The sequence below is a fragment of the Pteronotus mesoamericanus genome, unplaced genomic scaffold (genome assembly GCF_021234165.1).
Source record: "Pteronotus mesoamericanus isolate MK-2021 breed Mesoamerican mustached bat unplaced genomic scaffold, CSHL_Meso_final contig_20, whole genome shotgun sequence".
In the NCBI taxonomy this organism is placed as follows: domain Eukaryota; kingdom Metazoa; phylum Chordata; class Mammalia; order Chiroptera; family Mormoopidae; genus Pteronotus; species Pteronotus mesoamericanus.
In genome coordinates, this window is record NW_026555085.1 from 4144166 (window position 1) to 4407460 (window position 263295).

The window sequence follows — 263295 nt, forward strand, 5'->3', positions numbered from 1 at the left end:
AGGATTTCCACTTGATGCTCTTTAAACTCTAACATATGTTCCCAATAAATAATTCACGTAGTAGATATTAATTAGAAGGCTCAGGAGGTGGGGATAACAGCTTAAAATGTGCTCTGAGATGTTTCTTTGCCAAGAAATGCAAACTGAACCCCCTACCCAGATGTAGAGACAGTGCTGTAGCCTCGTCTTCCCGGCCCTCCACCAGCCTCCAGCTCAAGGCCACCCTGGCTTCCGGAAGCACCCCTGGCAGGGAAGAAACTGAGGTGTTTGGGAAGTCCACAGGGATTCCCTCCTTCTGCCCATTAGTCATGGGCAGCACACGTCACCCTGCCCATGTCCCCGGCAGGTCGGCAGCATGCCTGCCATCCTCAGCCCAGCAGTGCCTCTGGAGGCAGCTGCTTGTGCAAAGCTGCCACGGGGCCACATCCACTCTAGGGGTATCCGTGGCTTCCTAGAGCACACCCTCCGCCACCAGCAGGCAGATGCCTACTTGCTCAGGCATCCACTGGGGACTGGGAAAGCATCAGGTCCCATCTGCCTCCTGGAGGCTCTGCTGGAGTCCTCCTTACCTGGGCCCTCAGAGAGAGGGCAGAAGTCCGGGGTCAGCAATGGGAAGATGTTAGACCGACCCAGGGGAGATATGCCCCTCCCCATTTGGTTTTCGCAAAGTTCCAAGCCCCTTTCCTCCTTTTCCCATCAGTTTCCTTTGAGTTTCGGCTTCTTTAGCAGATAATCATTGCTTTTAACTTTGGAAGGATGGGGCTTCTGGTGACCCCACCAAGGGGCCTTGTAGTTACATTCCTGGACAGAATGGTTGGCCAAATTCTCCAGGCGGGGTGGCTCAGTTCACTTCCATGGAGTAGAAGGAGCTACCCCCACCAGGCCTGGTCAGGGGCCAGGAAGAAGGAAATTCATCTTATCTTCTGAGTGGATAGTTTGCAACGCTCACTGAGACCACCTGGAGGATCTAGAAGATGGACAGGAAAAGTACTTCATACCCTTTGATGTCTACTCTCCACGAAATATTGAAAGAATTTAAGGACTAGAGTAGAGAAGCTGGAGGTGGCTGGGCCCTGCACTCACCAGCAGGTGCCGCCCTTGTGGGGCTGCGCCTTCCTGCAGAAGAGGGTTTCCATGGTTCTCTCAGTGAACGCAGGTCACTCAGTACTGTCTCCACTGGCACTTTAAACCCATTTAGATGCCGAGCCAGCATCTAGCCTGGAGGGGAAACAGCAACACCTGGCTTGGGGGCCCAAACCGCAGGTGGGAGAACACTGGTGGGAGCCACGTGGCTGACCAGGTGAAAGAAGTCCAGGAATCACCAACATCATTTTCTCCATGAATTAAATGAGCATTTAATTCCTGAAAGCTTTGCTCTCCTACAGGGCTTGACTCCATTCTTTGCTTCAGAATCTCTCAGTGCTGTTATTGCATTAACCGTTTTCCTTCTGATCAGCGGTCTTTGAAATGGAATGAATGTAACTACACGGAAGTCTCAGTTGAGAAGAGAGCTATTGGGCTCTCATTTAACACTTCCAGAATCAAAATCTAGAAAGAGAGTTTGGTCTCTTGGGTAGATGCTCCCCTTCTGGGGTTCCCTCTCTTTACTACAAGTTCAAAGTTAAGTTCTCAGCCTAGGCAGGCACCTTAGACTCCTGAGGCCAGGCTAAGTGGTTGGCAACCAATGTGGCCAGCACAAGGACGAACTACAGTGACGTCACAGTGGGCTTACTAATGTTTGTGGGCTACCGTACAACAGACGTGGCAACTGGTTGGTCTATTTCTTGGAGAACTTTTAAGATCTCACGCCATGGGCCTCAAGCTGCAGGCAAGGGGGTGAGAGGGCCAGGGAAGTAACCCAGTCTTGGCATTTCTTGTGTTAGTTGAGGGGGGTTGAGGGATCAAATACAGGTTTGACAAGGTGCTGTGAAGAGAAGGGCCACCTAACATTTCAAATTTCAGTTGGGGGAGGGGGGACAGGGTAAACCTCCTTGGGAGTAAAGGTGGGGCATCCCTCCTTGGGAGGCAAGGAGCGAGTCCAGTCCCTTGGCTGGAGGTCAGTATGGCCTCTGGGAAGATGCTGTGTGATTCTTGGCTGAAAGAATGAGGTGTGGCCAAGGTGGGGCCCCAGACCCTATGTCACCTATCCTGTTGTTTAGGGTGGTGCCCGTGGAAGCCTCTGAGTATTCCAGGCAGCCAGTGGTCATAACCACCATTTGGCAAGATTTAAGTTAGATAGACGATGGGACCAGTGGCCAATGGCCAGGCTAAGTTGCTTTGTTTTATCCATGGGGATCTACATTTCTTAACTTCTATTGAGAGGCACTCAGATTCCAAGAGCAGAAAATACCAATGAATGGAAGACTAGAAGCCTTCCCAGTTCATGTAATGAGAAAGTATTGACTGGCGCAGATCCCCATAGATGGGAAAAACATGCCTCTGGAAGCCAGCGGTGGGCTTGACAGAACAAGAGTTGCCTGATTTGTCAAAAGCCAACCCTTACCCCTATTGAGGCCCAGATCTAACTTTCTCTTTCCAGTGACTTGTAGGAAGATTTTGAGTACCCAGCCAAGGGAAATTGGTGCATCCTACAAAGGCAGAGTATCAGGATGTAACCAAGGTAATCAATAAAAGGCAGGTGATGGCCTCTGCTTCCTTCTTCTCCCCCGTCAGTGCATCCTAAATCTTAGGTACCATAGTCTGAGAGGGGCAAAGCGTGGGAAACAAGTGTTTTTCTGTTATTTCTTGTGGCTAGAAATGCAGGAACAGTCAAGAGCAGGCATCTCACAAAACACACATCTCATTTACCCCATTGCCTGCCTCTCCACCACCAGGCTTCCCAAGCCCTTAGTTAAATATCAGACTGTGTCTTCTTTTCTTGAGATACCTGGAATGTGTCTTAATCCCCCCTGGTTGGGCCTTCTCTCCCAATGTGGAGAGTTCTTCCCAACATGCTTCATCTGCGCAAAGCCTTGCCAGATCCAGTTCCGATACCACTTCCTGGGGAGCACCTTTCCAGGCCTTTGGCCTCAGCAGCTGTCAGAGTCATCTCCACTTGTGGCATTTAGCACAATTTGAAATCATACAATTATTTGGGTGATCATTTAATCAACATCTCTCTTCCCTCCAAGACGGAACCTGCCTGGTTCAGCTCATCATTTTCCCCACTCTCCTGCAATGCCCTTCACTTAATAGTTACTCAATAAATATTTGTAGAATGCATGAATGAAGAGTGCATTCATTCATTCATGAAAGGTCTCTTTTTCTCACTCTAACCTGTGCAACCCTCATTCATTGGGCAGTCCACTTGAATTGCTTGACTGCCTGGCTCCAGGAGGAGCATGGAAAGAAGGGGGTCTGGAGCTGCAGGGAGGGACTTAGACTCATTGGAGACCTATCAGAATAAAGATGATAAAGGAGGCCACCACAAAAACCAGAGGAGAACTCATGAAAAGACATTCAAGAGGTCAGAAGCAAAGAAGATAGATCAGTGTTGAGGGGTGGAGGATGATTTCAGAGGAAGAGGTCAGAAATCCAACAGCAGAGTTTGAGGGCGGAAGGGGGTGGGGCAGGATTGCATCTGATCATGAGGTGCTTACCAGACACTTGCCCAGGCGCGCTGGGGGTGGCCAGGGAGCTGGGACAGCCCTTTTGGAGGGCCATTTGAAACATAAAAGGCGGTTCCACACTGGGGACTCTCTGCAGCAAAAATATGTAATTTTGTGAGTATATATGTGTGTGTGTGTGTGTGTGTGTGTGTGTGTGTGTGTGTATGAAAAGTTGTGGCAGTGTCGCAATGTTAAAAAATTGGAAACAAACCAAGTGGTTAATTGGAGAGTAGCTGAATCCATGGCACATTTATTCATATGATGGGAAACAATGCAGCCTCACCAAGCGTGTGAGAGAGACATGTGCACTGGTATAAAAATATGTCAATTCATTAATTGGAAAAAAACAAGCTATAGAACAATATGTGTACCAGGATCCCATTTCTGTTTCTGTTTTTGTTCTTTTTTTGCAAAATTTCAGTATTTCATCTATAACTCCAGGCATTAAAATAAGAGCTGAATCAAATTCTTTGAGAAATGTGCTGATGGCCATGTGAAAAGTTGCCTGTGCTCTGTTGGCTACCATGTGAACCTAGACCATTAATGGTTAGGCCATGCCACCAGTTCTTGTAAACAAAATATTAATTAACATATGATGAGACCAGTTATAAGTGGCTATATTTGCTGCATATAATAATGTATCTAATGGGGAGTAATTTGCATGCATGATACTGAAGCCAGCTGCTGCCTGCAACACATTAAACCAGCTTTCTGTGGCTCTTATGTGTGAAGTGTCTCGACTCTCGATGTAGAGCTATCAGTGTGTGCATGGTGGCATGTCAGAGACCAAGGTGATAAGGTGCACCATCAGGCACTGCTGCGATCCTAATTAAACTAGATGCATATCCTGTGGGCAACCATGATAAATCTGAACAACCGTCCTGCTTCTAAAGATGGCTTTCAATTCTAAAGAACTGGTGGAATGCAGGAACAACCCTGTATAGTATAGTTGTACACACAGGGAGTGAGGGATGTTTTCATCGAGCGTCATTGTTATATAAGATGAGGAGAACAGGAACATGCCCTTCAGCAATAGGTGGTGCAGCATGTTCAACTTGTAGACCAACAACAGAAAGACTTTCTGCAGAAGTCTCTGGCCCAGAGTCCTGAATCATCACTGTACGCTGAGTGTGTTAGGTGTTTGTGTAAGTGGGTTAGGTCCCCATTTGTCTTTAAAACAAACCTCTATCTATGTGCATAAAACTGTGTGTATATATGTGCATAGAAAGAAGTCTGGGAAGATATGAATATAACCCACATTTACCACTATTTCCTCTGGAAATGGAACTCAGGGTAGGGTAAGAGGGGAGTCACACTATTTCACTATCTCTGTGGTGTGGTTAGAATAAGCACGTATTTCTTCTGTGATAAAAAGGAAAAGGAAAGGTTGTATGACATGGAATGAATAGGGAATCTTGTCCTCTGGGAGCTCAGACTCATTAGACTGGGGCAGCACAGAGGCTGGGTGGAGTGAGCAGGAGCAATGCGCAAGCTGTCTACAGACTTCAAAGATCTTTCTAGGAGTTTTCTGGTGAATGGCATTTTTGAAAGAGAATGCTAGCCTAAAGATGATGTGTGGTGGAGGGAATGTTTGTTTTGTTTTGTTTTTTAATCTAGTGGGAAGTGTTGGCACATTGGTAGGCTGAGTGGTGGGAGGTGAGATCAGAAGTAATTTCACAGGATATCTGGGGGAGGGATACTTGGCTGGAAGGCCAGCCTGGGGCGTGTGGGACCCAAAGCCCAAGTGGAAGAATTATCCAGAAAAACACTGAGGAGCCTGTGGTGAGGGTAGGGTGGGGGACTATGGATGGATAACATGAGGTGGGAGGGCCAAGGAGAGAGTTCTAAGTTGACAGCCTGAGTTTTCATCAGTGAATGAAGAGTGGGTATATATGTCACAGAAAGTGAGCAGGCTAGGAATGGGGACAGTGGTTTGAGGACAAAGGTGAACTCTGGGAATAAAATAAGAGTTAGTAAACTGACTAGCAGCTGGCAGCCGAGGAAGACACAGCTGAATTGTTAATTAAACCTTTGTAATGGAACAAAACCTAGATTCGGCACTTTTCTCTTGAAGAGCTCAAGTACAAGTCCAGAAAAAAGTGAAAAGTCATGTCCCAAGGCTGGAGACCAGCAATGCAAGCCCAGCACGAAGGGAAGAGAATCAAGAGTATTAATTAAATGGGTTGACCATGAGGTGAAGAAACAACATGATATGGAACTGGAGATCTGCAAGTTGGGATGAGTAGTCATGGAAGCATTTCCAAAGAAAGGAATTGTGGAGAGCACAGATGAAGCCCCTGAGGTAATATCAGGGATTAAGGACTGACTGTGGGGATGGGTTACATAAAAAGAGACTGGGGAAGAGGTTCCTTAAAGTTGTTAAAACTGTCTAGGTGGGGGCAGTATTGGGGCAAAGATAAAACCCATAATTCTGAGGCCAGATGTCTGGATTCATTCATTCAACAAATATTTATTGAGCACCTACTATGTGCCAGGCATAATTCTAAGCCCTCATGGGGAGGCAAATGTGGGAGTTCACTGGGTTGTTAATAGATGAAGATGGGAGGAAGAGTCATGCGGTATGGGGTGTGGGGCTCCGAGAATAAGATGAAGTATTACTTTGGAAGGAGTTAGAATGGTCAGGAAGATGAGGCAGCTGGACAGGAAGAAGAGCAGCCTCTCTTTTTTAGAAGAGTTGGAGGAGCATCGAAAGGCAGGCTTCAGATGAGGTGAAGGAGGGAAGCTAGTGTGTTTTATGGCTCCTCCTTGCAGCCAGCCCTGCTTTCCCGCACACCTCAGGCCTCACAGAATGGTACAGGGCTGACAGAGGGGAAAGCAACCCTCTCCTCAGACACCATGAGGCTCCATCCCAGGACTGCAACACTCCTCTGTGACTTCAACTCTGGATTCTAGCCCTCAGCCATTGTGTGGAAGTGGAGAGAAACAGGAAGGGCCACAGAGGGACAATGAAACAGATGCAGTGCTAGGAGAGAGAAGGGTTCAGGAGGAGAGAGACATGGATGAAAACTGGGCAGAAGCCAGAAGAGATTCCTGAAAGAAGGATGTAGGTGCAGAGAGAGGAGGCAGGACTAGAGGACAGTCAGACAGAGGGAAATGGGACCTGGCACATCTGTCTGGTTCTGCCATGTCTTAGGGGTCCCTGTTAGCCAGCAGAGGCCCCTCTGATGGCTTCTGCTGGGGGGAAGAAGAGGTCTGGGGACAATGGTGGGGACCAGTGAAGCAGAGAGGGCCTGGAGCGAGGTGGGTGGTGAAGACCTGATGGCCTGGGTTCACTCCCCCTTAGGGAGGACGCCTTTCCTTCTGCCTGAGCACCCTGGCCCTTGCCCACTATGCCACCTCCTGGACTGAGCTCCACTTCCTAGGGTCACCGGCTTTCACTCTGACCTATTCCCTACACTGCTGACCTTGTCATTTGACTTGAGCATCCTGTTCTTCATTCCCCTCCCCCCACCCCGTTGGGGAGTGGGTGTGGGGGTCACCCCATGCACTCATGACATGCCCATCAGCAAGGCACTAACAATCAAGTTGTGCTCTTAGATTCCAGACAAGCTTCCAGGCAGGACCACCTAGGGCCTTCAGCTTCCCCTAAATGCTAAGAAGACTCTCCTCTAGAAAGAGCCTCTCTGAGTCTGGTAGTTCTTTCTAGAAGAGCTGGAGGCAGACGCCCTTCAAAGAAGGGAGAGGAGCTGAATTCCTGTGGGGGGCTTTTCCTCCTTTTGCCCTCGGAGTCTTTGGGATGCCAGTGAGGCCCCACCAACAGGGGGTCAGGTTGCTCTTCCTTCTCCTGGCCACTTTCACAGCAGCTGCTCCTTCTGGAGAAAGAACAAAGGCAGCTGAGGTGGGCGAGAGAGAAGGGAAGGCAGTGGAAAGGGAGCCCAGAGGCCAGCCCTTGGCTAAGGGACAGCACTGGCCTTGGTTAAAGAGGACGGGAAAAGGACCAGAGCGCTCAGAAAGAAAGAAAACCCTTCCAGCCTACAGGTGTGCACCTGCGAGTTGCAGCAGATAATTCCAGGGGAGAAGAAGAGGCAAAAAATCTTGAAACTGCTTAGGAGGGTCTGGAGCAGAAGAGTGAAAAACCAAAAGTGCTAGAAACAGAACTGCTTCTGGGGTGGGTGGGTGGGTCATGGACAAAGTGAAACCCCTGGGGGCTCCTTTGAATGAGGAAGAAGGCGGCCAGGGTGGCAGGGAGGCACCCTCACACACATCCCTGTCCACCTTCCTTCACTGCCCTCCCGGGTGCATGCTGGCGGTCTCTATGCCACCCTAGTTCCCTGGCCCCCAACCGGGGCTGGTGGTTCCTCTCGGGCCTTAAGCCTGGACCCTAAACTCTGAAGAAGGGGAAGTGCTGGGTGGGGCTCCCTCTCTGTCTCTCCTGACGACCCCTGTGCCGCTCCCCACTCCCAAGCTTCGGCTTAGCTCCACTAAGCTCTGCTGTCTTCTGAGACCATGCAAACCTCTTTTCCTGCCTTCTCTTCACCATACCCAGGGCGAGCTCATGGGTGACAATGCTACAGTGGTCTGGGGTGTAAGACATGCCACCCTTAGGCCCTCCACCCAGGGCAGAAGCACTAAAGGAAAAGGCAGGGCAGGGCCCTCTGATGCCGAGCCTGCCGTCAGGGCTCCCAGCACTAACCCCATAACTTTTTCGGAACTCTTAGGCTCTCAGTGTGTCTTAACCCTACTTGAAGTTTATTTTCAGCTTAGAAACCTCTCCTGAAAGAAACCATCTGCTTTGCTAAAATGGGTCCTTGCAGCCCCAAAGGGCCTCCTATTCCTGATATGATAGGATTTTATTAACTGACTCATGATCCCTGCTGGCATATCCTTACCGACTGGCAGCCTAGCTCAGCCCTCTTCTTTCTAGAAGACTTGAGCTTCCTGGCAGCCTTCTCTGGACTAGAAAAAAGCCTGGTCACATATGGCTTGAGGTAGAATAAACAGCCTCAAGTTGGTCTCAGCTGTGGAAGCTCTCTGCTTTGTGTCGGGGTCAGTTGAGGTTCTGTTTTGCTTTCTGCTGGCTATCCCACCTTTCATGTGCTCAGGGGAGCCCAGATCCCTGGCCTTCTCTTCAGGCCATACTGGAAGCCGTGCTTCCGTGTGCACACTAGGCTATGTCTGTCCACCCTGAAGTTAAGTCGGCCACTTACTTCCCTATACCCCGAGGTGTGGCTTCCGCAGGGCCCGACCCCACCAACACCAGTGGTGAGAAATTGAACTACTGGCATTGGGTGTCATTATTGTTTTTGTGTACCCCATTTTTGCCTTTAATAAGACAGCTCCCAGCTGCATAGATCATCCTACTCGGAACAGCGTTCTGTGCAGAAACACATATATCAGTCCCTGCTTTTGAGTTGTGCTTTGGTGATCTCTCTTATCTGTTCATATACTTGATACAGCTTCTTTCTGTCTCAGATTTCTCCCTCCTTAAAACCCAGCCCCCAGGGACCTGCCTGCTCCATCTTTTCCCAGCTGCCTCGCCCAGCTTTCTCACTTGGGCAGTAGTTTAAAAGCCGGACATGATTCAGGGAGAAGAGGTCTAGAAGATCCTGCCCCAGCCCTTCCCTCGATTCAAGCACTCAGTCCTCCCCCAAAGTGTGGACTTTGATTGGTAATCATTCCAGATAATAACAGAGGAGAGAGAAGAAGGGAAAGGCATGAAGGCTCCAGGACCAGCCCTGGGTCCTCCTCGTTTTGCTTCCTGGTCTCCATGGCAGTGTCACTGATGGCTAGCCCTCTTCTTATGTTTTGATGGGACAGGAGCCTCACCTGTTCCTGCTCCTGTCACATTCTTCCCCAGGGCCATGCCTCAACCCTCTCTGCGGCCCCCCACCCTGCACTGGGCGCACGAGGCTGACCTGAATGGACTACAGGATGGCTCCCAGTGGGGTCAGGAGGTACTGGCCGAGGTCAGGAGGCAAACATCACAGGGCAGCGTGAGCACTGGTGTGGTCCTCAGCGGGAGGCCCAGCTCTGACCTGGCTGCCCTCTCGCACAACCGCCCCCTCTGGTCTCAATCTGTGTGCGCCCACTCTGTCTAGGTCTTATATTCCTCTCTGAAGCATCCCACCATTGTAGAATGTCAACTGTGAAGCCTTGTTTCTGCTGGCTCCTTGGCTGGTGCAATCCTTCTCTCCAGTGTGCTTTCCCAGCTTCTTAAATCCATGCTTCCTGTTGGTAAACACATCTGGTGCTTGCTGGAGATCCTGAAGCACCTCTTGGATACTGTGGGAGGCCCCCAGCCCACTCGCATGGGCATCATGGATGCTCAGGAGAGACAGATTGCTCGCTCTGCTGGTGGTCTGTCTGGCTCTGTGGAGTGGACTGCTCCATTGTGTAGTCTTGTTAGCAGTTATGGCAGATTTCGGTTCTTGAGTTTAGCTTAAAAAGCATTCAGAGCCAGGAACTCCAGTGCAACCAAAAGTTTATTCAGCAAGCAAAGCAAAAGCACACTGGAAAGAAAGAATCAACTGGGCAGCTCAAAGCTGCCCCTGAGGTGTTGGCAAGGGCTCCTTTTAGCCGGGAGGAGTTAACTATCATTTCTTCTTTTTCTTCTTCTTCTTTTTTAAATTAATAACCACATTTTAACGAACTGTTACTGCAAAGAATTTTAGCAAGAAGGGAGGTGATGTTGAGAGCAGCTTAGTTCTAAAAGCAAACTTTAAATAGACTTTTGGATTTTGAAGTACGTCCTTCTTTAAGCTGACTTGTCTCCATGTCTGTCCTCTCCTGTCCTTGTATGGGAGTCGTAAAAGGCTGTTCTCCCACCCCTTGTTCCTCCTCTAAGGGGGTCTAAACCACATGACTAAGGACATGCTAAGGGAGGAAAGGTCACCCTGGGGGGGAAAGAAGAGATCTTAGCTTACAACAGTTGTTTCCTTTAGTTTTGCCTGTTGCTGGGCACCCGGGACTTTCAGTACCTGGCCTATAGTTCCTGTTCTGCTCATGCCTAACTGCCTATTCTATCAGTCTGTACTGAGAAAACTCTCAATGGTTGGTTTTCTAAATGTAAAATTTGAATGTTCTCTTATTCAAAAGGCATCTCCCTGATATTCTGAGGCTCTTCTGGGACCTCCTGTGGAATGGCTGAACAGAAAGCCTGAACTGGGGAGAGGGGCGGGACCCAAGATGGGAGAGGTGGGGGTCCCCATAGTTGGTGTTGCTAAGAGGAGGGGTCAAGAAAAAGAGATTAACTCTGAACTTTGGGGAAAGTTGACACATCAGGGGCCAGGACAGGAAGAGAACTAGTACAAGAAAATTACGAAAGGGCAGAGGTCAGGGTGAAGAGAGGAATTAAGAAAAATTGCTGTCCCAGAAGTCAAGAGTCTCAACAGAGCCCCTGTGAACATGTCAAATACCACCTAGAGGCCTGTGCTGTATCCCATGAATTTAGCAAGGCTGGCATTGAGCTCAGCATGGTGGTGGACCTGGGGGCAGCCCTGAGGCCCCAGCAGGGAAGGAAGGGACTGCCTGTTAGTGGCCCAGAGAGGGAGGCACTGAAGGTTTCTGGCTTGAGGGAGAAGATAGAAGGTTAAGTCCTGGAGGGCGGGTGGGGCAAGGGTCCCAGGCACCACCTCAACCCCGATGCTTTGGGAAGAAGCCAGGTTCAGTTGATGGGCACATGGGTGTGAAGAGGGGAGCAGAGTGGGGGACAGGGCAGGGCAGCGCAGGTTAAGGCTCCAAGCCTTTCCTTCCCTCAATGAAACGCAGCTGCTGAAGGGCCTCTTCAGGGTTTGGGGGTAATAGTCGCAAGAAGGCTGGAGATGTCACAGCCAAGTGAAAGCATTGGCTGAGGGCACACACTGTCCTGGACAGCAGCTTTCCTGAGGTACTTCGGGGCCTGCACAGTTAAGGCTGAAAGAACAAGGGAGGACTGTTCCCAGGCCGGGGGATGGTAAGGAGGCTGAGACATACTGAAAAGAGCCCAACAGGGTGACTGTTGGTGGAGGGGAACCTGACACTGAAGGAAGGAAGTGACGCCAATGTGATGAGACCCCAGTGGGACTCCAGGACCGTGAGCTCTCAATGAGATGTTAAAATGACAATGTTTTTATAATGACTATTTGACTATCTGTGTAATACTTTTTTTTTAAAGTCAATTAAAAATAAAGTCAGGCTGCCCAAATGTCCATCAACAGTGTAAGGGATATGTCAACTGTAGTATATTTCTACAGTGTAATACCATATACAAAGCCATGCAACAGCGTAGATACATCTCAAAACATGGAGCTGTTGAGCAGAAAGGTCAAATATGAAAGACTAGATATGATTTGTAATCATTTATGTAAACTTCAAAAAACAGGCAAAAATTAACGATGGGGTAAGATTTCAGGATAGTGATTACTCTTGGGGAGAGAGATGCCCAGAAAGGGATGAGCCTTCCCCCGGGCAGCTGCTCTTCCATGAGTTGATCTAGTTCCACGGGGCCGTTCAGGTAGTGAAAGGCATCGGCCCGCACACTTATGACATGGACATTTTTCTGTTTATTGATGCTGCTCCACTGAAAAAAAGAGACGTGAAGCAATTCCATTGAGTTCCAAGGCCAGTCGCTTCTGTGATCGCCTCCACCAGATGTTGGACCTCCTTCCGGCCAGCTGGAAACAGCAACCCTCAAAGTGGCAGCGAGCCTTCCTCTCTGCTGCCACGGTGAAGAGCCCTCACCTCTGTCTTCTCCACCTTCCCTCACCAGTTATGGTGAAAGACATTCCAGATGAGCAGTCACATCATGGATGCTAAAGGCCATTTCACCTCTGGAATCCTCTGGCCTTGTCACTGGTGTCCCATGTGGCAAGGTGACAAGTCTGGCCCTACAGGTTGTGCCAGCTCTACAGAGCAGGACTTGCCAAGCCCAGCTGCCCTGGATCCACCCAGTGGACTGCCTTTTTTTAATTTGACCTAAGGTGCCCAAGAGATTCTCCACATCCCAGCTAGAGGTTGTTGAGCAAATATTCTCTAGGTCTTACAATGCCTGGCCCAGAAAAAAAGGGAATGTGAGGGTTTAACCATAGTGTTACACCAACAATAGTGATGGATATAGAACCCTTTATTTTTCAAAGCACCAGCAGGAACACTGTCTGTGACCAGGGCAGGAGGAATAAAAGCATCTCTCCTGCTCACAGTTCCTAGGTAGCCATGTGAGCGGTCTAGTTTGGACAGCGTGGTCAACAGTCCTTCTCCTTTGCCTCTGTGTGTGATCAGCAGACCCTGTGCATGTCGTTAGTTTGCAAGACACGTGTGTGTGGCATTGTGTGTGTCCCACCATCATCCTATTGCTGATGGAAGCCTTCTGCAACTCATTCATATTTTAGTTCCAGCTTCTGATGTGTGTATGTTGAGGAGCTGAGGCTTCAGCACCCAGGCCCTCTCTCCCAGCAGGCTTTCTGCTCATGGCTTTGCATTCGGCTGCTTGTGGCATCTGGTCAGGGGCATAGACTTTTTGTTCTGCAAGACACATTTGTTTAGGCCTCTGCCCTCCTGCCCCATTTTCAAATGCACTCCATGGTTTCCTACAAGATTTTTGCTCTTTAAACAGTTCCTTTTGATTTTTTTTTTCCTTTCCTAATGGCCACATTTCATCCTAGTTCCTTTGTCTGAAATTGAGTACTTGAGAAGAGCACATCTGGGACCTTCCCACTGCCACCAGAGCATTAAATACTATCATATGGGTGGGAAGAGTTTTGGTGCCACGCCCCGCCCCTCCCAAGGTCCCCTCCTACTCCAGGGTCTGTCTCTTTGGAGGAGAAGCCTAGCATGTTTCCTGTCTTTATGAATGAGAAGCTCTGTCTTAGCCAAGAACCACCCTGCAGTGTCTGGTCCCAGTAAGGCATCAGCAGTTGGAGTCAGGAGAGGAGAGTTTTATCCTGAGTAGTGAAATGGTAGCTGGCTGATGGGGCAACAGATAGAACTCATCATCCAGAAAAGTGGTGCAACTGGAAAAGATAACATTCTAGAGGCACAGGGCTTGGTTGACCTTGGTGGCGCAGAGTTGGGATGAAGCTTGGGGGATATCTCAGGGCAACTAGTAAAATGAGATTTAGTTATTGAAACCAAGTCCATTACAGTTGTGTGATGACTGCTTACCACTCCCTAGCCCCCAGTAGAATTGATTGTTTAAGCAGCCCCTGGGTGCAGCCCTCCCCTGTACTCCCTTCCCAGAGAATTTCCAGAATGTCAGAGCTGCCTGCCACCCAGTAGTGGGCCTCTACCTAACCTCTTCCACTTTCTTCTGTGGAGACTGCATCCAACATGCCATTGCAGCATTTTATTTTGCATCTTGTGATATGTGTGTTGACACAGTTACACACTTTGTCTTTTCTTTTTGTTCTTGTTGTTGTTGTTGTTGTTAAATGAACAAGCTTTTCATACAGCTCAGGTATGTAAAATACTGTACACTGTAAAAGATCTAGAAAATTAGAGCTTCAAGTCTTGTTTTTAAAAAGCCATTAAGCTTAAGAAAAACAAAAAACAAAAATAGTCAAAGAAGATGTCCAAATGAATCATGGACATGGACAACGGAGAGGAGATTGACTGTGAGAGAGAGGGGTGGGCTGGGTGGAGAGGGGAAAAAGGGAAAAAAAATTGGGACAACTGTAATAGAATAAACAATTTTTTAAAAGAAAGAAAAACCAAGACTAGAGAGCAAAACTGCAACAAGGGCCATGGTGAGTCCATGGCACCTACACCCCAAGTCCTTCAGGCAGAGCAGCAGCCTCCTCACTGAAAATCACACTGATGTGCTGCGTGGGCACAAGCAGTGAGTCCAGCCTAAGGGCGGGGCAGGGAGCTACATCCAGGTCCTGTTGTCACTTGGGTATTCTTGAACTGGAACAGGCCACATAAGACCAAGAACCAAAGAAACAAACAAACAAACAAAAGACCAAGAGCCAGCTGGCACGAAGAGGAGAATGAGTTGGAACATTTCCCCAACTAACTCTACATAGCCCCAACCTTCAACTCTGGGTTTTGATTCCTCCTAGGAGCTGTGCTGGGTTCTTGTAAGTTGCCTGTTAAACACTGTCCACAGTAGAGCCTTACAGTGCGGTCTCACAGTGGTGTCTCCTGTAGTGCTCTCATGTGCTGCGGTCTCTTATTTCACTGTGTGCTGCCCATGAGCCACTTAGCTGACCTTCTCTCACCGTCCCTGCTGATCTGCTCCTCCTGGAGAGCTCACAGTTCAGTCACTTGAAAAATTCTGGAAGATCAACATATTCATTTTCATAAGGGACAATGAAAACCCCTTTGTCCCCCACGTTTTCTCAAAGCTTCTTGAACTCATCTTCATCTCTTTGAACCAACACGAAATGTTCTAAGTCAGACTTATGCTTGACGGCTCTGGAAGAAATGGCTTACAAAGTGGTGTCATCCACAGTCCAGCACAAGCCAGGAAAAGAAGTGACTTGGTTTTTACAGAGTTCCTGAATCTCTCTTATAACTTCAGTATTCCTGAGCACATTCTGATACCCAGCTGGATGAAAGACATGCCATTGGGGTTGATGTAGACCCCATGGGTATGTAACATGCTCAGCTTCTGCTTCTCTTGAGCCCACTAACGGGCATTTTCTTTACCAGGAAGGTCAAGGGATTCAAGTTGTTTTCCCTGATGTGCTACATACAGTTCCAGGAGATTGTCAAAATTTTAGTCAATACCAGGGCTCCACTCTCCATCAGGTGGAGAACTAACTGAAGTAGCTCTTTGGAGAGTTTTCGATCTTTGACTCCAAGTCATTGAATGCTAAATAAAAACAGTCCTTGAAAAACATGGATAGAGCATTACTAGTACTGTTAGGTAGGATAAATAGCAAGCTAATGCAGGGAGAAGGAGGGAGACATGTCTCACCCACTGCTGATTCAGCAGTCCTGAGCCTGGTACGATAAGATCGCCAGGTGTTTCAAACATCATAAGCAAAACTATGATAGCACAGGAGGAGGGGAGCCCTTGAAATTCTGTGCATATTGCTTCCAGGGGAAAGAAATCTTTTATAATGATTCCCCTAGCTGGGAAAGAAAGCATTTGTAACTGTATATTAATCCCAAGGTCTAGAAGGGGGAAAAGGAGAGGTACCTAGAAGCTGGCTAAAGTATATAACCCCTGAACCCCAACAGTCAGCGTACTCAGATTAGCTGGGTGCCCACTTGTAGCTCCTGGCTCAAGTGTATAAAATAACCTTACAAATAATTTCATTTTCTTTATACATGGGGCATTCAGACTGGCTAGGCGTCTGCCTGTAGTTTTGTGCTTAAGTATATTTCACAAATAAACTTGCTATCTCATTTCCACTATACATGCTATGTCTCACATATCCTTCCCTTGCAAACAAGGCAAGAACCGAAGAAGGGGAGCCCTCTGACTTGGGTCTCCTCAATAACAGTAGAAGGGGAGTGTCTTAATAAGGTCATGGGCACCATGAACAATATTCCTGTCTTTATGGAGACATTTCTGAAATTTTTTGCCCTCCTCATCTTCTGGAAGAGCAAAATCAATGGCAGGGCCCAGTGAGGACTGAATGAACCCCTCCCAGGATCTCAGGGCTGGAACCTGGGGTGCAATTGCAGCACTAATAATGCCTGTTCCAATCACCAGCACAAGTTCCCCAGGCTTCTTACCTTTTAAGCTTGGAGAGGGCATCCTGGTCATTTTGGTAGGGGGTGCGCCATCACTGAAGAATCCAAAAGTGTTTTCTGTATCAAAGGACTGGCTCCCTTTAGAAGCCACCGAGTTCTGTGTCCCTCCTCCGAATGCTGCCACCACCATAAAGACCACCTCAGGCACACTCGGCGTGCATGCTCACTTGACTTGGCCCAGGTTTCCTTTCCCCCATCTTTGTTTTCCTGCCACTTTTGGGCCTGTTAGTGCCAGATTGTGTGGGTAAATTTTCTTAGTATCCCTTTATATTTCCTGCTGACCACCCATTGTCACGGGGCTGGTACCAATCAGAATCTTGTACAGTCTGATGTTCACAGGTGTCTTCTCTGATTTTAGTTGAAAAACTACCCTGATTCTATTTGAATCTCACTCCCAGCAACTTAGAGCCATTCATCTGACCTGTGCATTTGGTGTCAGAGGCCCTGGTTTGTTTCATGTCCTGCATTGAACAAAAGACAGGATGAGCCTGAGAACTGTAGGATGAAAAATGAACAGCAGACAGAGGGTGGGAGGGGCAGAATGAAAAGGTGAGCCCAGCCTGCAACAGTCTGAGGCAGAGAAGACAGCAGCAAGCATGCATGTGTGAGTTGATCTGGGGGTCAGGAGTTCTAGAATCCAGGAACAAGTTAATAAGGGGAATGGGCTCCAACAGTGTTTGCAATATTGACCCAACATAACATTCCATTGTTTATTTTCTCTCTTAAATAAGACATTCAAGATTACAGTGTGTACTTTTAATAATTGGTACAATGACTGGATTTATAGCCCTGTCTGGCACAAATCAACCTCAAAATATACTGGCAGAAATGAAAGTTTCATAATTACTCAATATTGATTATGCATTCTTTTTTAAACATTTTAATTGAATTTATTGGGGTGGCATTGGTTAGTAAAATTATATAGGTTTCAGGTGTACAATTGTATAGGTTATGCATTCTTGATGCATTTATCTTCTGGAGCTACAGCTGGGTGGGAGCCTGCGTGGGCACACAGGAAATCCCCCCACTCTCCAGGCCTCTCCTCTGGCTCTTGGAGGTAGACTTATAAATGTATTACTATGAAATACACAGTTTTACTTTTAAAATTTGGATGGTTTGGGGTAGCCAAGAGAATAAGCTAAACCTGTACACACTGAAATAATAATTTATCCCTTTGTGAATATTGGGCTGGATGGGCAAATACAAACACAAAATGAAAAATAAATTAACCTGGAAATTTTTTTTAAGTAAGGGAGTTGGGGAGATGGAATGCATGAGGCAGAGAGAGATAGCTAAAGAAGCCCCCACATTCAAAAGAAGAGGGAGAGGTATGAAGCTTCACACTGGGGCAGGACGTTCTGTCAACCAGGGATGATGGGGAGGACAGGCATTCTGGGCTTGGGGACAGAGAAGGGAGTCTGGGAAATCATGGCCCCTACCCTTTGGCCTCAATCACAGACAAGCAAATGATTGGCAGTCTGTTAGAAACCTCTCTTCTGCAGCCACACTTGTGCTGCTCGGCACGCAGCCTCAGACTCTTCAGGCATTGGCTCCAGCTCCCACCCTCCCTTCCCCACCTCCTACTGTCCACCTGCACCAACAGCACAGTCCTCAGTCAGCCCACTCCCAGCCAGACTGAAAGCGCCTTTTCCCTGGGCACAAAGGTAGCCACGCACTGCTCGTCTCTCCCCCACATAGGCCCCCAAATCCAAATAACCGGACCCAGTCCCTTCCAGGCATCTCCCCACTTGCTCCCTTATCCACAGCAAACAGATTCTCTCCAGACCCACCTGCCTCCACTGGCTGCCTTCTTGGACAGGCCAAAGAGAGAGGGGCTGCTCAGGCCTCTCAGGCTGACCTGCCTGCCTTCAGAAAAGCAATAAGGAAGTAGATAAGAAGAAACAGGATTCCAAAGGGTCTTCCTTTGTCTGGGCCCCAGGGTCGTCGGCTGTAGTGTCACCTGGGAGTGCTATGGCCTTTTTTCTTGTTTTTGGTACCTAGGTATCTGCAGCTTCCCACCCCACCCCTCACTTCTCATCACTTTCTGCCCGCTCTCCAAGGCCTGCCTGGGTCCCTTCCCCTCCAGAAAGCTTCCTTGGTTTACTCCAGCCCACTACCTTCTCCCCAGTTCTCTGACCACATAGACATCTTATTGTATGCATTCCATTTTTTTCTCTATCAAGATAATAAACTCCTTGAGCATAGGTCTGACCCAGCATTTCTTTTAAAGCCCTCCCCAACCCTCGGGGGGAGGGAGGATAAGGAGTGTCTGAGGGCTAATGGCCTGTGGCCTGATGGCTGATGGCTTGGGGTTAAAGGGTACTGAGTGCACAGCATCCCAGCTGTAGACAATATTGGCCACCACAACTGCTGAGGTCTCAGTGGGGCAGAAGAGATGAGTTCTCCAAGGGCAATGACTGGTACATAGGACTCTCTCTGGACCAAGGGAACACAGGGAAAGCTCAGGTGACCAGGGCTGCAATGGGGGTGAGGCTTCCCCTGGGAAGGGTGTAGACTTGGGAACAGGGCTGGGGGCGGGGATTGGGCGGGGACAATGAGTGTGCTGGGCTTTAGAACCGCTGCTTTGTTTATGAGACTACGGGGCCCCTAATCAGTCCTGTCTTAGCAATGTCAGCTTAGAGAGAGGTATGGAGGGGAGTGATGGTGTCTGGGGTACAGGGATGTCCCTCCCAGCGGCCAGAGCTGGGGTCCACAGCAGGCCCCCAGAGGTCTGGAAATAGGGCACAGTCCAGGTGGTCAGTGGACATAGGATGAACTGAACAGTGAGGGTAGTAAATCATCTTTCAAATGTTCTCACTTCTCAGAGAGGGAGAGACAGAGTGGGAAGTGGGGGAAAGGAATCTGATGTATTTTAGCCAGGGCTCAGTTTAGACTGTACTTGACCGTCATTAACAACAGATCTGAGTCAAGGCAGCAGGGCAGGCTCCTGGTGGGGGCAGTGTGAGCAGGGTTCCATTAGAGACAAGCCAAGTGTTAGAATGTACTGGGACATGGGGACCCAAGCCAGAAGGTGCATGTCACCAGCTGAATACCTGACCACGAGGTTCCTTATTACCGTAAGCAGCTGAGACAAAGCCACAGCATTCTGCTGGAAACCTGTTGAATCCTCACTGCCCTTCCCCTCTCCCTTGAGTTTTTCTCAGAAACAAGGCCCATAAATCTCCTGGACTTTCTGGCCCCGAATCAGCCATCCCTGACCAGAGGACACTGCCTTGCAATCACCTATACCCAGGACACCTGGGGCAGATCAGCAGGGTGACCTACCCTCCCCGGACGTCTGCCACACACCCTTAAAAACCCTTCTACCCTTTCCCTTGCTGCTGCAGTCTGCTCGGACTCAGCCTGTCTGATCACAGTGACCTTGAATAAAAGCCCTTAATTGGACCTTTTTGCCTCCCAGTCCCTTCTTAGCCACCTCGGCTGCCTAACACCAGGCAGTCTTGAGGCAGAGGGGTGTCCAGGGAGCAGCTCTTCCCTTAGGGAGCAGGCCCTAGGCGCCTTCATCCATTCCTGCCCTGTTCACCCACCCCAAATGATTCCCAGGTAAATAGAAACCGTCTGGCTTCTCCTGAAACATACTTGTTTGGCACACCGCTGGCTCACCCCCATCCCTCCGAGCCATCCCTCCGGCTGGGCTTACTACGCCCCTCAGGAACGTCTCCTCTGAGGCCCACAGTGCCAGGGCCTCCCTCCCCCACCATGCTGTCCTGCCACCTGTTGGTTCTGTTGTCTTCCTAGCACTTGTCATTCTCTTGATTTATCCAAAAAGGAAGTCCTTTGGATTTCCTTTTTGTTGTCCGTCCCTCCTCGCAGGAAGAGAAGCTTTCTGCAGGCAGGTCTGGTTGTTCTCCACTGCAGCTGTCCCTTCAGCTTCTAGAATGGGCTCTAACACAGAGGGGTACTCAATGAGTATTTGTTGAATGAATGGATGGGTAGATGACAACAGATGACAATAAGCACCAGGTCTCAAGTGGGATGGGGGGTGTGTATCAAGCCTCCTTGATACTCCTCAGAGGGAGCTGCCAGCTAGCAGGCAGGACATTCTGGGCCTGGCCAACCAGTCTTTGCTCCCTGACAATGACATGTTGAGAGACATGTGGAATGCAATGCAACCTCAATTTCATTTAAACCTGAATCCCTGGAGGCAGGGGACAGAAGGAAGGATCAAAAATGTATCATTCTGGTGGGAGGTCTGCTTTTGAGGGATAGACAGTAGAGAGGGGTGTCTGGGGGCAGGAGAGGGATTAATGTGGTCCCCAGGTTGTCTCATGGAGTGGGAGGTGTGGTGCTGTGTACAGTGAGCCTACAGGGTGTCACAGTCCTTGGGGAGCAGTGGCCAACACACTGACGGGCAGTGGGGAGGGCCTTGAGCGAGATGCAGGAATGTGGGGCTGTCCCACTGCCCCAGCCCAGGTGGTTGGGTATTCTGGGTGGAGACTTTAACCTGGATCTCCTTCAAGGTTCGGCACAGGAGGTTCCAGGCCTATTCACTTTTCTAGCTAACCACACTGTCATGGCCATGTCTGAGCCCTCAGCATAGCCAACACAATGAGAAGTCAAAGGACGAGAGGGCACCTGGAGGTTTCCCACTGGCCCTCAGGGTCCCACCGCCTCCAGGTCCAGGAAATATCAGGCAGTGGAGGCACGGGTTGGCCTGGGGAGCTCAGAGAGGAACTCAGGAACTTCACTGAAGGTGGGTTCTAGAATAGCTTGATGATGTCTTTTTCTCTCTTCTAAGGGGTTCCTTCCCTCTTTCTGTGCTTGCTATGGAGCTAAAATCTTTATTTTTAAGAGAGAAATATCCAAGTTTGGGGAAGAGGAACCCCAAGCTCATATCCAGCTGGGTGGGAATATTTGGTGCTGGAGCCCTTCCCATACACATGTGTCCTCTGGGGAATGCTGGACAAAATCCTACAAAGGGCAGGAGTGAAAGAGAAGGGGAAGACTGCCCTTCACCCCACCCATGTCCTCATTGCCTGTCCAGCCTTGGCCAAACCCCTCACCCCCGATGGGGGGTCCACAAGCTTCCCATAACATCCCCAAAAAGCATTCACATCTGAGACTTGGAGAACAGCTGGAGCTTGGTGCCTGGGTCCAAGAGGTAAGAGCGAGGTATGACGGCTTTGGAGGCTCCACTCTTGCCCATGGACCATCGATCTGATGAGTTTCTGCAGCCTCCAACGCTGCTGTCCCCACAGAGCAAGGTGCCCCGGGGACATTTCCTCTGCATGCACCAGCCACCCTCTGAACTTGCCCCGACTCCCACCACACTCACTTCCCATTCCTTGTTCTCATTTGTAACTGGGCTCTTGCCAACTAAGCCCCATCTTGCTTCCAGGCTTTGGGTCCATTCCACATGGGTTTCTTCCTTGCTTGGGCCTCGGGATCTCAGTACAGAGCCCTCTTTCCTTCACAGCTGCAACCACCTACCCTATCTCTGAGGTCCTCTCCCTGTCCTCAGCAGGAGTGGCTGAGGTGCATACCAGCTGTCTGTTCCTGGCCACCTCCCAGTCAAGTGCAAAGTCCCTGTCCACTTTAAATGCTTATCTGCTAAGAACAAACAATATAAAGATATTAAAGAATCTCATGAACAGTCACAAAGCATTTGTCTTTAACACAGCAGAAATGTCAGTGGCCAGGAAGACCCTTTCCACTAGCTCTGTCTTCACTTTCACATACCTTTGGCCTTTGTTGAGTTTCCTAAAGGTCTGCTGAGATCTACTTTGTCCTATATATTGTATATGGACTCACAGGATGCAAGAAGTCTGTGTGTGGGAGATGGTGGGAGCTGCAGCAGGGAGCCTGAGATGAATGGAACCTGGGACAGGTTCATGTATTAGTCCCCGAGACTCCCTGGCAGCCCTCAATTCCTATCAGCTGGAAAAGACCTGGTAAAAGGTCTTATGTGAAAGGTAGAGGGGAAGGGGTTTCCAAGGAGCAATGTCCACATTCAAGACCTTCAAAGGAGGAGCCCCCTTTGGACTGATACTGCCTGACAGTCTGGTTTGTAGGTGAGGGTAATGGATTCCAAGCTAGAGTATGTGGCTGCAAAGTTTTGGGGAGTGCTATTTTTGTAAGGATCAGGTATTAGGTTTCTGAGGTTTGCCATCACTGGGGAGCCATAGGCTTAGGAATTCAAGTAAGTAAAGTTAAGACAATAGAGGGCTAAGGGTTAGCCCTAAATGCCACAAAAGCAGAAACCTGTCTGGTAATTGGGATCCTGACAGTGAGGAAGGAGCCCTACCAGCAGAAGGGACAGCAAAGAAGGAGTAAGAATCTTTTCCTAAGAATCTGGGTTGGAGGCAGAGAGGGAAATAAAGCACTGTCCCTGGCTGAAGAGTGTGGAGGTATAGAGGAGCTTGTGGCAGTGCCCTGAGACAGGACTGTCCATGGGGTCAGACCTCTCTGTATTGTGGCCTGGCCTTAAACTTGGCCTGGATGGTTAGAGACTCTTTGGCCTCCACAGGAGACTTGTGTTCTGCCAGCCGCAACTTCTGGGGGAAAAGAATGTACACAAGAGTAGGTATGGAGTAGTTTGGGATGGGACAGGGCTTTAGGCTCTTCGTGGACTAAGGTGACGTCAACTACCATAGTAGACAAGCCTGTTTCCATGCCAAAAACCATCTAGAAGCAAGGCGGCAAGCCCAGGAATAAAACCCAGATACAGAGGTGGCCTAGTATTTTAGGGCTAGAGTTGGAATATGAGAGCATTGCAATTTGTTCTAGAAGGAACGAAGGATGCAATGGAAGTATCCATCAGCTTCCAGTTCTACAGTGTTTCATTAACCACAAGTCCAGGAGGTAGCAAACAAGGCTTTGGTTCTGAAAGAAGTGTCTAATTTCCTCACCACTTACAGTAGTGTGCTGAGAGCCAGGCATGTGAGCTAGACTATGGGATTTTTATTTAAGTGAGGTCCAGGTGGAAAACAAAGGGGCAAAGCACAGAGTAAGGCACAGGCCTTGCCTGCCCAGAGGATGCTGGGAAGAAGAGGAGGGACAGCATTACTAGCTGAGTAAGATCAAAACAAAGGGTGAGTGGCCACCTGGCACCCACCTGCGCCTGGGCCACACCCTTCATGGGCAGGTTGAGGGATCACTGAATCTTAGTTTTTCTTGACCTGCCCTGCCCCCACATGCTGCAGGCAGAACCCAGAAGACGCCAGGCCTTTGGCTGTGGAGGTACCTAATATAGGGGTCCTAGTGTGGACATGAGGCTGTGGAGGCCAGCTGGCTTGGAGTGTCATCGGGAGTGCTATATGGGAGAAGGAGCTGCACCCAGGGGACAAAAAGCCCCACCCTGAAGACATCAGCCAGCCACATCTGGGGCCTGGGAGAGACTCTCCCTTATCAAATCGGGCTAAACTTCAAACCAGATTGTGCATTTGGGCAAGGTTTTTATTTAAACTATAGATAGAATAAAGAAATGTTATTTTTTCTACTTCATTTCAATGGTGTTGGTTAAATGCTGCATCCCTGCCTCAGCAGCCACCATTGTCGCCAGGATCCATGGCAGTTTGAGACCAAAAGGCCTCCTGAGCTGCCAGCATCTTCTGGTCCTTGCCAGGGTGTTTACACTGTCATCAGTGTTAACAGCAAAGTGCTGAGGGATCCCACAAATGGCCTTGGCCTGAACGTCCTATGTCCTTCTAGACAGTGCTGGACCCATGGTCTACAATAGGTGAGCCAAACACGCACACCTAGGCTTGGCTGCCCCTCCCAATGCCCCCAGGCTTAAGGTCCAAATAATCCCTGGGCCTGGGCCAGAGGCACATCCTCAGGGTCCATTAATCAACTGCCCAACGTAGTTGACAAACCTTGTGGGCAGGAGTTTTTGGCAGCCATGTCCAAGGTGGGTAGGAATCAGACAGGCCAGAGTTGGAGATCAGGCAGCACACTAAGCCCTCCTCCAGTGACAAGGGAACCTTCACTCAGGCTGAGCATGAAAAAACATTTAATCCCAACAGGTTGCAAGAGCCTGAGAACATCCTGACTGGGCTCTTGGCCTAGGAGTGTGCCTACAGCGAGGTCTCCTGGCAGGGTGAGGGCACAGTGGTGGGCAGCCAGGATATTTGGGGAGTACGGGGAGGAGGAATCCCAGCGGGCCCCACTGAGGGTGAGGGCTTCATGGGACAACGTAAGCCCAGCGGCCAGGGAGGGCCCCAGGGGCTGGAGCCTAGGTGGAGGCAGAGGAAAATGGGGTGCACCGTGCCAAAGGTGCACCTGTATAAATAGACTGGTAATCATTCACTCATGCATTCATTCATTCATTCATTTATTGAACAAATAACTTCAAGCCATAGTTGAACAAATGTTTTCAGATATCTACCCCTGGAAATACATCTGTGAATAAGACAAACAAGCACCCACCTCTCAGGAACTGATGTTTCAGGTATCAGGCAGAGGGACAAAACAAATGTAAAACAAATTAATATTATGTCTGAAGCTGTGGATGTGGCAAAGAAAATAAAACCAAAGGGTGGTATAACAGAGCTTCAGGAGGAGGCAGGAGGAGGGAGCCTGGCGGGTGGGGGAGGCAGGGCCGCTCAAGGCAGAGGGAACAGCGAGCTCAGGCCCAGCTCCCTCAGCGGGGTTCCTGGAGGGTTAGAGGAGATGACAGGCCTCAGCATCACCTGCCTGCGTGCCTGAGGCACTGCCATTGGGAAGGAAACACCCTGGGGCATTTCAATGATGGTGATAATGAGGCCAAGAGGGAAGGAGAGGATGACAGGGAGGTGACATGGAATGGAGGGTAGGGTTCCTCTCTGATGGTTGCTTTATTCTCTGTGAAATGGAGACATGGTTTTGGCCAAGAGGTCAGGACAGGGGCCTCCAGCTAGGGGCCAGCAGGAGGCTGACTAGGAGCCTGCCTAGCCTACTAGGGACACAGGTTGGTGGGAGTGGTGCCCTGCAGCTCAGGGAAGAGAGCCAGCCAGGTGGTGTTGATTTGGAGTATTGATTTGATGGATCTGGCAATGTGGTCAAGGGGTGGGAGGGTGCGGAGAGGCAGGTCCGGCAGCCCGAGGCACAGAGGATTGGAGGGAGGTCAGGGGCCCCATCGAGGGAAGAGAAGGGACCCAGGCATGGGAGTGGATGTGGGCCACCCTCTGGAGGAGCAGAATCAGTGGGTGGGAGAGGCTGGGGTGGCGCCAGCACAGTGTGTGGCTGCAGAAGGCCGGCCCAGGAGGAGGTTACCCCCACAGCAGGCTCACCCACCCAAATCCTCCTGAGGCCTTAAAACCCCAACCCTAAACATGATCCCCACTATCACCTGAAGAAGAAAATTGGGGGGAAAAATTAAATTTTTACTGTGTTTAAACTGTCATAAAAATAGTCATTTATAGATTTTTATGAGTAACCAGAAATTTTCACAAAGTACTTTGTGTTATGATGGGAAAGAAAGATGGGGAAAGGACTTAGCACTTATTTAGTGCCTACCATGTGCCCTTTCTCCACCAGTGGGCAGCAGCCCCCACTCCCAACCCCCAGTTCTTGGCCACTCCCAGTGAGACAGCTTGGTGAGCTCCCGGGACAGCCACTGAACATGCTCTTTGCCCAGAGACACATCCTGTCCCCACTGGGCCCAGAAATGGAGGCACAGTGTGGTCGGCCTCCTCCTTCTGACCGCCTTCTGAACCCCCAGTAGAGCCTGGAGGAGACAGGATGAGGTGCAGTCGGTACAGATTTCGTTGGCCAGGGAAGTACGGGAGGCTAAAGGACCTGGGGGTCCAAAGAGGCCTACAAGGAGTTACATTGGAAAAGAGAGGTGGGCAGTTGGGAGAGGCTGAGCCTGAGGGGACAGGCCAAGGGAGATAGTCCTGGGCTCAGCAGGGCTAGGAGGCACCTCTGAAGGCTGCATGCTCCACCCCCACCCCCACTGCCCTCCACAGCTCTTCCCACACAGGTTTTGTGGCAAGATTCCTTAGGCCCTGAGCCCAGCACACCAGCAGGTGACTGAGCAGTGAGTGAATGGCAGTCCCATTGCTTGGCAGCTCAGGGTCTTGGGCAAATTCCTAACCCCTCTGAGCTTCACTACCTCCCCTGTAAAATCAAGATTTCCATGAGGAAAAAACGTGACGAAGCATTTCTGATTCTAAGCATAATGCCTACCACATAGCAAGTGCTCAGGAAAAACCAAGCACTCACAACAAGACTCAAAGCTCACAGAACACAGACGGCCCTAACCTCTCCCTCCACTCCAGCTCCCCGCGTGGCCCATGCCTCTTGGTTCCACCACGCCACCGGCCTCTCTGCTCTTTGTTAGTCTCAGCTCCATGGGTCTCACCTGCTCTTGCCCTTGATACATGGCACCCTCCCACTGTCCTTTTCTTCATTTCAGGTTCATGGCTCCCTACCCACACACTCACAGGAGTGCCCTGGGGGCACAGCTGTCAGCCCAGCACACCAGGCTATTGAAAAAAGTTCTCCAGCCCTGAGGAGGATCAGGTAGGAAAAGAATCCCAACCCTGGAAGGGGGAGAGTCTTGGTGGCCAGGGAAGGAAGACACAATTTGTCCTTGCCCCCAGGTTCCTGGATTCTGAGACCCTTCTGACCACCCCCTCCCACCCCAGGCCCTCTGGCATCAGCAGGGCTGTGGGGCGTGGCAGCCGGCAGCAGCTGCCCGAGGTCAGGAGTCCTTCCTCCCTCACCAACACTGACCATCCTGCCAGAGAGTACCACAACCACCACGTAACGCCCATCCCTGCCTTTTTTTGTAATAAAATTCTGCTTTTTAGGTGGGAAACAAGACGTTGCACAATTTCACAGTTGTCCTTGGCAGCCAGGTGTGGCCATGTGACTGGCCAGCAACAATTGCCACGTGTGGACTTTAGGAAGTACCTCAAGGGGATGCGCTGCTGCTCTTCCTGGCTAGAAGGTAGACAAGTAATGGCTGCCCTCTCCAATCACGAGGTGGAAGCTGTGGGGTAAGCATGACGAGCAACCAGATAGTTATGGCACCACCACGAACCAGCCCTGGACTGCCTGCATTAAGGCAGGAGAGAAACGCCTATCTTATTTAAGTAATCATTTTTTGAAAGATTTTATGTATTTATTTTTAAAGAAAAAGGAAGGGAAGGAAGGAGAGCGAGAGAGACATTGATGTGAGAGAAAAACATCGATTGGTTGCCTCTTGCTCACCTCCAACCAGGGACCCGGGCTGCATCCCAGGCATGTGCCCTGATCAGGAATCAAACTGGTGACCTTTTGCTTTGCAGGATGATGCCCAACAGACTGAGCCACACCAGTCAGAGCAATCATTTTTTGTTCAGGCAACCTGATCCTGATTCACAGTACCATGATCCTTCCCTTCCTCTCCTCCTTCCTCTCTCCCTCATCAACACTGATGAAGCATTTCCCATGTGAAGAGTATAGGAGGGACACAGAAGTGCTGGAGGCAATTTAGAAGGAGAAAGGATGCCAAGGATGCACACAGAAGAGGGCAGAGCCTGGGGAGGATTTGTCAGAGTTAGAGTAGGGGTAAGGGGCAGAGCCTTCTGGAAGAGCAGGGACAGCAAGAACTCCCCATCCATCCGCATGCCTGCTCCAGTTCTCCCCTGGATGGCCCAGTACCCACCCCCCACCCTTCCCACATGCCCATCAAAGCTCAGTTCCCCTTCCTGGTATGGAAGCTTGTGGGGTTGGGGGTGCTTGTCTGGTGAGAGAGGGGTCTGAGGAGAGTCAGAGGCAGCGAGGAGGGACGGTGTGTCTGTCCAGACATGAAGGTTTTTCCAAATCAAGACAACAGGTCTGGAGGTGACCACAAGGCTCCCGCCTCATCCCAGAGCTCCTATGCCATTTACGTGTCTCACTTCATAGAGGTGGGCTTCCCACTGGGTCCCCTTTGACCTCAGTTCAGTAAATGCATAGCAGTATTGTGTACACTATAAGTGCACTGTACAAAAACTCCAAGAAGGCCCCATACTGCAGCCCCAGGGCACAGCCCTGACAGGCCAGCATGGGAGAGCAGCGTGCTGGCACATGTTTAACAACCAGCTCTTTGGATGATAGTGTTTGCATATTCCTGTGGTCTGGAGCCTCCACCACAGCCAGTCCAAGGTGCACACATAATGTGCCTGGAAGTGGAGCTGGGAAAGGAGCTCAGCTCCAGTGTGAGCACGCCCCTGCCAGGAGTTTCCAGCGCCAGCCACAGGCCTCCACCCTCAACGAGGTGCCTTGGCTCTGAGCTCATAGGTTGCCTGGCCTGGGTTTGGCCACTGAGAATATGGGCACCGGGCCCTAGAGCCTCATACTAGCCTGCACCTTGTCCGTGGCAGAGCAGCCACTGGCAATGGGTAGAGAAGCCTCGGGGGCCAGTCAGCCACAAGAGCCCCTCTGGAGATGCTCCCTTCCTCTGACTCCCGCCACCGTCACCCCACCCCTCCAGGTCCTGTCCTACTCTTTCTACTTTTCCTGCATGGTTTCTTCTCACCTTCCTGTTCTCTTGTTCATGGTCAAAAGAAACAATGCCCCAGCATTGGAGCCTGAGCCTCGTCCCAACCCCAAAGCCCATTCTCTGCCTCAGAGCAGAGACTCTGCAGCCCTGCCCACCCCCACCCCACCCCCCTACACACACATGAGGCTTCCACAGCTCTCTCCTTCCTGGGCTCTCATCCTCGCACCCCTTCGACCCTGCTGTCAAGCCCGCCACAGCACAATGCTCCCAGCCTGTCCCAGAGGAGGCCTCCATAGATGCCCTCTGAATGTTGCTGAGGCGGGAAGAGGTTCTGTCAACTCTGCTGGCTGCCTTGAACTGCTGCCTTCAGGAAAGGAGGGAATGTCCTCCTCAACCTTCCTGCCTGGCTCTCCACACACAGCCTCAAGCCATCCTGGCATCATCTGTGCCACCTCCAGGCAGCTCAGAGCCAGGCCTCCACCTGCCCGGCGGCCTGAGGCACTGAGCCTTTATGGCTCCCGGGTAGGACTCTGGATCTGGGCCCCCAGCTTCCATACTCTGAGGTGCCAGCCCCACAGGGGAGTTGCTTAATGACCTTGTGAACAGTAATTACACCCCAGGGCCCGCTCTTAATAACCACGTATTCTCCCTGTCAATGTGCCTTAATTGAAAATGAGTAGGCGATACAGTTGCTGTGAAGTTGGCTGACAAGTCCTTAACGTGATATTAATTGTAGTAATTAGTAGTCACTTTGTGTTGGAGTCATCTATAAATAGGGGGTCTATTAGTTTAGCAAAAGAGCATGATTTAAAATGCAAATAAAAGCCCAATCACACAGATATATCATCCGTCTTTCCCAGCAAATGAAGGGGAGGGAACACTGCAGCCACTCTGAGAATACATTGGTCAAACACCACTTGAGTGGCCCATTTGGGACACTGTCCCTTTAAACACGTTTGCCAGGGCTCCCTCAGGGGCTGTCACTCTTGGAGAGTCCTGTCCACTCTTTACTGTCACAACTGGTGGTCAGGCCCCCAAATAGTTCCTCCCCCTGTCTGCTGATTGGTTCCCTCTAGTAACACAGGAGCACTTTTTAAAGGGACAGTAGAACAATGTATCTCTAAGGTACATTAGAGAGGGCTCCTCTTTTGAATGCAGCTCTTCATAGTCCAGAGAAAGTGAACCCATTGACACCATGTGCTGTCTTGTGACCCAAATGTGTTAAAAACAAAAAACAAAAAACAGACCCACGACATTGTTCTTGGGGGTGAACAACTTACTCTCCACTCCTTACTTCCTCCCACAAAACACTTATAGCAGTTACAGGAGGAACACACACAAGCCACACACACACAACACAGAGTATTTCTCACAGATTTTGGGCAAACATTGGAGGTGGAAATGACTGAAAACAGAAGGTAGCAGCTAAGGAGGTGTTTAGAGGTCTCAGCTTCAAGGCCAAAGGGGGGGTTGCCTAGTTCAGCCTTTATCCAGCACCTTCTCCCACGCCCCTAATTCCAATCTCACAATTAGGAATTCTGCTGAGATGCGCCTGGAGACATGGGTGCTAGTCCTTCCGTCCCAGGTCCGTGGAGCTACCGCAGTCCCAATCTGAGCTCTCCTCACACCCTCTGCCACCTGCCACCAGCCCCTTCCCCTCCCCAGAGCCTGTCCTGCCTTGTGGACAATTGAGGTTTGTGCTGTCACGGTATTTGCATTTTAATGAGTCAAAACCATAAGATAAAGGAGCCATCCCCAAGAACAGTAATTGTCCACTTCGGCAGGACTTTTCATTATTACCAAAGAAATGAGAGGACCAGATGATTTGAGAGTATCCCCCTTTAATTTATCCTCTATTTTATTATCCTTTTATAACACAATGCTTACAACAGGTGGTAGTACTTGAGATTTTTAATGTCCTATCTGACAAAATAAAATATTGGCAACCCTATGTGGATCCTAAAAATCGTTTTTAGAAATTTTTCCAGGGCATAACATACAAACGTCTGGGAGCTACTGAGCTAAAACACTGAATCAAGGACTTGAGGCCAGATGAGTCAGCTGTGTGTGGGGAGAGGGGAAGCGGGGACAGTGAAATAGGGACATTATCAGCAGAGATTTCCCTCTCTCTGAAGTAGCACAGGAAGACAGCTAGAAAATGGATGAGGACCTGGAAGGAGGCCCAGGCACTGTTCCATCTGCTCTCCCTATATTACAGATGAGGAAACTGAGGCCCAAGGAGCAAAAATAATTGAGCCAAGCCACATGCTGAGTCAGGGGTCTAGGCTCTGTCCATTACACACTGAGGGCACCTCTTACCTTTCCCCATCAGCTCTTTGTCAGTGCGCTGGTCCTCCAGCACGTATCAGAATAGATGTCCTAGGATGGGTTGAGAAGTTGAAAGTCTACCTTTTCTTCAAACAGGGACGGTTTATTTATACCCAAATGTAGAAAACGGCCTGGCTGTTGATCAAACCAAGAATTTCCTGAAGGAACAAAGATGATGCACAGAAGAGCACACAGACAAGGCTACTCTGGGCCAGTCTCTGAGCGATGGTGCTTCCCTACCAGTGACAGTTTATCAGTTTTAATCTTCCCACCTTCTAGGTAGGAACTGAGATCTCTGTCACTGAACCACTCTACTTCTTAGTGGCGCTCAAACCTGGACTGGCCTCTGCTTCCCCACCCTCTCCTCCAAACTGCTCAATGCCAACCCAAACCCTCTAAGAGGTCCCTCTCAGCACCCTCTTTTCGAGGAGCTGCAGAGGTCCTTAGGGTGTGTTTCCCTTTGCTGTGGCTAGCTAAATTAATCAAACTTTTTTGATTACAGGTGTGTTCTCTGTGGTATTTGGTTGTTGGGCTTTAAACATCCAACAAATACTTAAACTGCAGTGTTCCAGACAATGTAATGTGAAGAAAAGCAATGAATATAAAAACTGTGTGTCTTAAGCATAGACATGTAACATGATCAATGGAGTAGAATTGAAAGTCCAGAAATAAAATGTGTCCATGGTCAACTGATTTTCCATAAGGGAGTCAAGACCATTCAATGGGAAGAAAGAATCATCTTTTCAACAAATGGCGATGGGACAACTGGATAGCCTCATACACAAGAATGAAGTTGGACCTTTACCTCACATCATATACAAAAATTAACTCAAAATGGATCAAAGACCTAAATGTAAGGGCTAAAACTATAAAATTCTTAGAACTAAATATTTGACAATGGATTTTTGGCACCAAAAGCTCAAGCAACAAAAGAAAAATAAATTTAACTTTATGAAAATTAAAAATGTGTGTGTTTCAGAGGATACTATCAAGAAAGTGAAAATACAACCCATACAAAAGGAAAAAATATTTGCAGATCAGCTATCCAATATGGGAATTGTATCTCAAATAAAGAACTCTTACAACTCAATAAAAAGATAACTTTAGTCCTGTGGCTAAATGTGGCTCAGTGGATCGAGTGCCGGCCTGTGAACCAAAGAGTCCTGGGTTTGATTCCCAGTCAGGGCACATGCCTGGGTTGTGGGTTAGGTCCCCAGAAGGAGCCATGCAAGAGGCAACCACACATTGATGTTTCTCTCCCTCTCTTTCTCCTCTCTCTAAAAATAAATAAAAAAGATTTCTTTTTGAAGTCAGATAGATGTTGATGAGGAGGATATGGAGAGACCTAAACCCTCAAATACTTGTGGCAAGAATGTAAAATGATGCAGTCACTTTGGTTTTTAAAATAATTTTATTGATTTTGAGAGAGAGAGAGAGAAAAAATCAATTTGTTGTTCCACTTATTTACGCATTCATTGGTTGATTCTTGTATGTGCCCTTGCCAAGGATCAAACCCACAATCTTGGTGTATTGTGATGAGCTAACCAGCCAGGGTGATACAGCCACTTTGGAAAGTAGTCTGGCACCAAAATTTAAGCAGAGTTGCCATTTGACCGAGCAATTCCACTCCTAGGTACTGTGGACCCTGACAAAGAACAAACCTACTAAGAAGAGCTCCTGATAGCTAACTGAGCTCAAAATTTTAAAAATAAATAAATAAATAGAACAGCCTAGCAATCATTTCTATACGAGGGTCTCTCACACAAACTGCACTTCAAGGAAAAGCCTGCCCTGAACTACCTGCCTCTACACTGAACTGCCTGCCTGAGCTGTGCTCCTGCCATCTGAGCCAGACCTTATAAAGGAGTCCCTGGAATCCTATTTCAACTAATAGGACTGAGACTTTTCCTATCCAATTGGAACTGTGCAGCTATGTCCCCATCAGCATCTTCACTGACCAATCAGAGTGGATCGATTATGACCAACAAGGCAGTGCCTTTTGGACCAATCAAACTGCAAAGATTTGGATTCCTCATTTGCATAAGGATGACAAATCAGGAACCAGGGGCAGGGACTTCTGTCTAAGATGTCTTGCCAAAGCAGAGCAGACCAGCACAGGAGCAGAGCAGAGCAGAGCCATCTAATAAGAGAGGGCCTCCCCGCAGGATCAGCGGGCCCCAGGGCTGCCAAGCAGCCATGCTGTATCACAACTGAGCTATTTGCACTAAATAAAATTTCCTCTTCACCACACCCCAAACTGGGGATTTGTGTTGGCATTGAATTGGTTAACAGTTTATAACCAAGGGAAATAAAAACATATGTCCTCACAAAAACTTGTACACAACTATTTATAGAAGCATTTATAATAGCCAAAGGTGGAAACAACCCAAATGTTTAACTAATAAATAAAGAAAATGTGGTACATTGTAACATGGAATATTATTCAGCCATAAAAAGGAATGGAGTATTGTTCCACACTACAACATGGATGATTCTTGAAAACATCATGCTAAGTGAAGGAAGTCAACCAGAAAAGACCACATATTATGTGATTTATATGAAATGTCCAGAATAGGCAAATCGATAAAGACAAAGTAGATTAGTGGTTGCTTATGGCTGAGGGGAGTCACGGATGGGGGTTTCTTTTCAAGGTGATGAAAATGTTCTAAAATTGACTGTGGTAGTGATTGCACTGACCTGTGAATATAGTAATTCAGTATATTATTGAATTTTACACTTCAAGTGGATGAACTGTATGGTATATAAATTACCATATTTTGCTGTGTACAATGCTCACTGTTTTTGAGGGGAAAATAAGGGCGCGCATTATACATAGGATTACCCCATGTATAATGTGCACAAAACCATGGGTGTGCATTATACATGGCAAAATGTGGTATATCTCAATAAAACTGCTTAAAAGAAAATAGAGCCAGGCCCTCCCCATGGAGGCTCCATTTTAGAGGAGAAGGTTTGCATGAAACAGATCGCCCACAAACCTAGTTTCTAGTTGACATAAGGGTTATAGAGAAACAGAGGGCCAGGAGACAGGCAAGGGGGCTACGGAATAGGTGCCGGCGAAGCTGCTCTGGGGAAATGACTCTTTTAATACCTTTTTTCCTTTACAGCTTTAATGAGTTGTTTTATTTTTCTTTTTTTTAATTTCTGGTCATTAGTTTATTCAACATAAAATAATCCTTCCAACTTTACTGAAGTGGTTGACCATGTCTACAACCAAATCCACCTCTGAACTGGAATTTTGTTGCTGACCCAGCTTGGGCTCCCTTGTTGGCCCCAGGGCGCACAGCACACAGTGCTCTCTGTAAGAGTCTGTCTGCTTCCCCTCCCATGAGTCTTGCAGGTTGCTTGCCCTCCTGACCTCTGGACCTTGGCCTGCCAGTCTCAGGCCCGCTGTGGCACAAAGTGGCAGGCATGATCGCAGGGGGCAGATGAAGGCAATTGCAGAGATACTGGATGCCCTCATTGGTAAGGTACCAGTAGAAATGTCTCCAGAGAAACTGTTCCCTCACATAGTCTCGTGATTTGAGAGACTGCAAGGCCTTCAAGACGTTAAGATTAGGCACATTCTTAACTGCCAGCTTGGGGTGTTTAGGCATGTGCACATCCTTCTTGGCCACCATCACTCCCTCCTTGAAAAGGAGTTCATAAATGGCAATACAGTTCTTCTGAGGCATCAACACCACATCCAGGGCCAGAGATGGAAAGCAATGAGTTATTTTTTATATGTCCAAATTCACCCATTTCAAATGTCCTATTCAGTATTTGGTAAATTTACTGTGTGGTGAAAACTGCCAACCATAATACAGTTTTAGAACATTTCAGTCAACCCAAAAATGCTTCTTAAGCCCAAATACAGTCAATCCCTGTCAATTTCCTGTCACCACTAATCTACTTTGTTTCTATATATTTGCCGTTCCTGGAAGTTTCATAATGGGTCATAATATGATGTTGTAAGTTTAACTTCTTAGTATGTTTTGTAGGGTAGTTGAATGGATTAGAAAACATGACCCACACATATGCTGCCTTTAAGAGACCCACTTCAGAACAAAGGACTTACACAGACTGAAAGTAAAGGGATGGAAAAAAAATATTCCAGGCAAATGGACAGGAAAAAAAAGTCAGGGTAGCAATGCTAATGTCAGACAAAATAGGTTTCAAAACAAAGGAAATAAAAAGAGACACAGAAGAACACTTCATAATACTCAAAGGAAGAATCCATTAAGAAGACATAAACACTGTAAACCTATAGGCACTCAACATAGGAGCACCCAAATATACAAGGAAAATCTTGGACGACTTCAAGAAAGGTATAGACAGCAACACACTTATAGTAAAGGATTTTAACACTCCACTGTCAACAATGGAGAGATCTTCCAAACAAAATACCAATGAAGATATTGTGAAACTGAACGACGCATTAGATCAAATGGACTTAACTGATATATATAGAACCTTTCATCCCAAAGAAGCAAAATACACATTCTTCTCAAATGCACATGGAATATTTTCAAAGATAAACCACATGATAAGACACAAAACAAGCCTCAACAAATTCAAGAAAATTGAAGTCATAACAAGCATTTTCTCTGATCACAAGGGTTTGAAACTAGAAACCAACCTCAAGGAAAAAACTCAAAAACATTCAAACTCATGGAGACTGAATAGCACACTATTAAACAATGAATGGGTCAATAATCAGATCAAAGAAGAATCAAAAAGTTTCTGGAAACAAGTGAAAATGAACACACAACCGTCCAAAACCTATGGGACACAGCAAAGGCAGTCCTGAGAGGGAAGTGCATAGCAATACAGCCCTACCTCAAAAAAACAGAGACATTTCAAATAAACAACCTAACCCTACATCTTCAAGAACTGGAGAAACAACAACAAACAAAGCCCAGAGCAAGTAGAAGAATGGAAATAATTAAGACCAGAGCAGAACTGAATGACATAGAGACTAAAAGAACAATTTAAATGATCAATAAATCCAGGAGCCAGTTCTTTGAAAAGATCAACAAACCAACAAGCCTTTAAGCAGACTTATCAAGAAAAAAAGAGAGAGGACCCAAATAAATAGTATCATAAATGAAAGAGGAGAAATAACGACTGATACTGCAGAAATACAAAGGATTGTAAGAAATTACTATGAACAATTATATGCCAAGAAACTTGAAAACCTTGATGAAATGGACAAATTTCTGGAAAAATATACCTTCCAACACTGAATGAAGAAGCAGAAAGCCTGAACAGAACAATAACAGCTGGTGAAATTGAAGCAGTAATTGAAAAGCTCCCAGCACACAAAAGCCCTGGACCAGACGATTTCACCGGAGAACTTTACAAAACATTTAAGGAAGAGCTAATCCCTGTTGTTCTCAGACTATTCCAAAAAATCCAAGAAGAGAGAAGACCCCCAAACTCTTTTTATGAGGCCAGCATCACCCTAATACCTAAACCAGGTAAAGACACAACAAAGAAAGAAAACTAAAGGCCAATACCACCGTGAACATAGATGCTAAAATCCTCAACAAAATATTGGCAAACCCCATCCAGCAATACATTAAAAAGATCACTCACCATGATCAAGTGGGATTCATCCCAGGGATGCAAGGATGGTTCAATATTCGCAAGTCAATAAATATAATACATCACATAAACAAAAGGAAACACAAAAATCACACAATTATATCAATAGATGTGGAAGAAACATTCAATAAGGTACAGCATCCATTTATGATAAAAACACTCAAGCAAAGTGGGAGTAAAGGGGGCATACCTCAGCATAACAAAGGCCATGTATGAAAAACCTACAGCCAACATCATACCAAATGCGCAAAAACTAAAAGCTTTCCCACTAAGATCAGGAACAAGACAAGGTTGTCTGCTTTTACCACTTCTATTAAACATAGTATTGGAAGTCCTAACCACAGCAGTCACACAAGAAAAAGAAATAAAAGGCATCCAGATTGGAAAGGAGGAAATAAAACTCTCACTGTTTGCAGATGACATGATAGTGTACATAGAAAACCCCATCGACTCCACCAAAAACCTACTCAACTTAATAAGTGAATTTGGCAAAACAGTGGGATACAAAGTCAATATTCAGAGATTGAAGGCACTTTTGTACACCAACAATGAAATATCAGAATCAGAAATCACGGGGGAAAAACCCCATTTGCCATGGCAACAAGAAAAAGTACCTGGGAATAAACTTAACCAAGGAAGTAAAAGACCTGTACTCAGAAAACTACACAACATTGATGAAAGAAATTAAGGAAGACACAAATAAATGGAAGCATATACCATGTTCATGGATTGGAAGAATTAACATCATCAAAATGTCCATACTACCCAAAGCAATTAATAGATTCAATGCAATCCCTATTAAAATACCAATGACATATTTCACAGACATAGAATAAACACTTCAAAAATTTATATGGAACCATAAAAGACCCCAAATACCTGAAGCAATTCTGAGGGAGAACAAAGTTGGAGGGATCACAATACCTGATATCAAAATATATTGCAAGGCCACTGTAATCAAAACAGTCTGGTAGTGGCATAAGAACAAACACAAAATCAATGGAACAGAATAGAGAGCCCAGAAATAAACCTATGTCTCGATGATCAATTAATATTTGACAAAAGGGGCAGAAGAATAAAACGGAGTAAAAATAGCATCGTCAACAAATGGTACTGGAAGATCTGGACAGCTACATTTAAAAAAAAAAATGAAATTTGAGCACCAACTTACACCATACACAAAAATAAACTCAAGATGGATAAAAGACTTAAATAAAAGTCACAACATCATAAAAGTTCTAGAGGAAAACATAGGCAGGAAACTCTCAGATATTCCGTGCAGCAATATTTTCACTGATATGTCCCCTAGAGCAAGGGATATAAAGGAAAGAATAAACGAATTGGACTTCATCAAAATAAGAAGCTTCTACACAGCTAAAGAAGACATCAGCAAAATGAAAAGGGAGCCAACTGTATGGGAAAACATATTTGCCAATGATACCTCGGACAAGGGTTTGATCTCCAAAATATGTAAAGAACTCACACGACTCCACTCCAGGAAGATAAACAGTCCAATTTTAATATGGGCAAAGGACCTGAACAGACACTTCTCCAAGGAAGACGTACACAGGGCCCAGAGACATATGAAAGGATGCTCAGCATCACTAGCCATCAGAGAGATGCAAATTAAAACCACAGAGAGATACCACTTCAAATCAGTCAGAATGGCCATCATAACCAAATCAACAAACAAGTGCTGGTGAGGTTGTGGAGAAAAGGGAACCCTAGTACACTGTCAGTGGGAATGCAGACTGGTGCAGCCACTGTGGAAAACAGTTTGGAATTTCCTCAAAAAGCTAAAAATGGAACTGCCTTTTGACCCAGCAATTCCATTGCTGGGATTATGCCCTAAGAATCCCAAAACACCAATTCAAAAGAACCTATACACCCTAATGTTCATAGCAGGACAATACAATAGCCAAGTATTGGAAACAACTTAAGTGCCCAACAGTAAATGAGTGGACAAAAAAACTATGGTATATTTACACAATGGAATACTATGCAGCAAAAAGGAAGAGGTACTACCCTTCGCAACAGCATGGATGGAACTGGAGGGCGTTATGCTAAGTGAAATAAGCCAAGGGCTGAAAGACAAATACCAGATCTCACCTATAAATGGAACCTAATCAACAAAACAAACGAGCAAGAAAAATATAATCAGCAACATTGAAAGAAAAAACAAACTGACAGTAACAAGAGGGGAGGAGGAAGGAGGGTAACGGGGAAGAGAAGGGGAAAGGTCAAATCAAGGAACACGTATAAAGGACCTATGGACAAAGCCAAAGCGGGGAAGGATTAAGGGTGGAGGTGGGCAGGGCAGGTGAAAGTGGTGGCAGGAAAATGGAGACAAATGTATTTGAACAATAAAAAAGAAAAAAAACTTCTTAGTATGTTTTGAAGGCCCATGTTGTAGCATGTACCAATAGTCCATGACTTTCTTTTGCTGAATAGCACTCCATTGTATGGATAGACCACATATTGTTCATCTGTTCACCAACTGAGAGACAATTAGGTTGCTTCCAATTGTTGGCTATTATGAATAAAGCTGCTGTGAACATTTCACACTCAAGTCTGTGAAAATGTATGTTTTCATTTCTCTTGGGTAGATGCCTGGGAGTACAATTGCTGAGTCATATGTAAATTTAACTTTTTTAAAGATTTTTTTTTCCCAAAGTCTCACCATTTTACCCTCTGTAGGGAATTGACATTTAAGCTGAGACCTAGCAGATGAGAAAGAGCCAGCCTTGCAGTGAGTGAGGAACAGCATTCCCTGCAGGGCAGGCGGAAGGCACATGCCAAGGCCCCAAGGTCTGGGAAGGTAAGAGCTTATCTGGATAGAGGAGCTGGTTCCCTTAGAAAAAATGGGTGAGATTCTTTATATTTAGCTGCAAAAGTACAAAAATGCAAGAACACAAAAAAGAAAGAGTGAGGCCCCAAGGACAGGACGGTATGGGCACTGGGCGTGTGCAGTGAACACGAAACAATAGGAATGTGTATGATGGCTGGGAGCTCAACTGGGGCTGTTGGCAGGACCTGAGCTTCTCACAGCAGGGAGGATGGATTCTAAGAAGTATCTGGGACCAAGCGTTCCAGGAGACCCAGACAGGAGTTGCAAGGCTTCTAATGCTCCAGCTTTCAAAGTCACACGACATCACTTCTGCCATGTGGTTTGGGCCAGCGCAGGTTCAAGAGGAGAGGATTATACAGGCGTGACTACCAGGAAACAGGTTTCATCGGGGGCCACCCTGCCATAGAGAGAGGAGTCCAGGGCTGTGTCCAGAGACACGGATTTGAGCATCAGCAGCATATATGTGCTAATTGAAAGCCCAGAAATGGATGAGTTCTGTGTGCACTTGAGTGTGTGTGTAGGATGTGTGAGGGTGTATGGCGAGTGGTGTGTGTTGTTGCAGGGGTATCTCTGTGGTGTGTACTATGTGATAGGTACAGTGTGGAAGTGGGGTGATATACATGCCCACTCACGGTTGGGAAATGGAGCCTGGCAGAGAATAAATGGGATTCGAGGGAGGGTGCGTCTTTAAACTAGTCTTTAGGGGTTCAATTCCCTTTTCCGCGGCTTCCCGCTTTCCCCCTCCAGAGCCTCTGCAACCACTAGGCAGGAAAGAAGTTACCAGAGACCACCTCTGGGGGAGGAGCCAGGCCTGGGCCTCCTGGGGCAGCATGGCTGCTGCTCACCCAGCCCACAGTCCTTCATCACTGGGTAGCAGGTCCAGGTCGGGGGCCCGAGTGAGAAGGGCAGGGCTTACTGAAGCCCCTGCCTCCAGCAGCTCCCAGAGAACACAGTTCTTGTCACACCTCTGCCCCATGCCAGGAGGCCTCTGAGGAAGAACTGGGGACCCTGGGGTCCTACATGCAAATATCACTGGGGCAAAAGTCAGAAGCCCGGGGTTCCCCTCCTGCCACATGACTCTAGGTAAGTCCCTTGCATTCTCTGAGCCAAATTAGACCCCATACAATCTCATGCAGAGTCCCAGCACTGAACAGGGCTGCGCTCAGCCTCCCTTGGACTCCCTCTCATTCATGTTCTACTTTCACAGGTGAAATCTGGAAAAGCCCTCAGAGGGAGGACAGCACCGAAGCCCCAGAGGCGATCTCAGCCAGGGGTCTACCTGGGTTCCAGAGGCATCTCTGCCTGAGCCAGAGGCCCTGATCCATCAGGTCAGGCAATGCCCAGTGGTTGTAGGGCGGGCAGAAGAGGAGAAGTTAATCTTCCCTGGAATATTAACGGCCCCGTCAGGAGTGCTGGGCACGAGCTGAGCAGCAGTCTGCCTTTACTTAAGGAGGCAGGTAATAGCTGGAACACGGGGCGGAAGACAGGAGAGCAGAGGAACATCGGCAGCTGGAAGGAACCAGGAGGGCGAGGCAGCAGGTAGACAGGAGAGAGGGTGTCCCACTGCCACCTGTGCCTTTGAGCCCCTGGCACCTCAGCCACTACATGTACCCCATCCCCTCACCTCTTCTCCCCTTCCTCCAGGAAGCCTCCTGGCAGTCGTGCTTGGCTGGTAATCCCGTGTGGCCCCCATTTGAACTGGTCTGTCACCTAGACCTGCTGCTCCCCGTAATTCTCTCATCCCGTGGCTCCAGCCCTGCTGCGCATGAGGATCACCCGGAGAGCTTTCGCAATCCTGATGTCCTGCCCGCACCCAGAGATGCCAATTTGAGTGGTCCAGAGAGCGCCTTGTTAGGGATCTTAATATGTTACCAGTTTCCCAGGTGCTTCCCATACGCAGCCATGGATGAAACACCCTGACTGACCCTGCCTGACCTAGGGGACCCCTCACCTGTCCCCATCACCCACTGACACTCCCAAGTCTACTGACACTTCCATGTGCTCACTGCAGGCCAGGCACAGCGCCACCTGATTTTCAGTCATCGAAACACAACCACCCAGTGACTCTACTCTTATGCCCCAGTTTATACATGGAGAAACTGAGGCACAGAAAGGTAACTGGCCCAAGATCACACAAATGCAGCTTGTAGGGCTCCAGAGCTGGGCTCTTAATCTCTCCACCAGGTGCCTGTGAAAGGGACCTGGCAAAGAGAAAGTCAAGCTGCAGGTCCTTTGGGAGAAGACGTAGAACACATGCATGCAGCCAGGTCATTAGGAACTGGGTCTTTTTCTGAGAACAGATGCAACAAACTCGAGTCAGCTGGCAGGACAGCAGTGGGGGTCACAGGGAGAGAGCAAGTACGCCAAAGCGAGGCAAGCCTTGATAAAAGGCTGGGTGGCTCACAAGGAGCTTGCCACCAGCTAACGGAAGCCCTCCGAGGCCTGTTCCAACGCCCATGTCATTGAGGGGGAAACTGAGGCTGGAAGTGGTGAGGGGCCAGTGTGGGTAGAGGCTGAGGATCCACATGCAACAGTGTTCCCAGTGCTGGAGTGGAAGAGCCTCCTTCTTGACTGAACTGTGTGTGGACACGTGGGAGGTGTGTATTGGCATGTGCGTGCAGGTCTACAGCTGTGGGGGCTGCCTGCACGACCCGAGCCACCTGGCGCCTGGCCCACACACTGTCCCAGGTCCCCAAGAGCATCTGCACTTGAGAAGCAGAGTGCACCAACCACATGGGCCATGGGTTCCTCTATGAATAAGCCAGGCTTGGGGAGGAGACATCACTTAGCCCCCTCACTGCACTTAATTGTTGAAGCCACCACTGGACAGGGTTACAAAACTGAGATAAACCACTGTCTGTATGGCTTGAAGCAATCCATATTTCCCTCTCTTTTGCTATTTTGGTTCATCAAATCGAATCAATTTATTAAAGTTGCTCACAATCGATTTGTTCTGATTCCCCAACAGTGAAGAAGAGAAATGAATCACTGGGGCCTCAGGGCCAAATTCGACTCATTAAAATGAATCCGTATCAGCCAGAGGGGGCCCAGCCAGCCTGTCGCATGCTATCTTCACCCTCCCACTGAGCTGCCCCAGCCCTCAAGGGTACCTTGCCACACCCCAAGGTGTGGGGACACACACACACCAAGCTGCATCCCCAGTCCGGGGGCCCCTGTCTCATACCCCAAACACCTCAAACCGAAACCAAATCCCGGCCCCACCTGCTGCCCCAGGGCATGTCCCCCACACCTCAGAGACCTGTGTTGTCCAGGACAGAGCCACGCAGGGTAGACACCTCACTCCCAACACACTGTTGCTGTGCCTCAGATGCCACCTCTGGAATCATGGATTATCAGTCATGATACCAGCTAATGTTTACAGAGGGTTTCCCACAGACCAAGTGTGGTTGTATGAACTCATTAATGGCGTAATTACTATGATTATCTCCATTTTATCGATGGGGACACTGAGGCTGGAGGTTAAATGGCTTGCCCAAAATCATACAGGCAGTAAGCGGTGTGGCACACACAGTGGGTGAACCATCCAAAAGCTATCACCAAGCCCCCTTTCCCTCCCTTCCCTTATTCCACAGCTAGAAAGATGAAATGCTCATCTTCCCAGACTCCCTTGCTGCTAGGAGTAGCCTGTGACATAATTTTGACCAGTGAACAACAGGTGAAAGTCCTTGGAGCAGGCATTCCTTTCCAAATAAAATGATAAAGCCTATCTAGAGGAGAACCCTTTGCCCTCCTCTTTCCTGCTCCTTTCCGGTTGTCCTTCGCCCTTCCCCTTACTGAAGGGGAACACAGATGTGATGACCAAAGGTACAGCAGTCACCTTATAATGATGAGGACAAAATCAACATGCTAAATATGATGGAGCAGGAAAATAGAAGGATCCCAGGTCCCCAGTGATACCTTTAAGCTCCTGTAGCTGTCCAGGACTACCTTCTCCCAGGCTTGTTCTGGGATGAACCAAACAAAGCCCTCCTTTGTTGAAGCCTCTTGCCGTCACTTCCTGTTACTCACTGCTGGCTGCTCTCCTAGACTCCAGCACAAGCCATGTGGCTCCAGAGCCCCTGATCTTAGCAACTTTGTCCTACCTATCACTGAACTTGTGGAGGATATGTTTGGAGGCTCTGCATACTACGCCCTCTTTTTGGTCCCCTGCTATCCCTAGCTGAAGGGTTATTTGTCCCAAGTAACTTGGCAACTGCCTGAACACAGCTTTATGCCTTTAGAGTGGATACCTGACTGAGAGCTGAGCCAGATTCTTGCTCAAGAACGTGAACTAAGCCTTGGACTTGGTTTCACATGGGGAACATTGGGATGCGCTGCCCAGATCCTTGTTTAGGAATGAAGGACATAGTCCCCCAGCTGCAGGAAGTGTCTATATGAGACACAAGCCATCTCTCAGCTGTCGTCCCTTCAAGGACTGCCTCTTTTGAAGAGAGCTGCCTTGTCAAAGTCACGCCCTCTTCCCTGGGCAGCTGGCACCCAATGACTAATGGGGGAGGGCGTGTGTTTTAAAGGTCTGGTCCCCTCACTATTCCAGGTCCAGAGCTTCCCATGAAATCAACTGAGAACATTTTTGGGACAGTGTCAGAACCCAACTTCTCCCTCTGTCAACTCCTGCATCCCCCTTTCTCCTCCTGCAGGTGTCAATCTCTGAGAACATTCTGGATAAACACCCTCCATGATAAACTCTACCCCACAGCCTGCCTCCCAGAGACCCTAACCCATAATGCAGTAGCTGGAGTGACCTGAGCCACACAGGCTGAAGAGACAGGCCATTGTCATCCATGAACAGAGACAAGAAGCAGGGACCTGGAGCACAAGAAGGGGTAGGCATGAGACAACATGACCCCCAGGAAGGAGCAGATGAATCAGGTGTCTGTGCTGCTCTCTGACACTTTCCAGCTCCTGGCAAGGGCCTCAAGTTCTGTGGACACCCCTGGCTCCTCAGAGCAACCCCCTACCACACAGAGCTAGCTTGAGTGGATTTCTCTTTCTTGCCATCATACTATCCTTGAACAAGATCTACTGCAACTCTGTGCTTCAAGAATGAGAAAACTAAAGCTCAGAGGGGCGGGCCTTCCCTGAGATCACAGAAGGTGAGTGAAAGGGCCAGATCCTCATCCTTTATTTATGCAACAAATACCTATTGAAGACCTACCATGTGCCATGAATGATGTCAACTTTGGGGATTATAACTGTAAGCAAAGCAAACATTATCCCTACTATCACTGAGCTCACAATTCAGTGAGAGAGAAGGACAAGTAAACTGATGATTACAGTACAGGGAGGGAAATGCTATAAAATCACTTAGGAAGAGGATTTATACCAGGCTTGGAACCTCATGGAAGCTTCCTAGGGAACGTGACATCTATGCCAAGGCTTACAGAAGAACAGAGCCCTCCGGGAAGAGGGAACAGAATGTGAAAAGGTTCAGAACTGAAAGGAAGTGGTATGTGGAATCCACGTTCAGGTTTAGTCCGATTAGGATCATTTCCTGGGGTAGGGGGTGAGGCACAGTTTCCCTAGCAACCGTGTTCTTCTGGGAGGTGGCCAATCACTACAGCTGTGTCCCTCAACGTAGGGTTCAGTCCATGACCCCGTCTAGCCAATCAGAATCTCTCTCAAGAATCTGCGTCTCTAGTGGAGACACTCTGGGAGGGAAGGTGCTAAGAGCTGAGGCGCCCTGTGGCAGAGCCCTATAGAGAGATTGCCATGCTACTCAGGTCCCCAGAGCAGCCCCCGGTCCTGTCGGTCCTGAGACCCGTCGTCTAACCTTTCCTTCCATTCTGTGACCTGCTGCGCTGTCTCTTCAATAAAGTTCCTGTTCTTGTTTCACTTTTTCACAGTCAATTTTTGGTTCTTGCAACCTGATAATCTCAATTCAAAAATTAGTGCCAGGAGTTAGATTCATGAAAAACCTGTAGGGATATGTGAGCTACTTGGAATTGTTTTTCCTAACTCTATGGGGCCAAAATTAATAGGTTCCTATTATTTAACAGAACAGAGGATACGAATGCTACCCAGTGGTGAACAGCTAATCACATTGTACCCTCCAGCCACCAGGGACCGCACGCCAACTGAAAGTGAAAGACTAGCAGCTGCCATGGGCCGATTTATAAGGGGTGAGGAATGCTGGGACTAGAGGCTGGATGATGGTTCCTAACATTGGATAATTTAAAGCAAGAAAATGACAAGTTCAAATCAAAATGTTCACCTCAAGACACAGAACAAAATTCAGGGCCCTTATATGACCAAGCTGAAAGAATCTTTTATTGCATGTAGTCATAGAACTGAAGTTGCTGAAGGCTGAACTTAGAGATTGAGTTTGAACTTACTGAATTACAGGGTCAGTTGAATCCATAGCCCACCAGGTCCCTTCTGTGAAAGGGAGGACAGTGTCAGACAGCATTAATATCCTTTCAGAATGGCAGTATCTGGAAGGATTATGGAGGACTTGGAGGACACTCAGTCCCTAAGTAGTTTATTGACCCACCCTTGAATTCCCTCATGACCCACCCCCTCAGTGTTTCTCCTGGATGATACGACAAAGAATCAAGGGTCGAGGAAAGTTACACCCAGAAATAATTGTGGGAATTTACTGGTTTATATTTCCAGGGTACAAGGAATACATGTATAATGGGTTTTGAGGGTACCCTGATCAAGCAGCGGGGGACAGAAGTGTGGATTGGGCTATATTTGTTGATATGAGTGTCATTCCTAGAAATTTTGCATTCAGGGTACTCTCTCAGGCCACTGGCAGAAGTTCTGACATTTTTCATAACTTCTATGAGAAGTCACTAATGAGAATCTGGACCAAAGGATGATCCACAATAATTGGCTTAAAAGGACCAGAAAATCCCTAGCACAATTAGAGGAAGGAAAGTAGAACTACTAGAGATGGGAATGCTGAATGGATCCGTCAATTCCAGGACACTCTGCCTTCCTACTCCCCATATGGACGCTGTCAGTGAGGATCCTAATCTAATCTCCGCAATCAAAAAAGTAGTACCACATTTCAGGTATACAAGAGGTATAAAGAATAATATATCAGCCCTGGCTGGTGTGGCCCAGTGGATTGAGTGTCAGTTTGAAAACCGGAAGGTCGCTGGTTTGATTCCAATCAGGGCACAGCCTGGGTTGCAGGACAGGACCCAGTTGGGCATGTGCAAGAGGCAACCGATTATTTCTCTCACACATCAATGTTCCTCTCCTTCTCTTTCTTCCTCTCTCACTGAAAATAAATAAAATCTTTTTTTATGAAAAGAATAATGTAACAAACATTCATGAACCTCTTATCTACTTAAGATATGAAATGTGTGAGTTTGAATCCTCCGGGAAGTAAATATCAAGAAAGAATTAGAAAACATCCATATGAGGGAAAATGGTGGGAAGGAGGTGGAGGAGGTGGGGCGAGCCATCAGATCACCATGTACTCTGACCAATGGGAAGGACAGAGTGAAGGGAGGCAGGCTGGGAAGGAAGAGTCCCAGACTGCAGCAAGGCTGACGCAGCCAGAGTCACTGGTAAGAGGAGCCCCACGCCCCATAGAATGGGCCTGCCTGGTTATGCCTACCAGCCCAGTCAGGCTGGGTGCAGCCTGGGAAAGTGTGGCCTGGACACGAATCCAGCAGAGAACTCAGAGCGCAGCAGCGGGGCCGTGGTCAATAACGGGCACTACAACCGGCAAAGCACATTTCCGTGGCCGCGTGTGAAACATGCCGCTGACCATCAAACTCCTCACTAAGCAGTACCTCCCAAATCTTTACAATGGGCTCAGCCTTCGTCTCCAAGAATTTCGGCAGAAGGGCTATCGTGGATGGGATTTTTAATCTTGAGTGGGTGGGAGGAGCCCCACACAGGTGACGTCATGTGAAAATTGGGCAGGGGGGTGCGGCCATCCTCTAACAGGCAGAGGGCTGGTGGGGATGGGGCTAGGGAATCGTCCAGGGGCGCAGATACCTGGACATGCGAAAGTGATCAAGGGTCCCTAGTGATTAAATGAGCAAGCAACCTGCTGAGGCCTCACTAGAGTCTAGAACTCAAACCCTCACACATGCAAGGGTAGGCAGTGCCCCTGAGCAGGACCTGCTGTGACAGTGAACAGAGGACACAGTGAGTCTCCCATCCAGCTGCTGCCCTTTACCTGGAGGGCTGAGCACAAGCGAAGTGGAGGAGACATTAAATGAGTACTGGCTAACTCCGACACCTCAGGACAGGAATGCCACATGGTCTGTAGGCAGGAGAGGCACTTCAGGAATCAGGGATAACGCAGTTCCCACCTGAATTCACTCTACTCTAGGTCAGTGGGACCTTACCCTCTCCAGGAGTTATTTCTCAAGTTTCTGAGAGAAAATCGAGGGCCTTTTGGGTGACATAAGTCAGGACCTGCCACCTCAGTGAGGACCCCACAGGTCCATGGTCTGAAGTGTGCTGGAATACTCTCCTTCAAAGTGAAGGAGAATTTATTGCAGCTTGAAGCCTCTCACCCATGAAAAGGAAGCACATGCTCCATGGCCTTCTTTGGATTTTGAAAGCAGCCTCAAGGTCAACTCTTCTGACATCCAGCTTCGAGGGTCCTGCACCGTGCAGGTGCCTCTGCCCTCAGCCTTTGTTCAGTAGTGCTCAGAGCATCCGGGCCAGGTCATAACGCTGCATGGGCTCACCTGCAGCAAACCCCCGGTGGGAAAGTCCCACTGTCTTAGAGCTTTTGAACAAGTAACTCTTTTCCTTTGAGGAAACAGGTTCCTGCCACAGGCTCCAGGAAGACTGAATTCCTGACCCTAAGTCACCAGGCAGTTGGCAGCCTGAGATGTCCGTCATGAATCAGATGCCCCGGCCCTATGCCATGTGCGCCCAGCAGCACTCCGTCCTTTGTAACCCTGTGCGTAACCTCTGTCAGGGCTCAGCTTCCACATGAGAATGAGCCTTGATACTCTGCAGCAGAGACCAGCATTATCAGGAAGGGATACTTAGTTGCAAGTAACAAAAAACGCTGGCTTAAACAGTAGAAGGGCTCAAATAATTTTAAAATATACAAAGTTAACTGCTTCAGGTGAAGCTGAATCCAGCAGCCTTTTGCTATCACTGGGGACCTTGCTCCTTCCTGTCCTTTCAGCTTTCCATGGTGGTAACCTATTCTAACATTGTCCTCTCTGCCCCTACAGGATGGCTGTCAGCTATCCTGGTGCTACCCTGGCTGCCTCCTTCAAGTCTGGTGGCAGTGAGCACACCTCTGCTGGCAACTCTTGGGAACGCAGTGGGGCTCCTTCCCCAGAACTCCCCAGCATCCCTGTGTCTCACTGGCCTGAATGGATCATGTGCCCATTTGTACTCCAATTCCTATGGCTGGGAAGCTTCACTGATGGGCCGCAGACATGCAGGCTCTTGCCCTGGAGCAGAGGGGAGCCAATCCTATCCAAGCAGCATGACCAAGAGTGGGGGAAGGGCAGTGCTCCAAAGGAAATGGGGGGTTTTATTGCCGTAAAGTGAGGGGAATGGACCCTGGGCCCTCACAAGCAGCGGGCTTTGCACAGAGGGCAGTGGCGGGGAGGGAATCAGGTTTGATTATAGAATCATAGTTCCATATTTTGGTTTGAATCTTATAAACTCTCGTATTCCAACCACGTTCATGGACTTTTTCCTCTTCTGGGGCCTCTGCTAGCTGCGAAGAGGAGAGGGAGCTGTGGCTCCTGAGAGGAGGGTGGTGGGAAAAACCTATGAGCTTCAGCTCCAGCTCTGTTTCTCCTGAGTTCCCAGGCACACACCCTTCACCACCCCAAGGATTGGCTTTTCCTTCTTGCTCCCACTCTCCAGTGGGCACCTGGGGGCCATAGAGGCCCCCCTACTAACAAGGCTGAGAACCTGGGAACCAAGTCCTGGGAAAATACAGGCCCTTGCCTCAGGCTCTGCAGCTGGAGGCTTTTTGCCTTACCGGCTCTTACACAGCTTTTCAGACAGCAAGCCCCACAACCCCACCACCACCTCTTTGGTCCTGCAGGCCTACCTCTGCTGCCAGAAGGGGGGCCAGGCCACAGCAGGGCCTGCAGTGTGTGGGTTCTTGACTTTGTGCAGGGAAGACTTCACAACACAAGTCCAGGTGATTCTGAGAGTACGTTTATTAAAGCTGGGGACAGTGAAACAAGGAAGGGCTTAGGAGAGAAGAAGCAACAGGAGAGCCTCGGCAGGGCTGCTTTGGCTCCTGGGAAGTTAGAGAAAAGGGGCCCTTGGAGACAGACTCAGGGGGTTAGCCCAGGACAAGCTGCCACTGTCTGTTGCTCCGCTGATTGCAGGTCTCACGGGGACCCAGGGAAGAAAGGCCTGGGCGTGCTCCTGGGAGGGAGAAGGTGCCCTGGGTCCTTCATCTTGAGGGGATTTTTTTTAATCCTCATCCAAGGATATGTTATTGATTTTAGAAGGAGAGGAAAAGAGAGAGAGAGGAATATTGATGTGAGAGAGAAACATCAATGTGAGAGAGGAACATTGATTGGTTACCTCCCATGTGCACCCCAACCAGGAATGGAACCTGAAACCTAAGTATGCGCCCTGACCAGCAACTGAACCCACATTTTGGTGTATAGGTCGATGCTCCAGCAAACTGAGCCACCCAGCCATGGCCTTTTTGAGGACTTTAAAGGCTGGGAGTTTAGTGGAGGTCTTAGGGGAGGATCCAATAGAATATTCATCAGCTTTATGCTGATGCGCCAAAATGAGATTTATTCCCTTAACTTCATCGGTCCTTGGGTGTGGTTAGCAAATGGCACTAATTGGATTTCTGCTATCTTTCTCTCTGGGTAGGGTGATTTAAGCTATTTACCTTCTGGTTAGGGAGGAGAAGTGTAAACCACTTACTCTTAAGTGTTCTTGGTTAGGGAAGATAGGATTTTGCGATTACTAGATGGCAGTAAACTGCTTGGCCATTTAACCATCTGTCTTAATTTCTCTATTGCGCTTGTCCTGGCTTACTGGCCTAGCTCACCTCAAAGACATTGTGGGTATGCTTCCAGACCATTGCAATAAAGTGAGCAGTAGTCTTTTTGCTGGCGGAGAGTTTTGCCTTCAATTTGTAAAAAATGCAACATCTGTGAAGCATGATTAAGAGAGCTGCAAAAAATGAGGTCTGCCTGTAAAAACATTTTGCCCCAAAACCCACTAATTAAATATACTCTACAAAGAGATATTTCTGCATTATGGTTTCAGATGAACACACACTCACCATCTGTTTCCTGGACTCTGCCGTCTCTAGGCAGAGAGTGTCGTGTGGAACACATCTGAGTCACATGCGGTGTCTGCAAGGACAAAACTGTTTTGCTTTGTTATCAGACACTAGGCGGTGCAGAAAGATGGGGCGTCTCCGCAGCTCCCTGGGCTGCTGCCTACACAGCCGTGTTCCCGTGTTCAGAAGTGCTCTCTGTGAGGCTTTACTTCACCCTGGCGTTACCTTTCTCTGCTATAACTTTATTTTTCAGTGCACGATCACCAGGAGCCCTAAAAGGCACTGCCTGAATGCCGGTCCTCAGAGATGCCCCCCACCTTCCTCCCTGAGAGCAGAGCACTGGCCCTGTTCTGCAGGAAAGATAAACTTTATCACATTACATTTTAGTACAAACCATAGTACTGAATTAATTTCAGGTTGTCGTTTATTGTTTACATAAACTTGTTTTCCTTGTTAGATTACTATGTTGTTTTTTTTAATCTGTGAGTAATTGAATGTCTTGGAATGGAATAGAACGCACCATAAATTTTTCATTGAAATTAATTTTTAAATTTTATTTTATGGTGTTTCATTCAGGGACAGCATTTTTAGAAATGAATTAAAGTCACTGAATAAGGGATAGGCGTATTCACCCTGGCATTCCTGAACTTCACCTCTGTGGGAAGGGGTGGGTGGGAGCGACTTGCCTAGGGCCGGCAGGTCCACAGGATGAGCCCCACTGTGTCTTCCTAGGTCTCTGCGGTGACCTGTGTACACCTCTCCCTAACTCACATGCAGACCTCTCAAGTTCTTTCCACCTCAGCACCCAGCCCAGTGCTGAGCGCCCTGGTATTTAATAAATACTGTTGATTGGAAAGAAAGGCAAGTGGCAACCCTGCTCTCACCAGGAGCTGTACCCCTGGGGCTGAGCACCAGTCTCTGGAGATCAGGGGTGTGGGGAAAGGGCCAGAAAGGCCTGAGAAGCTGTCCTCTGACTGGTTGGCCCCTGGGCCCAGTAGTCCTCACTAGCTCACTCCACCCTGGGCTCGGAGCTCCCAAGGACAGGCAGACTAGTACTGTCTCCCCACTGGGTCAAGTTGAGAGGGGCCAGAGACAAACTCCCATCCCATGCACCTCATGGAGACTAGGCTGGGGTCAGGCATGAAGCGAGAGCACGCTGAATCAGAAGCTGACCGCTGGGAAAAGTCTGCTACTCTTATTCCAGTATCTCTTCATCCTTTTCAGAAGTCTAACTGGAGTGTAGAGGCATTTTTCTTGCAGCTATACGTGGTCATATGACTGAGCTTTTAAGAGTTTTGCTTGAAGACAATTGGCATACACACTTTGCCTCTTCTTATTCATCCCTTCTTCCTTTCTGCTGATGGAATGAGTACCAGATGGCTGCAGCTGCAGCAGCTATCTTAGACTATGAGGTGACCCTGGAATAAAGACCATGCATAGCAGAGTAATAAAGAAAACAAAATACAAGTGCCTGAGGACTATTTAAAGCAGTGCTACTCCATCATTCCTGAACTACTTTACCCGAGAGAGGAATACACTTTTATCTTGCTTAATTTATCGATATTTTGTCTCTGTTACTCCTAGTCAAATATAATTCTACTGAATTCACTTTCTAATACTGTGACTCTCACAGTGGGCCCAATAAGAAGGCCCTGGGGCTGTGGGGCACTGGGTCTACAATAGCCCTCCAAGGCCTGAGGCCATCCCCCAAGGACACTGCTTCCCTGACCTCCCTACCCCTGGAATGTCGTTTCCCACCTCTTCCCAGGTATACACAAAGACCACCCTCATCAGGATTCCATAGCTGGAGCACAGGATCAGAGAGCACCTGGTCCCACCTCACTCCTTCGGCTAACAGGACCATGCATCTATTCTATGCATGTCCTGGGGATGCAGAGCTAATGAGACAAGGCTCCTCCAGAGGTTTTCAGCATAATGCGGATGATGATAGGTAGGGGGTGCCACAAATGGAGAGTATACAGGGTATGGATGTGTACAGGGTATGAAAGGAAAGTCAAAGAGTTAAGTCTTAATGGATGAACAGAATTTTGCTAGACAGAAAGAACATTCTAGATCAGCAATTTTCAAACTTTTTCATCTCATGGCACACATAAACCAATTACTAAAATTCTGCAACACACGAAAAAATATACTTTTCTAACAAAAGAATAGGCACAATTTTGATTCATTCACACCAGATGGCTATTGTGTTGACTGTTGTCATTTTTTAATTTGACAGTCTAAGAAAAAAGAGATCAGTATTCCCGAGTAAATAGTCAGGTATTGCATGTTTTAAAAATTCTTGTGGCATTCCAGTTGCAAATCACTATTCTAGACTGAGGGAAAAACAAAAACAAGTATGGAAGAGCACTACCTTCAGTAAACAGTCAGAAATTCCCCAGGACTGGAGTGTCGGGGCCTAGAGCAGAAAGATGGGGAATAGGCTGGGAAGGCAACTGGGCCTAGCCCCTAGGTCTTCACGCCCACAGGATGCACTGGGCTCTCATTCCATAAGCAACAGGGAGCCAGTAGTTCTCCAAGGGGACATTGCAAGATCAGATTTATGCTAGTTTGACCACTGAGGAAACTAGAGGAAGTGCCTGGCTGGGGTCTGGTCACTCACTCTTCAGAGGTGCCTAGTACATGAGCCCTGGATGTGCAGAGCTGCCAGCTGGCCAGCCGATAGCCACTGCCATGGAAAAGGGCCTGTCCAAGGAATGGCCCAGCCTCTCCTCTGTCCTTCCTCCTAGGTGCGTGGGTCAAGTGTGCAGTAATCCTCCGACTTGTTGGGGCTACAGGAGGTCACTTGAGGAGCCGAGCCAGAGAGGGCAATCATGGGCCTCCTAGGAGCAGGGCTAATCAGGGAAAGGGCCCGGCTGGGCCTCAAGGCCCAGAGGTCAGTGTGGGCTCTCACTCTGCGCAGGGCCAGGGTGGCAGAGACAAGCTGTGGAACCACCCCATGTCAAATCCGCCTTGGTGCTAGAACCTGGCCCAGCACACGGGGACAAATAAAACCAAGTCCTGTCCTTAAGGAGCTCACAGCCTGGAAGAGGAGATGGATTGTTAATAGTTATAATACAGAAGGAGGCCAGTCACTGTAGCAATTTCCTGGTACAAATATGGTCACAATTTTATTTTTTAATTATATTTTTTAATTATGCTATTACAGTCATCCCAATTTTTCCCCCTTTCCCTCCTCCAGCCAGCACCCCCCACTCCCACAAGCAATCCCTGCACCATTGTTCATGTTCATAGGTCATGCGTATAAGTTCTTTGGCTACTCCCTTTCCTCTACTGTACTTTACATCCCTATGGCCATTCTGTAACTACTTATTTGTACTTCTTATTCCCTCACATCTTAGTCCTCTCCCATCTAGCAACCATCAAAACACTCTCCGTATTCTCTGTTCTTCTTGCTTGGTTTGTTTTTTAGATTCAATTGTTGATAGATATGTATTTATTGCCATTTTATTGTTCATAGTTTTGATCTTCTTTTTCTTAACTGAGTCCCTTTAACATTTCATATGATAATGATGTGGTGATGATGAACTCCTTTAGCTTTACCTTGGTCTTGGAAGCTCTTTATCTGCCCTTTGATTCTATATGATATCTTTGCTGGGTAGAGCAATCTAGGATGCACGCCCCTACTTCTCATGACTTTGAATATTTCTTGCTAATCCACTATAGCCCAAAAACTTTCTTTTGAGAAATCAGCTGACAGCCTTATTGGAACTCCCCTGTAGGTAACTACTTGCTTTTCTCTTCCTGCTCTTAATATTCTCTCTTTGTATTTAACCTTTAGCATTTTAATTGTGATGTCTTAAGTGGGCCTCTTTGCATCCATCTTATTTGGGACTCTCTGTGCTTTCTGGACTTGCATGTCTATTTCCTTCACCAAATTAGGAGAGGCTTCTTTCATTATTTTCTCAAGTAGATTTCCAATTTCTTGCTCTTTGTCTTCTCCTTCTGGCACCCCTATGATGCAAATATTGGACCTCTTGAGGTTGTCCTAGAGGCTGCTTATACTATCCTCATTTTTTGGATTTTTTTTTCTTCTTGTTGTTCCGATTGGTTGTTTTTTGCTTCCTTATGTTCCAAATCATTGATTTGATTCTCGCCTTCATCCACTCTACTGTTGTTTCCCTGTAAATTGTTCTTTATTTCAATTAGTGAATCCTTCATTTCTGAATGGATTTTTTTATGTTTTTGAGGTCCTCATTAAGTTCCTTGAGCATCCTTACAACCAGTGTTTTAGGCCCTGCATTTGACAAATTGCTTGTTTTCATTTTGTTTAGCTTTTTTGCTGGAGTTTTGATCTGTTCTTTCATTTGGGCCATGTTTCTTTGTCTCCTCGTATTGGTAGCCTCCCTGTGTTTGTTTCTATGTATTAGGTAGAGCTGCTATGACTCCCTGGCTTGATAGTATGGCCTAATGTAGTAAGTGTCCTGTAGGGTCCAGTGGCACAGCCTCCCCTATCACTCAAGGTAGGTATTTGAGGTGTGCCCTTTGTGTGGACTGAGTACACCCTCCTCTTGTAGTTGATCCTTGATTGTTGTTGGCAGATCAATGGGAGGGATTTACTCTGGCCAGTCTGCTGCAAGGACTGGCTGTTACCACTGACCACCAGCCTCTGCCCTCTGTGGAGGATCAGCTGTGCAGGGGCAGATTGGTGACACTCTGACATGGTCTGCAGCTGTCCACTGGGTGCTCAGACTCTAGGCTTTCCTGGGTAGTAGATGCCAAGGTCAGCAGCCACCTGTGTTCTTCCTAGGGCCACCCTTCATGAACTATAAAGCAATCTGAGCCCTGGCTGATGTAGCTCAGTGGATTGAGTGCCAGCCTACGAATCAAAAGGTCACCATTTCAATTCCCAGTCAGAGCACATGCCTGGGTTGCTGTCCTGGTGCCCAGTAGGGGGCACACAAGCGGCAACCACACATTGATGTTTCTCTCCCTCTCTTTCTCCTCCCCTTCCCTTCTCTCTAAAAATAAATAAATAATTTTTTTTAAAAAATATCTGAGATGGCTGCTACTTATGCTTGGAGATTCCCAGGCAAAGCCAAACTGTGAATCTAAGCTGTCTGCTGCTAGTGCCAGGCCTGGGGCCACTTAGAAAGAGGTACAGGTGTTGGGGGCTTGCTGGGGTTGGCTGTTGCTTGTTTGAGAGTATTTAGGAAGTTGTGAAGCATGAGCTAAGACCAGCCATTCATATGGAAAAGTCACTTTTAACAGTTTGAGTGGGCCCATAAGTTGGGTGGGACAGAGTCTCAGGGGATGTCCAGGGCAGGATTAACAGTGTTAGCCAGGTTGAGAGAGTCTCAGGTATGATACCCACTGGCAGGCTCTGTGGGGAGAGGATTCAGAAAAGGGACAATGGCCTCTGCCCACCTTTCTGTCTGGGAGAGAGCTGTCCTCCAGCCCTTGCCTTGATGCCAGACACTTTGGTTCCTCCCCATATGCCACTGCTGTCTTTCAAGCTGCTACCCTGGTGTTGGAGCTCAGAGAGAGTGAGTCTGAGTAAGTCCATGTGTGGGTTCTTCAAGAGGAACTGCTTGGGACTCCAGAATTTTCTTCTGCCCCTCCTACCAGACTGAATGGATGCAGTTTCTTTAATTTCATAGTTGTCAGACTTCCATTCAACTTGATTTCTGACAGTTCTGGGTGATAGTTGTTCTATAGTTTAATTGTAATCTTGATGTGCCTGTACAAGGAGGTGAATCGTGTTTACCTCTGCCACCATCTTGTGGCACATGATGTGGTAAAGTCACATCAACTTTAAATCCTTGATTTATCTGCCCAAATCTGCCTGTGAAATCTATCAGCTTCTTACAGAGGACCCTCCCCCGGGAGACCCCAAAGGGGGGCCCCATGTCAGCTGCAGGCGGTACCTTCTCAAGTTTGCGGCTCTGCCCTCAACACGGGGCACTCTCAACAGGACACAGACATTCTCCATATAGAGAAGGGAAGTGCTCTGTGCTCTGGATCAAGCGGTTCGTCCCACATCTAGACACCCTCAGGCGTCTCACAGAAGCAGCTCCTTCACCATCTGGCCCTCACTCTCTCTCCTATGAGGTTCAAACCCAATCTAAGGGCAGAACAAAGGACAAACCCCATCCTGTCCCCTGCTTTCCCCACCCCTGTCCCCATTGCCCCCCTCCACCATAAAAGGAAAGTAAGCAGGGCCTCGCACAATGGACAGAAGGCATTTGGGCAGGTGGGGAGGCTGACCGGAAGCAGCTGCCCAGCCCTGCTCTGCCTCATGCCAGGAGCATGGGGTGTGTGTGGCAGGAGGCAGATCGGAGCACCAGCCCCAGGAAGAGATTCAAGGTGGAGAGACAGACCCTGCTCAGGTATGGCAGACTTTGGCACTGAGGAGCCACTAATGGTGTTCAGGACAAGATGCTAGGACCCTCCTACTGACCCCCAGCAACCACAGTTCTCACTGAAGCCCCTTCCACCCCAGCGCGCAGCCCTAGCTCCAGATCCCACCTATTTTCAAAGTCCCCTTTGCTGCCCTGTCTCCTAGCCCAGTAACAGATGCCACAGTAGCCACAGGAGTGCCGGTATGACAGAGCTGCACTGGAGACAGAGATGGGACATGCCAGGTGCCTTAGCAAGTTGAGTGGGGCTCATATGTGCACCTGTGTCATGTGACTGGGAAGGTGTGAAGTTGCATGGACTACAGGGCCTTCCCTGACTCCCTACCCTGCATCTCAAGAAGAGCCCTTGTCCCTCAGGCCCCATGGCACCCCGCCCCTGAGGTCTCTGCCTTTGTCCTAATATTACTGTTTGGCAACTGGCTACTGGTCTATTTCCCTCATGGACTGCGGTTTCCTCAAGTGACAGATCATTGTCCTATTGCCAGGGAGCACTGCCCTTGCCATATAATAGGGGCCCAAGAAATGCCTATTAGCTGAACAGCTGTGCTCTAGGGCAGCACAGGAGCTGAGTCTATGGGTCTATATACACCTGTGGGTGCCTCTGTGGGTGGAGGCGGGGTACACAATGCCCAGTGTGGTCTAGCTCACACCTCACCTTACCCAGGAAAGTTCCTGCCAAGACCAGGAGGAGGGCCAGGTTTTCTTTCCCACTTCATTTGCCTGATAGGTGTTGGTAGTTTATCTAACTGATAATGAAGAGGATGGAGGGGGGTGCGGGGGGGTGTTGTATGTATGCTAATTCTTTCTTACTTTATTGAATCCACTAATCCTTCATAGCCTGGGGGAGCTGAGAGGGGGTGATTAAAAGACACTTCAGCATGCTGGTTATTGCCAATTAACAGACTTCAATACAAACAATTAATAAAGCCTCTGTGGGAGGCCAGAGGGAGGGATTCAGTGGCTCAGGCTGGGCAAGCTCTGGTAGCTGCTGGGTCCCTGGGCACAGCCACACAGGCGGCCCTGCCCCGGGGACAGGTGGTTAGCGGTAATGGATGGCGGGGGCGCAGAGTGAGGCCAGCCAGGGCAGGAGCGCTGGGGGGTCACTCAGCAGAAGACCTGGGGGGTGGGGGGCTGCGAGTTTATCCCCACAATGCCAGCAGAGCATAGTCCCAGGAAGGCGACGCGCAGGGAGGGTTGTCCGGCTGTAACGCCCAGGGACCACCCCTTCAGTGCTCTTTGGACCACACAGTCCATGCTTTTTCCCTTCCCTCTCCCCTCAGCCAGGCAGTCGCCAAACCAAGCTGGTCAGGTCTCCTCCCTAGTCCACGGCCAAGGGGCCTTCATCAGTTACTGTTCTTCTTAGGGGAAGCTGGTATGACTCCGTTCCACTTGGCAGCCTGGCCCCATCATGATTTGGTGGCTTGCTTTCTCTAGGATAAAACGTGCCATACCTGCCCAGGAGTGGCCGTGCCTCTTAGGGGCTGTTTTTAGGGGTTGCCATGTGAGCCTCCCAAAGGTGATATTCTGTATCCACTGATGCCACTCAAGCCCATCTCATGAAATTCTCAAATGGATCTTGGTGAGAGGTGTGGCTTAAAGGTGGAAAACAAGTCACCCACCCCTCAAGCAGTTACTCATCACTCTGAGCCAGGGAGTGACAGAGCCTGCACAGGACTTCAGGTCCTGGCTCCATGGGCTGTGACACTCTAGGCCCAGGAAGGCACGCGTGCTCTGTGAACGGCCAACTAGTAAATATTTGAGCTTCACAGGCTGCATACAGTTTGTGTCGCAACCACCCAACTCTGCTGACGGCGGTGCAAAAGCTGTCTTACACAACGCCTAAATCAGGGTGCATGGCTACGTGCCAGTCAAACTTTACAGACAATGAAAATTTCATCTCATGTAATTTTTACATTACAAAATGTTATTTTTATTTTATTATGGTTTTGAACTGAAGGGTTCACCACTTGAGGTGCTGTATTAAAAAATGAGTCATGGTGGTGGCAAACTTATTTTATATACTTCCAGCAAGTAAAGGAGACAGGAGACTCTCATCCAAAGCTCTCTCTCCTGGAAAAGAGATGTAGCCATTACTTACATACATTGATTAGTCAATTATATGTTGATTTCTTCTTTGCAGTTGGCTAGTTTCATCCTGCTTAGTTCCTGTCATATTATCCTGTTTACTGCCGCATCTGCAAAATAGTGTGCTACATTTTAACATTTAGTAAGATTAACATTTAGTAAGAGTCACCGAGACTTTGAGACCCTTGTCCTATCTAACAATTCTTTTTCACTTATTTAAAAATGAAAAACCAGTCTTAGCTCACAGACTTGTACAAAAACAGGTGGCAGACCAGATTTGTCCCAAAGGCCATAGCTTGACAATCTCTGATCTAGACTTTAGGAATCTTTGGGACTCCCTGGGCATCCCAAAGGGAGGTCATATGACCTCTGGGGGAAGGGAGTCTAAAGTCCCACCATACAGGTTTGCTAGTGGGGAGCAGGAAGGGCAAAAATGGGGTGCCAGAGAACCTGTTTGACCAGAGAGCCTAATGGCCACAAGTTGTGGGCCGGGAAGGACAGAGAGGAACACGCTAGGTTGGTACAAATGAATGTCAGTACAGACAGATTGACAAGGAGTGATGCCACCAGCTCTCCTGCTGCCCAGCTGTTGTGGGGCAGGGCGTGGACAAACCAAAATGTCCCGGGACAGCCTCTTGCCATCACATGGGACCACAGCTGCCTCTGAAGCTCTGGACTCCAAGGTAAATTCAAGGGAACCGATTCGGGGAGCTGAGATGCCTTTCTCTCTACCCCTGTTCATCTCATTCATTCAGTCACCAAACATTTTCTGAGCATCCACAAAAGGTGCTTGTTTTCAGGTTGAAACAAAGCCTCCTAGTCTGCAGTTGTCTTAGGGAACAATCCTAGAGGCCCGGAGCATCGTGTTTGGATTGCCAAGGACGTTCCTGAGCTGCCTGGGAAGTGAATAAGTAGAGCACAACCGCGTCAGCGGAGGAGGTAAGCAGCCTCCTGAGGGGATCTCTGAGTGTCGGCAGAGCCAGTCATTTAGCAAAGCCAACGCTCTGTGGAGGCAGGGGGACGGTTTGTGTAAAAGGCAGTGCTGATGGATGGGAGCGAGTGTTAGCTTTGAGAAACCAAGAGGTGAGTTTGCAGTCTGGCCACTGTTGGGTGCTCCCTCTGCCCCACCCCCTCCCCACTTGTCCCCGCCACCTGCCTTGGCTTCTACAGGGCACCTGTCATCTGGGGACAGGGGCAGAACCAGAGCTCCACCATCACACTGGAGCAGGTGGGGAGCTTTTCCTCAGAAATCCTGCCAGCTCTACCTTAAAGATATGCCCCAAATCTGACCACTTCTCCCCATCCTTCTGCTACCACTCTGCCTGGGGGAGTACGGTCACTTCCTGTCCCGTAGTCCATCCGCCACCTGCAGCCAGAGCAACCATGTGGAAACATCAGTCAGACCACATCCTCTCAGGTCTTCATGGTCCCATAGCCCTGCCACCCCAAAAATGAATCCAGATTTTTAGCATGGCTCGACACTCTGCCACCTCATGGCCACCACCCTCTCCCCACTCGTGCACGCCCAGCACACTGGCCTCCACTCTGTCCCTCCTTTATCACTGCCCACGGGTGTCCTCTCAGTGACTGGCTCCTCCCTGACCTCCTTGGCGTTCCTGCATTTTGCCCCCCTGCCTAGTTTATCTGTTTGTTTCCTGCTTGTCTCCGGCTACTAGGAAAGGCCTGGGGTCTGCAGATCTGGTTGAAGGATCCCTGCGTAGAATTCAGAGGATCTGTGAATATGGTTGGAAAAAGAATCACACCTTTACTTTCCCTCATCTTTGGTTGAAATTTAGCTCTTCCTCCCTTTGTGCATGTTAGCAACAAACTGTATCGGTCATCACAGAGCCTGTAGCTCTTGTCACGCAGAGAAAGTGCAGATAATTTCAAATCGTAGTATAATTGCAGCAGAAACCTTGGGTATCACTTATGCTCAAAGCTTCTTCCAAATGATGGTAGTTTTATTAGATTCACTGCATGATCTTTTTAGTGCATTAATAAAGAAGCACGTATATTACTCCATCCCAAGTTTTTCTTCATATTTTGATAATTGCATTTTAATATAATTGGTTTTCTTTGAATCTTATAAATTGTATTGTGTGGCTTTACAAATGTTATTCTGAGAAGAAGTCCAGACACTAGACGGGTGCATGGCACAGCCATGGTGAGGAGCCCTGTTCTAGAATGTAAACTCTGCGCAGACAGGGCCAGCACAGAAGGACAAGCATTTGCAGGGCGCACTGTGGTGAAGAATAGAGGACAAGGAAGCACCTCACACCCTCCTGTCCCTAAGCAGGCCACACATTCCTGCCTCAGGGCTTCTGGTCTCATCCGCAAAGCCACCAGATTTGTCACCACTTCCTCTTATCTAGGCCCAAGTTCCAGCCTTCTCCATGGCCTGCCAGGACTCTGACATGGTGGGAAGACCCTGGCTTCGGAGTCTGTTTGTCTGTAAATAGGACAGTGCCACTGGCCTCTGAGTTGGCTGTGAGGACAGAGACGGTGTCTAGGCTTTCCTGGGTGGAGCAGGCACGCTGACGAAGGCCCTGGGATGGCAGGTGGTCCTCCCCCAGGTCTGCTGGTGAGAGAATGCCTGTTGTTTTGGGCTGAGATCTCCATCCAGGGAGGTGCCATCCATCCTGGACCTCAGATGGACGTAGCCACCTTCCCACTGTGCCTTACGGCATCCCCAGCACAAGAGCAGACTTGGGCTCATTAGCTCCTCCCACTGTATTGTGAGGGAGGTAAGGCATTTTACAGATGATGAATTCAAGGCTCCACCCAGGGGAGATGACAAGCACCCCCCAGGTCTTCCCCCACACCTCCGCCATGGGCCATGGGCAGGCCGTTGGCCGACCGCTACTTTCCAGTGCAGCCCTTTCTTCGGGCTGAGTCATATGGTAGCCTACTTAGGCTCACCGTAGACTCACCGCTATGCTCAGCGAGGGTGCTATGTGGATTTGGGGTTCTGCAGTGACACCAGCCTTCATGTACTGAGCCCTGACCATGTGCCACACATTTGACTCTGGGACTTGTTAATCCTCACAAGTCTAGGAATAGGCGCGGCTGTCCCCTGTCCCAACCCTCAGATATGGGGAAGCAAGCCAGCAGCAGGAGTCAGCCTGGTCCATGTGACGTGACAACCTGGGCTCTACCCCCTGCAGCACCGATGAGAAGGGAGGCAGGGACAGGGAGGAGGTCAAGAAGGAGAGAGCATGTTGTCTGCAGAAGCTGCACCTTTGGGAGGTCTGAGATGTTGGAGGGGAGGCATGGGTGGGTAGCTGATTCAGGAGACGGAGCTGTAGCCAGGAAAAGCGAGCTGGCAGTCACTTGGGAGCCAGCTGGTAAGCCAGAAGGTTTGGCAGAGGAAGAAGGAAGCTGCTGGTATAACTGCGCTCTCAGGAGCCAAAGGGCTTGCGGCAAAGCTGGGCTGAGGAGTGGGCTCCTACGGACACTGGGTGACACTCACATCCCTACCCTGACAGGCCTGGCCTCCCAGCCAAAGCCCTTTCTTCCTACCACCTGCCAGGGCCGCACTCCAAGCATCTCGGTCCCTCCTGACTTGAGTTCAAAGATGGGATCCAGAGAGACGGTCAGATGCAGTGGGTCCATGGGTGTTGCCCTATGGGCTAAATGTCTTAGTGTTGGCTAACCAGGGTTGGGTAGCTGCAAGGCAAGATGGACAACTTGTCACTTTGGGTGGCTAGGTGTTTGTGCGTGTTTTATGCATGTATGTACACACGTATACTAAGTGTGCATGCATACACATGTATGCCTTTGTGCATGGGCCCACGTGTGTTTGCTTATGCACATGGCCTGTGCATGTGTGTGTGCAGAACTCTGCAAAGAGAGCACGCGTATTAGGGGGAGGATACTGGTGTTCCCATCGCCCCCACTGAAGCTGGCTGGGTGAGGAGGGTGTGCTGGGAACAGGAGGCCTGCTGAGCCTTCTCCCAAAGGTGCCACTACCAGCAGGGGAGGAAAAGAGTGAGGAAGAAGCACCTTATTTAAATGCAAATGACTGAAATACAACTTTCTTTATTAAAATGCAAATTGCACTTCAGTCTCTGACACCTCCAGAGTGCCAAAGCCACAGAACACAGTCAGGAATCAAGGCTTCAAGACCACAAGCAACCAGGATGGTGCAGGTGCATGAAGATAAGGGGGACAGGGATGGGCCACAGGTGCGTTTGGAATGCTGAGCCAGTCGCTCCTCTTGCCTCCGGGGCTTCTGGGAGAGGTAGCAGCCACTGGTGCCAGAAGTGGGGGCCAGAGACCTAGATGTCGCCGCTATAGGAGACGAGGCTGGAGTTTGTCACGGGTCATCCGCTGGCTCTCTGCCTGGCTGTGGCAACACGCTGTGTGCTTTCCTAGTGAGCTGGGTCTCCCTGGTGAGCCTGGAGCCCTTACCAGGGAGATGGCAACAACCGTTTTTCTGCTTGCCAACGTGGTTAAGCAGATTGCCTCTTGGGTGGTCAGACCTGGCTGCTGGCGGGCAGAGCATTGAGGTCCACCTAAAGCAGTTCCCGTCTGGCCTCAGATCCAAGGCAGGCCTACCTCCCTCTGCCCATCCTCTTGCCAGGGGCTCAGGAGCAGGCTGCAGGCTGCCAAGTATGGCTGTTCAGGCCATCAGGGGGCTGCAATGGGGCCCACGCTCTGCCCCACAAGCAGGGCGACCTGGCGTGGGGCCAGTTCCTCTAGGAAGAAGGGTGTCTTTTTCTTCACACAGAGACACACTGACTGGACTAACATCTTTTTCTAATTCATCAGCCCACAGAGGACGCCTCTTCCAATTTTGCACAAGTCACTATAGAAGTTGGGAGCCACAAGACCCCTGACTCCTCTTTCTTGTGCTCTCTACATCTCCCTCTCAGAGCTTACCCCTCCTCCTTGGTCCCTCGTCCACGTCTATACTTTGTTCCTTCCACCCCTTCCTTGCTCTCTGCTCTGTACTTCCCCATGGGTTCCTCAGGTTTGTCCCCCCCAGAATCAGTGGCACCAAGTCCTTACCCCCTAGGGCCTGAGGCAGGTGCAGGCAGCCCAGGAAGAGCGAGCAGGGAGGCCCTGGCTCTCGCTGAGAGCCCTGGTCTCGGGGAAGGCTGTCCTTCCATCTGCCAGGCTCCTAATCCAGGCGGCGGCAGCGCGGGGCGGGAAACAGAAGGCAGGTTGGGGCTGGAGGGTGACAGGGCTGTGGGTCCTCAAATAAATAGGCCTGTCTGGTGCCCTGGGGATGAGTGGCTTCCGGGAGCACTTCTCACATAATTGGCTTCCCAGGAGCGCGTTGCTGGTGTGAGCTGGGGGCTGTGACAGGGCCCGAGGTGAGGAGGCCACAGCACTGGGCCCTGGCCCAGCACGCCTCAGGGGCCGGCCCTTTCGCAGTCCTGGCCCCTTCTGAGCACCACTGGCTGTCACAGAGCCACACCCCAGGCACACAGGCTGCTGTTTGAACCCCTCCGAGGTAAGCACAGAGGAACCCTTCCTTGCCATCACTTCCAAATCGCTCAGCTGGTCCCACCAACCCCAGGGGCTGTAGTAACTCCGGGATGGATGCTCACTGGGGTTCCCTGGGGAGATGGTAGCCGCATTCAGATCCCCGCCTCCCCGGGAGATGGGTCCATGTAATGACAAAGATTGTGGTGAGAGACACAGCTGGCCCTGGCCCTTGCTGCGTTGGCCCCATCCTCAGCGCGGCCTGGCCTGTCCCCAGGACCTGCCCCACTCCCTCTGGGAGGACAGCACAAAGCTTCCTTCTCGCCCCTACGCAAGCTCACCGCCCACCACACCCCCACACCTTCTGCTCCAATTGTCCCTCTGGTATTTCTGAGTGTCAATGGGGCTTGTTTAGACCCTGCCTCCTTGTCAAGAATGTAGGGGACACAGAGCTGTCCTCAGGACTGGGGCTGTGCCTCTCCAGGGGACAGGGCTGGTCTGCCTATCAGATTGGAACTTCTGGAGGGCTCAGCATCCGTCCCTCCTCCCTCTCTGCTCCCTTCCTATGGAGGATGTCCTGGCGGGCCTGCTATTGGTGCCCCTCGGGACTCTGCCTTAAGAGCCTGAGCTGGCCTAGAAAGTGACGGGGAGTGACAGGAGCCACTGGGTGTCCACCCAGACTCTGACTAATAAGGACAGCTTTAGCCCGCAGCAGGCGGACCCCCAGAAGGGCACTGCAGTGAGGGGAAGGCTTGGGGCTGAGGCGGGGCCCAGTGGGAAGCCAGCAGGGCAGTGAGCAGGGAGCCCTCTCTCATCCTAGGGAGATGGATTCAAGTGTCCTCAGAGGCAGGACAGGTCGGGGAGAGGCTGCTCCCTACAGACCCCTTTGTGCTTGGTAGGTTTCCAACCGTATGGTTCCTGCAGGACAGAGAGCCTGAGCCTTGGAGCCACTACTTAGTAGTGGAGGTGCTGCCACTACTTACTAGCTCTGTGATGAGGGGAAAAGCATTTCACCTCTCTGAGCCTCGCTTCCCACAAGGGAACTCATAACAGGACTTGTATCATGGAAATGACATAATACAGTGGTGCGTGGCACACAGCAAGCGCTGTCCTTGTCCTTAGGACCTAGGCCCCTGGGCCTCTGTTTCCTCAAAGGGCATGGATGCCAACATCCCTTCTGCCCTTTCCACTCTGTGCCCTGGCGCTCAACCTGCGGCCCAGAACCTGTCCCAGAGATGGCTGATGGCCGTCCTCCCGCAGGCCAGGAATTTCAGCCCCTGACACAGGCCGTGCTCTGCACCTCTCCCAGAGGTCCCCAGTGCTGCCTGCCTTCCCTGTCTCATTCCCCACGTCCCTCCCAGAATTTCCCGAGATCACTTCCTGATTAAACTTGAATCAGTGGGGTTTGAACCCTTGTCTCAGGGCGCAGTTATAGGCTATTTCTTCCCAAGGCCAAGTGACTGAGAGGCTGCCATTGGGGCAGAGGGAGGGCTCCTCCTTCAGCCACTCCAAAGCCTTCAGGGCCAGGGCTTTGAGGACACGCTTTGTTATCAGGCTCTGCGGGCTCTCTGCTGCATTTGGTGGTGTGACAGGAGCTGTCTCCCCCCATGTTCTTGGTCTCTCCATCAACGTCATCAGCCCTTCTGAAGGAGGCTGTCAGCACCATGTGGGTTCAAGAAAGTTATGTCCAGCTCTTGAGAAGGTGGGCATCTCTCATAACAACCAGTAGGCCAGGCTGCTGTGCACAGTTGGGCAGGTTATTCACTGCACAGGGGCATCTGGCCGAGAGGGCAAACCATGTCCTTCCCACAGAGAAGCATACATGGCACGGGGCGGGGTGGGGGGCTTTTGGAGAGAGAAGCTTTCAAAAACTTATATATAGGACATTCTGGGCCATCCACTGCCTGGCTTATGAGGTAAGGCTTACTACTACCATTTTTTTTTTTAAGATTTTATTTTTATTTTCTAGAGGAGAAGGGAAGGAGAAGGAGAGGGAGAGAAATATCGATTGGCTGCCTCTTGTACACCCCCAACTGGGGACCTGGTCCACAACCCAGGCATGTGCCCTGACCAGGAATCAAACCGGCGACCTTTCAGTTCGCAGGCCAGCACTCAACCCTCTGAGCCACACCAGTCAGGGTATTATCTCCATTTTATAAATACACAACCTGAGGCACAGAGAGCAGAGCTTAAGTAATTTGTCCAAGATTTCTTAGCATGTAAGAGGATAAAATGAGCTCTGAATCCAAGAATTCTGTCTTCAGAGCTTATATTCCTTACTACCCTGCCTCGGCGGGGCTGAGCCAGTTAGGAGAGCTGGAAACTTGGTGGGGGGGGGCGGCTCGGACTCCTGAGGGCCAGGCAGTCCTGAGGCACAGGGACTCCAGAGAACCAGGGAAGAAAGCTGTCTCCCCTCACTGACCAGGGGTCCAGAGGCCCAAGCCTGAGCTGCCTGCCACAAGGGTAAGGCTTTAGTTGGAAGCTCGGACACTAGAGTTTGGGGACTTTGTGATCTTGAGCAAATCATCTCGCTTCACAGAGCCTCAGTTTCTCCACCTACAAAATGGAGTCGATAGGCCCCACCCTGCCTGCCTCTCTGGCCACAATTAAACCAGGTGTTGGAAGAGTTCTAAAGGGAAGCAGGTATTCTGGAATGCCTCAAATCACATCTAGAATTGCCTGAGTCAAAGTTTAATACGTATTTGTCATCTGCTTAATAAAATTATTTCTCAGGTCCTCCTGTGGCAATTCCCCCTCTTCCGGCCGGGGAGCCAGTCCTTCCATGGGCTGCCTGCTTTCCTTCTCACATAGAACTGCAGAGCCCAAATGCCAGGGCGCTGCCGGCTAATGACTCAGCCTCCATAACGAGCCCAAACATCTGGCTGACACAGGGCACGGCTTGCTCCCGAAGCGACTCCTTCTGCACAAATATGTTCTCAATATTCAATTAGTATTTATCCACCACGAACAACAATTACGCCATTGACTCTCAATGAAGCGCCTGGTTAATTAATTAACACAGTCTTTAACGTGCTGGCACTGTTTCTCTGTGAGTGCGATAGTTAAAATAATGGCACAGAGATGGCAGGATGAGCTGGGGCTGGCGGGGATGCCTGGGGTTTCCTGGGCTCCAGACATGAGTTGGGAACTGAGCATGTGACAGACAGCCATCTTCTGGAGTTTAAAAAAGAACGAAAGAAGAAAAAAAAACACTGGGAATTTTAGCAAGCCCCTTAACACCTCCTGCCTGTTTGCTCCTCAGTCGGGGTTGGGCCAGATGAACACCAAGATTCCCGAGTCCTAAACACAGGAGTCTCTTCCTGACATTCAGCTCTGTGTTGATCCACCCCCAGCCCCACCCCCGCTCACCCAAGGACAGACTGCCTGGGCTCCACACAGCCTGTCCTCTCCAGCAGCGGTGACCACACACCTGACACCTCCCCCCCACTCGCTGGCTGTTCTAGCACCTGCTTCTCAGGCCCTGTTTTCCGCCTTGGTCCTTAGCCCAGGGAGGAGAAGAGAGGAGACAATGATGGACATGAGCAGCCTCTGCCACATGCCTCAGGGCTATTAGGAAGACAAACATAAAACTAGCACCTGGCAATAGTAAATACCCTATAGGCAATTGCTGTTATTACATGTACACTAGGTTCTGTGGGTACCAAGATCAATAAGACACAGTCCCCATGTGTGAGCCCCCGCAGAGGAGGGTGATGGAGAGAGATATATAACCCACCTACCGTATTCAGAAGGCACTGCACCTAAAGTACATTCAAGGTGCCTCAGGACATGCAGGAGGAAGTGAGGGCTGGGAGGGGGTGCCCAGGGTTGAGTCTTACCCTGGTAGGAGATCAGCTGGGGAGGGGAGTCCAGGGACTGGCTTTACAAGGGTATGACAAGGATCCAGTGTAGGAACAGCCAGACCGATGGGTAGTCATGGTCACATCAGGAGGGCAGAAAAGAACCTATTGAGGGTGGAGAACTGGACTTCCTCCTGCGGGGCAATGGGAGCTTTTGGATGGGTTAGCACAGTGAAGGGACATTGTCTGGCCTATATTTCAGATGTTCCTCAGGTGCAAAAAGGTGAGGGGATTGGAACCAAACAATGGACTGGCCCTAAGCACTCTTTCCCACTCGCAAGTGTACCGGTATTGCAAGCCTGGCAATCTAGACACCGCATTTTAAGGCTCCCTTGCAGCTAGGTTTTGGAATATGAATTAGGTTCCATCAGGTAAGCACAGTGGGGTGGGAGCCATCTTCCTCTTGCTTTGTCTTTTTCCTACCGACAAGCAAAGATGGGACGCTGGGTAGCTCTGCAGCAGTGTCCCAGCATCCAGGCTCCAGCTCCCTGGAGAGGTCACTGCAGTGGAGATGGTGGCACCCTGATCCCAGCTTCCCAGCCCCAAGTCTCAGCTCCAGGACATGGGATTTTTCTTAAACTAGTGGCTCTAATGATGATCTTGAGACCCCCAGCCCTGTGATGGGGCAGAAGCACAGCCCTGTGGGTCAGCTCTGCTCTTCAAGGTGCACATCACTCTTGCAGGCCTGGCCCAGAGTGTCAAGTCCTTCCAAAAACTGGGTCAGCACTTGGATGGCCAACTGGGAGGTTCAGGAGTGGCCTAGGTAAGAGACGGGTAAAGGCGTGGACCAGGGCAGTGGCTGCAGGCCACAGATTTGAGAATAGGTTTGAACAACAATTCTGAGGAGTCCACTAGACTCATCAATTTATTGAGGGTAGATGGCGGGGGGATTAAAAATGACTCCAAATCTCCTGGCTTGGTTGCTGGAAGAAGACGAAGCAAGTCACTGGTTGAGATGGGAAAGAAAGGGGAAGAGCAGGAACTAAAAGAAAGGTGATGATTCCAAATTGGCCCCTTGGTTTGAGAACCTGGGGGACATGCGGGTGGAGGTGTCCAGTCAGCAGGGACGGACTTAAGGAGCACAAGAGAAAGACTGAGAGACACTGGCCCAGAGGTGGGAATTCAGCCACAGGGGTCGATGGGTGGGAGGATAGAGAAGAAGAGGAGAATGGGGTCCTGGAGTGAACTCTGGCGAACCCCAATTATTAAGGAGTGAATGAAAGAAAAGCAACTGAGGAAAGGTCTGAGAAGAAGGAGGGGAATGAGGTGATGAAGGTGTCACCTTGCAGTGACAGCAGCAGTGTCATGGAGAGTGGCTCAGCAGGGTCCCATGGGTCAATCGTGTGAGATGTCCCTGGGAAGTCACGTGCACAGGGACAAAACTTCCCATCCTGTTAGGAAGTTACCAGTAGCCCTCAGTATCCTTCTTAGATACTTCACTGAAATGGAAGTTTATCTCTATCTCGGTTTCCTCTGTGGCTTACTCATAAATTTAGCGCCTTGGTGGGCTTCCTGAGATCACTGCAGGGGCAAGGTGGGGACAGAAGCCACACTGTGAGGGGTTGGTTGGGGAGTGGATGGAGTCAAGTAAGTGCAGACGGTGGTGAATGGAAACTGCTGTATCAAGATGTCTAGAGGGGAGGGTGAAGGGAAGAGAGCAGGAGTAGGAGGCGGGGCTGAGGAAGTGATTTTCTTTTGTGGGAGTGGGGAGGAGAGCTGGACTGCAGGTCAGAAGGACAGGGAGGCTGAAACTGCTCCCTCCCTTCCAATCAGATTGCCGTGCCCAGCGCACTGCCGCTCTTTCGTTTCCCCTTCCAGGGCGTCCTCCAGGCAAGCCGGGCTGAGCTCTTCAAACCCACCTCACCTCACCCTCCCTTACTCACAATCTTTGGCACCCTACTGCCCCAAACAAAGCCCCAGGCCCCTCCCGCTCCCAGGCAGAGCGCCCCCCACGGCCACCCCACAGCCTGCCTTCCCAAACCACTTGCCCTGCTCTTTCCGGACGGAACCCTGCAGCCACAGCCAAACCACTCCAATTTAATTTTCCCCAGATAGATCATAGTCGCTCACACCTGTAAAAAAGCCGCTTTGACTCTGTTTAACACTTGCTTGAATTCCTCTGATGGTTTCAAAAATGTTGGGAAGCAAAAGGTTTTGACCTAGGAGGAGCCAAGCTGTGGCATCCATGAGACAGACACGTTCCTGTCTTCCAGAGTCGGCACTCAGGGAAGGACAGCTTCTCCCCAGAGCCACACATGATTGCCGAAGCCAATCGTGGCAAACCTGTTGCTCCCTTTTGCCTACGATCGATCGGTTTAAAGGTGGCCATGTGACCCAATTTTGATCAATGTCATAAAGAGAAGTTTACGGAAAGTACTCTGGGGAATATTTTACTCCTTGATTAAAAAAAAAAAAAAGCCATATGCTAGGAGAGAAGCCCCCCTTTCCTGCTTGTGGGTACTGTGGTGAGAGTTCGTGATGTGGCAGCCACCTTGTGACCATGAGAGGAAACACGGCCGACACACTGAGAATAGTTGAGTGGAACTGTGAGCAGAAATGCGGTCCCAGAAAATGTAGTAAGCTACTGGGCCTACCGTGGGTCCACTCAACTTCCTGACATCTTGTTAAGTGGGCTTGTGACCTTAAGAAATCTACTTTAGTGTCCTCATTTGTTAAATTAACAGTAATAATAGTAATAATAATAACAATACCTCCTAGGTTATGAGAATAAAAGTGAGTTATTATTTGTAAACCCCTTAGAAATATTCCTGCACTTATGCCTGGAAATATTGATATTAAATAAATACAAATAATGAACACTTCTCCCCGTTAAAACACTTTGAGTTGGCTTTTCTGTCTTGCGGCCAAAAACACCCCGGCTGACACTCGGGTGGTGAACGGTGAGCTCCGTCAGCAGAAGGCAGGGCCTAGGACGCAGGCAGGAGGAGCCTGGGGAGGATCTGGGACCTCTGCGCAGATGCGTGACGCGCTGCCTCTGGCACGTGGAGGCTGGCACCTGCGTGATCTGGATGGTGCGGAGGACACCCTCCTCATCTCCAGCAGCTGTCTCCAGCGCACACTTTTGGCTCGAAGGGCCAAGCCAATACCTGCTGCAGAGGGGGTTCGAGCATGAAGGGGCCGTCGAGCAAGATGCAATTTCAAGTGTCTGGGGTGGCAGATGAGGCTCTGTGTGTCTCAGTCTCGCCTCTAAACCACCTAACTAGCCCTTTCCCTACTTTTGTTGTGAAGATCCATCACTTATCTCTTAGTAAAAACTCACCTCCACGAAGCCAGCCTTGATTAGTGATACCACATTGGATTATGTTTCCTTTGCTTTACTCGAGCCATGAAGCATTTGCATCTGTGATACTCTCCTGGGGACCCGTTCTGAATCTCTGTCTAGTGTGTGTGTCTGTGTGTATCCTGTTTCTCTCATCAAACTGGGAGTTCGGCAAGGGCAGGACTGTCTCTCTGAAAATAAAGGTGGTCTCTTCCAACTGACCCAGCTGAGGACAGCACTGTGTCTTCTCATTAAATGTAATTCCCTAAGGACAGGGCCAAGGTGTCCCGTACCTTGATATCTTTCCCAGCCCAGCAGCTGAATATACAGAGACTTTTCTCCACGTTATCCCTTAGTCAGATCATGGTAAGAAGGACTCAGCTGACCCGATTTGGTTCTGTCACACCTAAGCCTCTCTAAATAATTTTCCACTACCCTTGCTCATGTGTGGGGAGGGGCCCCGGGCTCCCAGCAAAATCCCCCATCTCTCCAGTCCTGTCGAGATGCCTGGAGGGTTCCCCTAGCCCTGAGCACTGCAGAGGGGGCTTCTTCCCTGTCCCCAGCCATGGGGAGAGTGGAACCATTTTCTACTCACATTCCTGGCTGGGTTGAGGTGTGCTAATGCTGTGTGGCCTCCAGAACCCGCTTTTCTTGGGACCAGGCCCCCTTCCCCTGGCATCTGCCCCTCTCCCAACCTAGCCCGAGCAGTTGAGGATGCAGGCCATGTGAAGATGATGGTGGGAATTATACAAAGTAAAGCTGCAGTATTGGCGGTGCTTGAGGGTCCTGTGAGCCTCTCAGTTTCTTGATACCAACTGCTGTGTGGTCAAATAGAGTCTTTGACTCCCCTGGACTTTGATTCTGTGCCAGATTCTGAGTCCAAGCTTACCCACTGCCAGGCAGGCTTCATGGGTACGCTGCCTGCCCACGCATGGTTTAATGCTCTGCTGTTGCTGTCCCGGAATTCTTAATCATTTGCAACAAGGGCCTCACTGGGCCCTGCAAATTCTGGAGCCAGCCCTGCTCTGCACCCCAGACTGGAGTTTCTGTTCTTGCCACAACAACCCCGAGCACCAGTCCGCCCGACCCTTGTCTCAGTAGGTGCTGCTCTCAGACAGAACATGGCTGGACACCATCCTCCTCACCCCTGGCACAGTCTCCCAAGCACCTCTCCCACTGCCACCTCCTGGGTTCGGATCCCTGTCTCAGCCTGGGTAACTGACTGTAATCACTTCTAACTGGTCTCTGGCTGCCAAGCCTCTCCCTCCTCTGTGTGGCCGGCAACCACCAAGATCTGTCTAAATTACAAATCCAATCATGCCCTTCACCTGCTTATAACTTAAGCTTCAGGGAGTCCCTGCAGCTTAAGTTATAAACCTCAAGCCCCTGTAGCCTGGGGCACAAAGCATTCCTAATCCAACTCCTGACTATGTTTCTAGAAATCATCCCAAGCCATGCCCTCCCTGCGAACTTTAACCTCCTCCTTCCTCTCCTTTTTTTTTTTCAATTCTTAGAAAGAGTCTGTTTCATGCCCTGTGTCTCTGCACATTATTTCTGCTGCTGAGGTGCCCCTTCTCCTATTCCTCACCCAGTTTACACCTTCAGAATTCAGGTACCACCTCCTCTAGGAAGCCTTCCCTGTGTGCCCCCAGCCCCACAGGCCTCCCTCAGGGCAGGGACTCTGATTGTCCACTTGTCTGTCTCCTCAGCATCCAACACAAAGCCGCCTGGTACAGCAGGGGCCTGCTGACCACCAGGGCACCACGGTCACTTCCCCTCTCTGGGTCTCACTCTTTAGGTTTATTCACTCAGCAGCGTGTGATGGGCAATTACTGTGTGCTTGGCACTGAGCAGGCACCTCTGTACATCAGGGACCCAGCTGAACACAAAGCCCAGCCCTCAGGGAGTGAGTTATGCAGGAGGGAGTTGACAAGCAGGCAAACTAACAAGAACATGGGTATCGTCGGATGTCAGTAAACACCAGACAAATTACAGCAGCTCGGAGGACAGAGTGAGGACAAGGTGCTGTCTCACATGGGGTTGTCAGGTGGGCCTCTCTGATAAGTGCACAGTTGAGCAGGGGCCTGGAGGAAGTGAGGAGGAAGCCCTGCCGGTGCGCTGTGGGGGCGAGGGGCCGGGCGGGGGAGCGGCGGAGGACAAATAGAGGAAACCTCAGGGGCGAGGGAAGGATGCCTGGTGGGTTCCACAGCCAGTGAGGAGGCCAGTGTGGCTGGAGCAGGGTGGTGGGGGATAGGGTGGAAGAGGGTGAGGTCAGGGAGGAACTGGGGCCTGGTCTTGGATGTGCCGCCCAGCTTCTCCTTTGGGACCCCATCCTTCTCTGTTGTCTGGCAGCCCAGGGCTCACAGTTGAATGGCTCTCAGGGAGATGTCCTCAGCCAAGGGCAGCTGCCTTACCCAAGTTACCCACCTTCCTGGGGCGGCTCACAGCCCTAATTGGTCAAATGCGAGAGACAGAGGCCAGTGCCCTGGCCTCCGCAGGGCCACCCAGCTCCACCACTGCTGAGCTCCCCTGCCAGTCCCGCTTCCTCACTCCTCCGCAGGGGTCTCTCCCAGGACCCCTCCCCCAGCAGGGGGTCGATCAGGTAACCAATGTGTTCAGCAAGGTTGCAGCATATAATGTCAACACACAGAATCAATCATATTTCTATGTACTAGCAATGAACACTTGGCAACAAAAAAATTTTTTAAATACCATTTACAATAGTTGTCAAAAATGCAATGCTTAGGTACTAATACGACAAAACGTGCAGGATCTGTATACTGAAAACTATAAATGCTGATGAAAAAAATCAAAGGAGACCTAAATAAATGGAGAGATATACCATGTTCCTGAATTGGACGACTCAATGTGGTATACTAATTCTCTCCAAAGTCACCTACAGCTTTAACCCAATTCCAAAATCTCAGTGAGAATTTTTTGTACATATAAACTAGTGGATTCTAAAATTATATGAAGCCCTGGCTGGTGTGGCTCAGTGGACTGAGTGTTGGCTTGCAAACCAAAAGGTCGCCCGCTGGATTACTGGTCAGGGCACATGCTTGGGCCAGGTGTCCGGCTAGGGGCATGCGAGAGGCAACCACACATTGATTTTCTCTCCCTCTCTTTCTCCCTCCCTTCCCCTCTCTAAAATAAATAAAATCTTAAAAAACATAAAATAAAAATAAAATTATACGGGAAAACATTGGAACTAGAATAGCCAAAATAATTTTGAAAAAAAGAAGTTGGAGGAACCAACTACCCAATTTTAAGACTTAATAAAGTTATTATAATAAAGGCAAGGAGGTATTAGCAGAGAGATAGACTCAAAGATCAATAGAACAAAATAGATATCCCAGAAATAGACCTATGTAAATATGGTCAAGTGGCTTTTGACAAAGGTAAAGACAATTCAGTAGAGAAAGGATACTCTTTTCAACAAATGGTAGTGGAACAAGTGGGAAAAAAATGAAAAAAAATAGAACCTCAGCCCCACAATTTATGCAAAAATTAACTCAAAGTGAATCATAAACCTAAATTTAAATGTTAAATTATAAAACTTTTAGAAGGAAACATAGGAGAAAATCTTCACATCCTGGAGCTAAGCAAAGAGTGACACCAAAAGCACAATCCATGAAAAAAAATGTTCAAGTGCATTCATCAAAATTAAAAACTTTTGCTCAGTAAAGGCACTAATAAGAGAACAAAAAGACAAGGTACAGACTGGGGAGAAAATATTTACAAATCACATGTTCTAGCAAAGGACTTTTATCTAAAATACATAATGAACTCTCAACACTCAATAGTAAAAAAATAACCAATTTTTTAAAAGCACAAAAGACATTAATACTTCACCAAAGAGGCTATATGAATGCCAAGTATTCACATGAAAAGACTCTCAACATCATTAGTCATTAGAAAAAAAAACCAACTAAAGTCATGAGACACACCGCACACCTATAGAGTGCTTAAATTTGAAAACCAGGTGCAGGCGAGGATACCGAGCAACTGGAATTGTCAGACACTGCTGCTGGGAATGCAAAGTGTACAGCCACTCTGGAAAAGTGTGGCCAGTTCTTAGAACGCTAAATATACACATATGATATGACCCAGCAATCCCACTCCTAGATACTTACCCTAGAGAGATGAAAACTCATATTCACACGTACACAAACACTGTAGACAAATGTTCATAGCAGCTATATTCATAATCACCAAAAATTGGAAATAACCCAAATGTCCTTCAGTAAGTAAAGGCATGAACAACCCGTGGGGCAGCCATTCAGTGCAATACTCTCAGCGAGAAAAAGGGACTATATATTTTTTAATTTAATTTCTTGGGGTGACATTGGTTAACAAAATTATATAGGTTTCAGGGGTACATTTCTGTAATACATCATCTGTATATTGTTTTGTGTATTGTATTGAAAATGGACTATTAATACATGCAATCTTTTGGAAAAATCTCACAAGCATTTTGCCAAATGATAGAAACCAATCTCAAAAAATTATATATTGTAAGATTCCATTCACATGACATTCTGGAAAAGGCAAAATGATAGCGAGGGAGGACGGATCAGTGGTCGCCAGGCGTGGCGGGTGGGATGATCACAAAGACCACTCCCCCCAGACGGAATCGTTCAGAATCCTGACCATTATGGCAGTTGTTACAGAATCATGTACGTATGTTAAAACGCATAGAACTGTACGTACGCCCTCCCAAAAGTCAATTTTACTATATCTTAATTTTTTTAAAGATTTTATTTAATTTTTAGAGAAGGAGAACGGAGGGAGAAAGAGAGAAATAGCGATCTGGCCACCCCTCACACACCCCCAACCGGGAACCGGGCCTGCAACCCAGGCATGTGCCCCAACTATGAATCAAACCAGTGACCCCCGCACCCCCATTTGCAGGCTGATGCTCAACCAACTGAGCCACACCAGTCAGGGCTCTATATCTTAATTTTGCTAAAAAATAATTTGACTGTGTCATTCTCCTGCTGAAACTCTTTACTGGTTTCCCAGTAGTCTTGGACAAAAGCCAAACCCCTCCCTGGCAGGGTCTCCAGCCCCCTGCCAGCTTCATCTCCCACCAGCAACCCTTCACTCTGCATCCCAGGCACACTAGCCTTCCCTCCGTCCTTTGAAGATTCAGGCTGTCTCCTGCCCCAGGGCTTTTGCCCAGGCTGAGTCCCATCCCTTCTGGCTTCCTTCTGCTTCTCTGCAGCCAGCACTGTGAGTTGCCGGAAGGGAATGTGTGAAGGGGCGCTAACCTCCGTCCACTGCCCCACCAGGCAGTGGGCAACTGTCCGCAGCCTACCTAATCACCCACCTCTGCCACAGTTGCCCCTAAACTTGTCACATTCCCCAAGGACCAGGAGTTAAAAATGTAGATTGTAAGATGAACCTCAGAGCACATCCCTCACCAGGGTCTGCAAATTTGTGTGCCTCAAAAACACAAGCAGGGAAGAGGGAGATGCAGGACCTCATCCCAGAGCTTTGATGCAGGAGGTCGGGCTGCCCAGGAATCTGCATTTCAACATGATCTTGGGCCGGGTCTTGGGACCCTGGTCCAGGAGGCTTTGATGCATCCCCACACCCTCTTCTGCCAGGGGACAGCGTGGAACAGGTGCCCGGGTCTGCGTGGACAGCACAAGGCTGAGCGCCCTGTTTAGGAGCAGTTTGGAAAACTTTCATTATTCCTTTGTGAGAACAAATGAAAACAAGGCTGATTTCCTGGTACACAATTCTCGAGGGCACAGAAGTGCACAGAAAGTACAGGCTTGAGCCTCTGGCAATGATCTGGATTTCAGGGCGGGTGCAAAATGGAGTTGTTGGTGGATGGCCAGCCTGGCCGTAGTGCCCATGGGGTCAGGGAGGCGGCAGGAGGGCGGCTCTGGGAGAAGGCTGGCGACACTGGACCCGGACACTACTCTGGCTGAGGGCAGTCAGGACAAGGGCTTGCAACAAAGGCGTGAAGAGGGTTAGGGCAGCAAGAACACCTTCCTCCAAGGCTGCACCGCCTCACTCTGTGTAGGACCCCACCCCTGCCCCTGCCTCAGCCGTAAGGAACCATTCACCACACTAGCAGGCTTTCCCAGGTGGTAGAAATCTCTCTCTCTCTCTCTCTCTCTCTCTCTCTCGTACGCGGGCACAGTTCCCCTCTCCAGCTGTCAGGGACACAGCCCTCCTCCAGCCCAGTCAAGGCCTCAGACCCCAGGGTGTATGGTGGGGTGCAGGGAACACTGGGTACATAGCAAACAGGCGGGAAAGGCCCCCGTGGGAGAGTCTCCCCAGACCATGGGTTGCTTCCAGAAGGTTCCTGGAAGGGGCAGTTGGCCAGAGCCAAGGCTCTAAGGGAAGAGGATGTGCTACATGGAGGTCAGGAGCTGCCAAAGGCCCAAGGGAGACACACCTTCCTGGGCTCAACCCTGGATCTGTGCTTCCTGACAGGTCTGCCCTCAAAACATCCAGAATCCCTGCCCTTCTCTCACCTCTACTGTCCCCGCCTAGTCCAGGCCCCATCACCTCCCCCCTAGACAGTCCAGGTGGGCTCCTCACTGGTTCTTCCTTGCCTGCCCCTCAGAAGCCACAGAAACCCCTGTAAAGTGTCAGAGCTGTCATTCTCCAGCTCTGGACCCTCCCCCACCCCACCCCGTTTCTTCTGTGTGGACACAGGCCTGTACCCTCATACAGTCCCGACTCACCTCCCCTCCCCACCCCCAAACTCTGCACTGGCACTTGCTTGGCCTCTTTGCTGTTAAGACAGATCGACCTTGCTCCCACCAGAGGGCACTGGCCACTCCCTCTGCCGGCTGTGCCTCCCCCAGATGCCACACGGCTCCCTTACGCACTTCAGGGCTCTGCTCAGGTGTCCTGTCCTTGGAGAGGCCCTCCCTAACAGCCCCGCAGGAGGAGCAGCAGGCTGGCTCCCACCACTGCGCACTCACCGTCCCCTCCCTGTCCATAGAGCCTTCGTGGAATATCAGCCCCACGGAGGCAGGATCTTTGCTGTGGTCGCTGCCCTGTCCCAGCACCTAGAGCAGCGCTGACACTCCGTAGGTGCTCAGCCCACATTTGTTAGATGACTAACAGATCCCAGGTCAGGACTGCCTCTTCCACAGACAGCCTCCTCTCCCACTCCTCGTCCTCAAGCCCCATCCACCCTGGAGGAGCGATGAATATGGAATAGGGTGGGGAAGGAGCAGGCCTCAGGCCAGGCCCCTGGCCCCCAGAATAGGGCTTCTCACCAGTGTGCCTTCCCCTCATTGGGCCCCCACGCTATTGTCCCCCGGGGTTGCCCACAGCGGGCTGCCGGACACACTGTGGGTAAGACAAGCAGAATCACCGGGGCACGTACTGCTAGGCCAGGGGCTCAGTGTTGTGGGCTACCCCAGCCTCATGAGACCCATGCCTAATTTAGAGGTGAGGAAATTGAGGTCCAAGAAGCTAAATGACTTGCCAAAGAACACACAGGGATTGAGAGTCCCATCATGAAGCAGGACTTGGAGGCCTCTGCCCCTGACGCCCCAGCCCAGGCTCCTGTCCGCCACAGATCCACGAAAGTCAGGAGCTGCCTGCTTACTATGGTCCCTGCTCCCTATGCAGCGGAGCCAGGTGCTGGAGCGATGATTATTTGTGAGGGAGGGGGAAGGAGCTTTGTCCTTTGAATTCCTGCCATGAGCTGGTTATCCTGCCAAGTGCTTCCACACATCAGCTCTGTGAGCCTCACCATGACCCCATTACACGGCTGAGTGGACTGAGGACAGAGAGGTTAAGTAACCTGTCCCACACCACTTGGCTAATCAGTGGCAGAATGGGGCTCCTGATACCCCGAGATGCTCTGCCAAGTCCCTGAGGTTTTCCTGTCCCTCTTCCCACAAACTCCGATGCCCTCTGCCCAGGGAAATGTCCCTGCCAGCCCGGATGGACAGGAGAGACTGAGCAGGGTAGAAAGGGAGGCCGCTGTGTTTATTAATTTTCTGCCTCAGTGGGTCTGCAGCCCCAGCCAGAGCCGGCGGCATTGCCATCCAGTCTATTAAACAGTTCTGTCTGGGAAGAACCTGGCATGCAAGGGACCATGCTGCTGGGCCTTTAAAATTTAATTGCCCAGTTCACCAAATTAGAAGTGGGGAGGTGGGCAGGGGAACCCAGATGAAAGGACAGCTGCGTGTGAGAGGTGAGAGGGGTGTGGGAGACAAGTTTCTGTCAGCCCCTCTGAGCCCTGGCATCCTCGTCTCCCAAATCACCTGGCGGGAGCTGCCAGGCCTGCGCTCCCAAACCTCCCCATCGCCTGGCAAAGCGTTGACTCCCTGTGGCCCATCGGCTCCCCCTTCCACACGCCACAGGCTCCTCTGGGCAGCAACACCAGGCCGCATCTCTCCTTGGCGTTCCTGCCCCATCCCACTTCCTAGCCTTTGCTCATTGTCTCTTAACTTAGAATGTTATTCTCCACTCACCAGCTAAAGCTCTCCCACCCTTCAAAAGCCCTCTAGACCGCAGGCAGAGCCAGGGCCCCATGCTCTGTGGGGTGGGGAGCTCCCAAAGGGAAGCATGAAGTTCCCCTATGGTTCTGATTAATGCAGAGCTACATGCCGGCCGGGTCCACTGGATAACAGGTGACTTTCGGATCTTAAAAGTTCTTTTTTTTCTTTTTCCCCAATCTTTTTTTCCTTCCTGTTTCTCTTTCCCCCTTACTCTCAGCTAAGAAAGTGGCCAGGGCTGGGTCTCCCAGACCTGGGGAAGCAGGTCTAAGAAGGACAGAGGCAGGGCCCTGTCTTCTCCCCTCCTCTGTGACCCCTTGCTCTGGTCTCTTCCTTCACATGACTGAGACCCAGGCCCCCCCCCCTCAGAGCCGTTTCTGGGTCTTCACATACTCCAGCGCTCCCGCCACTCCTACTTACCAAGGTCACCCTGCCCACCAGCCACCCTTCCGTACCTCTCTGAGCCCCTTTCTCTATTCTCCCTTTCAAGGCTGAAGTTTCTGTGCTTAACAATAGAGTCACCCGTTTCCCTGGAAATCATCCCTGAAAATCATGTATAACTCCAAAGCTCTGAGCTCCTCAATGCCACATTTGTTAAGTGTCTACTGTGTGCCACTTAACACTCAGGAATGGTGCTAGGGCCGGGGGCATAGCAGTGAGCAAAGCAGACAAGGTCTCTGCCCTGCGGAGCTGCCATTCTGGTGCAGAGAAAACAAGGAAGGAAACAAGGTAACTGTAGAAAACATGATGTGTTTTCTACACATGGATGGTGATGGGGCAAGAGATGGCTAAGTTGAATGAGTTGGTCAGGAGAGGCTGCCTGGGGAGGTGATACCTAAGCTGTGACCTAAGCCTGAGAAGCAGCTCCCTTTACAGGAAGAAATTTCTGAGTAGAGAATGTGGTAAGTGCAAAGGCCCTGAGGCAGGACTGTGTTTGGGAGGTTGGAGAAGCAGACCTAAGACCTAGGGTTACTGAGGGGTAGGGAGAAAAGGATCTAATGATGTGAGATAACATTGCCATTTTGACCCCCAAAGCTTCATTCATCAGGACTATCCCTGGGAGCTATTTGGAGAGGGTGGTCTTGGGTCTTGCTGGTCAGGCCAAATGGGCTCTTTCTGTGTCAAGGTCAGAGAGTTGGTAGCGCAGACCCACATGATAGAATTGAGGCCAACAGGCACCTCCGTGGCCCCATAAGTGGTCTAAAAGCCTGGCAGTCCATAAAAGGGAATTCTGGAAATTAAAACTGTTCAGGGTCCAAGGCAGCCACAGCTTCTGGCCTCTTTGTCAGACCGCAGAGCAGGATCAGATGCATTTCTCATCTAGATGGAGACCAGCTCCTGCCCACTAGTCCCTCTGACCCTGGCCGGGGACCTCTCCATCCTCATGTACTTTCTCTGGCCGATGGCTTCTGCTCCCAGGTCCCCATTTGTTGCCCCCTGCATCAGGCACCTACGCAGCCTTCTCTGTAGGACCCATCAAACGCTGCTTCTCCCACAGGCCTCCTCTTAGGGAAGAACCAACCAGAATGCTCCAGCCACCTCTTGTTTATCCCCGCCCCCAGGGTGTATGATCAGGCCCCTCCCCACCAATGGCCATGCCCTTGGGGCTCAGATTCAGGCATCCACTCTGGGTGCCGCCACCTGGTACCAAGGGCCAGGCTCGCTGAAGCTGTGGGCTGTGTGTAAGGAGAGGCAGAGGCTGTAAACCTGAATCCCATCCATCTCACCCCACCTTGCTTGGAAAGCACCTGGGGGTGACAGCTTGGGTCACTTGGGTATGGTGACATCCCAGCATTTGCAACAGCAGAAGTCATTCTCAGATGAAATCTAAGTAGAATCACAATATGCAAAACAGATAAAAGTCATACTTTGTTAGTACAAATGCACTTGATATATTCACATTATGCCAAAAAAAAAAACAATTATAATAAGGTTAGATAAGATGAGAACAAGGCTGTTTTGTTGAGTATAAGATAAAAATAAAGGATTATCGATGAATGTTTATATGTTTTGTTAGTATTACACACTATTATTTATTCTTATAGATAAGTAATTGCAAGTTGAAAGATCACCCATCCTGGCAGTACTCTTCAATTACATGCAGAGGCAGAAGAAGCTTTAGCCCCAGATCCACTCAGAGCAAACTTTCTGGTGATTTCAAATGGGTTTAAAGTTCTTTAACATAATTGCCAGTCTGTTTGTTTTTAAGTACTGTTTCATCATTAAAAAATGGTATGGAAAATGAGTTTCAGTCTGACATTTGTGTGCACTGCAGTGCCTCCAGAGTACCCCAGGGGTCTGCAGACATGGTTCGGAAGCCAGAAGCTCAGCTCATTCCTTGTTTCTCAAAGACTAATACAGACTCAGAGGTGGGAAGGACACTGGGGCTCCATAGTCCAAAGCCTGCCTTATGGTGGAACTCCTCCATAACCCCCCAACAGCAAGTGCTCCAACCTCTGCTTGAATACCCGAAGTGACAGAGAGCTCAACACCTTAAGAGGCTACCTGGTCCCATTTATTATGGGACAGCTCTAATTGTTAAATATGTCTTCCTCTCTGAGCCTATTGCCTTACCTATAAGTGGGCATAATAATATTTATACAGCCTCACTGCTGTGAAGACCAAATCAGATGATGCTGAGCTAGCATATACTGTGTTCAACAATCCTTAATTTCCTGTGTCCTTTCCTGCCCCCAAAGCTCCATCATTTTAGAGGGGCCAACAGCCTTATGCCTGCAGGGACAAGTACACAGTGTAGAATGTGCTTTGTAGGGTAGGCAGGGGTAGGGTCGGGTGGGGAGTGGATATTCCTCTGGGAGATCCCTGAGGGAAGCCTGCTTGAGGAGGCCGCCCATGGGAGTAAAGAGGGCCTGTGCCCCCGGGGAACTCCACCACTTCCACATACCCCACCCCCACCCCCACCCCATCCCAGCACCCCACTCCCCACTGGCCTAAGAGCCTCATCTGTCTTCTCTCCTGTCACCCAAACGAGAGCCTTGTGGAGGAGGCAGGGAATTAAATCCCAGGGCCAGCACTGCCCCCACCAAGGAACTGGTACTTCATCACTAGCCTGCCCAGCTGTCTGCAGCCATCGATCGGCTCTGGCCCAGTGACCTCTGATTGATGGGCCACGTGTTATTTACTGGATTCTGCCCTGAGCCGGCTGAGAACAGGGGAAGTGGACCTGATCAGAGCACAGTCACCTTCCTGAGGCAGAGAGGACCATCTACCAGTGAGCTCTGGGGTTGTTACCAAACAAAAGTGGGGTTAGGTTGCCTGCTGCTGAATACAGCAAAATTTGGCGGGGAAGGAAAAAGGTCTTTATTAAGATGTTGTACAATCTGGTGGAACAGTGATGTTGGTGGACTCTCTGACTCAAACTCATTCTCACACAGACAAAACCCAGCTACCCCCAGAACCAGAAACAGTGTCCAGAAATCCTGCTCAATCCTTATCTGTAGGCCAAAGCTGATAAGTGGAAGGTTTTCCAGCCGCAGCCTCCTTTCCTGTAGTCTGCATGTGGGGGACCAGCACCATCATCGACATGCTGCAGCTGTTTTCCATGCTAGGGGTCTGGGACTACTGCCAACTGCTGTAGTCAGTCATGCAGGGGCTTTGTTTCACAGCCCAGCACTCACCGGGTCCCATCAGTGCTCCAGACTCTGCATCCGTGCATAGATCCCACAGGAAGAGAAAGGCATGGTCCAGGACATGTGTGCAGTGCAGAAGATGCCACAGCATCCTGTGGGCCACCACCAGGGTATGCATCCCCAGGGCACAGCCTAGTGTGCAGGACTTGGCCTCAATACAAGCCAAACCCCTGACCAGATGAGCGAGGGGAAGAAGTGCTGAGTCTCTTCCTTCCTTCTGTTTTAAATATCCTGGCCTAAAATTCTGTGCATTCCAGAAGGATCCAGCTTCCCCGGCCAACCCTGTCCTTCTCTCAGCTAGATTGGCAGGTCAGCACCTCTCCCTGTGGCCATGTTACAAAAGGGGGTAGGAGGGCTTTTCCTGCCATCAGTCACGCTTGCCATCCTCATGCAGACTCCATGAAAGGTCTCCTCCTGCCATATCTCCTCCTAAGAATAGGGAAATCTGTCATCACATGCTATGCTAGCTTGGTTGCTGGGGCAACATGACACTGCCACACTTACTTACCCTTTACCTGGGGAACGCAGCCTCTCCCACGCTGCCTCAGGGGTTTCCTGTGGCCCCTACCTCTCTCCAGACACCACGCTGGTATCAATTATTCCCATTAACAGTTCTGGACCTTTGTAATCTTACAAAGGCAAATGGGCAAAGGTCTCATTCTCCTGTAGCTACCTCCTGCTGGCTGAGATGTAGTCCTACATATCCCGAGGTCCAGAGAGCAAAAAGAAGGGAGGTTGTCTGAACTGGAGGGAAGACTTCACATGAGGGAAAATGATCTTGCAGAGTCCAGGTCGGTTGGCTGTCCCTAGAAAGCAGCATGCATGATGTCCAAAGAATGACACTGCTTGACAAGTTGGCATCCTTGTATTCTAGAGGTGACAATTTAGCAAGGTTAAATGAAGTTTAGAAGGTATAATCAGAACCATAACAAATGTAGGGACTAATTCTACAGCGTCCCAGATTAAGAAAAGAGTGGCTTCCTTGGAGGAAGGTATGTAAGGCATGTCACACCTGTCTGAAGCCCTTTCGTCCACTATACTTAATTCAAATTAGGCTGAGGGGAATATTCCAAGATCCCCCCCACATCTGAAGAATTATGGGATTTTTCTGTCTGAACCATTAGGGCAGAAAAGGAAGGCAGTTTTAAGCGAAGCTGACAGACTGCCCCATACTTTATCAACTCAAATATCTAGTCCAGCCAAACCTTTGAGTCACAGGAGGTAGCAATGCAGATGGGCTTCTGAAGTGAGGTTTACACTGTGTAAACAATAACCCAGGTAATGAGGTCATAGGCAATACCCTCTATGAAAATAGAAGGAAGAACACAATGGTTAATTCACACAACAAATCATAAACCAGTCTCTATATCCACAAGATTGTCATTTGAGAAGATGTCAGAGGGTACGGAAGCCAAACCCCACTCCTGCCATTAGGCTTTGCCTGCAGTACCTATATCCCTCAACCCTTGAAGTTCCTAAAATGTCTTAAGTTTCCTCCCTGACACCTTTCAGGAAAGCAACCTTCATTCTTTACCTGGAAAGACTACCATGAACCACAAGACCAAACGAGGTACGAGGTCATTTCTCCAGTGGGTTTTTGTTAGCTTCAAAAGTCAATCTCATTTCCTCAAGGCTTTCTGATAACAACCAGAATCCAGGCATGCCTCCTACAGGCATGACATTCCAGTCAAAGTCTTGGTTAACAAAACCACAATTGGAAACTGGTCTTATTGAATTTATGCAAAGAAATCTTATGCCATCACTCACACATTAAGAATGCCAAACTCTGAAAAGAGCAGGTAGGGAAAAATATGAAGCACAAAGGAAAATTCTTGTCCTTCAAATATCCACAAAAATTGCATCTGTGTGCCTTATGCCCTTTATTACTAAAACCATACAATTTCTTTTCAACTTAATATAAGTTTTAACTCATAGAAACCTCAATTTCTTTTTAAAACAGAAACAAAAACAAAATCTAAAGCAAGGACTGTTTCTTAAAAGGGGGAATGGGGCTGGCCAAGATGGAGGTGTAGGTAAATACACTTCACTTCCTCACACAACCAAAAGAAAGATAACAACCAATTTAAAAACAAAAAACAAGTTTCAGAACTGCCAGGAATTGGACTGTATGGAAGTCTGACAACCAAGGAGTTCAAGAAGAAACATTCATCCAGACCGGTAGGAGGAGCAGAGATGGGCAGCTGGGCCAGAGAGGATATGTGGCAAGGTGGCGGCTGGAGGACTGGGTAGGCAAGGTGCCAGCAGGAAGACTGGGTAGTACCACGTTTGCATGTGGATAAACCAGGAGGAACAACTGGAGAGCAGACAACCACACAACCCAGGGTTCCAGCACCGGGCAGATAAAGCCTCAAAGCCTTTGGCTGTAAAAATCTGTGGGTGTTGCAATTACAGGAGAGTCTGTTGGAGGGGCCCACGGCATCCTAGAATGCACACAAGCCCACCCACCTGGGAATCAGCACCAAGGCAGCACATCGAAGGGTGCAATTCACTGTGGGAAGGGGACAGAGTGACTGAAACCAGGGCAAGAGCAGAGCAAGTGGCATTGTTCCCTCTCTGACCCCTCCCCTACATACAGCACCACAATGCAATGAAGTTGGTTTCATGGCCCTGGCAAATACTTAAGGCTCCACCCCTTACAATGTAACAGGTGCGCTGAGACAAAGAAATATGGCCCAAATGAAAGAACAGATAAAACTCCAGAAAATGAACTAAGTGACAAGGAGATAGCCAGCCTATCAGATGCCGAGTTCAAAACCCTGGTAATCAGGATGCTTGGTGAAATGATTGAGTGCAGCTGCAATATAAAGAAATAAGTGAAGACTATACAAGGTGAAATAAAGAAAAATATACAAGGAACCAACAGTGAAGGGGAGGAAACCAGGACTCAAATCAATGATTTGGGAAAAAAAGGAAGAAATAAAATAAACATTCAACCAGAACAGAATGAAGAAACAAGAATTCAGAAAATGGGGAGAGGCTTAGGAACCTCTGTGACCTCAGGTCATTCCTGAGCAAGAACCTATATCCAAAATTACTCTATCCATCAAAGCTATCATTTAGAATGGAAGGGCAGATTAAAGTGCTTCCCAGATAAGGTCAAATTAAAGGAGTTCATCATCACCAAGACCTTATATGAAATGTTAAAGGGACTTATCTAAGAAAAAGAAGATCAAAGCTATGAACAGTAAAATGACAACAAACTCACAACTGTGAACAACTGAATCTAAAACATCAAAAACAAAAACAAACTAAGCAAACAACTAGAACAGGAAAAGAATCATGGAAATGGAGATCACATGGAGGGTTATCAGCGGGGAGGTGGAGGGAGGATAATGGGGAAAAGGTACAGGAAATAAGAAGCATAATTGGTAGGTACAAAACAGACAGAGGGAGGTTAAGAATAGTATAGGAAATGGAGAAGCCAAAGAACTTACATGTATGACCCACAGATATGAACTAAGAGGGGGCATCGTTGGAGGGAATTGGGGTACCAGGCAGAGAGGAAAGGGGAGAAAAGAATGGGACCACTGTAACAGCATAATCAATAAAATATACTTTTAAAAAAGGAGAAAAATAATAATAAAAAAGAATAAATAAACAAATAAAAAGTAGGGTGGGGACTCCAGCTAGCCTTAGAATCTCACACCAACTGGCACACCAACCAGTATCCCAAACAACTTTTACTAGGTCCAAATGGCACAAAGCTCCAAATGGCAGAGACAGAAGATTCCCAGTGCATACAAAATAGCAAAGATCAGATAAAGTCCCCAATAGATAAGAAAGCAAGCAAAGAATAACTGTGACCATGAGCTGAGGTTTCTTTCTTTTCGAAGTTATAACTTTTACAAACTTCTTACTCATTCAGAAATAACCATTTTAGCCTAACTTACTTTCAATCCTTGTTCTTTTTAACAATGGAAAAGACCTTACTCTAACTCTGTATCAGGCAGCTAAAAGTCCTTCAATTTGCAAACATATTCTGTAAGTTCTTGAAACTGAGGTCTTGAAAAAATCTTATTGTGCAATGAATTCAATGCCCAGATATACAGGATCTTATCCCACTTCTCCAACCCTTGGCCATACAATTCCAACTTCATGATGGTAAACCAATTTAGGGAACCATTTATGGGCCATTTTTCCCCATAGTCCAAAATATACGTAGGCCAAGCAGTGTTACAACAGAAAACCAATTCTCTCTTAGACATTGGATAATGGCTGTACATAGCCCAGTCCACTAAAATTCGGCCCAGAGGGCTCACTCCAGTAACTGAAACAGAACAGCTCCTGTTGGCCTGGACATACAGGCCCAAGGCTATGCCCAAAAGAACGCAGGCCAACTGGTAACACAGAAGCAAAACTTGAACCCACAACTGCATCTCACAAGTAGGTGTTAGGGTCCTATCTTTTGCCAACTGGTGCTACAAATTGTGGCCCCTGAACCATGGTCCCCCAAAACTCAGGTGATCCTCACCCATTCTTAGAACCTGTCTCCTTCTCAGGCCCTCTTCCTCAGTGGCACCCCAGAACTTGTACAATCCTTACCCAAATCCCCATTCGTGGCTCCCAGAACAGTCTCCATTGGGTGCAAGTTCATGGCCTCTGGAGCTCAAACAGTCCCATCGATCCCAGTTGTGAGATCAAATGGTCTGCCTTAGACCCCACTTTATGGCCCCCAGAATCAGAGCTGTCCCCATCAATTCCCAGTTGTACAGAAACCCAAGTGACACAACGCCCAAGTGGCACACAGCTCAAACAGTGCAAAGCCCAAGTTGCATAAGACCAGAATGGCACCACATGGCCCACAGCCAGAATAGCAGGCATGGCCTTCCAATTTGCCTAGAGTCCAAATTGCGCAGTGTCCATGAAGCACACTCTGGCACAGAGCCCTTGTGGCCCACAGCCAGAATGGCAGGCATGGCCCACCAAGCAGTACCGCCAGTGGCTCTAACCAGACCCAAATCGCATAGTGCCCAATCATCAATGTGCGTGCCAGTTCAGCTCACCCAGTGTCAGGGTCCCTTTCCACCCCAGACCTGTTTGCTTCTACCATCCCGGCATTTCCAGTAACCGGCACCTTGAGCAGGGGTGCAAGGAAATCCTCTGAGCCTGGGAAATCCCCACAGTCATGCTCCCGGGATCTGCCTGTCACAGGCAGCTGGGTCCTGACTAGGTCCATAGAGTCCCATCTTGGTTCCCAAACTGTTACTGAACAAAAGTAGGGTTCAGCTGCCCGCTGTCAAACACAGGCATAAGACAAGGTTGGTGGGGAAAGAAAAGGGTCTCTATTAAGATGTGCAATTTGAGGGAAGGGAAGATGCCACAAATCCAGGCCAATCTCATACAGAAAAATCCAGCCGCCCTAGAACCAGAAACAGTATCCAGAAATCTCTCCCCATTCTTATCTGTAGCCCAAGGTTGAGAAACAGAGAGCTCTCTCGCTTCAGCCTCCCTCCCTGGAGTCTGCCCATGTGGTGCTGGTGCCGCCATCACCACACCTCGACTGCTTCCCATGCTGGGGTTCTGGGGCTGCTGCCAACAGCTGCAGCCGGTCATACAGGAGCTTCATCGACAGGGCCTGGCGCCCACCGGGTCCGCAGGCGCTCCGGCCCGCATGTCTGTACACAGATGCCAGAGGAGATGAGAGCGGTTGGGGACCATCCGTGCAGCACAGAAGACACTGTGACATCCTACAGGCCACCGCTGGGGCATGTGTCCCTCGGGACTCAGCACAGGACTCAGCCTTGGGACAAGCCACCCCCCGACTGGGTGAGCATGGGGAAGGAGAAGGGCCAAATCTCTGCCCTCCCTCCGTTTTAACTCTCCAGGCCCAAAATTCTGTGTGCTCCAGAAGCACCCAGCTTCCCCAGCCAATCCCATCTTTTTCTGGCTAGACTGGCAGGCCAGCATCTCCTCCTGCTTCCTTGTTCTAGAAAGGGTAGAAGGGCTTTTCCCTGCATCAGGCACCCTCACCATCATTGTACAGACTCTGTGCTAGGTCTCCTCCTGCCGCATCTCTGCCCAGGGGTAGGAAATCTGTTGACAGCACCACCTAGCTCTGTTGCTGAGGCAACGTGACACTGCCATGCTGGCTTGTTTACCATTTATCCAGGGAACTCGGGCTCTCCCACACTGCTTAGTGGGTTTCTTGTGGCCCATCCCTCACTACAGATACCATGCCAATATCAGGGTGGAAGCAAAAGTAGGGCCGGTGGCTGGGAGCACTCTACTAGGAGGCAGGGGTCCTGAGCCCAGCACAGCTGCAGGGCCTCAGCGGAGGTCTCTGGGCCTTCCCATTCCCCAAGGCTCACAAACTCAGAAGCCCACAGGGTGGCAGGGAGTGAGGATGAGTGAAGGGGCGGGTGGGGCCAATGCCCTGTCCAACGAGGAGGCACCTTGCTCCCTCCCCCCTGCCTCATCACCAGCCCCCTCTGACTTGGCTGAAGTTGGAGAAGCATCCATTGCTGCCCAGGTCCTCTCTTCCACCTTCCCACATAGACCTTCCCCTCGAGCCCCTGTGCCAAGCAGCCTGGAAGTTGAGAACATTCACTTTTTGGAGGGATTGTATTTGAGATGGGCCTTGACCCAGAACAGGACATGGGAGATGGGCACAGATTGCTGAGGGTCACCGCCCCCTGTCCCCAGGCTCTGTCCCATCCCCTTTGGAGGGTCAGCTGGTAAGGACCACAGCTTCTCATGGCCTTGTCTGAGTGGACCAGGGCAGGCACCTGACGAGGGGCCAGCCAGTCACTAGTGACACAGGGCACCTTGATCTATGGATTGGCCTGGAATCTGCTCAAAAGCTTGACCCAAGTGCAGTAGATGGGCAGTTATTGTTGGGGGGCAGGGGACATGCCGGGAAGGCCATGATGGGCCGTGTGGGATCAAAGACATGAGACAGTGCATTCTGTGAGTGATGGGTGAGCGGAAAGCTGGCTGGTGACACAAGAAGAGTGGACTATGCACAGGTGGCGGGACCCACCCAGGACAGGAGACACTGGTCCCCACCACGTCACAGGCCCCCAGCCCAAGTCCACATGTATTCTTCAATAAACCTTTGGTTAACGTAAGTTGAGTGCATCTCTATGCTTTGCAACCAAAATATCTGAGCTAGGACTTGAGTGGGAAGGGTTCTGACAGGGGGCCCAGAGTGGATCTTTGTGGAAGCTTCATTACATAGGCATAAATGATTAAATCATTGACCCTTGGCGATCGATCGAGTCAACACCTCCAGCCCTTCCCCCTCACCTCTGACCGCCCAGAGGTCATGGGATGGAACTGAAAGTTCCAACCCTCTAATCACATAGTTGGTTCACCTGGCAACCAGCCTCCTTGCTTAGATGTAGTCCAAAAGTCATTTCATTCACATATCACAAACGAGAAACAGGTCCTTGAGAGAAGGGGGTCAGGCCCTGTGCTGACCCTGACATGGAGATCCGGGGGGCAGGGGGATGACGGGGCACAGTCTTAATGAATGGAACGGGTCAGAGAGAGGGCACCCTGTGGGGTGCATCTGAATCTGACCACAATGGGTATGTGTGGACATCAGCCCCCTGGAGTTGGGGGTGGGGGAGGAATAGGCAAAGGCCTAAGTGTTTTGGTCTGGGGAGAAACAGCCTAAGTTGTTGTTCAGCTGTTTTAGTCTCCATTAATCTCTCACATGGGTTTCTGAGGATCTCCCTGCTGATTTGAAGATTCCTCTTACTAGCCCTTTTGTTTCAGTAACTTACACAATCTTCTGTAAGCCACATTCCACTGAGTGTTAAGGATACCTCCTCCTGGGAGCCTTCCTGGCTTGCCCTTCCGTCTTGTGCCTGTCCACCTTCCTGCCATGCTGTACGGACCCACATTAGCACTCACTCCCTAGAGTAACTGTTTGCTTCTTCCCATTTGTAACAGACATGCGGCAGACATGCTTTATTCATGTTTCCCATTTACTACCCCAAATATTAAAAAGATGTGTGCTCAAGGTAGAGATTTAATAAAGCTAATGATTTTCACTGGCTCGTCAAGGACATTCTCAGTGAAGCTGGCTTTTTCCTTCACCCCACATACGTTAGACCATTAGTTCTCAAACTTTTTGGTGTCGGGACCCCTTTACATTCTTAAAAATTATTTAGGATCCCAAAGGGCTTTTGTTTGTATAGGTTCATCAATATTTTACCATATTAGAAATTAAAACCGAGAAATTTCTAAGTGTTCATTTATTAGCTCATTTAATATAAAAAATAAACTCAGTGCAGCCCTGGCCAGCGTGGCTCAGTTGGTTGGGGCGTCATCCCATAACCAAAAGATTACCGGTCAGGGCACATACCTCGGTGGTAGATTCAACCCCTGGTCAGGGTGCTTGCGGGAGGCAACCAGTTGATGTTTCTCTCTCCCTTCCTTTCTCCTTTCCTCTCTCTCTGAAAGCAATGGGGAAAAAAAAATGTCCTCAGGTGAGGATAAAAAAAGATTTTAATAAAAATAAAAATTCAGTGCATGTTAATATAAGTAATATATTATTGTGAAAGATAATAATTTTCAAAAACAAAAGAGAGAACAGTGGGACTGTTTCACATTTTTGCAAACCTCTTTAAATGCCTGGCATCGCAGAAGACAGCTGGATTCTTATTCTGCTTCTACAGTCAACCTCCTGTAATGTGTTGCCTTGATTGAAGTAAATAAAGGGAATCTGGCTTCACTGAGATATGCAATTGGGGAAGGGGGGAGAATTTTAGTAAGCTGTTCCAATATTATGGCCGTTCTTTGATAATATACGAAAGTTCGACACATGGTAGGTTCTTGAGGGTTAGTTGAAGTCTGGAATCTGGAACCTCCTCAAAAACACTTTATATTGTTACTTTACAATCCATTGGTCTGTCTTGCACTTTAAATGGATCTTTTACCCCATATGATTTTGTAACATTGTGCATTGGCCATTTGGAAATAAAAGCCTTAAAGCATTAGGAAGCTGTCAAGCTCATAGTTGCCAATGAAAGTTGCCCAAAATTCACATTTTTGCTTTGAAATTTTGAAGGTTAAATTTTATTATTAGGGACAAATACTGACAGTTGTTTTCCTTGAAGTGACATGCTCATTTCATTCATTTTAAGAAAATATATGCCAAATACCCAAGATTGAATCACTATAGTTTGTTTACAATTTTTTTTTTCAAATAAAAATGGTGCTGCATGAAAAAATGGCCATTTCCACTTTCTGCTTCTGTCAGTTCACGTTAAGTGCTGTTCTTTGAGACAATTGCCACAATTCAGGGTGCGGCAGACACGCTTTATACGTACTTCCCATTTTATTACCCCAAATATTAAAAAGATGTGTGCTCAAGGTAGAGATTTAATAAAGCTAATGATTTTCACTGGCTCATCAAGGACCTTCTCAGTGAAGCTGGCTTTTTCCTTCCTGCCTGGCTGCACAGTGAGGACCACATGACTACTAGCACAGACTCATGGAGGCACTAACCTTTTTTGCACCATCAGTTGCAAATATCAACACAGTGAATACAGCAAATAACGTCTCAGTGTTATCATGAAAATAGTTTTGACCTGGTGGTCCCCTGAAAGGGCTTGGGACCACACGTCGAGGACTGAGCCCCTGGAGGCAGGGGCTGTATAACCTTGCCCCTGCATTCCTAGCACAGAGACTGCACCTGACAAACACATGCAGAGTAACCGGCAACGCCCTTGAAAATGCAAGGGGAACCTTCAGGTCTAATTCATTACCTTCACAACAACCTTGAGGAGGGCAACTTTATTATCAGACCCATTTCACCAGTGAGGAAACTGAGACACAGAGCAGTGTCTCCCTCTACTGCCTCTCACCGTTAAAGAGAGAACCATGCTGACCTCCAGAAACAAGGCTGGGAAATTCGACAAAGCTCCATCAATGCCTGTGAAGCCCCGGGCACCCCTCAGAGAAGGCCAGCAGCTTTCCTCGCCCCTGCACTGCAGTCAGAGAAGCAGAGACCCTGAGATACCAGGTCTGCCAGTGTCCTGGACCCCAGTGCTGCCAGGTCTGCTGGTGGCAGTGCCCCTCACCCCAACACACTTCCCCTCCACGCTCCTCCTCCCCATCCTGGGACCAGGCCCTGTGGACAGTCTGGCTCTGGTTGGGCTGTGTGACCTCAGGGGAGTGACCTCCTCTCTCCGTACCACAGCCTCTTCATCTGGACAGTGGGTGGTGGGTGGTGATCAGGCCTCACTGACCACAGTTCCCTCCCATCCCAGGCTCCACAGACCCACGGAGCGTGGCGGCATGTCTGAGGTGACAGAGGCAGTTAACACGCAGCCACTTCTCTCTGTGGAGGCCTCTCCAGGCCCTGTGCTCATTTTCTCCCCCTCCCAGAATCACAGAAAAGTCAGTAATCACCCCGAGAGCTCCAGCAGGTAAACAGCCTAGAGCTTGCTCTCCAAATTTCCACTCTCCCACCCTGGAAGGCTGCAGCCTCGGGACGACAGGCTTATCTGCACTGCCCTGCCCTGGGCTGCCCTGGTCTCCCCTGTCCTCCACTGCCTACCCCTCCCGTCCCCACCCCGCCCTGCCCCCACCTGTGCTGTCAGGACAGGAGGGTCTGCGGTGGGACAGGCCTCCCTGAGGGGCAAGTTACTACAGAGCTAGCCAGAGAAGGTTCTGGAGGCCTAAAAAGGGCAGGCCTAGAGGGTACCAAATGAGGGACGTAAGTGACCTGGAGCCAGCCAGGACTATGGGAACCTCCTGCCAAAGTGTGGCTCACACAGGAGCCAAACTGCAATGCCGTGGCCCCCTGGATCTGTCTGTTCTTGTGTGGTGTACCCGCCACCTGGGGTCACTTCAAGGCTGCCCGGGCCCTCTGCCCTACTTAAAATTCTTCTCTCACTCTGCCCCCAATTTTTTTTATCCCCAAGTTCTTCAGATCTCTATTCAGTCCCACCTCACCCCCAACTCCCCTCCCTGCTCTCATCCCTCATCTCACTCTAAGGGGCCCCTATGACACCCCTTTTTCCCCACCATAGGGTCCCTCAATGGCGTGTCTCAGGTCAACGCAGCAGCATGGGCTGAGGTCCTGGTGACAGGCACAGGGCCAGGCCCTGAGGGTCCTGCCCTGAGGAGACAGACAAGAGGGTTATACTGCAACTGAGAAAGGGCTCTTTACAGGTGAGGAAACAGGGGAGCAAGGCTAAGGGCCTGGCCCACGGCGACACGGCTGGCAGGTGGCTGAGCAGGACTGCACTCCGGGCCTTTTCATTGACTTTGGGAAGGGGAGCTATATCGCAGCAGAACATTTGGGACCTGGATTCCAACCCTCAGGAGCAGCTTTTAATGCCTCTGAACATCAGTTTCTTCATCTGTAAAACAGGAATGAACATTTCCTGCCTCGGAGAGACATAGAGAGCATCTGTCACCGAGTAGATATTTAGAAAGCAGTAGCTCTAATTATTTTATTATTATTAATTATCATTATTATTATTTACCTGCTAAAGTCGTTATAGTGGACAGCTGAACAATAGCCCCAAATCCAAGAGTGATTTTTGTAAAGCATAGTTTTACCAGACAAACAGCCCCTCCCATGGCCCCAGAATAAGAACTACTAGCCAAGAGTCAGGCTCCTACAACTTGGTTGGGGGTGAGAGGGGAAGAGAACTGACAGCTCAGTCAGAAGCAGAAGCCTGAGAGTGCAGCAGGCGCCGCGGGGCGGCGGCCGTGAGTGAGGACGTCCTAAGAGCATTCAGACTTGGCGTGTGAACGCCGCCTGACGTCAGCAAGCGGGCGGGAGCTCGTCGTAACCTGGTCGTAACCTGCTGCAAGGCCAGAGAAGAAAGGACTATGAATCCCCAGGCCTAGGAGAGGGGCCATAGAGTCCTGAGAGGGTTGTCTGGGGACAGATGTGGCAGCTTGGAGCCAGCCCACAAGCACAGGCTGGGCAGCTGGTCCAGCTCTGAGGTATCTGGTGCTCGGAACCCCCACATTCTGAAGGCTCTGTCTCAGGCAGGAGAGGCCACTGCCCAGGGTAGAAGCAGGTGTCAGAGATTTACCAGGATGTGGTCCAGAGGGACACCCACATGTCCTGGCCGACACCAATGTCCTGTGGCCACCTCAGGTGTGAGGCCCAATGTCCACGCTCTATGTTCAGAAACTAGCCAGTGCCCTGACACAGAATGTTGGGAGGGTGGGATCTGGGTTCCAGGTCTGTGATATCGGCTGGCTGGGGTTTTTACATGCAGGGAAATGCATTTCTGTCCTGTGTAAGCCACTGTTAATGTGGGCCTCTGCCAAGTGACACCGACCCTCCGTCATAACTAACACCTTCCATACTCTGCTGGGATGGGAGGACAGGGAGCGGTCTCTGCGGCACAGTCTCTTTTTGTTTGTTTTATGTTTAATTTTGTGTTGTAATTTACTTTTTTGGATAGGTAATACATGTACAGAGTAAAACATTTAAAAGGCACTAAAGTTTGTCATTAAGACTGTTTGTAACAGAGGCTGTCATTTAACAGTGACTGTAACAAGGTAGATGTTTATTTCCCTCTTGCATGAAAGTCTGGAATAAGTGAGCCAGAGCATTCTGCTCCACCAGGAGTTCAGGGACCCCGGTTCCTTCCTCCTCACTGGCCCACCGCCCCTTGGTGCCCCTTCTCCAGGATCCAGCACAGCGGCCAGGATGGCTACGTCCCAAGCAACAAGCAAGGAAGGAGGCAGGGGAGACAAAGAAAGAGGCAGAAACACCAGCTGTCTTTTAAGGACAGCTTTTGGAGGCTGCCGCGTGATGCTTCTACTTTCACTCCACAGACTTAACTTAATCACAGAGCCACAGCTGCAAGGAAGACTGGGAAATGTAGTCTTCCCTGAACAGCCATGTGCTCAAGGGGAGAACAGATGTTGGTAGACATCATCACACAAAAAGTGTACAGTGGAGTCTCTGAAGGGATTCTCTGGGAAGGGGCATGAGGGAACTTTTTGGGGTGATGTCAGGTTTTATATCATTTTTTTTTTACTTTATTTTTTTAGTCCTCACCTGAGAATGTGTTTTTATTGACTTTTTTAAACCCTCACCCACGGACATCTTTTTCCCATTGCTTTTAGAGAGAGAGGAAAGGAGAGAGTGAAACATCAATGCAAGAAAGAAGCATCAATTAGTTGCCTCCCATATGCACCCAACCAGGATTGTACACCCCAGACCAGGGAATGAATCCGCAACTTAGGCATGTGTCCCTGGTGTCCTGACCGGGGATCGAAACTGCAACCTGTTGTTTTATGGAACAATGCTTCAACTAACTGAGCAACCCAGCCAGGGCAGGTTCTAGATCTTAATAGGTTAGATGATACAGATGTATACATTTTTCAGAGCTCAAAGAATGATGCATTGAAGATTTGTGCATTTCACTTTCTGTAAATATTATTTCTAGAGACCTCTAAACAAAAAAAAACTCTAAACAAATATTGAACTTTAGTTAATGATGCGCACACTGAAGCATTTAGGAATGAGTATAATAACATCTGCAACTGACTTTGAAACACATCAAAAAGTAGGATGGATGGGCAGATGGAGAGATGTGGGGTAAAGTAAATCTAGTGAAATGTTAATTGTAAAATTTAGGTTGTGGATAATGAGTGTGGTCTGTCAACTCTTTCAACCTTTCTGTATGCTTGAAAGTTTTCATTCTGAAATATTTGTAGAAGAAGTCTCCGTTGCCCCACCCCCTCATCTGCCCACCAAATTCCGCTACCAACTCCTGCTGGCAGTAGCCCCCACATGTGCAGACATACCCAGTAAACAGTCTTTGTTTATCCAAAAGTCAGCCTGCTCCATGTGCTATCTGCTCTGTGATCCAGAGAAACCCCTGGATCAAAACCCTCCTGGGATCCACTGTCCCCTGAGCTGGCCCAGGCAGTCAAAGGAGGCAGCCACACTAGAGCTCTTCCTTCTTCACCTCAGTACCCCTGTGGCCTCCTGGCTGCCCGTCAGCCCCTGACCCACACCCCACCTGCTCAGTGAGTCTCATCAAACCCAATCCCCTCCCTCCCCAAGCCCCACCTTTCATAAGCTACCACCATCCCCCCTCTTAGAACCTTCCTGTCACCTCAGGATCTTATGAAACTGGGCTAACTCCTTCCCAGGAACTATTAACCATGCAGCCTTCTCCCCTAGTTCAGGATAAAGGTGATGTCAGGTTCTGTATCTTGACAGGCTAGATGACACAGGTATATACATTTTTCAGAGGCTGGAAGGTAGTCTCCTTAGCTCTCCTTGACATCTTTGTCCTCTTGGTCCAGATCTTCCTTCAGGCTCTTAGCACATGGCCCTCCTTGCCTCCCACTTCCCAGAGGAGGGGCTCAGACTAGGACTTAAAGAAGGGTCCTTGGGGAGGTGACATCTCTGTGAAGGCTTGGAAGGTGAGCGGGGTCTTGACCGGTGGAGAGTGAGAAGGTCCAGCAGAGCGGACGTCACGATGAAGGCTGCATATGGGAGGGACAGGCATAGTCAGACACAGTGCCATGGCTGGCCAGGTGGGGCCCGCAGGGTGGGGAGGAAGAAGCAGGGGGAAGGAGGCCACAGATGGAGGGAGGTCAGGGCCTCAATCCCACGAAAAGGAAAGGTCACAGCTCCAGCAGGCAAGGGCACTTTCTGGGGAGGGCGTCCCCCCGTCAGTGTCTGTAGAAGACAGAGCTACCCAGGGGCCCAGGTCCTCAGGGACGTTTGAGATGCTGAGGCAGGGAGGGAAAGACATTTTTAAGTTTGAAAGGCATTGCCAAATTTCCCTCCATGGGGACCGTGGCAGCCTCCCGCCCCCTCCAGCCAGGTTTGAGAGGCTAGCTTTGTTCACAGTTTCTGAATGCGGCACTCACGCGCAGTGCCTGGAGACCCAACCAGGTATTGATTTTCCCCAGCGGGTTGCAGACACTGCAGACAAGCCGGGCTACTGTTCCAAAGCCCAGTCCCTCTGCCTGTCCCTTCCCTCCCCTTCTCCTCTTGCTGCAGCTTCCCCACCTCTCACCAAGCTCACGGCTCCATCCTTTGAGCTTCAGCCCAGCCACTGCCTCCTCCGGGAAGCCCTATCTGAACCCCTGTGCAGGGGTGTGAGGAGCCCCTCTCTGTACTTCCATTCTGCACGGGCTTTGCTCAACACTACCCCTCTCCCCATGTGTTGCAGCCCTTGGCTTAGGTTAGCTGTGAATTCTTTGTGTGTGTGTATCAGTGGGGAGGGGGATCTTCCTACTGCTGGGTGACCCTCTTTCCTATTAGGCCTTAAGTTCACTGATATGTATTGAGCCATCGGCAAGGATAGGCTAGTAAAACAGCCTACCTCTACGCTTCCTTTTAAAAAGGACACCTCTATCAGAAGCCAAGGTATAAAGACTTGTGCGGGACAAGTGGAGTTCAGTTTCTAATTGCCAGATGAGGTGGGAACAGGGCAAACCCAAGGACTTACATCTTACAGGAAAGACTGACCTAGAAAGACTACGACATGTTATTACCCCTCTCTCCGGGCAGTTCTGGGCTTGTTTGTCATCACAGCATAGCTCAGGCTATCCTGACAACTACAGACACTCCAGGTCAGAGAAGAACAGCCCCCATCACTTCTTTATATAGAAAAGAGATATGGGCACAGAGACACACGGCAGCAGGTCAGCCTCACAGCCCTCACCAGCCAGTCACTCAGTATTTACTGAGCACATACTATGTCACGCATGTTCTAGGCACTGACAATATAGTAATGAAGAAGGTTCGAAAGTCCTTGCCCACGTGGAGCTTACAATCCAGTGGAGAAAAGGGAGGAAATAGTTTTTTTTAAAGCAACAAGTACATACAATGTTTTCATACCATTTACGAAGAAAAGGCAAAGCCAGAGGAGAGAGGCCTGTAGAATGTGTGCTATTTTAGATGGGGTGGTCAGAGGTCCCTAGGTGAGGAGATGACTTCTGAGCAGAGACTAAAAGGAAGTGAAGGCATGAACCATGTGGACATCTGGAGAAGGAGTAGTCCAGGCAGAAATGACAGCACGTGCAAAGGCCCTCAGGTAAGGGGCTCCTTAGCGCCTGGCGTGCTTCCTGCATGCTGACGCTGGGACCGAGACCTAGGTCTCTCTTCCTCTCACTCCAGCTCTCTCTCACTCCCTCCAGCAGCCAGGAGAAAAACGGTATTGGACCAGATTTAAGGGAAGCGAATCAGGCGGGCTGCCCCGGGGCCGCCTCCCTTGAATCCCCGCAACGGGCAGCCCCGGACCCCTCTGCCAGGCCCGGCAGCTCTCTCTAGTTAACAGGTGGCCACAGAGCTGCTTCATGCCAGGACTCCGGAGCACTGCTTTATTTGCATGCCAAGTCCCCTGATTTTTTACTCAAAGCCAAACACCATACTGTCTAACTGCCTGTAATGGGGCTCCCCAGCCTGGAACCCATGGTCCAGAAACCAGACTGGGGCACGTCCTGTTCCTTAGTGTCCAGGGGTGGGAGGGAGGAGGGCACCTCTAAAGTAGGCGCCCTGCCCCCAGCCCCTAGGACCAACTGGTTAATGAGGCCTCTGCAGAGGACTTGAAGCTTGTTCCTAAAGGCCCAGTGGTAGTTACAGGAGGGGAAGCCCCAGGAGCTCCTAAAACGATGCCACTCCACTGCGCTGCCCAGAGAAGGAGCTTCCTGAGCACAGCTGTGCCCGGAGGCGGAGCCCGAGGCAGGGGAGTCAGGCTGCCGGGGCTTCAATCCTGGCTCCATCCCCACCAGCTGCCCACCCGGGGCAGGTCAGTTACCCTGTAGGTGCCTCTCACCTGTAAAATGGGGGTGGTAATAACAGGTTAGTGCCAGAGCTAAATGAGATCATATCTGTAAGGTTATTAGCCCATGGCAAATGCTATAAAAGTTTTTTTTTTAAGTTAAAAGGAAAGGGCTCAGCAAAATGTGTTTTAAAAACCACTCTCTTCCATGTAATTGTATTTAAAATGTTCAGTAAGAAAAGAATTTGCCCCCTTTAAGAATAACCTGGGAAGAAACTGCTTCTGTCAGCACAAAGTCAGTGATTAGGACACAAAGCGAGAGTTGCCGAGGGTTTAATTAGTTCCTTCCAGCGCTCAGGGCGAGGCCTTCAGGCGAGTGGAGACCTGCCTGGGAGGGGCCCACAGAGTCCTGAGTTTGGGGGCCCCAGCGGCAGTGGCTCCCATCCCAGCCTTGGCACACGGGCTGCGCTGCACTAGCTGAGCCAGGGGCCCTGAGGTGCAGGGTCTTTGGCTGCAGGAATCTGACCCTTGCCGGCCAGAGGCCTGGGCAAGGCGGGGCGGCGGGGAGCGGGGAGCGGGGAGCGCGGGGGGGGGGGGCGGGGGGGGGCGGGGGGCTGCGGGTGCAGGGGCCTGGACAGACGAATAAACTACAGATGTGTGGTGAGAATGAAAAGTCCAGTGATGACAAGAGTGAGACAGGATAGTAAGAAGGGAGGAAAATTCCTAACAAGTAGAAAAGGGGAACTGACAGTAGCTGATCAAACTGGCCAAGTGTTTACAGCCAGATACAGGAGGTCACCTCCCTAGAGACAACATCTAGGCTTCTAGGCTTCCTTTGAGTTTCAGCTCCAGTCACAGAAAAGCAGCAAAACTAGGTGGGTGACACAAGGACCAGCTGCAATGACTAAAGACCCTGTGCTGGCCAATCAGTGGAGGCCACGACCCTGAAAGGCCACACCTGGAGAACTGATGAATATTCTGCTGAAACCCTCCCCTGGGACTTCCCCTTAGATTCTCGCCTGCTAGAGAGGGAAAGGCCACAAGACAAAGGACCCAGCCTGCGCTCTCCCTCTGGGGAGCACTCCTGTGCCTCCCCCATGCCCCTCTCCTTCCCCCACAGGCAGGCATCTCCTAAACTCTAAGGGACCCTACAAGACTTGCAACCAGGAGAGCAATGGGCAGTGGCAGCTTATCCCAGGCTAATCCCCCAAACCTGTCCGCAAGGCCTTTTTTCTGACTTCCCAGTGACTTAAGGCAGCCCAGCCTAGGCTCTATCTCCTGCCTCTGTGCTAAGCCCTTCCTTGTTTCACTGTCCCCAGCCTTCATAAAGGTGCCCTTAAAGTCACCTGGATTCGTGTTGTGAAATCTTTCTACACAAAGTGAAGAATCCGCCCACTACCAGCTCGCCCTAAGCAGACCCGCTCGGGGCCAGGCCCGTGCCCAGTAACGAGAAGAGTTCAAAGTCAGCAAGGTGCTTGGGTCAGGCCTCCATTGTCCATTCAACATTTCTGGCAGGTGCATCTTTCTCTTTCCATCTCTTTGATTACTGAGGCACCCTGTCCCTTTGCCCTTAAAAGGAAAAATACCTTGACTGGCAGGGAGGTGGGCAAGAGCCTGGTCCTTTCCAGGTCTATGTCCACATTGGTAACATCAGTCTTCTCTTGAGACCAAAAACAAACACCAGTATAATTTCTTGAGCACCTATTAAGTGCCTTGCAATGCATATTTTTCACTCCTCACAACTGCTTTCCACACTGAAACCACACACCCATTTCACAGATTAGAAAACTGAGGTTAAATGCCTGACTACTCTGCAAAAAAACTGCAAAGCTCAGAGCTCTCCTCCTACAGAGCAGATTTTGCTCAGAAGGGGTGCTTCATGCTCAGGACCATGGCTGGGTCCTACTTGCCCCTCTTTCTTCCTTGGATCTGTCTACCTACCTCTCCCTCCCTCCCTGGGGAGTCATCCCTCGGTGACCCCTTGAAGGGCTACAGCCAGCTGCAGCCAGGCAACAGATTCCCTTCAAACAACAGGGAAGGAAGTTAATTCCCACAAAGCGCCAGAAAGCGGTAGGGGTTTAAAAGAGAAGCCAGAAGGCCAGGAGAAATGAAGGAGGCCATTCATAAATGGAGAGATATATGGTTTTCCTGGACCGGAAGACTCAGTATTGGTAGGGTGTCAATTCTCCCCGAGATGATCTGTAGATTCAATACAGCCCCAATCAAAGTCCCAGAAGCTTTTGGTGGAAATTGATAAGTCTATTCTAAAAAATATATGAAAATACAAAAGACTTAAAATAGTCAAGACAATCATGAAGAAGAACGAAGATGAATGACTCAAACTACCCAGTTTTAAAACTTTCTATGCAGAGGTCCAAGTAAAGCTACAGCAATTCAGACACTGTGATATTGGTTTAAGGGTAGACAAATAGACCAATATAAGAGGAGAGAGAGAATCCAAAAATAGACCGGCACACGTATGGTCAATTGATTTATGACAAAGTCACCATTACAATTCAGTAGAGAAAGGATCTTCTTTTCAATAATTGGTGCTGGCCCAGTTGGATCAATTGGATCATATAGAAAGAAATGAAACTCCTACCTCATACTATAAACAAAAATTAATTATAAATGGATCATAGGTCTTAATGTGAAAAGCAAAACAATAAGGCTTCTAGATAAAAATACAAGAGAATAATGTCAGCCCTGGCCAGGAGGCTCAGTTGGTTGGAGCATCATTCTGTACACCACAAGGTTGCTGGTTTGATCCCCAGTTGGGGCACGTACATGCGTACAGGAGGCAACCGATCAATGCTTCCCTCTCACATCGATGTTTCTCTCTCTCTCTTTCTCTCAATCTCTCTTCCCGCCACCCGCCCCCACCTCTCTAAAATCAATAAAAACATATCCTCAGGTGAGGATTAAAAAAAATTTTTTTACAAAGAGAATATTTTCATGACCTTGGGATAGGCAAAGATTTCTTAAACATAACTCAAAAAACCACTAACTACAAAGAAAACAATGGATGTCCCTGAAATTTAAAACATCTGTCCTTCATAAAACAACCAGTAAGAGAGCGGCAGAAGATATCTACCTGCACACACGTCGGACAAAGAACTCACATCCAGCATACATAAAATGGTGCTACAAATCAAAAGGAAAAAGGCAAACACCCCATTAAAAATGGCCAAAAAACTTTACCAGCCACTTCACAAAGAAGATATCCAAATATTCAATAAGCTATAAAAATCACCAAGAAAGTGCAAATTAAAATCAAAATGTGATACCACAGTACACCCACTAAAATGGCTGAATTTGAAAAAATCTGGTAATCCCCAGCTTTGGGGAAGATGTGGAGCAACGGGGACTCTCATACACCGTTGGTAGGAGTGCAAACTGGAACAGCCACTCTGGAAATCTATCTGGCTCATGACCCGAACCTAAAGCATATGTCAAACCTATGATCCAGCAATTCCATGGCTAGGCATTTACTCTAGAAAAATAAAAATATATGTTTATAAGCAGACATATGCAAAAAATATTCATAGCAGCTTTATTCAGAACAGCCCAAAACTTGAAAGAATGTAAAAAGTGCATCAAAGGGAGAAAGAATAAACAAGTTGTGGTAAATCATTTGATGGAACATGACTCAACAAAGAAAAGGAACAAAATAGTGATGTATAAAACATAGAGGAATCTCACAAATATCAGAGTGAGAAATAATCCAGACACAGAGAGTACATACTGTTTGATTCCATTTATTTGAAGTTCAAAAATGTAAAATTAATCTATGGTGACAGGATAGTGTCGGTTAGTTAGTGACTAGGAGGCAGTATGAGGAATGCTCTGAAGTTCTGGAAATATTCTATACCTTGCCTTGAATAATGGTTTCTGTAAACAAGTCTGCAAACATGTGTAAAAATTCATGACAATATAGACTTAATATTTATTTAATTTACTGTTTGTTTTATTACAATTTTTAAAATAATAAAAAGAAAGAGAAGCTATGGATGCTAAGGCTAACATGGGCTCCGGCTCTGCCTTTAACAAGGGCTCCAAAGCCTAGGGAGGATAGAAAGCCCTGGAAATTGAAAGGAGGTGAAGTGGATGCCGTTGACGTGTCCTCCCTTAGGCCTCCTCTGGGGCTTCTTCCTCAGCCCACCTCATTCCTCACCCACACAAAGTGCTGAAAGACTTGAAAGCAGGAGGCGCACCCGGATGCGCCCTGTCTGTGGCACAGCCCAGGGTTAGCTGATTCTGCAGGGCTCTCTGGCTTTCGTTGGCTTTGAGCTGTTTTTACAACTCTGGAAATTGCACAAAACTGACAGTTAAGCAACTGGTGCTTTAGTATATAAATGCAAATGAACTTTTATATATATATAAAATTGAATAAATTTTTTGCCATAGAAGGGCAAATATTATCAACCTGTTGCCATTTCTTGGCAGCCTACATACAGATCTGCTCTTCAGATTCTCCTCTGAGCCAGCTGTAACATCTTACGGGTTCCCACTTTAAATAATAAGTTAACATCTTTGACACACATTTATTTTTATATTTATATGAATGTGATTTTTTTAACATCCTCTTGACCCAATTCCCTCTTTACCACCCTCCCCTCTGGGTGGGTGAAACATCATGGCTTCTCTTAGTCTCTCATATAAATTCAGGCCTGGGCTCCCTGGAGCCTCTGGGTTTTCCAATTCACCCACATTTCTGTTGGATGGGCTCTGCAGACACACAAGGGAGGGAGACCCTGTTCTGCCCTCCCAGGCCAGGAGAGAAGACCTGACCAGTTTGTGAGAGTTTTCAGGGCCTTATTTGATCCTTGATCCTCACAGCAACCCTTCAAGGCAGCCATCGTTACCATATATGTTGCTGTTCACATCTGTACTTTGCTTATAGTGAACTGTCTTGCCCAAGTGGACTCAGGACTCAAAGCCAGGTCTCCAAATCCATTAGAACCACTGGCTGCTTAAATGTCCATTTCACACAGGTCAGCAACTCCCAGCCCCCCACCGGGGACCTTGTGCCCATCCCAACACCTTTGTACCTTCTGGTCCCACAGTAGACACCAGAAGAAAGGCCCACCTGCTGAGTTGAGAGCCTGGGGGAGCCCTGGCCATCTTGGGGAGATGCTGAGCTCTGAGCACCTTTCTGAGCCTTCAGAGGCAGCTTTTCCCCAGAGGGACGCTGAGTTGTTGCTGGGTCAGGCCATGCCACACAAATCAATGGCCTCACTAATGAGGAGCCGCCGCCACCAGGGGTGCTGACCTGGGCTCCCCAGGTCCCTTGGGCTCCAGAATCAGCTTCATCCAAACCCCAGGCTAAGCCCCTCATCCTGCCTCCCAGCCCCACCTACCCACGAAGGGCCTCTCTGGAGATCAGAGCAAAGGCAGGAAGCTTCAGAGGCAGCGAGGGGGCTTGAGGGCAGAATGGAGGGAGCACGGGGCACAGAGGATGCCAGCTGCGGAGGCCGGAGGCCAGAGCGTGGCTGTGGGCTGGTAACAAGAGGTGGCCTCCCTGTCCCCACAGGCATCCTGTTCCCCAAAGACTATAACACAGAAGGAAAAACACTAGAGACTTTTGCCCGCCTTGGCTTCTGGCCAGGGAGATCTGGAGAGAAGCTGCAGGAAGCCAGGCGCTCCTGTGCTGGGACTGCTCCCAGAGGACAAGGGGGAGGAGAGACGAGGTTGGGGGCAGGCCTCTCCCTCTTGCATAAAACCTTGGCATAAAGTTTGAGGAATAAGAGCTGACACTTCTTGAAGACTCACTGTGCGCCACCCCTGTTCTAAGCACTTTATATACTTGAATCATTTATTCCCTACAACAGCGCTATGAAGTCAGTACAATTATTATATTATCTCCATTTTACAGATGAGATAGCTGAGGCACAGAGATATTAACATGCCTAGGACCACACAGTGGTAAGTGTTCAGACGTAGCCCGGCTGGCCTACTTTTCAATTCCCATCATGCTAGAAAGTGGGGTCCTCCTTTCATCACTAAATATTCAACAAGAATTTAGGACCACTGGCTGCCAGTGTCCACCAGGCACTGGGACACAGTACACAACAGACAAGGCCGCTGATCCTCCTGGATCACCAGCACAGTCCAGGGCGCCCCCCGCCCAGTGCTGGGTGGGGGCTGCCATACATCATGTGTGTAAACATGAACTTGCCTCCCCAAGGCAGCAGAGAGTCGCAAATACATTCCTCTGCAATCACCGGCATGGTTCTTCGTCACCCTCTCTTGCACCGGGGGCATCAGTATTGACTTTGCAGCGGGGAAGTGATCCGCCCAAGGTCTCAGGGCTAGGAGCTGGCAGAGTGGGTTTGAATCTGGATTTGAATTTTGTGCACTATGGGGCCTCTCAAACTATGGGGCTGTTGGATTCCAAGAGCTAAGCCATTGCCACAGCCAGCTGAGCAGGTGGACAGGGGGTTGAGATAAAGTTGGGGGTGCACTGCAGTCACTAAACCAGCCATCTCTCCCACCACCATCCCCCCGGCCCCCACGCACACACACACTCACCAGTGTGCACATTTGCCCTGGCCAAGGGTTCGAAAGGTTTAAGAGCTCTTGGAAAAAATCGCATGGTGGGTGTAGGCCGGCTAAACCACGCGGGTGGTGAGGACAGCGGGGACGGGAGGCTTGGGGCGCCGGCAGGATGCTGGCGAGTGGAGCCACCCAGGCAGGCCGGCCAGAGCCCAGTCAGGCCAAGTAGCTTCCCCTGTCTCCTTGGCGATGGGGGGAGGGGGGAACAAGGGGCGAGGGAGGCGAGAGGACTCCGAGCATTGATCTCGCTCCAGTCAGATTCAATCCCGAGTGAAATGGATTTTTTAATGCGTCTATTAGCTGCTTTGAAAACGCAATCTGAGTTCAGGAGAAACGAAGGCCCCCATCAGAAAGCACTTGGCGTCTGAGGCCCTAGGGGAGCAGAGGATGCCTGAGCGCAGGGTACGCGCACCTCCCACCTCCCCCCGCCCCCGCCCCCGCCCCAGCCTGAGTTTAGCCTTGGGGCTGGGGGAGGTACCTTGAGACCTTTACTCCTCCCCAGCCCCTAGGGTACGGAGATGTGGGCCAGCTCTTCAACAGAAGTGAGCAAATTACGACCCCAGAGGGAAGCCATTTCCTGCGAAGGGCACAATCCCCAAAGTCCTCCCGGGTGCTGCACGATTTTAAGGGCCCTTTGAAGATGCGCACTCAGCAAATCCCGGGCTCGGGTAAAAAATAATGCCCAGCCAGCTTAGGCCCAGCGCCTCACAATTTAGGAAAGATTCCCCCGTTTGCTCTTAGTTTAGTCCTCTTAAAGACTACAGAGAGCATTTCACTGTTAAGGAAACTGAAGCTGGGGAGGCGCCTTGCCAAGGTGGCTCAGGCAGGGCCAAGGCTAGAATGCCCAGTCCCTCCTTCGGGAGGCCCCCCTGCCGTAGGGGGAAGGGAGCTGTCGGAGCCGGCCTGGGCCCCGAGGGCTTGGGGACTAGGATGTCCGACTGGCATGGCTGTGGATGGGGAACAAAACTGGTTCCCGAAGTTTTCAAGAGGCTCTTAAGAAGGGGTGGAAGAGGCTGGAAGTGGAAGGGATGGATGGAGGGATTTGGGTCAGATACACAATTACGTCTCCCTATTGTCATTCGCTGTGTATGGAGACTTCGCATATGCAAATGAGTTTATCCTCCCATAGTAATCAGGAGCAAATTACCTTCTTGCTGTTTACTTTCAGCGTCCTTAATCTGGTTATTAGACAATGAGGCTTGTTTGGTGAGAAATTCATAGTAAGAATAGAGGGGGGGGGGGGCAAGATGCCGCACTTACCCCGAAATAGAGACAGTCCCTGGGTCTCCCCTCAGCTTCTCAGCCTCTCTCCTGCCCTCCAGTTCCTCTACAAACCCCAGCCCTGCTTTTCCTCTCCCCCATCCCACCATTCCCAGCTTCCTCTTGCAGCCCATCACCTCCCCCATGAAGCCTTAGTGGACTGGGCAGGTGGCCCCTAGTGTTCTCGAGTCCCTTGAGGGCAGAGGCCTCAAACAGACCTAGGGGTCTGGAGTCAGTTCCAAGCCTTCTCCATCGCCCTGGGGCCCACTCCACATGCCCAGCGCTCACACTGCCTGACACTCACTGCCCTTCCCAGGCTGCCTGCAGCCTTGCAGAGGTGGCCCCCTCTTCTCTCAAGTAACTTCCCACAGTGTGTGGGCCAGGCCTCTGTCCAGAGGTTACTGAGTCTCTCTCTCTCTCTCTCTCTCTCTCTGTCTCTCACACACACATGGGTCATGAAAACACCAAGCCCAGCTGGAGGGAACATTAAAATCATTTTTAGCCCTGACTGGTGTGGCTCAGTGGGCTGGGTGAAGTCTCACAAAGGGGAATATTGCCCGTTCAGTTCCCAGTCGGGGCACATGCCTCAGTTGCTGGCCAGGTCCCCCGATGGGGGCACGCGACAGGCAACCGATAGTTGTATCTCTCATACATCGATGTTTCTCTCCCTCCTTTTCTCCCTCCCTTCCCCTCTTTCTAAAAATAAGTAAGTAAAATATTTTTTAAAAAGAGCATATTTATTTTAACATTTTCACAGTAACACTTTGCAGCACCGCACCCCTGCCGCTCATACCAGCATTTCTCCTGAGGCACCTTCCCTGTGCAATTCCTGGGCACCCTGAGGACAGGCGATCCATCCTGGGTCGTTCGTCATTTGATTTTTTTTTTTTTTTTTTTTTTTTATCTAGCTGTTTATAAGATCTCTTGGGATTGCTACAGTTTCACACCAGTGTTCGTGGGTTTCTCCTTATTTACTCTGCTTGAATTCTTCATGTTCCTTCCCAGGATTTGTCATTTTTTTGTTTTTATCATTTACCTGGAAAATTTGTAATCAGCACATCTTTAGATATTGCTTCCCCCAGTTCTCTCAGTTGTCTCCTCTAGAATTCCTAGATGACATTTGTTAAAGTCCTCATTCTATATTCCACGTCTTTTTTTCTTTTGTTAATGTTTTTCTCTTTTTGTTGAATTATGGCTAATGATTTTGTTAAGTAGAAGTTAGAAAATGCAGGAGAAGGAAGGTGGGAGAGGGTCCACAGTACCCAAAAAAGTACCCCGAAAAACCCTACTTTGTTTAATTACCTACCTCTGGTCACTGTCTGTTTTAGGAGGGAGTCCCTAATACTTACAGAAAGAGCTTATAAATAACTTTGGGTAACTGCCCCAACTTTAGTTAACTGCCTTCTGTCTCATATCTGCTTTATAACAACATGAGCAAATGTGGTCTGGAGCAAAATAAGAATTCTGGGCTAATAGCCCTCCACACACACCTAAGTTTGGGTAGTCACGACCCCCCGAGAAAAGCTGGCACCACTTCTACCCACCAGTCAACATAGAACTGCCTCACCGCAACCCCACCAACTATGTAAGTCCTCAGGACAAAGGACCTGATGCTCTTGCCGACCTCGCTTTTGCCACCCTTACCTTGCCCTGCCCTGAATCTGTGCCTTTCACCCCAACGCCAGCAAGCCCTGCTCTCCTCCATGAGAACGCATCGCTAAGGAACCTTGCTTACACATTAATAGACTTGCTGGTCTATAATTCTTTATTGTGTTAGCAAGAAGAACTGAGTTTTTCCTCTAATAATTTCTTTGGATCTATTTTTCAGTTCACCAACTGTCTCTTCAGCTGTACCTAATCTGCTGTTTAACCTGTCCCTTGAGTTTTACATTTCAACATTATCATTTTTATTTCTGAGTGTATTTGTTCATTTTCATATTTGCCTGTTTTTCCTGGTAGCATCTTTATGTCTTTAAACATTTTAATAAACAAGCTATTTTTAAAAATATTCTGGATCCGATCATTCCAATATTTTAAATGTTGAAGGCCTAATTCTGCCATTTGTTGTTTTTACTGACTCACTCAGAGTCAGTTTTTTCCCATGTGCTTTGTAATTTTGTACACTAAACTGAAGCTCAGCCAGGCTATCCATAGGAATCCTGTGCAGTAGGAGTTGAGGGTGTGTCTCTGCAAAGAAAATTTGCTTTTGCTTTTGCCAGGTGCCCCAGGTGCTACCAACAAGGTTGGAGTTAATTTCGCCACCTGGAATTTCCCAGAACATCGGGTAATGCTTGTGTTTTACATAAAACCTTAAGTGGGCAAGCTTGTGGTTACAAATTTAGAGGCTTTTCTTTCTACCTAGAGCAAAAACTGAAATAGACAAATGTTATCATTTCTCTTTGCCACTGGATGGATTTTTTTTCCTCTGTCCTTTCACAGATAGTGTAGCCTTTGAGAGCCCTGGTTTTTATAGCAGTCTCAGTTACAACTCCCCACTGTGCAGTGCCTAAGCCTGCCTCCTTCTTCCCTGCGGGACCCTTTACACCCAAGGCTCTAGGCGGGGTTTCTGGACCTGGACAACATTGTCCCCCAGGGGACATTTCTGGCTGTCAAAAACTGGAAGAAGAAGGTGCTACTGGCATCTAGTGGGTAGAGGCCAAGGTCATTACCAAACATACAATGCACAGGACAGCCCACCTCAACAAAAAATAATCTGACCCAAAACATCGATAGTTCTGCCAGGTCCTGGCGATGTCTATGCAAACGACCTGAGGTCTCCCTGCAGCTTCAGAGTCCCTGAGCACTCAGGCTTCCAGCGTTCTCTTTGTATTTGACATCCTAAAGGTTGTCCTTGCATTCATTCATTTTACAAACAATCATGCAGTTAAAAGAATAGTTGTTGATTTGTTTGGAGCGCTTTTGGGAGCTCTGTGATGGGAGATTTCTCAAGAGATGCTCTTGTCACTCCTGCCTGTGCCCACATCTCTAATATTTGCTGCCCTCCTTCATCTCTCACTGTCTTATAACCCTCTTCTCTGTTTCCTGTCTCCTCATGGCCCCTTCCTGATTCCACTACCTCCCTCTTCCCCAGATCTCCAGGTCTCTTCACCTCCTGGCCACGCCTCAGAGTGTCCTTTCCTGCCCCCAGCCCAAGCCCCAAGCAGTTCCTGCAGCAGGACTATTCATCCTATCCTTTGGAGTTTTTGTCAGCCTTGTCCACCCTGGTGTCCAGCACCTAACTTGCTGAGTGAGGAAAGAAGGGAGGGAGGGAGGGAGGGAAGGAGGAAGGGAGGAAGGGAGGAAGGGAGGAAGGGAGGGAGGGAGGAAGGAAGGAAGGAAGGAAGGAAGGAAGGAAGGAAGGAAGGAAGGAAGCCTGGCTGTGGACCCAGGAAAGGCAATCGTAATAACTGAGCGTACAGTCCTGGAGTCTGGGTTAGTCAACTCCAGAGCGACACCCTGTTGGGACAGCCATAGAGCAGTCTAAATGCACATTTGGGGAAGACATTTCTCTCATGCTTCAAGGGCTGGCGCTGGAGACGCTCCCAATCTCCCTCAGTAAACAGTGCACTTCACCTCACAAACTGCAACATCTGCACTGAGATTTGTGGGGACTTCACAGTTCCTTCCAAGAGCAAATGGGTGGGTTCTGGTTGTTTGTAGCTACAGGGTCTGTTCCACCTCCAGAAACCCAAACTGCCCACGACCCCAGCTGGTCTCTCCCAGGAGAAAACAAAACAAGGTCTCCATCCTGCTAGCAGCCCCTGGAATTCCAGGTCATTTATTCATTCAGTATCAGTTAGACCATCTTCCATGTGCTGGGCACTGTTTCAGGCATTAGAAGTTTAGTAGAAAACAGATTAAGGTCCCTGCCCACTCAGGGCTTATGTTCTGGGGCAGAGACGGGTCAGTGTATTGTGTGCTGTCGGGAGTGATGAGAAGGAAGAGGAAAATGAAGGGAGCCGGTGGCTGCACTGATGGAGGGCGAGCTGCTTGATGAGCAGTCAGAAAATGCCTCTCCGTGAGGACAGCTTAGTGAAGTTCACCCGAATTAAGGGAGAAGAAGGTTCCAGGGTGCAAGAACAGCGACTGGAGTGTTTGGGAAGAGCAGGGAGGCCCAGGCGGCTGCAGTGAGGCGGGAAGGGAGGGGGGAAATGGGCCATCGCCAGAGGTCTGAGGTCTAGTCTAAGTGTGATGGGAAACCTGGAGGGTTGTTAACAAGGTTGGGAAAGAGTCCGATTTACATTTTCACAAGATCCCTCTGGCTGCTGCTGGGGAACTGAGTGAGGTGGCAAGTGCGGAGGCAGGCGTCACACAGGACAGTGTCTGAACAGGCCAGGCTCAGGGCAGTGGTGGTCGGCACCAGATGGGAAGAAGCCATTGGATTCTGAGACATCCTAAAGGAGAGCCAATAGGATTTGCTAAAACTTGGATGAGGGGTGGCAGGTAGGGGTCAAGGTTCATCCCAAGTGTTCCTACCTTGAGGATCATGGGGTCTTTCATTGAGGAGGGGAGCAGGTTGAAGGGGTGGTCAAAAGTCTGGATCTGCACATGCTAGGGTAGAGGTGCCTAGTGATGTGGTTCAGGACGCACTACCCCAAAATGTGGCATCTTCAGCATATTCTAAGCTGAAGGAGTTGTTAGAAAGGTCACTAGGACCATCCCCATCACCCCTTCTCCCTGAAACAGATCCTAAACCCATCCTGTGAGAGGTGTCCTCCCAGCCCTGACTGGTGTGGCTGAGTATGATGGGCATCTTACTGCAAACTGAAAGGTTGACGGTTCGATTCCCAGTCAGGGCACATGCCTGGGTTGCAGGCCAGGGTCCCAGCTGGGAAAGTGCAAGAGGCTACTGACTGATGTTTCTCTCTCACATCAATGTTTCTCTCCCTCTCTCTCCCTCCCTCCTTTCCCCTCTCTCTAACAATAAATACATAAAATCTTTAAAAAGAGAGAGAAAGTCTCTCAAAAAAAAAACAAACAAACAAAAAAAAAAACAAACATGTGCCCTCCCTATGCCTGGACAAAAGCTCCAACCTGGATAAGCTCTCTGGAGACAAAGGGACACCAAGAAGGATCCTCATAAATAGGCCTTGCTAAGTCCTTCCAGCCTTTTACGCCCCTCACACTCTAACCTATCATATTTCTATGTAACTGCCCATTCTTCATCACACACCGCATAAAAATACTCGGGTCTAAATGTGTCTTTGGGTTTTCATTTCCTTATAAGGGATCCCATGTCACATTAAATTTATAGTAAATAACTTTATATGCTTTTCTCCTGTTAACCTTTGTCAGTTTAATTTTCAGACCCAGCCAGGGACCCTAGGAAGGTGAAGGAAAAATTTCCCTCCCACACAGTGGCAGAGCTGGGGAGTAGGCAGGGGACCACAAGGGCCTTGTTCAGGTGCAAGGACAGGGCTGCAGACGCGCATGTGGGAATCAAAGCGCAGAACCTGATGAGAGCCCGAGTGGGTTAGAGCTAATGCAATATGAGCAGAAAGGATGCATGTCGCTTTTGGGTGGAAGCATGTAAGAGCTGGTGTGCAATTCTGCCTGTTCTCTTCACCCTGGAGCAGCACAGGAGCCTGCGGCGCGGTCATCAAAGGTTGCGTCATGACCCATCCTACCTAAAGCTTTCTAGTGGCCTCCCGGCCTCATGCTGCCAGGTCCTAGGTGACCTCCCATTTGGGCCTGTCTGCCCTCACTTCCCCCACACACCCCTCAATCACTGCACTCTAGGCTCAACCTCCTTCAGTTTCTCTAATTTCCAAGCCCTTTCCCACCTCGGCGCCTTTGCAGGTACTGTTCTCTTTGCCTAAAAAGCTCTTCCTTCCCCTTCCTCTGACTTCTTTTTTCTCTGGATCTCATCTCAAGAGGCAGCCTCCTCAGAGAGGCCTTCTGTGACTGCTCATTTTAATGGAGTCTCTCTCTCTCTCTCTCTCTCTCTCACTCACACACACACACACACACACACCCACACTCTCACCATTATCCTCTTTCATGGGACCCTGAGGTTTTCTTTTCGAGCACTTATTACAAAATGTAATTTTTATATATGAATGTTTCAGTTTGAGAAATGCCTGTCCTCCTTCCCCTGACTTCACCATAAGCTCCATGAGACGAGGAAGATGGCTTGTGTTTCATCACTGTGTGCAGTGAACTATAGTTGAATGATGAATGAGTAGGGAACAGAAACACACTGGTCGTGTACTATGTTCTCAATCTTGTGCCAGACTTTTACACACCCAGCTGGTAGACATCATCACTGCTAACCAATATTTCCAGTCCTCTTCTCTTCCTAGGCAGACAGGATTATATATCCCCATCTTCTTGAAGTTAGATTGGGTTAGAGCTAATGCAATATGAGCAGAAAGGATGCGTGTCGCTTTTGGGTGGAAGCATGTAAGAGCTGGTGTGCAACTCTGCCTGTTCTCTTCCCCCTGCCAGGAAAGCCTGTGTGGAGGTGATGACAGCAGAAGATGGAAGAACCTTTGTCATCTGTGGTCCCTGAGCAAGTAAGAAGAGCAGAGCTCTCTCCCCCAGCCCAGGAGGGGTAAATAGTGTGAGAAAGAAACAAAATCTTTGTGGTTTTAAGTCACTGAGAGTTTGTGGTCATTTGTTACACAGCATAACCTAAACCACCTGATTCATACCGTGAGCTCATTGAATTCTCCCAACAGCCCCACAAGCTACTGTCCATGCCCACTTCTCAGAATCATTCAGTCATCACGTATTGATTGAGTCCCTCATAGAAGGCAGCATTGGCCAACAAAGAGGAATGAGACACGGCCAGCCCCTGGAAAGCTTGCCGAAATGGTCAAGGGAATGGAGTGGAGTAGAGGCACAGCAGAAGGACTGGTCCTGGAGGGAGGAATGCCGAGGGGGGATCTTGACCTGATGGTGTCTATTGTCCAAGCAGGTGGGGGCGGAGGTGCCAGAAAAGATGGCACCCTCTGGCACAGGGACCACCTGGCAAAGGTCAAGGGTTGGGGGTGGAAAGTCCCAAAGAGTGTAGTGGAGAATCAGTGGAATACAGGTGCATTCATTCAAATATATCCTAAGTTGCTCTTACAGAGACTGTAAACTATAATGGGCTTCAACAAGATACAAGTTGAGTTACACACATAGCAGTCCAGAGGTAGATACTCCTAGACTGTGATGAGGCTCTGCCATCCCTGAAACTTATTTTCAGTCTCTGAGCTCAATATGGCTACTCCGGCTCCTGCCATCACGGCTGCATCCCAGCCAGAAAGAAGGAGAAAGCATTCACTGGAATGCATGCCCATTCCTTTTAAAGGTATAACTGAGAAGTCAAGGCTTCACTCTCCCCTTCCAGCAACTCCAGTATCCAGTCATCTAAGCCAGCCTCATCCCACCTCTCTGCCCTCAGTCACCCTCTGCATCCAACCAAGTTCCTCCTCTCCAGGTCTTCACCTCCTGCCAGGCCCATGGCAGTGGCCTCATAACAGGTCTCCCAGCCTCTAGGTCAGGCCCTCCCAATCCATCAACCACAGAGGGACTGTCCCAATTGCCACTCTGACCAGATCATTCCTTCCTTAGAAGAAAGTCCAGGCTACTGGGCGGAGCCCCAAGGCCCTCCCCCAAGTCCCCGCCTGTCCCTCCAGTTTCAGCTCTCAGCCCTGGAGTGCTCATCTCCATCTTCCCAATGTCCCTACTTAGCTCCTTAGAAGTGGTTTATCACTTCTGTCCCTTTGCTCATCCTTGAAATATCCTTTCTTCACCTTACAGACCCTTTATCCTTTAGGAATCAGCTCACATACTCCTTCAGGAAGTGGACTAGGAGAAACTTCTCTGATCTTCTTGTACATGGACATACTCTCCACTTTCCTATTATTTTACGATTATTTCTTAATGCTAGTTACTCCACATCTCTAGTAACTAATAGTAGACCTGAGCACAGCAGTCCTTGAAAAACAATTGATAAAAAAAACATATGGTGGAGACAGAAGCCGATTAGAATATCTTAGAGAGGCAGTGTGGAGGGGAGGCTAGGGGCAAACCCTGTAGCAGGCTGCCCGGGTTCAAATCCCATGACCACCACTTCTTGTGTGTACCTGAGCAACTTATTTAACCTCTCTGAGCCTCAGTGTCTACATCTGTAAAATGAGAGCAGAAACAGCACTTCCCTCTTACAGTTGTACAGATGAAATGATTGAGTGCATGTTGAACTTCGAATACTGCCCGGCACTGAGTTAGCCCTTTTTGTTATTAGGCCAAGGTCACTGAGGAACTTCTGACAAGTGAGCAGAGAATAGCCTGAGCAGATTTGCAACTCAGAAAGACAGAACACTTCCACCTGCAAGCAAAATAAAGTAGCAAGGAGCAGATGTACCTTCCTGCCTGAAACAACAGCAATAAAATGGACAGAATCCATGAAACCACAGTTCTCAAGACATTGGGCATTAAGCACCAAGTGACAGATCCCTGAGATACAGGGAACGGATGAGGTGAGCGCTATAGCTGACCCTCGTGGTGTCTGGAGAGAGCACCCAGGCTGTGGCACAAGGGGAGGGGGTCCAGGCAGAGCTAGAGTCCAGGTGGACCAAGGCGTGTAGAGTTTACAGGTCAGAGGCCAGAGAAGAAAGAGCTGCGCATAGAGAGAACCCCCGAGAGGCTGCTCTCAAGCGCTCTGCTGAACACAGATCAGGTTCCCTTAGGGAACAGGCTGGGCCTGGTCAGAGAAAGTCACCAGGGTCACACAAGATCCCGCAGCCAGACCGGGAAACCCCGGAGTTCGTGGGGCATAGGCTAGAGAACTCCTGAAGGCTTTGCTTCACTAGTGGGTCAGAATAGGCCCTGACTAAATGCTGCTCTGATCCAGTCTCACAAAGCTTGAAAGCAAGACTAAAAGGACCAAACCATTCCCGAGTAACTTGAACACATTCTGGACAAAGCTCGAGAATATTTACATGTACATAAAACTAACCAGCACCCTGTGAGGTAAAACTCACAAAAGCTGCATCCAATAAGAAGATACCAGGTATACAAAAAAAGAGAAAAGTGAGAAAAGAATTAATGAGAAAGAGATCAATTAATGGAAACCAACCCAGAAATAACATGGATGACAGAATTAGTAAAGATATTCAAATAGTATAACTGTATTCCATATGTTTAAGAAATTAGAAGGAAATTAAACATTTAACAGAAGACATAGAAGATATTAAAAAAAAAAAAAAAAGACCCAAGCAAGCATCTAGAGATGAAAACTACAATGCTGAGGTTAGAAATACACTGGATACAACTGGCATCAGACTGAACACAAAAAGAAACATCAAGAGAGAGAAAAAAGACAAAAAAAAGAAAGAATAGCAAATTACTGAGTTATTGGACAATGTTAAGACTTAATACAATGTGTAATAAACATTCCCAAAGAAAAGAAGTTAGAGAGGCGGAGCAGAAACATTTTTGAAGAAATAACGGCCACTTCCGCCCTGGCTGTTGTGGCTCAGTGGAGTGAGTGCCAGCCTGTGGACTGAAAGGTCACTAGTTCAGTTCCCAGCCAGGGCACATGCCTGGGTTGCACACTGTTGGTGGGAATATAGACTGGTGCAGCCTCTGTGGAAAGCAGTATAGAGTTACCTCAAAAAATTAAAAATGGAACTGCCTTATGACCCAGCAATTCCACTTGGGAACTTATCTGAAGAAACCCAAAACACTAATTTGAAAGAATATGAGCACCTTTATGTTCATTGCAGTGTTATTTACAATTGCCAAGATTTGGAAGCAGCCCAAGTATCCATCAGTAGATGAATAGATAAAACAGCTATGGTATATTTACACAATGGAATACTACTCAACCATAAAAAAGAAGAAAATTTTACTCTTTGTGACAGTATGGACGGACCTGGAGAACATTATGCTAAGTGAAATAAGCCAGTCAGAGAAAGACAAGTACCATGTGATTTCACTCACGTGTGGAATCTCATGAACAAACTGAACTAACTAGTAAAATAGAGACAGACTCATATACAGAGAGCAGGCTGACAGCTCTGGGGTGATGGGAGGGTGGAGGGATCAAGCGAAAAAAAAGAACTTGTGGACAGACAACGGTGCAGTGATTGCGGGGGGGGCGGAGGTGGGAGCGGGTATGGGGGGATAAATGGTACTGGGGAAAAAACGATTAGAAATAAACTATTAAAAAATAATGGACAAAAATTTTCCAAATATAACAAAAAACTATAAACCCGCAGACCCAAGAAGCTCAACAAAACCCAGTGCAAGAAACACGAAGAAAACCACACCAAGGCTTGTCATCATCAAATCATTTAAAACTAATGGTAAAGAGAAAAATTTAAAAGCAGCCAGAGGAAAGAGACACACATCACACACAAAGGGACAAAGGTAAGGATGATGGCAGATTTATCCTGGGAGAGAACACAAGCCAGAAGGCAGGGAGCAGCATGTTTAAAGAACTGAGATGAGGACTGGACACTGGGAGAGGAACTGGCGCCTGCGCCTGCCCTCCAGGGTGAGGGGCGTGGCGGCAGGAGCCGAGGAGCGGCAGTGGGCGAGGAGGAGAGGACAGAGTGGCAGGGACTCGGCCACTGGCAGAGGTGGGACGGGGGGTCCAGGGGAAGGTGCAGGTTTCTGGTTTGGGTGGCTGCTGATCACATGCATGGAGACCATGGAAGAGAAGCAAATTTAGAAGACTGGGTTCTGCTATGGACAGCGGAGTAGCCAGCGGGTGGGCAGAGAGGGTCGGAGGCCAGGGGAGATGTACACACTTGGCAGTCGTCTGATATGAGTCAGGATAGGAAAAGCTCTAATTTAGAAACAAATCCTGACATCCCAGAATTGTAGCCTTAAAGTTTATTTCTTGTTCATACGAAGTTCATCATGGGTTGGCGGAGGGTCTCCAACCAGTGACTAGGGACCCAGGCGCCCTCCATTTTATATGCCACCGTCTTAGATCGAGACCATAGCACGAGAAGAAAGGGCTGGAGGGCACCTGTGCCTCCATCCAGGAGGCGACAGCATTGCTGTTCCCACAGCTTGTTGGCCAGGACTGGGCATGTGGCCTCAACCCCCCTGCAAGGGAGGCTGGGACGTGCAGGGGGAGGACACAGAATATTGGGGAGGCACTGAAGCCACCAGTTTTGAGAGACGCCATGGAATTTTGAGGTGGAAGAAGAAAAAGGTGAATGGGCACAGACCTGGAGCCCCAGAGGGAACCCCAGCATTTGAGAAATGGGTGGAAGAAAGAAACCCAAAACCACACAGCAGGGCGAGCAGGGTCAGGGAAGGAGAGGGGAGCCCACTGTCCTGGAGCAGGAGGCAGCCGAGGCTCTAGGGCTGCTCCAGGTCCCTCCTGACCTCCCGTGTTCTTGTGATGATGTTCTTGTCTCAAAATCATCTTCAGTAGTTTTTATTATCTCTTGTTTCACAGAAGCTGACGCTGGTAGAGCTCAGACTTAGGCATCTGCATTTCAGACCTGCCAGACCAAAGCCAGGGTTCTAACCCCAAACTCTTGGGTGGGCCTCTCTCTGTGTGCCCCTGCGCCCATGCCCTGCAGGTGCCGGGCACAGCTGCCCACTTGCACAGACTGGATGCACAGGCTGGCCCTTCCCTCCCAGCTTGGCTCTCTGCTTTCCCAGTACAAGCTAAGAAGGCAGTGTTTACCAGAGAGTGTGTCTATGGGATCTCTAGAAACCATGTCCCCCAACTTTCTAGGTTGATCCAAATGGTGATGGGTCTTCTGGGACCTCTCAAAAGCCTCAGTTCCTCTGCTACTGTGTGTGTGAGGGGGTGAGTGGGTGGTCCTTGGGGTCCCATCCAACTTTAGAATCTAGGTCTGCTCTTTCTTCACAGGCGAGCTCACCCACCACCTGCGGTGGGGTGCAGGGCTGCCTCTCCGATAACCCCCACCATTTCTCCGTCCCCCAGGGCCCACGGTATCAACAAAGCCCGTTTCTCGGGTCACAGACAGACAACCTGGGTGGGGGAGGCTGAAGAGCCTGATTTGCATACTCAAGCCCTTCCCCCAACCTTAGTGGGTTCACAGTTGCCATAGCAACTGGCCCCAAAAGACTGTTCTTTGCAGTCACCTCCCCTTTCTGTGCTGCTACAATGCTGGTTGTTCACCCGGGCTCTGGGAGCTCAGAGCTCCAACCTTCATTTTATGGATGAACAAACTAAGGCCCAGAGAAGGAAAGCAACTTGCCCAAGAGCACAAAGCAAACTAGCCGCAGAGCCTTACCTAGAATCCTGATCTCCTGATTCCAGCTCCAGGGTGCCTGTCCTCCCGGCTTCAGGGCTGAGTGGTGTTCAGAAAGTGGTAGGGCAGGGGCTGGGGGACTGCATGCTACTTGAATTATGGTAATCTCGAAGTTCTTTCAAAATTAGATCTCTCAAAACTACCTGTCCCTGTCTCCCACCTTCAGGGGAGCCGGTAGCTGGTGTCTTGATGCCTGACCCCAATATGGCTGCAAACTGATAGGTGTGTTTTAGGAGAACATGACTTGGCCCAGAAGCCTGAGGCGTTAACGGCAGAATTTTAGCAGAGGTGGCAGTTGGGAAGGTGTTTGGGGCAGTGGCCTCCCTGAAACAATGAGGCCAGTTGCTGGCCTGTTCCCAGCATGGCCTGCAGGCTCGGAGAGTGATTTCAGATGCTCAGGAAGGATCGCCCACCACCACTCACTGGCACCAAAATAATACCGAAATGTAGTTCTTGGTGCCTAAAGACAGCCCTTCTCACAGTTAGAGGACATCAGTTAGAAAGGACATCAAGTAACAAGTGCCCCTGAGAGCGCATACCAGGTGCAGGGCTCTAGCAGACCCTTCCTGGGAGGGAAGTCCTATTTAACTATCTGTTACAGGAATTTTCAAACCCAGGTATACTATGCAATAGTATAAGGAACTCCCAGATACCTATGCACAGCTCAACAGTCAACTCATGCCTACTCTGGCTTCAGGCCCACCCCTTCCTGCACACTGGAATACTGTGAAGCAAGCTGGGGCTGAAAAAGGGATTCTTCCCACCCTGCCAATGTGGTTCAGTTCGCTGGAGCATTGTCCCGCACCAGGAGGTCACTGGTTTGATCCCCAGTCAGGGCACTTGCCCAGGTTGTGGGCTCAGTCCTTGGTTGGGGCATATGTAGGAGGCAGCTGATGAGTTTTTCTCTCTCTCTTCCCCCTTCCCTTCTCTCTAATGAAAATAAAATAAACCTTTGAAAAAAATTTTTTTAAAGCTTCTTCCCAACCAAGCCTGGAAGAGGACTCCAGAAGCGCAGGCAAGGGAAGCCAGCACGGAGGGGGCCTTGGGCAGAGCCGACCTTGAAGTTCAGGAGGCCCCAGGGCTAGCTGGCTCCTGGCTCCTCTGCCCAAGCAGGGAGCAGCCCCACTTGCCACACCGGCTCCGCCTCTCTCTGTTTTCTGTCCCCCTTCTTTTCCCCTCACTTGCAATAAAAACATAATTACCAGCTTTATTTTTTTTTTAAAGGGCAATTTATGGTGACATGCTTTAATTATCTGCCAAGCAATGGTGGGCTGAATTACACAGGCAAGGCCTTGGAGGTTACCTAAAAATAAAGCAAGAAGCCTCATTAGATGCTAATTGCTGCTTTTGCCAACTGAAGTGAGATTTTGGCACTGCGCGCCATTCAGTGCTGCGGTGTCTCCGGGGAGGTCGAAGGCCTGTAAAGCTCAGAGTGCCAGGGCCTTGCCCTGTGGACAGCTGGGCGGTGCCAGGCAGGCAAGAGGGCAGGGAAAGCGCTTCGGTCTCCACTCGCAGTCCAGCGGGCAGATGGAAACCCAGGCCAGGAGGAGGGAGCGAAATTATCAAAAAGAATGGCCTGTCCTCAGGCTGGAAGAGGTCACACAGCCTCCTGGGAGCTCAGCATCGTCCTGTGGCTGCTGAGGACCCCTCCCTGGGCCTGCAGCTTGAGGTGGGGCAGGGGCACCAGCATGGTGCCCACGGGCCACTCTCTGGTCCCCTTTGCCTCTGCCTCCAGACAGGGGACATTGGTACTTAGAGCCGCCACCCAAGCTGGAAGGGACCCGAGTTTGTATACTACCGCTAAAGCTGAGTCCCCGGGGTCCTTCGGGTTTCACAAAGGCGTCCTGTGTGTCTAGCACCTGGTAGCTCGGTGGGCTCCTGCTCAGGGCGGGTCGCAACCCGGTCTTGGTTTTGAGCCCTGACAAGCTCTTGGTGGGTGTTGTTCCCTTTCGATGCAGAAACCCCAAGGTCAGGCACCACACGCCTCGCTTTCCACTGTACACCTGGGACCTAGCCCACAGTAGGTAATGCCTATTGAATGGCTGGTGAAGGGGGTCTGATGGGGTGGCCGATTTATCCAGTTTTTCTGGAACAGTCCTGGTTTTAGCAGTGGAAGTACTGCATCCCAGGAACTCTCCCTGTCCTGGTCACCCTAGGCCTGGACTCCCCGCTTCTTTCTCCCCCACAATTGTGTCAATCACACACCTTGACCTTCGAACTGGCAGCTAGTGTTTAGGCAGTGGTTCTCAAACTCAGGCTTGCACTGCGGTGCCCCGGAGGGCCTGTAAGGCGGACCTCGGGACCCCACCCCAGAGCTTCCGCCCAGCAGGAGGAGAGTGGCGCCCATAATTTGCTTTACTAACAAGTGCCCAGGGATGCTGCTCGCTGATTTAAAGGAAGGGTTCTGGGACTCAAACACAGCTTCATCTGACCCACTGGGCTGCACGCGGACCTCCTGGGGAGCTTGTAAAGCATTCTCAAGCAGAACCCACCCTCAGAGCCTCGGGTCTAATCCCTCTGGGGAGGGGCTGGCCCATCTGAAAGGCAGACTCGCCTTTCTTTCTGCCCTGAGGGGACCAGCCGTGGGGGCTACCAACGAACTCACCCCTGGGCCTCTGGCTGGGAAACTGAGGCCCCCAGGGAGCAGGGAGCACAGACCCCATGGAGACCCCTTTGCTCCTCGTGCACAGCAAATGTCTCTGGGGGCCACCAGCTCTCTGTCCAGGGACTAAAGACACTGAAAACCTCTCAATTTATCAAAATACAAAATTCTGAAGATACTGAGCCTCTGTCCACCTTTCTTGGGTATCCCACATGAGCTCAGGGAATTAATGATTTGGGACAGAGAGCAAAGATTAGTAGCCAGCTGGCCCAGGAGGGGCCCCTGGGCCTCCTCACTGTGGGCATCAGTGCAGGCCTCACCGTCGCATGTGGAGCCCAGCCCTGCTTCACTGGCCTGCGCCTTCCAGGTGGTGGGGGGCCCCACCCTCCCCCATTGCTGCCGCTGGTCTGACCTCCAAAAGGCCTGCTGGGGCCTGGTTCCTGCTCTCCACCCCAGGCCCATGGAGCATGCACACCTCTTCTCTGTACCTCAGCGCTCAGAATTCATACCCCACCCAAGGCTTCCCCACTTAACCCATCCCATTCCCACAACTAAGTTACTTTGAGACGATCAGCATTTCTTAAACTGGCTCTCTCTGAAGGCCATGTCTCCCCAGCAGATTAGCGGCCTTCTGAGGGCAGGGCCTGGATGTCACCTCCCCACCTGCTCCTTCTCAGAGCGCCAGGCAGGTGGGACTAAGGGTCCAAGCCCCCCCAGGAGACTACCCTGGCTCCAGCCCCGGCCGACTCCTCCCCACGAGGCCGCGAAGGCTGACCTTGGTCCCCCACAAGCCTCTGCTAAGTGCTGAGGGGAGCAGAAGGGACAGCACCCCTCCTGGAAAAGTGATTTCCCCTAGATCCTAGACGAGGCTCCACGGATGAGAGGGCCACCTGGACACGTTCCTGGGCCGAGCCTCAAACCCCTGGGTTCCAGGCCAGGCCATGACCTCAGTGCAGCAACCACCTGGAGAAGGCAATGAGCCAGACGCGGGGCCAGGCACCGGGCTGGGGTGCTGTCAGGGAATCACCAGGGGTCAGGGGAACTGGCCATGCTCCCCTTAGACATCCAACTCCCCCAATCCCCCCCCCCACACACACACACAAATACTGCCCCAGAAGCTCTGGCCAATGGCCTTGGCCTGACAGCCTGGTTTTGCCTGGTTAGGCGGGGGCACCAGGTGGGATCTATCCTGGATCTTAGAGTCCAACCGCGAAAGCAAGACCATCAGTAAAATACATCCACTTTTTCCCCTCCTTCCCTTACACAAATATTTATCGAGCATGTGGTAGGTGTTGCACAATCTCACACAGACCCTCCAGAGAACAGATTTCCTGAGCACAGGTGTGTTCACGTGAGACCCGCCTCCCTCAGGAATAAGATGCACTTACCCAGAGGGCACTGACACCTGGTACGATTCAACACTGCCCACCTCACCTCCACACACACCTTCACATCCAGCACTGGCCTGACCCCTGCCCAGGGACCCTCTGGGCCCTTGGTCACATGCCACACGCCTCCATCAGCCTTGGTGGGGCGGGGGGGCGGGGCCCGCGCAGGCAGCTTGGGCTTCAGCTGCTGCATGTGGCCTCGTTGTGTCGCTGGCTCTATAATTTAGCCCTGGCAGGGCCCATCCCCTAAGCCTCTCCCCACTCCCTCCTTTCCAACCTGCCAGGGGAGCCAGCTGCTGTGAACGCACAATCAAACCCTCGCCGCTGGCCAGGGACAGGCATCCTCACATGTGGGCGTGATGTGGACTCATACCCACTTGGCCTAAACAGTCAGGCAACTATGCACACCGCGGTACCAGGAGCGCACACACACGGAGCCGGGGCAGACACGCACAAGGAGCCGGGGGAGCCACGCTCATGCTCACCTATGCTGTGCGCCTGGCCCACCGGACACGTGCCACCCACATCATCCTAGCACCTGTGACCTGAAGACAGGACAAGCAGGAGGGGAGGGCTGTGGGTACTGGGAGCCCTGGAAGCCAATTCCTCAAGACAGTCTCCTGGTTGGAAGGAGAGGAGGGGCTCAGGTTATGAGGTGGGGACGGGGGTGGGGGTCCCACGGTGAAGGATGTGGACCAGAGGAAAGGCAGGGGATAAATGATCCCTTCCTTAGGGGCTGCAAGGCAGAGAGCAGGGACAGAGCATCCCCCTTACCAGCAGGGGCTGACTTCTGGAATCTTCCACAGTGTCCTGGTCCCTCCCCGTCCAAGGCCTCCCCATACCCCCACTCGATGCCAACCCAGGGAGCAGTGCCCACCACCCACAGGCCCTAGCTGTCCACCACACAGCTCCCCCTTCCCCCTGACTCCAGGCCTCCTGGCCGGGGGTTGAGCCTGGGGTCCCACTGTCGGACCCTCAGTGGATGGGAAGCCAGGGTGCAAAACCATGTTTATTTTTATTAGAAATGTTCTTGGTATAAAAACAATCATGCGCTACACATTGTCATCAATAACCATCACCAAACACCCAGGCACTGAACTCCGTCATCAGCAGGAGGGGCAGGCGGGCAGGACACACAGCAGACGGGCGGGGGCAGGCGGGCAGGCTGCAGGCAACGGGGACACGCACAGAGGCCACCAGGAGGACGCAGCACTTTGCAACAACTCAAGATTTGTTTTTGTTTGGCTTTTTTCTGTTTTGATTTTTTTTTTCCTCTTTTTCGTGACAGGTAAGATTTAGTGACTTGGGAAAGGGTGGCAGGGAGGGGAGGGCAGAGGCTGGTTGTAAATGAAGGTGGGGAGGGGGCTGAGGACAGGAAAGAAAAATGCATGAGAGGAGAGACCTGGAGACAGAGTTCATGAGTAAGAGAAGGCAGGGTCGGGAAAAAAACCCAAAAAACAAAAGCAGAGCACATAGACAGACAGAGACAGAGAAAAGAAGGCAATACGACGAGATCAAAGGAAATAAAGATAGGATGGGGAAAGACTGAGAAGGTCACCCATGGGTCAGGCAGAGAGAGAGGGAGAAAGGAAAAAAAAAACAGCACCGGGGCCCACACAACCTGAGCCCCGTGATTTGGGGCCAGCAGAGGCCTGGCCCTCGACGCAGGCTCTTGCGTGGCTGTAGCTGCCCCAGCCCCTCTTCCTCCTCCTGTTGCCTCCGCCTGGCTTGCGCAGGCTACCCCGCGGTGACCACTGGGGCTCTGCCGTCCTCAGCACCAAACCACATCCGTGGGTGCCCACGGGTAGGCAGGACAACAGCTGGGTCCCTGGGAGAGCAGCCCTGGCTCGACGCACCATCCACCAGGGTCTTGGTTCCTCCTCCTCCTCCTGTTCGGCTCCGGTGGGCCAGCTAGATTGCATGGTTGGTATAGGTGACGTAGGTCTGTTTGGTGGCCAGCACTGGAAGGAGAGACCAGGGGTACCCAGGAGTCAGTGGCTGGCTTCTTTAAACCCCCTGCTCTATAGGCACGGCCCCCCATAGACGCAAGTCCACACCCCTGAACCGAGCAGTCCACATCCCCACAACTGTGCGCCGGCCCCTGTTCCTCCACTGTCCCCCCAACTCCCTGCCCTGGACCCAGCCTTCCAGCTTGTCCTTCCCACCTTCCCACCTTTACACCTCTGCTTGGCTGGGCTGCCGGGAGCACTGTCCCTCTGCGCCTGACCCCTCCTTTGAACACTCCCTCCCAAGCCCCCCCTTCCCGTGAGGGTCTCCTCCCCACAGAGCCCCTGCCACCTCCTGACTCCACCACACTTTAAAAGAATCATTTTTATCTGTGATATAAAAAAATATATTTTAAAAACATAGTTGACTCAATGCAAGTTTGAACTTTGCGGGTCCAATTATATGCAGGGTTTTTTTCCTGTCAGGAAATGTCTGGAGTGTTTTCAATCTGGTTGGAGAGCCTGCTATAGACATTGATCTACCGCATTTCAAATAGAGGACTTCAGCATCTGCGGGTTTATCCACAGAGGTCCGGGAACCAAGCCCCAAGGACACTGAGAGACAACTGAAGTTTTGGGGGAGTCAAAAGTTATACGTGGATTTTTTTTACTGCAAGGGGGCTGGCATCCCAACCCCTCTGTTCTTCAAAGGTCAACTGTATCATCAAAGGGAAAATGTTTAGAAGTCCAACAGCACACATTCGGGAAGACTATCCCGTGCCAAGAATATACAGACTGGAGGCCTACAGGGCGTGAGTGGGGAACGGGGACAGAGGAAATAAATAATGGAACCAGAGAAGGGCCTCACAAAGCTAGAACTCGAGGCGTACGGCTTGGCCCTCTCCCCTGCTCGGGGGAGACAGAAGTTCTCATTCTCCTCGGCCTGCCCTTCCCATTTCTGGGTGTCCCTGTGTCTCCTCAGCCTTGAGCCTCCCTCTTCTGCACCCATCCCCCTGGCCCTCACTCACCACCCCCAGAACTGGGGTCGCATATCTGAGTAGCCCCAATTTCCTTGCCACAGCCTTCATCCCCTGCCCCCCGCTGGGCGACACCCGCTGCCATGGGCGCACGAGTGCTCCTACAGGGCTCAGACCCTCACAGCAACCTAGCGAGGAGGCCAGATGAGTGTCACCCTATTTGATGAATGAGGAACTGAGGCCGGAGAGGTGTGGAGCTTGGCCAGGTCCTTGGTTCTATACCGTCCAGGCAGGGTTCAGGGTCTCCCTCTGTCACCCGGGGGACATCCCAGTGGAGAGTAATCAAGGGCAGAATTGCGGCCTGGGGTGGGAGCCGCTGCAGAGAAGATGTCAGATGGGAGAGAACAGCGGTACGCTTTTTAGCTGCTCTGACCCTCCATCAGGATCCTGTCATGAGGCCTGGAGAAGAGGATATTGAGGGGTACAGCGTGGTAGGCTGCACACTGTTCCGTCAATCCTCTTTCCTGTTTGTGCTGGGCTCACAACTGTCAAAATTAAGGACTGCGGTGCCCAGCGTCTCTTGCAGTCAAGTGTGGCCCTGCCAGACAACATTCCTGCTGACCTGTGAGTGGAACAGCTGTGTGCAACTTCCGTGGCATTTGATTAAACTCAAGTTTCCCTCTACATCCCCTCTTTTGCCTTCTGTGGGCAGAACAGACATGGAAAGCAAGCAGCCGCAGCCACAAGCACAAGGGTAACCCTCTCAGGGCAGGTGGAACAGCGAGATGGAGGGAACCAGGTCCCTGCCCTGTCTCCAACAGGTACTATCCTATCAGACAGAAACAAACATCTGCCTGAATGAGCCACTCTGCCCGGGCACCTCTCTGTCATAGCAGTGTAGCCGGAAGCCCACGGATACAGGCAGGACTGCCGGGTCCCACTCTTGGGGGTCCATCGAGTGTGGGAAGAAGCAGTGTTGGGGGAGGGTGAGCAGAGGCGCATGCTGCGGACCAGGGGTGAGGCCGCGGATCAGCATGCAGTTGAGCTGAAGGAGGACTGTCCTCCTGGCCAAAGCTGAGAATGGAGGGGGTGGCCTTACATGGTAGATGGGCTCGCTGTCAACAGAAATGTTAAAGCAGAAAATGAACAATCAGTTGGCTGGGCAGCCCCAGGGAAGTTTCAAGTTTTAGGTGCCATGCAAACAGGTGCTAATGGAAGGAAATGCAGCTTAGGACACCCAGGAAGAGAGTAAGAGCACAGCACAGTACCTTCCGGTGTATAAAGAATTCCCGCCTCTACTCGTAAAATGGCCCACAGCCCTTCAGGGTGCCAGGTGACCAAGAGGGAGGAAGGGCCACAGGATGGGTCAGTTTTTTCCTTTACATATTTTATTTATTTATTTATTTATTTATTTTTAGAGAGAGGGGAAGGGAGGGAGAAAGAGAGGGACAGAAACATTGGTATGTGAGAGAGAGCTACCTCAATCGGTTGCCTCCTGCACGTCCCCACAACTGGGGACCTGGCTCGCAACCCAGGCATGTGCCCTGACTGGGAAACGAACCAGCAACCTTTCAGTTCTCAGGCTGGCACTCAATCCACTGAGCCACACCAGCCAGGGCAGGATGGGTCAGTTTTGATGGAGCAGAATCCAGGAGGGGGCCTGGGCAGGGACGCACTTGGAGAAGGGAACTGAGGGACTAGAGGCTGGGCTCCTGAGATGGCCGAGCTGCTGAAGGGAGGTAGGTGGCAGGACTAGCAGATCAGTGGTCTGGAGGCGAGAGCCTCAAACTCCCTTTGTGACTTCCGGCTGCTCCTTCCCTGCCCTGTTAGGCTTCAGTTTCCCAGCCTATAACACAAAAGGGGTGGCCCTTTTTGCCTAGGCTTCTTTTCCTGAGGGGAACCCCCATCCCTACATCTTCAACCGACCCTACACCCCACCCCATACCCCACCGGCCCAAAAAGAGCAGGCGCCAGCTCTGAACCATGCCCTGAAGGCTGACCGGTGAGCATACGCTCCCCAGGGCTCCATCACCCCCTGGGTGAACTGAGAAAATTGAGTTTCCAAACCTGTAAACCTGTCAGCCCCTGGCTCTGAGGTGAAGAAAAACCTCACAGCAGCAGCCGCAGCAGCAGCAGCAGCAGCAACAGCAGCAGCAGCCCCCCTGACCGCAGGGAAATAGGAGCCTGAGGACAGCTGCAGGGCAGTGAGGGCAGGGAAGGGACCAGGGCGGTGGTGGTGTGAGAAAGTGCCTGGGAGGTAAGGGAGAGGTGGGCGCCCCCTGTTGTCCCTCTAAGACAAGACCAGAGCTGTCTCCCACAGAAAAGCCAACCCATGACTTCCAGAAGCTGGAAGTGCATTCAGCCCTCAGATACAAGCAGTGACCCAGATCCTCTGGTGGAGCCTCAGTCTCACCATCTGGAAAATGGGAGCAATAATCTGTCCGGGGCCCCGAAGGAGCTAACTGTGAGGAACGAAAGGGAGAGTGCGGCCAGGAGTCGGGAGAATTGGGGTCCCGCCCTACCCTCACCAGTACAGAGGATCTCAGCACCCACCATGTGGCCCCTCCAACAAACTGAACCTCTTGGAGCCCCAGTGTCTCACCTATAAAATGGGGGATAACCCTTAGCTGGCTCTCAGCCACAAGATGCTTGGAAATACTCTTTAAATCTTAAAAAATGATGGGTAAAGGGGCAGGGCTGAATAACTGCAGCGATAAGGAGGGGACTGGGAGAGCTCCCCAGGGGCATCCTCAGTATGGGGTGAGGGACAAGGTGTGGGCAGAGGGCCCCAAACCAATCCCTTCTGGCAACAGGACCTTGCTACTGGTTTTCATGCTCAGCCGCTCTAGGTAACAATTAGCTGGGCAGTGGCAGGCACAAGCTGACAACCCCATTTGTCGCCCCCATATCGCCACACCCAATCTGCCTGCTACCGGGCCCCTGAATTATTTATTCTGTTGTTTGTTTAAAGATACGTGGTCTGCCAGTGACAGAGTGAAAAATGTCCCTGCTGCAGAGGAGTGACACCTCCCCACTCCTCCTGCTCACAACCCCTCAGCCTGGCTGTCCCCGGAATTAATCACCTGGCTCCTGCCCGGGGTTTCCATGGCCCCTGTTGTCACAGAGTTGAGAGGCAGTGGGGGCAAGGGGCCCTGGCCTCAGGCCCTCACCGCAGGAAGGAGGGAGCTGGGGCGCTCACCATGCCTCCAAGCCCCTCTTTGTCTGGGCGGGGTGACTGTCTCCTGTTCCCAGGTGACCAGCCCGAGCAGAGGTTCAGGCAACATCAGCGAGGTGCGATCAGAGCTCTCTGTGAAGACCAGCCCGCTATGGTCCCCTAGCCTGTCACAGCACCATGAGTGTCACCTTTTGGGGCCAGGGTGTCATCTCTGGGAAGGCTAATGACCCGCTTCCTCTCAGGAGCCCTGGAGCAGAGCTGGCTGACAGACCTGTTTCTGCGCCAGCAGAGTGTGGCCTGGAGGGCTGGGGCCCAGTCAGGAGAGCGAGGCAGGGAGCCGAGGGTGTCCCTTCTTAGGACAGAGGGCCTGGTCCGGGGCTGCCTTTCAGTAGACAGGGAAGGCCAGAGGTGGGGAGTCCTGGGGACACCGCCGCTACCTGTCTCAGAGTGGAGGGCACAGGTGGCATGTGAAGGGAACCCCAGGGCTGTAGCTACCGGAGGGCTGCCACTCTGCAGTGGGGGGCAGGACTGGAGAGAACCAGAGGTCATTCGGTGGAGGGTGGTGGTACCAACATAGTCATCAGGCATGTCAATCAAAGGGAGGGGCACTTCAGAAGTCAGGTACCCCACACAGGAGGGAATGGGGACCTCAGAGACAGGGAAGCCATATGAAGTCAGGGTCAAGGGAAAGATACTGTGTGGGTTCAGCCAGCCACCACCTTGCTGTGTGATTTCAGGAGAATCACTCACCCTCTCTAAGCCTCAGCTAGGGATCAAACCTCCAGCCTCAACCAGCCCTCACAGGACTGCTATGAAGATCAGTCAAGTGAAAAATCCTATTTGGATTGGGAAAGGACTGTCCTTTCCATACTCACCATTCTCTCAACACATGGACCCTCCACTGAGAATGGAGGGGACAATGCTTCCCGCGGAGCCCCGAGGCAGGGACCCTGCATGAGGTGTTGCCCCAGCCCAAACACACTGGGAGTGGAAACCTGTTTCCCTGATCGCTCGGCAGATGACAAGGGCTCCTCTCTGCAGCCTGTGCTCTGGGCCTGCCTGTAGCCTAGCCCACATCCCTCCTGCTGCCATCAACACTGTCTACTTCTGGCCTTTTCCCCAGTACCCGAAGGAGGAAGCAGAGTGCTCACTCCCAGGTCCCGCCAGGACCTGATGCCCCCCAAGACTTTCAGAGAGTGGGGAGGCAGGAGAAGCTGCCGTTTAAGCCATGCGGCCCCTTTCCAGGGTGTCCAGGGAGGAAGCCAAGGTCAGCAGTGGGGCGGCGTGACCACAGCAGCCCCTCGACCCTCCCCACCCCGAATTAGCTAGAAGCAAGACCCGTGCAGGCCCACTGCCCCACAGGCGGAGGCCCCGTGGCTCTTCCGGGGCAGAGGCCATGGTCTGTCCCAGGAGAGGGCGGGCAGCAGGGAGCACAGAGGTCAGGTCAGGCCCTGCCACCTGCTGGCTGTGTGACCTGGGTCAGTCCCTTGCCTGTCTGTGCCTTCCCTCCTCTGTATTATACAGACGACTGCCTTTCAAGATTGCTGTAAGGGTGAAACTGGTACCCGATAGGTGTGGCATGTGGGGTTCAAGAGATGGTCCCCACTAGTACTGGTCCCTGAGGCCTAACCTGCCTGTCACATGCCCTACTCTTCCCCCTTTTCTCCTTCTTAAACAGGGGACTGACTGCAGAGGGACCAGGGAAGTTGGCAAAGATGGTGCCCCTGCTCCCTCCCATGCACGTGCCTTAACAAGCCTGAGGGACCTGTCCTGGGCTCAGGCCCCGACCTTGAACCTGTCCCTCAGATGCCAAGTTCTCTGCCTCCCCCCACCCCGACCCTGAGGTCTCCTTGGAACACCCCCGGGGCCACCCGGCTACCTGAGAACTTTGGCCTCTGGAGGCCCTGTGCCCCTCTCACCCCTCACTTACCCATCAGGGCCCATGTCCTGAGTCCCTGTGTCTAGGGTCCCGCTAGGGGGTGGCTGGGTTGGTGCCAGGGCCACCACTCCCAGGCTATCAGAGGGCCAGAGAGCAGGGGCCCCCTACACCACTTCTCCCAGAGGGATTGCAATCACAGGCCCAGGTGTGGGCGCCAGGGCAGGGCACAGCTGCGGGGAGGTTCTCTCATCACAGTGATCACAGGGCGCGTGGCAGGCCCCCCATGACCTCCCTCTAGATGGAGCCAAGATCCCTGGAAGGGTGAAGCTACTGTAGGCATGGGTGAGTCCTGGGGGTTCCCTCCCCCTACCAGGACAGGCAGGCAGGGCAGAGGGGTTAAGGACTGCAGCCTTAAGGTTTTCCCAAGATCCTCCTAGGTGGGCAGCTGCTCACCTGCAACCCCAGGGTTGTCCCAGTGCCCCAGCAGGATCTGGCCAGGGGCAGGGGTGGGAGGCTGGCCCTCTCCAGGAAGGGAGCGGGGCCTGGGCAGGCTCATAGGGAGGGGGCAGGGTCACTCACCTGGTGCCTCTAGGTTATCGCAGAGCTCAGACTTGGCCTCACCGTTTGGCCGGAAGCTGCCCTTTTGCGTGAACTTGTTAGACATGGTGGCAGCAGTGACGACGGCTTTGAGGCTGCGCTTGCGCTTGGGCACGTTCTGCTCCGGGTGGAAGAGGATGACGTAGACTTTGGGCATGTAGAGCATCCCCAGGGACACGGAGGCGCTCAGACTCACCGAGACCGTCAGCGTGGTTGTCTGGATGTACAGCTGCAGAGGGGCCAGGGGAGGCGTCAGAGCCTGCTCTGCCCTGACCCCTTGGGCCCTGACCCCTAGGCCCACCCCAGATGCAGACCCAGCAGGGGCAGACTGGGGACAGTCCTGGGTCCGGCTGGAGGGAGTTGTAGGTTACAGGTGGGACTTTAGACCAGAATCCCTGGACTCAAATCCTGACTCCACCGTTTCTAGCTTGGTGATATTGGACAAGTCCCATCCTGTGCCTCAGTTTCCTCACATATAATGTAGGCATGATAATTATAGTACTGTACTTACCTCATAGGGCTGTTGTGAAGATGAGAAGACTGATAAATGGTACAGTATGTAAAACAATGTCTGGCACAGGGGAAGTTCACCGCAGTGTTTCCCACTGTTGTACATTGTTCGGAAGAGGCAGCCCTCAGGAGGGGCCCGAGGGGACCACAGTTGACTCTCCTCAGGAGCAGCCCCCCGCACAGGACTGGGAGTGAGACGGACCCCTGTTGGTGCCTTGAGCAACTCTCAGTGGCTAAACCACAGCCCCTCAGCCAGGCCCCCCATTCACTGGCTGCCCACCACCTGCCACCGTGTGTAGAGCAGGCCACGGGCACAGGAGCCACAGCACCCAGTGCGACACGGCAGTGGCAGCACAGCCAAAGCTCATTTCATGCTCACTCGCCAGCACTAACAGTGACAGATGTTTAGCAAAATGAAAGTCCATTAATCTGAGTGTCGGATAATCCATTCTTCAATAGTGGAGCCTTCCAGGTAGGGCCTGACAATCCCCACTGCCCCCAGCTGGGATCCCTTCCCCACGTCCTCCTTCCTTCCCAGACCCTCAGGCCTCAGCTGCCCCTATGGCCACCCCCAGCCAGGGAGGGGCCTGGCTAGGCCCAGGCTGTGGCCCCCAAGTCTGGACCTGGGGAAGCAAGATGCTCTGCTCTCAATCTGTTGTTTCTGGTCCTGGGCCCCCTCCCCTGGGGGCTAGCTGATGTGCCACCTCTTCCAGGAAGCTTTCCCTAACCTCAGCTCTATCCAACCCCCCACGACACCCTTCATTCCTTGCACCTAACCCAGCAGTGGAGGTCATGGGTCTGGACTTGCTTCCTGAGGTCCCAGGGCCCTGGCCTCATCTGGTAGCCATATGGGGGGCGGGGAGAGTCTCTCTGTTCTCATGTCCCTCCCCATCCCCTGCCTCTCTCCATGGATACCTCATGACACAGAGCTGAAGGGCTTCAGTCCAGCCACCCTTCCTTGAGTTCCCTGCCTCTGAGAGAGGCTCTGGGAGGAGAGAGCTGAGTGACCCCGGGGAAGTCTCATCCCCCTCTGGCCCTCAATTTTCTCACTTGTGCAATGGGATGAAAGCGCCTACCTGACCCGAACCATGAGGCTATTCCCAGCACAGACTGTGAAACCACCTGAAACTTGCACGGCATGTGAGGAAGGAGGCTGACTATGGAAAGGCCGTTCCATTTTCCACTGTTCAGGAAAATGTCACAGGCCCAGGGGAGTGAGAGCCTATTCCCCAGTGAGCACACACCCCTCCAGACACTGACAGCCACTCCCCCGTCTGCACACGCAACCCACCCTCTCACCCATGGCACGGAGCTGCCTCCCAGGGTGTGGACAGGGAGAGGTTGTGACAAGCCAGTGGGAGGGGGGGCGCATGGCAAGGGGGACAGAGGAGGGAACAGGCTCCAGAGCATCCCAACAGACCCTGGGAGGAAACAACGGAGGTCTGGGATAATCGAGAACAGGCCCCTTATCTGGGTCTTCCCCTTGAGAGTGCGAGTTCCCTGGCAACAGGGTGTGTCTAAGTAGAGGTTCCCTAAGGGCAGGGGCTGTCTCTCCTTTCACACTGGGGCTTCTTCGGTATAGAAATTGTGTTTCCAGGTGAGATATCCATCTTAGGCCCTCTGCCCCCGCCTTGTTATGGGGAGGGCTACAGTTGTGCCCACATAGGGTTGGTGGGGCGACAGTAGAGAGGGCCCTCTCTGGGAAGAGTGAGCCCTACGGTGGACACAGATTCCACTCTGTCCTGACCCAGCATGGGCTGCTGAGCCCCTCCACTAACACGAACAGAGTCGGCGACCCGGGTGCGTGGCCTGTGCAGTCACACAGGTGCCTGTACTTAGGGGGGCCTGTGCCTGGTTCAGTGCCCTGCTGCCCCCATCTTGAATCCTGAATAATTTTGGACAAGGGCCTTTCATTTTCACTTTGCACCGGATGCTGAAAACTCTGGGCCAGCCCTGAGCCCAGGCATGGCCCATCCTTGGTGTTTTGTTCTAGTTTGCTTTCCAGCCTAGGAGTTTGAGCAAAAAAAAATACAAGGAGGGGTAAAAACAGAGCAAACCTGCAGGTGCCGGGGCCACTCTCTCTTTCATGGGCCCCGGGAGCTCCTCTAGCCACCCCAGGCTCGGGTTGGCCCACTGTGTGCACCCCTAGTCCCTCTCCTTGCCCAGAGTCTGGAATTCCCACCCCACCACTGTTCGGGCATTGCTCTAGAGCCCCCTGTGCGAAGGTACATGTCACCAGGAGGTGGGGGCGTGCTGACCCTATCAGAGAGGCAGTGGCTCTCTAGAACCTCGAGAACCCAGCAGGCACTCCTACAGAGACAGGACCTCAGCATGGACGTCGGTCTTTAAAAGAGGCAGAGTGAGAGGCCACCTTCCCTCCCATCTACCCATGTCCCGGCCCAGAGGTGTCTGAACTGCTGCCATCTGCGTCCCCTTTGGCCAGGCCGTTGCTGTGCTCCGTCCTCTGTAAAGGATCCCACACAAAGCCTCACCAGGCAGTGCTCTCCAGAGGGAAGGAGGTTGTTAGGGCCGGGTCTGACGTGGGAGGAGAGGTCACCCTGGGGTGGGGCAAAGGGCACAGAAGGGAGCTAACTGGCTGTGGGTGATGGATTTCCTGGTTTTGTATGCGGCCTGGTGGGTACAGAATTCGAGGGGCCCTGGTGGGAGGCACTGAGGAGTTTCGCCTGCTCTGTGCTTCTGCCCAGACTTGCCCTGTACATACTGAGACCCTCAGGATATGTACACACCAGAACTTCACAACATGGCTGGCCTCCACGGCCCCACCCTGCCTAGGTCTGGCTGAGCAATAACCCCACAAGTGCAGAAGCCCCACTCTGGTGGGCTCAGTGTAAGGCCGCCGGGCTGCGCGGTAAGCCCTGGACATCTGAACTAATTCTGGGAAATCCAGCTGCCTGCTCACTAGAGCGGCAGAGACGTCCCCACCAGCACCTGCACCCTGGGGGAAGGGGCTCAGAAGAGCACCTGCAAGTAGGTTTGCACACAGGCATGCCCACAAACACACTCACCTGCATACTCAGGCATCTCTGCATTCACGCACACACCTGAACTCACAACTGCACACTCACACCTGACTCAGACACACCTGCACTCACACATACACATACCCTTCATGTACTTGGGTGTACACTTGGGTATGCATATACACAAAGGTGCATTTACACACCTGTACACACACCTGAACACACACCTGAACACACACCTGCACACATGCACACTTGCACTCACACATTTGCACATAATCTGCATGTCCATACACCACACACTTGCAGCCATGAACCCCTGGGCACACACACATACCGCCCACCCACCTCTGAACGTGCACAAAAAGGTGCACACACACATCTGTAAACACACTTCTGTACCCACACCACAACTGCCCACAACAGTCCTATTCTACTCCATGTATACACACATGCACACACAGCTGCCAGGCCTGCAGCTCCCCCTGGGCATTTTGTGGCTATGGCATGACAACACACACAGCTCCAGGGTTGCCTGAGCCTCTAAGAAGCCTGGTGGTCTGAAGCGGCAGGGACTCCAGGGCTCTTCTCCGCCACCCCCTCCTCAGCGGAAGCCCAGAGAGGGAGGAGGCAGCCCCATGTCCACCATCAGGGTAAAGCTGGGTCTTCTGGTGACATGTTGGTGTGAGGTCAGCCTGCTGCATGGCCTGGGGCAAGGCCCTGTTCTTCTCTGGGCCTCAGAAGAGATCCTCTCAGAGGCTCCTTTTCATAATTAGTGCTGAGGGAAGCCTCCTAAAAAGGACAAAATCAGAGGCAGGTGGGGTCACCTGGAGAGATGCTAGGGGGGTGGGCCCCAGAGATAGGAGGTGGGAGGGTCTGATACCCTGGATGGCAGGGACCCCACTGGGAGCTGTGTGTAGGCAGGGGACCTGAGGGGAGTAGAGAAGACAGAGCAAGGGGCCTGACCACCAGGCTGTTAGCCTCCCAGCAGGGTGCCTCTGCTCCCTGAGGACATGTTGGTAGAGGCCTCCTGGTATTACTGAGGGTAATTCATCAAGCTACCAGCTTCCTAGAGTGTGGGGAGGCACCCTCCGCCGGCTTCATGGCGCCCCTGGCGCTGCAGGTGTGGGGCCCCTGCCTGCACCTGCCCTCAGCGGGGAGGGCCTCCCGCAGGCCCAGTGGGAGCTGGAGACCTGGCTCTCAGCTGAGTGAGGCCTGGTGGCTGCTCTGGCTCAGGTATGCGGGGCGGCCTGGAGCCAGGCCTGGTCTCCACCTCAGGGCACTCACTGCCAGCCCCCAGCTCTGCTACTTGAAACTGCGGCTCACAGGGCCACCTTTGGAAGACAGGCCACGGGCTTCCCTGGGTCTGGTCTGAGAAATTCAGAGCGGACGGCGCAGCTCTTGCCCTCAAGGATCTGGGAGAAGAAGAGGGCACCTACCAAAAAGCCCGAAGGCGAGGAGGGCATCCCAGAGCTGCAGTGGGCAGCGTGGACTGGGCTGGGGGCTCCCAAGTTAGGCAAAGTAGGGTTAAGCCCAGTTATGCCACCTACTGGCTGTTTGATCTTAGAAAAGTCACTTTGCCTCTGTCCTTCCATGCCTTCATCTATAAATGGGGATGGTGATATCTACACTCACCTGCTAACCAGGTGAAGCATCTGGTATATGACAAGTGCCATCTGTCCTGGCTTTGACGTCAGCCTCACTGAGAGCCAAGCCTTCCTTGGAGCTCACACCCAGGCTCATGGCTTTAAATGCTACCCACGGGCTGAAGACTCCCCCTGTTAACGTCTCCAGCCTGGCCCTCACCCCTCAGCTCCAGACCCATCTATTTAACTGCTGACTCAACAGCTGCACTTGGACATCTAAGGGGCATCCCAAACTTAGCACACCCCAGGAACCTCCTAATGCCCACCCCACACCGGCTCCTCGATCTTCTTCTCCACCTTAGAGCACAGCACTCCTTCCCTCCCATCCGCACACCAAAAGCCACGGGGTCATCCTCGACTCTCTTCTGCATCTCTCACACCCATGCAATCCATCAGCAACCCTCCAGCCCCACCGTCAGACACATCCAGAATCCCCCACTCCTGAGCAGCCTGCCACACGGCCTCTGTTGGGGTTATCCAGTAACCTCCTCACTGGCACCCTGACCTCGGCTCGCCTGCCCTGGGCCCCACGTAGCAGCCAGAGGGATGCTCGTAAAACTACATCACAGCGCTTCCCTCACAGCTCACAACCCCACAGTGGCTCCCTTCTCACTCACAGTAAAAGCCACAGCCTTCCCATAGCCTTAAGCCATCCACCGTGTCTCAGGCCTCGTCCCCAGCACCCTCCTCAGTCCGAGACCCATACAGCAAGTCAGCGGCTTTGACACCCATCACATCGTGTGATTGTTAAAGCACCGATAAGCATTCAGGGGAAGGACCATAGCACCAGTCCACTGGTGAAGAAACTGAGGCAGAGAGACGAGCTGGCTTGCCCAGGATCCCACAGTTAGACACAGAGCTCAGACCAGGAGCTGGGGTCTGCAATGCCCACGATCCTCCATGTCTCTGACCTCTGCTTCACTGACAGGCAATTCTTCAAGATAATCCCCAAGAACCCAGGCAGAGCTGTGCTGGAACGTGGCCACAGTCCGCGGGGCCCTCAGGGAGTATCCAGGATGGCCTGACAGCCAGCAGGAGGTGCTGGGGGGAGGGCCCTCTGTGACGCTGCCACCCGGCTCCTGGGCTTTAAGGCAGGTTGCGGGGGAGAGTGCCCGATACATGTCGCACCTCAGGAACCCAAGGGGATCCGGTAAGGGCAGAGACCGGGCAGGCAGAGGAGGAAGAAGAGAGTTACAGACAGACAGGAAGGTGGGGCTGAGTAGAGAGAAAGGTAATGGAGAGTCTAAAAAAGAACGAAGAATGAAAGAAGGTGCAGCTCCAAGGCTCACAGAGAAGAGAGAGAAGATGAAAGGAGGGCAGGTGAAAGAGAGGGCGTGGGAGAGGCAGGGGTGGAGAGGCAGGGAAAGAAGAGGCAGCTGGAAAGAGGAAGGGGAGGGAGAAGGGAGAGCATATGGAAGAGATGAGACAGAGGGAAATGGGAGAGGAGGTAGGAAAAGAGAAAGGGAGAAGAGAAAACCCAGAACCTGGAGAAAAAACTCACTGTTGAAAAAGAATGCGGCATGAAAAAAGGCATCTCCAGAGCAGGGTGGGGGCCAGCCAGCACCCACCCCCAGGCTGCTCCCTGCTTTCTGCCCTCACCTCCCACCAGCCCTCAGCCCCTGCACTCACCTTGTCTGCCGACTGCGAGGTGCCAAAGAAGATAGGGATGAAGGCAAGCCAGACAATGCAGGTGGTGTACATGGTGAAGCCGATGGGCTTGGCCTCGTTGAAAGTCTCCGGCACACCGCGTGTCTTGATAGCATACACTGTGCACGTGACCATGAGTAGCATGCTGTAGCCCAGCAGGCAGATGAGCGACAGGTCTGAGATGTCGCACTTGAGCACGCCCCTGGCGAAGCGGGGGTCAAGCGTCCGCTGGTCCTGGAAGTCCACCACTGAATGGGAGGGGTCCACCACAAACCATACACAGATGCCCAGCAGCTGCAGCGAGATGAGGCTGAAGGTGATGGCCAGCTGTGAGGCGGGGCTGATGAATCGTGGGGCGCTGACCGACCGCTTGCCCTGCTCAAAGATGCGGTAGATACGGTTGGTCTTGGTGAGCAGGGCTGCGTAACTGATGCTCATGCCGAGCCCCAGGAAGATGCGGCGCAAAGAGCAGGTCCCCAGGTCGGGTTCCGCAATCATGAGGAAGGTGGTGGCGTAGCACAGGAAGATGCCCGCCAGAAGCACATAGCTCAGCTCGCGGCCGGAGGCCTTGACGATTGGCGTGTCGTTGTAGCGCACAAAGGTGACCACCACGAAGAGCGTGGCCGCGATGCCCACCACTGCCAGGAAGAGGGGCAGCACAGCCCAGGGTGAGTCCCACTCAAGCTTGATGATGGGGATGGGCCGGCAGCCAGTGCGGTTCTCTGTGGGCCGCATGTCATAGGGACATGTCTTACAGGTGTAGCGGTCCACCTGGTATTGGTACCCAGTGCAGGGCTCGCAGTGCCAGCAGCAGGGCATGCCCTTCACTGTCTTCTTCCGCTCACCCGGCTGGCAGGGCAGGCTACAGATGGAGCGGGGCAACTGCTGCCCACTCCCCGGCCAGAGCATCCGCTCTATCTGGCAACGACAGCACAGAGGAGCTGGTCTCAGGACATGCCCCCATGCCCTGGACCGCGCCCCCAACTGCAGCCCCATGCCTGAATCGCCCAGTTAGCTGACCACACATCCAGCTGTCTGGGCCCCCAGACCTGCTAAAACCAACAGCTGGATTTAAACAAGCTCCCCCTCATTTTTCAGATATGCTGATGTGTGGGGAATCCTGACCAAGACCCAGACTCTCAAGGGTTGTATGAGGAGACTGAGCTCAGAGAGCAGTGGCAGCCTAGAGTTAGTCAGAAGTCTTGACTCCGTTAATGCCTTGCTACTCAGCAGCGGCCCCAGACCAGCAGCAGCAGCAGCATCACCCAGGAGCTTGTTGGAAAAGCAAAATTCTGGCCCACCGCAGACCTACTGACCCGGGGTCTGAGTTTCAACAAGATGCCCCAAGTGATTCGAGAAGTGCTACCTATGGCTCAGCCCACAGGGCCTCCTCCAAGCAGCACAGGAAAACGGGGTCAGAAGAGAACAACAAGCGAAGGTTCACACAGAGGACACTCACCGTGTGCCCAGGAGTGAGTGTTTCTTTACATCGTGCTCTACATTAGTGCTAGTTACTGCTCCATGTCTCTGAAGACAAATCACTGTGAGCAAGGGAGCCACAGGCGTGTGGACACATGCTAGGATTGCTACAAAATTCTGGAAAATTCTGGAGGCCCCAGAAGAGCTCTAGACACCAGGCAAAGGGAGCTGACCACACTCAGGAGCTGTATTCTAAGCATCTATTCTGCGTGAGGACACTCTAAGGAAGAGTTGAAGATTGGAGAGCAGTGGGCCTGCCTGGGGGCCACATCGGTGCTGGGTTGCTCACTCCTGGAGAAAGAGTAAGCAGAGGCTCCAGGCTGAGGAGAGGGTTTCAGAGCTGAGGAACAAGGTGCAGTGGGGTGCAGTGGTGGGGAGTGAGGTGGGGCGGGGTGAGGTGGGACGGGGCGGGGGCAAGGAATCCAAAGTTGGCCTCTGGCAGGTGGGAAGAAAACCACGAGGAAGAAGCTTGTGCTGTGGCTCTGGGCATGACAGGTTTGTGTGGTCCCCTATTAGCCAAAGAGCGCAGCAATGACCAGTGCCACTGTCATGCCAGAATGACAAGGACAATCCCCACACGCCCAGACTGCAGGGGAAGGACCTTTCCCCAGAGGGCTCAGGGTGACAGTAGGTGTTCTGGAAAACTCTGACTCCCGTGGAAAGAGCAGTGAATGAAGTCAAACCCCAGGACCACAGTTGCACTGCCAGCTGGTTGTGTGCCCCTGAGCAAACGCTTCCACCTCTCTGAGCCTGTTTTCCACCTGATCCAAATTAGAGCAGAGAGGAAGCCACTTTGCCCTTTGTTACTTAGGGTAGTTTCCACTTAGAAGTCATACAGGAAATTCTTTGTTTTCACCAGAAGTCAGCCCCAAGGGCGGGGTCTTTGTGTTTGCCTCTCTGCTGCGCTGGGCAGGGCTGACAATCAGCAAGGGCCAGTGAATCTCTGCGGAATCTACGGGAAAAGCAGTGGCCACGAGAGGCCTCCTCAGACCCTAGAGGGTGACAGTGGGCAGCCAGGGGGTGCCTTTTTCCTTGGCCCCCGGAGCCATGCCTGCTCTGTGGCCCCCACAGCACAGCCCACAGTGAGTGTTCAGGGAAAAAATAGAGGGGGTATGGTGGTCCAGGCCCTCTTCCCCCCTCCCCCCCCATACTCCATGCTACTTGCGAGATCTTCAGGGGAGGAATCCACTGCAACCCTCACACCCAAACCCTGCCTCGGCTTACCTACCACACCTGTAGCATGAGGCAGTAAGAGTACCTGCCTGCCTCACAGGCTGTCGTCCTCAGTGAGGTCACATGCTCAGAACAGGATCTGTGCACAGCGGGTGCTCAGCAAGGACTAGCTGCTGCTGCTGCTGCTGCTGCTGCTGCTGCTAGGAACTGAGCATTGGTCCCCCTGCTCCACCCACTGTACCTAAGACAGGCTCCATGTTGGGTATCTTCCCATGTTGCCAAGTGCTCCCGCCTGTCCTTTTCTGTCTGTCTGTCTGCCTCTGCCCAGCAATCCAAGGAGCATCACCATAGCAATGGGCTCTGTCCTGCCCCAACCCCATGAACGTCCCTCAGGCTGAGATCTCACCTCTAATTTAGAAGATTGTCAGGCTAAATGAGGACATGGGCAGGAAGTGCTCTGAAGAGCTCCAGGGGCTCATCACCAGAGAGATTATTACACAAAAGGACAGCGTGCACAATGCAGCTCTCGAGGAGGCAAATAAGTATGGCCAATGCCAGATGTAGACCTGGGCGCCCGGACCCCCTCTGGCCCATCTGGATGGCATATTGTGCCCACCAGCGCACGGCTCCCCCTTCACTTTGTGAGGCAGGAACCAGTCCATAGGCATTTCCTTGTGGAACAAACCGCAGGTCCTTCCTCTCTAAAAACACTGCTCTATTTCACATCTGGGGACACTGAGGGCCAGAGAGGGAAAGCCATCATGTCCCTGGAACAGCTTTTAGCTGAGAAAGTGTGCCTAGGAGAACCCAGGCAAAGTCGCCCACACACCCGGTAACACCCAGGAAAATGGTGGCCATCCCACCCGTCCCATGTGGCTGACTGTGCTGGAGGACCAACTCTCAAACAGCTCCCTAACCCACACTTTGGGCCCCTCACCTTAAACATTGTCCTCTGCCCAAAGGCAGCCCTCCCCTCCTCACCCTACTGCCCCACACCGCGAAGCCTCCGAGCCATTCCACTCCAGAGTTGAGCTATCTCTCCAGAGCTTTTTGCCCTCCGAGTGGGCGGCAGGCAGAAAGGCCCCAGGCCAAGGGAAAGGGCAGGGACAGACACACAGCAGAAGTCCAGCTGTCCTGTCCTTCTGTTTCAGGGTGGTGGCCTCAGGGCCCTGCGAGGTCTAGGAGGGGGCATGGAACAAAACCCTGACTTGGCAGCAGCAATCCCTGGGATCAGGGCTTCTCAGGGGCTGCCTCCCCTTGGCCCCTCTCCCGGGGGTTGGGAGGCGATAATGACTCTCCCCACTCCCGGAGCCACTCCCCTCCTGCCAGGCGCTTACTCTGAGGTGCAGGTGGTCAGTCCAGGAACCGATCACCTTGTACTCAGCAGAGCCGTTGCGCAACTGGTACTGGTAGATGTCATAGCGCCCAGGCGCATCTCCATTCTCGTTGAAGGTCACGGGGTTCCCTGCAATGCCTGTTGGGGGCAGGGGGTATCACACATTCAGTTTCTTTGGTGAGAGTTTACCTAAAGGCTGGGAGGATTATGAGCCCAGGGCCAAGATGCCTCTGCGGGGGGTCCTGCATGGAGCATCTGGGGAGGTTTCACCCCTTGGAAACATCTGAAGAGACCCCCCAATCCCACCCCATCAAGCCCAGGTCCCTTCCCCTGGGTACATGGCCCGGGGCCCCGGGGTTCGGTGGTGTCCCACACTGTGCTCCGACCTGAGAAGTTGACGCTGCGGATGTACTTGAGCAGCTGGGAGCCATCCACGGGGTCCATGCGCGGGCAGAGCCCCACACGGCCCGGACACAGATCCCGGTGCATGGCATGCAGCGCGTGGCCCATGGCGTACACTGCATCAATCACAAACTGCACCTTTCCCTCCTGCTCATACGCTGAGTCCTGCCCAATGCGCTCACGGTCTGCAACCAAACACCCGGAGTGAGCGCCCGCGGTGCCCACCACCCTCGCAGACAGTGCAGTGGGAAGCAGAGAGGGGGCACAGCGCCGGAGTGGGCCAGCTCTCTGGGTTCCTAACCAACTGCTCACTTGCCCCCAGGACATGGTCTGGTGGAGGCGCCTGGGGGGCCCCGAAGGGTGAAGGAGAGGGCCCACTGCTCCCACCACTGTGCCCTGCACCCTGTGCCCAGAGGCCCCAGAACAGCCAGGGCAGGTTCCCTTGTCACCGTCACCCTGTGGCTGTGGTGCCTGCCTTCTCACCCCCCTCCCAGCCCAGGATAGTTGTGGGAGCAGCTGGCCCTGGCACAGGCTGGGAAATCACCAGGACAAGAGCTCTGTCACTAAGGGCAGTGGCGCCCCCACAGCAGCTCACCGAGGAGCAGCCACTGCCACCAGAGCACACCGCCCTCGCACAGAGTACAGGTGGGGAAAATGAGGCCCAGGGAGGGTGAGAGGCTGACCACAGTCCCCAGGCTTCAGGGCCCAGGCTGCCTGAGGCCCTCCATGGCCTCTAGTTTCCCCAGACACCAGAAGTCACCATCCTCCCCACCCACCCTTTCAAGCCAGTGGCCTCCCCATTAGCCAGGGTGAGTACACTTTGCAAAAATGGGGAACCCACGCCTATCCCCTTCTTACTGCAAACTGTAGTGGTGCCTCAGGGCTCTGGTCTCCCAACCTCACCCCCTGGACTCTGGGCACACCCAACCACTCTGCTCTGCCCTGCGCAAGCTCCTGGGCTGCCTGAGGCCTTGGTGTCCTCTCAATAAGAGAGGCTCAGAGTCCTGCTCCAGAGGTGCTGTGAGATGAGGTACAGAAAACATTTGGTACAGAGTAGGCGACTACGCCACATCATTATTGTGCTAAGTGGTCAGAATGAGGGGTTTCTGAGGGGGGTGGCAGGCCGGGACAGCTTTCTGGAGGAGGGGTGCTTCCGGGCCTGGGCCCTGGTAACGATGGTGAAGAACAAGGACTGCTCACTTCCACAGAGCACCTTCTCTGCCCCCAGCACTGTTCGAAGCTCTTTGTGTATATTAACTCACTGAATTCTCACAACAATGTTATGAGATAAGGAATTCCCCCCATTACAGAGATGAAGAAACTGAGGCACAGAAAAGCTCAGGGGTGTTCCAGAGCGATGTAGGGCTGGATCCGAACCCAGGTACACTGGCTCCGAGCCTGTGCACAACACTATGCCCGAGGGATTAGGAGCTGGATTTTGGAGGAAGGGGGTAGGAAAGGAGGGGAGAAGAAGCGGGGTCAGGAACTCTGAGGTGAGGACATGGGGGCTGGGGGACGGCGGAGGGGAGGGGAGGATAAACAAAGCACGGCAGAAGCCCAGTTTCCCTCCTGAGGCCACAGCCCCTGCCCACTGCATGGCCGCAGCCTCCTCCCTCAAGGCCAGGAAAAGGAAATTAACCCTCATAAGCCACCCTGATCCCAGGCCACCCTGCTAGAGAGCCAGCGCCACACCTTGCCAAGGTAATTCCCCAGCAGGCAGTGGGGTGGGCAGCTACTTCTGGACCCACCCAGCCTTATGAACCACCGGCCCGAGCCTCCGCTGTGTGCTGTGTGGGGGACAAGTTGGGCCAGATCAGCACCAGGCCCTGATCCCCTGGGAACCCCAGGGGTCACTGTGTCCATCCCCCTTTAATATCTCAGAGACAGACACAGGGTGCAGGGGACACACTGCTGTCCCTCTGGTCTGCTCCACCGTCTAATCCCCTCATACCCGGAGGGTCAATTACCCCACCAGGAAGTAGGATAACCCGGTCGTGGCATGTCACCCCTCAGCTGGCAGGCCCCCAGCCCGTTCTCAGCCTAACTCAGGACAGATACTCACCGACTGCTGAGCGGAGGCCGGAACTCCTGGAATCACGATGCTAGGGATGGCAGGACGGCAGGGATCTTCTGCCCTAACTCTGACATCTTATAGATAAGAACACTGAAGCCCAGAGAGGGAAGTCCCAGGTCACACAGCCAGCCTCTTGGTGACAGGATGAGCAATCCCAGCGCCAGCCCCTTCCCTTGCCCGCGCTTGACCTTAGGCCCTAGGAGTCCCCAGCTCACCCCCTGGGTCCCTGCGTTTTTACACAATATCCCTGCCTTGGCCATTAAGACCCTGTGATCAAGGGCTGAATCTGCCTCCAATTCTCCCAACCTCAGGGTCAGAGTCAAGAGGAATTACTCAGATTAGGAGCAGTTTAGGGGCAGATGTCCAGTTGGCTCTGGGAGGCACTGTTTGGTCCATTGTAGAGCTGAGAGCTCTTCAGTGTGGTCTCAGGGATAGAGACAGGGGGAGCACCACGGCTGCCTCCCTGGCTCTCAGTGGTCAGCTAACCCCTCACTCGCTACCTGCTACCACTGCACTGGGTATGCGCAAGACTGTCTGGGCCGGAGCCCCAGCTCAACCAACACCTCTAGCTGTGTGACCTTGAACCCATCACTCCATCTCATAGGGTCAGGGTCAGGGCCTATGAGGACTAATGGGCTTAATACCCATGACAGGTCACAGAGAGAGGCCTGGTGCTTGCCAAGTGCTACGGAAGTTTGTTAACCACCAGGGGACAAAGACGTGTAAGCCCCACCCCGCCTCGGAGCTCCGTGCCAGCAGCGCTTTGCTAATGGGAAAAGCTATTTCTAGGCCAAGGCACAGAGACCAGATGAACGTGAAAAGCAAATTTTCCAGCTTCACCAGCCTGCCCTCTGTCCGGTGCCTCTGCTCATAAGGTTCTAAGAGTTGGGAGAGAAACGCAAGGAAAAATCCTGTCCTCAAAGGGCGACAGTGGGGGTGGGACAGGGTGGCCTGGAAAGCCCCCTCCCTGGACCCCACACTCACTCCCCCAGCCCCCAGGGCCTGCCCTCTGCAGCTGGAAGGAGGTAAAATCAGCTCGCCTGCAGCTCCCATCACCCCTCAGTTCAAATGGATGAGAGACTGAATTATTAACCAGGACGGAGGGGGAGGAGGCTGCAGCCACTGCAGAAAGGAGGCGGCTCTCTCCCAAGGCCAAGGACGCACCCGGGTGACGGGCCCTGGCTGCACCTCCCCAGCTGAGCTGCCTTTGGCCTCTGCTCTCTCTGTCTCCCCAGGGTCCCCTCGCTCCGTGGTTCAGCTGACACATCCATTCCTGGGCCACTTGGGTCCTGGGCCAAGTACTCTCACTGGCGTCACAAGGCCACCTGTGCCGACAATGCAGTGAAGATGCCCCCACAGGAAGACCCCCACACCAGGGAAGCCTGCTTCTGCCTGGGGAGTCTCCTGTAAAAAAGGCCGTGGGGTCCTGTGGACCCTCCAAATCTCCACCCCAAAGCTGTTATGGTGCCAGCGGTGGACTTCTAGAAATTTCTAACACACTTCCTCATCTTTGACTTCTGTCTCAGGTGACAGATGAGAAAACAGGCGCAGTGAGGTGGCCTGCAAAGGACCCTTCCCTTCGACAGAGCACCAGTCCTTGAGCATGAGCTCTACACACACACACACACACACACACACACACACACACACCCCACGGCCCTTGCACCAAGCCCCACAGGAAGCACAATGACAAAGCCTAAGTGTGCGCACATTTGTTGCAGATTGCAGGAAACACACACACCAATTAAACAAGGACAAGGTGCTCTGTCCCAAAGCTGTGCCCAGAATCAGCATGGCTCTCCACACAGCCCCTGGCTCCTCAGCAAATATCCCACCAGCCTGGCTGGCGCTCACAGAAAGCCTTCTCGTTCTCTTCCCCGAGGCTCTGGGAGGGAAGCCTGAGTGTCCCCCATTGCAGAGAAGGTAACTAAGGTTTGCAGTGGTCGAGTGACATACCCAGAATTTCACAGGGATATGGCACCTAGCAGGTGTTCATACATACCTGGGAATTGGACTGGTTGGTAGCTGGCAGGGCTGGGATTTGAACCCAGATTTCTCTGGGCCCACAAGAGTTTCCATTACCCTGAACTGTGCCTCCCCTTCTTCTCCCTCCATCCAGACCCCTGACCGGCCTCCTTCCCCCTTCTGGTGCCCAGGCCCTGTGCCAATTGTCAGGCTAGGCCTAAGCAGGAGTTAAGGATCCTCGTCTGCAGGGCTAGAGGAGGTAGATGGGCATGGAGGGGTCAGGGGTCAGAAAATCCCCTCTCCCAGGTGGGTGGGACCCCAGGCCCGGGCAGGGGCACTGCAGTCCTGGGAGGAGGCAAGACCCGCATTTCTGAGAGTTGGTGGAGGAGATAAATTCCAGACACACAGCAGCAATGACAGCAGCAACAGTTTGAAGATGTCCTAATTGTGTCCCGGGGCACAATGAGCCAGATATGCGCTTGGCTCTGCCACAGGTGACAGCCAGCCAGGGAACGATTGGAGAGGATTTTCTCCATTAAAACCCCACAGCTGTGGTTACTACGGTGACTGTGGTCTGTGTCCGCAGGTTGTAAATTGTAATTGAAATGAGTTTTCAAGGTTGAAATAATCAGAGCTCCTTCTTGATTCCCCCTCACCTCCCCACAACTCACCCTGCCCAGTGCGATCCTCCTGAGTTCCACACACACACACACACACACACACACACACACACACGTATGTGATGCAGCCCCCTCACACAGGACACAAAATCAACCATATATACACCCACACGCTTTCATATCTACATATATAGACTAGCAACACATAAACATGCATGTATTTGAACACATCTGTACACATATGCATGTATGAATACATAAACACAATGTGCATATAAATAAAAAAGTATGTATGGCTACACAATTAGTAAGACATTCATACAAACATGTGGTCATTCAGATTTACCCACTGTCCAGCTGCGACGCCACACAAGCAGGTCCTAACAAGGATTTGAATGCAAGTGTTTTATTTGGGAGGGCCTGACAGGAAGCACTAGGGGGTGGGAAAGTGAGACAGGGAAGAGAAAGCAGCTAAGACCAAGTGTGGGGCTCAGTCCTACTGGGGGCCTCCTGGAAACTGCACAGCACGTGGCTCAGCACGGTCCCATCTGAGGGGATAAAGACCCCAGTTCCCACCAGCCTCAGGCTGAGGACTGCTCCCAGGGGCATTGACTCCACTGGCAAAAGCAGAGACGGTGAGGGCTGAGGGACCTGGAGGCACTGGGGGCACCGGCCGAGGCTGCATTCACAGGTACAGGTCCACATGTGGAACCCAGAATAGGTATGTGTATTTACCGCACGTCTACACATATAAATTTGCATTTACATATAAATATACAAAGACACATCAGCTTTTGTCCCTCAGGCAAGAGGGTCCCAGGATCCCCAGAGAGAGAGAGCCGTCTGCTGTGGCCGACCTAGCACACACAGCTGCCCTGACTTCTGGCTCTGCTGTGGACCAGCTATAGAACCCAGGCTAGGTAACTGGTCTCCTACAGCTCAGTTCCCTCACATGCAAACTCAGGATAGTATTACTTACCTGGAAGGGCCACTGGGAGGATTCAAGGAAGTGCAGATATAAAACACACAGCATCATACCTCATCCACAAAATCCTCTACCAGCCTCAGCTTCCCTCCCCTCGGTGACACCCCTCCTCTGGCTCAAACACAAATGCACACGCATACACACACACAAAAACAGGGGCCCAGGTCAGCTCAGCATCCATGTACAGATGCGAAGAAAGCTGCTGTGCTGCACTTCCTGGCCACTCCCCTCCTCCCTGACTCTACCTGTGGATAAGCCACTCTCCCAACCTCCCTGAAACACGCAGGCCTTTCAGAGTGTACCTCAAGTGCTGCTGCTGAGGCCAGGCTCCACCAGCCCCCATCCTTCCGGGCATTTCCAGAAGTCACACAGCTGGCTCTCCGTTGTCCAGAATCACACACTTTTGTTCTTTCGCCCCATAACACGCATGGTTTCTGTTGGCCCCTCCCCATGATTTTCAGCCTCAATCAAGGCACTTGCATTCCAGTCTGGGGTATCTCTGTACAACTCAGCCTTGTCCCCTCCACCCCTAGGTCTGTCCACAAAACTGGACCTCAGCTCTCCACCAACTTCTGTCCCAGGGAACACGGAGCCAGCCTGGGTGGCTGGGGGACTGCTGGTTGGGGCAGATGGGGACCAGCACCGCAGGGGCAGGAAGGTGAAGTGATGGGTCCAGCAGCAGTAGGTTCCTGACTCTCAAATGTCCTCTTTCCAGCTCTGAGCGATGTGGTCGTTCAGCAAGCCTAGGGCTCCGCAACCCTCAGCTAGCCACCCTCAGCTGTTTGAAGAAAAACAATTCTTGCGGGATCCCCAAGAATTTGACCCCAGGATAAAAACTGCCATAGAAGTTGAAGTCCTGGCTATGACAGTGACTGCAAATGACCAAAGCAGCAGAACTGTGTCTTTGCAATTGGTAAAGATCACTTCTGGGTAGCCATTGGAAGAAAATGTAAAGTTTGAGAGTCATCATGGAACTCCTGGGTGTCTGAGAGTCTGACCTCAATAATGTGTCCCAGATGTCTACATGCACATTGGGGCCAGACAGGAGCAACATGAAACCCCCCATTTAGCTTCTTACGGGCCTGGTGAATTGTTTAGCATCGGTGAGCGCCGGTCCTTTCATCTGTGAAATGAGGCTAGTACCAGGGACCATTAGAGAACAGTCATACCTGTAAGCTGAGGCCACGCCAGGCACCTGCGGAAGCTGGCTCCCAGCAGGTTCTGAGGCCTGTGCACCTCAGCCCAGGAGCTTGGACTTAGCTCTCCCAGAGAGGGTAGGACCAGGGCCTGGGGGTGAAGGGGAGAAAACTCGGGGGACCTGAATCCCGGTCACACCCCACATGGGGAGTCCCCTCTCCCCATCACTCAGCCATGCTCCTTCCCTCCCAGCAGCATCTAGAGGCCCCTTTGCTGGACCTTTCCCATCAACACAGACATGTGCTGTCATTTCTCCCACTGAAACAAAAGCCCTCTCGTGACCCCACTTCACCCCAGCTAGGATCTCTCTTTCTCTGTTTACAACAAAACTGCTCAAAAAGTTGTCCCGACCCACTGTCATCAATTTCTCTCCTCTGCTTTCCTCCTGGCCAACTCGCATCCAGGTTTTGTGCTCACCTCTCTGAGAAAATTCCAGGCTGCTAAGGCTGATGGTCCATTCTCAGTTTTCGCCTCACTGGGGCCCGCACTGGGACTTGGTCTCTCCCTCCTCCCTGACTCGCTCGCTTCACTCCAGGACCCCAGTTCCCCGCCTACCTCCCTGGCAGCTCCAGCACTGCTCTGCTGGCCCCTCTCCCCACCGCACTTAACATCCGAGTGTCCAGAGCTCAGTCCTCAGACCTCTAACTACGCTTATTCCCTTGTGCTCCCAGCCAGTTCCATCCATATGCTGGCCACTCCCCAAGTTATAAGGCGATCTGGAGCTCCCCGCTAACTCCAGCTCCCACTCTACACACCACAAGAACACCTTCACAGGAATCTCACACTCCATGTCCTAAGCTGAGCTCCTGACTCTCTTCCCAGCCTGTCCCCGCCCCCCAATCTGAGTGCAGGACAAAGAACCTTGGAGTCATCCTTGATTTTCTGTTCTGTTTCTCTTACCTCAAGTCCTTCAGCAAACTCTGTGGCCACACTGCAAAACCTATAAAAATCTGACCCCTTCTCACTACAACCACGGCCACCACCCTGCTCCAAACCCCCATCACCACCCACCTGGGCTACAGCACTGGCCTCCTAACTGGTCTCTATTCCACCCTCCAGGCGGCTGCCACAGTGAGCCTGTGAGAACATAAATCGGATCACGTCAATCTTCCTTCAAACCCTGCAATGGCCTTGTCTCAGTCTGTATAAAAGACTAAATCCTTACAAACTATCTGCAAGGCCACCATGATCGGTGCCCCCTGCCCCCTACTCATCTACCTGCTGCTCTCTGCTTCAACCACACGGGCCTCCTCACGGCTCCCCAACCTGCCAGCCGTGAGACTACCTCAGGGCTTTTGCACAAGCTGCGTCTTCTGCCTGGCATGCTCTTTCCCAGGTGTCCACATGCCTTGCCTCTCACTGTCGTTAGGCCTTGGCTCAAGTATCACCTTCTCAGTGAGGACCTCTGACCTTCCGATTTGAGAGTGCCACATCCCCAGTCTCCCAGCACTCTCAGTTTCCCTCTAAGAGGCCTCCTGGATCTGCCCTTTCTGGGCTCACTGTTAGGTCCTCCATTGACTACTGGCAGCACCCCACCATACAGCACCTTGTCTGCAACATCATATTGCTCCCACCTGCAAGGAGAGCTTCTGGGGCCAGTCGAGCCCCATCCCACAGAACAGCACAGGGCTGGGGACATGGTCAGCTTCTTAGTAAATGCTGGCTGAACATGTGAGAAGTAGCAATGAGAGGAAGGGCCCAGGATCCCTCTGGCCACTATCTGGCTGATGGCTTCAGTAAATGTGAGTTCCTCTAATGGATGGCACAGCCCGGCACTCAGTAGGTAATTTTAAATATTGGTCTTCCTTCCTTTCCTCAGGAAGGAGGCTCCCTAGGGTTCCTCTGGGAATGTGGAGGTGAGAAGGTCCTTCAAAGCCAGGCTGGAATAGCCAGGAGGGCCGTGGGGGTAGGATGTCCGCTGGCCCAAGGCGAAACATCGCTGGAGCCAGACAGCCTGGGTTCAAAGCTCTGCTACTTAGTACTTTGTGCCCTTGGGCAAGCCTTTAATTCCTCCATGCCTCAATTTTCTCATCTGTAAAATAGGTTGCTGTGAGGATTAAATGCAAAACACAATAACAGAGCTTTACGAGTAATAAATGCCATATGAGTATTAGCTGCTGCTGCTGTTGCTGCTATTAGCACAGGCTGGGTGAGTGGCATCCTCCCACACATCCCCAGCTGCCACGCAGCCGCCCGCCCTCTCCGCGCTCCTGGCCCCTGGGAGCAGCAAGCAGTAAATTTCTCATATTCCCTCATAAACCGGGCCTTCCTCCGCTCAGCCATCACCTGGCTGGCAGTGCTGTCAAAAAGATGGATGCCACATCTGCCCTGTTTATGGCTTTTATTCCCAAACCCTGCTCTGTGAGCTCCCAGGGAAGAGGCCAGGGCAGGAGGAGGGAGCAGGCGCTGGCCTCCCACACGCCATGACAGCTGCAGAGATGCCCGCTCAGTGACCCGTATTTCACTTAGGTGTGGGTGATCCATGGGCCACCTGCAAGTGCTTCCTGCAGATCACCTCCATCTTTTCTCCCAGAAACCATGAGGGAAGCAGCTCTGCTGCGGACAGGGCTGGGGGGGTGGGGGGCAGGCACAGATGAGGAAACTGAGGTCTCAGGAGGAGAAGTGACCTGCCCGAGGCCACATGGCTAGGAAGTGGCAGCACCAGGACTCACACCCAAATCTGCTGGACTCTCGGAGCTGTATGTTTGAGAAACGGGTGCTCACCCATACCCCTTCATCCTTACCACTTTGAGACACACTAGCCCCATCTCCAACTGCCACCATTGGCCACTCCTCTGAGGCTTTCTCTGGTCCCAGAAGCCCTCATTGCCCAGGCATGCAGCAGGCTGGGGTGCTGAGGAATCACCGCCCTCCAGGAGAGCTCCGGGTGGTTGGTGGGAGGTGGTGTCTACATCCCCTGGCTCCCAAGCATGTCCTGTGGGATGACTGAAAAGCATGCTCCTCTGTCCCCAGAGCCCCGGGGGAGTAAAGCCCCAGCTGGTCAGTGGTAGCCTGCTCGGTATCGCACCCTTTATGGCTGCCTTCCTCCCGCTACCAGTGTTTCCTGGGATCCACTGCCAAATAAGCTACTTGTTCTCAGATCTTTGTCTTGGAGGAAATTCAACTGAAGACAGCCTTGAGGGATGGATCGAATCTTCCCAGGTGTAACACCCCAGGATAAGAGGCTCCTCCTGTCCTCTCAGAAGGCCACCAGGCCCATCGTTGACCTGGGGTGCTGACAGGCAGCACAGGGTGGCACTTGTGCACTGGGAGATCTGAGGCAGGGCAGGCGAGGCCTATGGACTGACACGGGCAGAGGCCGACTGTTCAGATCTCGGGGATCAGAGTGGGCCAGTCTAAGGACGGCAGGGCACACGGGGCAGGCATCCTGGAGGACGTGAGTGGGAAGCCAGGCTCAGAAGACAGAGTCGGGGTAGGTGGAATATATGGAGCTGGCTGAGGGCGAGAGAGAGGGGGCCCAGAGGAGTGGCCAGGCAGGGCACCAGCTCTGGAGCCAGGCTTGCCTGGGGGTGACTCCAGCTCTGCCAATGTCCCAGCACTCTGATGTTAAAGAAAACGGCCTCAGCCTCCTCCTCCGTGAATGGGCACAACACCTGTGACAGCCAGTACTACCCACCCTCAGGATCCCCGATCCGACAGCTGACGGAGCTGTACCAACAGACTTGGGCTGTTAAATTACCCAACAGCCTATAAATCCCATCTTTCTCACTAGCTCTCTATATCAACAACGACAAGCATTCCATCAGCACCTGTCACAGGCATCATTATTCATCCGGCCTCTTCAGACACTTTATCTCCAACCCTCACAACAACCCACTGAGATGAGTGTTATCTTCCTTGTTCTACAGAAAAACTTCTGAAGCTCGGAGAGGTTAAATAACTGGCCCAAGGTCACACAGCAGGGAGAAGGCAGTCAGATCCAGACCTGGGAGTGAGTCCTTCGCCTGCCCCTCCCTCCCAGGTGCCCAGCCCAGAGCCAGTATTCCATGGGTGTCCTCCCAGTCCTCCTATCCAAAGAGTCTCCCAGGGGAACAGCTCAAACCGGGGCGGGACTGTGGGAAGCCAGAGCTGCCTGACCCTCTCCCAGGGTGGGTCTCAGCAAACATTCTCAGCAGATCCTCTGCTCCTCACCTCACCGAGATGGACAGGCTCACCACACCTGACTTGGGGCCACACAAGAACTCTCACCAGTCTCTGCTGGGACTTCCGATGCAGCAAGAGGATCCAGGTTAGCTGCTAGTGCTGTCCTTCCACTCCTCCCCGCGACCCCACGGTCATTCCTGCTTCTGCTCCTTTGCTCATGCTGTCCCCTCCTGCGTGGGCAGCACACTGTCCTCCCTCCCACCCCCCACCTCTCCCTATGAGCCACCCATGCTTTGCTGCACAGCAGAACCACCTGGGGCACTTTTTGAAAATCCTGATGCTCAGGTTGCATCCAGTACCCATTCAATGAGAATGTCTGGGGGCGGGAGTCAGGCACCAGTAGTTTTAAAAGGTCCCCAGGTGATTCAATGTGAACAAGCCTGGGGAAGCACTGCTCCCACTCAAGGTTCCCAGCCCTAAACATACATAAAATCACCTGGGGAGCTTAAAAAAAAAAAAAAAACCCACCACGGGTCCCACCCCTCAGGTTCCATGTAGTACATCCGCGGGTGGGGTCCCCAAGTGATTCTGATGCACAGCCTGGCTTGGGAGCCACCATTTCACAGTTCACAAAGTGCTTCCAATAATGCTTCTCACTTGTCCCAAGACACCGTCTAGGCTGGCTTAACATCACTCCCATTTCTCAGGTGAGAAAGCAAAAAGGCCAGAGAGGCTGCAGAGCTCGCCTCAGGCTCACAGGGCAGCGCTACAGTCTTCTGAAGCCGAACACCTCCCTGAGGGCTGCCAGAGCGGTCCCTCTCCCCGTCCACCGGCCCAGCTAGGAGATGTTCTTGAATGCTGACCTGAGGACTGAGTCTGGACAGGGCCTCCATGGACTGACCGGGGCCTTCTCCCCGCCTGCCTCTCCCAGACCAAGAGGTGAATCCAGAATGCCCTTTGCCCGTGGCAGGTTGGACCAGTTATCCTCATGCATCTCCACTCCCAAGCCACATCTGATGGCCTACAGTCAGGGTGACCATACAATTTTCCATCCCCACTTGGGCACTTCTGAGAATAAACTGGGATGCTCTCAATAATTAAACCCCCCTCCAAAAAAAAGAATGAACAGGATGCACACTCGCCCTACCCACGAGGGCTCGGCCTCCCACACCCAGACATGTTTGGGTTTCTGGCACCTTTGCTGTGACTACACCTGATGAAGGCATTTGCTGTGCAGCTTTGGACAAGGTGTTTGGGCTCTCGGACTCTCCATATCCTCCGTAATGTGGGGATCATAAAAGTCCCTGAGTTATTGTGAGGATGAAATGATTGATGTCTCTAGTGTGTCCAGAACATAGATGCACAAATAAAGAACGGTGTTTATGGTTACTAGCTCACCTAGGAATACAAACACCCACACACATCCCCTTCTCCCTTAGACATACTGACTCATACACACACAATCACACACACACAAGTGTGCGAGCACACACACTGCCACCTACACCCGCATAGGAACTTGCCCCCGCCCCTCGGGGTTACCCACGGTCCTAAGTGGCCACGATTCCCAGTGGGCCCTGACCACCGGAGGGCTGCATGCTCCCCACCTGCCCACTCACCTCATCATGTTTTCTCCCTGCCTGGTACTAGTGGACCACCCCACTGCCAATGATTCATGCAGAATGTCCCTGAGTCCGGTTCAGTGGCCCCTTGGTCAAGTGGCCCTCTGCCCCAGCTGCACTGATCAGTCCAGGAGGATATAAGAGGGAGTTCACCGTCCTTGCACAGGCACCTCACAGGTTGAGGGGCGCCCAGGCCCCCCCAACGCCACTGAGGTCAGGTCCTGCTGCAGAGCTGCCCATACCAAGAGTACACAAGGACCCACGTTCAAATCATGAGGACAACCCTAGGGGGCTGAGGGCCTAGAGCTCAGTCTGGGTTCAAATCCTGCTCTACCACCTTCCATCTGCGGACCTTGGGTCTCTTTACTTACCTTCTCTGAGCATATTTTTCTGTCTGTAAAATGGACCCATTGTCCTGTCCTCCCATGGTTCACCCTCTGTCCTTCTCAGGACTCTGCTCAAATGTTACATACTCTTTCTTATCTGTTGTTTCTACTGCTCATTTTCCTTTGACATATTCTATATTTACATATTGATCTTGTTTATTGTCGGTCTTCCCTTTAGGTTAAAAACTCCAAGAGATTTTTGACCCTTGTTCTCTGCTCTATCCACCGTGCTTAGAACAGGGCCAGGCATGTGTTGGAAGTCCAACTGGTGTTTGTTGAGTGGCTAAGGGCATCAGAGGGGTTACAGACAGTTTCAGTAAAGTGCTCAGGCCAGTGAGGATCAGGACTCAACAGAGGGCAGCTGGGGTCAGTTCAGTTCTGTAGGTTCCAGATGAACCCCAAGGTGGCCACATGCCCAACAGTGCCTCTGCCCTCCCGTACTCAGAAGACCCACAGACCACAGAGGCTTCTACCATCAAGTCCTCAAGGCTTCTGAAGTCTAAACCTGAATTGGCCAGGGCCCCATCCCTCTGGCCCCACTCCCTTGAGCCCCCTACTCCACCCTCAGGCGCCAGACCATCTCCCCACCAAGTTGCCTGGATGCTGGAGACCCCACCCCTGCAGTATCTCCCACATTACTCAGCACTTTCTCCCCATAGCCCCCACCCCCTATGAGGCCCCATCCTGACCCCACTCCTAAGGCTGAGTCCCTGGGCTGGACCCAGGTCCTGCCCACATGCTCCATGTGCTCACTGGTGCACTTCTTGACATGGCTGCCTTTCTTGAGTGCGTGGCGGCTCAGCTTGCAATGGAAGTTGTCTTCCCAGAACTCAGCAAACCAGATGTTGCGGCGGTTGTTGTCCAGTGTGCGGCTGGAGAAGTAGCGGTCAAAGCCTGGCAGGGAACCAGGACGTCAGGGCCTCAGGATTCCTTTCTCCACCTGCCCTCATCCCTTCCTGTATCCCCCAGGCTGAGGGATGCTTCAGGTGTAGAGAGGGAGGAAGGGAAGGGCACATCCTCTGATCCAGGGCCCAGGTGGAAAAAACAAAACAGGAGGCACTGCATTTCATTCTAAATGAAAAGAGCTGTATGAGGTCCCAAGAGAAGCATGTGTAATCTTACAACTATGGCCTTAATATAAGAGAAATACAATGTGGATGTTTCTGCCATCTTTTTACTACCAATATGCCAATATCAGGCCTCTTTGAGAAGAAGCCACCTGCAGGCTCTGAGATTGGAGCAAAGAGAGGTGGGGGGAGGGGGTGCCCAAACCTAGAAGTGCCTGAGCTCTCTGGTTCTGAAAAGGAGCACGAACCAGAGAGGGTAGGGGATGACCCAAGTCACACGGCAAGACCGGGAGCTGGATCTTCTCCCTTTAAGGCCAGAACTTGCTCATCACTGACAGATGCTGCCTCCTCCTCTGCAGGCTCCTGGGGACTCACCAACTCTGCTCTAAGCCCAGAAAACCCTGTCCCAGGGTGGGCAAGCTGGCAGGAGAATGACACCCTCTCTTTCCACCTAATGCCCCTTCTACGTCTATGACTGTTCCATGTGCCCAGTTGACTCAGCTGCTTGGGACAGGCCAAAGGCCTGAAAACTCAATCGGGCCCACATCAAAATGGTGAGCTTCCTGCCTATGGCAGAGTCCAAGTGGAGGCTCAATGACTATCTGTCAGAGCTTTAGAAGAAATGCCGGTGGGGGGCTTTGGTGGGGGACTGGCCCAGAGCAGAGTTTCTCAGCCTTGGCACTATTGATACTTTGGGCCAGACCGTGCTTTGTCTGCGGGGAGGAGAGGCTGTCCTGTGCATTGCAGGGTGCTGAACATCATCCTAGGACTCAACCCACTAGGTACCAGCAGCATCACTCCCCAACTGCGACAAGCAAAAGTGTCTCCAAAAATTGCCAAATGTCCCTTCACGGTCAATGCACCCTCACATGAGAACCACTGCTCTAAAGGCTTCTCTTATGTCCAGAGAGAAAAGGGACTTGTTAGGCCAGTCCTGAGTTCAATAGCCACTATATGTCACTTATCTCTCTGAGCTTCAGTGTATTCACCTAATAAATGTGGATTAAAGTGTCTCATGTGGTCGCTGGGAAGGTTAACTGAAGCGCCTGTAAGGGATCTGGCATTTGTAGGTATCAATAGCCATATTGTTATTTGTGTTTACTGTGGCTTGCAGCTGAGAGGGGTAGTGTGGAGAAGGCTGTCTGTGCTCCCTCCGCCTTGGGACAAATAGAGGACACTGCTGTGTGACCTTGAGCAAGTCCCTCCGCTGCGCAGGCCTTGGTGTCCTGGAAAGTTTGGTGGGGGCAGATGTCTGCGGGCTTTCCCATCAAATGGAGGAGCGAGAGTAGGGGAGAAGGTCCTGGGAGCCTGCCCCTCCCTGCCTCCCTGTGGTAAGGACAGTGAGGTCCCTTGCAAATCAGGCCATTAATGGGAACTTCACATCTCACAGCAAGGTTCTGGCCAGAGCAGCAGTCTGTTCCTGCCCAGAGTGACTGTGGGTTCTGTCCCAAGAGGAAGGGATGCTAAGCAGGGCAGGCCCAACCCCAATACCACCCAGGGTTTGCCAGCCCCAGGCAGGCCCTGCAGGAAGCTCCCTGCCCCTGCCCAGCACTTCCTTCTTGTAGCCCACTAGCAGCTCCCGGCCTCTTCTAGCAGGGGACCCGCTCCAGGCAGGACGAGGGCCTTGTTCCAGATGGAGAAGGCATGAGAACATATGGGGAGGAAGGGGAGTCCTTCATAAATGAGCCTCCATCATGTGCCACACGTCTCCCACACAAAAAGTATCTGAGAAGGGAGGGAGGAAAGTCCTAAATCTGGATTTGCATCCTGCTGACTTGAGTGTGGCCTGAAAGGCCAGCCCAGTCCGTCAGCACAGAGAGGCTGGGGGCCAAGGAAGAAGGCAGACAGGATGTGAAAAGATGAGGCGTGGGAGAGGAAGGGAGTGGGGGCGGGGGGGGGCAGTACAAAGAAACAGGTAGGGATGACACTGACAGTGGTGTCAGGAGAGCGGTGGGCGCGCCACCAGGGCCTGCTGGGCCTACCTCGCACAGACACCCTCTTGGGGAGGATAGTGACAGCGCCCTCGGCCACCTCCTCCAGGTGCAGCACAGGTGCGATCTTGGAGCCCCAGCTGTCCGAGCCCATCCAGAAGAAGTGGCCTGTCTGGTTGGCCTTCCGTGCTGCCTCCAGCACACGCCTGTGGGGACACACACCAGCCCGGCCCAGCCATGTCTGTCCATGCACTTGCCCCCGTTCTGGCCACACCTGCTCATGGGCCATTGACTGACCGCCCCCCGGGCACACACCAGTCCCCCTCATAGCCTGTGATGTCCCCTAGGCTATGCTTGGGTCCCCCACTGCTAGACCACATGAGCCAGGGCCCACCACTGCCCCAGCACCCACGCTTGTTCCCCCAGGTGCATGGTTCCCTCTGCCCCTGGCCCACACCAGCCTACAGCTCTCCCAGTCCCACTCTGTCCCCTAGGGCCACATCTGTCCCTGCAAAGAACATGCCTGTTTCCCTAGATCTGTGCCTGCTTCATGTCTGACCCAGGCTCCCAGAACTATATCTGCCCAACCCTTGTCCTCTCAGATCTGAGCCTCCCATACCCTAAACCCATGCCCACATCTCTTGACCCCTCCTCAGATTTGTACGTACACACATGCACATGCATGCACACACGCATACATGCACACACACACACCGCTCTGCACTTGCTGCTTCCCTGTCAACAGTGCCCTTTCACCCCTCTTCCTTCTGTGCCAAAGTCCAGGTTCTGCAAAGAGCTGCTCCCCCCACCCTCCTGGATGTGCTTGCCCCCTACTGTGACTGTGGTCTTCATTAAATCAGGGACCTTGGAGCCCAGCGCAGGGCCAAGACCCCAGGAGGTGCTTAGTCAGTGCTTAAAAGATGCAGGAACTAAGTGGCCCCTCAAAGACATCTTCTATCAATAGAAGGAGAAAAACAGGAAGGGCTGGGAGAAATTTCCCCAACCCAGCTCCTTCCACTGAAGCACAGAGCAGGCAAGCGGCTTGTTCAGGATCACAAAGCAAGGGAGAGGCCAAAATACTAAAAACTGGCCAGGCCCCTCCCATGGGTGAGAGCCAGGACACAACTCCAGGGCTTGGGCTGGCTGCTGGGCCTGTACAGAAGGCGGCCCACTGGCAGACAGCCTTGGGCTGCCAGGGAGAAACCTGCTTCCAGGCCCCTTCTCTCCTCCAATCTCCTGCTCTCAACATATCCAGACCCCCAAACCTGCTGCTGCTGCCCGCCGCCCCCCCATGCAGGGCACACTCACGATAGGTGCGGCTGCTCTCAGAACCCACACCCACAGCCCTATTAATACCCGCTTGCATCCTGCCACCAGAAATGACCAAGCTTCCATCCCTGCAAAGTCACCTGGGTTTATTTTTATTTCTGTTTGCTTCTAGAAATGCATGTGGATTTCCCAGAAATGCCCCCACCTCCCACGACACTTCCTACAGCCACTTGAGTCCGCCTAAGGCCCTTCCCCCTCCCCCAGGGGCCTTCATCCCTCCTTCCCAGCTCAGGGTCCACCTGAGCTGAGCATGAGTCCTGGTTGGCGGCACATCTGGGTGGGGTGTGAGGCCTGACTAGTGCTGGGCCATGGGGTGGGAGTGGGAGGCAGGAGTATAGGGACTGGTGACTTGAGTGAGGAAAAAGAGCTCAGGAGGGGTCCCATCCCCTCCACTGTCCCCATCCCTGTCCCCCCCACCCCAGAGCTGGCTGACCTATGGGGAATAGGAACCTCCAGAGCCGGAATTAAGGAACCTACACATAAGCTTTGAGGGAGGTCAGGAGCAACCTCTGTGCTCAGCTCAGAGATGTCGGAGGGACTCTGAGGGAACCCCTGGTCCTTGGCTGCCTGAGTTACCTCCATGACAGCTGGTCCTTAGGCTTTTGAGGCCCAAATGATGTTCCAGAACTTCCCCCTCCATCCCTGAAGAGACCTGGCAATGCCTCTTGCGGGAAACCTCTTTTCCTCTAATTCAGGAGTCCAGGATGGGCTCTTTACCAAATGGAAAAAGTATTGGAAAGGATGGGACCCAGAAAGGATGCTTGTTAGCAACGGGGAGGGAGCCGATGGGTGTGAGGAGGGAGTGGACAGTGCACAGGGGCAGGCAGGGGGGGCCTGAGGGCGCAGCAGGTCTGGCAGCTCAGCCAGCCACCTAAGGCGAGGCCTGGGGAGGGCCACGCCTGCTGCCTCACCCTCTGCAAATGCAGGGGCGTGCCTCCTCCACCCAACTCTGAGCAGAGACAGTGTCCCCTCAGGCTAGGGAATCACAGGGGCCCAGCCCATCATGGCCCTGACATCCAGTCTCCAAGAGGTGGTGACAAGGGAAAAAGCAGGAAGAAGGGAAGTAAATTAGGAGGGGGACCCAATGGTCATCTTTTAAAGGCCCCGAGTTTCAGACCTGTGACCCAGGCCCCGGAGGCAGACGTGCAGGGCTATAGGCGGGCCCAAGGTTTCTGGACTGCATGGTCCTGGCACATGGAGTCCGCCTGCTCCCATTCCCCAGGTGCAGAAACTGAGGCCCATGATGGGGACGATGCTGCCCATAGTGCGTGTGTCCCCAAGCCAGGACTAGACCCACAGCCTAGGCTTCCTCCCATTCCTCTGCGCTCATGGAAGTAAAGAGGGAGGGGAGGTACAGAAAGGTGGCCACCACACATTAGGCACCTACTGCATGCCAAACTACTCTAAGCCCTTTATGTCACTCCTGCATTCAGTTTTCAAACACTGTCAGGCAGATATCACTAACTCCTTTTTTTAAGCAGAAAAGAGGTCCAGAGTGGTGGAAAAACTTGCCTCAGGTCACAGAGCTAGCAGGAGAGAGAGCAGAATTAGAATCTAGGTGCTCTGGCCCCAAGCCCAGGGCCTTAGCCCCTCCATTAAAGTCCCTGCTTCCCATCGCTGGTCGGTAGAACGGATGCAGGACACAGGCAGAGGGAAGGGCAGGGGCGACCACTAGCACTAGCCTGTGGCCCGGCCTGAGGGGTGGCCCAGCCCCACACTTACTAGCCCACCTTACCCCTCTGGATCCCAGGCGGGGGTCAGACTTGTCTGGGAAGGTCCCCAGCAGGGATCCCTGGCCCCCAACCCCTGCCCTGCCGCCCTCACCCTCACCTGATGTCATCCTCATTGGCAAAGATGATGACTCCCCTGGCATTTGAGGTCTCCAGGAGGCGCCGGATGATCTTGTCAAACTCCCCTGGCTTGGGCTCCCGCGGTATCTTCACCGACTGGGCGATGCACACGCCCCCTGCAGGAAGGGGGCCGGTCAGCAGGGGCCGGACAGGGGAGCACCAGTCTCTCTCCCCTCTACCCCGCAACACACACTCCCTCCAGGAGAATGAAACTGGGAGCTGCCCAGGGTTCCACCATTCACCAGCTGGGTGGCTCTGGACATATCACTTAAGTTCTCTGTGCCTCAGTATCCCCATTATAAAATAGGCTGCTGGCAAGAAGCAATACAGCATCGTGTCCAGGAGCTATCTGATGGGGTTCAAATCTCAGCTCTGCTACTCACTGCTGTATGACTTCAAGGCGGTTCCTGAACCTCTCTCTGACTCAAATACATCAACTGAAGTGAAGATAAAAATACTACCTACTTCAAGGGTTGTTATAAAGCTAAGTGAGATAGTGCAGGTAAATACAATATTTGGCATATAGTAAGTGTTTAGTAAACATTGATTGTCTTCCTTGTAACCACATCATAAGGTTTTTTAGAGTGAATCTGAGGATGAGAGCAAATTGCCCACCATGGGCCATCAGTGCGCCCCACACCCGCCTCCCAGGTCTCTTGTCCCCAGGCCCTGTGCTCATCAGCAGGCCTCTCTAATGGCAGTGCTTCGAAAGGAGCGACTGGAGGAGCTCTGATTGGCATCAGGGGGTCTTTGGGAGGGAGCCCTTCTGTCACTATGGCCCACTACCTACTTGACTGGGTCCTCGGAGAGGGGACCCAGGGCCAGCCTGCCTCTTATTCACTCCTTTGCGAGAACCCCAGCGCCAAGCCTGCAGGAGCCTCCGGATGCAGGCAACACATCAGAGCCGGACTCGCAGCCAGGCTGGGTGGCTCACAGAAACCCTGGGGCCTCCGCACATCACGCAGCCAGCTGCCACACTCAGACGGGCCTCCCAGTGCTGGCGAGAGGCAGGTGTCACTCATGTATTTAAACCTCCCCGATCTCCTGGTACAAAAGCACTTGTGGGCCGCTGCTTCTGTCATCAACTACATTTGGCAGATGAGGAAACTGAGGCTCAAAGAAGAGACATGACTTGCCCAAAGCCACACAGTTTCCGGCCCTCCTGGGGTACAGAGGGCTACCCCCCTCCAGGGAATTAGACCCCCAGGGCCTCTGATGGCAGAGTCAGGGCTCAGTTGATAGGGAAGCATGAGGGATTATTCTTAATGACCCTTTATTAAGACCGTCACCCACCTCAGTGTCCTACTCAGGGGTCTTGGCCCAACTCCAACTTAAACAGGACCCCTTTGGGGCCCAGCCAATGCCTCAAACCATCCACCTTGGCTGAGCATCCCTGGGCCTCCAAATGGCCTCTTGGTCTAGGCTGGGGCCACCTGAGGTTTCTGCACAGGCTCCCTGCACCTCTGTGTCGAGGCTTAGGCTGCAAGGGGGACGCCACCCACCCCCAGCCCCATGGGGAAAGGTGCCAACACCCAGCTCCACCCAAAAAGGGTCTCTACCCATGGGCATAGCTGGCAACCAGGGAGGGCTGCCCAAAGGCGGTAACCCTGAGCTGGGTCTGAGAGGGAGGGGCGTAAGCAGCCAGGCGGGGGGCATTCTGGGGAGAACAAAGTACGGGGGAGTAGGAGGAGACTGTTCTGCGCCAGGTGCCTGCTGGGTCTGGGCCCACACAACACACACACTCTCACACCCCTGCCCCAGGGAGGTGGACCTGCTGCTCCTCTGCAGCAGGCAAGGCAGCCACCGTCCCTGCCCCCACCCTGAGCAGCACCCACCTCCCTTACTTTCTGCTCTTCCAGGTAGACCAAGCTCCTCACTCCTCTCCTAAGACACCCAAAGAGCTGCAGAAGCTCTGGAGAAGAGCATGGTTACCAGGAGCTCATGGGGAAGGAGAGGAGAGAAGGAGTGAGGGTCCCTGGGCAGGACTGGGCCCCTTCGGTCCTGGGTCACAGGGAGAGTCGAGGGGGCCCAGTCCACTGCCCGCAGCACTGGCCCAGCACCAATGGCAGCCAGGCGGACACTCAGCTCCAGCTAAACCCTCCATATGGTTGCTTTCCAGTTAGAAAGTGGGCCAACTGCAACATTTCTCCCCCATCTGGGGAGACAGATGGACAAGAGGAGGCGGCTAGATGAGGGTGAGGGTGAGCCACCTGGCTGCAGGAGGGAGGGGGGCCGGGGCCAAGGGGAGGGAGGCAGAGATGGGAGTTAATTGTTCTCCAACAGGGAGAAACTCATAGGTTAAGGACTCTTTCTTGGGCAATGTCCCTGTAAGAGGGTCATGGGATGGCCCCACCTGACACCCCAGGGCATATCTTGCCTGCTCCGTTTTCCTGGTGAAGGAAGAATTAGGTGACCACAGCTCTGTCAGCTAGAACGTGAGTCACAGGCACTTGAGCCCAGAGTGCGGTCTGAGCCGGGTGTGACGCTCTTACAGCCAAGAGGAGTGAGGGACTGCAGGGCGGTTGGGGGGTTGTACAGAGCTCAATGATGCTGGTGAAGGTTATAGAGCATCTAACCCACATTGCCTATTATCTGAGGGTGTTCCGTCACACTCATCTGAGGTCAGCATCATCAGCACAGCTCCCATATACAGATGAGGAAACTGAGGCAAAGAGAGGTTAAGTGGCTTCACCAAGGTCACACAGTCACAGGCAGAACAGGGGTTTGACCGCAGGCCGCCTGTCTCCCTCGGCCACCCTTTCAGCCCGTCCACTGTGTCATGACCAAGGCCACGTGGGGAAGGGGTTGGGGCGTGGAGTCAAGGGGACACCCAGGGCCCGGGAGCACAGGCACGTCTGGGCACAGCACCTGGCCGGGGGTAAGCACCCACTGCGGTCACTGCCCCCAGGGTGAGAAACCAAGTGCGAACGGGGCCCCTTTGCATCGCTACCCAATTGCCAGCATGGCCGCTCAGGGAATCCCAGAGCAGGGCCTATGGGGCTGGCTCAGCAGGGTCCTCCCTGGAGCAACACGAGCTCCCTGTAAGTGGGTGGGGCAGCATCTGCCTCGACTGCCCGCCGGCCCCCTTCCATGGCCCGGGAGGACCAGCATTTACTGGGCTTCCCCTGCATGCCTGGCACTCAATGAATCCTCACACGCCCTGGGGGCAGATGCTAACAGCCCCATCCTACAGATGAGGAAGCTGAGGCACAGAGGAACTGAGTTACCTGACAGAGCTCACACAGCAGGTAAGCGGGAATGCAATCCGGGTCTGTGTCCAGAGCCTCTCAGGCAGAGGAAGAGAAAGCCTTGGTCACTGGGTCTCTGTTAACCCCCGTCTCCTGCAGCCCCTCCCCACCCCTGGAAAGACACCAAGTCACACACCAAGCCCAGCAGCCCTCCTGTGTCCAGCCGCTGCAGACATAGCTCCATCACCGTGAGACCGTGGAAACACTCCCCTGGGACACTCTCTTCAAACCTCTCGACCAAGGAGGGGGCACTTCTTTGCACCCTATTCCTTTCCCCCATGGTCTCTCTCATTGGATAAAATAAGAATCCATGAGTCCATAGTGATAGTGAATATGATCAAATTAAACCCACATAGCAAAGAACAAGCCCACTCCCTGTCTCTGGGCAGAGGCTGGAGCCTCCAACATCCCTGGCTCTCAGCACAGGATCACAAGGAGGGAAGAGCATGGAGGAGGAGTCTGGGGTTCCCCATCACCCCCTAGGCCATTTTGGATCCCCCTTGGCAAGCCCCTCACCCTGGCAAGCACCCAGTTGCCACATGCCAGCTGCAGACTGCTGCCTGCCAAGCCAGCGCCTCCACCTGCAGGGCCAGGGGCAGGAAGCCACAGCCACTCGCCAAGAACATCTGAGCATATGGGGATGAGGGGGACCTCAGAGACCTCCTGCCCAAGCCAGCCTTGGAGCGACAAGACTGAAGCCAGGGAAGGGCAGTGATGTGCCCAGGGACACACAGCAGCTGGGGCAGATCCCCCGCAGGTGAGGTTCTCATCACGGCACCAGGGGGTTTAGAAGCCAGGCCAGCCCTCTGACTGCTTTCCGTCTGCTTGTCACTGTGTCAGCAGAGCCACCAGCACTACCCCCGGAGTGAGGTGGGGCACCCATACCTCTCTGAACCCCACCTGCCCACTCACCTCTCCCAGCCCCCCAACCCCTACCCCCCTCACCCCAGTGCTGCAGTGAGAGCCCAGCCCACCCCCAGCTGTGGCGGCTCCACACCGGCCCGGGCTCCACACCTTGCTCTCACACGGTGCTGTCCCACCAGTCAAAACCGGCTTGCCCTCAGTCCCACCTCAAGGCCCTGCCTCTGCTACAGGAAAGCTGGACAATGTGATTAAGAAGTGCCATTAGAAGGCTTCGGAGACCACATAGTGATGTCCTGTAAAGCAGAGTACGCCTGAGGGTCTACCAGCCAGCACGTGCCCTTCCACATTGCGTCCCAGAGAACCCTGCACGTGGCGTGAAGACGTGCACGAAGACAGACTCACTACAGCATTGTTCAAAACAGCAAAAACCAAAAACTACCCAAATACTTCACAATAGAAAAATAAACTGTAGTGTGTTTGAGCAATGGACTGTCATGGAGTTCGGATTAATAAAAGAGTTCTTGTTAATCAGCATGACAAAATCCTGAAAACAAAATTGACTGAAGAGCAAATTGCAGCAGGATTTGTCCCATTTCTGCAGAATTTAAAAATGACATACTTTGAAATGACATTCGAACGCACACATAAGTAAGCAAAAGCTACACGAAGGCAGGAGATTCTGTCTGTTGGAGTCGTTGCAATCTCCCCAACACCTAGAACAGTGCCCGGCACATACTAGGTGCTCAATAAATGCTCACCGAGTGACTAAACAAGGACAAGAAGGGATCCCACCAACCTCAGAGTCATGGTTACCTCAAGGAAGGGAAGGATGGTAACAGGGCTCCACAGGGAAGCTTCTGGGCAATCCATGCTTTATTTCTTCAAAAAGTAATCAGAAGCAAATACGGCAAAAATGTAAATTCCTGGTAATGTGGACACCAGGACCCAGGCCAAACAAAACTCTCAGACACAAGTGACAGAGAAGGTGTTCCAGCCCTCACACGGTGCTCCCTGACAGAGAACACACCAGGGCACCCCCAAGCCTCCCTTCATCCACCCATGAAATGGGGCCACGTGGCCATTCCCCGCCCACAGCATTCGGGGTGCGCTGCAGGTGGGGGCTGGGGAGCCCTCCAGGGGCCGCCCTTCTCCTGCCAGCCAGCGGCTCTGAGATCCTACCTTCCCCCAAGGAGGCCTCTGACCTGGGCAGCCCTCCCCAGGTGCAAGCTGGAGCCCTGCACCTCCCCCAGGCTCCAGGCACCTGTCCTGATTTGAATGTGACATAGAGTCTCCACTAGCGAAACCTGATATCGGTTTCCTGTTGTATTTCTGGTGTCAGTGTCCTTTCCATTTGCAGCCTGATGACCTTTCCCAGTGTTCTCCAGGCCCAGCCAATGTATCTGTGGCGGTGTCTACCCCCACAGGCACTCCCCAAGGGTAGGGCTGGGTCTGTGTGTTCTTTCATTTATTCGTTCACTCACTCATGCATTCAAGAAGTACCTGCTTAGTTCGTGGCACAATTGATCCTTAGGAAACAATAGCAAGTAAGACCCCTTCCTTGGGGAGCTCAGAGTCTAGTTGGAAAAGAGAACCAGGAGAGAGTGCCAGCCCGAGGAGAAGCTCCTGCCCGGCGGGAACACACCTTGACAGGGTGCCAGGCTCGCGGCACACTTCCCCAGACACCGTTCATTCAACCGCACACCCTGCCCCCCATGCCACCGTTGCCTTTTCTTCATTGACTCCACACACGTTTCCTGAGCACCTAGGTTTCCACCCAGGTTTAGATGCTGCAAGGCAGCAGCGAGGACAGAGCCCTGCTCCTCGCACACAGCCCACGTCACAGGGCAGAGTGATGGAAGCCACCTTGGAGTCAGGGCAGAGGTGGAAACAAGCAGGCGTAGGGAAGGGGAGGCTGGGGCTGAGCCCGTCAGGCCACTTAATTTCCTCCTAGGGGACAGGGAGGCTCAGGCTGGGCCACAAAGCTGAAGAGGCAGAGGCAGATTTGGCAGATTTGGACGCTGCTTGGACTTTGATCTAGGAGTTGCTGCCTTGCCTGAGAGCCAGGGACTGAAAACACTTTGGACTTGTAAATCCCATCTTCAGTGAGGCTTCTCTGCTGAAATGACCGCATTTTCTGCCCTCCAGTGCCCGGACTGTCCACGCCTGGTCCCCTCCATCGGCACAGATGATCCAGGGAGCTTGTGTGAGGGCTGGCGCTCGGAAACCTGTGGGCACTAAGGTGCACCGAGCCGGGGTCAGTCAGCCTGCTCTCTGCCTGGAGGTGTCTGTCTCTCGAATGCCCCAAGGACTTAGGTTTACACAGAGTGTGATCATCGTACCTATGCTCATCCCAGCACCTCCTTGTCCTCACTCGGTGGCTCGCCCCACTCTGGCTATCTAAATTAGTCCTCCCCACCGTCCTGCAAGGCTACCTCCTCCAGACCTCCTGCCTTCAAGACCCCCCACCCTGGTGGCCTGGGAAGGCAGAAAGAAAAGACCTCCCACGGGAGCAGCCTGCTCTTGCTCATGCCTGTCCCATGCAGGGGACAGCCGGGGGACCTGGGCTCACCTCAGCCACATCCCCCAGGCCTGGGCAACCATCTCGCTCTCCTTCAGTCTTCTTCCAACTCCTTCCATTGTTCTCTTACTCGCCAAGAGACCTACCCTTGCCAGTCCCCAAGGCAAGGTTTAGGCCTTGCCCAGGAGGGAGCTGACTGGCCAGCCCGCAGTGTGGTGGTCCAGGTGACCAAGATAGGGCACTGTATCCACAGCTCCCAGGGGACTTGATGCCCACCTCCTTCTTGATCCAGAGCCCAGGGCCCTGGGGTGACATTATGCCACCCAAGCCACTTACTTTGCCCAAGCAGCACCCCAGGCTCTGGGCTTCAAACAAGGGAGGAAAAAAAAATCCTCCTCTAGAGCATCGAGCAATTTCCCTGCAGCCCAGCCCCGCGGGGGGCACAGCAAAGGCTGTCCCCTCGCAGCCCACGCAGGAGTGATAGCTGCAGGCGGCCAGCAGACATGGGCTCCTCTCCTCTTTCTCTTATCCTTTGGTTTGTCCTTTTAAATTTAAAAGGGGGAGAAAAACAATGAAAAGACAAATTCTAGGAAATCAAGTGGAAAAATCTACATTACAGCAAAATGTGAAGGCAGCAAGTGGCAATGTGGAGAGAAAGGGGGAAGTTACACAGCCTAAGGGGGGGTTCCCCAGGCTCCCCTAGGTTCCCAGAAGAGAGGGAAATGGAGAGAAGGCATGAGGGGGGCTGGCAGTCACCCTGGACCATATGGCCTCACGCATGCACACATGCATGCACACACATGCACACATGCTCACACCAACACAGGTGCTCACATGGGGCATCCGTCCTGTACTCCCACGCCAAAAGCAGGCCTTCTCCCCAAATCTGCTGTCAGCAAAGGGAGCTACTCCAAGGAATCAATGACTAATAAGGTGCCACTTTTGTTTTCAACTGGAAACGAAGCCTTTACCTTTGTTTCCTAAGTAAATGGAGCTCTGTGCCAGATTTCAGGCAGTAGAGCCGTGGCCAGAGGGGTGTTCTGAGGTTGGGAAGACACCCAGGCCCTGAATTAATGCCCCTAACCTGAGGCTATACCAGGGTGACCAGGATTGTGCAAGACAGTGGCAAGGAGGATTAGCTCCAGCTGGGTCTGGGGCTCCAAAGGAGGTGAGAGTCGGGAGCTGGGTTCAAGCCTGGTTCCCTGCCCTCGTTCCTTTCTGCTCCTGCTCCTGCTCCAGCCTCATTTTAAAGCCCAAAGCTGACACATGACTCCCTGCCTTCATGGCTTCCTGTGTGTGCCTGTGAATGTGTGTGCATGGGTACATTTGAGCATATGTACATGTGTGAATGTGTGTGTGTGCGTGTGTGTGCATGTGAGCATGTGTGCGCGTGGCGCTCAAGGGCTACATCTCCTCCTCAGGTCTGCAACATCCTACCTCACCCTGGTCCCTACCGGAATTCACCATCCTACCATATCTGCTCCTCAACACGTGCTTCTCCCTCAGCCAGAAGGGCCCCTGGGGCTCGTCAGTGATCCTCTGGCTCCTCACTGTAGCCATTCCCTTGCTGGGCCTTGGTCATCATCCTGGTGTCTGTCTTTCCACGTGGGGCCTCGCAGGACCCAGCACGCATGCTGCGCCTGCTCAGGACAGGCAGCAATCTATTCTTCCTGGATGAATTAGCCACCGAGTGCCCAACTGGCAGGGGTGGGAAGGCAGCATAGCGGGAGCTGCGAGCGTGGGAGTGGGCAGAGGCTCTGCAGGAATCTGGGGTGGAGACCTGCACTTGCTCAAACCTCCCACCTCCTCTGGGAGCCTTCCTAACCCCACGGCCCCCAGAACTCCCCTCTGTGTCACCACCTGGTCACACTGAGTGCCCAGACACCTGTGTGCACACACACTGGTCCACCACTTTGCACTTGGCACCTACTTTGTGCCAGGCTCTGGTCTACAAAGATAATCCACCCATAGTGTCTGCCCTGGCAGGACCCACCGTGAGCTCCATGCACGCATGTGGGCTGGGCGTCATGAAAACCGGGACACCTCTCTCAGTCCTGCCTTCTCTCAGGATTTTACTTCTCCATCTAGATGCAAAAGCCTTGCTATGAGCACTTAGGATATACACATGCGGAAGCAGGCCAGGTGAGGAAAAGTGTAAGATGGCTGAGCGAACTGGTGAGGCCCCAGAAGCCTAGGGCCCAAAGACGGCTGGGCCAGTTGAGAAAGACATGAAACAGTGGAGGCCATGGGCTCTTGGAGGGGGAGAGACAGTCACCCTGCTTTCCCACCTGGAGGCGTCTGTCTAATGCACTCCACTAAAGGGTTGTGCAAAGCATGAACACTGCACCTGCGCACAGCTTCCCAGCCCTCCAGCCTGAGGCAGAGGATGGTGGCTCCATGGCTTCCTGGCTGCGTGACTTTAGAAACGTTATTTAGCCTTTCTGAGCATCAGACTTTCCATCTGCAAAATGGGGGAGGACCTTAAAAAACTCCATCTTATGAGGTTGGAGTGAGGGTCAAGTATGATGGTGTTTGTGAAGGGCTGGGTCTGCCTCCTGGAGCCAATGCCTTTGGGGAGGTGGCAAAGCCCAGCATGGGGTGGAGGGAGCTGCTGAGGCAGAAGGGCAGGGGCTGGAAGGACAGGGACCTCATCACTCAGCTTGGGTCAGGACTCAAGGCTGGTGAGGTCCATATGTTCTGGGGACCAGAGGCACCGGGCTAAACAGGACCTGTGTCCAGGGACAGGGTTCTGGGCAGAACCCAGGGCCATAGCTTGGAAGTCCAGGGATTGTTTACGGCAGGACACACATCTCAGTCCCCTACAACACACACACACACACACACACACACACACACACACACACACACACAAATCAAAATCACATACCACACACCACCTCAACTTCATACAATCTCACAATCACAGACCGTCACAGAGAGACACCCAGCCTTACTCTACATCACAAGCATAAACCCAGAGACAGCCCCATACAGCCTCACGGCCACAGGGACATGCACATGGCCACACACACGGGCACTGACACACAGCTATACCTCCCACAATCCCACAAGCTCATGCAGAAGCCACATAGCTCCATATACCCGCACTCACCACACCAAGCCTTCCAGTCACACCCTACACATAGTCACACAGCCACAAAACTGCATACTGGCACACAAGTCATGTGCCCAGACCTCCCCAGAGCCACAACTTGGCACCCTTAATACCTCCCCTTTGCTACTGGTGCACAGGTGGCCTAGCTGGGAAGCACCAATGGGGGTGGGTCCCGTCTTTCCTCTGCAACCCTCTCCCTAGGCCTGCCAGACCCTCCGCTCATGCCCAACCCTGCCCCTGCAGAGAGATGGGCTGGATCTGGGGGTGCAGGGGACATAGGGGTATCAGAAGGCGGGTCTGGTGTGACACAGGAGGCTGAGTCTGGGCACAGGCAGGGCCCATGTCCCATCTCAATCACCTACTTGCTTGATGATAAAAGCCAGTTCATCCTGAGCCTCCACTTCTGCATCTATAAAATGAGATGCATTATCCCCACCTCCCAGACAGGCAGGGTTGTTGTGAGGGTTAATGGGATCACCTGTGGACAGGCCCTGCCCTAGGGGGATATTCTGGGGAGGGGGAGGATGTGGGCTTTTGGGGGACCAGTCAGAGCAGCTACGGGACTCAGTGCCTCTGAGCTGAGGCTGCTGTCTCCCCTCCCCAGGAGGCCCTGGGCAGCAGCAGTCTTGTTCAGAGCTGCATTATTCATGGTGCTTGCCCTGAGCGGAGGGAAATTTGCTGAGCGATCGACCTAATACCTTAACACAAACCCATTTAGGCAAAACACCTTTGAAGTGAGAAAGGAGGAAAAAATAGAAAAGAAAACCAAGGTGTTTGGAGGCAGGTGATGGCAGGAGGGGACGGGGACACAGAGAGATGGCTGGTTCCTGGCCTGCCCCAACCCCAAGGCCCTCCTGGGAGACCCCTGCCCTGGCCCAGCCACCCAGGCCCCACTTTCCCCCACTCCCAGTGGTGAGAATGGGGAGAAACTACCCATTTCCCAGATTTGGTTCAGAGAAGGGGAAGTCTGACCCAGGACTCCTGAGAATTCATTCAGAGTCCTCTGCCAAGGAGCCACTTACAGAACAAGACCCCCCAACCCCCTTCCCCATCTGCCCCCAGGTCCAGGGGCACAGCTGGGGGGTGAGGTCACGTAGCAGCTTCTTGCCCCTTCCTCATCCTCACAGCTCCGCAAGCTACCACAGCAGGTCCACCCTCTCCTCCTCAGCTGGGACTCTCCCACCCTTGAGCTGCTGTTGGTGCCTGTCCCAGACTCTCCTGATTCTTTACTTGCCCAACTGCACCCAGCCTAGGGGCCCAATTTCTCCTCCTCCATCTCCTGAAACTTTCTGGATCCGTCCCCCGGCCGGAGCTCATTGCTGCCCACTCAGGCGCTCATCACCCCTTCTCTGCCGGCACTTACAGCCTCTGCCTGTGCTGCGGTCAGTTCTGTCATTCTCATGCTTCATGGCATGAGGACTGGAGCCAGGCCGCCTGGGTTCAGGTCCTAGCTCTGCCACTTCTGGGCTGTGTGACTTTGGACAAGTTACTTAAACTCTCCAGGCCTCGTCTCCTTATAATAAAATAAGAATAAGTGAGTTAATACATGCAAGGTGCTTAGAATACTGCGTGGCACATAAGTAGTTGATATGTGTTTGCTATTGCTATAATAGTATTGTCATTTTCCCAGCCCATAAGCCCCTTTCCGGGAGATTATCTTTCTCATTTCTAACTCCCCCGGTTCCAGCAGAGTGCCAGGCACAAAGTCTATGGTGGTCGAACTGAGTCTAATTTCCAGCAAGGTTGTCCGCCTGGCCTCTTCACCCCATACCCCTTGGGAAGAGGACTAGCACTGCGCTGGTGGCAGAGAGCCCAGTGTGGGGCAGGGGCCTGGATAAGATGACCTCTGTGTGCCAGCTCCACCCACAGCAGGAACCAAGGCCCAGCCAGGCCAGGAGGGGCCAGGATTAAGGGCCAGCAGCAGGCCTGCGGTTTGGCCTGAGAGGAACAGGCAGCAGGCAGCTGCAGGCCAAAATGAAATATCTAGGAGCCCACAGCCCCAGGAAGTGGAAAGTGACAAGCAAAATGAAATGTTGCGATGTAATTACCCAGGCTCCCCAAACATGTCTCTTGCTGGCAGGGGCCTCAGCGCCCCGCCCCCCACCTGCCACAAGCAGGCATGACGTAATGAAGTCCTCCCAGTCTCTCTCCCACACCAGCCCTCGCCACCTGCCCCCCAGCCCCCGCTCTTTGGGCTGGGGCAGGGGGAGGAGTGGCAAAGAGCTGGCTCCTCCAAGCTGACCTTTTCAATGGCAGAACGGCAGGACACGTAGAGAATGGGAGCCTGGGTCCAGTCCTGGTACTGCATGTATCCAGAGTCACCCCTCGCCCCACCAGGCCTCAGCTTCCTCAGCCAGAAAATGGGGCAGCTGACTACGCGTGGGAGAGAAGACTGAGACAGTGGGTGTGAGTGTGCCCCAGAAATTGGCCCTGGTGGAGGATGGTGCTGAGGATGGAGGCCTCCGGCAGTGAGGACAGCAGCGGACACCAGCTGACCCAGCGTGCCATGAGAGGCTGGCTTCCTGAAGCACAGGGAGTAACGCTGATGGACAAAGGTCAGGGATTGAGTCCCAGATGTGGGCCCGAGGCGGGAGAGGTGCTCAACTCACCGCAGAAAAAACCTGCCCCAGGCTCTTCCAATACTGCTGGGGAAACGCCTGGGGCCCCCGCCAGCCTGGGCTCTGCTTGGCCAGATAAGGGAGCGGAGCGACAGGGAACAGGGAGAGGGGAAAAGGGAACTCTAGACCTGAATCCCTGGAGCAGCCCTAAGGAGGCTCAGGAGAGCACCCAGGAGCTGGGGAGCTGGGGAGGGGGGCTGAGCTGACCCTCCTCCTGTACCCCAGCGCTGGGGGAGGGGTGCCACCAACTGCTAGTTTTTCTCAACAGGCACTTGGTGGGGACAACTTTTCCTAGTATGGAGCTGTCCCATGTTGCAGTACAAGGGACATCCTGGGAAGCTGGCACTAAATATCAGTAGGGACCCATGTCACAATGACATTTATGCTGCCATGTAAATGCTCCCAGAATTGAGAGCTACTTCCTGATCTAAACCAGGGCCCAGAGAGGAGCCTAATCCGCCCAAGGCAGTCCAGCACCTGCCACTCACACTCACGCTGCCAACCCCTCTCCAGCCTGACCCCTCAGGACCCCACCCACTGTACACACCCACTACTGCCCACTCTGTCTTACCACACCCGAGCCTACATCTGCGCTCAAACCCCAGCCTGCCGGCCCAGCCTGGCCACCCCGCTCCCACCGCTCTCCTCCAAACCTCTAACCCCACCCCATCACTCCTCTCCCTTGAACTTTCAGTGGCTCTCACCTCCCTCCGGGCAAAGTCCAAGCACCTCAGCCCAATCCTGAGGCCCTGCAGCCTCATGTCCCGTCGTTCCCCACTTCCAACAGCACCTGGAGCACACACCACGCGTTCCTATCTCCAGACCTTTGCGCAGGCTGTTCCCTCTGCCTTTCTGCCCAATTGCCCTTCCCAAACTCCAAGTCAGCTTCTGTCTGTTCCTGAGGATTCAGCCCAGGCCCCCTCCTCCAGGGTCTTTGTGGGTGACCCAGGCTCCTTTGTCACAGGTGCCCATAACAATCCCAATGTCTCAATCACTGCACTTAGCACAATGCATGGAAATTATTGAACTAGATGCCGCGTGTCCATCAGCCTCTGAACTCAGGGAGATGGCCACTGCCAGGCCCAATGCCAGGCCCAGAGCAGTCACTGATTTAGCAACAATTTACTAATCACCTCCCTGTGCCAGGTGCTGTCCTAGATACTGTGGGTATAGCCATGACTAGGAAAGACAGGAATCCTGCCCTCATGGCACAGACATCCACCTATGAAGTACACGACAGATGCTAAAGAATGAAAGAATAAATGTATAAATGAATGAGTGCATGAATGGCTAATTAAGAGCTGACCTACTGTCCATACGGCCTCCATACCCCACCTCCAGCTCCTGTCCCTCCACCCTCCTCTTCCTGTCTTACCCTACTCATTCCCTTGCCCCATCCTGTCTTCTCTCCCTGCCTCTCTCTCTACATGTACATGCACACATGCGCACACACACGCACACACACATACCATGCTCCCCCATTATTCCATGGTCCCTCGTGTTCATGCAGCACCCCTCAGTTGAATTAATTCTTCACATGTTCTCTCATTAGCTCCTCCCAATCAGCCCACCCTTAGGTACTACATCCAGTGTACAGATAAGAAAACCAAGCCCCACAAGCCAGAGCCTAGTCCTGGCTGCCTTCACCTTCCTTTTGTCCAGACTATCTTCTCCTTCTCCTCTACCTTTCTCTCCCTCCCACCTTCTGGGGTGACTGGAAAGTTACCTCCCCTCCCTTCCCTGTCTGTACAATGAGGCAGGCAGGCAGCCTCTGGGAGGTGGGACGTGGGGCCAGGGCTTCCCTTCTTCTCCACCCCTCTGCAGCCTCCTCTCTGTCCTCATCCATTTTCATTCTCCCCGCTTCCTCTTCTTTCCTCTTGCTTGTCACTTTGTCCTCTTTCCTCTCCCATCCCAAGGCTTCCCTATGGCCCAAGATGTCTGCAAAATGGCCGTTAGCTTTCCGCCTGGTTCATTAAAAATGAGGATTTGCATAGAATATCCATATGATCATTCTGTCTACAGCAAAACAGGGTAAGGATATAATGCACCATACAATATGGGGAGAAAGTGGAGGACAGTCACCATGGGAGGGGGGGACCCGAGGCAGGGAGAGGCCAAGTGCTCATCCTTGGGGTCTGAGGCCTCAGAGGCAGCCCCTCACCCCACTTTCTTGACCTTTCTGATGGCTAATTCACCTGTTTTTGTCATTCTTACAACAACAAACAAAGTAGGCACTATATTTATCTCATTTAAAGATGGAGAAACTGCAAACCAAAGAGAAATAGTGTCTTGTGCAAAGACACACAGTATGTCCATGACAGGCTTAGGGACAGCACCCTGCCACAGGCTGCTCACCCCTTGCGTGGGCCTGCTGCCCTCTCGGGAAAGCCGTCCCCGCCTCGCTCTCAGGAGGTGACATGAAGAACCAAATTCGGTCCTGTAGCTCCCTTACCCAGATTACCCTCCCGCGCCCCTGGCAATGGGAGGAGAGCACCCACTCTTCAAGGCTCTCCTCCCACCGCCCCCCCCAGGAAGATCCCACTCCCCCCCCATCACCACCCTGCCCCACCTCACAACAGTTGAGTCAGATGCAGGGATTTTTGGAGACAACTGCTTCCCAATCTCTCATTTCAGGTGTAAAACCATATTCAGACCTGCCTCATCCCCAAAAAGACTACAGGAGTGCCCAGAAATAAACATATTTGGCTTAAAAAAATACTGGTAACAAAATAGAGGCAAAGGGAGCTGCACTTTACAGATGAGGCTTCCCACTCCGCATGCACAGACTGGCTGAGAATTGGAGAAATCACCATTTGTTGAGGGCCTGAGCTGACCAGAGCTTCCCCTTGGGGGTGTGCCGCTATCCGTGGTGCTGAAGCCATGTGCTTAAGCGATGCCCCTGCCCTTTGCTCCACACAGGAGAGCAAGGCCAGGGGACTCAAACTTCAAAGCACACCCCAGACCTGTCCCTCTTCACCACCCCACTTTCTCTGCCCAAGTCATCATCACCTCTTGCCTGGAGGACAGTAGGAGCCCCCCAACTGGCCTCAGCCCCACAATCTATTCCCCACACAACAGTCAGCAGGATCCTACTAAACCCAAGTCCATCCACATCCCTCTTCTGCTCACAGCCCTCCGCTTGCTCAGAACAAAAATCAGAGTCTTCAGAGTGGCCCAGAGGCCCCACGGGATCAACTCTTCTTCTCCCACCTCTCTCCCCTCACACATTCTGCTCCTGCCTCTTAGCTATTCCCCAGATGCCAGGCAGGCCCCCGCCTCGGGGCCATGCCCTTGCTGGTCCCTCTGCCTGGGGCTCTCTCCCTCCAGATCTCGACACGGCTCACACCCACATGCTGTCACCTCTGCAGAAAGGACTTTCCTGACCACCTGCCCCCTTCTGTCCACTTCTGTTGCATTGTTCTTCTTCATGGCAATGCCCATCAGCTCCTATGCGGAATTATATTATATAGCAATGTCTTTATTTGTTTACTGTAAGCTGTATCCTCAGTGTCATGATTCAGTGCCCAGCACACAGTAGGAGCTCGATAAATACTTATTCATCAAATGAATGAATTACTGTGCCGAAGTGAGAGATGGAAGGGCTGAAGAGCAGAAGAAAAGAATGCCCTCGTGCCCTTCCTCACCAGCACAGCCCCAGGGAGCAGACTGTGTAGTTTGGAGGCCTGGACTCTGTCCTCTGAGTCCCTGAAACCCCAGGAGCATGAGAGGAGCCAGCACTAAAGGAGCAGCCACCAGGCCTCCCCCACCTCCCAGGCCTTTATGCCCACTTTTAGACGAGACCCCTCACAGGCTCATACAAGGCCACGCCACGCTGGTCCGACCCATCACACACACTCACATCCTTCCTATCACACGAGCTGCTCGGCCTCTTCCCTCCCTGGCCCCCTGTGGGGCGCGGGTGCTCCCATGTCCATCCATTTCACTGACAGCAGCGCTTCCCTGGAGAAGCCAGGTGGTTTGGGAGTGGCACAGACCTGAGTGCAAACCCTGGCTCTGCCACCGGCAAGTTGGGAGGGTCTTGGACAAGCCCTCAGGCAGCCCAGGCCATCATGGTCACTCCCCCTCTAAAATGGGGACAATTCTCAGGGTAGCTGTGCAGGAGCCACGGTGGGGCCAGGGCCTGGCAGCTTCTGTGAGGACAGCTAATGGGACGTTCCCCAGAAGTATGAACATTAACACAGAAGGTGATTTAGGACTCTTCACAGGCCGGGCTGGCTGAGGGGCCGGCGCAGGAGGCAGAGCCTGTGGGGCTCAAAGGCTCTGGGAGAGGACGGGAAGCACAGACATGGAGTAACCAGAGAAGAAGGCAGTGGGCGTCCCGAGTGGGTCCACATGCATGAGCCCACTGAAGACCGCACACAGCTCCTTCCTGGGCTTGTCGATCAAGAAGTGGAGGTTAAGGCAAGGGAAGTGAATTGCCTGAGGCCACAAAGGAGTATGAGATGTAGCTGAGACAGGGACTCCACCCAGGACAGTCAGCAGCCACATATTGGCCAGGAGCAGGAAGCCTTGGGTGGAGAGGGAAGAAAATGGTGAGTTTTCAGGGCCCTTCCAGAGCTGCAGACAATAAGAGGGATTGGATTTGCTTTAGCTACATCTCCCAAGGAGCTCAGAGTGGGGCACTTGGGGTGCGGGGGACCCCACCTCAGGTAGAAAAACAGGGTCATGTCTAATAATCAGCAAAAGATGAAGAGGGGTTCCTGGGGAGCAGGAGAGGTGGGCAGGGAAAGGTCAAGGGCTCCTACCACTTGCCCTCTAACAAAGGGGAAGAAATGGGAAGGGATTCCCCTGCCACAAGAACTTGGGAGGACAGAATCCTAATGTGCTTCCAATAAAGAGGCTCAGGTAAAGGGTGGAGGAAGAAACAAGGGCAAAAATATAAACTCGAAGAAAATGGTGTCCAAACCAGGTTGAGAGATTTCTTTGTCAGGAAACCAAAGAAGCTGAAAGGGCTAAGGAAACAGGTTGCTGTGGACATGGCTATTCTGTGGGCTCAGGCCTGGGCCCAAGAACAATAGACATACCAGAAACCAAAGGTCAACCCTGTGGTACCCGGACCTCCATGTGGCAGATAGAAAAGCCAAGAGAAGAAGGTGAAGGATGTGAAGACCCACATCATGGTGTACCTCAGAGGTCCCCTGACATCACCTTCACATTGGTGATGAAACTGAGGCTGAGAGAGAGCAAGTGACCAGCCCAGAGTCACAGAGCCACCCAGAGACAGAGCCAGTACTAGAGCTGGGGTGGGCCCCCCAGCCCAGGGCCCTCGCCCCCTCCACTCTGGTCAATAACGATGAAGTCCATACCTTTGGCAGCTTAGTGCTCAGTGCGAGGCCCAGGCTGTACTAAGCGCTTTACATGTATCAACTCATTTAGTGCCCACAACAACCCGTAAGGGAGGTGCTAGTAACATCCCCCACTTTACCAGATGAACACTGTAGTCCAGAGAGCTTATGTGCCTGCTCCAGAGGCACAGCTCACAGTGGCAGAGCCAGCCCTTAACCGTTTCTTAACAGCTCGACTGTGCCACCAGAAAAGGACAGGATTCAGAAGGCCGAAGCCACAAAGGGGCTGCAACTGGCAAAGGGAAGTTTTTTTTAAGCCCAAAGAAATCTTCAAACATGTGCCACAAAAGAGGCCAGTGAAAGAAATGGTTGCTTCCTGTCCAAGAGGAAAAGGATGAAAATCCAGAGCAACAAGGGCTTGGCGTCCAACATCTTCCTCCCGTCACTCCCATCAAGCTGCGGCGAATTCAGATGGGAGCGTGTTCCCAACACGATGGGCCGCGGTGGGCAGATCAGAGCCGAAGAGAGCTGGAAAAGTGACCTGATGGCCCCAGCCCAGGGGACTCACAGCATTGAGAGGTGTCAGTGCCCTGCCACACGCCAGAGTGGCAAAGAAATCAGAGCAGACAGGCGAGATCCCCGAGGTGGGCCAGGCGGGCACAGGGTTCATCTTTACAGCAGGACACAGATTGACCTGACAATCACTGAGCAGTCACATTAATGCTGGCACCTCACCTGTCTCCTAGTGCTGGCCAGGAGACTTGGCGAGCACGCAATGGGCCTCACGGCTCGGCAGGAGGTGCCCGTGCCAGGTCCACTTGAGTTCCACCCATGGTAGAGTGACAGGTGGCACAGGGGAGCCAAAGATGCGATGGCTCTCAGGTCCAGAGTGGCATGGCTGATAAGCTAGAATGGTGGGGACTGGCTTCTGGGTGGGTCCTCTTCCCTCCCTCACCCTTGGAGAATACATGGTCAGTGGGCAGGGCGTGCTGGGCCCGGCTGTCGTGTCCCTGGGCTGTGCGTCCAGGAGGCAACTGGAGGGACAGTCCAGAGGTCTCTCCCTGAAAAGATGCTGCAAGCTATCCCACTCTCCTAACCACCAAACCTGTGTCAGGACCCCTCCCTGCTTCTAGCTCCTCATCCCCTCAGCTGATGTCACCCCTATTTCATCTGATTAGGAGCAAAAGGCTGCATGCTCCAGGCTCTGTCCTCATGCCGCTGGTCCCAATCAGCCCTGAACCAAAGGCCATGCCATGAAGTACCACCATCTGACAAGACTCCTTCTGCCTTGAGGGACAGTTCATTTTCCAGCACTCCTCTGAGAGAAGCACCCTAACTAAGTAGTTTTCAGTGAATGTCTGGGGTGTTTTCAGAATAAGCGAGAACCGTGGGTACAAGCCCTGATGAGCCTTTGCTTACAAGAAGAACACCTGGAGTCAGGGGCCTTGCACTGTCAGGACACAGCGGCAGATGGCAGAGCTGGACCTTGGAGATGGGCTGGCACACCCACCTCCATCACAAAGGAGAAAAGGAAGCCCCAGAGGGCAGTGACATGCCCAAGGGCACAGGCTGGGTCATCTGTTTGCTTATTTGTTCATTCTACGAACATCTCCCAAGGCCCTGCTATAAGGGAGGGTGAGGTGCACAGAGCTGTGAGGTCCTGCCCCTCCCCAGCCTCGAGGAGCTCAAAGTCAAGTGTAAGAGACAGAGGGAGAGTTCACAGGCACTGAGCTTCCCAGGCGGCAAGCCCTGGAAAAGATCATCCCCCACCTAAGTGAGCAGCTCTTTGCAGGGCATAGATCAGGGAAGCCTGCAGTGAGGAGGGGTCTTGGCACTGAGCCTTAACTGGCAGGGAGGATCTCTGGCCCCTGAGCAGGTTGGACACAGCAGGTGGAGATGATGTGTGTTCATGTAATCTCTTGGGCAAGCTGGCGCAACCCCAAGTGCCAAAAAATTTTAAAGTACAGGGTTGGGCCCCGGTCAGGCGGCTCAGTTGGTTGGAGTGTCATCCCGTGCACCAAAAGGTTGCGGATTCAATTCCTGGTCTGGGCACATACCTAGGTTGCGGGTTTGATCCCGACTCAGGTTGTATAAGGGAAGCAACCTATGTTTCTCACATTGATGTTTCTCTTTCTGTCTCTGTGTCTCACTCTCTCCCCCTTCCTCTCTCTAGAACCATAAACACATCCTTGGGAGAGAATTTTTTTTTTTTTTTTTTGGAAAGGAACTTTTAGCCCTGGCTGGTGTGGCCCAGTGGATTGAGTGCCAGCCTGCGAACCAAAGGGTCATTGGATCAATTCCCAGTCAGGGCACATGTCTGGGTTGCTGGCCAAGTCCCCAGAAGGGGACCTGTCAAACACATTGATATTTCTCTCCCTCTATTTTTCTCTCCCTTCCCCTCTCTCTAAAAATAAATAAAACCTTCTTTTACAAAAGAGAACTTTAAAAAAAACAAGGGGTTGGCCTAAAAGAAGCTCTGCTCAGCTCCATTTCACATTGGTCCCTGCCCCATGGCCACTAGGACCAGGCCAGGCCACTCACTGGGGCCCCATCTGCCTTGTTCACTCCTACCTCCAGACTCTTGCTCATGCTGTTGCCCACCTGGCAGCCCCTTTCCTTCCTCTGTACTTGTCCAAGTGCCCCACCCCCAAGCCCTGCTGGACTGCCCTCTGGCTGGGCAGGGGTCCCCTGCATCCTGGAGTATCTCTCTTCACTTCAACAGATGCACTGTTCCCTCCCTACATTCACTTGCTCAGCACGTACTACTTTCAGGGCAGGATGCTGCTCCTCCCCCACCCACCAGGAGCCCACAGGACCCACAGCCTGGCTCCTCTCCTCACACAGAGCTGGGCACCCCACAGGCGTGACATAAATCCGTGGAGCCCAGATAAGCTGGGAGACTCAAGCGGGTCTGGAAGGCTGAGCCTCTCCCACTTCCTGACCTCTGGGGCAGGCAGACCCTCAGGATGACACATCTGAGGCAGGCAGTGTAGTGAGAGGAAGCTGAACCTCACATTCCAGCCTGACACAGCTGCAGATAAGCCCTGAGTTCTCACACCCTGCCTCTGCCCCCTAGAAAGACTTTCTGCCCCCAGGAGTCACTAGAGGCTCACGGACTGCAGCGATCTCAGTGAGGAAGGAGGCTGAGGACCCAGGGCAGCCTGCCCTCACCCCAGATGCCGATGCTCTGCCCGCCTCCGTCTGCCCTTCTGCAGGCAGGGAGAGCAACCTCGAAGACCCAGGATGGGAGGAGGGCTAAACAAGTAGGTAGCTGGGGCCGGGATGTTGTGATCAATCATCCATTCCACAGACACTTACTGAGCAACTACTATGTACCAGTCAGGGACTGTGCTAGAGGCTTGGGATGCAGCAGAGACCAAGACAGGCAAAAAAAAAACAAAACAAAACTCTCTGCCCTGGTGGACCATAAACAAATAAAAATGTACTTGTCAAGTATTTTAAAGAAACAGAGCAGGGAAGAGGGGATGAAGAGCAATGGGCTGGGGACGGGGTATGTGAGATACAGTGGTCAGAGAGGCCTCCCTGAAGAGAGGGCAGGGCAAGCACCTGAATGCACTGAGGATGTTGAAGGCCACATGGATATACAGGGAAAGAGCTTTCCAGACAGAGGGACCAGCCAGTGCGAAGGCCCTGAGCGGGGCTTGTGCCTGGAGTGTTAGAGGAGCAGTGAGGAGGCTAGGGGAATAGAGCAGAGAGACAGAGAAGTGGCAGGAGCAAAGGTCAGGAGGGTGAGGGGGAAGCAGCAGACAGGATCGCGGGCACACTAAGTGTCCACCCTTAGGGCTTCTGGATCCTAGGTGTGCCGCAGGGCACACCTCTCCCCCTGGTCTCCCAGAAACACGCGCACCCAGAGGTGCTGGCACAGCTCTCTCTAGCTGGCCAAGCTCTTCCCCCAGCCCTCAGGGCCTCCAAGAGGCCAGCGCTCCATGTACAGCAGAGAAGCTGAGTCCAGAGATGTAACACAGACGGCGGGACAAGGGGGCACCCCAGCCGTGGGGCTCAGGCTGCCGGCCCTGCCAGTCACTGTCCATGCTTGTGGCGATGCCACTGCACTGACAGGGGCCGTCTAAATACAAGTCTGAGGCTCGGCCCTGGGAGTTGGAGCTGGGGTCAGACCAGCAACAGGCTGGCCCATCAGCATCTCTGGAATATCAATGAGGGGGTGCAGGGACGTGACAGGGAGATAGGGCCTTAGAACTTCCCACTGTCCGAGGGACAGGATATCTCCCAAGGAGCAGGCCTGGGCCCCCATGCCCCTTCTTGCCACACCCAGGAAGGCCATCTTGTCCCCACCCTGGGAGGAGAATAGACCTGGATGTGCCCATGGTGCTGAAATTGCTTACTGGAAAGGACCAGAACCATACCCCCAGTGACCCCATGGAGAGGCCCCTGCTTTCTCTAAGCTCTATGCCAATGTCTCAGTCAGTGCTGGGTGCAACCCAGGAGCTCCCCGCCCAGAAGCCAGAGCTGGGTTCCAGTCCCAGTTCTTCCATGTTCTGCCTGTGCTGCCTTGGGAGAGCGACCTACCCTCTCTGGCCACTGTTTCCCCACCTATAAAATGGACACGATTGTGCTCCCTGTAGGTCCTGGAGCCCAGCACACAGTAGGCGCCCAGGACCCACTGGCCAAGCTCTCGCCACGGCTCTGATGGGCATCCTCAGCCTGGTGAGTGCACCCTCCCCACTCTCCCTGGTGCTCCTCTGAGCAACTCACCGATGACTTATACTTCAGAGAGCAAATCAATACAACATACGGCCAAAGACATCTTTAATCTTTTGAAGGGATTAGGCTACAAGGTACAGCGGCTTCTTTCTACTGGCCATTCAATTCAGATCTCAATTTGGCCAGCTGAACCGTGGCTTTCTCTCTCTTTTATTTTTCACTCACCTACAGATGGTTCCCCCAAATCAAACTTCATTTAGCAGGCAGGGCAGGCGGCAGGAGGATCTGGAGACATGGGAAGTGAGGCCAGGTGGGAGGCCAGGCCCTTAGCAATGGGATGGAGAGCAGGCGGCGGGGCCACGAGGGGCACCAGTGCCAGAGCAGGAGCGCCCTCGAGCTGGAGACCCTGGTAACGTGGCTAGTTCTCTTACTTTTCTGTAAGTCCTTAAAAATCTTGAGTAGACATTAAATTTCTTTCCAACTACCCAATGCCTGATTAGATGCTTGTGAAAAATAAGCATCAGATAAAATGCAGTACCCAGACCTCACACATATCTCATGCCTCCCGTGCTCTTAATACTGTGTGTGGCAGGGGCGGGGGGGCGGTACATAAGGCTGGTCCACATGGGTCTCGGTTAATGCAGTAGGAAGCAAGCAGAAGCTAGAGTGACAAGAATACAAAAGCAGTTAAGACCCCTAGTCCTGGAACCAGATGGGTTCAAATCCCTTCTCCACCAATAATGTGCTATGTGACCTGCCGTCAGTAATTGTTTGGCCTCTCTATGCCTCAGGTCCTCCCTATAAAATGGGGGTATCCACTTCACAGGATAGAGAGGAATATCCAGGAAAACAAGGGTAAGACAGGTATTCAGCACTTCTGGGCACATAGGGAGGGCTATAAAGTACTGGGGGTGGCTGCTAAGTCCCTTACAGCAGGGACTGAATGCTAAGATGCTGAACTTTCTGTCCCTGCTCCCATCCGGCACCTCTGTTGCTAAATCCTGCAGAGGCTGAACCTTAAACAGAAAAGCAGTGGGGTTATTTGGGGAAAGATTCAAGCCATTGAGGAGAGGAACCTGCCGAGCAGGGAGCATGGGACAGCCCAGAGTCGGAGCAAAGGAGGAAAGGACGTGGGCACAGCCAGAGGAAGTCGCTCCGGCACCGTGCCAGGGTGTGGCACTGTCACCAAGGGTCTCAGGGAGCTGCCCCCCATTTGTCTGGAGATCGGAGTGGGGCTGGCAAAGCCCTCCTTCCCCTGCGGGCCCAGCTGCTGGAGCAGGCGGTGGCCCGGAGCCGCAGCCATCAGTCAGCCGCTGCCCGGCTTCCGCCCGCCGCCCTCTCCGCCAGGTCGCAGGCACCCGAGCGGCTTTGGCTGCACGATTAAACGGGCTTATCCAAGATTTATAGCGGGATTATGCCCACAGGGCATTACCAGCACCAGCCTCTGGACACTGTGGTCCTTGGAAAAAGCAATTAGAGTCCATGGTTATACAATAAATATACAGACGCCATCCCCTAAGGTCGAGTGTGCCACAGGAGCTATTTAAAGAAAAGGCCTCAGGAGAGGCGGGGGGTGCGGGGGCAGAGGGGACCCTCTCTGTAGGAAGGTGGGTCTGCCAGGAGGAGGAAGGGCCTCCCACACACCCCCACACCCCACCCAGACAGATTCTATCTCTCAGCCCCATGGCCCTCAATCAACCATCCCTCTGGGCAGGGCTCACCCAACCCAGGTGGAGCCCCCCACCCAGGGCTCACCACCAGGGCCCTGAGGACGGAGACCTCCCTCAGCTGGGCCACTGGAACAGACCCACTCAGAGGCCCGGGTTTCAGCCCTCCAAAGTGTTAAACCCTGTTATTAGCCTTTTATCACTTGCCGATACCAAGAGCTTATCACTGGAGCTCTGAAGCAGTTCAGGGAAAGCAGTGAGCTTACCCAGGAAAAGGAGGCCTGTGGTAGTGGGAGGAGCTGGAGGACAGCAAATCACTTTTCCACAGTCTCAAATCGCACCCGCAGGGCACCTGCTTCACTGAAGCCCGAGCCAGAAGTGAGATGTGACTCCTCAGCCCCTGCCCCTCGCCCCCACCAGTCTGCTCAGTCTTAGGGACTCCAAATTCCTGATCCTTCCAAACCCTCTGAGGCCACCTTACACAAGGCCACCTCCATCCCCACCCCGGCCCCTCCTCTCTGCCTGAGAACAGGCGCTGTTCTACCAGCTCCCACACTAGAAATGCTGACAGTCCCTCATTGCCTGCCTCACCTGCAAAAGTCCTTCACCTCCAGCCTTCACCCCCAGGAGTCCCCCAGCTGCCTGACAAGGACACTGGCCAGTCCCCAATGCTCAGAGGAGAGACCGAGGAGGCCCACAAGGGGCATGGCCCAGGGCAGGCAAAGCCCATAGCAGGACCCAGAGGATGGCTCTCAGGCAGTGCTTAGCCATGGTGCCGTGACATCCCCCACCGTCCCCGAGCAGGACCTGCAGACGGGCACCTGACTCACCATCCTCTCGGGACTTCTGGATGAAGGCCTCCACGCCGCTCTCGCCGTAGCTGCCCTCCGAGGCCAGCGTGGACACGTAGTTCCACTTGAGGGCGCGGACGATGTCCACCATGGCCTGCGCCTGGTACGTGTCCGAGGGCACCACGCGGGAGAAGAAGTCGTAGCGGCTGTTGTCGCTCAGGTCAGGGGCTGTGGAGGCGTAGCTGATCTGGGGGATCTGGAGGTGAGAGGGGCCACTAATGGGGGTGGTTGGCACCCCACCCTGCCCAGCCAGCACCACACCCCTACGCACCAACCTTCCTCCTGTCCCAGGGCCTTGGAACCGCCCCAGCCCTTCCCCTGGGCACTGCTTCCTCTAATCCTGGGGAGACCCTGTGACATGGAGGAAACTGAGGCCCAGAGAGAGGCTGGGCAGATGCTCAGCCGGCCCAACCCCTGGCTCCAGCCCAGGGTCCCAGTGCCTCCCACCTCCTGTCAGCTCTCCCAGATCCTATACCTCGTGGCCTTCCCCACTCCCAGCAGAAGTGAGGCTGCCGTCAGATTGAGAGGTGACTATCATGTCAGCACCATGCTGTCCTCCAGCGAATCTCCCAGCTAGCCTCATCTGGGTCCGGTGGCTGGTGGCGCCCAACAACACACATGTGCACACCACGAAGTCATCGGGGACCTCACACATACATGCACACATACACACATGTATACACATACCCCAAGAACCTCTTGAGTCAGGGATGTCCAACTTTTTGGCGTCTCTGGGCCACACAGGAAGAAGAGAAGTTGTCTTGGGCCACACATTAAATATATTGTGACATGTGATCACAGAAAAAAATCTCATAATGTTTTAAGTAAATTTACAGTTTTGTGTTGGGCTGCACTCACAGCCATCCCGGGCTGCGATGCGGCCCGCGGGCTACAGGTTGGACACCCCTGAGAGAGCTGGAAGATCCCAGCCGGGGAAAATCCCCAGGTGAGTGAGATGGTTTGGCCTGGGGAGGGGGTGGGGTGTGGGTAATAAGAGGGAGCCCTGGGGGGTCATTTGGTCCACCTCGTCCCCCAGGTAGCCCGTAGGTCACCACCCAGCAGACCCCTGTCCCCGCAACTCTCTCTGGGCTCAGGCTCCTTCCTCCTGCCAAGCTCAGAGGAGACAGAGCCCAGGCTCCAGCTCCCCCAACCCCACCCTCCCACGATGGCATCCCAGGAGGCCAGAGTAGGCAGGGCCTCTGGGGAGTCCCTCTCTTCACAGCCTGGGACCCAGGACCCAGAGAGGGAGGGGCCCACCAGGCCCACAGCCTCTCAACAGCAGACTCCAGGCCTGCTGCCCCCCGCCCCTGTGCCCCCAGACATGAAGCACTTTCCTGGCCACAGCACCCACCTGCCACCCATGGGAAAAGGTGAGATGCACAGCCCTCAAGCCCCCCTTCCTCCAGGGGTTGACATCAACCATCCCCAAAGGACGTGGAAGGGGCCACATGGACCCTCCTGCACCTTCCCTCCTCCCTAGCCCACACTCACATCCCCAGTGTGCTCCTCACAGGCCTCCTGCTGCGCCGGGCCCCCCGGGGACCTCAGCGCCCCGTGCTCTGCACTCCCACCTCCACGCACACCCACATGCGCCCTTCCTCTGCGCCCTCTGCCACGCCCTCGGCTGTCCAGGGTGAAGGGGTGGGCACACTAATCTGCGCTGGTGTCAAATCTAAAACTTACCTCCTTGAGGCATCACTAAGATTCAATCCTGGCCACAAAAATAAAAATAAAAAATACTCGTGACCAGACCTTCAGTCCCCATGACAACTGAGGGTGGGGAAACATTCTAGGGGCAAGAAGATTGGGGATGCCCCCTGGACAAGCAGTTGCCCACCTAGCCTGTGCCTATGCCTTATCCCCAAGGAAAGTCGGGGTGCACCTTCCACTGAGGATGCCTCTTACAATAAGGGCGTGGCCCGGCCCAGCCCTGTAGTGCCCCGAGACGGGCCCCAGCAGGCCCCTCACTGGGAGAAGACCAAGTCCTGGGAGGTTCTGGGTGAGGATGGGGGTCGGGGAAACAGGTGATGGGGTCCAGTCTTCTGAGCAACCAAGCCCTCTCATTCTGGTTCTGTGATCTTTATAAAACGGTATGCTCTACGTCAGGAGTCCCCAACCCCTGGGCCGCAGACCAGTATCGGTCCATGCCCTTTTAGAAACCGGGCCACACAGTAGGAGGTGAGCGACGGGCGAGCAAGTGAGTGAGTAAACCAGTCCCTGGTGCCAAAAAGGTTGGGGGCCACTGATCTATGTCATTCACTGTAGCATCCTCTGTAACAACCACACTTTGGAAACAACCTGTTGAAAGAAGCTCTGGCCATACGAGGAATACTCTGCAGCTGCGAAAAAGAACACAGCAGCCTTCCACGCACTGCCCTGGACTGCTCTCTAAGGCAGAGTAAACACAACAGCAGCGAAGAAGCAGGGTGCAGACCTGCTTATTGTGTGAGGGACAGAGTACACTCAGCTATAAACTCTGCGGAGGGAACCAGGGGGTGGGGCAGGGTTAGGGAGGGACCTTCCACCTTATACCTTTTGTATCTTTTGTGTGTAGAACCATACAAATACAGCTCCTGTTTAGAACACAAACCATGTTTGAATCTTGGTGAGCATGTGCATCTCTTCTCCTGCCTGAAATGGCACCCAAAATGTAAAAGGGAGGATCTGATTGGCTAGTTGATGGTTATCTTGAAAAGTATTACTATTTTTGAGATCTGATAATTATAGTTGCAGTTGCTTGGATGGTTTTGGGAGTCCCTGTGTCTCAAAGCAGGCTCCTTAGCCTCAGCACTCTTAATACTGCACTTTGGGGAGAAAATACTTTGTTGGGGAGGGGGGCTGTCCTGTGCATTGTAGGAGGTATAGCAGCATCCCCAGCCCCTACCCACTAGATGCCACAGCACACACCCGCCTAGCTGTGACAACCAAAAATGTCTCTAGACATTGTCAAATATCCCCTGGGGACAACACTGTACCCCACTGAGACCCACTGTTTTAGAGACATGCACTGAAATATTTAGGGATAAAGTGATTTGATGAGGTCTGGGATGTCCTTCAAAAGAACTGGGTGGGCGAGTGTAGACGAAGAAATAACCGTGTCCAAGAGTGATGACTGCTGAGCGGTACGCATAGGAACGCTCAGTGCCTCATTGGTTGTACTTTTGTATGTGTCTGAAATGTCCGCATTTTTTAATTTGTCAATAAAACAGAACAAAATTAACGCCACCTGCAACTGATTCCCCTCTGAACAGAAGTCCCTGAGGTTGGAGCTGGAGCCGGAGCAGGCGGTGCAGACGGCTGCCGGACCCCCGGGGCAGCCTTCGCGACAGGCGGAGACGGCATGGTTCTGTGTCTTTCTTTGGTAGCTTACCTCTCACCTGAGGCTAATCGCACCCCTAGGAACCCACTCTCCTCCTCATTAGAAGATTGTCTCGTCCTTCTAATGTTTTCTCCCAACACAGCGCAGAATCAAAAGGGCATCGCACGGCAGAGGGCAAGAGCCCCAGGGAGGTGTCAGGGCTGGTGGCAGAACAGGACGGAGAGGCGGCTTCCCACTCATCCCTCACTCCTTCCACACTACCGCCGGCCTCCACTCCCACCCAGGCACTCAGCCTCGGTGGGGGCAGCAGACAGACTGATGCTGTCCAGCTGCCAGGAAACAGAGCCCTCCACCGTGAGCCCGGCCTGCTGGCGGTGTCAGATACAGACCAGTCCACTCTTTTCACCCCTGTTCCCCCAAAAAGGGTAGAAGGGCCAAGTATGGCTTCCCACAGGATGTGCTGTCGGCCTGCAGGAGCGCCTGGCCCCTGCTCTGTCCCCAACAGTTCCTGACACTCTTGAACAGGGGCGCAGCCCTGAGGTGATTGAGGGAGGGCCCAGGGGACCTCCAGCACCCTTTTATGTGTTCCCTCTGCCAGCTCTCTCTTAGCTCCAGCCCTTTCAAGTTTCCTGGGGGGTGGTTTCAAGCAGAGGCTTGGGAGCTAAACAGCTCAGCCACCCCTGAGCTGGGAAACCTTGGGCAAGTCACTTTACCTCTCTGGGCCTCCATTTCCTCAGCTGTAAAATGGGAATCCTTAGGATCCCTTTCTTTGAGGTTGTGAAGGGCATGTGGAACGCATGAGAAGCACTCGGGGGCAGAGCCCGGCAGGCTACAGGTACTCTTCTGGGAGCTTTGATCCCCTCGTCCCTCCTTTTGGCAGCCCTCTCCTCTTGCCCCTGACTTTTTTTTTTTTTTACTAGGACTCTCCCCTGTGTCCCCACCTCCTGCCTCCAGCTCTCAGCTCGCTCTCTGTAGTCACATAGGTATTGCTGTGCTTAGTTAGTGGGCACACCTCCTCCTCGGATGCTGGCACCTCCCCCTCCAAGGCTCTCCTCCCCCCACCCCACGCCAGCCTTGAGTGAGGTCAGAGGAAGCCAGGAACTGCCCAGGGACACCATGGGCAGGGTGACTGTGACAACCTGGCCTGAGTGGGGCTCTGATGTCCCCTCAACTCACTATCTCCACTATCTCACTATCACCCAGAAACAGGGGTGAGAGAAGGGGATGTGGATTCACATTCTCCTCAGAGAAGGCTCCTCTCCTCTCACAGTAGCAGCCTAGGAGGGAGGGAGGCAGCCACGCCCACCCCATCACCAGCTCCTCCCTCTCCTGCCTCCCTCTCCTGCCTCCCCACCGTCACAACACTTTAAGCCCCTGCTATGTGCCAGGCGCTGTTCTAGGTGCAGGGGACATGGCATCTCCTGTCACATCCTTGGAGGGCAAGAGTCAGCAAGAACCCAGATTCCAGCAGCACTTAGTCAACTACAGGTGTCCTACTCTAGGTCCATCTGTCTGTCTTTTTCTCTTTCCTCCCTGGCCACAGAGCCCATGACCTCATCTCCTCGCATCCAAATCTTCCCTGTGAGGCAAACCCTAGCTCAAATGTCCCCTCCTCCAGGCAGCCCTCCCTTTGCCCTCATCCTCCAGAGAGAGTCTGCTCAGACCTCCCACAGCATGGAGTCGGGCTGCTCCAAGGGGTACCAGGCACACCCTCCCAGGGGTTAGGATGCTTGGTCTACTTGTCAATTCAGCAGGCCTTCTAAGGCAACCCACTGTGCTAGGCAAGGCCACGTGGGATTTGTGGGGAACAGAGGAAGGGAACTAGGTTCATCCCAGTCCCAAAATTAGTGACACCTACTGCATTGCAGGGGACACCCCGGGGAGGGGGCAGGTGGAACACCCCTGAGTGACACACATTGTGCCTGCAGCTGGTCCCAGTAGAGCCTCATTTACAGAAGGGCTGAGAGACCGAAGGGGGAGGGTGTCCAGGTCTATATCTCTGTCTCTCTCTCGTTTCTTGAGTGACAAGCAGGTTAATGCCACGTATGGAAAGACAAATGCTGCTTCCAGGCTTTAGCAACAATGAAGATGAATGCCAAGTGCATTTGTGTATGTGTGCATGCACATACACATACACGCACGAGCACATGCTAGAGCGTGTGCCCTAAGCACACAGGTACACGGCACACTCATTCATTTACTCCTTCCAACAACAGTCACTGAGTGTGACAGCCTGCCAGGTGGAGCACTGAGTCCCAGGGATAAACAATGACCTCTTCCCTTGTGGGGCTCCCAAGCTAGACAGAGACATCAATGGAAGGGTGATACGAAGCTGCCAGATGGCGAGGAGTGTCCAGGAGGAAAAAGAAGAGAAGGAACAAGGCGCCGTTAGAGAGAAGGGCCAGGGATAGCCCCTCCAAGAGGCTGACTTTTGAGTCTAGACCTTTCACGCAGAGGCAGTAGCCAGCGCAAGGCCAATGTGTATGTATAAGCGTGTATGTGCATTGTGTCCACACAAGCACATGTGTTGAGGGCCTGCCTCTCTTCTCAGGCTGCTGTGCTAACCGGCAGCCACACACACACCCAGGTTTGGTGACAGGGGCCGTGCCCACAATGCCCGCGGCTCAGGCTCTAGATCTCTGGCTCCCAGGCTAGCAAACCCTGAAGACGCCCAGAGAGCAGCCAGTCTGTGTCCCATACCATCCAGAAGAGAAGGGCGGGGTTGGGAGGTGGCTGGCCTGCCCAGCATCTCAGATCCCACTTAGGGCACAGTCTCCTGAAGGCCAGTGCTTTGTTCAAGGCTTTCCAGAACAATCAGGAGGGAAACCCCTACCCTGACCTGCACAAGGACTGGGACACCCCAAGCCAAGCGGCTAGATGTCGATGGCCTTCACCATGGATACCCCAGGGCCACCTGACAGAAAAAAACCCAACCCTCTTGTGAGCTTTAGTGTTTAAAAGCAACTCCCCTCCCCGCCCCCTCCCATCCCCCTCCCCCTCCCCTCCTCTTCTTTACCCTCCCCTCCCCTTCCCACCTCCCCTCCCCTCCCCTCCCCTTCCCTAATGCCGGCACAGCACACTAGCTTCCAGCACGCTCTGGAGCCAGCCTTCCCAGGGCTATGCACCCCAGCTTTGCCATCCTGTGAACCTTTAGAGAAGCAAGACGCCTCTCGGCCTCAGTTCCCTCCCCGCTAAAGTAGTCATAGAAACAACAGAGAGGACTGCATTCGTGAGTATACGCAGTGCTTAAAAGATGGGGCCCTCAGCAAATGCTCGAGATTATTATTGAGAGGGAGGAAGGGCTTTGGCCCTTGGGCCCATTTTGCAGATTGAGGAAAGTGAGGCTCAGAAAGATGAAAATGCCCCCTGAGTATCAGAGCCAGGAGACATCAGAAACAAGGCACACAGGGCTGCTCTGCCTCCCTGTATGTCACCCCCCAAGCCTGGGCTTCAGGCCCTGCTCACCCTCCCAGCTGACTCTGTTCCTTCTGTTCTACCCACAAGCCAGGCCAGGCAGCAAGAGTGAGGCTGGGATCCTGCGGCCACCTCTGCTGCGAGCCCAGCCCAGGCCAGGGCCCTCTCAGACCTCCAGATCCTACCTGCCAGCCTGCGTCCCTCACCCAGGGAGCAGGGACCCTGCATGGAGCTGCACAGACCCTGGAGCTGGCTGCCTGCTCCTGCCCTTTCCGATCCTGGCTGCTTGAGTGCTGGACTCTCAGCATTGCCTGTTTCCTTCACAGATAAAAGGCAGCCAGGCTTTTAGGCACATGAAAGCTATGTGGGCAGGAGTGTGTGGGTTGGAGAGCTGGCCAGCGAGAAGGCCAGCTTCCAAAGGCCCAGCCTGCACGGTCAGGGCTGAGGGGCACCACCCCTACCCGACACCTCTCACCCACCTGAGCCATGCTGGGGCCTTTGCTGTGACACACAGTGCCCAGAGGGGCAAGAGGTGTTGTCAGCTGGCGGGGGTGGGGGGGCAGCAGGCGGAGGGAGGATGTCTCACTGAGAACTGGGCACGCACCCTCCTGTCCCCCAGGTACCGAGAACATGGATGTAAATAACCCACTTTCAGAGAACTAGCCTGGGGGTGGGGACTGAAAAAGGAGGGTCTCAGAGTGGAATGCCTCCAGGCTGAAGTGCTAGGTTTGTGGCAACCAGGGACTCCTGAGGCCTTGCAGGGGAACCGTTGGGAGAGTCCAACTGCCCAACGCCAAGGAGGGAGTCAGCCCTGACCAAACCCGCTGAGACAGGTTCAAGAGCAGAAGGCAAGAGTGACCCCGCATAGGACAGTCCCAAAGAAGACTCCGACACGCCATACCTCATGAAGGAGCCCCCCACAATTACCAAAGAACAGAGAAGGGAATTCCAAAGCTGGAAAGTAGTGGAGGGGACAAGCTGGGCAGGGGACTGGACTGGGGTCTGGGCGGCCTTTGGAAGGACTAGGAGAGGCTCCACAGGACAGTCAGCCTCCTACCCCGCTGCCTCCTCCAGGGCCACAGGTGGGGGCCTTCCCCTGTGCCCACGGAGCCGTTCGGGGGCCGCTGGCCACCTCCCCACAGACCCTCTGGGAGTTCAGGTCAGGTTGGCCTGGGCTACTCGCTTCAGGACGCCCTCATTAATCAGATCTGATTACTCTGCTCTATGGACACAGACTGGCCGCCAACTCTCAGCTGAGCATCCGGTCACCTAGGGGTCTGGCCCTGGGCTGGCAGACCTGTGCCCCAGTGCCATTGACTGTCTGCCTGGCCCTGCTTAGCCCAGAGTCAGCCTTCTGCCGGGCCGCTGAGCCTGCCTGTCTTCCCACCCCCGGGCACTCAGCGTTCCTGGCTCTGCCCCTCCCCAGGCCTGGGGACTGAGGGACCCTGGCCCTCCTCTGCCCTGTCACCCAGGCCCCTTGCTGTCACACTGTGGCCTGCAGCATTTTTCCATTGTAACTGGGAAGTACACATGAGAGTCTCTGAGGCACAAAGGTTCTTAAAAGACAGTAAAATTTGCCTGTGCGGACCATGACGTCCCTTCACCTCAGCTGCTCCCATGGCCACCAGCCTTCCTCCTCTCCCACACGGCTCTGTTGATTCATTCCCGGATCCACCCACTCCATAATGGTTTACTGAGCACCTACTGGGTGCCTGATGTAATCTTCAGCACTGGGGTACACACTCAACGGCAAATCCCTGCCGTGAGGGAGCTGACACTCCAGTGAAAGAATCAGTAACGAATGAGTATGCACAGAACTAATGGTGGGTGCAGGTCATAGACCTTCCCAGCTCTCTGCTTTCCTGGCACACGGTAAAATTCAAGTCCCTGCTCCCCGTGGTTGGCTGGGGCCATGTGACATGTTCTGGGCAATGAGCTGGGAACGGGAAAGACAATCACTTCGAGGTCAGAGCATTTCATTGCAGCTGTGGGCCCCTACAGGGTGTATGTTCCCTCTGCTACCATGACCAGCAATGTTCCAAACCAGCCCGGGCCCTGAGGAGATGGGGCAGAGCACCCAGCCAGCCGAGGAGCCATGTACCATAGCAAATAGTGCATGTATTTTAAGCCACAGACTTGGGGGTGGTTTGTTCCTGCAGCATCACCTCACTGACGATGACAGACGCGGTGGCATAGTGCTCTCACTCCAGGAGAGCCTGGAGGGCTCCTTTCTCCCCATCTCACGCACCTGGGTGCGTCAGGCTCACACTCATCACAGGCCGGTATGGGCTGAATTGAATTAAAATTCACCCAGGCAGACACACACACACGCCATTAGCACCATGAACACTCACATTTGAGTGCTCACTATGTGCCAAGAACTGTCCTAAGTGGTTCATATGCCTTAACGCCTTCAATCTTACAGTAACCATATAAAGTAGGCCCTTTTATTCTCCCCATTCTCCCAAAACTGAGGTAAAGAGAGGTGAAGTAATTTGCCCAAAGGTCACACAGCTAGTGAGTGGCTGAGCCAGGATCTGAACCCAGAAGAACTAGCCCAGAGCCCACACCACTAACTGTCATGTAAAAAACCTCAGTTTCCCCCTTACACAAGTGAGCCACACACCTGAGCACGCACAGGCACACATGCAGAATCTGAGGGTGACTGCACTGGCCTTCAGTGACAAGAAAGGCCATCCGCATCTGCGGTGGGGCAGGGTCCTCAGGGCAGCGGCAGCAGGGAGAGCCAGCCCCACTTCCTCTCCTGGCCGTCACACCAAGGGCTGACATGGCTCATCTGTCTCCAACACAAACGATCATATGCAAACCTCTGTCTCCCCGACAGGATGCATTTGATTTCATTAGACATTTTTTCACCAAGCCTTTTGGACCCAAGCTTTTTATCGGGATCACCAACTCCACTCAAGACTGCCGGAGAGGCGGCTCATGGCCACTAACTCCTCTCCCTAAGGCCACGGGCACAGCCAGAACGTGCAGGCACCTCCATGGTCAGCAGGGCCCCCCTGGCCACGCCAGCGCCCCTTGCCAGGGCTATTACCATCATCCCACCCCACGGCATGGCCCCACAGTCACAAGTGGCCTCTTTTTCCTCCAGACATCATAATGGGGAAATAGCTTAGGAAGAGTTCGTATCATCCTGCAGCCAGAAGAACTGGGGTGTTTAGGTGGGCAGGAGACAGAAAAGAGAACAGGCCTCCCCTTTTCCAGCAAAACTCCCATACCAGCCTTTCTCTGGGAGCCCTGCCAAGTGCTAATAAAATGCCCCTTTCGGCTCAGTGTAGTGCGAGCTGTCAAAATTAACAGCAACACTCGGCATTTTACCAGAGCGTTTTCGCTCACATTACCTCTAACCTCATCTCCAGCCACTCCCGTCCTGGCCTCGCTGTCATGGCTCCAGCCACACCGGTCTCCTCGCTGTGCAGTGAGCATCCAGGCACACTCTGCCGCAGGGCCTTTGACCTGGCCATTCCTTGTGCCTGAATGCTCTTCCACCCACATACGTATGTGGCTTGCTCCCTTACTTCCCTCCCTTCAAGGCTGCTCTGATGTCACCTTCTCAGGAAGGCCTTCCCCAACCACCCCATTTAACAGCAACCCTGCTCCCCTCCCCTGCACCCATCTCCACTCTAGCCTGCTTTGATTTCCCCCATAACAATGATCACTTTCTAACCTGCTCTACAGTTACTTATTTCACTTGTCATCCACCTCCCCCTAAAACATCAGCTCCATGAATACAGGGACCACTGTTTCACCACTGTGTCCTTGGACGCCTGGCATGGCACTTGGCACAGGGCAGGTGCTCCATAAACAAAGGGGCCACTTTAGCCCTTCCATACAGCCAGCTTGAGAACAAGCTCCACAGTGCCGAGAACCCCCTAGATGAGTGAAAAAAAGGAAGCTCAGAGCCTGAGGCCTTGCTAAGGCCACAGAGCTGTCAGTGACCGAGTTCTGATTCTCATGTGGCCTGAGACTTCACCTGAGTGAGCCAAAGGTATGGCTCTGCAGTAAGCGGGCCACTCCATGGCAATGCTTGGCCAATGGAAAATGCTCTCGTGTCTCTTTCCTCCCTCGCCAAGGCAAACCTTATGTCCAGCGTCCCTCACCTCCCAGGACCCAGCCAGCCACTGGTCAGAAGGGCAAGCGGACACTTGGATTAATTTCTGGGCCTGGTCTGAATTATGTATTCCTGGAAAGAACCAGACAGATGCAGGCAACAGGCTTTTGAACAAATATTTCCCCAGAAAGCACTTTATTCAGTCCCTTGTCTCACCCTTTTAAACATTATGTTTTCTTAGGAGCCCTGGAAGAAAAGGGGGCCGGCCGATAAGCCTGGAGAATAGGCGGCGTGGTGTGGAGCACCTGGGCCGGCTGACAAAGGAGGGTTCCAACACACTCAGAGAAAGTACCGCAGATAAGAGGCTGGCTGGGAGCAAGCAAAACCCTCAAATCAGCACTTGTCCTATTTCATCAGCAAAATGTAGATCAATAAATTATACTCATTTTTGTAGGTTTTACATGCTGACTCCCTAACCTTATCAAGAGTGATACATGTGGGGAGGCCAGGGATGGGGGAGGCCGGCAGCCTGCAGAGGAGCGCAGGGACCTGGAGGAGCCCCACGAGACCGCAGCGCTGTGCCCCTCTTCCAGGAAGGGCTCAAAGCCCAAGTTTCGGAGGTGAGAGGCAGGCCGGCACACCCTCTGCCCACTGCCTGGCTCTGTGACCATGCGCAAGTGACCTCTCCTGTGAGCCTCCATCTCCTTATCTGTCAAGTGGGCGCAGGTGGTGAGGATATGGGTGCTGTCCACCTCCCTGTGGGGCTCACAGGGGAGAACAGATGTTAAAGAAGCTTGGAAAGAGGGGAGCAAACCATCATCATACTTCTGTTAGCATACCAACGAGAGCAGTTAACAAACACAGGCTCTCCTGCTGGTAATCCTCACAGCCCTGAGGAGGGAGCCCCGCCCCAGTTTACACAGGAGGAGACACGGTCAAAAAGCTGAGGAACATACCCCGGTCACAAGCCTTGGGGTCAGGAGTAGCACTCAGGCCCATATGATGGCAAATCTGGGCTTTTGTCTTTAGTTGAATTTATTGGGATGGCATTGGTTAATAAAATTATACAGGTTTCAGGTGCATGATTTTATAATATATCATCTGTATATTGTATTGTGTTCTTCACCCCAAGTCAAGTCTCCTTCCATCACCGTTTATCCCCCTTTACCTCCTTTTACCTCCTCCAACCCCCCTTTCCCTCTGGTCATCACCATGCTGTTGTCCGTGTAAACCTGGGCTTTGTCCATGCCAGAGGGCTCCTGTGGGTCAGGGAGTTGGCAGTGCTGGCCCACTCCCCCGCCCAGGGAGCCAGGGGCTCTGGACCAGACCAGGTGGCTGCAGTCCCAGGAGGCCAAGCTGAGGATGCGGCTAGGCAGGGACTGAGGATGTGTAACTGGCTGGGCCAGGGCCAGACATCTTGATAACTGGGCAGGGGTGGCAGCAGGCAAGAGGCTGCTGGGGTGTTAGTGGTAATACTAGGACCAGTAGCTAGCATTTAATGAGCACTTGACAGGAATTATCTCATTTAATCCTTATACAATAACCCTGGGAAGTGAACACTATCTATTACCTTCATTTTTTAGATGAGAAAACTGAGATCCAAGAAAATACAGAAATAAAACTCACACAGCAAGTGACAAAAAGGGATTTGGATCCAGGGTTAGCTGACTCCAGCACCTGAGGGTTCTCCCCTAACACTCACCTGACTCGTATTCCACATTCACTCCTACTTCCGGCCTTCGGCCGCGCCGCACCTGCACCTGGGAGGCAGCCAGGACAGGGAGTCAGTTCTTGCCGGGCCCTTCCCCATCCTCGAGCATGACGCTTCCTATCTCTGAGCCCCAGCTTCCACATTCTGTTCAATGGGGGCTTAATGACCCCTGCCCCACTGGACTCACAGGGTAAGGACAGAGGGAGGGGCCCTCACACTGTGGGAGTGACATCCAAAAGCCTCTTCCACAAAACCAGTCAGTTTGCCCACAGGCTGCAGGAGGCTGGGCAGCACCGGAACGACCTCACTGAGCGGGGTGCCCTGGGGGACCTGTAATTACACCGGTGTCCCGCCGACCGTGTCACACGCAGAGTGCGCGTGATGGGGCGTGGCCCGGCTGAGAGGAAATTAACCACAGTCTGCCTAGTGCTCTCCCAAGTTAATGTGCTGCATCATGTGTAATATATGGCTCTATATTAATATAATGGGATGTATTAACATTATTGAACTCAACCCAATAAAAGTCATAGCACCGTCACTCCAGGTAATTTATATAACAGGCCGGGCCACAGCCAGGCTGGCAGGAAGAAGGCCCCACTAGAGCTCTGGAGCTTTTGCTGGGGACAGGGGCCTGAGCCCTGGGCAGGGACAAAGCCAAAACCAGCTCAGAAGGTGCAACCAAGCAGGCAAGGCCAGGTGACCCCCAGGCCAGAAGGCCAGGCTGTGGTCCAGGGGAGCTCCTGGCCCCTAGCCCTCTAGCCAGTCCTCCACATGCCTGGCACCCCCTTCCCAGGCAGCACTTGGCCATGTAGGCCCTCCTCTTGGCAGCCCAGCTCCCCTCTCCCAGTGCCCTCCTCTCAGGTAGCCCCTCCTCAGCCTCCGTTCTGGCCCTGCCTCCTTTCCCTGACAGCACCCTGACGACCCCAGGACTCGGTGCTCCAGCCCCTGTCACTCTCTCCACTCACTCCCAGGCCACCTAGGGTGTGATGACACACCCCTGAACTCAGGCTTCCACCCTCTGCCTGCTCCTCAGGGGCCATCACACGGGCATCTCAAACTCCAAAGGTCCAGAGCTGACTGAGCACCCGACCCCCAGATCCTGCCTGAGTCCCTCCCAGCCAGACCCATGTTGCACACAACCCTGCCTCCTCCTTCTCTCGTGCCCCAAACCTGATTTATCAGCACTCGTTGCTGGCTCCGCCTTAGACACAGACCCAGAGCCGACCACGGCTCCTCCTCTGCTGCTACCACCCTGGGCCTGGCAGCAGCGTCTCTGGCCTGGACTGTGCAGCAGCCTCCTGGCTGGTCTTCCACCTCCCACACTTACCACCCACCCCTACACAGGCACAGTCCACCGCCCACCTGGCAGCCCGAGAGGCCTGACTGAAACCCCAGTTAGATCCAGTCCCTCCTCTTTTCAAGAGCCTTCCACCTCAGCCAGAGTGAAAACGAAGGTACCCCACCTTCCCCCTTAGCCTCCTGACCTCACAGCCCACTACCTCCCCTGCTCTCTCTGCTCCCGCCACTCCGGCCTCCGTGCTGTTCCTCCCACCACACCAGGCAGGACCCACCTCAGGGCCTTTGCACAGGCTGTTCCCGCTTATCGCCACCTACAATACTATACATGTCATTCATGTGTCCTCTTGGTCTTCTGCCTCCCACTGGAATGTCAAGCCCACGGAGACAGGGTTGTTTTGTTTTTTGGTATTTGGGGTTGTTGTTTTTATTTTTTTGTTTTTCGTTGTTTTTTTTTTTTTGCCTGCCTTGCTCACTGCCACAGCCCCAGGACTTAGGACAGTAGCTGGCAGTAAAGCCCTCATTTGCAGCCCCTGATCCCAATTGAATCCCAATGATTGGCGAATGAATGGGTGAACCAGAGCAGCCGTCTGCTTTTACCGGATTCATAAATGAGTTTCTCTACAATACTCTGTTAGGAAAACACCTGCTTTTAAAGAAAGTGTTTGAAAACCACTGGCCTGGTCCAGATGAGGAAACTGAGAAATGGAGAGGCCAAGTGACAGCTATTTAGCCAAGACCACAGGGCAGGCTGGTGGTCAGCCAGTCCTGGAGTTCACCTCTCCCCTGCCCACCCGCTGACCCAGCACTGCCTCCAGTGGGGCTCTGGGGCTAAGCTGGCTGCTCAGCACCCAGCCTGCAGGGAATTCTCCGATTCCTGGCTGCCCCCCTGCCATCCTTGGCCACTGGCAGCCCCTGCTCTGACCCAGCTCCTGTCCGCATCCTCAGGAAGGCACCACACGCAGGTATACTCGGGGTGGAGTTCCACCCCAGGGTTGCGTTTGGGGGGATGTTTGCCGTGGAAGCCCCACCTTCACCTGCAAAATGAGGGCTTCTGGCCCCTGGCAAGGGCTGCGGTGATCTGGGCCTCCCACCCCCTCATTCATTCATTCATTCATTCAGAATATACTATTTGCTCAGCACTCACTGTGCTCCCAGCACCATGTGGGCACCAGGGGGCCCCAGTGAGCAAAAACGCAGGCAAATCCTGGTCCTCACAGACCAGAGTTCAGGGAGAGGGATGGTCTCACGGTGCCTGTGCACACCAACACGCACAGATACAACCTCTGGGAAGTGCTGCGAAGGAGGGAATGGGGACTGTGAGAGCCTGGACTGAGGGTCTAGACTCTCCTCCTTCCCATACCCCCAGTTTCTCATCTAACAATCATAACAACAATTACTGTATGTAATAATAGCTTACCATTACTGAGCACTTACTATGGTCCAGGCTGTTCTAAGTGCTGCCTATGCATTAACTTATTTAGCCCTCACCAGAAGCCTGTCACACACAGAGGCACATACTATCATTTAGCCTATTTTACAGTGAAGGAACTGGAGTCCAGAGAAGTTAATGTACTTTGTCCAGAGATAAGTGGCCAAGCGGGGATTTGAACCCTGACAGCTGGGCCCTGTCTGCCATCACACTCTGCTACCTCCCTGTGGAAACACGGATTAGAATGACTCACCTCTGAGATCCTCCAGCTCTGTGGTGTTGCTTCTATGACTCTCAGCCCAGAAATGTGGCCTCTGGCCAGGAAGACCCCAGCTTCTCCTAAAGGGTGGCAGCTAGGAGTTGGGGTGGGTCTCTCCCCAGACCTTCCTGCTTCTTTCTACCTCCTGCAGAAACCTCCAAACGTTCATTTGAGTCAGCTCAGCGACCACATTCCCCCTGCCCACAGTGTGCCAGATGCTGGGACATGGTAGGGGACAGGATAGGCCCCGCCCCATATTGAGACCTGTTCTACACAGACGCTAGCAGTCGCAGTGGGGTTGGGCCCCAGTCACCGACCAAGGTAGGCCGCTCATTACAGCACCTGTACAGCTCTCTCTCTTCTCACTTCTCCACTGGCAAGTTTCAAGGTCACCTCCCAGGAAAACACCTGTGACCCTCATCTCAGGTCTGCTCCGGGACCAACCTGTGATGGTGCTTCCCCCCATTACCTCACCTAACTTACTCCTAATGACTTTCCAAGTAGATACTATTATCCATGTTTTAAAGGCAAGGACTTAGAGAGAAGTCACCCACACTCAGCCACTCAGCTGCCTCACCAATGCCTGAGGCAGAGATCCTTTCCTGCTGCCTGGCCTCCGTGTGAGCCCGTGGCAACAGCTGCCAGCACATCTGGGAGACAGGAGATGCCCAGAGGCTCTCCCTGGCCCAGCCCAATGCTTCCAGTTTCCAGCAACTGGTGATCTAAGCTGACACTTTCTCAGAGAGAAGCCCGGAGGGAGAAGCCCAGGGGCCTTCCATCCTGTCCCAACACTCCCAGGCCCCAGTCCCAGACCTCCATAAAAGCCAGAGGGTTGACAAAGCTCTGGCCCAGACAGCAGATCCCACTGGGCAGCCCATGGTAGCACAGCCTGGAGAGGAGCCTTGCCACCCAGCACACCAGGCACAGCCGGGTCCTCCCTAGGTGCTGGCAGACAGTGGCCATCTGCAGGATAAATTCAGAGGAGGCAGAAGCTCGGCCCCAGTCCCCAAAACATCTCCCCACATCTGCTTCAGGGTCCAAATCTCCATCACTTGGGGCAAAGTGAGTTTCTGCTCAAACCCACCCACGTTACCTGGAAGAAGGCGTCTTTAACCAGAGACTCTAGATGAAAAGGGTGGGATCGCCCCCCATGGCATCCCTGACAGGGGCTCTGGTCTCTGTTTGCCTTCCTCTTGTGACAGGCACCCCACCACTCATGCAGGGACCCGCTCCAGCTCCAGTGCCTACAGGCGTTTCAGACCTCTGAGCTGAAATCTGCCTCCCTGTCACTTACACGTACTTCCACGCTTCTAGGTCTGCCCTCTGGAGCCATAGAGACCTAGCCTGTGCCCCCAGCTGAGGGCCCTCCAAGGCTCCCTTCTACTCTGACACTCTCCTCATCTACAACCCCCTTGGCATCTGGCCTGTTCTGTACTCAGTGGCCCAGGTCTGCACGTGTGCACATGTGGACACAAAAGGGACACGGTGGCTACAGCGAGACCAGACCACTACTTAAAATGTGAGTCCATGAGTCTGGTCACTTCCATCCCTGCCCCAAACCCTTCCCACCTCAAAGGAAAGCCCACCCCGGTGTGGGCCCGCCGCCTCGCCGACCCCTGCTCATCCCCTCCCGCAGGCCACGGCACGGGGCCACACGGCGCTCCTTACGCAGTCCCCGAGCACCAAAGCGTGGGTCCCCTCACAGCCTTTACACTTGATCTGTGGTCTGCCTAGCTGGCTTTTCCCTACAAAATGTGTTCTTTCACACCATTCGTGTCCCTGAGCAAACATGGCTTTCTCAGAGAGGCTGTCACAGAACAGAACATCAAAGGCAGCCGCACCGCACTTCCTGGCCCCTTACCCAGAGCCCTTTCCACCCCAACTCCATATAACATGTCTCCCTTTGCGTGTGCGTCAGGCTCAGCCTCTTGGCTGTGCCTTGCAGAACTGGAGCCCCAACAGCCTGTGAGCCATGGGAGACAGGGCTCGCCCCGACACCTGGGCATCTGAGGTCACGATGGTGCCCCCCCAACCCCGGCCCAGGCTGCAGGGCCATCTGCCCGGCCTGGCAGCTCTCCTTTGCCCAGCTCAGGCCTGAAGATGGCGTGACAACAGGAAGGTCCCCCAGGGTGGGCTGGGGGTGTGGAGAATTAGAAGCCCACAGGAAATGGCCTGTCTCCAGTGGCATCCTGAGCTCCACAGGCTACAAGGAGCAAAACAGAGATAGGTCTCCCCATGGTCACCCTCAGGCTGCCAAGGCCAGGTGACAGCCCCAGATAATCCAATCTCATGCTCCAGAGTGTCAGCTACTGGTAGCAGCGGCTGGGAGGAGGAAACGCAAACATAGGGACCTGGCTCTGGCAGGAAGAGGCTGGCTCAGTCCATCCACCCAAACCGAAGGACCCGCGCACATGGTGTGCCACAGGGACATCCCAGAAAGGCTCACACATGGCCCTCACATGCAAACACACTCCAGTGCTCACCACATACACCCAGATACACATGCACACAGAGAAGTACACAAATATACTTCAACACAGCGTGCTCTGAGACAGGTGGACACACTCAAGTACACACATGTACACAGGGTACTTGAGACGCCCACCCCCACATTCAGGAACACAAAGTCACACAGGTACACCCAGGAGACACCCCTGAGGCCCACACAGACATTCCCGGACACGAAAGCACATCTGTCCTGCCTGGCAGCTCTCCTTTGCCCAGCTCAGGAGTGAAGATGGAGGCACTCACAGTGGCTCATGGTGATAAATACACCTGAACACCTGATGGTACACCACACAAATACTCCCTGGTACAGTCAGGACTGCCAAGAGGCAGCATTCACAGTGCATTTGGGGAGCACAAAAGAGCGTTCATAGCCGCCGGAATGCCACCACTCCGCCCAGCTGTCCATCAAGCAGCTGGAACTCTTAACTGCAGGAAAGTGCTGACCTGCTATCCCCCGTTAACACCTGGCAGGGGACAGTTTTTCTGCAGAGCTTGAGGCGGCAGAGCTGATGGGCTGGGGAAGGTGGGGGTTCAGGGGACTGAGGTGCCAGGGCAGCCCAGAGGCTCTGAGCCAGCGCGCCAGGCTCACCACAGTCCGGGTCCCTTGGACAACACAGGTGGGGGCTGCTGTGGGCAGGTCTGTCCCTCATCCCAAGGCACCAGCCCACCCAGGCCACTGGCACTGCCCGGGGAAGGGTATCGTGGCCAGCACCCTCTGCTGCATTTCCTGGTTGTATAAATCTTCCATGAGGCCACAGGGACCTCCAATGAGAAACAGGAGCCTTGCCCAAAGACCCTGAGGTGGGGAGGCCTCCCCTCAAAACCCCAAGTTGCACCTAAATAACTATAGCAAAAAGGTGGCAGGGGGGCAGGGTCATTCCCTAAGAGCCAATCCTCTCCGTAGCCCAGAGAGGAGAAAGCAGTGTCTGTAATTTGTTTTAATAACCCTGCTGAACTGGGAGAAAATTAACAAATGGGAAACCAGCTCAAAATTAATCAAACTTCTCCCTGTCCATCCCCCCACCTCCCATCTTAATGAAGGTTATTTATCCAACAAGTGAAAAGACACAGAATTAAATTAAACAGGCCTTTCCTTTGTGTCCTCTCCCCCGCCCAGGGGAGGCAGTGTCTGCCTGCTCACAGCTCTATAAGCTGCGCCTGGAGGAGCAGGATTCCGGGACGCCGACCCGAGGGGTTTCCCCAGACAGGACCCCTCGTGTGGCACACTCCCATCTTGGGCCTCACTGCCAGCTCTTTGTCAAAAATATGAAAAGCAGTTGACTTAACCACGCTCCTGGGGCAGGACAGAGGGAGAAGGTTCCTGTGGCTGAGCCCTACTGACGGGGGTGGGGGACTCACAAGTTTCTTTGCGGGCCAGAAGGGCCTGGGTGTGAAAGGTGTGGAGTCCGAGCACCCCCCACACAAGGACATTTGAGTACCCACAGCAGGTCCCAGCTGGAAACACCATCCGGGCCCCAACCTCTTGGCGGGAGGGGCGGGAGGGGCGCAGGGCAGTAGAGGAAGGACGCTGAACCCCTCTCCAGCCCCGGGCACTGGCACCGGGTCGCTGCATCAGCATCGCCCTCAGGCCAAGGGTGTGCCCAGGCTCTCTGGCGGTTTGTCGGACATCTGCCTCCTCAAATCTCTCTTCCCTGAAGCTTCTGACTCCATTTATGTTTCAGCCAGGGCCATCTTTGGGGGTCACAGGTTCCTAAGTAACTACTCCCAGGGTCCCCCCTCAACCATCCCCTTTGGTCTTTCCTCTGGCTTTGAAAACTGTTAATAGTAATTGTCTTCCATTTACAGCTTTGACATACAATCTCCTATTTAAGAGAGACTGTCAGGGTGCTCACCTCCAGGGTGAGGGAAGCTGTGGCTCACACAGGGCGCTGCACAAGATCCAGGTGGCAGTAGTGAGGGTCCCAGGCAGGGGCGGAGAAGGACAGAGCTCTGCAGAACTGGAACTGCCACCTGGAAGCCCCTTCAGGGGCTACAGTGGAGGAGGGCAGGGGGTTGATCGCCCCCTGGGAGGATGGGAGAGGAGAGAAGAAAGGGAACAAAGAGGAGAAAAGAAGGGGAGGGGAGGGGAGGGGACGGGAGGGCAGGGGAGGGGGCGAGGATTATTACAAAAAACTGCACAATGCCCACAGGAGCCACTGACAATACTACAAATTCAGTCCACACAGGGCAGCAAGAGAGCACCTTTCAAACCATAAATCTGATCCTGTCACTCCCTGGTTAAAACCCTCCAAAGGCTGCCCATTGCATCCGGAGTTAATAATCAAACTGCCCTGGGGTCCAGGAGTCCTGCCAGTCCAGCCCCTGCCACCTCTTCTCCCCTCTGAACAGTGTCCTGTTGTCCCCCTGATGGGCCAAGAATATTCTCGCTTCAGGGCCTTTGCACTGGCTTCCCCTCCACCACTCAGCCACCTGGCTCCCTTCCTTACGTGCCTGAGTCCATTCAAACATCCCTTCCCCTCTTCTGACATTCTCAAAACCCCTGGCCCTGGGCAATTTTACCGCTCAGCACCTGTCAGCACTCAAATTACTGCTTATCTTATTCCAGTCTCCGCCCCGCCCCCGCCCCGCCCAGGAGGTCAGCTCCAAGTGGGCAGGGATTGTGTTTTTGTTCACTGCTGTGTTCCAAACATAGCAAAACATCTGATTCACAATTTGAGGGATGAATGAATGGAAATAAACCAGTAAGTGAACAAATGACAAAATGCTTAAGGCCATCATTTGGGCCACTATCACTTCCAGTCTGGAGCCTTCCATTTGTCTCCTACCACTCACAGCCTCAGGCCTCGGCCTGCAACCGACCTTCCACTCCACACCCAAAGGAATATTTCTAACCCCCAAATCTGACCAGGACACCATCCTGCAGGACCAAGTCCACACTCAGCCTAAGGCTCCCAATCCACCCCAGCTATATCTCCACTTAGTCACCAAGAAACCCTCCCCATGCCACAAGCCCTGCTGCATCCATACCAGACATACATGAAGGTCTGGCCATACATGCCCTCTCCGCTTAGAGCACTGCAATGGCTCCCTCTCTGCCTGCAGAACACCAACCACCTCCTCCAGGCAGCCACCCATACATGCCCTGTCAGAACTGACCTCTCCCTCCTCTGAGCCCCAACAGACCCTCACCTGTACCTCCACCACAGCCCCCAACTCCCAACCCGAAATTAAGCTGTGACAAATCACACACTTGTCACACCTCCCCATCCAAGAAGGACCCAGATTTATTCATTCTGGCAATCTCTCCTGTCCCTGCCACCTGCTCTGGTATCTTGTACAAACTTGGAGCTCCAGATTTGCTGAATCAAATGCAACCAGTTCAAACACAGCCCGGGGAGAGTGTCCATTAAGAGGGGCCCTTCCTCCAGGTTACTGGTATTTCAGGCTGGTCTGAGGACAAACAGACCTTTAAGTGCCACTTAATCACAGCACACAAGAGAAGCTGGTCCCACATTCCACTAATGTCTCCTCAGGGGTTGCCCAGGAGGAAGCCGATTCACTGGGGTTGAAAGGTAGCCAGGGCCCCGACAAAATGGCAATGCACTGCCTCTGGTCCACCCAGCAGCCCATAATAGTAGCTCCTGACACACCCAGAAGCTTGCGTAGGCGAGCACACATGTGGCCACCCCCATGGGTAAGGGCAGCCGGCACAGCGCAGCCACCACTTAATTATTTATTCAGTACATTGTTAGCACAGTAGAGAGAGCAACCGTGTCTCCAGGCTTCAGTTAAAATATCAAGGCACCCGCAATGTCTGCCCAGCCACATGCCCGGCTGCCACCAAGACTGGCAGGGCACCTCCTGGGGAGCCATAAATGCCCCCAAGGCCAGTACTGCTTCCCCTCCCCTGCGTCCCAACAGCGAGGTTCTGTTTCAGGACCATAGACAGCGGTGCCCAGGCCTCAGGCGCCTCTAGGGGACTGAGGTTAACATCATCCCAGAGGCTGCCCCTGGGACACCCGGCAAAGCTTTCAGGGCTCTAAAAGACCATTTAGTAAATCGATAACTAAAAGAGCCTTTCCAGCTGCCCAAAGTGGCCCTGGGACAAGGCTTGCCAGGTTTTGAGCCTAACTCCAATCCTCCGCCAGCTCCCCACCCCGCTAAAAGAAACACTTCACAGCACATGCTGGAAGGCAGCAGTTCAAGGCTCTCAGCCTAGCTCTTCTCCAGGCTCCATGACAAATTCAGGCACATCACACCACCTCCCAGGGCTCCAGTTTTGTCACTCGAAAAATGCAAATGACGACAGCCAAGCTGTGACCTCCAGGGATTGTCGCAATCAATGGAAGGGAATCTGGAAAAAGTATTCAATAAAATGAGATACAAATGTTGGTCATGCCAAAAGAGGGCTTTAATTACGTATGAGTGGGTTTCTGCGGCCTTCCCACCCCTACTCCAGCCTGGAAATCCCAAATTCTGGGGCACAGACTCAGCATGAAGAAAGAGCTGACAGATCTTTCAGGAGCTGGCTGGTCCAAGCAAACTAGGTCACCCCTGAAATTTAATTCAACAACCCCCGGACTTGAATATGAGGCCGAGTAAAATCAAAGTGGGCGAGCTGAAAAAGAGCAAGAAATTCCAAACACATGCCACCAAGAACTGAGGCATGCACACAGGCTTCGACAGGCAGCACTGCAGGCCTCTGCTGCGGTCTGAGCGAGCCTGTTTCCTCACTGCAGCCGGTGGCTTACATGAGATAACCTGTGGAAAACTCCTGACACAGTGCCAGGCACATAAACTCAGCCATTTGTTTTACTGAGCACCTACGATGTTGCAGGCCAGGAGCTAGAGCAACACAGAAGAGAGATGCAACCTTGTAGAGCTGAAATCTGAGTGACCAGTGTTGTTCTCCATCAGGATGATGGGAGAGGAAGCATGAAGGATGCGCCTTGAGGCACAGGTGGAATTTCCAAAGCAAAAAAACATGGTGAGATGGTATAATACCTCTGGGGAAATGCTATAATACCTCTGGGGAAATGTAGTGCCTCCTAAAGCTAATCATTCATGCAACCTATGAGCATCCTATACATGGTTATGTGAAATGAACATTTGTGTCCACTGCAAGGCAGGTACAAAAATGTTCAGAGTGACTTTATTCATTATAACCAGACACTGGGTTCCGCTTCGATGTCCAGCAGCAGAAAGGGTAGATCAATGATGAACTACGCAAACAATCACACAATAGAATATTACAGAGCAACGAAAGAGAGCAAATTACCAAGATACCCTACCACGGGGACGAATCTCACAGACAGCCTTCTGACTGAAAGAAGCCAGGCACAAAAGACTTACCACATGATTCTGTTTATCTGAAGCTCAAAACCAGGCAAACTACTCTACACTGTTAAAAAGAGGTCAAGCTTCTGAGTAGCCCTTGGGGGAGAGCGATATCCACTAGGAGGGACTCAAGGGAATGCTCTAGGGAACTAAAAATGTTCTCTATCTTGATGCTTGTACAGGTACATGCATTTATAAAGGCTCGTCAAGTGGTACACCTGAAATTTGAACATTTTACTGTATATACGTAATACTTCGATTTTCTTTTAACATAAAGCAAAGATGGACAGAGCATTCTTCAAGGGCAGAGGGAACATCGCAAGCAGAGGTTGGCAGACCGACACCAAGGAGTTGAGAGAGTAGCTTTGCGGAACTGCAGCGGAAGCGGCAGGGGCCGGAGGGAGGGAGGGACCCGAGCCAAGGCGGGCAACAGGGCCAGCCAAGGCGATGCCACCCTGGGAACCCCAGGGCCTCTGCCTCCTTCTCCCAGGCCCCTCCTGCCATGCTTCCCACCTGTCCACAGCAGACGGTACAAGTGAGGTCACCAGCACTCCCTGCCAGCCTGACCCCCGGCCCACCCCCTACCTCAGCCACCATGCTGGATTGAAATCCCTGAGTAGTTTCCAGGGCGCTAGGGGCTTTTACCCTGAGCAGGAACAAAGGGAAGCCACAATCCCCCCAATCCTTTGCCTTCAGTTCCACTCAGCACACCTCTCTGGGCCCCGACATCCTTCGCCCACAGCATCGCTGAGGACACCTGGTTCTGCCTCCTACACTCCCCCGGTATGTCCACCTTCCCACCTGCTGTCACTGGGAGCTCACCTGAGCGCTTGTCTCTCTCAGGACAACATCCCCAATTAAGAAGGGCCCTCCCACCTCCTGCTTCCCACACCCAGCACCCAGCCTTCTCTGTCACATCTCCTCATGGACAGAGGGCCCACTGGAAACGCAGACATAGCTGAGGAAGCAGCCCCCAGTAAGAGGTGACACATCAAAGAGGACAGCGCCCCCGGGGGGGCGGGGGGAACTGCACAGCCATTAGGCACCACGTGTCAAAGACTGTTTAAGGATATTGGACGAAAGCTGGCTATAGAAGCACATGGATGTCATGATGTCAAATTCATAATTACACAGAAGAAGAGCTAGAAGAAAATACACAAACGTATCAAGGGGGTCAGTCTGGATGGTGGGACAAAGGGGCAAATTTCATTTGCTCTTTATGTTCTTCTGTTTTCCAAATCTACAATGGGTATGTTGGCTTTTATGACAGCATCAACAGGACAGAGTCAGAGGACACCAGACCACACTCACATATGGGGGCCCAAGGCTGACTCTCCCCTGCTCTGTGGGGCAGAGGGAGGACCGACGTGACTCCTGCCTGCAAACCACCTTCAACACCACCCACACACTCCTGCAGTAAGAAAGAGCCACTGGACGGAAAGGACCTGCCCAGGGCTGCCGGCCCGTGACATCCAGCTGTGGAAGGGGCGGGCTCTGGGCTGGGAGGCTGGGACCTCGGTTCTAAGCTCAGCTCTGATACCGAGTGGTAGGTGGCCTCCCACACGTTAACTTCTCTAGGCCTCAGTTTCCTCACCTATAAAATACAGGCATCTGTCCTGACCACTCTGTAGGATTGTTGAGTGGAATGATCAAGAAGTGGTGAGCCCTGGCTGGTGCGGCTCAGTGGATTAAGCACCGGCCTGCAAACCAAAAGGTCGCCCATTCAATTGCCAGCCAGAGCACATGCCTGGGTTGCGGGCCAGGTCCCCAGTAGGGGGTGCGTGAGAAGCAACCACACATTGATGTTCCTGTCCTTTTCTCCCTTCCTTCCCCTCTGTCTAAAACTAAATAAATAAATTCTTTATTTAAAAAGAAAGAAGAAGAAGAAGTGACTGTGAATTGTGAACCGTTGTGACTGATCCCTGAGTCCCGTGTCTGGTTCTGCACCAGGCCCTGTGCTAAGGAATGCTCAGAGGCCACCCACAGCAGGCACTTGAAAGTCCTGAAAACCATGCACCATGTTCATATACTGAACCCAAAACTATACATAAAATATACATGCTTTGACTTGAACTGGAAACCAAACAAAAGCTAAGAAAAAGTTACTTCCTCATTCAATAGCAAAATTGGGGGCCTGTAGATCTTCAATAAACATTGACTCTCTCTCTTCATAGTCAGTGCCGGCCACAGACCCACAGTGACGGGGGCCCACTCACCCCTGGGCAGCTCCCTCAGCCTGGGGCCCTGAGTCAAATGAATGCAACTGTACAAACTAGAACGAAACCCACTCACCTGACCTCTCACAAAATAGGGAAATGTCCACTGACGAATCACTACCTGCTGCCTAATTTCCAGTAGGTTCTATACCTGATTTCCTTTAGGAACAGAGATTTTCTTTTTTCACATTGATACTTCTCTGTTAAAAATATTTTTTGACTCATCCCTCTGGATTCTGTGGGGACCCACAAAATAAATGACATAGTCCCTAAGCTCAGGATATCTCTCTGTCTCTGTCTCTGTCTCTGTCTCTGTCTTTCTCTCTCTCTCTCTCTCTCTCTCTCTCTCTCTGAATAGGGAGACTGAGGAGGCAAACACTCACTGGCCAGCACTGACTACAGAAGAGGGAGTCCGAGGCAGGTAAGGGCTGCTATGGGCGGGGAGGGTCCCAGACAAGGACTAGATCTGACGCTGGACTGGAAGAGTCGGGAAGAATGGGTAGGGTTGCAACGAGGGGAGGAGCCATGCCTTTTTCAAAGGGGGTTTGTGAATTATACAAAATTAATATAATAAACATGTACAATGTACTCCAGGGGACACACTTTTCTCTCATCGCACTGTGTACCTTCAGGTAGGAGAAATGAGGTAGTAGACTCCCTGATAGTTAAGACCATGTTTTACATGCAAAACAACAAGCATAGTTTCAAGCCCCTCAACAGAACAGTTTTAAGGCCCTCTAGGAAGAAGTGGGAAAGCTTCCTCGCTACCCTCTAAAAGTACCCAGTAAAATTTGGTCTGGATGCGTTTTGATGATGGGAAAACTGAGGAACACACAGTCTCAACAGTTATGCCCAGGTCCCAAGGTTGGTTAGAAAAGAAGCAGGGCATTTCCAGTAGAGAGAGCTGCTGGAGCAAAAGCTTGGAAGGAGGAATGAGCAGAGCACGGTGCCTGGGACAAGAGTACTCCTTAGGGGGCTGACGCGGGCCCCAGTGAGTCCCCACCTTGCAGAGCCTCATCTGTGAAGCGGACACACGAGGCAGCCATGAGCCCCCTTGAGTGGAGGGCTAGGCAGACAGACAGCTGAGCCTGCCCACCAAGGCCCCCCACCGTGCCAGCTCTCAGCACCTTTGGGGGAGGGGGAGCACGTGGGGGATGGAAGCCCAGCTCCCCAGAGCCTCCTGGATGCAGGGAGGGCCTCCTGCTCCTGCCAGACCTGCCGGGAGGCCTAGGGCTGCTCCTGTCCCCCATCCCACCCTACACAGGCCCGCAGCGGACAGGGCCCACTTACCCCTGGGCAGCTGCCTCAGGCTGGGGCCCCAAGTCCAGCTCAGGCCTGCTCCCTGTTCCCCTACATGAGGCTGCAGGAGGCCACATCAGGGTCAGCTGCAGGGCCTCCTCCCACAATGGCTGGCAGTAGAGGTGGAGGCGCCGCCACAGGGCACTAAGAGTCCAGCCCTCACGCCTTGCTGGAAGGAGGGTAAGAAATTACAAACACACTTGCCCTTTCACCCAGCACTGTTTGATGGAACTTACCCTACAGAGAGAGATATGCAGAGTGGCCAGTGCAGTCACCCATCATGGCTCCGTTAGTAAAATCACAAGATCTGGAACCACCTAACTGTCCCTTTTGGGAGAAGCAGGGATGCCAGTGGCTGTACAAAGGCCTTCCTCACTGACGAGCAATTCCCAAAGACCCTGTGTGAGGTCACCAAGCAGACTGCAGGCGTGTAAAAACAGTAGGGGAGAATCCAGGTGTGCACACATTCCCCCAATACCCTGGATGAATGGTGCTCCTGAGTGTGCAACAAAGGCACCCTGTGCTCAGGCCCCAGAGCTCCTTGGAAAGGAGCTCACAGGGACGGAGGGAGGGAACACAAAGGGAGGGAGGGCGCACACAAGGCCCAGCACTACCTCTACGGCTAGGCTGGGACGTGCATGTCCTTCGGTACCTTTGAACACGCTAGGGAATGTTGTTGCGCATTCAAATAAGAATGGTAAAATTGAGAAGAAAACCGTGCCTAGGGGGCTCCTAGTCCCCTGGGGCCACTGGATGTAAGGCTCATTTAAGAGAGAGAAATATCTTTAAAGGAGACCCTCTCAGGTGGCCCTACACACCCTCTCTCCCCCAACCCCTTCACCCAGGCCTGAAATGCTTTAGAGAGAAGCCAGGACTCAAGGCCAGAAGAGTCCAGCACAGGGGCTGGGGACTCAGCAGCCAGGTGAGAGGGGGGCCCATGCTGACTGGCCAGGCCCAGGTGGATGTGGGAGGAGAGAAGGCAGGTGAGAGGGCTACTTCCCTCTGGTTGGGTTTGCTGTACTTTCCTAATTGATTTTGTGTCTGTGTCACTAGGATACTTAGGACTATCTTAGAAACCACTTAAGCAATTTAAAATAATCAAAGTACTGCACTTATTAGGTACTTAACATTTCCTTACACTTCAGGCTTCCCATAAACCCCTGGGGCTGCAACCCGAGGCGGAGCAGACAGAGCGATCACTGGGGAGAGGTGGACTCCAGAGTCAGGCCCCAGCTCCTGCCCTCACTGGAGCCCCAGCAGCCCTGGAACAAACCCCACCCAAAGAGCACACAAGGCTCTCTCTCACCATCAGGCCTTTGGACTCACCATTCCCTCCCGCCTAAAATGCCCTCCCCTGCCAGCCAGTGTGTCCCCCTACCTAGTTAATCATGTACTGGCCACTGACTCCCAACTAGCTGTCCTCCTACAGGAGGCCCTCCCGGACTCCCCCACACCCCGGGCTGGCTAAGAGGCCTCCCCTACATGCTCCCAGAGCTCTTCCTCTACCCCCGTTACAGCGCTCATCTCACTGTCATAAAATTACTGCCCATTTAACAGCCTTCCCAAACGAAGGGTCCTTGGCCCATACTCTGCGTTTCTAAAGCGTCACGTGATCTGCACAAACCAGGGGTCTGTGACGTCCGTTGAGCAAAACAGTGAATCCAAGCATGAATTCACAGAGTCAAGAGGCACAGAGCCCAGCCAGGCTGCAGCTACCCTGAGCACACCACAGGCCTCGAAAGCACCACGCCGCACCCTCAGGGTGCTGAGGGCCAGCCCTGAGTGAGCCCTCACCATTACCTCACCATTACCCATTTCTAGATGAGGGCACCCTAGCTCGGAGAGATCCAGCAATTCACCCAAAGTCACACTGTGAGTACAGACAGGGACGGGAGAGGAACCTGCAAATGCTGGTCCAAGAAGTTCCCTGGTGCTTGAAGAAATGAGACTCCACACCCCAAGGGTCTCCTTAGCAGGGCTGGCTTAGGCCCAGGCATCCCTTGAAAACCTGTGTTAATAAGCCCCAGGCAGGGGGTTCCCGTGGGAGGCAGTGAGGAGACCCCTACCAAGTACACGGCAGCCTCTGGAAAAGTCCCGGAGGGTTATTGCTCGCCCCAACTCTGCAATCCCACTCCTGGGTGTAACCCAAAAGTCCCCAAGAGCACAAGGAGGCACGGGCAAGGACGGTCATGCAGCAGCACAGTAAAACCAGAGAGATCATCGGGGAATGTGCCCAGGTGATGACACAGAAGGAACAGGGAACACACAGGACACTGTCCCAGTTGAGAGGTAAAAGGCCACACAGCAAGGAAAAGGAACAAAATCATGTAGCAAAGTGACACTGAGCAAGCTACAGAATGCAGATTGTACTGTATAATCTGTTTTTATCAAGCTTAAAACATGCACAACCAAGGATTATCTGTGGAGAGAGACATATATATTTTTAAGTGCCCAGGAATGAAAGGAATTAAAAACAACACATAAGGACAGGGCTTGCTGCCTGATGGGCAGGGAAAGAAGTGGGACCCGGAGGCTCCTGCAGGGGCCTCTGAGTATATTTGCAATGTTTTCTTTCTTAAAATGAAGATAACTTTTGACATAAAATTAGGGCACAATATCAGTATTTGACTAAGCCTAGTGGTAGCTACAGGGCAGTTCATTGTATTATTCTCTATAATGTTTCATATGCTTGAAACAGTTTGTTACCAATATATATGAGAGAAGCGGTTCCTGTGAGACCCACACTGAAGGTTCCATTCACCTTTAATAAAATAAAGGCACAGTTGGGAAAGCCCTGTGCACCCGGCTTCGTGCATGCCCTTCACAGGCCCCTCCAATATCTCCCCTGGAATATCTCCCACCTGGAATTCATTCCTCCTGAGGGTTAAGCTTTGCCCTCTTTCCGCTGCTCTGGAGGCCGCATTGGATTCCCTAGCAGCTTCCAGAAGCTGAGCTAGAAGGAGGTGGTGGCTCTGGGAGTTGGGGGAGGAAGCCAAACATCCCTTCCCCACGGCCCTGACAGAGGTTAATGCTGCCTGTCCTCTCCCCTAAAGTCTAGTCCCAGGGGATGGAGAACGAGGCAAATGCTGAAGTCAGAGAACCATTAGGTCCCTCTCTGCTCTTGCCCCAGACAGGGTGCTGCTCCCTCCCTTCAGTATATTTCACCTGTGATGAGTTTTCCCCCTTGGCTCCTGTGGACCCTGGAGAGCAGGCAAGGCCTCCAGCCTCCCCAAAGCCAGGTTCCACCCTCACTGTACCTGCCAGGCCAGGGGGAGGCTGGGCTGAGCAGAGCTTCATTGCTCCTGGGGCACCTCTCGACAGACCTCAGGGAGAAACTGAAGCCTGGGGAGGACTCAGGGCCAGAATGAGGGAATTAAAGGGCAGAGACAGGAAGAAGAGTCCAGCGCCCTCCTCACACACACATAAGCACACTTCATAACAGCTACTGTTTCTTGAACACCTACTACACATTAGGCCTTGTGCTGGTTACTTTTCATTGTCCCACTTAAAACAACCACCCTACCCATTTTACAGATCTGCAAACTGGGCCCAGAGGTTACGTGACCTGTCCAAGGTCACAGACTCAGGAGGCGGCAGAGCCAGGCCCCTTCTGCAGTTTCTCCCCTTTCTGAAACTGGTTCCTGCCCCAGTGCCGGGCCTGGCCCCCCACAGCCTGGGAAGTCTGCCAAGCCGGTCCTGGTCACCCCACAGGCGGGCACAGCAGAGCCCGGAGCAGCAGCAAGACTGCCCACAGTCAGGTCACACTCTCAAGGGGAATTTCTGGGGCTCTATGGCATCGGCCTAAGTCGGGGAGGGGGGCCTGGGTGCGCTGGGTGTCCATGAGGTAGGGCTCAGTACTGAGATGCCCACGACCATGATCAGGAGCAAGGCAGGCAGGTGGCCAGAGCGGGCGCCAGGCTGGGGCACCTGGACAGGGACAGGCAGGCTTATCAGCTGCTTCTACCCTCCTGGACTTAATTAACCCTGGGGCCCCGGGATGAAGCTGCCCCGCGCCACCCAGAGACAGGCCCAGACAAAGCAAACAGAGTCCGAAAGGGACCAGAGGAACAGAGAGATGTGGAAGGACATTTGAGGAAAAAGAGAAAGCCACAGAGTCAGACAATGAGGTCAGGGGCTAGGACCAATGTGCAGAGAAAGGGCATCAGATGAAGGGTGTCCCTGCTCCCCTCCCCACAGCGTAGTGGCTTTGGGCCATGACTCCCGACTCCTGAGGATGGCAAGAATGGGGGCCTGAGCCTGCATCTCCTCCCTTCACCCAGCTCAGGCCCCCAGGCGAGTGGCAAGCGTAAAGGTCAATTGGAAGAAAAAGCAGAATTTGCCTTCTTTTCATTTCCAACATGTCTGGGTCATAAAAATGCTAGTTCAATAAATTGGGAGGAAACTGAAAAGCACATAGTTCATTCAGGGCTGAGCAGGGGAAGGTAGGTGAGCTTAACCTTTCAGAGGGTGTGAGCCCACCACTACGGCAGACACAGGTCATCAGACTCCCTGATTTATTGGTCTGTCTGTCTGTCTTCGAGCCAGGCACTGGTGCTAGGGGAGTGACAAGAGAGGTTCAGTCCAATTCTGCCCTCGACATGGTCACAGACGTCGGGGAGACCCACAAGTACCCCAGGATCACTTCATCCTTCGGAGAGCAGTCTTGGATTTTGAATCAAGGTTGAAGGAAGAGTCCGACTCTGCCCATCGGACATCCAGAAAGGCATTCCAGGAGGGAGGCACAGCCAGGCACAGGCGCGGAGGTAGGTCTGGGAGAGCACAGAACACAATCAAGAACAGGCAGCGCAGAGATGCCTGAGAGGCCCCTGGCAGCTGTGGCAATACCATGGCCAGTCTGACACTGGGGAGTAAGCTCAGGGCCCCTTCTGCAGGAAGGCTACTGGCTGGGGTGGGGTCCAAGCCCACCTAACCCAATGCCCTCATTTCATAGGGAAGACAGCCAACCCAGCCAGCGTCCCACAGAGAGCTGGCAGCAGAGCCGGGCCCAGAAAGCAAATCCCTGAGCTATGGAAAGCTTCTGATAAGGGGACCCACAACCCTTCCCAGAGTGGGAAGCCAGAGATTGCCCCTACCATCCCCCACACCCAATAATGTGAAGGCAGGAGGACAGGGGGACTCAGGGAAACTCACCAGAATCGTGCCTCTGCCAAAAGCCAGTGAGCTGCCCTTCCACACAGTCAGGCTCCCCGCCTGCATGGCTCAGAGACACACCTCTGCCCCTTGAAGTCCCCTTGGATGCTCTGGTGGCAGGACATGAAGACTAATGTTACTGAGTCCTACTGTACGCCCACCATACTGCCAGCTCCCTGATACCATTCTGCTTCCACACCTGAGAGGCCCATGTGATTCTGCCCATCTCACAGGTGAGATGAGCGAGGTCCAGAGGCCAAGTGATCTGGGATGGGAGTCTGAGCTACCTATTGCGTGGCTGCCTCCAAAGCCAGTGCTCTGGGCCGCCCACCATGAGCAGGCACTGGGCAGATGGCCACAGTCTCCGTGCCAGGCAGTGCCCTGAGCCCTTTCTATGTATCCTTCAGCCGATCCTCACTATGCCCTATGAGGTGTGTGCTACAGGGCTCCCCATCTTACACACAAGGAAACTAAGGCACGGAGGAGTGCCTCTCAGTGACAAATGGCAGAGCAAGGGGATGAACCCAAACCATCTGATCCCAGGGCCCACACTCGAACCACTGCCCTCAGAGCGCCCGCCTAGCTGGCCCTGCCTCACTCGGGTCTCCAGGGCCCAACTCTGTCCATCCACGGCAGGGATATGAAGGCGGAGGAGTTGGAAGACACAGGGTGGGCCTCGGTCGGGGGAAGCCAGCAAGGTGGGAACCATGGGGGAGAACACGCCTCTCACACAGGTTCTGCCCTTATAGCTCCTCCTCCATCACTTCCGTGGCTTCACAAGGACCATCCAGGGTCCATCTGCCTATTTTACAGGTGAGGAAACGAAAGCCCTGAGAGGCCCGGTAACTTGCTCAAGGTCATCAGGGTCCTGAGGTCCATCTCTAACCGTCCCAACTAAATGGGCACCCCTGCTCCCCATGGCTCTCCAGCCACTCTCCTACTTTGTTCTGCAGGGAACTGCTTTCCCTTGACAGTATACATTTATGTATTTGACCTGTTCAACACCTGCCTTCCCCTTCAAACATGGAACCCCACCAGGGCAAGGCTTCCATCAGGTTTGCTTCCTGCTTAGAGCGGCAGTTCTCCATCTGGTTTGTACATGGGTATCACCCGGATCGCATCTCAAACCAATTAAACCTGATTCCTGGGGTGGGGACTCAGTACCAGGATCTTTAAAACTCCTCAGGTGATTCCCATGTGCAGCCACATGGATGTTCAAGCAGTGAAAGGTTCAGGGATGTTCAATTCAGATCTGGTGAATGAATGAATGAATTTTTGGCTTCTCTGGACCTCACTCACCTCACCTGTAAGATGGGCAGAATCACATATGCCTCTCAAGTGTGGAAATAGAATGATATCGGGGAGCTGTCAGTATGGAGGGCGTACAGTAGGGTTCAGTGATGTTAGTCTTCATCTCCTGCCACCAGAGCATCCAAGGGGACTTTAAGGGGCAGAGGTGTGTGTCTGAGCCGTGCAGGCAGGGAGCCTGGCTGTGTGGAAGGGCAGCTCACTGGCTTTTGGCAGAGGGATGAATCTGGAGGATACCCCCAAGTCCCCCTGTGCAATGGTCCTGGGGTCCTCCTGACTTCATGCTACTGGGTGTGGGGGATGGTAGGGGCAAACCAAGGTCCAGATGGTCAAGTGACAGACAGAAGCCAGCTATTATGAACGTGAGCCTCCCCAGGCCCAGCCCCACCTCAGGCCTTCCACAATGTAACACACCCCGCCCAGGGGCCTGTCAACTCCAGCCTGGTCTCTAAGAGCCCATTGGACGTCCCTCCAGGGCATCTCCAAGAAATGGCCCCCAAAGGCCTCTACTCCCTTCTTTTAATTGTACAATAATGGGCCCGTTTGCCAGTCCATCTGCCAGAACTCAGCTCTTCCTGCTTCCACTCCCACACCTCCTGTATTCAGAGAGGTTCTGCCATCCCAGGGTACACCTCAAAGGAAGGGGGCTTAAGAGGCCTACACAAGGTCGGGGCGCTCCCTGGAAAAGCCAGGTGGGATGCAGATACTGGGATACTGAGGAGAACTCACAGCAGCTGGTCCAGCAGCCAGCAGAGCCTCCCAGAAGGTATCCAAAAACAGATCCAGCCCCCAGGTCTCATCACCTGCTGAGGTCCAGGGGTACAATGTTCCCCGGGTGGCTGTGATAAGCCCCAGGCCTGAGAGCCACTGGAGCAATGACACTTCTACCCCAGTGGTCCCAACCACAGGGACAGACCTGCCAGGAGCACAGGAGAACTGTCAGGGAATCGTCTGGAGGCTCGAGACTCCACAGGGGCAGCTCCTCAAAGCCACAGTCCCCTGCTGCCACCCCCCTCTCCTGTCTGTTCAAGCGCTGACCTGACCCTTGAGGCCCCCTTCCCAGGCTCCTGCCACAAAGGGACACCTGGGCTTAGGGGAAAGAGAGTCATTGCAAAATCAGAGGGAGGGCCGTGTGGTCCTTACACTGGGAGAGCAGCCCCTGATGGTCACCCTCATTAAGATCCATTTCCATCACCTTTTCCACTCCTTCCCACCCCCTCAGTGGCCCGGCGCTTCACGACATTCACAGGGGTGTCCAACCCGCAGCCCAGGATGGCCATGAATGCGGCCCAACACAAAATCATAAATTTACTTAAAACCATTTTTTTTGCTTATCAGTTTTCCTTAGAGTTGGTGGTTTTAATATGTGGCCCAAGGCAACTCTTTCCAGTGTGGCCCAGAGATGCCAAAAGGCTGGACATCCCTGCTAAGGTCTATCAATCCTGTTCCAATAACACCTGCATCCCCTAACACCCTACTACTAAAGGCTTTGAGCACCTCGTTGTTTCTGGCAGGTGAGCCACTCTACTCATGAGTAAACTGAGGCTCAGAACAACCACACAGTGAGTATTAGGTTAGATCTCAAACCCTTGCCTGTCTGATGGCGAAGAAATAGGAGAGCAGAGTGGTGAAAAGGATGGGTTCAGGGCCAAACAGCCTGGATTCGTATATGGGCTCCACCTCTTATCAGCTGCATGACCTGCACAAGTTGCTTAACTTCTCTTTGCCTCAGTTCTCCATACATAAAATGAGGATAACATTGTACACCTAGCCCTGGGGCTTGTTATGAGGACTCAGCTTAAGAGTCACAGAGAGGTGGGTACCGGTGGGCACTGGTTTGAGCCATTGGTGAGGTGGGCCCTGCTGCGCTCACCCCCACAGCCGGGAGCAGATGCAGGGCTCTCAGCCTGCTGTTGCCGCAGAGTTTTGAGGGACACGCAGGTGGCAGATGCCTCACTTCCCATGAGTCCATTCAGCCAAGATTTCCTGAGGGCCCACAATGGGCCCAGTAGCAGCTCAGAGTTCTAAAGGTGCAGCTTAGGGTGTAGCAGAGGTCTGCTGATGATCTCTGATTTACCTGCTCAACACTGAGGTCGTCGCTTGAGAGCGGCCCTAGACAGTATGTACAAGAATAGGTGTAGCTGGGCTTCCATAAAACTTCATGGGCACTGAAACTTGAATATCATAAATTTTCCTGTGTCATGACATAGTGTGATGCTTTTGATTTTTTTTTTTTGAACATTTAAAACAGAAAGGCCATTCTTAGCTCGTGGGCCATACAAAGATGGACAACAGGCTGGAGGACCAGCCGACAGCAAACAGAAAAACAAATATGATCACCACCGCAAACTGGGCACGAGGTTGGGGGGATTCTCTGAAGAGAGTCTGTTTAAGCTTAAGATTATATAAGAAGGATGCAGCCTCAAAAGAGTGGCAGAGAACATTCCAGATACAGGGGACAGCAAGTACAGAGGCCCTGGGGTGGAAAAATAGCATGGTGTCTCCAAATGACTCAAAGAAAACAGCATGGCTGGTGTGACATGCACCCAGAAGAGACAAAGAGAATAGTCAGGGTCTCCAGGTAGCACAGGACCCCTCAGGCAGGCAATGGAGTTTGGGACTTTGCATTTTAATCTAAGAGCAACAGGAAGTCAATAAAAAGTTTAAACAGAGGAGTGGGCAGATTTGAAGTGGCTGTTAGAAAGAGTGCGCAGGCTGCTGAGCAAAGGATTGGCTGTGGAGGCCCGTGTGGAGACCCGGGGAGCGGAGGAGAAGGCTTCTGCAGTGGTCTGGGTGAGACAGGGCCGGGGGGTGGAGGGGGGGTGAGAGCTCCTCTCCGGGACACGTTCTGAGAGGCGAGGCTGCAGGGTTTGTGGACAGTAAAAAGAGGCTGGTCAAAATGCTACCACATTTCTTTTGGCCTGGGTGCTGGGAGGTCAGAGGTATCTTCGGGGAAGATGGCCAGGCTGTAGAAGAGTGTCTGACTCTCAAAAGTTTCTCTTAGTTGTGAGATCAGAATGCTTTGAAGACACAAAACCCACATTCTCAACAGAATATGTGGTGTTAGGTAAGCCACAAAGTTTCCCCAGGAGCCCTGGGCTAGGCGCTGAGGAACAGATAAGCCAAGCATCAGGCAGGCGGCTTTCTCTGGGAGCAGCCTCCAACCCTCCCAGCACTTGTGGCCCCACGTGGGACAAGAGAACTCACACAGTCAGGCTGGAGGTGGCGCACTGTGGGCTAACGTCAATCACCAGCATCCCTGGCTGGGCCTCTCCTGGGACGCTGGGGCACCTGCCCACCCACCGGTTGGCGTCCCCCCCATCCTCTTTCCTGCCTGCCCCTTCATGCCCTCCTTCCACTCCACCCCACTCCTTCCCATCCCCATTGTTGTGACAGCAAGAAAACTCTCATTATCCAAAAGTTAAGTTGGCTGCTCAGTCTCAGCACTCTGCAGGGAGACACAAGAGACCCAGCAGATGGCGGGGCCTCTCCAGGATCAGCCTCAAAGGTCACCATCTGTCACTGCCCTCCTGCTCCAGCCTCTTCCACATGGACAAGTCTCTCATGTTGACTTTGGGCCTAGCTACAAGCTGTACAGTGACATTTTCTGCAGTCTGACTGTGTGCCAGGCAGCTCACTAGGCCTTTTGTGGGCATTAATGCTTAATTCCCACACCTGGCCTGAGACCACTTATCATCCCCATTTTACCAATGAGAAAATTGAGGCACAAACAGGCTAAACAAGTTGCCAAAGTAGCAAAAGCTGTCTGGTTCCAGCATCCAAATTCTTAGCCAACACACTGTGCAATCTCCCCTTCTTCGAGCCTCAGTTTCTTTCTGCACTATAAAATGAACAAGGGACTCGATGAAGTGATTTCTGGATCCTCTTGCCTTTATAGGTCCGGGATTTGACGTGCTTCCTTCCAGGGCACTTAGTATGTTCTTTCTCCCCTCAACAATGGTTGCTTTCAGGAAAAGAGCTCATTGGCTCGTTCACACTATTGTGTAAATGACTGATAGGTGAGTGGGTACAGCAAGGTAACTCTGGCAGAGCACAGATTCAAACCCAAGCCTGACTGGCTCCAGAAGCTGGGCTGTCCCCTACCACACAGCATTGTACAGGCCATATCTTCTGGGTTTAGAATCTCCTCTAAAAGGTATTCTTTACATCCATCAATATTCCTTCTCCCTGGAGAACAGAGCCAAAATGAGGACAATGGAAAAGGGTAGGAGCAGAGAAATAAGGAAGATAAGCTGTCGGAGCCATGAGTTCCCAAAGTCAGGGCTTCTGATCCCCAGTGAAGGCCTGGGATCTGGTCCCACTTCCAACCCAGTGCATTTGGGCAGGTAGTCTGGAAGGAGTCAGGTCTCGGAGCTGGGGGCTTCCATCCCTGCCATGCCCTGTCGCCTAATCAGGGCGCAGTTTCCACATCTGCAGGATGGGGAGTTGGCCCCTTCCAGTTCTGCCAGCTGTGAGTTTTGTTCACACCCTCACTCTGACTGCATCCCATTAGCATTCTCTAGGCAGGAAACTACCCCTAGTACCCCCAAAGCCAGAGCTCTTCTCTGAGCTGTGTGCTGGAAACCCACCTCTTGGAGGAAGGAGAGCTATCATCACAGCCTCTGGTAGAAGTTCCCAACAGGCCCTACGAAGGGCCTTGGTGGGAGCAGAACCTGGGCTGGAGCCGCTATGCTGCCCTCCGAAAGGCATGCCTGACATGGCAGCTCCCTGGGGCCTCCCAAGGTGCCCCTCCCTCATCATCTCCAGCCTGAGGCTCCTGTTCCTGACCTCTTTCTCCAAAGTTCAGCCTTTTCACCTCTGTAAATGGCTTTTAAGTTTCCCATTCAGCCTCTCATTTCTATCAGTTTAATTATTGAGGAGCCTTCTTGTCGCCAGCCTGGAACATTAACACTGTTAAAAGGGACCCCGGGAATGCAGACCACAGAGCTTAGTCTCCTTCTGGCTCTCTCCCCATTCGCCCCTCCTATCCCACCTATCCCCACTCTCCCCCTTTCCTTCTCTCCTCTGTGCAGCCTGGGGGACTCAGGACCCCCGCCCAACCTGCTCATCTTTCTGTAATCTGAGGAGGCACAAATTAAGGCCGTGGCAGGATCCACGTGCAGAGGAGAAGCAACACCTGGGAGCCCCTAGGCGGGTAAGGCACTTTAGCCCCAGGCCCCCTCAACCCACCCAAGACCTTCCCAATCCTGGGAACAGCACAGAAGTCATGCAGGACACGGGCACCTCCTCATCCCAAAATATCCATGTTTCCAAGAGCACGCCTTAAGGCCTAAATCTGACAGTGACCTTTCTTAGAGCCTTTGCCATGCGTCAAGTGACACCTCTCAGCTCCTTTGATCTTTTCCACCTTCCTCTAATGTGGACACTGCCTCCCCTCGGAAAGTCGGTAGGGAGGGACCCTCACAATGTCATAGCCCCAAGGGCCCAAACAGGCTGTTTAACCACCTTTCTGTACAGCTCCACCCAAATTCTGGCCTTCTGGGGGTAGGGGGTGTCTGTGCCCCTCCCAGACAGGCTGACAAGGAGTCCAGGGATTGCTCCCTCTGCTAGATGGCCCAGATCTCCCCACCTCCATGGCAGGCAGGCTGCCAATGACCCAGGTAACCCAAGCCATCACCAGGCCCAGCTGGGACAGCCGAGCCCTGCTCCCCCCAGCTCTGAGTCTCTAAGCCTCGCTGCAAAATTGAACAGGTGGAAGGACTGGACCAGGCTACCATTCCCAAACTATCCCACGAAGAAATGGCCCCAAGCAACACAGCTCCTCAGGGACCATTCAGACTGTCCTCAGCAAGAGCAAAGTTTCCTTCAAGTCTCCTACTTCCTTCATCTTCATTTTGCATTCTTCACAATACATCCATTTGTTCTCAAATTAAAATAGTGTTTTCTCATCTAGACCATCTCATTGAGTAAAACCAACACTCCAAGAAAAAGGAACAAAGGCAAGAAACACATGGCATGTGGCGCCCACACCAGCCTGTGGCAAAGCTCTTTCCCCACCCCACACAATGCAGTGACAGGACCACTCTAGCCCGCTTTCTTTCCCACCTGCCTCCATCTCCAACGCAGAGACCTTCTGCACCATCCGTCCTTGCTAAGATCACCCCCACAAACACAAAGTACTGATGCATGGTGGGATTGGGCAAATGGGTTCCAGAGAGGGTCCAGGTGAGGTTTTAGACTCAACACTTCTCACTCTGCAAGGGGCCAACAGCCTCTCTCAGTCCAATCCCTAAATCTGGAGACTGAGGAGACGAGGGGCCAAATCCAGATGCTGAGAATCTGACACCAGAGTGAAGAAAGGACCCAATGGCTTCCTCTGGGCATCCCTTCTCTCTCTCTCTCTCTCTCTCTCTCTCTCTCTCTCTCTCTCTCTCCCTCCCTCCCCCCACTCCTCCCTCTCTCTCGTTGCACACACACAAACACAGAGCAAACAAGGAGGCTCCAAGAGAGGAGCAGGCACATAATTATGGGTAAAATGCTTGTAATGTTTTTCTCTCTACCCAGTAGCTTTCAGTTGCTTTAGCAGCTTAGCAAAGCACTCGGCTCCAATTGAATTGCAAATCAGCAGCTCCTGCCCCAGGAAGAGAGAAGGGAGGCGGCAGGGAGGGAGCAGGGAGGGATTCCGGAAGGAAAGGGAGAAAGGTGGGCTAGGAGAAAGGGCAGAGGAAGGAAATGAGTAAGGGAAGCTTGGTTCAGGGCCAAGGGCACCAGGAACAGGGACTGCCTGCTTGCTCCAGGCCTTTTTCCATCTTCATCTCCATTCTCTGTGGGCCCAGTGGCCCAATGCCCATATAAAAAAATCAGGACACATTTAGAACCAGAATCTTGGGGTGGTGCGGGAGGGCCACGCAGGGTTTTCACAGTAACCCAAAGGAAAACATAGCTTTCTTGGGAATCGCAATTATTTGAAAACAATGTCAAAACAAAAGTCTTACTTTCTCTCCCTGGAAACATTCATATTTCCATTCTGTCTGTCTATCTCTTAATCTGTCTACCTTTCTATCTGTCTGTCTTTTTCTATATTGGCCTGCATGTCTCCTCCTCCCTTCTGTTCACCAGCACTTCCTTTTCTCTCTTGGTTCAGAATTCCCCCCAGAGGCCTGGAACTGATCAAGGAGCTGCCAGCGGCAGGAGCTGTTTCAGCACCACAGTCAGCACCGCCAAGCTAGGTCCTGCCCGCCTCATGCACCTTCCTTCCACACCTTTGCTCTGCTAGGCCCAAGCTCTGCATAGGACACACCCCAAATTTTCAGAAACTACTTCCAGGAAGCCCTGGCCAGGTAGCTCAGTTGGCTGGAGTGTCGTCCTGACATGCCAAGGTTGTAGGTTTGATCCTGGTAAAGGCATATACTGGAATTAACTGAGTGTATAAATAAGTGGAACAAATCGATGTTTCTCTCTCCCTTTCTCTCTTCCTTCCTCTCTCTCTCTCTTCCTCTCTCTCTCTATCTCAAATCAATGAATTAAAAAAAAAAAAAAAAAACAACTCTTCTCTCTTGGAGTAAAGAAGAAGAGAAAGGAGTTAGCCAGGCCTAGCACCTTGTTGGCGGAAGAACTCCTCCGGGGCCAACCAGCAGGCACTAACCTTGAAGAGACGAAGGATATTGGCCACCATGATAGAGACTGAGCTCCCTGAAGCACCGATGACACCCACCACGCGTTCAGGTTTGGTGATGATGGGTGGGCCGCCACTGCCACAGCGGACCTCCGTGCCGTCCTTCTCAATGAGCGCCTGCACAAAGGTCAGTGACTGCTCGAGGGCGTGGGTGTCCCGCGAGCAGGTGTCCAGAATGCGGGCGCCCAGCGTGATGTTGGGCAGCAGGTCCGGGTCATTGTTGATGCGATCCAGAGCAAAGAGCATGGCCTCCAGCCGGTGGATGCCCTTTTCCTTCTTAAGTTCTCCACAGGCCTTGCCCTCTGAGCCCCGGCCGTGCACCGGGAACAGGCCTCCCAGTGTGATATCCCCATCTATGCGGATGGAATTCATGTGGGGGTGGCTCTTGGGCTTCCCCAGGGAGGAAGGCACCCAGGGGCCATAAAGGCTAAGGAGAAGGCAAAAGGGCAGGCGGGCCCACCACCAGCCCCAGCCTCTCTTCCCAGGCATCTCGAAATCCCTAGAGATCCATGAACAACAGGTCCACTCCTAGCCCTGGCAGGCCCCTGGCCCCACAGCCTGGATGAGCATGGGCAGAGCAACCCCCACAAGTCTCTCCACGGCAGCTTCAGCAGCAGGATGGCTGAGGGCCGCGAACGGGGTAAACCATGCTGGTGCTCCTTGCAGCTCAGGCAATGCTCAGTTGCTGGCACAGGCCATGCCCACAGGCGGCAGGGAATGGCCACGACGAACAAACAAAGCTGCAGTCCTGGTCCCCACGTCCTGCAGGCCTGCTCTTGGTGGATGACTGTGAGCAGAGGAGCGTGCTCCTAGCTTGGCGTATCTTGGCATCAAAGAGGAAACAGCTCCAATACTCTCCTCCTACCAACCTTGGGGAGGGGGGGGAGAGAGAGAGAATCAAACAGAAGTCCAAAGAAGACGTTAGCTATTCTGATCTCTCGTCAGGAGCTCAAGAGGAGATGCTGGAGGTTATCACCAAAGACTCCACAAATCTCCTCATCTTTATTTCCTCCTGGCTGCTGCTCAACTTGGGTCCAAATGGGAGAGCTTAAGGCAGAAATTGGGTCATGTTTGAACATTTCTTAAGGCTTGTGCCTTAGAGCCTGGGCATCAGAGGGCTCACTCCCCAGGGGACGGCCTGGACTGGCTTGGGAGGAACAGGGGGCTTCCTCAACCCTTATCCACATGAAGAAGAAACCAGTCCCACTGGGCCCAACCCCATTTTAGAGACAAGGAGACTGAGGCCCAGAACAGGAGAGCATTTTGCCCAAGTCACACAGGTAGTGACCTGCAGAACATTGCCTAGCACCCAGCTTCCCAGCTCCCAGTTCTAAAACCAGAGACACTTGGGCTCCTTGGGGACTCAGAGACAGGAAGACCAACAAGGCCCCCTGGAGAAGCAATCAGGCTGGGAGCTGCTCACGCTGCCAGCGGGGGAGAAGCTGGAGCTGTCCGGGGGTTCAGGATTCTCCTCCTGATTCCAGAGAATGCAAGGCGGACCCTTCTGTTTGATACTTCCACCCCAGCTGTCCCGCAACCCCAGGCACAGAGCAAACCCTGGGGCTCCAGCTCACTCGGCCTCCCTGCCCCTCCCTCTCTCTGCCCATCTTTCTCTCTCAATTTCTCCATCACCTCTCTCTCCCCCACTTCCTCCCTCTGAGAGTGGGGCTCCGGTTACTGCCTGAGCTACCACACACTATTAGGATCATCGTCATTATTATTGTTGTTGTGATTAAATATTTATTTGCAAGGGTAGAGGAGAGAACACCAGCTCTTCCTCATCTCACTGCTAATTTGGGCTAATTTCCCCTGGGGTTCCTTCCCTCCCCCCAGCCTCCCTGCTCAAAGCCAACAACCTCCCTCCTCTCAACTTAGAAGGCCACAGGGGGAAGGCTGGAAGCTGAGTCAGGGCTAGGCTGGAGGGCCAACCCCAGACCCCCTTCCTCATGGGTTTGTCAGATGAAGACCAGCAAACCACCTGCCCATTTCATGCCTGTTTCCCTAGCCATTTTGAAGAAGGGCTTGTGTTTGCACTGGGAGATTTCCCAGGGTATGTGGTCCCTCCACCAAGGCCAAACAGTGGTCTCAGAGCCACCCATCCTGCAGCTGTAACCCCCCACCCGCCCACTCAGAGACCGATTGCTCTAGCCCTGCGACGGGGAGGGGAGGAGAGGATGCACAACCCAGGAGTCCAGCCTCGGCTCCTGGGCTTCTCTGCCAAGTGCTTTCTGGACCTTCATATCTCACTCCCTCACCAGGATGCTTCCTTCCCCATTAGCCAAGTTTCCTCACAGGCCAAGAACACGTTGTTGGTTGTCCTTAGCCCCATTCTGCAGGTGAACCAGTAACCCAGTGGCATCCCAAAGTCACACAGCAAGTCTGGGTGGGTCCAGGACTCAAACTGCACCAGTCACACTGAGAGGGCCCTGGGGACGCCTGCAGGAAAGCTCCCTAATACAGCCCTCACCCCTGAGTCCAGAACACAGTGACCTAGGGCCAGGGCTGGGGGGCGCAGGTCTGTGCTTTGGGGAGGCATAGAGCTGTTAAAATGTAAGGGGTAGCTACACCGGAATGAAACTGTCATCATCACTCACACCTCCACGTGAGTTTATCAGAGCTCCCTCCCGGGGGCTGTGAAGACTGAGAGCATGTGCGACCTGTGCTGAGGCCAATACTAGGCAATTCAGAAAGAGAAACTGGAGAAGCCTTAGATGCCATACCTGCTACTGCCCTGCTGGGGGCCAGGCATGTCCTCTAGATAGTCCTCAGTTTCAAAATCTATAAAATGGGTGGGTTGGAGTAAAATCCATTCAAAGGGATATACTGTCCCTGCAGAAGTGTTTTCATTTGTCACAATCATGGGAGGGAGTCACCTACTAACCTGCATCTAGGCAGCGGTCAGAGATGCTGTGGGGACAGTCTGCACAATGAAATACTATCTTGTCCAAATGCCAAGTGTCCTGAGGAGAAATAACAGCAAATGACAACATACTGCTATGTGCCAGGCACTGTCTTAAATGCTTTGCTTCCATTTCCTCAGGTGATGCTCACCACACACCACAGGTAATCCTGTGAGCTTGGGGGTATTTTTATCCCTATCACCCAGATGAGGAGACCAAAACACAAAACCTTAGCTAGTGACACACAGCCTGTGCAGGCTGCCCAGGCCCCTGACTACTTCACCATGCTGGCCCTTCCCCGTTCTAACAGCCTGGGAGTTCAGGCCTGGTTTTCCTGAATTTTCCGAGGAGGGATTTGGGGCATCATGGCAGACTGAGTGCTGAGCCTGCAGCAGGGCCTTCAGGCTGGGAGGCCACGGACAGCAGTTCTCAGCCAGGCCCCGCTCAGGCTCCCAGATCCTCCCTGAGGGTTGGAGCTGGCTTCTCCACAGAGCCTGGGCACCTGTGGGCTGCGCAGTGCACACACAGGCGCCACACACACACCACAGTCACACACAGGTGCCACACACATCCACAGTCACGTGCAGGTGCCACACATACCCCACAGTCACACACAGGTGCCACACACACCCCACAGTCACACACACATGCCAGTCACACAGGCACCACACACACACCGCAGTCACACACAGGCGCCACACACATCCACAGTCACACACAGGCGCCACACACATCCACAGTCACACACAGGCGCCACCCACATCCACAGTCACACACAGGCACCACACACATCCACAGTCACACACAGACGACACACACACCTCACAGTCACACACACGTGCCAGTCACACAGGCGCCACACATACACCGCAGTCACACACAGGCACCACACACGCACCGCAGTCACACACAGGTGCCACACACATCCACAGTCACACACAGGCACCACACACGCACTGCAGTCACACACACGTGCCAGTCACACAGGCACTACACACACACCGCAGTCACACACAGGCACCACACACATCCACAGTCACACACAGGCGCCACACACATCCACAGTCACACACAGGCGCCACACACACCCCACAGTCACACACACATGCCAGTCACACAGGCACTACACACACACCGCAGTCACACACAGGCGCCACACACACACCACAGTCACACACAGGTGCCACACACATCCACAGTCACACACAGGCACTACACACACACCGCAGTCACACACAGGTGCCACACACACACCACAGTCACACACAGGCGCCACACACATCCACAGTCACACACAGGCACCACACACGCACCGCAGTCACACACAGGCGCCACACACACACACACACACACACACACACAGGGAAAGGACAGAGATCCGCATGGGGAAAGAGGTCTCAGGGAGGCCAAAGGCAAATACGTGCAGGGTTAAAATCAAGACTCCAAGCACAGGGGCCCTGTCCACCCTGGTCAGAGTGCCCACAGCCTCCCTCCACAGGGACTCGGTCCCATTCCTTCCTTCAGTCCCACCAGGCCCGCCTTTTCTGAGCTTCTCCAAAGAGCTGGGCAAATCATGGCCTCTTTCAGTCTCCCCTCCTTCCTTTGATCATATAATAGGAACAAGGAAGAGTAAAAATACTCTGTGAGTGAAAGGAGTCACCAAGAGCAGAGGCTGGGGTTGGGGGTGGGGTACCAATGTGGGGGAGGCTTGGAGCCCTCAGACCACCACCCTCCAAGTCCAAACCATCCAAGAGAGCTCAAACCTGGGACAGTGAGTGGGGACCCCTCTCCAGGGGAGATCACCAGGGAGGCTGCAGGTCCCAGTGTGCCCACCCCACCCCAGGCGGGTCTCTTCTTCCTCATCGTCCCTCCTCCCCTCCCGCCCCTATCTCCCCTGCGCCACATGCACTTCCTTCTCCAGCCCTCGCTAGATTCTTTGGCTCCAGGGGAGGACAGAACTAGGCAGAAAGGGATGAGGGGCAGAGGGAAGAGCACATAAGCATCTCCGCACCGCAACAGCTCGCAGCCAAGGGCATTTTCCAGAACATTCTCTTCAGTAAAAGAGGATGTAAGGGGAATTAGAGGGACGGTTGCAGTGCACCCTCGCACCCTAGCCACCACCACCATCTGAGGCCCTGTCTGCTGCCTAAGGCAGGCTCCCAAACTTGCCTCAGCGCCCCTCCCAGTCTCAGCAAGCAGCATGCCATGCTTTTCCCAGGTCTAACCTAAATCTTTCCCTTGGCAACCAGAGCCTGAGCCAGAACGAACCACAAACCATGAAACAGCCAGATCCAAAGTTCACTACTGTGATTTACTAAATTCTGATTTAGTTCTCACTGAGCTGCTTTTTATTCTCCCAGACCTAAGGAAATGGAATTTTCCCAAACTCCAAAATAAAGGGCAGAGTCCGTGGGAATGACGCTGCGCTGTGAGCCCAATGGCCCTCTCCTGCCTGCAGCCCTCTGAGGGCTCTCCAGCTCCTGGCTCCTCCGCAGACCAGCCCCTCAGGGGTCTGCGAGGACAGCCAGGCCCACAGGAGTCTCCAGGCCTTTCCAGGGCTGACCCCAGGCCCCTGTCCTCTGCCTTCCTTGAGCCAAGCTTCCTGACCTGCTGGCAGCCTCGTCCCCTCAGTGTTTCCATATTTCCTTCAAGCACTTACTTCATTTCTATCACCTCTGCTTCTGCTGGGCCCAGCCCAGCTCAGGTGCTCAGCAAAGCTGGAGAAATGTAAATACATGAGTGGAGTTGCTTTGGGCTCTGTTTAGATGCCTCATGTCTCACATTTCCACAGGAGGGGCTGGCAGCTCCACTCTCCCAAGGGGAAAGTGAGGGAGAATCTGAGGTCTCTCCCTTTCTTCTTATACTCCCCGCTCACAGGAGCCCATCTGGGTCCAAGATACCGGGCTGCAGCCACCCCTGAGGCCGCCGCACTGACTGGGCAGAGGCATGGCTGGCCGGCCAGTCCAGACTCAGCGAGCAGGTCGTCAGAAGCCATGCTCCACCCCAGCTGCGCCAGCGACAAAGCCAAGTTTGATCTCCAGCTGTGTGACTCCTGGTCTACAGGGAAAGGGGGTTGACCAGTTAGCTCCCTCAAACCCCAGCAGCACAACCCTTGCCACGCCTGGACCACAGCTTGAGGGGATTGTGTCCTACTTATCTTGATATTGCTACATTCTGGTCTGCACAGTGCCTGGCAACCCCCACCAGGTTTGCAGAAGTAAATGAATGGTGTGATGTGAGTGAATGATTCCCGGGCTCTGCCCACCCTTCTCTCCCAGGTAATCTATTTCTCTATTAGTAGGAAGAGCAGCGCTCTCCCAGTCATTCACCCAGCCTGAGCCATGTTGTAAGAGCAAGGAGGAGGGCACAGTAGGGGCCTGGGCCTTGGATCCCCGGGTCCCCTTCCCTTCTCCTCCTGGAGCTGCTCCACCTCACCAGCCTGGATCATGAACCTTCCCAAGTTCAGAAACCCCAGACCTCCCTGTTCCACCAGAACACAAAGAGCCTGATTCAGAAGCGACTAGTTCTATGCTGGGCATGGGATGGTCACTGAGAAATAGGTATGAAAGGAAAGAAAGAAGGAGTAGGAAGGGAGGTGTGGAGAAATTCTTTAGCCTGATGCCAACAGAAACTAAGGAGGGGGAAACTTTAAGTCACTTGCCTGTGCTTCCCCTCCCCTGCTTCCCTCCAGCTTCCTCCCTGTGACACTCAGCCACTTGAAGAGATCCTTCCTCCTCCAGGAACCCTGCCCTGATTATTCCAGTTCTTATTATCTCCTTCATCCATAGTTAATGCCACACAGCATCTCTCTCTGTTGTTACTTGGCACTGATAAGCCTGGGAGCACATTAAGGGCCTGTCGAAACAGCACCGCCCTCCCCTCTGTCCCTGTGCCTAGCCCAAGGCTCAAAATGCAGGAAATTCTCAATAAATAACAAGACAAAGCTGGGTCCCTGCCCACGCCCATCAAGGCACAGCCAAGAGCAGGGGTCTGCAACAGCATCCAGGTTCACAGAGAGGAATCACGCCGTGCACTGAATTCTTACGACCCTCTTGCATGGTCAGGTATAGAATACAATCCCTTGTGCCACAAACATTCAGCTACTCAATGTGTCACTCAAATACGTGCTGAGCACCTGCCATGTGCCAGGCTCTGCTCTGGGCACAGGGGAAACTGCTGGAAGTGAAACAAACACCTGCCCTGTGGAGCCAACGTCCCAGGAGGGACAATAAATACACCTACACACAGATGTGTGGCACTTCAGGGAATCAAGGGGCTATGAAAAAAATAAAGCTGATAAGGAGACAGGGAATGACCCAGAGTGGCTTTTTCAGGGGGAAAAAAAAGGAAGACTTCTCTGTGGAAGTGGCATTTGAGCAAAGATTAAAAACAGTAAAAGCATGAGCAAGTATCTGGGAGAAAAGCAACCCGAGTAGGGAGAACAGCAAGTGCAAAAGCCCTGAGGTAGGCATATGCTTAGCATTCGTTGTTCAAGGAACAACAAAGAGGCCAGCATGACTGCAGGGCAGTGGGAGGGGGAGAGGTAAGAGAGGAGGTCAGAGAGGACACCAAGCACAAGATGAAGCAGGACTTTGCACGCCATGCTGTGGACCGAAAAGTGAGGGCCCACTGGAGGGCTCTGAACACAGCAACAGGCTAACCCTCACTCCTAACAAGAGAAAACCGAGGCTTAAAGGGGAGCCACCTACAGCCACAGCAGCTCACATCAGTTGGAGGACAAAGCAAGATACTCTCCTCTGCCCTTGATCCCACCAGCTCATCCCAGGAAATGCGCGGCCATGAGCTTCCCTCTCCCCCAGAGCCAGGGGACCAGCCAGTAAGTACGTGCTTGCCCAGATCTTCTCCAACCACCAGCCCCTCCTTCTGTGCAACCCCCGGGCCTCTCCTTCCCATCCCAACTCACCCTCCCACATGCCGCCACCATCCTGTTTTCTGACACAAGGCCCAAGTAGGGAAGTGTCTTTGTTTGTAGCTGCTATTATGGTGGGCTTCCCCCTAATACTGTTTCTTCCTCTCTCCTCCTTCTTCCTGTCTCCCCTGCCTTAATTCAGAGCGTCCCCCAACCACAGCACTGCCCTGGACACCTGTGGCCCAGTGGCTTAGCAAGTCGACACCCAAACTCCACCGTCTTACACAGCGGTGAACATAACCACGGCTGGGGGTGACACCTCCATCCCCTGACCACACTGAGTCTAGGCACAGAGAAGGGGCAGTGACACCTAAGAAGCTATTACCTGCCAGAAACTTAAGAATCAGGTCAAGTTTCCATGTCTTAGTTGAAAACTCAGATCTAAAAACAGCCCTGTAGCTATGACAGTGTTTTTACTAAAAGCCAACCAGAAAACAGGTCCAGGAAAGAGTGTCTGTCCTCCTGAGGAGCGAAGGGGCGGCTGGGAGGGACAGGGCAGGATGCAACTGCTGGTTCTGATACAGGTGGCCCAGCCTGGGACGAGCAGTCCACTGAGCTTTCCAGGGATTCACAGTCATCACAACCAATAGGTAGCCAGTGCTTCCTCCAGAACCGGGAGGCTTAACTAGACACCATAACCAGCTCGAAATCATGGTTCGTCCCTGAAATGGCATAGGCTGTCACTGTGGGCTGGCATTTCCCAATTACTGCATATAATATCTACCTTAATTGAATGGGGTCCAGGTAGTATCATTATGCATTGTGTTCCCCAATTTATTTAATATATGTGTGTACAAATACATCTATCTAAGCCTCACGACTGCCACAAGATTGCTAAATGATGAGGTTAATAAAACATTTTGACAGGAGTCATCAGCTTTAATTTAAGGGGTGATTTTTACTATCCTTGTGGTGCTTGCTTTTTGAAGAAGCCAAGAGAGACAGGGATAGGCTGGAAGAGGCTCTCTCAGGCCTCAGGCTGGGAGGTGGGGTGGGCAGGGCTGCAGCACAGGCTTCATCTTTTCTAAGCAAGTTCTGTTTACCCACCTTCCTTTCAGGAGCAAGCTCAGGCAGTGACAACAGAGGTGGGGGAAACTGAAGCAGAAGCCTCCAGAATTTGAATGGGGTTGGGGGCTGGTGGAGCTTGGACACAGAACTACAAGTCTGGGGTGGGCGGGCAGACCAGAGGGAAGCCAGAGACGGTATTCAGCTACTCAGCGAAGAGAAAGCCAGGGCTCCCGAGAGTGAAGGGAAAGGTAGTCCGCCCTCTGTAAGGGCCAAAGGCAGTGAAATCCCTAAATTAATTTTTGATAGCCCCCTGCTAACTAGGGCAGAGTTGACATGAAAACAAGTCATCCCTGCTCTTTGCAGTAGCTGGTACCAAGCTGGGTGGAAGCAACAGAAAGCTGGTGTCCTCTGCTCCAGGCCCGCTGCCCACCAGGGGAAGGCCCTCAGCCTCTGCCCACGGGTTGACCTGGACAACCAGCAGCACCAGCAGCTCCTCTGCCAGCCCCAACAAGCAGGGCGAACCCCAGTTGCCAGCTCCCTCCACGCTTTCTCTGGGCAGCAAATGCAGCTACCATTCTGCAGAAGGGAGATAAACTTCCAGCCAGTGGGCCCAGCTGCCCAGGCTGCCAGCACGGCCTGCCCAATGGAAAGCCGGGTTCTAGGCTGAGCAGAGGGGGACAGCAAGGGTAAGCAGATGTCTTGGGGTGGGTGATAATTAGGGGCTGCCAGCTCCACGCTTATCTAGGGGAGAGGATGTGCCTACTGGCTGTAATTATAACCCTCATAAGCCCATGGGTCTTGGTCCCATCTCTTCCTGCCAGCTGTCCCCATGCAGTGGGGTGGTTCCATTGTGGCCAAGCATCCTGGACACTGAGCTGGGGAGGGCTGCAGAGCCCTTCTGGCCTGGGTCCACCCCTCGACCCTCTGGCACACACCCTGCTCACTCGTACAGTCACTCTCAAGCCCTCACCTACCTCTGGCGGCCTGCCTGCCACTGTGCGAGGGCTCCCTCCTGGAGACAACACACTTCCAACAGATGAAGCCTAAGGCTGCCCAGATGCAGGGGTGAGGGTGGAGCAGCCTATGCTAGGCCACTGAGGCCAAGGAAGCAGCTCAACTCCTGACATGCACCCACCTCGCCCTCCTCCCCCTGTGACATGCTGCACGCCCCCCACCCAACCACAGTTTACAGCACTTTTTGGAGTTAAGCATTGCCATCTTCCTCTCTGGGTCTCTCTCAAATGAAAAAATCCATGGGAGGGGTGGCCCTTGAAGTGACTAAGACTTCGGGAGGGGATAACTTTTTGCTATTTTCATCTCTGAGAGGTGTCAAGATGTTGAAAGGTGAAGGAAAGTTGATGGCTAAAAGGACAAAAGTTGGGAGGAGGTAAAGACGGTGGTCACCTAATTCACTAGTGGGCAGGTATGTCACCCAGGGCTCAGCAGAGGCTCAGGGGCACCATCCCCAAAGGTCCCCACCCCATCCCAAGGACAGGACTCTGACTAAGGCCCTCTAGGAAGTGGTGGCCACAGAGGGGAGAAAGGGCTTTGACCCCACTCTCCCCAGTAGCCAAACCCTCTCCAGGGGCCCTCACCACTAGCCCCCAGGGCCTGCCCGGGAAAGGTCATGAGCTCCTGCCCAGTGGGTGACCATACCCAGGATCCCCAGAGTCCTCAGTGGGGTGGCCTCTGCCACCTCAGAAAAAGCTGCTTCGGGTCCTCACCTCTTCATGTTAGTTCTCCCACCACTTGAGCCCTGAGGCCTCTGAGAAGCTGAGCTTGCTCCCCAGAGCCTGAGGCAGCCCAACATCCCATGTGGATCCAGGGGGAAAGTGGAACAGACCCTGGACACAGCCTGGAGGAGTGAAGAGATGGGAATTTGAACATTCTTCCCTTTCACTGTGAGGCTAAGTACCAGGCTGTGGGAACGGGATGCCCAGTATGGTGACTCTCGGAGCCCCGGCCGTCGGCGCCTACCCTGAGCCCCCCACTCTCACCCTAGAATGGAGCAGGGAGGGACTATGCTGGGACACACACACACACACACACACACACACACACACACACACACACACTATTATTCCCTTCCCCAGCACGGAGACCTTTTTGTTAGATGAACAGAGGAGCAGGCGGACTAAGTGCTCCAACAGGACACGTGGCTTCGGGCACCCCAGTAGGCACACCCAGCTCAATACCGCAGAGCAGCTTTCTCCCGCACCAGGGGCAGGCTTCCTGACGAGAGGGGAAAAGAAGCAAGAAGCCGTCTCCAAAAAAAAACCTGAAGTCTAAAGGCTGGGGTGTCGCCCGTGGCCTAGGGGCAGGGGGCGCTCGTACGTTTGGGCCTCAGGACTCCCGGCCGCTGCCACTGGCTCCCATTTCAGCACAAACAGCCTCAGACCGCCGGTGCGGTAGCGCCTCTATTAGTCCGGGCCTCCATCTCCCAGCCCCGCCCCCGCCATCCCACCGAGCGGGTGCTTCCAGCTCCCGAGCGCCGGGGAAGCCCGACCCCGGGGAGGACCCCCGCAACACACACATACACACACGCGCGCGGTCAGTTGCCACGTAGAGGTTTGAGTTCATCTGGGTCCCAGAGATGATCGCTCCTGATTGTCCGAGGAACACCTGACCCTTAAGTCCCTGGGCTGGGGGGAGACCTCAGACCCCAGGGCGCCGCCCCAACCCAACCACGGCCGCGAGAAAGCAGGGACTGGGCTCTGGCCGGGGTCGAAGACGGTGCTGGGGCAGCCGTGGGAGCCGGACGCGGTGCAGTAAAAGCAGCCCAGCGCTCGAGGTTGGCGCTGCCCTCTCGCCGGAAGACGGCGAGGAAGGGACGCGGGTAATGCCCAGCGCCCCTGCCTGCCCTGCTTCCCCAAAGAGGGGCGAGTTACTGCCGTCGCCCCCACCTGAGAGGTGTCATGACACCCCCACCCGGTGAAACCTGACATAACCCCGCATACAGAGACACTTTCCCTCAGGCCCACAAAAAAGCCGCTGCCCATTCCTTCCTTTGGGGACATTCGGAAAGCCGGGCCAGCCCCGAGGGGAAACCCGCCAGCTCCGAGGGGAGACCCTCCAGCCCCGAGAACTCAAGTCCGTCGGCCTTCTTCCGAGAGCCCTGAGCGCGGGAGCTCGTCGGAGTCCACTTCCCCGAGCCCCGGGGTGTCCTCCGCAGCCCACGCCCCCGAGGCCGAAGGGCACGGTCCCCTCAGCCCGATACCCGAGTGCCACAACTCACCGCGCGCTAGTGAGGTCTGCACCGCGCCAAGGGGTAGGTGGTGCGCCCGCCCGTCCACACTGGGGGCGCGGAGAAGAGGCAGCCGGAGGCCGATTCTCGTAGTGCCCAGAGCCCGGGCCGCGGCGAGCAGCGCTGACGCTGCGGACTGAGCCGGGAGCGGTGCCTCCGGGAGTCCCGGACGACGCGGAGAACTGGCGGCTGCCCGGCTGCAGCAGCTTGCAAGCGCGCGGCGTTTGGCGGCTGCTCCAGCGAGAGCGGGCGAGCGAGTTGGGGAGCGCCGAGAAGCCCTGCTTCGGCAGCCGCGGAGCTCGGCATCCGAGCCGGAGGTAGCGGGAGATACGCAGCTCCGGGCTGGGAAGGGAGTGGAGCGGCAGCCAACCACTGGCGCAGCCGACCGAGGTGCCGGCACCGCGGCAGGGGCAGCAGGAAAAAATGAGAGCGAGCGAGAGAGCGCGCCAGAGAGCGAGCGAGAGACTGGGAGAGCGAGGTAGACGCGGAGAGGGGAGGCTACGGGAGGGGCGGGAGCGCACGGAGCCCGAAGGGGAGAGGGGACCACTGCCACTCAGCTTGGCGCCCGCGGCCGCACGCGAGAAGGCGCCTGCCCAGCCTGGCAAGTTTGCGCTGCAAGTGCGGACCAAGCGCGCGGCGCTTCCGCCAGGCTTTTAAAGAAAGAGCACCTAGGAGCCCACCCCGACCCGCACCTCCACCGCCGGAAGCCTGGGGCTCTCGGAGCGCCCCGCCACCCTCCACATCGACCCGCCGTCTGCTACTCTTCCCGGCATGCCCCACCGGCGCCCTCTCCTGGAAGCCCCTTTCTCCGCTCTTTCCGCCGTGCGGGTGTCTGCTAGTGGACCACCACCCCAAGGATGTGGCAGGGACCCCTCCTGACCCGAAAGGTTGGGGTCAGATAACACTGCCTCTTGACACACACCTTGCAAAGTATAGCAAAACACAGCGATGCAACGGGGTTGCGCTCCTCCCCACCCCCTTTGCGTCAGTAGAACCCCCACCCGCTGGGCTGCTTCTCACATCCGCAGGAACAGTGTCGTGTGCCCCCATGTGGCATGTTCATTTGCACACGCCGCTGCTCCTGGTTCGAGCATATGACTTAGGGAAAACTGAGGCCCAATGAGACAATTCCACTTGCACCTGGTCACACAGCCTGAGGGGGGGCGCCTTTCTGCTGAGCCCCACTCCACCCCGGAGTCCCACCAGGTTAGGGACACCCCCATCCCATGGCCCACAGCTCGTTGGTCTCCCTCTGGCACAGTTTGCAAAGTGTTAACAGGTGGCCTGGCCAGCAGACTAGAGCAAACCTGGGAAAGAATTGGTCAGCCAGGGAAAAGCTGGAGCCCTAGCTCTCCTTCCTTAGAGGGCTATGAAAAATCCCAGGAGAATGCTGTTATTAGAGGCAGGCAGGGGAGGAAAAGAGAGGGAGCCATGTGGCCCTCTTAGGGTTGCAGGAGTGTCACCTCCCAGACTGCAAAAGGGACTTCAGTTAGAGCTGTGAAGTGTTACTGTCCTTGCCCTGGGCAGGGTGCTCAAACACAATGGCAGCGAGCTGGGGAGAGAGAGTGGCTGGCCAGTGGCCTCCCTCCCCATCAGTCCTCCTGGCTGACCTGCAGGTTGCCAGCCTGTGCTCAACTGTGCCCAGGCCTGGGAGACTTAGCACCCTCTCACAACCCAATCCCTAATTCCACAGATAACCTTTTAAGTCAGGGAAATGTCTTTGCGGGGGCCGGGGAGGGTGGTCTGAAGATAGCAGGGCCTGAACTTCCCCCTACTGGTCTGCCCTGTTGCCCTCCATGCCCCTATCCAACAACCCTGCCCTTTCCCAAAGACCCACTCAGACACCCCCTCCTCCAGAATTCCAGACTGTGGCAAGCCAGAAACACATCTTGGTCACTGTGGTTCATCTAGTCCCTGGCAGCTTGCCTGGTCCATAGTGCTAGTTCAGTGAATGTTTGGTGAATGAATAAATGTTGGCAAAGCACAAACTGTTTGCTGTCACATGTAATGGCCCCAAATACATATCTTATTTACCCAGTCAGACTGAAATCTCTGATGGAAGGGCCTAGATCATGCATTTATTCATGGTGGGTTTTTTTGTTTTTGTTTTTGTTTTTGTTTTTAGGGAACCAGCCCTGACCTAGATCCTGCTCCACTCCCAGCCCTGGGAACACACAAACGACTGAATATCACCCTGCCCTTGAGAAGTGCACCACATGGCCATGCGCACCTCAGCACAATGCATTTTAGAGAGACACAGTCTAAGACCACAAAAGTTCCTGCTGTCCAGCGGCTCTGCCTAGCTAAGTGCGCACTGCTCTGAACCTGCAGGGAAATCAAGTCACTCCTGGAGAGGCTGTGTCCTTGGGAAATTCTTGCCTGGGTTCAGACCAAACCCCACTTGAGCCCAAGGTCCCTCAGTTTCCTACCTGTAGAAAAAGGACCATAATGCTGACTTCAGAGCAGGGCTGCTGGGATGGTGTGCAAGAAGCCACCCAGCTGAGGGGCTTCGGGAAGGCTCAAATTCAACCTGCCTCAGGCTTGACAAGTGACATGTTATGTCTTGAGTCTGTGTCTGCCCAAAAGATGGTGTCCTTTGTCCAGTTCGTAAAGTTACTGTGATGGCTAGCCATGAAAAGGGAATGAAGTACTGCATACACAGTGTCCAGTCTTGTGTTTAGGTACCTGTAAGTGGGAGCCACTGCAATTTTTACACAGAATGTAGTCCTCAATATCCTTTTGTTGAATGAATGAATGAACTGTAAATAAACGGGCCATGGTTTATTGAGAGCCCAAACTAACCAGTCACTCTCCCCACCCCCTGCCCTTCAGTGTTGCCTTCACTCTGGCCATAATTATCCTGTCCCCCACCCCCCACCAGCTGTGTTGCAGGAGGCTGGGCAGGCTATATTTTTCAGGCATTAAAAAAAGAAACACTGTTGGCTGGCAGATGGCTGAGTTTGTGGACTCACCCTGTTTGAAGATTCCCAGCCTGAGGCCTCACTCTTCTGGGCAGCCTCCTGGGCCATCCCAGGCCTCCAGGCCTTTCATCCTGGGTGGTCAGCCACCTGGCCTTCCCAGTCTGAGCCCCTGCTTGGTCCAGCTGAGACTCCCTCTTGCTGACTATGGCCGTCTTGACTTACCATGGAGACGAACACACAGAGACACACACACATAGAGTCACACATACAAACACACACATACATGGAGACATACAGAGACATACATATGTACACACAGACACGTTCACATAGACCCTCAGACACAGACATATGCACAAATAGACACGCATCCCTCAAGGAATTTCAACTGATGGCCCCTGCCCCAGAGTAGTTGGGGTCAATGGGTGGAAACAAGGGAGCTACAGAGCCACCTCTGAGGGAGAAGAATGATCAGAAGTGACCTCAGGGTGTCATGTAGCAAGGGCCTGGGCCTGGACCAGTTGGCAGGAGGGCCTGAATTCCAAACTGCCCTCTTCAGCAATCCGTCCCCCCCTTCAGAGCTGTGCTCTGACTGGGAAGGGGAACACAGAGCTGCAAGCAGGAGGCCAAGTCCTCAGTGCTAAGATTGTGTGAACTCGGGGAGAACTCAGCTTCCCTGAGCATTGGTTTCCCCATAGGAGAGATAGGGGACTGGGCTGAGGTCTCTTTAAGGACCTGAGATTAGGGGCTGGGCTCCATCCTGAAACCTGTATAGGAGGCTGACTTGACTGATGCTGATGGGGTAAGCAGGGTGCTTGTTCTAAAAGACCAGTTTCTTGTGCACAGACTTACCCAGAGAAAAGAAGACAGCGTCTCAGCATCGGGCAAAAAGGGACCTGAAGGGAGGAGAGAAAGAGGCAGGTAGTCCTAGAGAAAATAATAATACAAAGTTCTGCACTTCTGCTTCATAGCTTTGTGCCCTGGAAGTTCTTCCTGAGGTCTTCCCCCACTCCCTCCTGCTGCAGCAGTCTTTCTTCCTGTTCTTATTCCGCCTCCCTGGTAATGGAAAACAACTTGTCCACCCCTTCCCACCCACTGTGTTGGCAACACAAACCCACCAAACTGCTTCTATGACTTCTCCATTACAAAAGAATCCTAAGAAAATAATCAAGTCTGTTGCTTGTTTTAAAGGTTTAACTAGAGTATATTTGAGCAGAACAGTCATTTTATTTGGAAACTGGAAGGAAAGTCATCTTGTAAAAACTCACGTACTGGGTGCTTTATACACAACCGAAACCAGATGCTTCTGATCAAAGTTCTGGAATCCTGGGTTGCAGCTGACTAGCTATGCCATAGTACACCATGCGGGATGAAAAAGTGCTTCCCAACTATAGGTGGGTCTCAGCCTGTGCAGACACATAAGGACTGAGGTCACATTGTTACTGGACAGAGAACCTGGCCCTGAGCAGGCCTGCCTAGGGCCAGCTGGCACTGTGTGGGTTCTTGACTTTATTCAGGAAAGCTTTCACAACATGAGTCCAGGTGATTTTGAGAGTATGTTTATTAAAGCTGGGAACAGTGAAACAAGGAAGAGCTTAGCATGGAAGAAGCGACAGGAGAGTTTAAGCTGGGCTTCTGTAGCTCACTGGGAAGTCAGAGAAAAGGGGCCCTTGGAGACAGGACCAGGGGGTTAACCTGGGACAAGCTGCCCCTGCCCATTCCTCCCCTGGTTGCAAGTCTCATAGGGTCCCTTAGAGTTTAGGAGATGCCTGCCTGTGGGGGAAGGAGATGCTGGGGGAAGAAGAAGAGAGATGGGAAGGTGTGGGGGAGGTCCCAAGGGAGGGTTTCGTCAGACTATTCATCAGTTGTCCAGGTGTGCCCTTTCAGGGTGTGGTCTCCACTGACTGGTCAGCACAGGGCAGGGGGTCATTAGTCATTGCATCTTGTCCTGGTGTCGCCCCCCTGGTTTTGCTGCATTTCTGGGCCTGGAGTTGAAACTCAACTGAGGCCTAGACATTATCTCTAGGGAGGTGACCTGTATCTGGCTGTGAATTGTTTGCCCAATTTGTTCAGCTGCCTGTCTCAGTTTCTCTGTTCCATTTGCCAAGGAATTTTCCTAGCTTCTTACTGTCCTGACTCAACACCACTTTCAGACTGAAGATATTTTTATTCAAATAACTATTCTTTGTGATGCTATATTTTGTAGCACTAAGTTCCACTGGTTATTTACAAATGTAAAGCTTTTTGTTTCAAAGATTGCTTTTTAAAAAATCCTAATAGGAGTGGGAAATTGTCTTTGACAATTCTGAAGTTTAGAAATCTTTGAAACATATCAAAGTGAGCTTGAAGGTGCAGGGGTGAGAACACCTGATAAATGGTCCCCGTGTTGAGTTGACCCAGCACCACCTCAGCCTTGTGTCTGATGGGTTTCAATTTTGGTTTCCCCTAAACCAGGCCATTAGATGGAAATACCTCTGATGAAGGAGTTTATTTAAACGATAACTGTCCCCTGGCAGGACATTTCCAGAATGAAGAGCTTGGCAAGAGAGAATGGAATGGCCCAGGCTCTCCAGAGAGCCCTGAGTCGTGCGGCCTGGAGAAGTTGCGGAGGGCTGGGGTCAGAGGCTGAGCATCCCCCTCCCTTAAAAATGCTGGAGTCAGTCTTTCCTACTGTGAAAGGAAGAACACCAGCCTAAGGAAAGGTCTTATGAGTTTATCTGAGCCAAAAGGATGACACTTGCCAGGAAGCAAAATCTCAACAGACTGAAAAAATGCTCTGGAGAATGGAAGTCTTACAGTCTAGTCTATACATTAGAATCGAAAGAGTGGCTACATGAAATCTATTGGTAGTTCATTAAGGGGGTGTGAGGAAGCGAAGAGGGGAAATTCCTGGGCTTGGATAAAAAGTAAAACTGAGAAACATGCTTCTTTTCCATTGTTGGGTACAGAATAGTTTAATAGTTAATATTTACAGCACACAGAGTTGGTATGGGGGGAAACAAGATAACAACGAGGGGTTCTGTGATCTTCAGCTCTGGCAGGGTGTGTGTACCCTGAGGGGTCTGTAAAAGATTACTCTAACATTTGAAAGGCATGTTACCTTAGATGCATAAAGACCATAGGCTCACTTAAGGTAAAGATTGAACTTTGTTTGTCAAGGAAGCTAAGGGGCTTGGATGTGACTGCCCACCATGACCTGCCCTTAGTTAGGAGTTTTTAGGTTTAGACCATCCTTTGTGGTTACTTTAGGTCCCTGAGTTTGTGAGGCCCACCATGCAGGCCTCCTCTGAGCTTGTCAGGTTTAGAATGTGGCCCCTTTTTTGTCCACACAACTATGCCCCCCCGGGTTCACCCCACCCCCTCCCCTTTGACCCATGGAGATATTGAGTTTTAAGGACCTGGGACTCTGAAATTCCCCCGGCCTGGGCTCTGGGACTGGCTGGGACAAGGTGAGTGACTGCCTCCTGATACCCCTAGAAGACAAGGGACCTCGGAATCTGCTCTTCCTTCAGGCTGGTATGCATCTAATCTCCAGGAATCCTTCTATACCCGTGGAATTTTCTCAAGCCTTTGGTTTGAAGTAATGGCTGGCTAAAGCCAAAATCCCATATTCAAAATTTCAAAATCCAAAATGCTCTGAAAACCACGTTTGTCCAAAAGTTTTCTGCAAACTCATATAGCAGCAAAAACTGATATGAAAGGAAGTCACTGTCACTGCCTAGGTTCCTGGGTGGGAGAGACTGTTTGACTTGCAGAAACACAACCCAGCGGATTTGTTACGGGGATGCTGCCCCAGGCCTCCTGGGTGTGTTGCATAACGTGTAATATTTGCATCATATATCTTTAAATTCCAAAACAGTCTGGCCCAGGGGTCTCTAACAAGGGTCTATGCACCTGTAATCATCCATTTGGACCAAGCGCTTTTCAGGGCACCCAGCACAGTCATCTCTATGCCCTCTCGCCACCCTGGCAAATGGAAACAGGAGAGAGACTGGACAGAGCAGAGAGAGCAGGTTCTGAACACATCTTTGCTAAACCCAAGTGCGCAGAACAAGATGCAGAAGCCAGATGAGATACGTAAAGATTTCGGATAGAGGGGTCCTAACATGCCACAGGAGTCCCCGCAAGAATTGGGGTGAAGGACAGGGGTTTAAAGGCTAGGCTATGGTCTCTGTCCCCTCCACCTGCATGAAGATAAAGGCTGCCAGGAAGGAGGGGACATTCACCAAGTGGGTGGGCAGGGGAGAAGCTGGGCTTGGGGCATGTGAAGGGAAAAGTAAGCCAACTTTAGGTCAACTTTAGCTTCTTTTGTCGCCTCCGGAGCTTGCTGGCCTGGAAGATGATGCTTCCCATTCTCCTCCTCACCCTCAGTTTCCCTGAACAGCTGAAGAGAGAGAAGATATGAGAACGGAAAAACAGGGGAGACACCTGGGCTGCCTCAAACTCAAATGTGGCCAGGAAGGAAGGGGCAGCTGAGGCCTGGAGGTCAGGGCCCCCGAGGAGGTATCTGTCACTCAGAACCTGACATAGGAGTGGGATTTAGAGGAACTGAGAGCCCAGACCTGACTGGTGAGGCTCTGTGGGTTGGGTGTCATTCTGCAAACCGAAGGGTCGCTGATTCGATTTCCACTCAGGGTGTAAGCCTTTGTTTCAGGCCAGGGCCCCGATTGGGGGTGTGGAAGGGGCAACCAATTGATGTTTCTCTTGCGCATTGATGTTTCTCTCCCTGTCCTTCTCCCTCCCTTCCCCTAAAAATAAATAAATAAAATCTTAAAAGAAGAGGAAGAAGAAGAGCAGCAGCTGACAGCCCAGGCTGCACCACCAGACAGGGTATCTCACCCTCCATGGGCTGAGACTGTGCAGTAGGTGTCCAAAAAATATTTCCTTGTTAAACAAATGAATGACTGACTCCTGCCCCAGAGAAGGAGGTGGCTTCCTTCTCCTCCTTGATTTCCACTTTCTCCTCCTCCTTCTCTCCCGCTCTCTGTTTTCTTAAGACTAAGAATTTTCCAATCGCTTTGCCACACTGCAATTTAAAACTGCTTATCATCCCTCTCTCTCCACCTGGGGCGGGGGGGGGGGGGGGGATGATGTCAGCTGCGAGCCAAATGTCTTTAAGATGGCTGTCACAAGCCAGGATGTCAAACGCAATTAACATTTAAAAGCTCCTCCTGCCCTGCCTTTGTCCTCTTGACCAGCCTGCAACTTCCTTGGCTGAGTGGCAGGGCTCTGGGGGCCAGGGGAGCAGCAAGGTGACATGCACAGGAAGGGACACAGCCCAGCTGGCCATGAGAGGAGACCTGTTGAAAGGGAAAGCCCATCTGTAGTGCTTTCCCGGGCCTTCTTCAGCTGCCACAGTCCCTCTCACATGCCCATTGCCCTCTGCCCGGGTCTCATCCACACATCTACAGCCACCTGACTGCAGACACTGTCCCAGCAGCTCAGTCTAACGGGTTTGTGTCCCACCCGCTCCCCTGCGCTGAGCTCAGCATCCTCCACTGTCCGATGTGGATCCTGCTGCTGCTGCTCACTCGGAGCTGCTTTGGGGATGAAAAGAAAGAGCGCGAGTGAGAAAAGCTTTCCAAGTGTAAGGGATGTTGATGACTGGAGTTTCAGATTTTGTCCGGTGGTTCTTGTCCTTTCAGGCCCTTGGAGCAGGGCAGAGAACACACAGCCTGACTGACTGACTGATGGCGGGCTGCAAGTCAGGGGGTAGGGGGCCCTTTCAATCCCCCCCCACTGAAGCCCTGGTTCTCCATAGGACCCTCCTGGCAACGCTGGAAAGAGGTCTCAGGGAGACTTAGCTGACAGAACAGAAAGCTGGACATGATCCCCAGTACCTCTCACTTGTGGAGCCTCAAGGAGCATCGACTGCTCGCGCTGTCTCCAAGGCTGACACTGGCAGCAGGGGGGCTGTCCTGACCCCGAAAATATCTGACCTGGAGGCGTCATGGCTGGGGTCACAGCTGCCCCGCCCGGCCCCCACCTCCTCAGTCATTCCAGAAACCTGAGCGAACACAGGGATTCTGCTCCCCTCTGAGGCAGCAGCATTGACACAAACACCCTTCACCCTCCACCTGTAACCCACAAAACCTACTCATCACCCAGACCCCCAAAGAAGACAAAGCAGCTCTGGGAAAGAAAGCCCACACCCGCCAGCTTCTACCCTCGTGGGCTGCATTCTAATGGCATTTGATTGGATCAGATGCGTTTTTAATTCTCTCCTGGGACATCAGAAGGAGGGTAGAAAGAATCTTTAATTCATCAAACTGAAATATTAATAGAACTACAGCCAGCTGGAGTGGGGTATGACGCCCCCACAACTGAGGGGGGAGACAGGTAGGAGCAAGGTGGGAGAGTGGCGGGGGTGCAGATGGAGCCTCTCAACAGGGCTGGGTGGTAACCGGTCTCCATGGCCATTACCCAGAGAACTCAGAGCTTCCCAGCCACCTGCCCCCACACCCAGCTCTGCCCCCACATCCGCACACCTGGGCCTCCCCTCAGTGCTCCCTACCTCAAGGGTCTGCATCACGCCCTCAGTGTACAGGCAGGCAACTGAGGCCCAGAAAGGGGGAGCCACTGCGCCAGGGCTGCACAGCAGTCTTGCTACGGAGCTGTCTAGCCTCTGTCTCTGGCCCCAACTCTGCAAAGTGCCAAGTCCCAGCCCCTATTCCCTGGGCCCATGACTTCTTGGGCCTGAGCCCCCTGGGGGTTGCAGGACTAATGGGGACCCAGAAGCATTGGCTTGGGCCCTCCCAAACGTCCCCTGCCTTCTGGCAGAGTTCCAATCACAAAGGCTTTTCCCACATACTGCAGAGGTCGTGACTGATGGCAGTCTCTCCAAAAGCCAGATGGGGAGATACAGAGCAGCAGCAACTTCGGGGGCACAAAAGCAGGAGCCAGGAGCATGAAAGACCCGACATGTTCCTGGGAGACCAGTACCGGGACTATGAGCTGATGCGGGCTGACCCTGGCCCATACCCCCAGTTAACGTGCTCTGTGGCTACAGGTTCTTTCTCCAGCTGAGCTTGCAGTCAGCCCATGGCAGGCCACATGACCTCTGCAGCCTCAGTTTCCAAATTGATAAGGAGGGACCGAGATGTCTGCCGCCTCTGGCTTCTGGTCCACAGTGGTCGTGCAGGGTCCCTGTCTCCTTCCCTTACATCCCTCGGCACCGGACCCTGAGACTTCCATTTTTCCTCTTGCCTCTGTGGCTGAATCACTTCCTCTTCTCGCTCAAAAAAACTCTCCCTGGCCTTCAAGGCCCAGGTTAACCATCACCCCTGGTGCAGAATTTGCACCTTCCTAGTTCACTGGTCCACCTCCCCAAGTTGAGAGGGATAATCTTTTACACCACCACCCTCCATTTCTTCAGCCCAGCAGGTTTAGAGCCTGTAGAAGGCACATGTTAGGTGGGTAGACAAGTAGATGGACACACAGATGAATGGTTAAATGGTCCTGACACACCCCCAGAGTTCACAGTTCAGAAAGCACATGGAAAATGTGGAACAAAACGAAGAATCAGAGGAGTGGGAATGATGGCCCCGCTTCTCTTTCTAGGGCTCCTGCAGAAGGATCAAAAGGGTGTAGGCGCTAGCCTGTGCAGACCCGTGCCCCGGCCTCCTCAGGAGGAAGGGCCCATTCTGCCCCACTCCACCCCCAAAATGCAGGGAGACGGGGCGTGAGGAGCCTGGGTTCAGTAGAGCCACGCGCTGGCGCTCCTTCCCACCAGCGGGCTTTAGGCGCCCCATCACAGGTCAGCAGCGCCGCCGCGTGGCCGAGCGTCCTCACCCTACGCTCTGGCCCAGCCGGGGCAGGCGGGGATCTGAGCGGGACCCAAGCCTGCATGGCTTCACACCTCTTCCCTCCAAACATCGGAGACACTGGAATCGAGAGAGTTGCTTTTCACCTGAGCAGATTCCGCGAGGAGGCATGGGAGGGGTGGGGGGCGGGGTGAGTGGGTGTGTGTCTATTTCAGGCCTGTTTCCCAGCTGGGCCACCGCCCCCTCAGATTCGTGCGCTGCTGGGTTCACCTGCGCTGACGCAAGGGGTGGGGAGAACCTCTTCTGATACGCTCCCTCAAATCCAGAGACACCTCTGAGATGACAGGGCCAGGCACAGGCACGGGCACAGCGTGACAGGCTGTCATGGGGTCGTCCCTGTCACCCTCACCACAGCCTAGAGAGGTACATAGGATGGTCCCCGTCTTCAGATGCTCAGAGAGCTGAGATTGAACCTCTGTGCCCTGCTGTGCAAACCAATTCTCCCTACAGCTGAGATTGGTTCTCAGTAACATGCGTCACTATTCCCATAGTACTTTTACTGAAAGGATAGCCACGTCCTTCCAGGGGCCTGAGCACTGGGAACCGAGAGGACCAAGCAGGGGCCAGTGGGCACTCCAGGAGTGCACTGTTTCAGAATCTGGAAGTGCAAATAGCAAGGGGGGTGTGGGTGGAGAGAGATGCGTGTGTTACACACACGGGGGCCTTCCGAGCCCAAGTGCTCCCATTCACAGCTACATTCTTAGACAAAGGGAAGGAGAGGGCTGCCAGGACCTCTGCTATTCCACGCCCTTTGAAGGAGCTCAGTGTGGAAACCACAGCACTGCCAATAGGGTAATATCGTCAGTCCCACTTTACAGATGAAGGAGTGAGTTCAGAGAGCTGAAGTAGTCTGCCCAAGGGCACTGGATGAAGCTCCGAGTCCTGACAGTTCCACCCCCAAAGTATATCCTAAATCTATGCAACGTGGGAGAAACTCAGACATTTCTGTGAGCAAAATAAAGCAGACCCAGGTATACACACTGCATGATTCTGTGTGATTCCATTCATATGATATATTAAAAAACAGGTCAAAGTAACCTGTAGTGAGAGAAATCACAACACTGATTACTCTTAAAGAGCGTAGTAGCCAAAAGGGATGTGAGGGGTCCTCCGGGGCTTTGTATGGTCTGTCCTTCAACTGGGTGCCAGTGACACTCTGTGGAAGTGTTTTTTACTCAGTAAAATGTCAATAAATACACAGAACTCTGAAGCTGCTCAGATCCCAGAAATGCCCTTAGGGCCTCAGGATGGCTTGAAACCAGGGCTCCAAAGCTCTCTCCAGTTCCCATCTGCCTCTCCCTGCAGCCCAGCTCAACCAGACGGCAGGAAACATGAAGTCACAGCTAGGATTCTTGGGTTGCAAGCAACAGGGTGACTCTGGCCAACCCAAGCAAAAATAAAGTGAAATTACAAGACCTTACTTGACAAACTCATGTGTAGCTTGCTGATGGCACCACCGGTTCACTAAGAGAACCTGAGTGGGCTTCCAGGTTCCTTAGGATAATGGCAGCTGCCAAAATCCAAATCCACCCATCTTCCCAAAGCTATGCAGAATAACAAGGAAAGAAAATAAAACCATCCATGACCCATCTTCAGGGTAACCAGGAAACAAAGCACTGAAAACGTCAATCTATAGCCAAGTAGGGAAATAAACATCTGAAAATGACAGCACAAGGTCTGGACCCCAGGAGTAGAGAGTCAGGGAGAGACTCCATGGAAAAGAGGAGGGAGCAGCAAGAGCCTGGATGGAGACACCAATAAAATTACAGAGAAACAAAGAAAGAGAGAGACCTGCCCTGGTGGGGAAATACTGAGAACAGGCCTGACACCCTGTGGATCAGAGCACTGGCTTCTGTGGGAATTGAAAGGATGGTGTCTGAAAATATACAGAACCAGGCTGACTGTCCTGAAAAGGCACCATTTCTGGGTGAGAGTGTGACTGTGAAGGAGAAGGTGTCCCTTGGAGGCTTGCTGGTGAAAGGAGAAAAAGGAGTAAGCTGGAGAAGTTACTGGTCTTAAGGACACAAGAGCCCTGGCTGGTGTGGCTCAGTGGATTGAGTGCTGGCCTGCAAACTGAAAGGTCGCAGTTTTGATTCCCAGTCGGGGCACATGCCTGGGTGGCAGGTGAGAGAGGCAACTGATCGAGAGGTAACTGACTGATGGATCTCTTGTACATTCATGTTTCTCTCTCTCTTCTCCATGCCTTCCCCTATCTCTAAAAATAAATAAAATCTTTAAAAAAAAAAAAAGGACATAAAAATCAACAAATCAAAAGACATACCAACCTCTGCCCCCCTAAAATATTGTCATGGATTTTTTAAAAACTTCACTCTACTAACAGAAGAGGGCTCTCTTGAACTAAGAAAACTAATGGGTCATCAAACCTCACCTTGTCTTCAAATACCTACTATTGCTGGTTAAGGGAAATAGAAGATATTTCAGCAACAACAACAGGCAATACCTATACAAATCTAAACATTTCAGCTAATGAAAATTCCCCTCCAGAGAAACACCATGCAGAGGAAAACTCTAACACAACACTCTAACCTGGACTAAATATCCTCAAACAAGCACTTGAACATATGAAAAGCACTTTAACTCAGAAATTTTAAAACATCAAACAGAAATGGACCAGAAAAATGGGACGCAGAAAATGAGAGTTGCCCTGCCTGCTGTGGCTCAGTTGGTTGAAGCATCGTCCTATAACCCAAGGATTGCTAGTTCAGTTCCAGGTCAGGGCACAGACCCAGGTTGCAGGTTGATCCCTAGTCCAGGCACATGTGGGAGATAGCAGATCAATGTTTCTCTCTTGCATTGATGTTTCTCCCTCACCCTGCCTCTCTCTTAAATAAGTAAATAAATAAATAAATAAATAAGTAGCGATCAGCCCTGGCTGGTGTGACTCAGTGGATTGAGCGCTGGCCTGTGAACCAAAAGGCTAGCAGTTCGATTCCCAGTCAGGGCACCAACCTGGGTTGCAAGCCAGATCCCCAGCTGAGGGTGTGCGAGAGGCAATGGATTGTGAGAGGCAATCAATTGTATCAGTCACACATTGATGTTTCTCTCCCTCTCTGACTCTCTCCCTTCCCCTCCCTCTAAAAATAAATAAACAAAATTTATGTATTTTATTTATTTAAATTTTAAACATTTACTTATTTCTAGAGAGAGGGGGAGGGAGAGACGCATCAAGGTGTGGTTGCATCTTGCACGCCTACTACTAGGGACCTGGCCCGCAATCTAGGAATGTGCCTTACCCTGGGAATTGAACCGGTGACCCTTTGTTTTGCAGGCCTGTGCTCAGTCCACTGAGCCACACCGGCAAGGGCTAAATAAAACCTTTTTTTAAAAAAGCAATGAAAGAATGCCCTTGGGTGAAGATAAAAAAGTTTTTTTAAAGAATATGAGAGTTAACAAAAATCAGGAAAGAAATTGAAGAAAAAGTCAAAATCATCTCAGAAGTGAAGATTAAATTTCAAGGTACTCAAGGGAAATTAAATTCAACTACAAATATAATGAGTTTATATCATTCATATCATTAAAGAAGAGAGCCAAGAGGATAAAAATAAAATCAATAACAAAGTTTTTTAAAAGTATCACAGAGAAAGATGGTTAAAGGAGATATGCAAAAATGATCCAACGTACACATAATTGGAGTGTTCAAAGAAGAAGAAAAAAGAAACAATAGAAAAGAACTAATAGCAAACAAGCGTATCCTGCCCCCCCAAAAAAAGAAACTTTCTAGAAATAAACATCATGATCTACATATTGAAAGGGCCTATCAAGTACTTAGAAAAGTTGATCTGGAATAGCCAACTCTTGAGATCTTAGTAAACCGAGAAAAACCTTCCTAAACCTTAGAAAAGGGATTATGTGCCTTTAGCAAAAAAAATCTTCACCTTAACCAATAAAGGTACAAGCTGACAGCCCCAGATGCTGCAGGGAGGCTACATCCACCTGGGTAGTAGTCTTGTCAGAAATATTTTAACCTGAATGTAATCATGAGGAAATCATCAGACAAATACTGATTGTAGGATATTCTACAAGACAGCAGACTCTTCAAAAATGGTAATATCATTTTCTTTTTAAGATTTTATTTATTTATTTTTAGAGAGGGAGAGAGAGGGAGAGAAACATCAATGCGTGGTTCCATTTCACGCACCCCCCTGCTGGGGACCTGGCCTGCAACCCAGGCATTTATCCTCACTGGGAATCAAACCAGCGACCCTTTGGTTTGCAGGCTGGAGCTCAATTCACTGAACCACAGTAGCTAGGGCCAAAAATGGTAATATCATAAAAGACAAAATACATGGCAAGTGTTCTAGTGTACTAAGGAATTATGACAACAAAAGGCAATGCAAAACCTTGATTGGATCCCAGACTTTCCTTTTAAAGATTTTACTTATTTCTGGAGAGGGAAGGGGGGAGAAAAACACCAATTGCACACTCCCCAACAGGGACTGAACCTGCAACCCAGGCATGTGCCCTGACCAGGCATCCAACCGGTGACCTTTCACATTACATGACAATGTCCAACCAACTGAGCCACACCAATCCTGGACTTTTAAAAAATAGTTATAATGGACATCATTGGGACAAATTTAAATATAGACTGTGCTTTTGATAATATTAGTGCATGGATATTAAGTGTATGGGGTTGTGTGGTAGTTTTAAAACATAGCCTCCAAATTCTTTGACACTCCTCCAAATCCCCAAAGAGATGGGGCTTTGTCTTGTCCCTAAATCTAGGCTCTGCGACTACTTGAACAATAGAATATGGTAGAAGTAATGTTGGCTAGTGTTTTAGACCATACCTGAAGAACTGGGAAGCTTTCACTTCCTGCCTTTTGGGACCCTGACTCTTGGAATCCAGCTACCATGCCGTGAGGAAGATCAGGCCCCTTGGAGAGGCCAGACATAGGTGTTTTGGCCAACAACTCCAATTAATAGCCAGTCTCAACCATCAGCCACGTGAATGAGGAAAACTTAGGTGATTCCAGGCCCCACCACCACCTGACTACCACCATAGGAGAGATCCCAAGCTACAGTCACCCACTGAGCGAAGTCAACCCACAGATCCAAGATAGATAATAAAATAATTGTTGCTGTTGTTGATGATTATTTTAGCCACTATGTTTTGAAGTGACTCATTGTGCAACAGTGATAACTGGATAGTATGGTAATGGTATTACAGTAATAGAGGAGGATGTCCTGAATTTGCTGAAAGAATTAAAGATGTAGTGTCACTTGCAAAGATTCGGAAAGAAAAAAGTTTGTGTATATGTGAGTAAGTGTGGCAAAATATTACCAGGTGGTGAATCAAAGTGAAGGGGATAAGAATATTCATTGAACTATTCTTTCAACTTTGCAAATTTTGAAATTTTTCAAACTAAAATGTGCATATGGTGGGGTGGAGTATTATCGGTGAACAGAAAGGTAGAATTTATTGGAAACTCCTGGCTTATATAAATAAGTAGGGGAGAAAAAAGACAAAAAATCACAGTTGACTACCCAAGTCTCAAGGAAGACAAAACAGGAATTGGAGGCTTCAGTGAAACCCCATCTGTGGGGCCCTGCTATGAGGGCAGTGAGCTCCAATCTTCCCCCCACCCCATCATTGTTCTGTGTATTTCCGCGCAAGCGCCGAATCTCCAGGAGAGACTCTGATTGGTCCAGCCCGGTTGATGGACCCACCCCTTTGTCTGTGGGTCCTATCAGGCCACAGGGAGGAGGACACTTCCCAAAAAACTAGTAGGAGGGCATTGCCTGAGGATAGAAAAGGGCGGATATTCTACCTTTCTGTCCTCCATGAGCTTTTGAGTTTAAATTCTTGTTGGTTTCCACAGACGAAAGAGATTGACCTCTACTCCTTGGATCCTAGTTTCAAAACCCCCACAGGGAAGGGAAGCATTCTCAGCTGGCACCCAGTTAGCTCTGGCCACGGTCAAGGTAATACGATTGGCGCAATCCGAACTGGTGCCTCTTCCGGAACGAAAACTGTGGCCAGGGGTTTGAGGTAGTGTAAGAACGTGGCTGCTGTATGTGATGGGGGAATTTCAGGAGAAGGGGACTGGGAAGATATCAGCCGTGCAGGGTGAACCGAGTATGTCCTGGGAACCCAGAGGAGAAGCACCAGGCTCAGGCCTGGGTGACGCTGGGGAATTGAGTGTGGGGGTGCGTAAGGATCTGGAGCGGGGAATCGCAGGACCAGGTGACCATTGGCCAGCAGAGGGCCCTCCAACACCCCTTTTGGTCAACCTCGCAGGTCTCCTTCCCACCCATTTTTTTTTTAATTGATTGAATTTTTGTAAGAGGGAGAGACATCGATTTGTTGTTCCATTTACTTATGCATTCATTGGTTGATTCTTTTATGTTCTCTGATCAGGGATTGAATCCATAACTTGGCGAACTGGTATGATACTCTAACCAACTAAGCTACCTGGCCAAGCCTTTCTTTCTTTATGAAGTTTCTAGGAACTGGGGCAGGTGTGAAGGGAGGGGGCAAAATAATAACCTAGCATTTATTGATCACTTCGTGCTAGACCCTTTACATGATTTCGTTTCTGTGAACAACTCTTTCTGGTAAACATCATGACCCTCAAGATATTTACTGAGGCTCAGAAAGGTTTTTCTTTTAATCATTTCCCACCAGGTGTACACAGCTCCTGAAACATGTTACCTTCATTCACTAAGCAAACTGGAGCTTACAATAAAAGACCTTACAAAAGCAATGGTAAGGGAAACCACACCGTTGCCTCCTGAGCCAGTGCCCTCAGCCAGGCCTGCACTCAGAGCCACCATGGGAGCCCATTTTCTCCCTCTGGCCTGGCCACCCTCCTGCCTCCACTCCAAATCCAGGAGCTTTGTTCCTCTAGGTCTCTTAAGGACCTTTTCCTGTCAGCTGAGTCTGACTCTAGAGATGGGGGTCAGGAGGGAGGGTGGACACCTGACTCCCAAAGCCTGCTGGTTCAGTCTAGTGGCCTCACCCTCCTCAGCCTCTGGGATAGAACTTCCTGGGTGCGGTTGCCAGCCTAGAAGAGCTCTCTCCTCAACATCGATTGTCACATCATGCCAGGCAAGGACAGGTAATCACTCCAGGGGCCACATGCCCCATGGCTGCTAGTGCCAAGCACCCACTGAGGGCCCCTGGCTGAGCTGGACACTAGGCACAGGATGGGTGCCCTCGGGGAGGCTATGCTGGTCACTGATTCTTGAGGTGGCTCAGCTCAGAGGGGTTCTATCACAAAATACTTTGGTTTCCCCCCTAAATCCATCCTTTAGCCTCGCCCTCCCATGTCTTCCTACCATCTCAGCAAGTTTCTGACAAAAGCCCAAACCCATCTAGTGCTCAGTGCACTCCATCTCACAGTGGGCACTCCCTCCTTCCCGCCTCATTCCCTGCTGAGAGGCCTGAGGAGAGAGGGACCTGGTCCTCCCTATGCTTCTCTGGCCTCTGCTGTAATTTCTTCCCTAGGGGTCACCATCTTCCTACTCTGTGGCTGGGGTCCAGGGCTGCACCTCTTGTGGTGTGCACGATCAGCTGGCAGGGGCAGGTCTGGGTGCCCTGGCTCCTCAGTGCCCTTGCCAGCACTACCCCTTCTATCACCCCTCACTGCCCACCCCAGGGTCTTCCCTACTCCTGACCTGTGGGTCCATTGCCCAGTGGCCAGCCCTCCCTGGGGGGAAACAAGCAAAATGGCCCTAAGCTTCCTGCAGCCTATTTTGCCACAGGAGACTCACTTGCCTGATGCTGTCCCCCGCACCCAGCTCAGGTGGGCATGCAGGAGGAGTAGCCTGGACACTGAGGGAGCAGATGCACAGCCAGGGAATGGAATGCTGGCCACTCCCACCCTCTAAGAGAGGAGCCCCTAGCATTCCTCCCCACCTTGACTCAATTCTGCTGGGTTTCTTTACTTTTTTTGTTAGGATTTAAGTTTGTTGTCATTTTAATGCTCATAGTTTTGATCTTTTTTTTTAAAGATATTATTTATTTTTAGAGAAGAGAAGGGAGAAAGAGAGAAACATCAATGTGTGGTTGCCCATTGCACTCCAGGACCTGGCCTGCAACCCAGGCATTTGCCTTACACTGGGAATTGAACCAAGGGCCTTTGGTTCGCAGTCCAGCGCTCAATCCACTGAGCCAAACCAGCTAGGGTGATCTTCTTTTTCTTACATAAGACCCTTTAACATTTCATATAAGAGCTTGGTGATGATAAACTCCTTTAGCTTTACACTGACTGGGAAGCACTGTATCTACCCTTCAATTCTAAATAATAGCTTTGCTGGATAGAGTAATCTTGTAGGTCCTTGCTTTTCATGACTTTGAATATTTCTTGCCAGTCCCTCTTGCCTGCAAGGTTTCTTTTAAGAAATCAGCTGATAGTCTTATGGGAACTCCTTTGTAGGTAACTCTCTGCTTTTCTCTTGCTATTTTTAAGACTCTCTCTTTATCTTTAACCTTTGCCATTTTATTATGATGTGTCTTGGTGTGGTCCTCTTTGGGTCCAATTTATTTGGGACTCTGTGCTTCCTGGACTTGTATGTCTATTTTCATCGCCAAATTAGGAAATTTTCCATTCATTATTTTTTCAAATAAGTTTTCAATTTATTGCTCTTCCTCTTCTCCTTCTGGCACGCCTGATTCAGATGTTGGCATGTTTGGAGATGTCCCAGACCCGTCTTCTTCTCTCCTCATTTTTTTTTGAATTCTTGTTTCTTCATTTGGTTCTGGTTGAATGTTAATTTCTTCCTTATGTTACAAATTGTTGATTTGAACCCCAGCTTCCTTCCCTTCACTGTTGGTTTCCTATGGGTTTTTCCTTATTTCACTTAGTATAGCCTTCATTTCTTCCCTTAGGCTTTTGCCATATTCAGTGAGTTCTCTGAGCATTCTGATCACCAGTGTTCTGAACTCTGTGTCTGGTAAGTTGGCTATCTCCACATCACTTAGTTCTTTTTCTGGGGTTCTGTTCTGTTCCTTCATTTGGGCCATATTTCTTTGCCTACTCAATTTGGCAGCCTCCCTATGTCTGTGCACTAGGTAGAGCTACTTTGACTCCCTGTATTAGTTTACCTGTTAAGTTGTATGGGGTAGAGCACCCTGGGTATTTGCAGGGTAGGCAGCCTGCTTCACTGCTTTGTGGCTCTGTGTGTGGGGGAGGGGTTGGAGAGGGAACTGTGCTGCTAGCTGACTTCTGGGGGCTTGCCTCACACTTGCCCCATTTTTAGTCACTTCACCCACTTCTTTATGCAACTGGCACCCCTCCAGCTGCTGCCGCCCTGGTTGTGGTTCCCAAAGTGGGTGGGTTTGTATATGTACAGGAATCTCCTGAGAAACAGGCAGTTTCTTCCGCTGCCCCAACCCCCACTAGTTTTTACAGCCAGAAGTTATGAAGCTATATTTTTCCTGGTGCTGTATCCCTGGGCTGCACAGTTTAGCCTGGGGTTGGGATCACTTGCTCACAACATGTCCCCCTGATTTTTATCCACCACATGTGAATGTGAGACCGCTCATTCCTCCAGCTCCCTGCTGCCATACCACATCCTCTCTTCTCTGGCCCCTATCTCTGCCCCTCCTACCTGTCTGGACTAATAGAGCTTCTTTAAATCCTTAGTTGTCAGACTTCTATACAGTTCAATTTTCTGGCAGTTCTGGGTGTTTTTCATTTTGAAATTAGTTGTGATCCTTGTTATGGTTGTACAAGGAGGAAAAGTATGTCTACCTACACCTCCATCTTGACCAGAGATCCCCCTCTGGGTTTCCTAGGCTCCTGCTTGCACAAACCCAGGTAGGAGTTGGGGGACAGGTAGGAGTTGGGTAATAACAATAATAATATCAGATACATATATTCCCTCCTAGGTCCTTGCTACTGTTCTCTTTTATCTGTATTGTCTCATGTAATCCTTACAGAAACCTGCTGAAAGTGCTCACGCCACCTTGTACACAATAGCCTCACCAGAAATAAACATACACCCATCAGCAGGGGACTAGATAAATAAATCATGGCATATTGATGGCAATCAAAATGAGTGAATTGTAACTACATGCAACAACTTGGATGAACTATACAAACATACTGCCAAGAGAAAGAGACACAAGAATATATACAGTATGATTCCACTCATATATAATTAAAAAACAGGCAAAACTAATCTCTGTTATATCAGATGTATATATAGGTGGAACTATAAAGAAAAGCAAGAAGCCCTGACCAGTGTGACTCGGTTGGAGCATCATCCTGTAACTGAAAGGTTGTGTGTTCAATTCTCAGTCAAGGCACGTACCTAGGTTGTTGGGTTTGACCCCCAGTCAGGATGAAGGCACATGTTACCCACTGTCCAGACATGTACGATCCCTGGTCTGGACACTGATTCCTGGTCCAGGTGAGTATGGAAGGCAACAAATCGATGCTTCTCTCTGGTATCAGTGTTTCTCTCTCTCTCTTCCTCTCTCTAAAAGTGATGAAAAAAATGTCCTCACGTGAGGATTAAAAAAAAAAGGAAAAGCAAGGATATGATTAGCATGAAAAGATGGTTTCTGGGGCACTGTAGAAAAGAGCACAGTGGTCTGGTGTTCATTTCATAATTATTCAGTCTTTGTCTTATGCACTTTTCTATACATACACTATACTTTATAATTGTTTAAAATTATGAAACAAAGCTAGTATTGCATACCACTATCAGACGTACCCTAACGGATGTGCTTCACAAGGAAGGAAAGTGGTGTCAGGAGGAGAGTCTGAAATGCATGAGGAAATGGTGAGCAAATCAGATGGTGAGCATGTGAGGAAACCAAACAAACCCTATCATATAAAATAACAGAATCTGTTATTGTTTGTCCTAAAAGGACAGACCTAAAATACAGAACAAAAAGAAGACAGGCAGGAGAGGATGACCAGCATCTAATGGTCTGAGGTCTCTAATATTACTCGGGAAGGAGGTTAATATATTGTTTACCAATACATTCTGTTAAACTACATATGCATTTTTTTTTTTTTAGTTCTGGTACATACCATTTACAAGAGATACATTAAGGCACATCTGAGACATAGACAGTTTGAAAGTAAAGGGATGGAGAAAAAGTATGAAAAAAGTACGGTAGGCAAATATTAACAGTCTCCCCAAGAAAATTTAACATGCCTTTATTAATATCTGCAAAGATTGGTTTTAAGATGAAAAACATTATCAAGGATACAGAAAGTCACTACATAATGAAAAAAGTCAAACT

At 52.2% G+C, this 263295-nt stretch overlaps 2 protein-coding genes and 1 pseudogene across 5 annotated transcripts; all 3 read right to left on the minus strand.

The window, feature by feature from the left end:
* Window positions 1-14695: 14695 nt before the first annotated feature.
* On the minus strand, window positions 14696-16377 carry LOC129067932 (protein FAM118B-like; annotated as a pseudogene).
* Window positions 16378-34193: 17816 nt separating this feature from the next.
* Window positions 34194-34706, minus strand: LOC129067933 (40S ribosomal protein S10-like; the record flags this gene model as incomplete). Its single annotated transcript, XM_054570204.1, has 1 exon — window positions 34194-34706. A coding segment is annotated over one exon (513 nt), but the record flags the coding sequence as incomplete, so codon positions are not given.
* A 90865-nt stretch (window positions 34707-125571) lies between these two features.
* Window positions 125572-241823, minus strand: GRM4 (glutamate metabotropic receptor 4). 4 transcript variants are annotated; one of them, XM_054569230.1, is made up of 11 exons: window positions 241319-241823; window positions 229216-230114; window positions 188303-188519; window positions 163434-163569; window positions 160326-160480; window positions 158030-158170; window positions 144308-144508; window positions 143923-144059; window positions 139916-140851; window positions 133132-133378; window positions 125572-126536 (listed from the first exon to the last, which is right to left on the minus strand). In XM_054569230.1, exons 2-11 carry the CDS (start codon window positions 229732-229734, stop codon window positions 126487-126489), a joined length of 2739 nt encoding a protein of 912 aa, XP_054425205.1. In that variant the 5' UTR covers window positions 229735-230114; window positions 241319-241823; the 3' UTR covers window positions 125572-126486. The 4 variants fall into 4 exon arrangements, with proteins under 4 accessions (XP_054425205.1, XP_054425206.1, XP_054425207.1 ...); XM_054569231.1 differs by lacking the exons at window positions 188303-188519; window positions 241319-241823 and having other exon boundaries at window positions 229216-229346; XM_054569232.1 differs by lacking the exons at window positions 188303-188519; window positions 241319-241823 and having other exon boundaries at window positions 163428-163569; window positions 229216-229346.
* Between the last annotated feature and the right edge of the window lie 21472 nt (window positions 241824-263295).

What these genes read in the sequence shown, in the direction of transcription:
- GRM4 (XM_054569230.1), bottom strand. Translation starts at nt 229,734, where the DNA reads ATGCCTGGGAAGAGAGGCTGGGGCTGGTGGTGGGCCCGCCTGCCCTTT. An exon ending in CCGCAGCGTCAACTTCTCAG is followed by an intron (nt 144,060 to 144,307) that starts GTCGGAGCACAG and finishes TGCCCCCAACAG; the next exon opens with GCATTGCAGGGAACCCCGTG. An exon ending in CTGACCACCTGCACCTCAGA is followed by an intron (nt 140,852 to 143,922) that starts GTAAGCGCCTGG and finishes TGTCGTTGCCAG; the next exon opens with ATAGAGCGGATGCTCTGGCC.